The sequence below is a fragment of the Mustela lutreola genome, chromosome 12 (genome assembly GCF_030435805.1).
Source record: "Mustela lutreola isolate mMusLut2 chromosome 12, mMusLut2.pri, whole genome shotgun sequence".
Classification (NCBI taxonomy): Eukaryota; Metazoa; Chordata; class Mammalia; order Carnivora; family Mustelidae; genus Mustela; species Mustela lutreola.
This window is the reverse complement of record NC_081301.1, coordinates 62369653-62658010: the sequence shown is the minus strand read 5'-3', so window position 1 is coordinate 62658010 and position 288358 is coordinate 62369653. Positions and strand designations below refer to the sequence as shown.

The following is a 288358-nucleotide window of genomic DNA, read 5'->3' as shown; positions in this document are numbered from 1 at the left end:
GCCTACCATGCCCCTAGAACCTAAACCTAAGCCTGGGTTGTGTTTCCAGGGTTCCATCCCCAGAGGCCTAGCCCAGAAGCCCTCCAGTTTCAGGACCACACACTAGGACTCCTTCAGCCACCATGGAGGATTCTGTGCTGTTTGGAGCTGTGCAGACCCTTCAGAGTGGGAGGAAATCTGCATGCCGACCCGAGGCCATCCCCACATTCACTAGCCCACCTGGCCACAAACTCAGAGCCTGACATGTCACCTGACCACACCCTGTACTCATGGCCCTGCCCCCCAGGGAGTCCACCTCAGTGCCAGCAGATTGGTCTGGAGAGTTTGGGTACAATTCCCCTAGGTCCAAGCCCTAACCCTAGTGTGGGTTTTCACATTTCATTTCCCAGAGTCCCGGTCCCAAGCCCTCCAAACTGGGGACCTGTGAGCTACCCCTAAGGAGTCTGTGTGCTGCCCAGGAGGAAACTGTGCCATTTGGAGCTGCACAGATCCCTCAGAGTGGGAGAAACCTGCATGCCCCCCTGAGGCCACACTCACCATTGGCAGCCCTCCTGGCCACAAACCGGAAACTTATGTGATGCCTGACCCCCGCCCTCAACTCAGCCCCCCAGGGAGCCCGCCCCAACGACTGCAGTTTGGGCCTACCATGTCCACACACCCTAACTGTAATTTTAAGTTGGGTCTTCTGCTTTCCATCTTTAGAGTCTTAGCCTCCAAGCCTTCACGACTAGAGATGCAGGAGCCAGACCCCAGAACTCTGTCACTGAGGACAAAGCCCTGCCTTTTGGAGCTGTGCAGAACCCTCAGGATGGGAGAAACCCGCATGTGCCCCTAAGGCCACCCAGACAGTTGGTGACCCCCGTGGCTAGACAACTGTCCTCAATTCAGCCCAACCACCCCCTCCCTAGGTAGCCCACTTCAGCTATAGAAGATTGGGCATGCCAAAATTCTGGGCCTTAACCCTAACACAGATCGGGGTTTCAGGCTACGGTCCCCAGAGGTCTCACCCCCATGACTTCCATATTGGGGACCCATGAGGCAACCCTCAGGACTTCACCTGCCACCCAGGAAGAAAATCTGCTGTTTGCATCTGCACAGAACCTTCAGAGAGGGAGAAACCTGCATGCCCCCTGAAGCCACCCTCACCATTGGCAGCCCTACTGGACACAAACCAAGAGCATAATGTAATGCCTGACCCCGACCTCAACTCAGCCACCCAGGGAGTCTGCCTCAGCACCAGAATATTGGATCTGCATGTCCCTAGGCCCTAACCCTAACCCTAGATTTGGTTTTCAGGCTTCCATCCCCACAAGTCTGGCCCCCAAACCCTCCAGACTAGGAACCCATGAGCCACATGCCAGGACTCCTGCTACCCAGGAGTAAACTGTGCTGTTTGGAGCTGGCCAGAACCCTTAGAGCAAGAGAAATATACCTGTCCCCCTGAGACCACCTTCACATTTGGTGGTCCATCTGGCCACGAACCCAGAGGCTGTCATGATGCCTGACTTCCACCCTCAACCCAGGCCTAGGGGAGCAAGCTTCTGTGCCAGCAGATCGGGCCTGCCATGCCCCTAGACCTAACCCTAACCTTAGGTTGGGTTTTCAGGCTTCTGTCCCCAGAGGCGTGGTACCCAAACTCTCCAGACTGGGAACCCATGAGCCACACCCAAGGACTCCACCTGCCACCCAGGAGGAAACTGTGCCATATAGACCAAGGCCAAACCTCAGAGTGGGAGAAATCTGCATGCCCCCCTGAGGCCACCCAGACCATCAGCAACCCCCCTGGCCAGAAACATGGAGCCTGATATGTGGCCTGAAAATAGCCATCAAATCAGATCCCCTGGGTAGCACACCTCAGCAAAAGCAGATCGGATGTGCCAGGCCACGAGATCCTAACCTTAACCCTAGGTTGGTGTTTCAGGCTTCTGGCCCCAGAGGCCTGGCTCCCATGATTGGGGACCCATGAGGCACCATTCAGGACTCCATCTGCCACTGAGCAGGGATATATGCCATTTGGATCTGCACAAAACCCACAAAGCGGGGAGCCTGGGTGATCAGTGGGTTAGGCCTCTGCCTTCAGATCAGGTCATGATCCTAGGGTCCTGGGATTGAGTCCCGCATCAGGGTCTCTGCTCAGTGGGGGCCCTGCTTCTCTCTCTCTCTCTCTCTCTCTCTCTCTCTGCCTGCCTCTCTACCTGCTTGTGATCTCTCTCTGTCAAATAAATAAATAATATCTTTTTAAAAAACCCACAAAGTAGTAAAAACCTGCATGACCACTGAGGCCACCCTCACCGTTGGTGGCCCTACTGGACACAAACCCGGAGCTTGATGCAGTGCCTGACCTACAGCCTCAACTCAGCTCCATGGGGAGTCCACCTCAGCACCAGCGGAACAGGCCTGCATGCCCCTAGGTAGTATCCCTAACCCTAGGTTTGGTTTCCAGGCTTCCGTCTCCACTGGTCTGGTGCCCAAGGCCTCCAGACTGGGGACCCATGAGGCACACGCCAGGACTACTCCCCCTCAGAAGGAAACTGTGTTGTTTGGAGCTGGCCAGAACCTTCAGAACAGGAGAAATCTGTCTGTTCCCCTGAGACCACCCTCACATTCGGAAGGGTATCTGGCCACAGACCCAGAATCTGATGTGATGCCAGACATCCACTCTCAACTCAGGCCCTAAGGGAACAAGCTTCAGCACCAGAAAATCCCCTTGGCTGGAAACATGCAGTCTGATGCATCCCTTGACCACCACCCACAACTCAGTCCCTGGGCAGCCCACCTCAAAAATGGCAGATCGGGCCTGCCATGCCTCTAGGCCCTAAGCCTAACCCTATTTTGGATTTTCAGGCTTCTGTCCCTAGAGACCTGACCCTCAAGTCCTGTAGACTGGGGCCGTGAGCCAGAACCCAGGAGGAAACTGTCTTTTGGAGCTGCACAGAACCCACAGTGTGGGAGAAACCTGTATGCCCCCTGAGGCCACCCAGACCATCAGCAACCCCCTTGGCAGAAACACAGAACCTGATTTGCTGACTGACACTCACACTCAATCCAGTCCCCCAGGTAGCCTGACTTGGCATCTGCAGATCAGGACTGCCATGACTGTAGGTCCTTAACCTAACCCTATATTGGGTTTTCTGACTTCTATCCCCTCAGGTCTGGCCCCTAAGCCCTCTGAACTGGGGACCCATGAGTCACATGCCGGGACTATTCCTGCCACCCAGGAGGAAACTGTGCTGTTTGGAGCTGGCCAGAACCCTCAGAGCAGGAGAAATATGCCTATACCCCTGAGACCACCCTCACTTTTGGTGGTCCATCTGGCCATGAGCCTGGAGCCTGACATGAAGCCTGACTTCCACCCTCAAATCGGGCCCTAGGGGAGCAAGATTCTGTGCCAGCAGATCAGGCCTTCCATGCCCCTAGACCCTAACCCTAAACCTAGGTTGGGTTTTTTTCAGGCTTCTGTCCTCAGAGGCCTGGTAACCCAAGCCCTCCACTGGGGACCCATGAGCCACACCCAAGGACTCTGCCTGCCACCGAAGAGGAAACAGTGTCATTTGGAGCTGCGCAAAACCCTCAGAGCGAGAGAAATCTGCCAGCCCTCCTGAGGCAACCCTCACATCCAGTGGCTTATCTGGCCAGGAAGCAGAGACTGACGTGATGCCTGACACCCACCCTCAAATCAGCCTCCTGGGGAGTCTGCCTCAGCACCAGCATAACGGGCCTGCCATTCTCCTATGCCCTAACTCTAATGCTAGGTTTGTTGAAGTCCCCCAAGGCTTGGTTCCCAAGCATCCCGATTGGGGACCCATGAGACACCCCTCAGGACTGCCGCTACCATCCAGGAGGAGAAGTGCCAATTTTGAGCTGCAAAGAGCCTTCAGACTAGGAAAAACTGCATGCCCCCCTGAGGCCACCTTCAGCGAACCCCTTGGATGGAATCACGAATCCTGATGCATCCTTTTGATCACCACCCACAGCTCAGCCCCTGGGTAGGCCACCGCAGTGGTGGCAGATCTGGCCTGCCATGACTCTTGGCCCTAACACAACCCTAGGTTTGGTTTTTACTCTTCCATCTTCAGAGGCCTGACCATCAAGCACTCCAGACTGGGAACCCCTGAGCCACACCTGAGTACTCCACCTGCCACCCATGAGGAAAACCGTGCCATTTGGAGCTTTGCAGAACCCCTAGAGCGGAAGAAACCTACATGCACCCCTGAGGCGAACTTCACTGTCAGCGGCCCTCCTGGACACAAACACGGAGCCTCATGTGCTGGCTAACAAATGCCTTCAGCTCAGCCATCCAGGAATCCTACCTTGGTGTCAGCATTTCAGGCCTACCATGCCCCTAGGACCTACCACTAAGCCTAGGCTGTGTTTCCAGGCTTCCATCCCCAGAGGCCTGGCCCCAACGCCCTCTGGTTTCAGGACTCCTTCAGCCGCCATAGAGGATTCTGTGTTGTTTAGAGCTGTGCAGATCCTTCAGAGGGGGAGAAACCTGCATGCCCCCCTAAGGCCACCCAGACCGTCAGCGACAACCTTGGCCAGAAACATGGAGCCTGACAACCACCCTCAAATCAGGTCCCCCTGGGAGCCCGCCCCAGCCACTGCAGACTGGGTCTACCATGTCCTCAGACCCTAACCCTACCCTAGGTTGGGGTTTCAGGCTTCCATCTCCAGAGTTCTGGCCCCCATGATCCATATTGGGGGACCCATGAAGGAACCCTCAGGACTCCACCTGCCACTCAGGATGAAAATCTGCCATTTGGAAGAAACCTACATGACCCTGAGACCACCACCCTGAGACCACCCTCACCGTCAGCGGCCCTACTGGACACAAACCTGGACCCTGATGAAACGCCCAACACACGGCCTCAACTCAGGCCCCTGGGGAGTCCACCTGAGCAAAGGCCTAGCCCCTGGTCTCAGGAGCCAGACCCCAGGACTCTCCCTGGCACCGTGGAGGAAACCGTGCCTTTTGGAGCTGCACAGACCCCCAGCATGGGAGAAACCAGCATGCACCCTTGAGGCTAGCCAGGCCCTCAGTGACCCCCTTGACTAGAAACACAGACCCTGATGTGCTGCCTGACACCTACCCTCAATTCAGATCCTGGGAGCCTGTCTCAGCATCTGCAGATCAGGCCTGCCATGACTCTAGGCCCTAATCCTAACCTCAGGTTTGATTTCAGGCTTCTGTCCCCACAGGACTGGCCCCCAAGCCCTCCAGACTGGGGACCCATGAGACGTCCCTCAGGACTGCAATTGCCATCTAGGAGGAAGCTGTGCCATTTGTAGCTGCACAAATCCCTCTGATCAGGAGAAAACTGCATGCCCCCTGAGGCCACTCTCACCGTCGGTGGCCCTCCTGGTCACAAACCCAGAGCCTGATGCCATGTCTGACCTCTGGCCTCAACTCAGCCCCATGGGGAGTCCACCTCAGCACCGGCAGGTCAGACCTGCATGCCCCTAGGTCATATCTCTAACCCTAGGTTTGGTTTTCAAGGCTTCTATCCCCACTGGCCTGGCCCCCAAGCCTTCCAGACTGGGGACCCATGAGCCACACGCCAGGACTACACCTGCCACCCAGAAGGAAACCATGCTATTTGGAGCTGCACAGAAACCTGCATGCCCCCCTGAGGCCACCCAAACCATTGGTGAACCCCTTGGCCAGAAATGTGGAACCTGATGAGCTTCCTGACACTCATGCTCAATTCAGTGCCCCGGGTAGCCTGCCTCATCATCTGCTGATCAGACCTGCCATGACTCTAGGCCCTAACCCTAACCCGAGTTTGGATTTTCAGGCTTATGTCCCCAGAGAGCTGGCCCTCCAGCCCTCCAGACTGGGGCCCCATGAGCCACATGCCAGGAATCCTACTGCCACCTAGAATGAAACCATGTAGTTTGGAGAAGACCAGAACTCTCAGAGCGGCAGAAATCTGCCTGTCCCCTGAGACCACACTCACATTCGGCGGGCTATCTGGCCACGAACCCAGAGACTGATGTGTTGCCTGACATCCACCCTCAACTCAGGCCCTAGGGGAGCAAGCTTCAGCACCAGCAGATCGAGCCTGCCATGCCGCTAGACCCTAACCCTAAACCTAGGTTGGATTTTTTTCAGGCTTCTGTCCCCAGAAGCCTGGTATACAAGCCCTCCAAATTGGGGACACTCAACACACTCCAGGACTCTACCTGCCACCCATGACAAAACTGTGCTATTTGGAGCTATGTAAATCACTCTGAGTGGGAGAAACCTGTGTGTCCCCCAGGACACCCCCAGTTTCGGCGGCCTCCTGACGCCAAACTCAGAGTCTGATGCAGCACTTGATCACTGCCCTCAACTAGTGCCCCATTAGCCTGTCTCAGCACTGGCAGATCAGGACTGCCATGCCTAACCCTAACCCTAGGTTGGGTTCTCTTTCTTCCATCCCCAGAGACCTTGCCCCCAAGCTGTCCAGATTGGGGACCTCTGAACCACAATTCAGAACCCCCCTTGCCACCCAAAAGGGAACTGTGCAGTTTAGAGCTGTGAAATCTCTCAGAGTGGGAGAAAACTGCATGCACCCTTGAGGCCACCCGCAGTTTCAGCAGGACCCCTATCCTCACACCCAGAGTTCAATGGGCTACCTGAATCCTGCCCTCAACTCAGCCTCCCATGGAGTCCACCTCAGAGCTGGGAGATGTGACCTTCTATGACTCTGGACCCTAACCCTAACCCTAGGTTGGGTGATTGGGCTTCCATCCCCATTGTCCTGGGCCCCAAGTCCTTTGGATTGGGGACCCTTAACACACACCACAGGACTCCACCTGCCACCCATTAGGAAACCATGCTGTTTGGAGCTGTGCAGATCCCTCAGAGTGGGAGAAATCTGTGCATCTCCCTCAGGCAACCACCTGTTTCAGAAGCCCCCCTGGCCACAATCTCGGAGTCTGATGCACCGCCTCAACCCCACCCTCAACTCACCCCACTGGGGATCCCGCCTCAGTGCCAGCAGATTGGGTTTGCCATTCCCATGGTCCCTAATCCTAACCCGAGGATGGGTTTTCATGCTTCCATCCCCAGAGGCCTGGTCCGCATGTCCTCCAGATTGGGTACCCCTGAGACACACACTAGGACTCCAACTGCTACCAACGAGGAAACCATGCCATTTGGAGCTGCACACTCCCTCAGAGCAGGAGAAACCTGCATGAACACCCGAGGCCTCCCAAATTCGGCGGCCACCCTGTGCAAATACCGAGACGCTAATGCCCTGCCTGATGCCTGCCCTCAACTCAGTCCCCCACTGAGCCCGCCTCAGTGCTGGCATTTGGAGCCAGCCATGCTTCTAGGCCCTAACCCTATCTCTAGGTTGGGTTATCAGGCTTACATCCCCAGAGGTATGGCCCCCAAGCCCTCAAGATTGGGGACCCAGAGACAGGCCCCAGGATTCCGCCTTCCACCCATGAGGAAACCATGCAGTTTAAAGCTGCACAAAGCCCTCAAAGTGGGTGAAACATGCATGCAACCCAGAGGCCACTCCCCGGTTCAGTGGCCTCCCCGGCCAGAAACCCTAAGTCTCAGGTGCTACCTGAGGACCAACCTCAACTGAGCCCCACAGGAGCCTGCCACAATGCCTACAGATCGGGCCTGCATGCTCCAATGCTCTAACCCTAACCCTAAGTTGGGTTATCAGGCTTCTGTCCCCAGAGGCCAGGCTCACAAGCCCTCCAGATTGGGAAATCCTGAGAAACACCTCAGGACTCCTCCTACCACCCTGGATTAAACCATGCTGTTCAGAGCTGCACAGAAGCCTCAGAGCAGGTAGAACATGCATGCCTCCCAATGCAGAAAGGGGTACACTGGGTGTTTCCCTTCCACTTCCACACTTTCCTCTTTGTGAAAGATATTGGGTGAAGGACAGTTTTCCCCAGGGGAACTTCCTTAGAGGGCAGGGCCTGGCACATTTGTTTGGCTTCTGGGCGTCGCTGGGGGAACACTGCTATCTCCGTGAAACATGATGTCAGGGCAGAGGTGCATGCAGCCCAGACTGGTTTCTGAGGGCAGTTTCTAGGACCTTCAGTATATAAGGGCACTCGCCTATGTCTGGGAAACGGCTTCCTTGGAAAACATTTGTGGAAGATAGTCTTCTCCATTGCTGATGCTCAGAGCTAAGAGGTTCGCACCTGCCTCTATCCTTAGAGATCTCAGAAAGGCTTCTTTTGGCACAGGAGCATGGGTGGCATCCCCCCAGAGTTGATGTGCCAGGGTAAGCATGGGCACTTCCCTTGTGCTTCCACACACCCTTTTGGAAAGTCCTCTCTGCTCAGGGTGCCCGGAGGATGTTAGCTGGAAGGAGGGTTTTGCTACCGCATTTTCTCTCCCACAGAAGTGTCTAGCATGGCACACTACTTGTGCCTTCACATGTAGTCCCAAGGCAGGGCAAGTGTGAGTGTTAGGCTGAGAGACCAGAGAGGTCAGAGCTGGTGTTTGTGCACTCAGAATTGGATTTTGTGTTCTGTTCTCATTGCCAGTGTTGGCGCTCTCCGTTAGGATTAAGGTCATGGAGTTGGCAGGAGCTGATCCCCTGGCAGCCTGCAGACTTGTTCTGAGGCCTGAGTTAAGGGCAAACTTTCACAAAGTTCCTGTGACTTAAATGCATGGAAGTTTTCTCAGGCTTCCCCATTCACTGGTGCAAAACTTTCACCCTCAGAAAAGTGTGATGATCGTGAAATTCATTTTCACTTCATGGTTGTTGCTGGGAGGTAAGTACATGGGACTTTCCTTGGGTTTTGGGGCAGAAGTTTTAAAATGCATCCTTCTCTGTGGAACACCATGTTAGGGTATGTGGTCACATTCAACTCGGACTTATTTCCCATGTAGAGACAGAAGGCCTTATCCTTACACATTCACAAACACTATTTGAAAATGTCCTCCCTCTTCATGAAACAATATGGTGACTTGAGAGAAGCCTGCTGCAGGACTCTGTCCCTCAGACAGAGGTACCCTGGGTGTTTCCCTTACACATCAACAGTCTTTCTTTGTGGAAGATGATCTGTGAAGGACAGTTTCCGCCCAGGAGGTTGTTTCTTAGAGTTTAGGGCCCAGCATGTGCCATACACTTGCCTCTACAACCAACACTGTTGAGACACCGTCTTCAGACGACCATCTCTTCTGCAAATGATTGAAGAAGATTCAAAGCCAAATGTAAATTACAGAAGAGGGAAAGTATGATATACATTACTTGGAGGAATAGCTTTGTGTGGAGGCTTTCTCTCAGCTCACCTCCCCTGTCATGAAAGTAGAAGAGTTTTCAAATATATGCAAAGTCATGTAAGAAGACCTCTACACTTAACTCTGAGATAGATAAACTCGGAGTGCAGCACAACTGCATCTTAATAGTGTGCTTAATGAAGAATAAAATCGTCTTAAAACCTAAATGTTACAAAAGGAAATGGCTGAACACTGAATCTTAAGCCACTACATTATAGAGAAAACACACCTCATTTTAAATCGTCTTCCCTTAGGCTAGAGGCATTTTCACATCTAATTGTGAAAGTTTATGGACTCTGCCCTAGGCCTGTGGTGGTGAACATCCATTGTGTAGAATGCTTCTCTCAGCCAACGTCATCTTTCAGGCAGCTGGATGCATGTTAGGAGGTACTCATGAAAGCCTAAGGAAAATGCCATGTGCTTAACTGGGAGAGAGAAGTCTCTGTCCAATGAATCTACCAGCTAATACATTGTTGTATGAAGAAGGATGACTTACAAGTGTATGACATGTGAGGAAGCCTAAGGTATGTGCTGTATACTTTTCTCTACACTAACGCTGTAGAGATGCCATCTTTTGACGACCATCCCTTCTGCAAAGCATCAAAGCAGTTTCAAAGCCAAATGTGAAGGAAAGGAGAGGGAAAGTGGGATATTCTTTACTTGGAGGAGCAACTTTGTGCGCAGGGTTTTTCTCAACTAGTCCACTGTCATGGAAGTAGAAGAGTTTTCTAATGTATAAGAGATCTCCTCAGGAGAGCCCTATACTTAAGTTTGAGAAACAAGTTTGTGTCAAGCAGGACTTTGAGTAGCACTAGGGTTCTTGAAAAGTAAAAGTGTGTGGAATCATATGTGTTGAATTATAAGGAAAGGCCCAAACACTGAATCCTAAGCAACATTACCGGAGAGACTGTCCTTCCTCTACTATCTTTTTCCCTGAGGCTAGAGGCATCTTCAAATATAATTGTGAATGCTTGAAGACAGTGCTTTAGGCCTGTGTGGGCATATATCTGTTAGTAGAATACTTCTTCCAGCTGACATCTTCTATCATGCAGCTGGAGGCATGTTTGGTGGTACACGTGAAAGCCTAAGGAAAACGAGATACACATAACTGAGGGAGAGAAGTCTGTGTAGAACGACTCTACCAGTACACACTGATATGTGCAGAAGGATGCCTTAGCAAGTGTGTAATGTGAGGAAGTCTAAGGAACGTGTCATAGCCTTGCCTCTACAACCATAGCTGTAGAGACAATGATTTAAGACAACGGTCTCTTCTGCTAAGCATCGAAGCAGCTTCCAAGCCATGTGTTGAAGGACAGCAGGAAGAAAGCCCAATATCTTTACTTGGAGGAACAGCTCTGTTAAAATGGGTTCTCTCAACCATCGTCCCCTGTCATGAAAGTAGAAGTGTTTTCCAATTTATGTGAGGTAGCCTCAGAAGAACACTACACTTAACTCTGAGATACAAGTCTGTCAAACACGACTTCCAACTAACACTGTGGTTTATGAAGAATAAAAGTGTCTTGAAAACTACATGTTGAATCATAAGAAAAGTGCCCAACACTGAATCTTAAGCAACGATACTGTAGAGAAACTTCCCTTCTACTAAAATTTTCTCCCCTGAGACTAGAGGCATTTCAAATGTAATTGTGAAAGCATATGGACTGTGCCCTTGCCCTGTGGTGGTGAACTTCCATTTTGTAGAACACTTCTCTCAACTGACATCTTCTTTCATGCAGCTGGAGGCATGTTTGGAGATACTCATGAAAGCCTAGGGAAAAAGCCATCAACTTAACTGGGAGAGGGAAGTCTGTGTCAAATGATTCTACCAGCTAACACATTGTTATGTGCAGAAGGATGCATTGCAAGTGTGTGATGTGAGTCTAAGAATTGTGCCATATGGTTCCCTCTACAACCAATGCTGCAGAAACTCCATCATTTGATGACCATCTCTTCTGCTAAGAATCAAAGCAGCTTTGGATCCAATTGTGAGGAAAAGCAGAGGTAAAGCATGATATTTTTTACTGGGAGGAATAGCTTTGTGTGCAGTGCTTTTCTTAACTCATGTCCAGTATCAGAAAGAATGAGGGTTTTCATATGCATGTGGGGAAGTCTCAGGAGAACCCTACACTTAAGTTCAAGAAGCAAGTCTATGTCCAGCACATTTTAACCTAACATTGATACATGAAGAATAAAGTGTCTTGAAAGCTGCTTATTGAATGATGAGAACTGAACACCAAATCTTAAGCAACAACACTATAGAGAAATGGTGCTTCCATGAATATCTTCTTCCCTGTGGCTAGAGACATTTTCAAATGTAATTGTGAAAGCATAAGGACTGTGCCCTAGGCCTGTGGAAGTGAACATTCATTGTGTAAAACGCTCTCTCAGCTGACATCTTCTTTAAGGCAGCTGGAGGCATGTTCAGTGGTAGGTGTGAAAGCCTATGGTGAAGGCCATCACCTTATCTGTATGAGAGTAGTCTGTATCCAATGACTCTCCCAGCTAACACATTGTTACTTGAAGAAGGCTGCCTTTGCAAGTGCATGATGTGAGGACACGTAAGGAACAAAACTGCTGAGAAACTGCCTTTCAACAACTATCTCTTCTGCAAAGCATAAAAGCAGCTTCAAAACCATATGTGAAAGAAACTTTTGGAAAACCTGATATACTGTACACAGAGGAACAACTCTGTGTGCAGGGATTCTCTCAGCTAGGGTCTCCTATCATGAATGTAAGAAGAGTTTTCTATGTATGGGAGGTAGCCTCAGGAGAGCCCTACACATAAGTCCAAGATACAAGTCTGTGTCAAGCACGACTTCCAACTAACACTGTTGTTTATGAAGAATAAGTGTCTTCAATCATACATTTTAAATTATAAGGAAAGGGTCGAACACTGAATCTTTTTTTCCATGAAGTCTATCATTAATATCTTTATTTTTTTTAATTAAGTTAATTAATTTATTTTCAGAAAAACAGTATTCATTATTCATCCTTTGTGATGAAGGTGTAATATTCCGTTGTATATATGGACTTTATCCATTCATCTGTCGAAGGGCATCTTTGGTTCATTCCAAAGTGTGGTGACTATGGCCATTGCTGCTATGAACATTGGGGTACAGATGGCCCTTCTTTTCACTGCATCTGTATCTTTGGGGTAAATACCCAATAGTGAAATTGCAGGGTCATAGGGTAACACTAGTTTTAATTTTTGGAGCAAACTCCACACTGTTTTCCAAAATGGTTGCACCAACTTGCATTCCCACCAACAGTGTAAGTGGTTCCCCTTTCTCCATGTACTCTCAAACACACATTGTTCACTGTCTTGTTAATTTTGGCCATTCTAACTGGTGTAAGTTGGTATCTCAATGTGGTTTTTATTTGAATCTCCCTGATGGCTAGTGATGATGAAAATTTTTTCATGTGTCTGTTAGTCATTTGTATGTCTTCATTGGAGAAGTGTCTGTTCATGTCTTCTGCCCATTTTTTTACATGATTATCTGTTTTGTGCATGTTGAGTCTGAGGAGTAATATATAGATCCTGGATATCAGCCCTTTGTCTATACTGTCATTTGCAAATATCTTCTCCCATTCCGTGGGTTGCCTCGTTGTTTTCTTGACTGTTTCCTTTGCTGTGCAGAAGCTTTTGATCTTGATAAAGTCCCCAAAGTTCATTTTTGCTTTTGTTTCCTTTGCCTTTGGAGATGTGTCTTGAAATAAGTTGCTGTGGCCAATGTCCAAGAGGTTACTATTTTCAAAACAGTTTCAGAATGATAAGTATTAACTCCCCTTTAAATGTTTGGTAGAATGCTGCTGGGAGGCCATCTGGCCCTAGACCTTTTTGGGGGAGACTTTTTTTTTTTTAACATTTTATTTATTTATCAGAGAGAGAGAGGGGGAGAGAGCGAGCACAGGCAGACAGAATGGCAGGCAGAGGCAGAGGGAGAAGCCGGCTCCCTGCTGAGCAAGGAGTCCGATGTGGGACTCGATCCCAGGATGCTGGGGTCATGACCTGAGCCGAAGGCAGCTGCTTAACCAACTGAGCCACCCAGGCGTCCCTGGGGGAGACTTTTTATTACTGATTCAATTTCTTTCCTTTTTTTAAAAAATTTTCAGCATAACAGTATTCATTATTTTTGCACCACACCCAGGGCTCCATGCAATCCGTGCCTTCTCTAATACCTACCACCTGGTTCCCCCAACCTCCCACCCCCATCACTTCAAACCCCACAGATTGGTTTTCAGAGTCCATAGTCTCTCGTGATTCACCTCCCCTTACAATTTCCCCCAACTCCCTTCTCTCTAACTCCCCATGTCCTCCATGCTATTTGTTATGCTCCACAAATAAGTGAATCTATATGATAATTGACTCGCTATGCTTGACTGATTATGGGTTTGATCAGGTTTTCTATTTCTTCCTGTTTCAGTTTTGGTAGTTCATGTGTTTATAGGAATGTATCCATTTCTTCCAGATTGCCTGATTTGTTGGCATGTAGTTGTTCTTATAATTATATTTCTTTAGGGTTGTGATGTCTCCTCATTCATTCATGGTTTTCTTTATTTGGATCCTTTCTCTTTTCTTTTTGATAAGTGTGGCTAGGGGATTATCAATCATATTAATTTTTTTAAAGAATAAGCTCTAAGTTTCACTGATCTTTTCTGCTGTATGTTTTATTTTTATATTGATGATTCCAGCTCTAATCTTAATTATTTCTCTTTTCTTGCTAAATTTAGGGGGTTTTTTGCTGTTATTTTTCTAGATCCTTTAGGTCTAAGGTTAGGTTCTATATTGGAGAATTTTCTTGTTTCTGAGAAAGTCCTGTATTGCTGAGTACTATCCTCTTACAACTGCCTTTGCAGCATCCCAAAGGTTTTTGATGGTCATATTTTAACTGTCATTTGCTTCCATGTATTTTTTAAATTCTTCTTTAACTTCCTGGTTGACCATTCACTCTTTATGGGGATGCTTTTTAACATAAATGTATTTGTGGTTCTTTACAAATTTTTTCTTGTTGTTGACTTCAAGGTTTAAAGCAGTGTGGTCCAAAAATATTCCCAGTATAATCTCAATCATTTTGTACCAGTAGAGACTTGATACATGACCTAGTATGTGATTTATTCTGGAGAATGTTCTATGTGCACTTGAGAAGAGTGTGTATACTGCTGTTTTAGGGGTAATGTTGTGAATATACCTGAGAAGTTCATCTGCTCCAACATGTTAATGTTTCCTTGTTGATCTTCTGCTTAGATGATCTGTCCATTGCTATGAGTGGGTGTTGAAGTCATCTACTGTTACTGTATTATTATCAATCTGTTTCTTTAACTCTGCAAAGCTCTGTGGTCTGAAAATATGCAGTGAATAGTCTCAGTCTTTTGGTATGGGTTGAGACCTGATTTGTATTCCAGTATGTGATCTATTCTGGAGAATGTTCCATGTGCATTTGAAAAGAATGTGCATTCTGTCACTTTAGGATGGAATACTCTGCATACATCTGTGAAGTTCATCTGGTTCAGTGTGTCATTCAAAGCCCTTGTTTCCTTGTTTATCTTAGATGATCTGTCTATTGCAGTGTGGGGGGTGTTAAAGCCCCCCACTGTTATTGTATTATTACCACTGTATTTCTTAATTTTGTTATTAATTGGTTAATGTAATTGGTGCTCCCAAATTAGGGGCATAAATATCACAATTGTTACATCTTGTTGGTTAGAACCTTTAAGTATTATATATTGTTCTCCTCATCTCTTATTATAATCTTTGGTTTAAAATCTAATGAATCATTGAACACTACATCAAAAACTAATGATGTATTATATGTTGGCTAATTGAACATAATTAAAATAAATAAATAAATAAATAAATAAATAAATAAATAAGAATAATATAATCTAATTTTTTAATATAAGGATTTATACTCCAGCTTTCTTTTGCTATTTGCTGTTTATGACAACATTGAGCAAAAGCCCACTCCCAGGCTCAAATTAAAGCTGGCTTCCCTGCTCCAATGTTTGGGAAATTTGCCACACTCAAGCATTCCCATTTTTTCTGTTACCCTGGGAATTCTGAGATCACACTGTCCCACTAACAATTCTACTCCTCTTTGTCACCTGAACACCTTTCAAGCAGGGAAGTCCCTCAATGGGGACGACTTGTAAAAGTTCTGATTTTGAGCTCCTGATTTTGCTGTACCATTTTCTTCTAGCCAGCTAATGAAGGCTCCCTTCACCCCATGGTTTATCCTCTGATATGTCCCCTCAGATTCATTTCTCCACACCTCCTACCTTGCAAAATGTGGTTGGTTTTCAATTTGCAGATGTGCTTCAACTCTTTTCTTTAATCTCAGGTTTAATTCACAGGTGTCCAGAATAATTGAATAGCTATCTAAATGAATTCAAGGGACTAGATGAAATAAGGGTCTCCTACTCTTCCACCATCTTCTCTCTTCTCTCTGAAATCTTTCATCACTGATGTGTGGGATGAATAAAGGCAGCACCCTATAACCAAAATTTTATATTACTTACTTACCCCTCAGTGAGCCCTCACAGAAAAGATGTCAATAATTCTTGCCTCCACAATTTCCATCTGAACTCTGTGTTCTTCTGGCCTGTGGCCAAGTGTTTTTATCTCAGGCTTGCAACTGAATTTCAAAACTACAAATTCCTGCAGCATGGACCCATGCTTTTCCTTCTGGGGTAGGATGCAGTCCTCATCATAGTTCTCCTTTTGCTGAACCCCTGCCAGGAAAGTGGTTACACAACTGTGCAGCAGTTCAGTTTGTGGAAACCAGAGCAAAAAGCCAGCACCTAGACTCACTGTTTTCTGCCAGTTTCCCTATTCTTATGCCTAGGAACTCTGCTGCATTTAGTCACCCCTGTTCTTCTTGAACAGGGATCCTAAGACCATACTATACCAACAACCTGGGATTCTGCCCTACTTTGCCATCTGAGCACCTTTAAGCAAGGGACATCCTCCACTATAGTGGACTTCTAAAAGTTCCAATTGTGTGCTTTACTTCTTTTTTTTATTGTTGTTGTTGTTTTGTTTTTGTTTTGTTTTGTTTTGTTTTTATTTTCAGCATAACAGTATTCATTATTTTTCACCACACCCAGTGCTCCATGCAATCTGTTCTCCTTATAATAACTTGCAATAACCTTCTCAAGCAGGATCTCTCCCCTCCACCATAACTTCAGATATATTGCTCTGGATTCAAGTCTTCTCACCTTGTATCTTCCAAAAGGTGGTTGCTATTCTACTTGTAAATTGCAGCACTTCTTTTCTCAGATCTATGATTGATTTCTCAGGTGTTCAGAATGATTTGGTAACTATATAGCTGTTAGAGGGATCAGACAAACTTATGGTCTTCTACTCCCTGTCATCTTAACTCCACATGTAGAAAAGTTTTTCTTGTGCAATTCCCCACAAACACAATTCTCTCTCTCTATCTCTCTCTTTCTCTTTCACTCCTCTTTTTGTAAAAAGAGCCCCCTCCCAATCACTGCACCCAGAGTACTCCTCTCCCCTAAATAATTCTCCATCTTTTCCTACTATCCATGATGAAGCTGGGATTACTTTTTTAGCTCTAGTTGTTTGTTTTTATTTTCTCCATCCTTGGATCTATTTTTTGGATGTTCAAAATGATTTGATATTTATTTATCTGAGTTCAGGATGAAGCAAGCCCAGCGTCACCTTATTCCTCTTTCATCTTAACTCATCCTCAGTGTATCTAGCTTCTTTTAACAAGCAGATGAAAACATACCTAGGATCTAAATCTTTCTTTCTTTCTTTCCCCCTCCTTTCTGGCCAATGTGACAATATGGGGGAATTCACACTAAAAGAAAGAACAGGAAGGAGAAATTTTGTCCAAGGATTTAATCAATACAGATATAAACAAGATGTCTGAACTAGAACTTAAAACAACAATTATGAAGATACTAGCTGGGCTTGAAAAAAAAAAACATACAAGACACTACAGAACCCTTTGCTGCAGATATCTTGATTTCATCAACATAAAAAGCTCTGCACAGCAAAGGAAACAATGAACAAAAAACCACAAGGCAACCTACGGAATGGTAAAGGATGTTTGCAAATGACATATCAGATATAGGGTTAGTATCCAATATCTATAAAGAACTGATCAATTTCAACATTCCCAACCCCCCCCCCAAAAAAAAATCAGTGATCTAGTCAAGAAATGGACAAAAGACAAGAACAGACATTTCTCCAAAGAAGAATTTCAGATGGCTAACAAACACATGAAAAGATGTTCAACTCACTTGGCATCAAGGAAATACATATCAAAACCATGATAAGATACCAATTTACACTTGCTCAGAATTGCTAAAATTAACAACACAAGAAACAACAGGATTGGTCAGGATTCATAGAAAGAGGGAAGCTCTTGTATTGTTGTTGGGAACATAAAGTGGTACAACCACTCTGGAAAACAGTATGGAGTTTCCTCAAAATGTTCAAAAAACTACCCTATGACCCAACAATTGAACTAATAGATATTTACTCAGAGGATACAAAAATACTGGTTCAAAGGGGTACATGCACCCTGGTGTATATAGCAGCATTATAAACAATGGTCAAAAATTGAAAGAGCCCTGATGTCCCCCAACTGATGAATGGATAAAGAAGTTACACACACACACACACACACACACACACACACGTATATTACTCATCCATCAAAATGAATGAAATATTTCCATTTGTAATGATGTGGATGGAACTAGAGGGTTAAGTGAAATAAGTCAGTCAAAGACCAGCAAAGTTTAAAAGAGTAGGTGACCACCAAGCTGGCACTACAAGAAATATTAAGAGGGGGTTCTATAAAAGAAGAACAAACCCAAAGGTGACATAGAACAGAAATTTACAGAGACAATCTATAGAAACAAGGAGTCCATAGGCAACGTGATGTCAATAAAAATGTATCTTTCAATAATCACTCTCAATGTGAATGGCCTAAATGCTCGCACAAAATGGCACAGGTTTACAGACTGGATGCAACAACAGGACCCATCCAAATGCTGTCTACAAGAGACATGTTTGGAACCTAGAGATACACCCAGACTGAAAGTGAAGGGATGGAGAAACATCTTTCATGCCAGTGGATCTCAGAAGAAATCTGGGGTAGCGATTCTCATATCAGTAATTAGATTTTAAGCTAAAGACTGTAGTCAGAGACACAGAAGGACACTACATCATTCTTAAAGTCTATCCACCAAGAAGATCTAACAATTGTAAATATTTATGCCCCAATATGGGAGCAGCTAACTACATAAGCCAACTATTAATCAAATAGTCATATTGATATGAATACATTAATAGTAGGGGATCTTAACACACCATTCTCCAGTAATAGATCATCCAAGCAGATAATCAACAAAGAAACAAGAGCTTTGAAATACACATTGGACCAGAAGGACCTCATAAATATATACAGAACATTCCACCTTAATACAACAGAATATTCATTCTTCTCGAGCACACATGGAACTTTCTCCAGAATAGACCACATACTGGGTCACAAATCAGGTCTCAACTGATACCAAAAGACTGAGATTTTTCCTTTCATATTCTCAGATCACAATGCTTTGAAACTGGAACTCAATCACAAGAAAAAGTTTGGAAGAAATTCAAACACTTGGAAGCTAAAGACCATCCTGCTCAAGAATGTTTGGAGTAACCAGGAAGTCAAAGAAGAAATTAAACAATTCATGGAAAAGAATGATGATTTCTTCTTCTTGACCAGGATAGGGTGGGACTAGATGGTCTCCAGGTCTGAGACTCAAGGCTCTTTAAGTCTTTGAGGTGGGGATGAGGGAGCGTATAGGGTGCCCAGTTATATTTGAATTTCAGACAAAATACAAATACTTTTTAAAATTTTTTTTATTTATTTGGGAGTAAGAGAGAAAGCATGAGTGGGGAATGGGGAGGGGCACAGCAAATGGGACAAGCAGACTTTCTGCTGAGCAGGGAGCCCAACATAGGGCTTTATCCCAGAACCTTGAAGTCATGATATGAGCCAAAGGCAGACATTTAACTGACTGAGCCACCCAGGCACCCTAAAAATAATTTTGTTAATAAAAATATGTACCATCTAGTAAGGGAGATATAATTATGCTAAAAAATATTGCAGGGGATATAGTTATACTAAAAAGTATTCATTGTTTATCTGTAATAAAAAACAGCCGGGAATCCTATATTTTATCTGGCAACCCTATGGAGGAGGAACAAGTACTTTAAATAAATGGCTTCCCAGGGAGGAAATCCTGAGATTGGGGAAAACAGAGGCCACAATAAACAATGACTTTTTGAAGAGACGAATAAAGGCAGCTTCTTTTATGCCAATTAAGCAATCACAGATGACCCTGTCAGAAATCCAAGCTCATGATTAACATGAGACTGGAGACAAGGAAAAGCAATTTAAAAGATTAAGAACCAAAAAAGAAATCTTGATAAAGAGGGCCAGACAACAGACAGAATAGTCCCATCCAGAAAGGTAAGAGCATGTCCTTCTCAACAATTGTTTTTGTCCAAGAGAACAGGTTTGGGGGGATTGTGGTGGGCTCCTTTGCCCTCCCTCATTGCTTCCCTGATGTTTGGCTGTCCACAAAATCTCTCCTTAATGTAAGTCTCCAGCTTCTGAGGGCTCACAAAGTCTCCTCCTAGATCCTGTTCCTAGACTGCCAAGAAGAAAAACAGAGGACCATGCTGCATCCTGCTTGTGATTCTGCTTGTGTATTCTCCTGTCACTTGAAAGACTGCTTCTCTTGGTTTGGGATGAGGTCCATTTGTTGCACCCACACTATTTGCAGAGTTTACATAGATTTACAAAAACAATTTAATGCAGAATTGGGTTTTGTATCTGTAATTTTTAACATAGGGCTCACCCCTACATTATTTACCTGAGATGCTCAGTGAGTTCAAATAGAATTTCTTTTTTACAATTGGGAAGGAAAAATTACAATAGAAAGGGTTCACATGGCAAATTCCCCACTCGGTTCTCCCACTTCTCTCCTACTATTTTAAAGAGGTTCAGTAATATATTAACATAATACTAATAATATATATATTAATAATAATTAATATAACTAATATAACTCTATTATCAGAGCTTTGAAATTCATGAGAACTAGAGAGAAGAAAAATACAATGGCAAGGAGAGAGAGAAACTGTTGTTGGTTTCATGAGCTCTTTATTTATTTGTATTATGGTTTAAAATTTTGTATTCTCTCTCTATATATATAATATGTTATTATATATGTTATACATATATATACTGCTATATGTGTGTGTGTGTCACATCCACATATTTAAGCCCTATTCATGAGACCTGAATGAGAGAGAAGCAAAAACTGATTTCAGTGGGAGGGAAAACAAATCATTAGACAAAATCAGGTTACAGGAGTCCTCATCTTGTTTTGGAAGGTGTAAATGAATACGCACAAGCCCAGGCATTTCCTTTGCTGGAGGGTGGACTTGGAGAATGCTGCGCTCAGCCACATACCCATATGTTATCTAACTGTCTATATGGCCAAACACTGATATCAATTTAATACTTTTGGAGAGAAATAACTCCTTTTATTAACCAGTTTTGTGCCAGGGAAAATACGGAATGAATAAAGAATGCATTTTGTGTATTCAAACGCTTGGAAACTAAAGACCATCTTGCTCAAGAATGTTTGGATCAACCAGGAAATCAAAGAAGAACTTAAACAATTCATGGACCCACAAATGTGGGGCACCTGTGTGGCTCAGTCAGTTAAGCATCCGATTCTTGATTTCAGCATAGGTGATCTCAGGTTGGTGAGATCAAGCCCCACATCAGGCTCTGCGATGGGCATGAAGCCTGCTTAAAATTCTCCCTCTCCCTCTGCTACTCTTCCCCATCTCTTAAAAAAATAATAGTAGTAACAATAAAATGTCATTTTTTAAAAATGCATTTTGTTTCTCTATAAGTTTGTGGTATAGAGTCAAATTGAAGGCAAATGAAGAGACTTCCCTCTCCAATAATAACTCAATTTCAAAGTTTTTTGCTTTTTTTTGTAGTTTCTTGTTTGAACTTAGTTTTCAGTTGGTGGAAGCAGTTAGAAACCTGAGCGATTTCCACTTGATATCAATGAAAAAGCAAGTACAAATCCTCTTACAGAGAGAAACCAGAGGGTTCCAGCTATCATTGATGTTCACCTGGAGAGAATGCCTGTGGATATTTGTGAAATGCTGAGTAAGGATGTTCTGAATGTGTTTAAAGGTACCTGTGTGCCCCTGCTATTAGGTTTCCTGTGACCTGCCCCCTTAAGATGTCAAGAGAAGAGGTTCACTTCATCCTTGGTTACCCCAAGAAGGGGCACAATCACTCTTACATCACAGCTGAAGAGTAAGTTCAGCTAGAGAGGAGAAGGGAGTTGGGGGAAATTGGAAGGGGATGTGAATCATGAGAGACTATGGACTCTGAAAAACAATCTGAGGGGTTTGAAGGGGGGGGGAGGTGGGAGGCTGGGGTACCAGGTGGTGGGTATTATAGAGGGCACAGAATGCATGGAGCACTGGGTGTGGTGAAAAAATAATGAATACTGTTATGCTGAAAATAAATAAATTTAATTTAAAAAAACTGAACCCAGTTTTCTGTTTGATGACACAGTCTGCTGATTTCCACAAGCACATGCCTGCTAGTAAATCTCTCTAGTGTTCATTTCTCTAGAGAGTAAAAACCCTGGCAATGAGGTGAGAGGACCCCATGATCTTACAAGGGCCTCAGTCAAGCTTTTCTGAGGATTTATAGGCAAGGAGATAGGAGTGGTAATAAGTTGGATCTTGTTTTTTTTTTTTTTTTTTTCTGCATTCTTGGTTATTAGGCATTTACTAAAGTTTTCGCAGCTGGAAAATATTTGTCTGGGAGCAAGATGACTCTTTCCTCAAGCCTTGTTCTGTCTACTCCACTCAGGCTCCTAGAGATGGTTTGCAGACAGAACAAAGATGAGTTGCCAAAGATCTAGTGAGAATGTAGGCCAGGTATGTGCAACTCCACCTGCAGAATGACCCCAGGGTGAAGATGGTGGTCATAACTTCTACATCATAATTTTATTCTAAGGAAAGGTGTTAATAGTATGAATTAATTTTAAATAAGTAGTTACAGCATTCAGCATTTTTAAGTGCTAAGCAATGTATAGTCAGTCTAAGATGCTGTCCTTATCTTTGAAAAAATCTTACAGTGTAGCGCAGAATTAGGCTCAAGAATTATTTTAGCAAGCGTAAGTGCTGTAGTGGGATGACAGGTTGCTGGAACACACTTTGCATGTACTAGAGTACCCAAGAGTGAGTTGCTCTAGATTGGGTTCCACCCCCTGAGTAAAGACTCCAACAGGACAAACTAGGTACCAGGTTTTTATTTGAGCCAAGTCTTAAGTGGTCTAGTCAGAACTTCCTGCAAACTTGCTCTCCCTTGAGAAGGAACTATTGAAAAATCTTTACTAGAGTAAACTAGTAGGGGCAAGCAAGATGTAGAACCCATTAAAGACACTAATGAATAATTTAGTCTTCTTTCCTCAGAAGACCCTAGTGGGATTTTCTAACATCCCTGAATGTTCAGTTGGGAATGGGGATTGGGAGATATTGTTTCAGCTTCTTTATGATGATTCAACAAACTGTATCTCTGTGAAACTTCAATTAAAAAAGAGGTTGAGGGGTTCTCTTAATCAAGAGGGCATAAGCCACTCATGGAGCTTGTAAAATGCAGTTTCCCAAGCATTGCTACCAGAGAGGCTGATTTGGTGGGTCCAGGGGTTGATCTCAGAGTCCGCACTTTAACATGCATCTCAGGTGACTCAGAAGAGATTTGGTAACACTCTGGAGACTCCTACCCATCTGGGTAGTGGGTTCTTTTGGTGTGTCTGGCATATCCTGATATTTTCCACTCTATCAGTCACTGGGTGTGTGTGAATGCAATGTAAATGAGCATAAAGAACCGGAACAGAGCTCTGTCTGTCAAGATGTCCAAAGGGATGAAAACAGACTTTTGGGTGAAATTGGACCACAGGCATTCTAGTAATTGAATCAGCTGCCTTCAGTCACAAGAACCCACTGAATGCTCCTTGTGACAGCTTCATTTCAGGGAAGGGTGATATGGCAGGAAAAGCACCGGTTGGGTATCTTAGGCCAGTTACTGTGAATGTTGGTTCTGCCACTTTCCAGTTGTGCAGTCTTGGGAATTTTACCAGCTTAAAATTGTGGAGATGCCAGCTATGATATGAGCATCATATATATCTCAGAAGATTATTGTGAGGATGAAATAAAAACCTATATGTGGGAGCTTGGCACAATGCTTGGCACCAATCAATGCTCAATGAATTACAGAGTAGCTGCTGAGGTGGTGGTGATGTTGGCGAGTCTTGGTAGGTCTCAGTTCATAATCCACAAAGTAGGTGGACTGACATGCATAATTAGGTCAGAGTTTTTATCCAGCACTGTCATCCATCCCATTTAGATATGAACAGGATAGATTTGATGACTCAGCTACCTTAAGAAGGAGGTGGTCAGGTAGGTGGTATAAGACAAAAATCTCTCCAGAAGAAACCCCAGCTATATCTTGATTCACCTTCAGCTACATGGGCAAGGAGCGAGGGTGTGAGTTTCAGGCAAAGGGGACACAATCATGAATGAGACAAACTCAAGTTCTAATCCTGACTCCATCTTGCGCTACATCTGTATGTCCATTAGCAAGGAACTTAACATTTGGATCTATTTCCTCATCTGTGAAATGGGCATGATGCCTACATTCTAGGGTTGTTGTGAGAATTAAATAATCTAATTTATGTAGAATGTTTATCATGGCACCCAGAGTAGAGTAGATCTTAAGTCAATGTTAATTATTAATACTTTTTGTGGACTGATGGTTGGGGAAAATGTTTTAAACTAGCTCTGATTAAAAGAAAACTGTCTCTGTAAATACATTGTTCACATACAGGTCAGTTGCTACTTCGCCTCTTGTTCCTGGAACTTTGATGCTTAGGCCATGACAGTTAGCACTACTTCTGTGAGCACACATCTGTGAAGCTCCTAAAGAAAGCTCCTGTCCCCTGGGTATAGGTGTTGGAGGTGCTGGGTGTTTAGTGAGGTGTAGGGTGGGGAGGGAAACTACTCGGAGAATGGGATATGTGGCTTTGGGCTGGCAAAGCCCTTGTGAAGATTGAAGGTTGATACATGTTTCTTCACAATATAGAACAAGGTTTCTGTACACAGATAGATTTATCTATTTCTTGGGCCAGGGCTGAAGGGATCGGAATCCTGACAATGATCCTGGGAGTTTTGCTGCTCATTGGCTGTTGCTATTGGAGAAGACAAAGTGGATACAGAAGTTTGAGGGTTAGTAAATTTCCACTGCTGGGATCCCTCCAGATCCAGGACCCCCTTTTCCTTCTTTCTCTGAATTTTTGGGAAATGGGATAACATTCTCATAATCACCTTTAGCTCTCATTCCTGGTTTTGATGAGTCTTTCTCTACTTTGTACTTCTTGCAGCTCTTTTTGCTTCTACCTGGCATGAACTCCAACAAGAAAGTTGGCCCATCTCCTTAGTCCCACTCACAGGAAACTTGAATGCTTGGCTATGTGTGTAACTGAGCACAGATAATTTGTGAGGTATGGGGCCAGGAGTCCTGATCCTTTTGCACAGCAAATAGCTGCATGTGAGATGCTCAGGGTCTTAACATTCCTCCTGAGAATTCCCACTGGTTCTGTTCTTTAATTAGTGGCCTCTTTATCTCACTTTGCTGCCTTACCCCTTTCCTCCCAGGTTCCCTGGGAGTTCCAAGTTATAGCAAAAAATTTAGCATACCTAGGGCCCATCCAGCCATTTGTGCAATGAGGAAACCACCCACCCCTCAGCAGCACAAAGTACCACTGGGTTTTTTTTTTTAATTAAATTTATTTATTTTCAGCATAACAGTATGCATTATTTTTGCACCACACCCAGTGTTCCATGAATTCCGTGCCCTAATACCCACCACCTGGTACCCCAACCTCCCACCCCACCACCACTTTAATCCCCTCTGATTGTTTTTCAGAGTCCATAGTCTCTCATGATTCACCTCCCCTTCCAATTTCCCCCAACTCCCTTCTCTTCTCTAACTCCCCATGTCCTCCATGCTATTTGTTATGCTCCACAAATAAGTGAAACCACATAATAATTGACTCTCTCTGCATGACTTATTTCACTCAGCATAATCTCTTCCAGTCCCGTCCATGTTGCTACAAAAGTTGGGTATTTGTCCTTTCTGATGGAAGCATAATACTCCATAGTGTATATGGACCACATTTTCCTTATCCATTCGTCCGTTGAAGGGCATCTTGGTTCTTTCCACAGTTTGGCGACCCTGGCCATTGCTGCTATAAACATTGGGGTACAGATGGCCCTGCTTTTCACTACATCTGTATCTTTGGGGTATATACCCAGGAGTGCAATGGCTGGGTCATAGGGAAGTTCTATTTTTAATTTCTTGAGGAATCTCCACACGGTTCTCCAAAGAGGCTGCACCAACTTGCATTCCCACCAACAGTGGAAGAGGGTTCCCCTTTCTCCACATCCCCTCCAACACATGTTGTTTCCTATCTTGTTAATTTTGGCCATTCTAACTGGTGTAAGGTGATATCTCAATGTGGTTTTAATTTGAATCTCCATGAGGGCTAGTGATGATGAACATTTTTTCATGTGTCTGATAGCCATTTGTGTGTCTTCATTGGAGAAGCCTCTGATCATATCTTCTGCCCATTTTTTTTATATGATTGTCTGTTTTGTGTGTGTTGAGTTTGAGGAGTTTTTTGTAGATCCTGGATATCAACCTTTTGTCTGTACTGTCATTTGCAAATATCTTCTCCCATTCCATGGGTTGCCTCTTTGTTTTCTTGACTGTTTCTTTTGCTGTGCAGAAGCTTTTGATTTTGATGAAGTCCCAAAAGTTTATTTTTGCTTTTGTTTCCTTTGCCTTTGGAGACATATCTTGAAAGAAGTTGCTGTGGCTGATATCGAAGAGATTACTGCTTATGTTCTCCTCTAGGATTCTGATGGATTCCTGTCTCATGTTGAGGTCTTTTATCCATTTTGAGTTTATCTTTGTGTACGGTGTAAGAGAATGGTCGAATTTCATTCTTTTACATATAGCTGTCCAGTTTTCCCAGCACCATTTATTGAAGAGACTGTCTTTTTTCCACTGTATATTTTTTCCTGTTTCGTCGAAGATTAATTGACCATAGAGTTGAGGGTCCATATCTGGGCTCTCTACTCTGTTCCACTGGTCTATGTGTCTGTTTTTATGCCAGTACCATGCTGTCTTGGTGACCACAGCTTTGTAAGAAAGCTTGAAATCAGGTAACGTGATGCCCCTCGTTTTATTTTTGTTTTTCAAGATTTCCTTAGCGATTCGGGGTCTCTTCTGATTCCATACAAATTTTTGGATTATTTGCTCCAGCTCTTTGAAGAATACCGGTGGAATCTTTATTGAAATGGCATTAAAAGTATAGATTGCTCTAGGCAGTATAGACATTTTAACAATGTTTATTCTTCCGATCCAAGAGCAGGGAATGGTCTTCCATCTTTTTGTGTCTTCTTCAATTTCTTTCATGAGTGTTCTGTAGTTCCTCGAGTACAGATCCTTTACCTCTTTGGTTAGGTTTATTCCCAGGTACCTAGTTGTTCTTGATGCTATAGTAAATGGAATCGATTCTCTAATTTCCCTTTCTGTATTTTCATTGTAAGTGTATAAGAAAGCCACTGATTTCTGTACATTGACTTTGTATCCTGCCACGTTGCTGAATTGCTGTATGAGTTCTAGTAGTTTGGAGGTGGAGTCTTTTGGGTTTTCCATATAAAGAATCATGTCATCTGCGAAGAGAGAGAGTTTGACTTCTTCATTGCCTTATTGGATCCCTTTTTTTTTCTCTTTGTTGTCTGATTGCTGTTGCTAGGACTTATAATACTATGTTGAACAAGAGTGGTGAAAGTGGGCATCCTTGTCGTGGGATCCTTCCCTGATCTCAGTGGGAAGGCTGCAAGCTTATTCTCATTGAGGATGATATTTGCTGTGGGTCTTTCATAGATATATTTGATGAAGTTCAGGAATATTCCCTCTATCCCGATACTTCGAAGCATTTTAATCAGGAAGGGATGCTGGATTTTGTCAAATGCTTTTTCTGCATCAATTGAGAGGACCATGTTAAATTGTTCTATCATATTAAATTGTTCTATCACATTGATTGATTTGCGAATGTTGAACCATCCTGGTAGCTCAGGGATGAATCCCACCTGGTCATGGTGGATAATCTTTTTAATGTGCTTTTGGATCCTGTTTCCTAGGATCTTGTTGAGAATCTTAGCATCCATATTCATCATTGATATTGGTCTGAAATTCTCCTTTTTGGTAGGGTCTTTGCCTGGTTTGGGGATCATGGTAATGCTGGCTTCATAGAAAGAGTCTGGAAGTTTTCCTTCTGCTTCAATTTTTTGAAACAGCTTCAGGAGAATAGGTGTTTTTTTTTTTTTTTTCTTTGAAAGTTTGGTAAAATTCCCTAGGGAATCTGTCAGGTCCTGGGCTCTTTTTTGGGGGGATGTTTTTGATCACTGCTTCAATCTCGTTACTAGATATCAATCTATTCAGGTTGTCGATTTCTTCCTGGTTCAATTTTGGGAGTTTATATTTTCCAAGAATGCATCCATTTCATCAAGGTTGCTAAGCTTATTGGCATATAACTGTTGATAATAACTTCTGATGATTGTTTCTACTTCCTTGTTGTTCGTTGCGATCTCTTCCTTTCCATTCATAATTTTATTAATTTGGGCTTTCTCTCTTTTCTTTTGGATTAGTGTGGCCAGTGGCTTATCGATCTTATTGATTCTTTCAAAAAACCAATGTCTAGTTTCATTGATACATTCTACTGTATCTTTGGTTTCTACCTCATTGATCTCAGCTCTAATCTTGATGATTTCCCTTCTTATGTGTGGAGTTGGTTTGATTTGTTGTTGATTCTCCAGTTCTTTAAGGTGTACAAAAAGCTGCTGTGTTCTGGATTTTTCAATTTTTTGAGGGAGGCTTGGATGGCTATGTATTTCCCCCTTAGGACTGCCTTTGCTGTATCCCATAGGTTTTGGATCGAAGTGTCTTCATTCTCATTGGTTTCCATGAATTGTTTCAGTTCTTTGATCTCCTGGTTGATCTACGCATTCTTAAGCAAGGTGGCCTTTAGCTTCCAGGTGTTTGAGTTCCTTCTGAACTTTTCCTTGTGATTAAGCTCCAGTTTCAAAGCATTGTGATCTGAGAATATGCAGGGAATAATCTCAGTCTTTTGTTGAGTCCTGATTTGTGACCCAGTATGTGGTCTATTCTTGAGAAGGTTCCATGTGCACTTGAGAAGAATGAGTATTCTGTTGTTTTAGGGTGGAATGTTCTGTATATATCTATGAGGTCTATTTGTTCCAATGTGTCATTCAATGCTCTTGTTTCTTTACTAATTTTCTGCTTTGAAGATCTGTCTATTTCTGAGAGAGGCATGTTAAGATCTCCTACGATTAGTGTATTCATATCAATATGACTCTTTATCTTGATTAACAGTTTTCTTATGTAATTGGATGCTCCCATATTGGGGGCATAGATATTTACAATTGTTAGATCATCTTGGTGGATAGTCCCTTTAAGGATTATGTAGTGTCCTTCTGTATCTCTGACTACAGTCTTCAGTTTAAAATATAATTTATCTGATATGTGAATCACTACCCTTGCCTTCTTTTGAGGCCCATTGGCATGAAAGATGCTTCTCCATCCCTTCACTTTCAGTCTGGGTGTATCTTTAGGTTTAAAATGGGTCTCTTGTAGACAACATATGGATGGATCCTGTCGTTTTATCCAATCTGCAACCCTGTGCCGTTTTATGGGCGCATTTAGGCCATTCACATTGAGAGAGATTATTGATAGATACGTTTTTATTGACACCGTGTTACCTTTGAAGTCTTTCTTTCTGTAGGTTGTCTCTATATTTCTGTTCAATGCTATTCTTAGGATTTTTCCTCTTTTATAGAATCCCCCTTAATATTTCCTGCAGTGTTGGCTTGGTGGTTGCATAGTCTTTTAAGCCTTGCCGGTCTTGGAAACTCTTTATCTCTCCATCCATTTTGAATGTCAGTCTTGCTGGATAAAGTATTCTTGGCTGCATGTTCTTCTCATTTAGTGCCCTGAATATATCTTGCCAGCCTTTTCTGGCTCGCCAGGTCTCTGTGGACAGGTCTGATGTTATTCTGATGGGATTCCCTCTGTAAGTAATGAGCCTCTTTGCCCTAGCAGCTTTCAAGAGATTATACCTATAATTATAATTCCTCAATTTGACTATCAGGTGTCGTGATGTTTTTTTGTAATGTATAATCTTGGGTGGAAACCGTTCAGCCTCTGGTACATGAAGCACATGTTCCACTATATCTTCTAGACTTCTTTCTTTCTCCTCCCCTTCAGCGATTCCAATAATTCTGACGTTGGAATGTTTTATGGCATCATTATTTCCCTGATTCTGTTTTCATGGTTTCTAAGCTGTTTTTTCCAGGCGTCCTCCTGATCCTTTCTGTTTGTCCTCCAGATCACTAATTCTATCTTCTGTCTCAGTTACCCTAGCTTTGAGAGAGTTTAGATTAGATTGGAACTCATTGAGAGCATTGTGAACCTCCTCCCTGGTAGCTTTAAGCTCCACCCTAACATTGTGAACACCATCTCTCATCGCTTTCAGCTCGGCCCTAATTAATTCTGTTTGGTCATCCATGGCCTTCTCCAACCTAGCTATTGCCTGGATAATTGTTAGCCTGAATTCTCTTTCCGACATATTGTCTATGTTGATATTCGTTAGCTCTGTTGCAGAAGGTCCATCCTCTGTATTTTTCTTCTGTTGGGCATTCCTCCTCCTAGTCATTTTGGTGGGAGATGACTGAACAGATGTAGCTGGATGTATCAACCGTGGTGTAGTCAAGATGCACCCTGGAACACTTCTGAGCAATCAGGATTCCCCACCCAAATGAGAGACAAAAGAAAAGAAAAAGAAAAAAAGAGAGAGAGAGAGAGAGACAGGAAAGAAAGGGAAGATGAAAGAGAAGGTTCAGCCCAAATGGGCCCTAAGGTAAGATTTATGAAGTAGACAAACAAAAACAGACAAACAAAAAGACTGATGCAAATAAAGGAAGAACCTCATCAAAAAGAACCCCAAGTGTAAGATTTATATACTATCAGGATAGCACAAAAACACAGAAACACTGGTGGAAGACAAGTATGGGAGAGTGGTTATAAATTCTCAGTGTGTGTGAGGAAGGTTGTTTTGATTCTTTCTGGATGTATCTTGATATCTTTGTTAAAGGACTCAACTTTCCTAAGATAAAGGGGGATTGAAAATTAGTTTACCTATATGGGTAGTATTGATTGGGGAAAGGGGATTACTTTGAAGTTTACTCTATATGAATATTAGAAGATAAAGATAAAAAGGAATAAACTAGACTAAACTAAAGTAAAATTTTAAAAAAAAGAAGGAATTCAAAAATAGAAATGCAAAAGAAAAACATAGGTGTATGTATCAAAAAGTTCAGGTTAGAAGGTTATTACAGAATTTGATGTACTGGACAGCTCACTGTGATGTTTATTAGGTTAAAAAAATTACCTACATATTAAAAAAATGAACCAGAATAGTGGGAATGAATGAAAAATAAAAGTTTTCCTATGAAGTAGTGGTTGTTCTCTTGTAGTCCTTCCCCCCCCCTCTTTTTTTTTTTTTTTCTTTCTTGGTTTGTTTTCTGGGGGAGGGGCCTGCCACGTGGGTTGTCAGTCAATGATGTTAAGTCCTCCCGCGCCCCTCAAGGGGGTGGGCTCTGAGGAAACTGGTTTTTTTTGTTTTTTTTTCAGGCTTTTGTTCTCTGGCGCTTTTTATGTTTGTTCACTTTTTTTTTTCTTCACTTTGACCGCTTTTGATGGTTTTGTAGTTTTAGAGGAAAACAAACTGCACCCTGATCTCCCTCTCAGAGAGAAGCCTCAGTCTGGCTGCAGAGCCTAAATAAGTTCCCCCTTAGCCGCTGGCAGAGCAGGTTCCAAGTTGCAGTCCCTGGGGATGCAGGATCTTTTGCTTGTACCCAAAGCCAAGGCAGTGGCGGCTGTCCGGGCAGCTCTAGACCGCCAGAGAGGTTCCAAGCAGCAATCGCACACTGAGATTTTCCCTCTGGCCCGGGTTGGGAGTTCCTGGTCTTTCTGGGTCTAAGAGCGCACGGCTTGCGTGCACCAATTTCAGGGGAGGCTGAGGTTCACGTGCGGGCCTCAGGCTCTGAGAACGGGGCGCAGGTCCGAGAGCACCATGCTGGGCCTTCGTGCACCTCTCTGGGGGGAGAGTTTGGTGCAGGCTCTGAAACAATGGCGCGTATCAAAGGGCACCGGCTGGGCCTTTATACCTCTCTCAGGGGAGTATCTCAGGCTCTCTAGTAGGGCTCTCGCGTTCTGCCCCCAGGCGTGGCTCCCATCCCCCTCAAAGGAAACGGACCCCACGCGTTCTCAGGCGCGCTGGTGGCTTAGGGACCAAGAGCTGGTTTCTCCGCCACACTCTCTCTGCCTCAGCGCCAGGGGAGGCTGTCCTGGGACCGGGGACTTAAGCCCCTGTCCCTAGCCATGCGGATTCCCACAATTTCCCTCCCCCCCTCTCCCCACCGTGATCCTTTGCTCTTTTGGAGTGCTTTCAACCAGTCTCCAAGTTAATGCTGGTCCCCAGACGCAGTGCACTCTCGCTCGTATTGGGGTATTACTTTCCAACTGGTTGCCTCTGGTGGCTCCCTCCCCCTTTTGTTTATCTTCTGATATCAGTCCTCCGTTCTCACTCCGCTTTACCTGCCCACTAGCGTCTTCTCCCCCTGTAGAGATCCAGACGTGTATAATTCTGATCTCAGGCTGATTTCATGGGTGATCAGAGTTCTTTGGTAGGTAATCAGCTCACTTTGGGGTACAAGTTGAAAAGGCGCTTCCTCCTACTTCCCCATCTTGTCCACCACTGGGTTTTTAACATGGCCCATTTTTTCTCTCTCTTTTTAAAAAATTTTTAAAATTTATTTTCAGTGTAACAGTATTCATCGTTTTTGCACCACACCCAGTGCTCCATACAATCTGTGTCCCCTCCAAAACCCACCACCTGGTTCCCCCAACCTCCCACCCCCCATTCTCTTTTGATGGCCAATGTGGTTTTGATGGAATTTTTTCCCTTTACCTAAATAAGCAGGAACCTAACAAATTACAGTCTAGTCTTAGGGCATCAGTGTCTTCCACAAATGGGAAACATCAACTGAATCTCTAAACAATAAGAACTACAGATTTCACTTCGAAGTCAGGTAGTACTTTAGCTCTTAAGCATACAAAGGCGTTCTCCATAGTGAGCGATGGAATGAAAGAAGAGTTGCAATTTCTTCTCTCCCTCCCCGCCTTTCTTTTCTTTTCCCTCCCTCTTTCTCTCCCTCTCTCTCTCTTTCTCTTTCTCTCCCTCCACTTTCCCTCCTTCTCTCCCTTTTTTATTACACACTTGAAACTTCGGAGTTGATACATAATGGAAAAAATTCTCTTTGCAAAAGATGTGGGGAAGCCCCATTCCTCACTCAGCAAACAATTTAGACAAAGGTTCTATGTAGGTGGCACTTGGAGCTTGGCAGCCTGAAGAGGGGAAGAGGAAGGTGGCAGCTATAGCTTTGACTTCTTCTCCTTACCAGGAAGCTTGAGCAGTCCCATTAGTGCCTTTAGTGCCATGATTCACTGTGTTGCCATGGCTGATATCGAAGAGGTTACTGCCTATGTTCTCCTCTAGGATTCTGATGGATTCCTGTCTCCTGTTGAGGTCTTTCATCCATTTTGAGATTTTCTTTGTGTATGGTGTAAGAGAATGGTCAAGTGTCATTCTTCTGTACATGGCTGTCCAATTTTCCCAGCACCATTTACTGAAGAGACTATATTTTTCCCATAGGATATTTTTTCCTGCTTTGTTGAAGATTAGTTGACCATAGAGTTGAGAGTCCATATCTGGGCTCTCTGTTCTGTTGCATTGGTCTATGTGTCTGTTTTTCTGCCACTATCATGCTATCCCTTTCCTAATGCCCATTTTTCCAGAATGTCCCAAATACAAATTACAAAAGACAGGGTAAATTCTCACCATTATTGTTCAACATAGTAATAGAAGTCCTAACAACAGCAACCAGACAATAAATAGAATTAAAAGATATTCAAATTGACAGAGAAGAGGTCAAATTCTCTCTTCACAGATGACATGATACTCTATGTGGAAACCCAAAAGACTCCACCCCCAAATTACTATAAATCATATAGCAATTCAGTAATGTGGCAGGATACAAAATCAATGCACAGAAATCAGTTGCTTTCTTATGCACTAGCAATATAACTGTAGAAAGAGAAATTAGAGAATCAATTCCATTTACAATAGCACCAAAACCCATAAGACACCTTGGAATAAACCTAACCAAAGAGGTAAAGGATCTATATTGAGGAACTACAGAACACTCACTCATGATCATGGATCACAAGAATAAACATTGTTAAAATGTCTATGCTGCTCAGAGCATTCTATAATTTCAGTGACATCCTGATCAAAATTGATCACCATTGGCATTTTTCAAAGTGCTGGAACAAATAATCTTAAAATTTGTATGGAACCAGAAAAGACCCTGAATCGCCAAGGAAATGTTGAAAAAGAAAAACAAAGCTGGGGCATCACATTGCCTGATTTCAAGCTATATTATAAAGGTGTGATCATCAAGACAGCATGATAGTGGCAGAAAAACAGACACATAAACCAATGCAACAGAACAGAGAGCCCAGATATGGACTCTCAACTCTATGGTCAACTAATCTTCAACAAAGCAGGAAAAAATATCCTATGGGAAAAATATAGTCTCTTCAGTAAATGGTGCTGGGAAAATTGGACAGCCATGTACAGAAGAATGACACTTGACCATTCTCTTACACCATACACAAAGAAAATCTCAAAATGGATGAAAGACCTCAACAGGAGACAGGAATCCATCAGAATCCTAGAGGAGAACATAGGCAGTAACCTCTTCGATATCAGCCATGGCAACACAGTGAATCATGGCACTAAAGCAAAAACTAACGATGACTAACATAATAATAATAAAAAGGGAGGCACATTTGGGTGTTGACACAACCACCGAGGAGCAGCCCACCAGTATGTTGACATTTAGTGGAAAGGAGAAGTTGCTGAGTCTGAAAAAGATTTTAGATAAGTACCATAGGAAAAACTTGGGCTAGGAGATTAGGGATGGACACCGTGCTCATATGATACCTCACTGTGGTTTTCCCCACAGATAGGGAAGGACTTTGCTCTCTGCCACAGAACTCCATTTATGCCTCTAGCATGGAGTTAGCATTCCCTTATAACTGGTTATTTACTTTTTGTCTCTTCCATCCCTTTCCCCCATTAATGAACTAGGACAGAGTATTTCTTACTCATCTTTGTACCTCCAGTGCCTGGCACATAGCAGCCACCCAAATCCTGGCATCAGCATTTAGTTTCATTGTCTGTCATTGACTTGCATGGTGCCTTTAGAGTTTAACTTCTCTGGGCCTCATTTGCTCTACTCTACCCCTAGGCACATGCAATATAACCATGATGCATATCAGTCTTTATTTAATATATACTTTCTTCTATATTTTTATTTAGTTCTATTTGTATACAAAAACATAACGATTGAGTCTTTTAAGGAGTAAACGCACTACAAACTTAATATGTTGGTACGCATTTCCTAATGTCCACAACTACTAGCTTGATGCTACTAGACAAAAATACAATGATTTTTTTCCCTTTCTGCTTCAATACACTCATCTTAAATTTAATTATACCATAACAGAGAGTCTTTAATGTCATAAGCTCAGACACTGAACATTTTGCTTAGTAAGTTCAAATTCAACCTATCATGTCTCTATTCCTCTAGGTCTACACCAGTGATTTGTAGAGTTTCTGGAATTTTTATGAGATGGAGCTGTATTTAAATTCTCTAGTATCCATGTCTAGGGGTGCCTGGGTGGCTCAGTGGGTTAAAGCCTCTGCATTCGGCTCAGGTCATGATCCCAGGGTCCTGGGATCGCCCCCCCCACCACACCGCATCAGCTTTTGCTCAGCAGGGGACCTGTTTTCCTTCCTCTCTCTCTGCCTGCCTCTCTACCTGTGATCTCTGTCAAGTAAATAAATAAAATCTTTAAAAAAAAATTCTCTAATATCTGTCTAAAACTGCTGCCATTTATTTTTTAAATTAATATTAAAATTTTGTTTTGAGACTTTCACATGTCTTGAAAAGCTGGGTTGGGAATCAGTAGTCTAAGAAATTGGCAAAATTATGTACAGTAGTGCACTAAATACTACATTTAATTGCATAATTACCTCCTTGCCTCCCTTTAGGGATTTTCTTTTCTTTTCTTTATTTACTTATTTAATAGGCTCCACATCCAAAGTGGCAGTTCTTTTATTTCAAAACCAAAAGACATAGGGGTGCCTGGTGGTTCAGTTGGTTCAGCACCCGACTCTTGACCTAAGCCCATCTCTTGGTCTCAGGGCTAGGAGTGGGCTCCACACTGGGCATGGAACCTAATTAAAAAATAATAATAATAGGAGTGCCTGGGTGGCTCAGTGGGTTAAGCCTCTGCCTTCAGCTCGGGTCATGGTCTTGGGGTCCTGGGATCGAGCTCCATATCAGGTTCTCTGCTCGGCGGGGATCCTGCTTTCCTCCCTTTCTCTCTGCCTGCCCCTCTGCCTACTTGTGATCTCTGTCAAATAAATAAATAAAATCTTTAAAAATAATAATAATAATAGTAGGCCAAATAACATAAGTGACAATAAATGCAAGCCTCAGATACCTAAGTTACTCCACATTTAACAACCTATTTTAAGCTTTCAAATGTTCACTCTCCCACTTTCATTGACCATAGGATGGTAACGAGGTTGGTTGGAATTAAGATTTCCTAAAATGTGGGCGCCTGGGTGGCTCAGTGGGTTAAGCCGCTGCCTTCGGCTCAGGTCATGATCTCAGGGTCCTGGGATCGAGTCCCACATCGGGCTCTCTGCTCGGCAGGGAGCCTGCTTACTTCTCTCTCTCTCTCTGCCTGCCTCTCAGTGTACTTGTGATTTCTCTCTGTCAAATAAATAAATAAAATCTTTAAAAAAAAAAAAAAAAAGATTTCCTAAAATGTTTCCACTGACTCACAATTTCTTTTGTCTCTGAAAAACATCTTTTGGAAGGGGGATTGCTCTTTGAGGCAACTTTTTTTTTTTTTTTTGTAGGAATATGATTTGTGGGGGTGATAGTTATTTTAGTGTTTACCAACTTTATCGTTTCTAGGACATAACACTTTTTGATTCTTGGAGAAGAATTTTGAGATCCCTGCTGACAACTCAGTTTATATTCATGTATCATGTGTTGAGTTTCTCAATACATGATCGGGGGGCCCCTGTGCTCAAATCTCCCAGAGCTCTTGCTAACATGCAGAGCCTGGGACCTTCTATCCCTTGGTCTTCCTTGAGACCAAGGAAGATGCCTTTGAAAATGCATGCTGAAGTTTGAATGCAAATTCAGAGAACTGGCAGTGATTTGGGGGAGTAGATCATGCTCCTAATTTATGGCAGGTGAGAAATTTACAAATAAGAAAAAGAGTAACTGATAATTGAGGTAAAGGGAGAAAATGCATTAAATACCTTACCTGGAATATATTGCTGGGAACTGGGGAGAGAAGCAGAAAATTCCTGTATTCTTACATCAAGTTTAGGGCCCTTGTGCAAACTTCAGACTAGAGTTTAGGAAAACTACTTCTCATCAGTCTGCAGACTGTGTGGTTATCAGCCCCAATCCATGTCTGTCTTCACCTCATTGATGTTCCAAACACTTCTCCCTGAGAAACGTACCTTGATATCCTCTTCCAACCTAGCAGACCCCAGTGATCAATCACAATCTGCAGAAAAGGCTGAAGAGCTGGTCAACATCTGCACAGCCTCCATGTTCCAGCCCTTCTCAGCTGGTACCACAAAGTGTGTGCTGCTAATGCCCCACTGGCTGGATTTGGCTCACTGGTATGTTTAAGTTTGCATTTTAAAAAAAAATGAATTTGACACCTAGGTGTCAACCTAGGTACAATTAGATATAAAAGTAATATTTTACATGAAAATCTTGATTTCTAGTTTCTTTAAAAAAAATAGATCTGGCAAATAGTGGCAACTGTACAGTGTTTGTCCCTTTAGATGATATATACTGCCTCCTTTTCTATGGCCACCACCTGGCCCACCTGACACTTATGCATTACTTGCCCAGTCCTTCTAAGGATCTGAGTACAGCTGGGTCACCCAGGTGCAGGCAATAAGGAAGTGGTTCTCCATGTGGCCCTGGATCAGCAATTTTGGCAGTATCACCAGGGAACTTGTTAGAAATGCAAATTATGGGCCTCACCCTAGATCCGCTCTGTCAGAAATTCTAGAGGTGGGCCCAAAAATCTGTGTTAAACAAGCCATCAGGTGATACTGACACATGCTGAAGTTTGAGAACCACCACAATGGAGAATTTAACAATAATAAAAGCAACTGAAATTCTCCTTTTTATTATCACAAGGTGTCAGCAATTTCAAACTATGTCAGTGATGAAATAAATACCTCACCATGGTAGACAACTCCTGAAGTCCCCACTTGGGTATGTGTCTTTGCTCTATATAATCTGTTGTAATTCTATTCTGGGGATGGAAAATATCAACCTCTAAACCTATGCAAAGCAAACTGAGCTTTCACCCACCCATCCCCACAATAATTCAGGATGCATAACTTAGCCTTAGATTGACTTATCATGTTGCAGCTTGACTTGGAAGCACCAGCTACTACCACAACATTCTACAACATCAGATGCATTTGTAGTGTTTAATTTTGGAACACTGAGAAGAAATTTCTAAAATTTTTAAAAATTGGGGAAAAAAAGATATTTTGCTGTCATTATGGCAAAGGCAGAAATACACAATGTGTCCATGCTACCAAGTATTTCCCAAGCTTGTCCTCACTGAGATACCGCACTAGTTTGATCACCTTCACTAACAATCATTCTCTGAAGTTCTGGGATTCCTTTGTAACTCAGTGGGTTAAGCATCTGCCTTTGGCTCAGATCGTGATCTCAGGGTCCTGGGACCAGCCCCACATCAGTCTCCCTGCTCAGAAGAGTCTGCTTCTCCCTCTCCTTCTGCCCTTACCCCTTTCATGCACTCTTTCTTAAAGAAATAATAAAAATAAAAAATCATTCTTTGAGGTTCATTGTTCAGGTTCATTCTTTTTCTCCTTCCCTTCAAAAATACCCATTGACTAATGGGTGCCAGGCACTGTAATAAGTGCTTTATTCTTAGTTTAATTCCTACAACTCTTGAGATGTAGGTATCATTATCTTCATTATTACAGATGCAAGCACTAGAATTCAGAAAGGTGAAGTGACTAGCCTGAGGTCCCGTTGCAGGTAAATGGCAGAACCAAGATTAAAATCTATTTGTAGAGGCACCTTGGTGGCTCAGTGGGTTGGGCCTCTGTCTTTGGCTCAGGTCATGATCTCAGAGTCCTGGGATTGAGCCCTGCATTGGGCTTTCTGCTCAGCCTGCTTCTGCTTCTCTTGCTGCCTGCCTCTCTGTCTACTTGTGATCTCTCTGTCAAATACATAAAATCTTTTTTAAAAAATCTATTTTTAAAAATAAATTCAGCTTCCTTCTCTTTTCTTACTGAACTCAATTCTTTTTTTTCCCTCATTCACTGACCTTCATGCATTCACATTTCAGGACAAAGGTATTCATGCTGGCATTCAAAGTATCTTAACAGGAAGATGTTCATCTGAGGGGTTTGGTCATCAGGACAGCAAACTGCCATTTCAAGAGAATAATTGTGAACCTGTGGTAAGTTGAGATCCTGCATCTTGGTGTTTAATGTATGACTGCTTTTAACTCAGAGGAATAAAATTATTCTAATTTAAAAATCAAGAGTGATGTGAATATACCTGATGCTACTGAAATGGTTAAAATGGTAATTTTTTAAAAAATTTATTTATTTATTTTCAGCATAACAGTATTCATTATTTTTGCACCACACCCAATGTTCCATGCAATCTGTGCCCTCTATAATACCCACCACCTGGTACCCCAACCTCCTACCCCCGCCACTTCAAAACCCTCAAATTGTTTTTCAGAGTCCATAGTCTCTCATGGTTCACCTCCCCTTCCAATTTCCCCCAACTCCCTTCTCCTCTCTAACTCCCCATGTCCTCCATGCTATTTGTTATGCTCCACAAATAAGTGAAACTCAGCATAATCTCTTCCAGTCCCGTCCATGTTGCTACAACTACAAAAGCTGGGTATTCATCCTTTCTGATGGAGGCATAATACTCCATAGTGTATATGGACCACATTTTCCTTATCCATTCGTCCATTGAAGGGCATCTTGGTTCTTTCCACAGTTTGGTGACCCTGGCCATTGCTGCTATAAACATTGGGGTACAGATGGCCCTTCTTTTCACGACATATGTATCTTTGGGGTAGATACCCAAGAGTGCAATGGCAGGGTCATAGGGAAGTTCTATTTTTAATTTCTTGAGGAATCTTCACACTGTTCTCCAAAGAGGCTGCACCAACTTGCATTCCCACCAACAGTGGAAGAGGGTTCCCCTTTCTCCACATCCCCTCCAACACATGTTGTTTCCTGTCTTGCTAATTTTGGCCATTCTAACTGGTGTAAGGTGATATCTCAATGTGGTTTTAATTTGAATCTCCATGAGGGCTAGTAATGATGAACATTTTTTCATGTGTCTGATAGCCATAAAATGGTAAATTTTATGTTATGTATATTTTATCATAACAAAAACATAAACAATAACAAAGACAAAAAAAAAACAAAAACAAAACAGGGAAGTACAGAGATTTTCTTAAGTTGTGTCCTCTCATACCCAGATTTTCCAGGGTCAATGATGATATCCCTAAATGTAAGAGCCAAAGGAAAAACCTGATTCTGGATACAATATTTTTTGGTCTTATGTCTAGTATATTTGTTTTTTTCTGAATGTAGGTATATCTAATGGAGGGAAACAAAGCATCTGTGATTAAATGTATCAGCTGTATAGGCCAACAGGATAGGTGCTGGCCACATGTGGCTATTGAACACATAGTAGTTTGAATTAAAATGTTCTAATACCAAATTTCAAAGACTTAGCATGAGGAAAAGAATATAAATGATTCATTAATTATTTTGTATCAATTACATGTTGAAATGATAATATTTTTATATGTGGGATTAAATAAACTATATATATATTTTTAAGATTTTTTATTTATTTATTTGACAGAGAGAAATTACAAGTACACTGAGAGGCAGGCAGAGAGAGAGAGAGAAGGAAGCAGGCTCCCTGCTGAGCAGAGAGCCCAACGCGGGACTCGATCCCAGGACCCTGAGATCATGACCAGAGTCGAAGGCAGCGGCTTAACCCACTGAGCCACCCAGGCGCCCCTAAATAAACTATATTATGAAAATTAATTTTACCTGTTTCTTTTTATTTTTGTAATGCAGTACTAGATATTTTTAAAGCCACATATGTGTTATACTCTATTTCTATTGGACAGCATTGGTACAAATGTAGTATGTCACAGTGGTTTAAAAAACGGAATCTGGAGCCAAATTACTGTGAAGTTATATGATTTGGACAAGTAACCTGACCTCCCTCTGACTTAGTTTTCCAAACTATAATATGAAAACAATGAAAATACTCCTAGAATTGTGAGCATTAAATGAAGGCCTAACCATTTGTGCTGTACTGACAATAGCACTGACCTTTAGGCACACAATGAAAATCTATCTATGTGGTATAAATGTAATGTATATTAGTGGCTTTAAACAGTGTTCAAGAATTCACCCGTTAGGGCTTGGGATTTCTGCTGACAGGGATAATGAAAGTATAAATACATTTTTGAGATTTTGGGAATGCTGTTAGCTCTATTTTTTCTACTCTTCCTCTTCCCCTCAACATTTCAACATACACACTTGTGAAATTTAATGATTATCTTGTTGGGTGGGAATGAAATGTGGGCACTTAGAAGTTTCAGTCCAGAGAAGTCGTATAAATATGATGCTGACCACCAACTTTACCTTTCTCCCAGAAATCTGTGCACTGTTGCCAAGGCCATACTCTCCCTTTCTCATTCTCACAGGTTCCTGATGCTGCACCTGCCTATGAGAAACTCTCTATAGAAAAATCACCACCACCTTATTCATCATGAGAATGTGGAGAGGTGATGAAATGATTTCCTTTGCACTTTTGCTAGAATGTAATATGGACATCTAATGTTCTGCTTCAGAATACTGTAGAAACAGTGTACATCATTTCTATTAATAAGCTTAGTGTTAAATTCTTAGTGGAGCAACTGGCTATACTAATTGAGGGAAAGATAAGAAATTTTAAAATGGAAAAACTTTGTAAATAAACATTGTAATACTGATACTATTTGTGCTAGCAGTAATTCTAATAAATTTATGGTATTTTCTGAGACAGAGTCAAGTGTGTGTTCTGGGACCATTCGATTTCTTTTATTTGAAATTTGGCTAATACCTAATAAACTATTATTCTGATTTTTGAAGAAGCAACATTTTGACTAACATGAACTCTAACAGAATTGTTGCAGATGAGTCCATGCCATGGAACTCTCACAAAGGATACCTTTATAGAGCTAAGACCAAGAGCTGATTGACCTACCAAATTATAGTCAGTTTCATCTGATTAGGAAAGTGTCAGTAATGTCTCTTTGTGTTCTAAAATTCCATGATGCTACAATAACATACAGCAGAGATCCATTATCTTGAGTACTACATATAATACAGTTTTAATTACATTTCACTTCAAGACTCAATGTTATCACAATTAATGAAAAAATGCTTTTGTTAAACCAGAAGGTGGTACAAGGATTTAAATAAGATATTGTAGTTTGGCTGATGTCTTGCCTTAAGTGTCCCAAGTGACAATTTAGCTCCTCTTGGCTGCCAAAGCTCTCTCAAAAAACATAGAAGTAATCATACAGGATCAAAGATTCTGGAATGGTGTGGAATGGTGGAATGGGGCATAACATTATATTTTTTTGTTGTTGACATCTACATATCATCTATACTATTATTTATCTAATATTTATTATTTCAGTCAACTCATTAAAAATTTTTTTTGGCTTAAATTATAACCACCCTAAATGAAAAATCAGTATCATTTTCCATAAGTAGAAGATAACCATCAAAAGGAAGATAATGAAAGTATTTTTATTCAAACCTAGAAAGATACCAATGATTGATCGCAAAAGGCTGAGACCTGTTCTTTTCATTTAAGAGGGAGATTAGCAAGAAACAAAGAGCTTTCTTGCAAGAGAAAGAAATTACTTTCTTGCTATGTGACAGTGTTATTTAATGTTGACTCAGCAAACCACCTAAAATCATCTTGTGTCATTGGAAACACCAGTGTAGCATACTCGCTTCATTTTCCACAAAAGACAAGATTGCGCTGAAGAGAAAAAATACTGAAAAACACTTATACACATTGAAAAAAGTCATTGAACAAAATACTGAAATACTTTCCTGTTTCTGATTCTGTCCAATCTTATCACTAAAAATAAGCCCTTTCCCTCCTTTTTTCAAACAAATAAATGAATTCTAAAGTAAACTTCAGCAGAATTTGGCCAGATTCTTTCCTCATCACAAGTCCTAGACTAAGCCTCAATCCTCCACTTCTATAGAATATATGGCTAGGGGCACCTGGGTGGCTGCAGTCAACACTTCTTTTCAACCAAATGTGCTCGATAAATAATATCACTTCTTATTCTCTACTTGTGCAATAAGCAGAGCAAAGTTTGTTCTATTTTATATAATCTGTTCTTCCCACCTCCTCCTGCTCTGCACTAGCTTTCAGATAGTGTTATCTATGCTTGAGACAAAACCCAAGTCTCTATGTGTTTCCACAGGAGATTCTGATATGGCCTTCTTGATTTTTTTTTTTTTTTTTTTTTTTTTTTTTACAGTTAAGAGTGGGCATACTTTAAGGGTGGGGAAAAAAAAGATCCATCCCAAAGATTTTCTGTTCAGGGTTAAAGTGAAGAAACTAGACTGATTGCACAAACCAATGAAGCCTGTAAGTCACCTCCAATGAAGATCAGTCCTCTGAAATAACAAACACTGAGTTTTGCAGCATTTATAAATATCTGGACTTGTCCACACCATCACTTGAGAACATTGTAAATCTTTCCCAAAAAGAAGTGAATCCCCTAAACTTTTAAACTTTTATTTTCATGGCTTGACTTTAAGGACAGATACAGTCACTCAAAGATGCAGCAAAATCCCTCAAGCTCAAGTGACTGACGCCAAAACATCTTAAGAGCATCTCAGAGGAATGTCCCTCAGAACATCCCTCATGTCTGGTTTGGATAAAAACACTCGATTTTAAGAAAGTCTAAAACTGCTATTCTAAGAAGCACGGCAATGGTAGAAAAAGTGTGGGGGGATGAAGGAACAGAAGGCAATGTTTGACAATGTGAAAGCACAAATGAAAGAGACTTTAAATTATAAAGAGGGCCTGTTAAAATCTCAAAAACCACACTGAAGACAAGTTTGCTTGCTCTCTTTAAAAGAATATAATGAGGATGATGGCAACTTGAAATTAAAGAATCAGAAAACTGAGAATTCCTGGGCTGCCAATTGGAAGTTAATTTGAAGAAATACACTAATGATGTTAACTTTTTCTTAATAAGTCTTGAAGGAGAAAAACAAGGACAACTTAAAAAGTGAAGGAAAATAAATCAATGACTTTTAATTCAAATGAGTGGTTTCCAAAATGAACAAAAATCTTTGCAGTCTAAAATTACTGCTCAAGATTCAGATTTTAAAACTTCAAATAATGCTTGAAGTACATCAAGAAACATGTAACATATATATGCAGAAAATCCATTAAGGAGAGAGTTTACTGCTTAGAAATCTAGAAGAACTTTCCTGAAGTATATGAAGCCATATATGTCAGAAGTGTGACTCCTACAGGGAGATGGTCTTAAGAAAGAGAAAAAAAAAAAAAAACACTTCCTTTTAACAAGGCTGTATTATTTCCCATGAGAAAAGAGCAGCTTGGCTGAGAGAAAGTTTGCTAAGAAAATAACCACAACAAAAAAATTTGGCTCAGGAAATGTAATTCCAGTTTTCCCAAGTGGCCTCCATTGTTCCAATTGTACTCATGGGCAGCAGCTAGAGAGTATCAGGAGACTCCCTGAATCATCCATTTAGAAGAAAAGTTTGACTCAGGTTATAGTAGCACAGGACATCCACAGCAGGGCATCTGTCTTTTCTCTTTAAAAGTAATTTAGAGAATAGAAGCAAAATGGCAGGGGAGTAGGGAGACCTAAATTTTATCTGGTCCCAAGAATTCAGCTAGATAGTTAAACTGTTCTGAACACCTGCAAACTCAAAAGGAGATCAAAGGAAAGAATAGCAGCAATTCTCTGAACAGAAAAGTGACCATTTTCTGGAAGGTAAGACATGTGAAGTAAATCCGAGGTGATATGTAGGAAGATAGACTATGGGGGGGAGGGGCTCCCTGCAAGTGATAGAGCACCGGAGAACAAGATTGGAACTTCTAGAAGTCTGTTCCACCGAGGGATGTCGCTCCAGGGGCTGGGACTGGCGGAGCCCTCGCTGGGACAGTGTGGTCTCAAGACCCTCAGGGTTGCAGAAAGACTAAAGGTGCCTGAGTGTGGCAGAGCTCCCAGGTGTTGGAGCGGGGAAGCTGGCTGCAAAGATGGAGCCAAGGAGTGGGCTCTCAGCTCAGGGTTGCCATAAACCATGATCCGTGGCAGAGTCAGGCCACTATTCTTCAAGTAGGGACCCCACAGTGGCAGATACAGGGATATCCCTCCACTTCCTCCACCAGGAGGAGCAGTACAGGAGCATGCTGCAGGAATCTGCTGGGTTTGGAAACTCTGAATAGTGTCATGCCAGAGATAGAAATCCTTGGTCACATGCCGAGTCTCAGAGTGTGGCTGGAGACTAGGGAGACAGGAGTGATTGACTGCTTTTCTCTGAGGGTTCACTGAGGAGCAGGCCTGAATTATCAGCTCCTCTGGGCTGGAGATTGGGAGCCTGCCATTTTCATTCTTTTTTTTTTTTTTTTAAAGATTTTATTTATTTATTTGACAGAGAGAGAGATCACAAGTAGGCAGAGAGAGAGGAGGAAGCAGGCTCTCCACTGAGCAGAGAGCCCAATGCGGGGCTCAATCCCAGGATCCTGGGATCATGACCTGGGCCAAAGGCAGAGGCTTTAACTGACTGAGCCATCCAGGTGCCCCTGCCATTTTCATTCTTGTCCTCCAAAGCTGTATGGAAAGCTTTCAGGGAACAAATGCTATTGAGAGCAAACCCAAGCAGATTTCTTAGCCTGGCCCCTGGCAAGGGTGGTGTAATACTGGTGGGGGCAAGGACACTTGAGAATCAGTGCCACAGGCCTCTCCCCCAGAAGATCAGCAAGAACATCTGGCCAAGACCAAGTTTATTGATCAATGAGAACTTCAAAACCCCAGCACTAGGGGAATACAACACATAGAATTCATGGCTTTTTTTTTTCCCCATGACACTTTAGTCTTTTAAAGTTAAATTGTTTTAATTTTATTTTTTTCTTTTTTTAAAATTTTTGTTCTTTCCTATTTTAACTAACATTTTATCAATATCTTTTTAAAATATCTTTTTAAATTTTCATTTTTACAGTTACATTCTATCCCTTCATTATTTAATCTTAGATATATATGTTTTCCTTTCTTTAAATTTTTGGGATACAGTTTCTTCTAACAGTCCAAAATATACCCTAAATTTAATGTATGGCTTTGTTCTAGTCTCTTGCCTGATCACATTCTCTACCTCACCTTTTAAAAAAAAATTTCTCTTTATTTTTCAACCCATTTCTTATCAATTCCTTTTTAAAATCTTTTAAAATTTTCATCTTTACAGTCATATTCTATCCCTCCATCATATTTACCCTTATTTTGTATAAGTTTTTTTTTTTTTCTTTAAATTCTGGGGGGCATTTTCTTCTAACAGATCAAAATACACTCCAAATCTAATGTGTGGCTCTGTTCTATTCACCAGCCTGATCATATTCTTTTTTTTTCTTTTTCCTTTCTTTTCTCCACAGTTGTGGGTCTCTTTAGATTCATTTCATGTATATTTTTCTGGGGTTGTTGTTACCCTTTTAGTGTTTTGTTCTCTAATTCATCTATTATTCTCTGGAAAAAAATGACAAAAATGGAAAAATTCACCTCCAAAAAAAGAGCAAGAGGCAGTACCAACTGCCAGGGACCTAATCAATATGAACATTAGCAAGATGTCAGAACAAGAGTTCAGAATAACGATTATAAATGTATATATGGGCTTGAAAAAATAAATAAAAAAAATAAAAGTTTATAAACCATAAAAAAAAAATGTATCAGATTGATTTGCAGGTGTTGAACCAACCTTGAAGCCCAGGAATAAATCCCACTTCGTTGTGGCGAATAATCCTTTTAATGTACTAACTGGCTAGTATTTTGGTGAGAATTTTTGCATCCATATTCATCAGGGATAGTAGTTTCTAATTCTCTTTTTTGATGGGGTCTTTGGTTTTGGGATCAAGGTAATGCCAGTCTCATAAAATGAGTTTGGAAGTTTTTCTTCCATTTCTATTTTTTGGTATTTGTATAGGTATTTTTATAGGTATATATAGAGAACCCCTTTCTGGAGAAATAAAAGAACTAAACTATAACCAAGTTGAAATAAAAAAGGCATGCAATAAATGATGAGGTGCAATAAAAAAAATGGAGGCCCTTAATGCTAGGATAAGTGAGGCAGAAGAGAGAATTAGTGATATAGAAGAGCAAATGATGGAGAATAAAGAAGCTGAGAAAAAGAGAGATAAATATTGTATCACGAGGGGAGAATTTGAGAGATAAGTGATACTGTAAGATGAAACAATATTATTATAATTGGGATCCCAGAGCAGAAGGAAGAGAGAGAGGGGCAGAAGGTATATTGGAGCAAATTATAGCAGAGACATTCCCTGATTTGGGAAAGGGAACAAGCATTAAAATTCAGGAGACACAGAAAACTGCCCTCAAAATTAATAAAAATAGGTCAACACCCTGTCATCTAGCACTAATGCTTACAAGTCTCAGAGACAAAGAGAAAATCCTGAAATAAGCGTGGGACAAGAGGTCTGTAGCCTACAATGGTAGAAATAGTAGATTGGCAGCAGACCTATCCACAGAGACCTGGCTGGCCAAAAAGGACTGGCATGATATATTCAGAGCACTAAATGAGAAAAAAATGCAACCAAGAATACCATAACCATCTAGGCTTTCATTGAAAATAGAGAAGAGATAAAAAGCATCCAGAACAAACAAAAACTAAAAGAATTTGCAAGCACCAAACCAGCCCTCAAGAAATATTGTAAAGGGTCCTCTAAGCAAAGAGAGAGAGCCAAAAGTAACATAGACCAGAAAGGAACAGAAATAATACAGTAACATTCATCTTACAGCCAATACGATGGCAATAAACTCATATCTTTTAATAGTTACCCTAAATGCAAATGAGTTAAATGCTCTAATCAAAAGACATTGGGTATCAGAATGGATTAAAACAAACAAAAAACAAAAAAACAAGACCCACTGATATGCTGTCTGCAAAAGATTCATTTTAGATTCCAAAACACCTCCAGATTTAAAGTGAGGAGGTTAAAACAATTTACCATGCTAATGGACATCAAAAGAAAGCTGGTGTGGTAATCCTTAGATCAGACAAATTAGATTTTAAACCAAAGACTATAATAAGAGATGAGGAAGGACAGTGTAGCATACTTAAAGGGTCTGTCCAACAAGAAGATCTAACAATTTTAAATATCTATGTCCCTAACATGGGAGTAGCCAATATAGAAGTCAATTAACGACATCAAAGAAACACATCATCAATAATACAATAATAGTAGGGGGCTTTAACAACCCCCTCTCTGAAAGGGACAGATCATCTAAGAAAAAGATCAACATAGAAATTAAGGCCTTAAATGACACACTGGACCAGATGGACATTACAGATGTATTTAGAACATTCCATCCCAAAGCAACAGGATATACATTCTTCTCTAGTGCACATGGAACATTCTCCAAAATAGATCACATTCCAGGTCACAAGTCAGGTTTCAACTGGTACCAAAAGATTAGGATCATTCCCTGCCTATTTTCGGAACACAATGCTTTGAAACTAGAACTCAAAAGTGGAAAGTTGGAAAGAACTCAAACACATGGAAGCTAAAGAGCATCCAACTAAAGAATGAATGGGTCAACCAGGAAATTAAAGAACTTAAAAAATTCATGGAAACAAATGAAAATGAAAACACAACTGTTCAAAATCTTTGAGATGCAGCAAAGGCAGTCCTAAGAGGAAAGTATATAGTAGTATAAGCCTTTCTCAAGAAACTTTCAAGAAAGGTCTCAAATACACAACATAATCATACATCTCAAGGAACTGGAGAAGGAACAGCAAATAAAGCCTAAACCCAGCAGGAGAAGTGAAATAATAAAGATCAAAGCAGAAATCAATGAATTAGAAACCAAAATAACAGTAGAACAGATCAGCAAAATTAGGAACTGATTCTTTGAAAGAATTAATAAGACTGATAAACCCCTGACCAGACTTATCAAAAAGAAAAGAGAAAGGATCCAAATCAATAAAATCACAAATGAAAGAGGAGACCAACACCAAAGAAATACAAATTAATTATAAGAATATATTATGAACAACTATATGCCACCAAATTAGACAATCTGGAAAAAATGGATGCATTCCTAAAGACCTATAAACTACCAAAACTGAACCAGGAAGAAATAGAAAACCTGAACAGACCCATAACTGGTAAGGAAATTGAAGCACTATTAAAAAATATCCCCCAAAATAAGAGCCAAGGGCCAGATGGCTTCCCAGGAGAATTTTACCAAACATTTAAATAATTAATACCTATAAAAATATAAATAAATAAAATAAATTTTAAAATAAATAAAAATAAATAAATAAAATAATTAATACCTATAAAAATACCAAAAAATAGAAATGGAAGGAAAACTTCCAAACTCATTTTATGAGACTGGCATTACCTTGATCCCAAAACCAAAGACCCCATCAAAAAAGAGAATTAGAAACCAATATCCCTGATGAATATGGATGCAAAAATTCTCACCAAAATACTAGCCAGTTAGTACATTAAAAGGATTATTCGCCACAACGAAGTGGGATTTATTCCTGGGCTTCAAGATTGGTTCAACACCTGCAAATCAATCTGATACATTTTTTTTATGGTTTATGAACTTTTATTTTTTTATTTTTTATTTTTTTAATTTATTTTTTATTTTCAGCATAACAGTACTCATTATTTTTGCACCACACCCTGTGCTCTGATACATTAATAAAAGAAAGAACAAGAACCATATTATACTCTCAATAGATGCAGAAAAAGCATTTTGACAAAGTACAGCATCCTTTCTTGATCAAAACTCTTCACAGTGTAGGGATGGGGATACATACCTCAGTATCATAAAAGCCATCAATGAAAAACCCAGAGTGAATATCATTCTCAATGGGGAAAAAGTGAGAGCTTTTCCCCTAAGATCAGGAGCACAGTAGGGATGTCCACTATCTCCACTGCTATTCAACATAGTACTAGAAGTCCTAGCCTCAGCAATTAGACAACAAAAAGAAATAAAAGGCATCTGAATTGGCAAAGAAGTCAAACTCTCATTCTTTGTAGATGGTATGATACTTTGTGTGGAAAACCCAAAAGACTCCATCCCAAAACTGTTAGAACTCATACAGAATTTAGTGAAGTGCCAGGATATAAAATCAATGCACAGAAATCAATTGCATTTCTATATACCAAGAACGAAACAGAAGAAAGAGAAATTAAGGAGTTGATCCCTTTTACAATTGCCCCCAAAACCAAAAGATACCTAGGAATAAGACTAACCAAAGAGGCAAAGAATTTGTACTCTGAAAACTGTAGAATAGTCAGGAAGGAAATTGAGGAAGACACAAAGAAATGGAAAAATATTCTATGCTTATGGATTAGAAGAACAGATGTTGTGAAAATGTCTATGCTACCTAGAGCAATATACATGTTCAATGCAATCTCTATTAAAATACCATCAACTTTTTTCAAAGAAATGGAAAAAATAATCGCAAAATTTGTATAGAACCAGAAAAGACCCTGAATAGCCCAAGGAATGTTGAAAAAGAAAAAGCTGGTGGCATCGCAATCCTGGACTTCAAGCTCTATTACAAAGCTATAATCATTTAGACAGTATGGTACTGACACAAAAACAGACACAGATCAATAGAACAGAATAGAGCCCCAAAATGGACCCTCAACTATGCAGTTAACTAATCTTCGACAAAGCAGTAAAGAATTTGCAATGGAAAAAAGAGTCTCTTCAACAAATGGTATTGGGAAAATTGGACAGCCACATGCAGAAGACTGAAATTGGACCATTCCTTACACCATGTAAAAAATAGACTTAAAATGGATGAAAGACCTCAGTGTGAGACAGGAATCCATCAAAATCCTTGAGGAGAATAGAGGCAGCAACTTCTTCAACCTCAGCCACAGTAATGTCTTCCTAGAAACATTGCCAAAGGCAAGGGAAGCAAGGGCCAAAATGAATTATTGGGACTTCATCAAGATAAAAAGCTTTTGCACAGCAAAGGAAACAGCTGACAAAACCAAAAGACAACTGACAGAATGAGAGATTTTTGCAAATGACATATCAGATAAAGGGCTAGTATCCAAAATCTAGAAAGAACTTATCAAACTCAACCACCCAAAGAACAAATAATCCAATCAGGAAATGGGTAGAAGACATTAATACACATTTCTGCAAAGAAGACATCCAAATGGCCAACATACATGAAAAAGTGCTCAACATCACTTGGCATCAGGGAAATACAAATCAAAACCACAGTGAGATACGAACACATACCAGTTGGAAAGGCTGAAATTAATGTCAGAAAACAGGTGTTAGCAAGGATATGGAAAAAAGGGGAACCCTCCTACACTGTTGGTGGCTGGTGCAGCCACTCTGGAAAAGTATGGAGATTCCTCAAAAAGTTGAAAATAGAGCTACCCTATGAGCCATGGGTCATAGGCTGTGTGTATGTATATATATGGATGCATAATACTGTGTGTATCTATATATATATACACACAATATATATAGATACACACAATATATATCTATATATGTATCTATATATATTGTGTGTATATATATAGATACACACAATATTATGCATCCATCAAAAAAAAACTCCATGAAATCTTGCCATTTGCAACAATGTGGATGGAACTAGAGGGTATTTTGCTAAGCAAAATAAGTCAATCAGAGAAAGACAATTATCACTGATAAGAGGAATCTAAGAAGCAAAACAGAGGATCATAGGTGAAGGAAGGGAAAAATGAAACAAGATGAAACCAGAGAGGGTAACAAACCATAAGAGACTCTTGATCTCAGGAAACAGAAGTTTGCTGGAGAGGAGGGGTGTGGGAGGGATAGGGTCTTGGTGGGGATGATGGACACTGAGGATGGTATGTGCTATGGTCAATGCTGTGAATTATGTAAGACTGATGAGTAACAGACCTGTGCCCATGAAACACATAATACATTATATGTTAATTAAGAAAAACAAAAAAAAGTAATTTTAAGCAATTTTTTTTAGCTTAACCGTTTTTACATAATTGGTGCTATATATGCTCAAATTGAAGTAATTCTAGAATTATAATTCCTAAGATAGTGTTTTGTCAATGTAAGTGGTTTTAATAAAATTCTTCTGGAGGTTAGACCACTTAATTTGATCCTCTGGAATTAAATCCAAATAAGTATTGTATTTAGATTGAACTAAATAGCCTACTATTAATTAAGCCATAACTGAATTTTTACACGATCATAGGAAAACAATTGATAAACACCATTTATACATACTATGAATTGTGGGAAGAAATCTATAAAAATAACAGAATATTTATCTCAATTAATTTTGGTTTAAAAAACAATGTAAAACAAGACATCCACCAAAACCAAAACCCCAAGCAAATACCATCCTCCAACTAAACCTATTAGTCTTTTTTATTAGTGTAGCCTAGGGCAGATAATTGTTGATTAATTTAGGGCAGATAATTGTTGATATTCTTCGCTGTTAAAACATTTTTAAGTTTTATGCATTCTTTCCCTTAAACAACAACAACAAACAAATAAACCCTTCCACTGTGCTTCTCAGTCTAAATACAGGTTTCCCTCACTATCTGAAAGTGGAGGGTTCTTATGAAAAGCTTCAAGCCGAGATGGTGTAAAGTGGAGACAATTACCACTAATTTATATGGGAAAGTTTTTTAGTGGTCCCAGATCCCAAAAATAACCTCTTAAGTAAGCTATTGTGGATAACTTAGGACACATTTTGCTAACAGATTCAAAGCAAATTGAGATAAACACAGATGCTCACAGACACAGGTCAAACCTATGGCAATTTGATGCTGAGACACTGAGCACAGTTCCCAGGGAAGGAGCTTGGTGGTACCTCACTGCTTGGGGTGCTGCTACCTCTGTAAAATTTCACTGCAAAACAAACACTAAATGCTTTTTTTGCTTTTCTCCATTTTTGTAAAAACAAAAAACCTCTTTGGATTTCTTTCAGTTATCTTTTGTAAAAGTGAAAGAGCATAATGAAAGCTTTTGGAAATTGGGGCAAACCTATAGTTTCTAACTCTTTTTCTCACTTCTCTGGTGCTACCATCACTGCCAGATAAGGTCTTCAAGTGTGAAGAACACAGGCAGCAATCTCTTCAACCTCTTCAACAGCAAGATTGACCCACTTAGTAACTTGACCACCTAGGAACTTCCTAATTGGCTTGTCACTAGTCAAGTAAATGATAGCAGCTACTGTATTAAACATTTACTTTGTGGCAGGCTTTGGGCCAAGTGTATTACACAAATTATCACATCTAATCCTCACAGCAATCCTGCAAGGTAATTTAATTGATCTTTATCTTATGTTAATACCCTTGCTTTGGAAGGTTCCCTAGAATCCCAATTACTTTCAGAATATTTTTCAGTCCTTTATTACCCTAAATTGCCTATTTTTTAGTTACTCCCCTTTGGCCCTCTTAACCAATAATACTCGTTTCAAATTCAATTGCTCTGTTTCCTAAATGCTCCTTGTGTTTTTCTTTAAAATTGAGATATAATTGGGGAACCTGGGTGGCTCAGTGGGTTGGGGCCTCTGCCTTCAGCTCAGGTCATGGTCCCGGAATGCTGGGGTCGAGCCCCGCGTCAGGCTCCCTGCTCAGCGGGGAGCCTGCTTCCTCCTCTCTCTGCCTGCCTCTCTGCCTACTTGTGGTCCCTGTCTGTCAGATAAATAGGTAGAGTCTTTAAAAAAAAAAAATTGAGATATAATTGAAATGCAATATAGTATTAGATTTAGCCCCCGTTTTCAAAAGTTTGCATTACACTATTTCACTTCTACAAAAGATCTCCATTAGTACCTGTTTTTGCTAACCGAAAGAAATTCAGAAGTTTTTTGTTTTTACAAAAAAAAAAAAAAAAAAAGGAAAAAAGCAAAAACAGCATTCAGCGTTTGTTTTCCAGTGAGCCTTTACAGAGGCAGCAGGCACCCCAGTGATGAGGGAGCAGAAGGCTGGCTGAAGAAGCAGCACAAGCTAACACCCTGCAACCTCCCCCACCCCCACTCCTGGGTGGGACATAAGTGACATTCTTCCAGGAATCTCCCAACTATCTTAATGTTAATGCCTTGCTAGAGGGGAGAAACAATCTTAACTTGACAGTGGCAAGGCCTCTGGTATCTTACAGGTCTCCTTTAACACATGAAAGTTCTTTTGAAGCCTCCCTTTTCCTTACTCTCCCAACCCGTAATATAGAATCACCACCCCTCACAACCCCAGTACAACAGCTCTTTCTGCCATGCAGGTCCCGTCCCCATGCTCTAATAAACCATCATTTTGCACCAAAGACATCTCCAGAATTCTTTCTTCGTCATCTGCTCCAGACCTCATTTCACCGTACTTCACTTATATTCCAAAACCACATCACCAATGTTTACATGATGTATATATTGTAGAACGATCATCCATTAAGTCTCGTTAACACCCATCACCACCCAGTTACTTTTTTTTTTTTTTTTTAAGATTTTATTTGTCAGAGAAAGAGCATAAGCAGGGGGAGCAGCAGGCAGAGGGAAAAGCAGGTTCCCTGTTGAGCAAGGTGCCTGATGTGGGACTTGATTCCAGGATCCGGGGTTCATGAGCCAAAGGCAGACACTTAACCATTCCTATGATATTTTTCTTATAATGAGAACTTTTAAGATCTACTCTTAGCAACTTTTAAATGTGCAATACAGTATTGTTAACTTCCCAGTGCTTTTCTAAGGCTGAGTGAGCCCTTGCAAGCCCAGTTCTAAATATACTTTCAGTCCCAGCACAAATGCCACCTTTTATATGAAACCTCTATCATCTCACTTCTGAATTCCTAAGAGTTCTTTATTTCTCTGACATATACTTTTAACTCATTGTTATACTCTTTTATTGTGTTTTGTGTTGAGAATAGGGGTGGAATCTTACTCTACACTTCCTACACTTTCTGTATTACATGGCTCTTAACAAATGCATAGAATAAATTTACACGTCTTTAAATTTGAAACTTACGCTGACAGTACTTTCCATTTACATTGATAATTTATGAATGATATTGAGGATTACACAAATAAAAACATGTATTTGATTCTTCAGTACTTTTTCATTACTTAACTACAGTACTTTCTCACACTCAGATTTTGTCCCCAATTTGAACTATAAGAACCTGAACTATGCCATGCCCTTCATTCAGCTTTTTCAATAAACTTGTTAACAAGCCAAGCACTGTGGCATGCATAATAAATGCTTGTTGAATAAATTAGTAAAAATACCTGGGACAGATGACAGCATTAGAACAACAGTGAGGCTTCAGGCTCAGGTGACAGCAAAATAACTTTTGGAATGACTTATGGTAAATTGTAGATCATCTCTGTTATAGTACAGTGTAATTTTGGATAACTCCTCAACAAATTTCTTAGATCATTTTCAGAATTTGCTGCATTCTCAAGCTTTTAATAGTCAAGATTTCTTAATTCACTAAGTTGATGTGATATACTGGGTCAAATAAACATTTTCATTTATCTTCATGTACTGCTTTAGACATCACTGCTTTAATTATAAAACTACTGACGTCAATTAATTATTAAATGCACCAAAAAATTGGAGGCTTGAAATGGAAATGGGTCTAAAGATACACACACACACACATATATGTATACACACTTTTATATATAAAATATATGTACATTTTTTAACTACAAAGAATTTATTTATATACATGTGTGTGTGTATAAATAAAAGTATATATATATATATATATATATATATATATATATCTTTTTAACTACAAAGGATAACTATTTTTTTTTCTTTCAGGAAAAACCATAAAGGAAATGAGAGGAAAGAGCTAACATATCAGAAAGAGATATTATTTTAGCATGTTTTAACTTAGCATTTAAAATGATGCTGAATACAGACATCCAAATGTCCTCATTCTATACTATGTATAAAAACATTATTCCAGGACCATGAAGGGTTACAGTAGCACTGTAGTGACTTTTCCTCTGCATAAATGCCTTTATAAACAACTATTAAAGAATACTTAATGATGAAGTTTTAGAATATAAGTGAAGTTCGGAGGGGTGAGGTCTGGAGCCAATGACCAAGAAAGAATTCTCGAGACATCTTTGGTGCAAAATGGTGGGCAGAAAGAGCTGCTGCCCCAGGGCTGGGAGGAGTGGTCCACTCTATACTTGCAAGGGGGTCAGGGATGGTGTAAGTCTCTAAGAAATTTTGGAAACAAGGTGTCCAAGACCTTGAGGAACTAGCTATTGTTGGAAAAAGGTTATTTATTACCGGTAATAAAACCTTTGTTATGAGACCCTTCAGATGTATATCAGTGGGCTTGGGAATGATTGTCAACATGTATCTTCGAGGGTTTAGAGAAAAAGGAAGTTTCCAAAGAAATTGTTAAAGTAGACTTAAGGATTCTGGATGGGGGGTAGGGGTTGATCAGGCTAGGATTGCTCTTTGCCCTTAGCAAAACCTTAAGGTGGGGTAGTTGAGTCCCTAGAGGAATGTCACTCTCCCAGTTGCAAGGGCTTGTCAGTGGGTAAGGAAATTTAATAACTTTTCTTCTGCCTCTGTTTCCCACATCAATAACACTGAATAGAAAGAACTGAGGAATTTGACTTTGTACTTTTTGGCCAAGAGCCCAGAAATCCACGTGACCTACCAGACTGAAAGCAAAGGAGAAAGAATTTGGCTTTTGATTATATAAAATCTATTAATTCAGTCAAATTTCTAGTAAAAAATGGAGTATTACTTTCAAAAAGTAAACCAGAACTTAAATCATGCAAGATATCTAGATTTCTCACTGATTTATTCAGCAATTACATATTGCATGTCTATCGGGTGCCAGTTGTTGAGGGGACAATGAGGACAACTGACAAGGTCTCTCTTTAAAAGGAAGACAGGCATTAAATAACTGCATACAAATAATCTTCTTATAGTAATATAGTACCATGCCCTTCTTGATCCATGTCCTCAATCTACGAGTGACTGTGGTATCTTGATGCTGAGTATGGTAAGGAGAGGGAGTTACGTCATTTGTAAGATCTACAATGAAACATTAAGTAACAGAGAACATATAAAAAGACCTTGACCTACTATTGAACTTAACTAGAGTGCAATAGGCAAGAGAAGATTAGGTTGAAAAGAAGCTGGTGAAGTAAGCAGAAATAGACTGAAGAGCCTTTTAGGCCCTAAAGGGATGGGAGGTGGGGGCAGGGCTTCACTCTAAAAGGTTCACCAGAGCAGAGAGTTTCAAAGGTCATATTAGGATTTTGTATTTAGGAGTTAGAAAAGAATTAGTGGTTAATAATTAGTTTAGGTCCTTCACTGGGATTAAAGTTGAGCCATAAATAATTCAGTAAATTAGTTTCTGGAAATGGCTCAGATAATTCTTTTCAGGCAAAAGATGCATAGTTTCAGGCTATTTTGCTTTAAAAGGGGAGTATGTAAATAAATTAATTTATTGAGCACCACCTATGCACAATGAGATGAATTTCCAAATATCACCCACATCCCCTTGAAATCCAAGGTCTACCTAAACGGACAGGGAAAGAAGGAAGGTGACTACATAGTAGATCATTGGCAAAGATACTATTTTAGAACATAACTATAGGTTCTTGAGAGCCTTTAACAACTTTCCCGGAACACCCTCACTACCTTCTCCACTTTGATAACTAATAAATATCAATGTAGTTTCAAAGGAAGTCATTAGGTCCATTCTTCCCGAACATTCTCAAGCCCAGGCATCATGTGATGAGTTTTAACAACATTATTATAAATGTAATGTGGATGAGTATACAATCAGTATCCCAAATAAGATAATGGATATAAAGATTCAATAAATATAAAAATTTTTTAGGCTTTTAAATATAAAATCTATCTTCTTGCTTTGTCCTTTGTTTTTTAAATATTTATAACTAAGCAATTACACATCGTGTGTATATTTCCCATGCTGTGCATGCCTTTTTTTTTTTTAAATTTCTAATTGTAGTATAGTTAACATATAGTGTTATATTAGTTTCAGGTGCACAATACAGTGATTTTAACAATTCTATACACTACTCAGTGTTCATTGTGATGAATCTATCTTTTATTTAAAATGAGGCATAATCTGAAATACCACAAAGTCAAACCCTGAGAATAAGCTGACCCATAAAAACTGTTTGCTTTACAACAGAATATAAATAACTGCTCTGTAATTGGAAAAACAAAACATAACAAAAGCAAAAAATACTTATAATTGAAGATGTCCATATTCATTTGTTATTCTAAATTTAAAAAGGGAAAATTCATGTTTTATCATTTTGGAAAATCAGTCAACTATGAACAAACACCTCAGTATAAAACTAGATATATCACATGAAACTTAGATAAAGGGTACATGGGACATCTTCATACTACCATCACAACTTCTTGCGGATCTAAGATTTTTAAAAAATTAAAAGTTAGTAAAACATATCTGGGGTGCATTAACATAAACCAAACACATTGGTCTGAAAGATTACTTGTTTTGGTCAATGGAAAATTTGGTGGTAAAATGAGAAAAAAAAATGAAATTCAGAGTGAATTTTTACAACCGAAGTAATGTACAATCATGGAAAAGGATTTAAAGCATCAGGCCTCCTAGTTCAGGTCTACCACCCACTAGCTAGGTGACTGTGGACAACACCCTTAACCTTTCAAGGGTACTGTGAAAAATAAATAAGATATGTCAAGTTTATAAACTGTAAAACCTTGTACAAGTGTTAGCCATTAATTCAAATTTCCCAGTCTTAATTCCTTTTTGTAAAGGGCTGTTTCATTTTATATAATGTATTCTTACAATGGAATAAGAGCGCACTTTAAAAATGGTATTCAAACAAAGAAATACAGCAACTCAATTTATTACATGCAGATTCTTCTGCATTGTTGCTAACAGTTCACTGGTCCAAAATTACTAAAATACTTAAAAAACTATACATTATGTAAACAAAACATAAATAAGACAGCATAGTTCTTTGTACATATAGTTTAGTACAGGTTGTTAGGGATTTCAGAGTATGTACAATTTTACACCATGGACTGCATTTTCACAATGCATATATATATGTGTATATATGTATATATTTTTTACAGAAACAAAAACAAGATTTCACTAATGACAAAGAATATCACATTGTAGATACACGGTGCAATAGTCCAAATTCAAGAAGAAACATGTCAATGCAAGTGTGCAAAAGGCTAGCTTACTCCAAACTAGTAAAACTTGACTTAATTTATGCAATACAGACAGGGTAAATCCTAACTGTCTATTTTAAACGTCCTTTGAAAACATATTCATTCCAGTAAGTGAAATGGAATAGATCTTTTCTTCCCCAAGAAAACAAAGCCTTGTTGCAAGCTAATGAAAAGATACATTAAAACACATACACACAACTATGTATAGTATGTTTTCAACAGTGTAATAAAGTTAAAAATTTTTATGGGAGTCAAAACAATGCCCCATTATTTAAAACCTGGCTCATTAAGTCTAGATTCAAGATGCAGCTGTGTCGGGCTTCTCTAAGTCAGATGAGTGAAAAGCAGGGAAGACAGAGGCAGGATTTCGACTAGCAGATACAAGAATTTGAGAGAGAGATGGAGAGAGAGAAGAAACCTTAGATGCTGGAGTATTTATGGTATTCAAAATGGCTCCTTCTGGGCTAACCAACAATTTTTTGACTGATGTGTCCAAATGAAATACTGATGTGCTACTTGGCAATGGAGGATTAGTAGAGCAAATGGCAGAAACCAAAGAGGTCTTAGCCAAAAGAGTAGCAGAAGGAGACTTAATTACTGAAGTCAATGATACTGTTGGTGTGGGAGATGGAACAGAAACTTTAGAAGTTGTGTTTATGATCTGTGGTGTTGTATGTACTGTGGGTAGAGGACTGGCATTCCCAAGAGAGTTGACAATTTTTGTAGAGCTTCTTAGAGAATGTTTCACAGGGTGCCCACCTGAAGAATTATTTGATGCTAGTGTAATTTTCTGGGCAGGGTTATCTACTGATGTAGGTGGAAGGCCTTGGCCACTGTTAAGAACTAAGGGAGGTCCATATTTGGGATTACTAGATATAAGAAGAACATGGCTGCCAGCTCCAAGACCCTGTGGTGGAACAACAAACCGTGTTCCATTAATCATGATCTGAGTGCCAGGTGCCAAAGGTGTACTGGTGTTGATGACTATTTTTTGCGGAATACAAGGTTCACTCAACTGACCCCCTATCACACTATTTACATTTGATGGTGCTGTAGCGGTGTGAATGACAGACCCACCTGCAGCAGAACTGTGACAGGGGGTTGATTTGACTAAAGCAGGGGACATCTGCTGGTTTGGCAGAGAAGCAAAACTGGAAATATTAATTATTTTACCTGGACTTGGTGAAAGGGGTGGCAATTCAGTCTGAGGTTTATTTGTGTTTATATTTGTTGGCACTGTAGTTGAAATCCCTGGTGACTGAAACTGGACAGAAGTCCGAGATTGTCTTTTAGAAAGAGATACAGAACGTGTGGCTCCTGGTACTGTTGCCATTTGTGGAACTGTGTTGATTACTTTAGGGGATATATTCACAGGTGTAGGCAAAGCAACAGTAACAGGGATTTGCAAAGCCGATGTTAAACATTTAGGAGACACTGGTTGTGTAGTTGAAATCAGAACAGATGATGCAAGATGTCCTGTTTTCACAGTTGATATAGCCACAGTGTTTCCGAGATTTGATGTGCAAAGTCTATTTGACAAAATAGGCATAATTCTTGAAGAGGTATCATTTCCACTAACTAAAATAGGAGGTCGTGTCCCAACTGAAGCAGAGGTTGAGGTCACTGAAAGAGAACCCAAAGATACATTCGCTCCTGTTACTGAAAACATGTTTACTGCTCTTGTTGCAGAAACCACTGATTCATTAACAGGAGTAATATTTTGACTCACAAAATTTGAGTTTACTCGAATTGAATTACCACTTGTTGACAATGGCAAGACATAGCCCTTGCTACTTTTTTCTTCTCCTTTGGGGGTTACATTTTGCAATAAGTTAATTGATGGTATAGCTGGCACACTGCCTGAACTGTTTATAATTGCTTGACCTATGTTAAGTCCAATTTTCACATCTTTTATCTGAGACACAGTTGGTGAAGAATTTATTTTTATTGGTGCTCCCACTGTAGATGGAATTAGTACTAACTGGGGCTGTTCTGGAGTCTTAACATAGGTTTTATTCAAGGGGGGAGGAAGAGTTTGTTTTAATGGTTCTGCCACAATAGTTGGAGTTGAAGTGCCACTGGGAATTGGAGCATTAATAAAAACTAATTTCTGGGATGAGACAACTGTAGATGTTGAGACAACTGTAGATGTCACATTAATTGCAGTTCCACTGCCAGAAGAAAGAATAGATGGAGCTGACACCAGCATAAGTTTGTGAACTGCACTCCCACTGATGACATCTCCACTTGTTACTGCTGTTGCTTCTGATCTTGTAACAGGGAAACTTTTGGTGAAATAATCTACTTGTTGCTGTTTACTTGGAGTATGAATAACATTTGCACTGGCTTGTCCAAAATTTCCTGTTGATATGCTAATTACACTTACTGAATTATTTGCTGTTGATGGCGGTACAGTACCAGAAGAAACAGAGGACTTTAAGGGAGAAGAAGGCATGTGTGAAGCTTTATCTATTATGTGACCCAAATTACCACTGCAGGAAGGTTGGCCTAATGTAAGCTTGAGATTCTTTCCCACTGATGGATTAAAGCCAGATGGAATGGAAACAGAAGTTGGTGTTTGGCTAAAAGGTGGGAGACTAGATGTAGTAGTCATTCCAACTGCGGGTGAAAAAACAGAGGATGATGTTGATTTGGGCACCAGAAATGCCTGAAGATGAGGAGCAAAAGTGAAAACTGAACTTGCAGATAAGCTGTTGAGTGAATTTTGATCTGGACTGGTCTGTACTTTTACAACTCCAGTGTTCCCACCTCGTGTCCTAACAAGAATTGACTGTGAATCTCTTATACACACAGTTTTCAGTTCTTGCTTTGCTTCAGAAGAATCAGCAGTTTGTTGTGCAAAACAGTTGAGGGAACTATCAGGATTTGTAGATCCACTTAGTCTTGTTGCTGGTAACAGAGGCTGAACTGTTGAGGAGATGGTGGATGAAGCAATGGGCTGGGAGAATGTAGCTGCTGAAACTGCATTCTTGACTTTTCCTGATTCACTCTGGCTAGTCTTAACTGGAGGTATTAATAAACTACTTATGGAGGTTACAGGTGACAAAGGCTGTGGCCTACCACTACTTACATTTGACAAAGGTGTAACTGTCCTATTGAAAACTATATTAGTTAGTTGGTTAGAAACAGTTCCTGCTGAGCTGACAAGAACTGATGGTAAAGAACAGTTTACATTTGCTGTCTGTGGGAAAGATGAACAATGATGTTCTGTACCTTTCTGTTGAAGTGGCAGTATTTCCTTTGCAACTGCTTTCCCTTCCTTGTGCTGAATCACAAAATTCTTGGGCAGAATGAGAACCTGCTGCATGATTTTTTCTCCTGTTTTAGGATCTAGCACAGGTTGCATCTGAATCTTCACAGAGCTGTTTTGGAGATCTATGGGCAACCACTGACCACAAGGCATTTTGTATACCATTTGTAAAGGACCTTTTGTACTGGTGTGGCAGGTCAATGCTGGCTTTATGGGGCTGGCTTCTAGAGGAGATATAACTGGTTTATCCACTGTAGGAGCACTTCTACCTGTGGAAGGGGGCAGTTGATTTGTTAAGGTCACTTTGTTCCCAATATTCTTTGCAAGCAAGGCCTGAATAGGTTTGGTCCCTTTCTGGAGAACAGATACTGGTGTTGAATCCATTGAGGCAAATGACTCTGGAAACAGTGGCTCTGCATGCTTTAATTCATTCAAACAGTCAATTTGCATCTCACCTTCTACATGCTCAACTGTTGTCTCATTTGTGCTTAATTTTGCTTTCTTTCTTGGGGAAAGCTCTTTTGTGCTATCATCCAGATAATTAGTTTGTTTAGACTGTCGTTTAAGTGTTTTAGGCAGTATCTTCGGAACATCTTTAAAAGGCAATTCCTTTTTCAACAACTTGCTTCTGGCCATAGGAAACTCTATTTCTGACAGTTTCATATCATCTGAAAGTTATAAAGCAAGCATTTTGTTTAAATAAAACAGCAACTGAATAGAAATAATAAGGCCAATCATAAAAAAAAGCAAGTCAATCTCTGAACTGGCAATTTATTAAGAAATCTACTTTAGGATGATTCAATATTGGAAATTCAGGTAAGGTTGATATTTTGATAGTGTAACCATTCCCAAGAACTATGTATTAATGAATGGATTATTTTGTTCAAACTCTACTAGTTCTGCTGCCCATACAAATACAGAGGAAAATTTATACCTCACAGATACTCAAATCAGCAATTAGAGCCCAGAATTCTAATCTAGTTTCAGAGACTCAAAAGGATGAAAAGTGTTCAGCTTTTCCTCGTGTTTAATTATTCATTCTTACAGTAAAAAATTTATTTTCATATCTGGTGAAACTGGGTTGATGAGAAGCTACTCTTTTTCAATAAACCAAAGACATGAAAAACAGGCTAAAACATTTCTAACCACAAATTTTCACACATCTCTTATATAATGAAAGGAAGTTTTTAAAACTAGATTTGCAGAAAAAGATAACTACATTTACAGAATAACATAATCTGATAAATCAAAATGCATTACAGATAACCTAATCCAACCTCCTTATTAGAATGTTATGTTCAATCTGAGGTTTATTTGGCCATCAACCTTGGTCATTTCTCATAAAAAAATCTTCACAGTATTAGGAACTTATTAAGTTCCATTTAAATCAAATACCAAAAACAGTGCTTCAAAAATAGTAATAAAAAGAAGAGGATGAACTTAATTTAGAGGGATTATAGATCAAAGATATGTGGTCTATAATGTGCAAAAACATGCCTACAGATCAGAGGCAGGCACTGGCTCCAGATACTCCTAGAACTAAAATGATGACTCCAAGGGACCTTTTATAAGGACACAGGACATTTCAAAATATACCAGATTTCCCTAATCAGTACCTACCATTAACCAGATTATCTTTTACCTCAACAAAAGATACTAAAACTTTCTTTATGGTTTTAGCTGTTGATTTAAAGGAAAGTTTTCATAACTACCTGAATCAAAGTGATCTTTCTCCAGGATATCTAGAGGTTCTGTGGAGTCTACAGACTTACTAATTTCTACTTTAGGAGATTCTTTTCCAGGATCTCCTTCACCTTCTTCAGTAGTCCACAGTTCTCTAGTAAATTTATCATGATCAGGCTGTCTTCTGAAATCATCATAGTCTTTCTTTAGGCGGCTCCTGAAATAAAATGCCCAACAAAACCAACAATACATATATATTAGACTCTTAGAAGCTAAACTAACTTTTATTATTATTATTATTATTTTTTAAAGGTAACAATTATTTTTATTATCAGGTGTTCAAAGGATTAACTTTTATTATTTTAAACAATATCTTGAAATACTTTCAATTAAGTCACTAGAAGTTACATTATCAACAACAGCTGAACTATGGACCCAAATGTCCATTGACTAATGAATGGATAAAGAAGATATGGTACATATATACCATGAAATATTACTCAGCCATCAAAAAGAATGAAATCTTGCCATTTGCAACAACATGGATGGAGCTAGAGTGTATTATGCTAAGTGAGATAAGTCAGTCTGAGAAAGACAAATACCATTAAGATTTCACTCATATGTGGGATTTAAGAAATGAAATAGATGAACATAGGGTAGGGGAAAAAAAGTAAGAGAGAGAAACAAACCATAAGAGGCTCATAACGATAGAGACAAACTGAGGGTTGATGTCGGAAGGTGGATAGAGAATGAGCTAAGATGGGTGATAGGGATTAAGGAGGGCACTTGTTATGATGAGAATTGGGTGTTATATGTAAGCGATGAACCACTGAATTCTACTCCTGAAACCAATATTGCACTGCATGTTAACTAACTAGGATTTAAATAAAAATTTCAAAGAAAAGACTGTCTTTTTTCCACTGTATATTTTTTCCTGTTTTTTCGAAGACTAATTGACCATAGAGTTGAGGGCCCATATCTGGGCTCTCTACTCTGTTCCACTGGTCTATGTGTCTGTTTTTATGCCAGTACCATGCTGTCTTCGTGACCACAGCTTTGTAATAAAGCTTGAAATCAGGTAATGTGATGCCCCCAGTTTTATTTTTGTTTTTCAAGATTTCCTTAGCGATTTGGGGTCTCTTCTGATTCCATACAAATTTCTGGATTATTTGCTCCAGCTCTTTGAAGAATACTGGTGGAATTTTGATCGGAATGGCATGGTGCTGGGAAAACTGGACAGCTATAGGTAGAAGAATGAAATTTGACCATTCTCTTACACTGTACACAAAGATAAACTCAAAATGGATAAAAGACCTCAACGTGAGACAGGAATCCATCAGAATCCTAGAGGAGAACATAGGCAGTAATCTCTTCAATATCAGCCACAGCAACTTCTTTCAAGATATGTCTCCAAAGGCAAACAAAACAAAAGCAAAAATAAACTTTTGGGACTTCATCAAAATCAAAAGCTTCTGCACAGCAAAGGAAACAGTCAAGAAAACAAAGAGGCAACCCACGGAATGGGAGAAGATATTTGCAAATGACAGTACAGACAAAAGGTTGATATCCAGGATCTATAATGAACTCCTCAAACTCAACACACACAAAACAGGCAATCATATAAAAAAATGGGCAGAAGATATGAACAGAGACTTCTCCAATGAAGACACACAAATGGCTATCAGACACATGAAAAAATGTTCATCATCATTAGCCCTCAGGGAGATTCAAATTAAAACCACATTGAGATATCACCTTACACCAGTTAGAATGGCCAAAATTAACAAGATAGGAAACAACATGTGTTGGAGGGGATGTGGAGAAAGGGGAACCCTCTTCCACTGTTGGTGGGAATGCAAGTTGGTGCAGCCTCTTTGGAGAACCGTGTGGAGATTCCTCAAGAAATTAAAAATAGAACTTCCCTATGACCCAGCCATTGCACTCCTGGGTATATACCCCAAAGACACAGATGTAGTGAAAAGAAGGGCCATCTGTTCCCCAATGTTTATAGCAGCAATGGCCAGGGTCGCCAAACTGTGGAAAGAACCAAGATGCCCTTCAACGGACGAATGGATAAGGAAAATGTAGTCCATATACACTATGGAGTATTATGCCTCCATCAGAAAGGATGAATACTCAACTTTTGTAGCAACATGGACGGGACTGGAAGAGATTATGCTGAGTGAAATAAGTCAAGCAGAGAGAGTCAATTATCATATGGTTTCACTTTTTTGTGAAGCATAACAAATAGCATGGAGGACATGGGGAGTTAGAGAGGAGAAGGGAGTTGGGGGAAATTGGAAGGGGAGGTGAATCATGAGAGACTATGGACTCTGAAAAACCGTCTGAGGGATTTGAAGTGGTGGGGGGGTGGGAGGTTGGGGTACCAGGTGGTGGGTACAGAGGGCACGGATTGCATGGAACACTGGGTGTGGTGAAAAAATAATGAATACTGTTATGCTGAAAATAAATAAATTTAATTTAAAAAATTTTCAAAGAAAAGAAGTGCATCTAAGATGCTTAGTTCTATCTTGCCAATATTTATCTTTAAAGAGAAAACCCAGGGGATGGGTAGGCAGAGGAAACTGAAAAAGATTATATATACAATTTCAGAATAGAGTGTTCCAACATATCACCAATCTGTCTTTCTAAAGACTGCTGAAAAACCTATTAAATGAGAGAAAGGTAATTTTCTTCTAGCTGCATGAACAGAGATAGATTTGAAATAGTTTTATAATTACTGATTAAAATATAGTGAAAAAGTCCATTTTAAAAAGTTAATCAAATTCTAAACACTCCATAAAAAAACTCCTAGAAGTAATAGATGAATTCAGTAACGTTGTAGGATACAAAAGTTAATACCCAGAAATTGGTACTATCTCTATACACTAATAACAAAGTAGCAGAAAGAGGGATTAAGAATACAATTCCATTTATAATTGTACCAAAAAGAATGAAATTCCCAGGAATAAACTCAAACAAATAGGTGAAAGACCTGTACTCTGAATTATAGAAGACCAATGAAAGAAATTAAAGTTGACACAAATGGAAAGATATTCCATGTTCACTGACTGGAAGAATTAATATTGTTAAATATTCATACTGCCCAAAGCAAACTACAGATTCAGTGCAATCACTATCAAAATACTAAAAGCATTTTTCACAAAACTAGAGGAAAATAATACTAAAATTTGTATGGAACTACAAAAGAGCCTGAATGGCCCAAGCAATTTTGAGCAACAAAATAAAAGCTGTAGGTATCACAATTCCAGACTTCTAGATACACTACAGAACTGAAGTAATCAAAACAGTATGTTATTTAAACAAAACCAGACACATAGATCAAGGGAACAGAATGAAGACCCCAGAAATAAACCCACAGTTATATGGTCAATTAATGTACAACATAAAAGGCAACAATGGGAAAAAGTCTCTTCAATAAATGGTGCTTGGAAAACTTTTACATGTAAAAGATTGAAACTGGACTGACTTCTAACACCATACATCAAAATAAACCCCAAATAGTTAAAGACCTAAATGTGGGACCTGACACTACAAAAATCTTAGAATAGAGGATGTAATTTTTCTAACACTGGCATGGCAACATTTTTTCTAGATTTGTCTCCATTTTAAAACAAGGGAAACAAAAGCAAAAATAAACTACTGGAACTATAAAAATATAAAAAGCTTCTGCACAGCGAAAGAAACCATCAACAAAACAAAAAGGCTGAATGGAAAAGATATTTGCAAATGATATATCCAGTAAAGGACTACTAACCAAAATATATAAGGAACTTAACAACTCAATACCAAAAAGAGAACAATCTGATTAATTAATGTGCAGAGGACCTGAACAGACATGTTTCCAAAGAAGACATACAGATGGCCAATAGACACAAGAAAAGATGCTCACATCATCAGAGAAATACAAATCAAAACTACAATGAGATAGCACCTTATACTGTCAGAATGGCAAAAATCAAAAAGAAGTAACATGTTGCCAATATATATGTTGGCAAGGATGTGGAAAAAAGTGAACCTTGTACACTGTCAGTGGGAATGTAAATTGGTAAAACCACTGTGGAAAACAGTATGGAGGTTTCTCAAAAAAAGTAAAAAGCAGAAATACCATATGATCTGGTAATTCCGCTACTGCATATTTACCCAAAGAAAAACACTAATTATAAAGGATATATGCACCCCTCTGTTCACTGCAGCATTATTTATAATAGCCAAGATTTGGAAGCAACATAAGTGTCCATAAATAGACAAATGGATAAGGGACATATGGTACTTTTTTCAAACGCGCGCGCGCGTGCGCGCACACACACACACACACACACACACACACAGAATTTTATGCAGCCTTCAGAAAGGATGAGATCATGCCATTGCAACAGCATGGATAGATCCAGAGGTTATTGTCCTGAGTGAAATAAGTCAGAGAAAGACAAATACCATATGATTTCACTCATTATAAAATCTAAAAAAGAAACCCAACTGAAAAAACATACAACAAAAACAAGCAGAGTCTGACTTTACAAATACAGCAAATTAACTGAAGGCTGCCAGAGGGGGACGGGGTGTGTGGGATGGAAAAAATGCATGAAGGAAGTTGGAGATACAAGCTTCCAGTTTGGGAATAAGTAAGTCACAAGAGTAAAAGGTATACTGTAATGAATACAGTCAATGCTGTTGCAATTGTGTTGTATGGTGACAGATGGCAGTTACACTTCAGGGGAGCACAGCATTATGAATAAACTTATCCTATCACTGTGTTGTACAACTGAAACTATAACATTATGTGCCACCTATACTCAAAAAAATTGTTTAAAATGTTAACCAAGAAATTCTAGGGAACAGTACTTACTATTTTTGATTTATACAGACAATAGCAAATTTTAAAAAAAATCCATCATTTAATCCTGAGAGTAATCATATTTAAACATTTTTATCTCACTAGAAATATTTTTTTAATTAAACATAGAGAAACAAGCTGAAAAGTGATCTTTCAGCGACCCTTTTCATATAAAAACGTAAGAGCTATATTTCTATAAAGCTATGGAGAGATGGAAACATTTCCAAATGATAGACTATTTTGGAGTGCCTTTATTATTTCTTTTGCTTTCAACTGTGTTTTTCTATTCTACCTCTTAGGTTTACTTTAGTTTATTTTGTTTGAAAAAAATCTGAATAAATATTTTACAATTTGTATTTACTACAAATTCTTATTTGTGCATACTGAAGTTTACATCTCACCTCTGCCACCACTGAAGAGCTATGAGACTTTGGGGAAGCTCCTTAAACTTTCTAAGTATCAGTTTACATCATAACAATGGGGATAACAGTACTTGCCTCATAGTATGTGTGGCACACAGAGTAACTGTAAAATTAATCTCCTTTTAGAAATACCTACATGGGGGCAGTATGAAGTTCCTTCCTTTTCAGCCCTCTTCTCTATCTCAACTATTTTGTTTTATTTTCTTTTCAGGGAAAATAGAAGCAATCAGACAAGCATGTTCATATGCTCACATCTCATCTGCCACTTAATTTCATTTGTACTCATATTCTCTCTTCCTATCTAAGGTAATCTCTCTCTTTATGCATCCTTTCTCATCTATCCGTGGATATTACTCTACCAAATGTCCCTTCCTTTTCCTAAGTCCATTTTAGCTTATTAGCTCATTTCTACCATTATACAGAAAGCTATTTCTCCACTAATGACAACAAACAAAACAAAACCACCTTCTCTCTCTTGACTCCAACCTGTCCTTCCAGCTACTGCCCTGTTTCCTCTGCTCCACTCCCTAACAAAACTCCAAACCCTCTCCCCTAATTCTCATGAATAGACTCTACCTTACTGAACATTCCTTCTCTGTCTCTTCTGCTGAGTCTTACTCCTTTCCACCACCTCTAAAGGCTGGAATGCCCCAGGGTTCAATCTCTCCTCTTCTCTGTGTTCCCATTCTAGATGATTTCTACTGGTCTCATAGCTTAAATATAATCTATAGCCTGACAACTCCTAAATTTATGCCTCCATCTGGCTTACTCCCTTGAACTGGGACTCATCTACTAAATTGCCTACTCAATAAGTTCAGCTGGATATCTAGAAATCGTATCAAACTTCACATGTTGGCCCAAACTCTTGAGTCCCTTATCTACAAACCTGCTGCTCCTTTAGTTTCCCCTATTTAAACTAATGACAATTCTGTAATTCCAGTTGTTTAGACCAAAAATATTGGGCATCATCTTTTTACCCTTCATTTTTTTCTGACACTCTATATCCAATGTTTAAGAAAATTCTGCCAGTCCATCCAGAATCCAACCATTCCTTGCCATCTGCATTGCTATTATTGGGGAACATCATCAAAAAGATGTTTACTGCCAATTGACCCATGAGTTGGACCTAGGGACTCAAAGGCTCCTCATTCCCTCCTTCTGGAATATAGATTCTACTTGCCTTTCCTGCTTTCAGAGGCTGACACAGTCTTGAGACAGTGATGGGATGCTGAAAACACCTGTAAAGATACGTGGCTGCATCCAGTTAAGGCTTCTTATATAAAGTTTTAAGATCTGGTGGGCAGGTGCAGAGATCCATTTGTCTTGTTGCCCCCCACAACAAGCCTCATTGAATTTAAGTTCCATTTACTTATTTAAACTGTCACCTATAAACGTGGAGTGGCCTGCTTCTTTCTTTCTCCTTGCCCTCTGAATACAAATGCCAGGGAAATTCCCAAGAGGACTGCAAATCAACAACTAGCTACTACCCTGTTCCAAGCCACCATCATTTGTTTTTGCCTGGATTATTGCTTTTTGTAACTGATTTCCTTGTTGTCCCACTTCACTAATCTCAACACAATAGGCAGTGTGAGTGCTTTAAAAGATAAGTCAGATAACATCCCTCCTCTGCTTAAAAACCTTCAATGGTTATCTCATATTAGAGTAAAAACAAGTCCTTAAAGACATACATGACCTGGCTGTGATTACCCATACTTCTCTGATTCTTGACTCTTAGCACTTTCCTCCTCACTCACTCAGCCCTGGTTCACTTGTCTCTTTGCATTTCCTCTAAATGCCAAACATGACACCAGCCTTAGGGCTTCCACATCTTTTCTTTCAGATATCCACATGGCTCTCTCCCTTCTTTGTTTCAGGTCTCTGTTTGAGTATCAGCTTATCAGGGGAGCCTGCCCTGACACCCTATTAAAAGAGCAATCCTCATCCCATCCAAGCTAGGTATTTCCTATTCTCCTCACCCTACTTTATAGTTCTTCATAGCACTTATCACTAACTGACATTTTGAGTTCATCTGTTTACTCCCAGAATGCAAGCCACAGATGAAGTCAGAAATCAGTAACAGAAGGAAAACTGGAAAATCCACAGATTTATGGAAATTAAACAACACACTCAAACAACCAATAGATCAAAGAAATTAAAAGAAAAATTAGAAGATACCTATAGATAAATGGAAATAAAAACATGACATGCCAAAACAGTGCTAAGAAAGAAACAGAGCTACAAATAAATGCTTATACCAAAAAACAAGAAAGATCTGAAATCAAAAACCTAACTTTGTAACTTCAGGAATTAGAATAAGAAAACAAATTAAATCTAAAGCTAATGGAAGGAAATAATAAAGATTATATCAGAGATCAACAAAACAGGGAAGAGAGGAAATCAATGAAATCGAAATTTTCTTTTTTGAAAGTATCAACAAAATTAACAAGCTGTTAGCTAGATGAACTCAGACAAAAAAGAGAAACTCAAATTAGGAAAATCAAAGATGAAAGTGAGGCCATTATAACTGATTCTATAAAAATAAAAAGAATTATAAGATTACTATGAAAATTGTTTTCCACCAAATTGGAAAACTTAAATGAAATAGACAAATTCCTAAAAGTAAAAATCTACCAGGATTAAGTCACAAAGAAACAGAAAATCTGAATACACCTGTAACTATTAAAGGAGAATGAATAAATAATTTAAAAATTTCTCAACAAAAAAGAGCCTTGGATCTGATGGATTCACTGGTGAATTCTACCAAACACTTAAAAAAGAACTAGTACCATTCCTTTTCAAACTTTTCCCAAAAAACTGAAAAGAAATACACACTTTCTAACTTATTCTTTGAGGTTAGGCATGACACCAATGCCAAAGCCTGACAAGGACACTATAAGAAAACTATAGATGAGAAATCTATAGATGATATATAGAGAATATATTTCTATATCATATATATCTATATTTATATTTATAGATATGTATCTCTATATAAATTGATATATATCTATATATAGAGAAAGATATATTTCTATATTTCTATAGAAATCTATAGAAAACTACAGATGAGAATTTTGTTTTTTTGGTTTATATTCTGATTCCTGTTGGTTAACATAGTGTTACACTGTTTTGAAGTGTACAATATAGTGATTCAACAATTCAATACATCACCCTGGTGCTTACCACCGGAAGCTCACTCCTTAAAGCCACCACATATTTAACCCATGCCTCACTCACCTCCTTTCTGATAACCATCAGTTTGTTCTCTATAGTTAAGAGTCTGTTTCCAGGTTTCTTTTTTTTCCTTTGCTTGTTTTGTTTCTTAAATTATATATAGGAGTGAAATCATGGTATTTGTCTTTTCCTGATTGACTTATTTTGATTAGCATTATACTCTAGCTCTATCCATGTTATTGCAAATGACAAGATTTCATTCTTCTTTATGGCTGAATAATATTCCTCTGTGTGTGTGTGTGTGTGTGTGTGTGTGCGCGCATGCATGCACATGCACAAGTGCATACCATTTCTTTATCCATTCATCAATCAATGGACACTTGGAATGCTTCCATATCTTCACTATTATAAACAATGCTGGTGTAACACAGGGATGCAAGTATCCCTTTGAATTAGTATTTTTGTATTTTTGGGGTAAATACCCACTAGTAACATTGCTGGATCATAAGATAGTTTTACTTTTAACTTTTTGAGGAGCCTCCATACTGTTTTCCACAGTATCTGTAGCAGTATTTATTCCCACCAACACTGTAAGGGTTCCCCTTTCTCTACATCTTAGCCAACATCTGTTTTTATGTTGTTGATTTTAGCCCTTCTGACAGGTGTGAGGGGATTTCTCATTGTAGTTTTGATTCCCAAGTCTCTGATAGATAAATTATGATGAGCATCTTTTTATGTGTCCATTTGCCATCTGGATATCTTTTTTGGAGGAATGTCTGTTCACGCTGCCTATTTTTTTTAACATTTGTTTTTTGGGTGTTAGTTGTATAAGCTTTTTATATATTTTGGATACTATCCCTTTGTCAGATGTGTCATTTGTCATTATCCTCTACCATTCTGAAGCTGCCTTTCAGTTTTGTTGTTTCCTTCTCTATGCAGAAGCTTTTTATTTTGATTCAGTCCCAGTAGTTTATTTTTGCTTTTGTTTTCCTTACCTCAGGAGACATACTTAGAAAGATATTATGGCCAGTGTCAAAGAAGTTATTGCCTGTGTCCTCTTCTAGAATTTTTATGGTTTCAGGTCTCACATTTAAGTCTTTAATCCATTTTGAATTTAGTTTTGTGTATAGTGTAAGAAAGGGGTCCAGTTTCTTTCTCTTGCATCCTTCTGTTTAGTTTTCCCAGACAGTCCTTTTCCCATTGGATATTCCTACCTGCTTTGCTGAAGATTAACCGGCCATATAATTTGTGTATTTATTTCTGGGTTTTCTAAACTGTTTCATTGATCTATGTGCCTTTTTTTGTGCCAGTACAATAAATACTATTTTGATTACTACAGCTCTGTAATACAACTTGAAGTTCGCAATTGTAATGCCTCCAGCTTTGCTTTCCATTTACAAGACTGCTTTGGCTATTCAGGATCTTTTGCAGTTCCATGCAAATTTAGGATTGTCAGTTCTTGGTCTATTAAAAAAGTGCTGCTGATATTTTGATAGGGATTGCATTAAATCTGTAGATTGTGAATTTGGGTGGTACAGACATTTTAACAGTATTTGTTCTTCCAATTCTTGAGCATAGAATGTCTTTCCATTTCTTTGTATCTTCTTCAATTTCTTTCACCACTGTTTTTTATTAGATTTGCATACACGTCTTTTATCTCTTTGGTTACACTTATTTCTAGTTGCTAGAAATAGGTTCTAGGTTGCTTATTTTGGGTGCAAATATAAATGGGATTTATTCCTTAATTTCCCTTTCTGCTGCTTCATTATTAGGGTATAGAAATGCTACAGACTTCTGTACACTGATTTTCTATCCTATGACTCTAGTAAATTTATGTATCAGTTCAAGCAATCTTTTGGTGGAGTCTTTCTGGCTTTCTATACAGAGTATTATATCATCTGCAAATAGTGAAAGTTCTACTTCTTCCTTGATGATTTGTATGCCTTTTATTTTTTGTTTTCTGACCTTTATGGCTAGGACTTTCGGAACTATGTTTAATAAAAGTGGTGAGAGGGGACATCGTTCCCTTGTTCCTGGTCTTAGGAGAAAAGCTCTGTTTTCCCCATCTAAGGATGGTGTTAAAAAAAAAAAAAAAACAGGGATGATGTCAGCTGTGGGTTTTTAATGTATGGCCTTTATTATGTTGAGGTATGTTCCCATAAACCTACTTTGTTGAAGGTTTTTATCATGAATGGATGCTGTACTTTGTCAAATGCTTTTTTGCATCTATTAGAAAGATCACATGGTGACCTTTCTTTTACTGATGCAATCAATTTGCAAATTCTGAACTACCACTGTATCCAGGAATAAATTCCACTTGACTGTGGTGAATGATTTTTTTTAATGTATTGTTGAATTTGGTTTGCTAGTATTTGTTCAGGAATTTTGCATCTATTTTCATCAGGGATACTGGCCTATAGTTCTCTTTTAGTGGTATCTTTGGTTTTGGTATCAGGATAATGTTGGGTGCTTCACAGAATGAACGTTAAAGTTTTCCTTTCTTTTCTCTGTCTTGGAATAATTTAGGTAGAATAGTAACTTTAAATATTTGGTCAAATTCACCTGTGAAGCCATCTTGTCCTGGAGTTTTGTTTGTTGGGGGAATTTTTTGGTTATTCATTCAATTCTTGCTGGTTATATGAGACTGTTCAAATTTTTTATTTCCTCCTGTTTCAGTTTTGGTAGCTTATAGGTTTCTAGTAATTTATCCACTTCTAGGCTGTCCAATTTGTTGGCATATAGTTTTTCACAATATTCTCTTTTAACTGTTTGTACATCTGTGGGATTGGCTGTTATTTCTCTTCTCTCATTTGTGATTTTGTTTGAGTTCTTTCTCTTTCTTTCTTTGTATGTCTGCCTAAATGTTAACTAATTTTATTGATTTTTTAAAAAGATTTTATTTATTTGACAGAGAGAGAGAAATCACAAGTAGGCAGAGAGGCAGGCAGAGAGAGAGAGGGGGGAGGAAGCAGGCTCCCTGCAAAGCAGAGAGCCCGATGCGGGGCTCTATCCCAGGACCCTGGGATCATGACCCGAGCCAAAGGCAGAGGCTTTTTAACCCACTGAGCCACCCAGGCACCCCAATTTTATTGATTTTTGTTCAAAGAAATAGTTCCTGCTTTCAATGATCTGTTCTTTTTTTTTTTCTTCTTCTTCTTTTTTTTTTTTTTAGTTTCTATATCATTTATTTTGGTTCCAGTCTTTATTCTATTCTTCCTTCTGCTGGTTTTAGATTTTTATTGTTCTTTTTCTCATTTTCTTAGATGTAAAGTTGGGCTGTTTATTTGAGATTTTTCTTGCTTCTTGAGGTAGGCTTATATTGCTATAATCATCTCTCTTAGGACTGGTTTTGTTGCATCCCAAAGGTTTGGATTCCTGTGTTTTCCTTTTCATTTGTTTCCATGTATTTTTTTTTTTTAAATATCTTCTTTGATCTCCTTGTTAACCGAGTCATTGTTTAGTAGCATGTTATTCTTCTCCATGTATTAGTGTTCTTTTAAGATTTTTTCTTATGGTTGCCTTCTAGTTTCACAGCATTGTGGTCAGAAAAGACACATGGTAGGACTTTGATCTTGAGTTTGTTCAGGTTTGTTTTGTGGGCTAATATGGTATTTCTGGAGAACATTCCATATGCATTTGAAAAGAATGTATATTTTGCTGTTTTAGGATGGAATATTCTGAATAATCTGTTAAATACCACCTGGTCCAGTGTGTCCTTCAAAACCAAATGGTTTCCTTGTTGATTTTCTGTTTAGATGACCTGTCTATTGATGTAAGTGGGGTGTTAAAGTCCCCTACTGTTATTGTATTATTATCAATTAATCCTTTATGTTTGTTATTAACTATTTTATGTACCTGGGTGCTCCTATGATGGGTGCCTAAAAATTACAGTTCTTGTATCTTCTTGTTGGTTTTTCCCCTTTATCACCATATAATATCCCCCTTTGTCTCTTGTTATGGTATTTTTAGTCACTTAGGTTTTTTTTTTTTTTTTTTTTTTTACAGTTCTGTTTTAAAGTCTAGCTTGTGCAATATATTAGAACTCCAGCTTTCTTTTGAGATTGATTTGCATGACAAATGTTTCTTCAGCTCCCCACTTTCAGTCTGCAGGTGTCTTCTTGTCTGAAATGAGTCTCTTGTAGGCAGCATATAGATGGATCTTGTTTTTTTATCCGTTATGTCATTCTATGTCTTCCGACTGGAAGATTTAGTCCATTTACACCCAGAGTAATTACTGACTGTATGTATTTACTGTTATTTTATCACTTGTTTTGTGATTGTTTCTCAAGATTTTTTCCTGATACTTTTTTTGTCTTTCTCTCTTAAATGTTTTGCTGATTTTCTTTAGTAATATATTCGGATTTCTTTCTCTTTATTCTTTGCATGTTTATTAGTGGCTTTTTATACATGGCTATCATTAGTGTTGTATATAATCTTCTGCATATAGCAGTCTATATTAATCCTGACAGTGATTTAAGTTTGAACCCATTTGTTTCGCCTCTGTTATATTTTATATTCTTTCTTTTGTGAGTTTCCTGATATTTTTTTTAACAGAAGCACTCACTTTTACTGCTTTTGTGTTTTCATTCCTTTATACTGTCACTTTTGGTTTCTCCTTTCCACTTGAAGTGTCCCCTTTAATATTTCTTGCAGAGCTGACTTAGTGGTCAACAACTCCTTCAATTTTTATTTGTCTGGGCAACTTTTTAATCTTTCCTTCTATTCTGAATAATTGCCTTGCTGGATAGAGTGTTCTTGGCTGCAGATTTTCCCCATTTATCATTCTGAATATATCATGCCACTCCTCTACAGTTTGCAAAGCTTCTGTTGAAAAATCTCCTGGCCTTAGCTTTTAAGATTTTTAAAAACTTAAAAAAATTTTTTATTTATTTTTTAATTATTATTTTTAAGATATAATGTACTATTTGTTTGAGGGGTACAGGTCTGTGATTCATCAGTCTTACACAACACACAGTGCTCCCCACAATACATATCCTCCCCAAAGTCCATCACCCAGCCACCCCATCCCTCCCAGCAACCCTCAGTCTGTTTCCTGAGATTAAGAATCTCTTATGGTTTGTCACCCTCTCTGGTTTCATCTTGTTTCATTTTTCCCTCTCTTCCCCTATAATCCTTTGTCTTGTTTCTCAAATTCCACCTATCAGTGAGATCATATGATCACTGTCTTTCTCTGATTAACTTATTTCATTTAGCAAAATACCTTCTAGTTCCATCCATGTCATTGCAAATGGCAAGATTTCATTTTTGGTGGCTGCATAATATTCCATTATATATCACATCTTCTTTATCCATTCATCTGTTGATGGACATCTGGGCTCTTTCCATAGTTTGGCTATTGTGGACATTGCTGCTATCAACATTGGGATGCAGGTGCCCCTTTGAACTACATTTGTATCTTTGGGGTAAATACCCACTAGTGCAACTGTTGGGTCATAGGGTAGCTATATTTTCAACTTTCTGAGGCACCTCTATACGGTTTTCCACAGTAGCTACACCAGCTTGCATTTCCAGCAGCAGTGCAATAGGGTTCCCTTTTCTCTGCATCCTCACCAATATATGTAGCTATTCTAACTGGCATGAGATGGTATCTCATTGTGGTTTTGATTTGTATTTCCCTGATGCCTAGTGATGTTGAGCACTTTCTCATGTGTCTGTTGGCCATATGGATGTTTTCTCTACAGAAATGTCTGTTCATGTCTTTTGCCCATTTCCTGATTGGATTATTTGCTCCTTGTTTGATAAATTCTTTATAGATCTTGGATTCTAGCACTTTATCTGATAAGACATTTGCAAAGATCTTCTCCCATTCTGTCCACTGTCTTGTCAACTGTTTCCTTTGCCGTGCACAAGCTTTTTATCTTGGTGAAGTCCCAACAGTTCATTTTTGCCCTGCTTCCCTTGCCTTTGGTGATGTGTCTAGGAAGAAACTGCTGCCACTGAGGTTGAAGAGGTTGCTGCCTGCATTCTCCTCTAGGATTTTGATGGATTCCCATCTCACACTGAGGTATTTCATCCATTTTGAGTCCATTTTTGTGTATGGTGTAAGGAAACGGTCCAGTTTCACTCTTCTGCATATGGCTGTCCAATGTTCCCAGCACCATTTGTTGAAGAGACTCTTTTTTCCATTGGATATTCTTTCCTGCTTTGTTGAAGATTAGTTGACCATACAGTTGAGGGTCCATTTCTGGGTTCTCTTTTCTGTTCCATTGATCTATGTGTCTGTTTTTTTGCCAGTATCATACTGTCTTGACTACAGATTTATAATAGAACTTGAAGTCCAGGATTGTGATGCAACAGTTTTAGTTTTCCTTTTCAAAATTCCTCTGGTTATTTGGGGGTCCTTCCTGGTTCCATCCAAATTTACTGAATTCCTGTATGAATTCCAAAGCCTTTTTTCCTTTATTACTGTATGTTGCCAATTTAATTACAATATGTCTTAGTGTGGATCTGCTTTTGTTGATTTTGATGGGAGTTCTCTGTACTTCCTGGATTTGGTTATCTGTTTTTCCTTCCCCAGGTTACAGAAGTCACCTTTTATTTCTTCAAATAAATTTTCTGTCCACTTTTCTCTCTCTTCTTCTTCTGGGACTCCTATAATACAAATGTTAGTACGTTTGATGGAGCCACTGAGTTCCCTAAGTCTATTCTTGTTTTGTGTAATTCTTTTTTTCTTTTATTCAGCTTGATTGCTTTCCATTGCTCTGTCTTCAAGGTCACTAATTTATTCCCTTGCTTCTTTCATCCTGCTATATTCCATCAAGTGTATTTCTCATTTCATTTATTAAGCCCTTTATCTCTGCTATGTTATTCATTTTCTTTTTACAATTTTATTTTTAATTAATCTGTATACCCAATGTGGGGCCTCAACTTGCAAGATCAAGAATGTAATGCTCTACTGACTAGGCCAGTAAGGTGCCCCTCTATATTATTCCCTAATTCTGTGTTAAGGGTCTCACTCATGTCTTCCACTCTTTTTTCAAGTCTAGTGAGTTCTTATGATCATTGCTTTAAATTCTTGAGATATCAGGCATGTTTCTTGTATCTGCTTGGCTTAGATCTCTGGCTGTGGCCTTATCCTGCTTTCATCTAGGATAAATTTCTCTATCTCATTTTGTCTGCCTCTCTGTGTCTGTTTCTCTCTGTTAAGAAAGTCACCTATGGGGGCGCCTGGGTGGCTCAATGGGTTAAGCTGCTGCCTTCGGCTCAGGTCATGATCTCAGGGTCCTGGGATCGAGTCCCGCATAGAGCTCTCTGCTCAGCAGGGAGCCTGCTTCCTCCTCTCTCTCTGCCTGCCCCTCTGCCTACTTGTGATCTCTGTCAAATAAATAAGTAAAATCTTAAAAAAAAAAGAAAGAAAGTCACCTATGTCATCTGCTCTTAAAAGAAGTGACTTCATGAAGAGGCAGTCCTGGAGTCCCTTGAAGTGCAGTGCCCCCTGTTAAACAGAACCTGGCACTTTAGGGGAGTATCCTACGTGTGTTGTTTACATCCTGCTGTTATGTCTGAGTCACTTTTCCTTTCAGTGAAGCCATCTGCACTGACCCTCTTGCCTGTTGTGGTATGTGCTTACTATCTGGTGTTAGTGGGACTCAGGCAGACCAGTTCTGAGGGGGCATGCCCACCAGGGAACTTGGGAGTGGAGTACTGGTGTTAGCTAAATTGCACTGGGCAACTAGTCCTATGCCAGATCTCCCAAAATGCTGTGGCTGCTGGGGATGTGAAGCTTGTGGAGAGCATACGACAATGGCTGGGCATGGTCTGCAGCAGCAGGTATGATGAGGGAAGAGAATGCAAGCTGAGGACAAAGCAGAAGCTGATATCCCACACCACCCACCCTCCCATGGTTCCTCAGGCACTCCTGGCTGGCCTAAGGCCAAGGAAAGGCCTCTATAGAGATCACAATCTTATAAGACCTGACTCTCTCGCAGTTTACAAATGTTTTAGAAATCTATAAGAACAAAGCATTTCTATCAATAACCTAGCTTCCAGAAGAACATGTAGATATAATATAATGTTCTTATAATCTACAGCCCATTAACAGACACTTGAAGCAAGCAGAGTATAATGTTCCTCCAGGAAGTTCCCAACTATCTTCATGTTAATGCCTTGCTACAGGGAAAAACCTTAACTTGACAATGATAAGGCCTCCAGTATCCTGTGAGTCTTAACATAGAAAAATCCTTTTGAAACCTCCCTTTTTCCTTACCTGCCCCGAACACACTCCTCACAACCCTAGGGCAGCAGCTCTTTCTGCCCACTGGTCCTGTCACCATACTTTAATAAAGACCGTTTTGCACCAAAGATGTCTAAAGAATTATTTCTTGGTCACTGGCTCCGGACTCCACCCCACTGAAGCTCACCTATATTCCAAAACCCCATCAGGTATACACCCAGAGTCTGGGCGGGGCACACACGCAGCTTTAACAAAATTTGCTCTGCGCCCCAGGTCCAGGCTACAAATATCTGTGCAGCCTCCTCTCCCACAGGGAGTTTATGGTTATGCTGGGGGCTGGGGGAGGAAAATGGTACATGCCAGTTCCCTCATTTTCAAAGAAATCCATCAATATGCTCTGAAAACAGTATGGACAAATATGTCTCCTGTTTGCCCATGGCATTGTGTAAACTGCCAATTTTATGTTGCCTCTCTGCACAGGCTGCGCTCTCTTTAAGGGCAGGGACCCAACTATCACTTTCCCTCCTGGCTCACCCAGTGCTGTGTCAGCTTTTAAAGACTTTTAAAGTTACAAGCTCCAATTGCCACTGCTTTTACAAACTCATAGAATTTAGCTCCTCTGGTTTTTAAGCCAAACATTACGGGGATTAGTTTTCCCATATGAGTTTCCTGGTACAAATTCCTGTTTATTTGTCCTCTCCATGCACACAGCTCCCTTTCTCCTACTAGCAGTCTCGCCCTGCCTTTCTGGCCTCCTAATCTTTCAGATTGCAGCTTCTCTATATTTAGTTGTGGAGTTTGTTCTGCCAGTCTTCAGACTGCTCTCTGGTTTAATGACTTGGATGTGGATGATATATAGTTGTAAACATGGGGCAGTGCACGCTTAGGGTCTACCCTCTCTGCCATCTTCCCATGCTCCCCCAGATAAGATACTGATCCGGGTAAACAAAATATAAGCAAATCAAATTCTGTTGCATATTGAAAGGATTATGACTATGACCAAATGAGATTTATTCCTAGAATGCAAGGATAGTCCAACATATGAAAATTGATTGTCATACTCTACATTAAAATAATAAAGTGAAGAGACCACATGATTATCTCAACTGCAGAAAAATAATGACAAAATTCAACATCTTTCCATGATAAAAATACTCAGCAAACTGAGAATAGAAGGAAACTAACCCAGCATAAAGCCATACAAGAAAAATGCATAGTCAACATCACACTCAATGGTGAAAGACTTTTTCCTTCTAGGTTTGGGAACAAGGCAAGGATGCTCACTTTTACTACTTCTATTTAACATTGTACTGAAAGTTCTAGACCAAGCATTAGTCAAGAAAAAAAAAAGGCATCCATGTAGCAAAGGAAAAAAATAAATCTCTCTTTACAGATGACATGATCTTATTACATAGAAACCTCAAAGATTCCACATAAAAATTGTTAGAAGTAGTAAATGAGTTCAGCAAGTAGCAGGATACAAAGTCAACACACAAGAATCAGTTGCATTTCTATACAGTAATCAATCTGAAAAGCAACTTGAAACAATTCTGTTTTAAGTAGCATCAAAAAGAATAAAATAATTTGGAATTAATTAAGGATGTGAAAGACTTGTACAATGAAAACTACAAAACACTGAAGGAGTAATTAAAGATGACTAAATAAATGAAAACATATCCCATATTCATGGATTGGAAGACTTATATTTTGAAGATGTCAATACTACCCAAATTGTTCCACAGATTCAATGCAATCCTTACCAAAACTCCAATGTTTTTTATGGAATAGAAAAACATCCTAAAATTCAAATGGCATCTCAAGGGACCTCAAACAGCCAAAATGGTCTTGAAAAATAAAAAACAAAGCGGGAGTGCTTAAATTACTTGGTTTCAAAATTTAAATATTAAACTTACTAATTATTTCTTGGGAATGACACTAAAGGCACAGGCAACAACTATAAACAAAAAAAAAGAAACTGGATTTCATGGAAAATTTTAAAAATTGTTCATCAAAGGCACTATCAACAAAACAGAAAGGTAACACACAGAATGGAAGAAAATATTTGCAAATCATATACCCAGTAAAGCATTAGTATCCAGAATACACAGAAAATTCCTAAAAATCAACAACAACAAAAAAATCAAAAAGCTAATTCAAAAATGGGCAAAAGACTTGAATAGTCATTTCTCCAAAGATACACAAATAACTAATAAGCACATCATTAGGTAAATACAAATCAAAAGCACAATATACCACCGAGTATTCATTAGGATGGCTACTATAAAAAACAAACAAACAAAATAACAAACGTTGGTAAGGATTAGGAGAAACTGGGATCCTTATGTATTGTTGGTGGGAATGGAAAACTGTATAGACACTGTGGAAAAGGCTATGGTGATTCTTTAAAAATTTTTAAAAAATTAGAATTACCATATGATCCAACAATTCCACTTCTAAGTATAAACCAAAAGAACTGAGAACAGTATCTTGAAGAGATATCTTCACACCCATGTTTGCAGCAACATTATTTGTAATAGCTGAAACATGAAAACTACTCATGTGCCCACTAGCAGATGAATGAGGAAGCAAAATGTAGGTATATGCATGCAATGAAATACCACAGAGCCTTAAAAAGGAAGGAAATTCTGACATATGTTACAATTTGGATGAACCCTGAAAATATGCTAAGTGAAATAAGACAGTCACAAAACCACAAATATTGTATATTATACGAAGTAATTAAGAGTAGTCAAATCATATATACAGACAGTAGAATGGTGACTGTCAGGGGCTGGGGAGAAGAGAGAATGGGGAGTTAGTTATTTAATAAGTATAGAGTTTCAGTTTTGTAAGAGGAAGAGTTCAGGAGATAGATGGGGGTTAAGAATAACATTCATTATGAATGTATATAATACCAATGAACTATACACCTAAAACTAGTTAAATTACTAGGGTAAATTTTGTTTGTGCATTTTACCACAATGGAAAAAAAGAAAAGGAATGTAAGCCACAGAGCATGGTTTTATTTAATCAATATTACATTTTTAGGGCTTAGGAAGTGCCTTGCAAACAGTAGGGACTCAAAAATATCTCCTGAAATATAAATCAATGGAACATTACAAAATGATTCCAGGATATCTCCCCATAGTCATAAATTAAGAGCCTTAAAATAGGTAAAACAGATTATAAACCTCTAATTACCTGTTTCTTTGAAAAGCTTTCATCAACTTTGGTTCCCATGGCAGCAATTCATTTAAAAGGCGTATCAACGTGCCATGCAATTCTTTTACTGCTTGCCTCCGATGATACCATTTGCCCTAAAAACACAATATTAAAGTAAATCCTTTAGATTTAATTTAAAAGTGAATGTCAGGCCTTATTTTCTGAGTAAAACACAAAATGAAATGCCAATACCCATCAAATGAGTACATCTTCTTTAGAAGGCTATAAAGGAGAAAAATGTCTTATAATAAATCTTATTTGTAATAGTTTAGAGATTCTCAGTTCTATTTGGAGAAATCTAAAACCTATTTAATCAAACAAGGAGACAATTTTTGAGGTTTTTAATTGGGTCAATTATACATTTATTTTTTTAAAGATTTTATTTGTTTATTTGATAGACAGAGATCACAAGTAGGCAGAGAGGCAGGCAGAGAGAGGAGGAAGCAGGCTCCCTGCTGAGCAGAGAGCCTGATGTGGGGCTAGATCCCAGGCCCCTGGGTTCATGACCTGAGCCGAAGGCAGAGGCCTTAACCCACTGAGCCACCCAGGCGCCCCCAATTATAAATATTTTAATAAATTATTTACTAAATACATGTAAAAATATAAACATATATATAAATTCACTAAATATGTAACTGATAGGCTCACTGCTGTAAAGTTTTTGTAATTATCCCAGAGTGGGGAAAAAGAGAAAAAAGGATTGTTACATTCAAAATCAGCCTTAACAAACTTCCTCAGGAAGTTTCCTCAGGAAATTTTATTATTACTGTACTTTAAAATGTTTCCAGCACAGACAAGCAGATAAATGGTCATAATTTACAATACTATAATGCTATAGCTACAGTAAGAGTTAATAATTACTGACACCCCCTTCCCATTTGCTGAGTATTAGCCCAAGTATTTCATTCATGTATCTATATCTGTACCTATATCTAGAGGGGGAAAGGGAGGAGGGAGGAAAGTGAGGAAGAGGGGAGGGAGGAAGTGGTTCTATGAGCACGAGAGCACACATGTACTCAAGCAATTATGAAAACATTCTTCTGTATGTACATTTTAGTCTCACATAAGAAATGATGAAACAATGGCTCAGAGAGATTAAATAATTGTTCGAGGTCCTATGACTTGAAACTAGATCTAGCTGATGCCTAAGTCCAAGTTCTTAGAACTACATCACCACCTCTTCAAAGCTGTATCACATAATGCAATCTAACATACATTATAAAAACCTCCAGTAAAAATACACTTCAGCAGTACTCATAAAATTATTCATATACTATAGGAACAGTAAGTTTATAGCAGTTGTATCTTTAGGTAGCCAACTCTGCCCCCCCTCTCCATAATGTTATAGTGCATACCTATCAACATCATCACCATCTTCACCTACTGTTATATAACCATGCTGTATTTTTTTTTTTGAGATATAACTCACATACCATTCAGTCCATTCACTTTTTTTCTTTTATAACAAAAAATATAGCTATATATATATATATATATATATACACACACACATATATGTCACATTTGACATGCAAAAATTAGACTTCGTCTCATAGCAATTTTTCAGTTAATTTGCATGTGTAGAACATTGTGAGAAAAATAACCACTCCCATCCAAAAAAAAAAAGAAAGAAAAAAAACTATTCCCTAGAGCAAAATGTATTTTAAATCTGTGCCTAAATTTCCCGATTTTATATATATCTAAAACTTTCAACATTTCATTCACTGAAATGTGAAATGTTATCTGTGTACATGAAATTTTATCCACAAACATAAATGATTAATAGTATAGTTCCTACTCCAACATTTTGTGCTTTAAAACAACAAAATGTTTATGCATGTAGAAATAAACAACTACATTTCTACCTCTGAGGTTTTTAAACTGTTTATTTGAAGTGCAGGAAGATGTGTAATTATTTTAATGGGTTAATTAAAATTGGATCATTATGTGTACATATGTGCACATAATGAATACAGAACCTAGGCTCAATGACTAATTCTTGTGTCTTCTTAATGGCATGACAAGTGAAAATATTGTGAACAAAAATTCAAGGAAAGCAATTATCTCATATAATAACCTAGAAAAACCTTCCCTCTTGTCAAATGCTTTCTCAAAGGACCCACCTTAAGAGTAAATTATACTTCAAAAGTTTATTTCCCACCCTCCCCCCCTCCAAAAGCTAGGTGATAGTACAAAGTGTTTATTCTGACCCATGGAAATAAAACTATTAAACTATAAATAATACTTTCCCCCAGGGAGAGCTAAGTGAGGAAGATGAAAAGGCAAATGAGAGTCAACCTAAAATCATTTGCGGAATAAGGTAGCATTCTGTTTTAGTAAAATAAACAAAAACAAAAACAAAAAAAAATGGGCACATCAACATTATTTCTCTACTTTTGAATTACTACTTGGCCCAAAAATGAAATGGTGAGAATAAACTTTTCCTAAGCTAAAGGAAGCAGAAAGAGGAAAGGTATGAGTAATTAATTATATCACCATTATGGTGTAATTAATTGGAAAAGTTTAAAAGACTAGAGAGCACCAGGCATGCTGAATTCTTTGTAACTGAGGGCTATATGGGGAAGAATGGCAGATGCAGAATTAACCTGGGTGGTCTGGCTGCTATCTGGATTAGTGTAGTGGTGATGGTGTGGGGAGTGAGAAAGGACTAGCAGTATTATCAGACCTTGGGACTAGGTAGACTGAGGCACGGGAAGAGAAAGGAGTCTGTGTAGATGAAATGTCATTATTTCAACACATTTGTCAGTTGTATTTATGTCTCTACTAAAATACAGCATTAATTCTTGTAGAAAAGAGTTTTAAAAAGATTACATTTCATCTTCTGATATTATTTTGATTACTAAACTTTAAATAATCCAATGCCCAGAAAATATATTACTGAACTAGCCAACTATATACAGAGAAGGGGTCATAAATATTAATCAGAGACTAGATTTCTAATTTTCATATAATTCTGTCTTATCCATTGACCTGTTTGAAAATGGCTATGGCCTTCTAACTTTATATATTTTTTTGATTTCTTCCCTTTCTTTATAGTGTATATTCTCAACCTAGGGTAGTGATGGTATGGTATTTCATTATTTTTTAAAATTATTTTTTATTTATTTTCAGCATAACAGTATTCATTTATTTTTTTCAACACACCCAGTGCTCCATGCAGTCCATGCCCTCTATAATACCCACCACCTGGTACCCCAACCTCCCACCCCCCATCCCCATCACTTCAAACCCCTCAGATTGTTTTTCAGAGTCCACAGTCTCTCATGGTTCACCTCCCCTTCCAATTTCCCCCAACTCCCTTCTCCTTTTAAAATGCATATTTAATCATTTTGTGCTTGGAAAGCAAAAGGTCTAGTATTCTTATATCAGAAATTGCAGAAAGTAAAGTTTGACAAAAACTAGAAGATATATACAAAGAATACAATGACCTCAATGAAGGATATCACTTTATCCTGTCATGATGTATGTGTGTCCACAGTTTTTATGTTTATCAAAGGGGGACATAAATTTTAAAAAGTTCAGTATTACTGGTCTGGGACTGGTATTTTAGGTAAAGTGTTTTCCCCACTTGACACTAAAAAAGAAACTCATACTGCTTGTTTCATTTATCATCTTCTTTGGTTAATACAACCCAAATGGAATTAAAACACCATGTCCCCTTCTGCCTACTGGTGGTCTTGGGAGTATACAATGAGACTAGTGTAAACAGAAAAAAATTTATAAATTTTACAAAAAGAAGTTAGAGATGGCAATGATATGCCTTAACTTGGGTTTCAAGTAAAAATCTATGTAAAATCAAATATTTCCTGAATTTAAATTAGGTCATTAACTAAAAGCTAGCAAATTCTTTTCTAATTGATGAACTTTATTTATATACACAGAAAGGAAAAACTGACAACTACTGTGTTTCTTCTAGGATGAAATTATTAAATCAAACAAGGAGACAATTTAATTGTATTTAATTACAACTAATTCCTAAAGGGAATGAGAAGAACATAATTTTATAGAGAGAAGTTGGCTCAGTGAATCACAGGGAAGTACTTCCAGATAGAAGCAGATTTTTCAGTTAGAATTCTAGCTCTTCTGAATGTTAAAATCTAACTCTCCTTCCACTACATAATGCTGTACCACTTGGTCTACACACAGACAATGTCTAAAAAACAAAAAATTATATTGTGAAAGTACTTATCTTTATACGTGTCTCTGTAATGAAAAAATTAAAACCCAGGAAACTTATTTTCATTTGTTTAATTATAATAGTACTTAAAATTATAGCGTTCTAAAGTTTAAAAGTGAATTAAAAAACAAGGAACACAGCAAATTCCCTGTTCTTCAAATACATAGGAAAGAATATGGATGGAATAAAAAAAATCAGAAAGCTCTTACAATCTTTATATGTAGTGATCAATACAGAATCAAAGACAGCAGGTAGAAGGATTAGTAAAAGGTATTTGTGGAACAGTGTTATAACCACTTCTCTAATAAAAAATATACTTAATAAGCTAAAAGTTAGCAATAGCTTTGTTTTACAAACATGTGAAAATGGGGATAAATGAACTATTTTATTTAATATTATTTTTGTTTAATACTTCATTCGATATTAGAATTCCCACTATTTTCACAGATAAAAATTACCTTCTAAGATAATCCCAATGTATTATGCGAACTTAATATTGCAAACATTTACTGAAGATCACGTTAAAGAAGAGGAGAGCAGTATTTTTCTTTCATGAATTTACTATAAAGTTTAACATAAAGTATGAATTTCAAGCATACACCATGGAACCAAAGGCATACAATATGGTCTAAATCTGAAGCTTACCTTTCAATATTTTCTCATCCAATGTCCACAGCAGCTGCAGATTGCCAGCTCCCTTTCCATGAGATGCCCCAAATGTCAAACAATGGAGGCTTTATAACCTCATAGGGATTACTACAAAAAGAAGCTGGTCTATGGTCACAAGATAAGGCTTTTATTATATTATGCAGTTTTATAAGTTTTTGAATATGATACATTGATGACCTAAGGAACCAAATGGGAAAAGAAACTTTAAAAAAACTTACAAAACTACACAATATTGTAAAATGAAAAGCTGAGTCTATGTGTGTGAAATGAGTGGGTAGGGAAACTTACCTTACAACTAAAGAACGATTCCATTCTGCTGCAGTAATCGGGGATGGGTATGACAGAACTAGCATAATGCTGGCTGGGGTGTTGCAAGGACAGGGAGTTGGCAATCTACTGATGCTGGAGACATTGGACACCTAAAAGGAAGAAAAAAAGGAAAAGAAATAAATTCCAGGTTTCTTACATGTCTTATCACCATGGACATATTTTATACATTTTAATAAATTTAGATGCTTTGAATGTTAAACTTAGGTGGAAGTAACTTATTTACACAAACCATCCTCTTACTTATATAGATTTTCCTATAACATTATATGTAAACAAAATAGCTATCAACAGTTCTATGAAGAGAAGTAAAATCATATATAAATATTACGAAGAATGATTTTATAAATTGAGAGGATTAGCATCATTACTGTGGAGAAAGAAAAAAAATTTTATTATGAACAGTACAAAAACAAGATGTATATAACAAAAATATCAATGCCATTTTTTTCTATACACTTTCACTTATAAATGTTAGATCACAGAAACTGGATCATATAACAAAATATTTTTTGTTATAGGCTTGGCTCTTGTCACATAAATCCCATTGTGGAAAAGGGATTAAATAACAATATATCTCACTTTTCAATAAAATGAAAGTAACTTTGAGAAAAGCCACAGAGATTGATACACAAAGATGGTCTCATTTAAAATCATTGGCAGTTGAGGCCCCTGGGTGGCTCAGTCCTTAAGTGTCTGCCTTCAGCTCAGGTTATGATCCCAGTGTCCTGGGATGGAGCCCCATATCCGGTTCCCTGCTCAGCCCCATATTCGGCTCCCTTCTCCCTCTCCAGCTCCCTTGTGCTTGTGCTCCCTCTCTGGCTATGTCATAAATAAATAAAATCTTAAAAAAAAAATTACTAGGAAGGAGGAGGAGTCAAGATGGCAGAGAAGTAGCAGGCTGAGACTACTTCAGCTAGCAGGAGATCAGCTAGATAGCTTATCTAAAGATTGCAAACACCTGCAAATCCATCGGCAGATCGAAGAGAAGAACAGCAATTCTAGAAGCAGAAAAACAACCACTTTCTGAAAGGTAGGACTGGCAGAGAAGAGAATCCAAAGCGACGGGAAGATAGACTCTGGGGGTAGGGGCCGGCTCCCGGGTCCCGCAGGGTCACAGAAGGATGGGGGGTGTCTCAGTGTCGCAGAGCTTGCGGGTATTGGAACAGGGAAGCCGGCTACAGAGATAGAGCCAACAGTAAGCTCACAGCTCGGGATTACCTTGAACCGGTCGCAGGCTTGGTGAGCTCAAAGCGAGGCCAGAGGTCAGGCAGACGAGAGTTACTGGGCGCTGATCTCTGAGGGCGCACTGAGGAGTGGGGCCCCAGGCTCTCGGCTCCTCCAGGCCGGAGACCAGGAGGCCGCTGCGGAACTCTACAGAAAGCGCTCAGGGAACAAAAGCTCCTAAAAGCAAACCTGAGCGGATTACTCAACCAGACCCCTGGTAAGGGCGGTACAATTCCACCTGGGGCAAAGACACTTGAGAATCATTACAACAGGCCCCTCCCCCAGAAGATCAACAAGAAATCCAGCCAAAACCAAGTCCACCTACCAAGGAGTGCAGTTTCAATACCAAGGAGAGCAGCAGAACTCCAGAGGAGAAGAAAGCAAAGCACGGAACTCATGGCTTTCTCCCTGTGATTTTTTAAGAATTGCAGTTAATTTAATTTTTTTTCTTTTTCATTTTTTTTCTCTTCTTCTGTTAAAATATTTTTTTAAGTTTTACCCTCTTCTTTTTTAACGTTTTTAACTAGTTTATCTAATATATATTTTTTTCTTTCTTGTATTTTTCTTTATTCATTTTTTAAAAGATTTTATTTATTTATTTGACAGAGAGAGATCACAAGCAGGCAGAGAGGCAGGCAGAGACAGAGAGGAGGAAGCAGGCTACCCGCTGAGCAGAGAGCCCTATGTGGGGCTCGATCCCAGGACCCTGGGATCATGACCTGAGCTGAAGGCAGAGACTTTAACCCACTGAGCCACCCAGGCGCCCCTCGTTTTCTTTTTTTAATTCTTTTTTTTTCCTTCTTTCTTTCTGAACCTCTTTTTATCCCCTTTCTCCCCCCTCACGATTTGGGATCTCTTCTGATTTGGTTAAAGCATATTCCCTGGGGTTATTGCCACCCTTTTAGTATTTTACTTGCTCCTTCATATGCTCCTATCTAGACAAAATGACAAGGTGGAAAAATTCACCATAAAAAAAAAGAACAAGAGGCAGTACCGAAGGCTAGGGACCTAATCAATACAGACATTGGTAATATGTCAGATCTAGAGTTCAGAATGACAATTCTCAAGGTTCTAGCCGGGCTCGAAAAAGGCATGGAAGATATTAGAGAAACCCTCTCGGGAGATATAAAAGCCCTTTCTGGAGAAATAAAAGAACTGAAATCTAACCAAGTTGAAATCAAAAAAGCTATTAATGAGGTGCAATAAAAAATGGAGGCTCTCACTGCTAGGATAAATGAGGCAGAAGAAAGAATTAGCGATATAGAAGACCAAATGACAGAGAATAAAGAAGCTGAGCAAAAGAGGGACAAACAGCTACTGGACCACAAGGGGAGAATTCGAGAGATAAGTGACACCATAAGACGAAACAACATTAGGATAATTGGGATTCCAGAAGAAGAAGAAAGAGAGAGGGGAGCAGAAGGTATACTGGAGAGAATTATTGGGGAGAATTTCACCAATATGGCAAAGGGAATGAGCATCAAAATTCAGGAGGTTCAGAGAACGCCCCTCAAAATCAAGAATAGGCCCACACCCCGTCACCTAATAGTAAAATTTACAAGCCTTAGTGACAAAGAGAAAATCCTGAATGCAGCCCAGGAAAAGAAGTCTGTAACATACAATGGTAAAAATATTGGATTGGCAACAGACTTATCCATAGAGACCTGGCAGGCCAGAAAGAGCTGGCATGATATATTCAGAGCACTAAATGAGAAAAACATGCAGCCAAGAATACTATATCCAGCTAGGCTATTATTGAAAATAGAAGGAGAGATTAAAAGCTTCCAGGACAAACAAAAACTGAAAGAATTTGCAAACACCGCACCATCTCTACAGAAAATATTGAAAGGGGTCCTCTAAGCAAAGAGAGAGCCTGCAAGTGGTAGATCAGAAAGGAACAGGGACAATATACAGTAAGTCACCTTACAGGCAATACAATGGCACTAAATTCATATCTCTCAATAATTACCCTGAATGTTAATGGGCTAAGTGCCCCAATCAAAAGAAACAGGGTATGAGAATGGATAAAAAAACAAAACCCATCTAAATGTTGCCTACAAGAACTCATTTTAAGCCCGAAGACACCTCCAGATTTAAAGTGAAGGGGTGGAAAAGAATTTACCATGCTAATGGACATCAGAAGAAAGCAGGAGTGGCAATCCTTATATCAGATCAATTAGATTTTAAGCCAAAGACTATAATAAGAGATGAGGAAGGACACTATATTATACTCAAAGGGTCTGTCCAACAAGAAGATCTAACAATTTTAAGTATCTATGCCCCCAATGTAGGAGCAGCCAACTATATAAACCAATTAATAACAAAATCAAAGAAACACATCAACAATAATACAATAATAGTAAGAGACTTTAACACTCCCCTCACTGAAATGGGCAGATCATCCAAGCAAAGGATTAACAAGGAAATAAAGGCCTTAAACTACACACTGGACCAGATGGACATCACAGATATATTCAGAACATTTCATCCCAAAGCAACGCAATACACATTCTTCTCTAGTGCACATGGAACATTCTCCAGAATAGATTACATCCTCGGTCCTAAATCAGGACTCAACTGGTATCAAAAGACTGGGATCATTCCTTGCATATTTTCACCCCACAATGCTCTCAAGCTAGAACTCAAGCACAAAAGGAAGTTTGGACAGAACCCAAATACATGGAGACTAAACAGCATCCTTCTAAAGAATGAATGGGTCAACCAGGAAATAAAGAAGAATTGAAAAAAATAATGGAAACAAATGATAATGAAAATACAACGGTTCAAAACCTGCGGGACACAACAAAGGCAGTCCTGAGCGGAAAATATATAGTGGTACAAGCCTTTCTCAAAAAACAAGAAAGGCCTCAGGTACACAACCTAACTCTACACCTAAAGGAGATGGAGAAAGAACAAGAAAGAAACCCTAAGCCCAGCAGGAAAAGAGAAATCGTAAAGATCAGAGAAGAAATCAATGAAATAGAAACCAGAAAAACAATAGAACAAATCAACGAAACTAGGAGCTGGTTCATTGAAAGAATTCATAAAATTGATAAACCCTTAGCCAGACTTATCAAAAAGAAAAGAGAAAGGACCCAAATAAATAAAATCATGAATGAAAGAGGAGAGATCACAACTAACACCAACGAAATATAAACTATTATAAGAACATACTATGAACAACTCTACGCCAACAAATTTGACAATTAGGAAGAAATGGATGCATTCCTAGAAACATATAAACTACCACAACTGAACCAGGAAGAAATAGAAAGCCTGAACAGACCCAAACCAGTAAGGAGATTAAAACAGTCATTAAAAATTTCCAAACAGGGGCGCCTGGGTGGCTCAGTGGTTTGGGCTGCTGCCTTCAGCTTGGGTCATGATCTCAGGGTCCTGGGATCAAGCCCCGCATCGGGCTCCCTGCTCCGCAGGAAGCCTGCTTCCCTCTCTCTCTCCCTCTCTGCCTGCCTCTCGGCCTACTTGTGATCTCTGTCTGTCAAATAAATAAATAAAATCTTTAAAAAAAAAAAAATTTTCCAAACAAAAGCCCAGGGCCAGACGGCTTCCCGGGGGAATTCTACGAAACATTTAAAGAACTAATTCCTATTCTCCTGAAACTGTTCCAAAAAATAGAAATGGAAGGAAAACTTCTGAACTCATTTTATGAGGCCAGCATCACCTTGAACACAAAACCAGACAAAGATCCCATCAAAAAAGACAGCTATAGACCAATATCCTTGATGAACACAGATGCGAAAACCCTCACCACAATACTAGCAAATAGGATTCAATAGTACATTAAAAGGATTATTCACCACGACCAAGTGGGATTTATTCCAGGGCTGCAAGGTTGGTTCAACATCGACAAATCAGTCAATGTGATTCAACACATTAATAAAAGAAAGAACAAGAACCATATGATACTCTCAATAGATGCTGAAAAAGTATTTGACAAAGTACAGCATCCCTTCCTGATCAAAATTCTTCAAAGTGTAGGGATAGAGAGCACATACCTCAATATCATCAACGCCATTTATGAAAAACCAACCGCAAATATCATTCTCAATGGAGAAAACTGAAAGCTTTTCCGCTAAGGTCAGGAACACAGCAGGGATGTCCATTATCACCACTGCTATTCAACATAGTACTAGAAGTCCTAGCCTCAGCAATGAGATAACAAAAGGAAATTAAAGGCATCCAAATCGGCAAAGAAGAAGTCAAATTATCACTCTTCGCAGATGATATGATACTATATGTGGAAAACCCAAAAGACTCCACTCCAAAACTGCTAGAACTTGTACAGGAATTCAGTAAAGTGTCAGGATATAAAATCAATGCAGAACAGAAATCAGTTGCATTTCTCTACACCAACAACAAGACAGAAGAAAGAGAAATTAAGGAGTCCATCCCATTTACAATTGCACCCCACACCATAAGATACCTAGGAATAAACATAACCAAAGAGGCACAGAATCTATACTCAGAAAACTATAAAGTACTCATGAAAGAAATTGAGGAAGACAAAAAGAAATGGAAAAATGTTCCATGCTCCTGGATTGGAAGAATAAATATTGTGAAAATGTCTATGCTACCTAAAGCAATCTACACATTTAATGCAATTCCTTTCAAAGTACCATCCATCTTTTTCAAAGAAATGGAACAAATAATTCTGAAATTTATATGGAACCAGAAAAGAACTCGAATAGCCAAAGGGATATTGAAAAAGAAAGCCAACGTTGGTGGCATCACAATTCTGTACTTCAAGCTCTATTACAAAGCTGTCATCATCAAGACAGCATGGTACTGGCACAAAAACAGACACATAGATCAATGGAACAGAATTGAGAGCCCAGAAATAGACCCTCAACTCTATGGTCAACTAATCTTCGACAAAGCAGGAAAGAATGTCCAATGGAAAAAAGACAGCCTCTTCAATAAATGGTGTTGGGAAAATTGGACAGCCACATGCAGAAAAATGAAATTGGACCATTTCCTTATACCACACACAAAAATAGACTCAAAATGGATGAAGGACCTCAATGTGAGAAAGGAATCCATCGAAATTCTTGAGGAGAACACAGGCAGCAACCTCTTCGACCTCAGCCGCAGCAACATCTTCCTAGGAACATCGCCAAAGGCAAGGGAAGCAAGGGCAAAAATGAACTATTGGGATTTCATCAAGATCAAAAGCTTTTGCACAGCAAAGGAAACAGTTAACAAAACCAAAAGACAACTGACAGAATGGGAGAAGATATTTGCAAACGACATATCAGATAAAGGACTAGTGTCCAAAATCTATAAAGAACTTAACAAACTCAACACCCAAAGAACAAATAATCCAATCAAGAAATGGGCAGAGGACATGAACAGACATTTCTGCAAAGAAGACATCCAGATGGCCAACAGACACATGAAAAAGTGCTCCATATCACTCGGCATCAGGGAAATAGAAATCAAAACCACAATGCGCTATCACCTCACACCAGTCAGAATGGCTAAAATTAACAAGTCAGGAAATGACAGATGCTGGCGAGGATGCGGAGAAAGGGGAACCCTCCTACACTGTTGGTGGGAATGCAAGCTGGTGCAGCCACTCTGGAAAACAGCATGGAGGTTCCTCAAAATGTTGAAAATAGAACTGCCCTATGACCCAGCAATTGCACTACTGGGTATTTACACTAAAGATACAAACGTAGTGATCCAAAGGGGCACGTGCACCCGAATGTTTATAGCAGCAATGTCCACAATAGCCAAACTATGGAAAGAATGTAGATGTCCATCAACAGATGAATGGATCAAGAAGATGTGGTATATATACACAATGGAATACTATGCAGCCATCAAAAGAAATGAAATCTTGCCATTTGCGACAACATGGATGGAACTGCAGTGTATCATGCTTAGCAAAAGTCAAGCGGAAAAAGACAACTATCATATCGTCTCCCTGATATGAGTAAGTGGTGATGCAACATGGGGGCTTAAGTGGGTAGGAGAAGAATAAATGAAACAAGATGGGATTGGGAGGGAGACAAACCATAAGTGACTCTTAATCTCACAAAACAAACTGAGGGTTGCTGGGGGGCAGAGGGTTGGGAGAAGGGGGGTGGGGTTATGGACGTTGGGGAGGTTGGGTTATGGACGTTGGGGAGGTTATGTGCTTTGGTGAGTGCTGTGAAGTGTGTAAACCTGGCGATTCACAGACCTGTACCCCTGGGGATAAAAATATATGTTTATAAAAAATAAAAAATTATTAACAATGAAAAAAAATTACTAGCAGTATCTGAGGGTAGCTTATAAATAAATTAAACTCATATGTATAAAAACATAGCAGAAATCAAATTAACTGTAATAAGTATATTAATAAACTAATTATTTGACATTCTCCTTAGTCTTAATAATATTAAATGAGAAGGGAGTATTCACTTTTTTTTCTTATTGCTTACCTAAAGAAACTATCTCTATACTCATATATCCCTGCATATTCAGTTTTAGGGTTAAAACATTACATTCATTTTGTTGGTTTACAGTCCCTTGAAAAAGAGCTAGTTTGGGTGTATAGTGAAATATATACATATTAGCATGGGAAAAGTTAAAAGTTATTTTAACACTGCCAGAGATTCTAATAGGAACTAACACATGCTAGTATTTTCTCTCACTCATTTTCACTTGAGACTAATTTAATAGAAAAAGAAACAATTTGTACTTTAAAGATACCCCATACTGAATGATATTTCCATTACATTTCTAAATTAGCATTTAACTAGATAGCATGAAAATAAACAACTATACCAATGATTAGAATTTGTTACGAACTTTGATGTCATTTAGCTCTGTAGAGAGGAAAAAGTGTATGACAGATCGTATTCCTAGTAAGGTAGTCACTAAAAGGAAAAGAAATCCAACAATGTATGTATACTAATGGTATACAACGACTTGCATTTACAAATAAAGAATCGTGAACTGGAAAATAACCACTGGCTAAGTATTTGAATTTGACCCTTTTCAGTAAATAGGTGGTAGCAAATAAGCTGACAAAATTTGTAAATCTACACCTGATGTATCAGAAAGGTGGGTTCTCAGGCAAGTCACTGCACAATCTAAATCACTAAGTAATGCTACGTTTGGTATCAGTGGAGCACAAAAATTCCATGTAAGTGACATGAAGATTGGGGATATCTTAACAAGGACAGTAACCTACTTATTTTCACTTTCTCAGGCTCTATCACAAAGCCTAGCAGAGTGGACCCATAGAAAGTATTCAAACTGCATAAGTAAATATATTAGTTAATCGAGGTTTTCTCCTTAGATGCAATTTTTTTTTAATTGAAAGAAGTATGTCTTTCAGATTTTCTTTTTTTATAAATTTTTTATTTATTTTCAGCATAACAGTATTCATTATTTTTGTACCACACCCAGTGCTCCATGCAATCCATGCCCTAATACCCACCACATGGTACCCCAACCTCCCATCGCCCCGCACTTCAAATCCCTCAGACGGTTTTTCAGAGTCCATAGTCTCTCGTGGTTCACCTCCCCTTCCAATTTCCCCCAAGCCCCTTCTCCTCTCTAATGTCCTCCCCATGTCCTCCATGCTATCTGCTATGCTCCACAAATAAGTGAAACCATATGATAATTGACTCTCCCTGCTTGGCTTGTTTCACTCAGCATAATCTCCTCCAGTCCCATCCATGTTGCTACAAAAGTTGGGTATTCATCCTTTCTGATGGAGGCATAATACTCCATAGTGTATATGGACCACATCTTCCTAATGCATTCATCCGTTGAAGGACATCTTGGTTCTTTCCACAGTTTGGCGACCCTGGCCATTGCTGCTATAAACACTGGGGTACAGATGGCCCTTCTTTTCACGACATCTGTATCTTTGGGGTAAATACCCAGGAGTGCAACGGAAGGGTCATGATATGAAGATATGCCACTGCAGGGTCATAGGGAAGTTATATTTTTAATTTCTTGAGGAATCTCCACACGGTTCTCCAAAGAGGCTGCACCAACTTGCATTCCCACCAACAGTGGAAGAGGGTCCCCTTTCTCCACATCCCCTCCAACACATGTTGTTTCTTGTCTTGCTAATTTTGGCCATTCTAACTGGTGTAAGGTGATATCTCAATGTGGTTTTAATTTTAATCTCCCTGAGGGCTAGTGATGATGAACATTTTTTCATGTGTCTGATAGCCATTTGTGTGTCTTCATTGGAGAAGTCTATGCTCATATCTTCTGCCCATTTTTTTTTTTTATATTATTGTCTGTTTTGTGCGTGTTGAGTTTGAGGAGTTTTTTGTAGATCCTGGATATCAACCTTTTGTCTGTACTGTCATTTGCAAATATCTTCTCCCATTCCGTGGGTTGCCTCTTTGTTTTCTTGACTGTTTCCTTTGCTGTGCAGAAGCTTTTGATTTTGATGAAGTCCCAAAAGTTCACCTTCACTTTTGTTTCCTTTGCCTTTGGAGACATATCTTGAAAGAAGTTGCTGTGGCTGATATCGAAGAGAATATTGTCTATGTTCTCCTCTAGGATTCTTATGGATTCCTGTCTCACATTGAGGTCTTTTATCCATTTTGAGTTTATCTTTGTGTACGGTGTAAGAGGATGGTCAAATTTCATTCCTCTACATATAGCTGCCCAGTTTTCCCAGCACCATTTATTGAAGAGACTGTCTTTTTTCCACTGTATATTTTTTCCTGTTTTGTCGAAGATTATTTGCCCAAAGAGTTGAGGGTCCATATCTGGGCTCTCCGCTCTGTTCCACTGGTCTATGTGTCTGTTTTTATGCCAGTACCATGCTGTCTTGGTGATCACAGCTTTGTAGTAAAGCTTGAAATCAGGTAGCGTGATGACCCCAGTTTTATTTTTGTTTTTCAAGATTTCCTTAGCGATTCGGGGTCTCTTCTGATTCCATACAAATTTTTGGATTATTTGCTCCAGCTCTTTGAAGAATACTGGTGGAATTTTGATCGGAATGGCATTAAAAGTATAGATTGCTCTAGGCAGTATAGACGTTTTAACAATGTTTATTCTTCCGATCCAAGAGCAGGGAATGGTCTTCCATCTTTTTGTGTTTTCTTCAATTTCTTTCATGAATGTTCTCTAGTTCCTCGAATACAGATCCTTTATCTCTTTGGTTAGGTTTATTCCCAGGTATCTTATGGTGCTTGGTGCTATAGTAAATGGAATTGATTATCTAATTTCCCTTACTGTATTTTCATTGTTAGTGTATAAGAAAGCCACTGATTCCTGTACATTGACTTTGTATCCTGCCACATTGCTAAATTGCTGTATGAGTTCTAGTAGTTTGGGGGTGGAGTCTTTTAGGTTTTCCATATTAAGAATCATGTCATCTGCGAAGAGAGAGTTTGACTTCTTCATTACCAATTTGGATAACTTTTATTTCTCTTTGTTGTCTGATTGCTATTGCTAGGACTTCTAATACTATGTTGAACAAGAGTGGTGAGAGTGGGTATCCTTGTCGTGTTCCTGATCTCAACGGGAAGGCTGCAAGCTATTTCCCATTGAGGGTGATATTTGCTGTGGGTCTTTCATAGATAGATTTGATGAAGTTCAGGAATGTTCCCTCTAACCCTATACTTTGAAGCATTTTAATCAGGAACGGATGCTGGATTTTGTCAAATGCTTTTTCTGCACCGACTGAGAGGACCACGTGGTTCTTCTCTCTTCTCATATTAATTTGTTCTATCACATTGATTGATTTGCGAATGTTGAACCATCCTTGTAGCCCAGGGATGAATCCCACCTGGTCATGGTGTATAATCTTTTTTTTTTTTTTTAATTTTCTGTTTTATAATTTTTTATTTTTTATAAACATATATTTTTATCCCCAGGGGTACAGGTCTGTGAATCACCAGGTTTACACACTTCACAGCACTCACCAAAGCACATACCCTCCCCAATGTCCATAATCCCACCCCCTTCTCCCAAACCCCCTCTCCCCAGCAACCCGCAGTTTGTTTTGTGAGATTAAGAGTCACTTATGGTTTGTCTGGTGTATAATCTTTTTAATGTGCTTTTGGATCCTGTTTGCTAGGATCTTGTTGAGAATCTTAGCATCCATATTCATCATTGATATTGGTCTGAAATTCTTCTTTTTGGTAGGGTCTTTGCCTGGTTTTGGGATCAGGGTAATGCTGGCTTCATAGAAAGAGTCAGGAAGTTTTCCTTCTGCTTCAATTTTTTGAAACAGCTTCAGGAGAATAGGTGTTATTATTCCCTGCATATTCTCAGATCACAATGTCTTCCAGATCTTCTGAATACATAATGAATAAAATTTTTAAATTAAATTTATTTATTTTCAGAAAAACAGTATTCATTATTTTTTCATCACACCCAGTGCTCCATGCAATCCGTGCCCTCTATAATACCCACCACCTGGTACCCCAACCTCCCAACCCCCGCCCCTTCAAAACCCTCAGATTGTTTTTCAGAGTCCATAGTCTCTCATGATTCACCTCCCCTCCAATTTCCCCCAACTCCCTTCTCCTAACACCCCTTGTCCTCCATGATATTTGTTATGCTCCACAAATAAGTGAAACCATATAATAATTGACTCTCTCTGCTTGACTTATTTCACTCAGCATAATCTCTTCCAATCCCATCCATGTTGCTACAAAAGTTGGGTATTCATCCTTTCTGATGGAGGCATAATACTCCATAGTGTATATGGACCACATTTTCCTTATCCATTCGTCCGTTGAAGGGCATCTTGGTTCTTTCCATAGTTTGGCGACCGTGGACATTGCTGCTATAAACATTGGGGTACAAATGGCCCTTCTTTTCATGACATCTGTATCTTTGGGGTAAATACCCAGGAGTGCAATGGCAGGGTCATAGGGAAGTTCTGTTTTTAATTTCTTGAGGAATCTCCAGACTGTTCTCCAAAGAGGCTGCACCAACTTGCATTCCCACCAACAGTGGAAGAGGGTTCCCCTTTCTCCACATCCTCTCCAACACATGTTGTTTCCTGTTTTGTTAATTTTGGCCATTCTAACTGGTGTAAGGTGATATCTCAATATGGTTTTAATTTGAATCTCCCTGAGGGCTAATGATGATGAACATTTTTTCATGTGTCTGATAGCCATTTGTATGTCTTGATTGCAGAAATGTCTGTTCATATGTTCTTCCCATTTTTTGATATGTTTGCCTGTTTCGTGTGTGTTGAGTTTGAGGAGTTCATTATATATCCTGGATATCAACCTTTTGTCATTTGCAAATATCTTCTCCCATTCCGTGGGTTGCCTCTTTGTTTGAATAAAATTGAACTCTCAGTGACCTGAGTCATCATTATAAATTACTGTTACATTTTAATAAAGTGACTTTAAGCACTGTTCAAATTTCTTTATGATCTATATTTCTTTTTTTTTTTTTTTAAGATTTTATTTATTTATTTGAGAGAGAGAGAGAGAGAGCACAAGTCCGGAAGGGGGTGCTGGGAGGTGCAGAGGGAGAAGGGAACTTTCACTAAGCAGGGAGTCAGAGGCAGGGCATGATCCCAGGACCCTGGGATCACAACCTGAGCCAAAGGCAGCTCCTTAACTGACTGAGCCACCCAGGCACCCCTCAAATAATCTTTTTATGAAAGTTTCCCTGTTGGGATTCAAACTATGCCAAATTGTAATAAATAGAAACACTTGGCACTATTAACAAGGGTTAAAATCTATTTCTTAGCTGAGTAGTTATAAAATGTTAAAAAAATACCCAAGGGATAGGATTTGCCATAGATAAATGTGGATAATTCATTCTTAGGTAATTCAGTACTAACTGAAGTTTTGTCTTACCAGTCATAAATTGCTCTGGTTCACATTTCCTGTCATCTAGCTTTTATATAATAGCTATTATTTTGAGCATGTCAGTTAGTTACCATTTGATTCTTCATAAAATGCATGTTACCTACCCCTCCACCCTATTTCCAAACATATAAACATGTAATTAAGGGAAGTGAGCCAAGTGTCTGGAGTGTATGGTGACTTTTGAATGCTTGAAAAGAAAAGATTAAGTCTTTTATAAAAGGACAGATGATAGCCCAACTCACCTAGATTAAAATTAAAAATTTATCACCAGTGTTGGGAATAAAATCTTAAGCCCTTACGTGAATTCTTTGAGGACAGGACTTTGTTTTAATTTCAGATCCAAATTCCTGGTACTATACATAACATACAGAAGGCACTGAGGAAGTACTTGCCTTATGAATAAGACTTGAAACTGTAACTAACACAGGTAAAGAAGTTTATCTGTTGTACATGACTTTCAAAAGGGTGTTTTAGTATTTTAAAAGCTTTAAATACGGCTATTTAAAGACAAAGTGATTTTTCCCCCAACAGCTGAGATTGTTTTCAGTTTTGTTAACCAGTAGTTTACCAGTAAATCTAGAATAAGAAAATGATACAGGCGCGCCTGGGTGGCTTAGTCAGTTAAGCATCTGTCTGCCTTCGGCTCAGGTCATGAATCCCAGGGTTCTGGGATCGAGCCCCAGGTTGTGCTCCTTAATCAGCAAGGAACCTGCTTCTTCCCTTCCCTCTGCTGCTCCCCCTGCTTGTGCCCTCTCTGTCACATAAATAAATAAAATCTTTAACAAAAGGATATATATAATGATGTAACTGTAAAAAACTAATTTTAAGGATAATTTAGAGATTACTACAACCATATCTACAAGAAAAGGCATTAAATAAAGTTAATTAGGGCATATTCAGGACTCTAAATGTATCTAATACTTCTTACACTTTAATAGATTTTGTACTCTAAACAGTGAGCTATAAAATAATTTTGATTTGATGCCTCATTGTGAACACATGGATATGGAATGGAGAGAGGAAGGAAAAATCCCATAATCCTTCATTATAATAAAATTTCTGTTATAGGTGTTAGAAAATAAGATTAATGTATAAATAGTCCCTTTGTCTTATATAAGCTTATACTATATGCAATTGTGTTTTGGGGGTCTATATAATTTCATGTAAGCTTTAAATATAGTTTAGCTATATTTTTCTATTTATCTCTTTCTATTCCTTACTATTTCTTCACTTTTTTTTTTTTTTTAAGATTTTATTTATTTATTCAACAGAGAGAGAGATCACAAGTAGGCAGAGAGGCAGGCAGAGAGAGAGAGAGAGAGGAGGAAGCAGGCTCCCTGCTGAGCAGAGAGCCCGATGCGGGCCTCGATCCCAAGACCCTGAGATCATGACCTGAGCCGAAGGCAGCAGCTTAACCCACTGAGCCACCCAGGCGCCCTATTTCTTCACTTTTTAAAGACACATTATATCACCTTTCTAAAAATAAACAAATACATATATAATCATGTTAATTGTAACCACTTCATTTCCTATACAAAGGAAGATAAAGGTAAATGATGAACATCTTTGAGAGAGGCCATAAATCATAATAAATTGAAAACAGCTGGATATAAAGTCAAGAATCTTTTTTTAACTATCTAATGGAATCATAAAAGGTAAAGATGAATATTAACATTCACAAATTTCACTAGTCTGAAGTAGAAGTATATCTAATATACTTCTATCCAATAAAGTACTCTCAATTATGGGATTGGGTGTCTGATTTCATTGATTTCTACCCAACTTTCAAAACATTTTCTCCCCATAGTAAACTGGCAGCAGCAGAAAAGTGAGAGAATAGGGCCCTTAGCAAATACAGGCTTATGTTAGGGTTTTGCAATTTCCACACATCTGACATTTGAAGCCAGATAATTTTTTGTTGCAGGGCGTTATCATCTGCCTTATAGGATCACTGTAATGTAGGATACCTTTGGCAGCACTGCAGGGCTCTATCGATTAAGTGCCAGTACCACCTCTTCAATAACCAAAAATGTCTTCAGACATTGCCAGAAGACTTCTTGGGGAAGGGGGTGGGGTTGGGATCATACCAGATTGGTAACTAGTGGCTTATACAGAACTCTGTGACCCAAAAATGGGATGTCACCATTTGATCCAAGCTTCTGATATCTCTGTTTGATCTTTCTAATGTACAGCCTTTGGTTAGGCAAGAGACATATCATTATTATATGATAAATTTAAATTATTTTAAGAAGATAATAAAGATTAATTTTCTTCATTACTTCAATTCCCTTCCAATTCTTTTTAAGAAGTATTTTTATATATTGTAATCATTAGGCTCATCTTATTTTGTGTTCTTAAAAAAATTTAACATTTCACAAATACTTCCATATAGTAACAATGATCTGTAAATATTTTATTTTACTAGCTATATGATATACCACTGTGTTAACACTGTTTGGTTAGTCATCTTCCCACTATTGGACATAGAGGCTTTTTCCAAATTTTCACTATTAGAGGTAGTCTGCTGAACACACCACTGTGTAAATTCTTTTTTTGGGAGGAAGGGGGCATGAATTGAGGAAAATAAAAATTAAATTCCAAACAGGATGAAGATCAAAGAGCAAGGCAGTTTTATAGCTTTTTTAACATATTGACTGTGATATTTATCCTAAGTGTTGAGTTATCTAACTAACAAAAGATGTATTAGAAAAGAAAAAAAGTCTTGTACTTTAAATTTTAGTTTCTTTATATTGATAAGACTATCATTCATCATTATACAATCCAGACAAAGCTTCTTTTCTTATAAATAATATCTTGTACTTTTTGGCCAAATTGTTCACACTTTTCCTTTATATCCAGTTTCTTTATGGATTTCTTCTTATTAAAGAAAAATAGGTTGAAACCTATTTGAAAATCTAAAATATGACATAAGACATAAGGAAATTAGGCAGATATCGGAAAAAAAAAGGGTCACATGTAAAACTCAGAGATACTATCACTTGTTATAAGCCTTACAAAATTTTCCAATTTTGATTATTTAGAGAGTAATAATGTCTAATAAATTTCAAATACAATAGGATCAGGCAAATTTATCAATATCTTAGTTCTATCTTTCTGGAAAACTAATACATTTCCTCAATTTAAACAGATATTTTCCAAATAATTAGGCAAAATGCAAATTTTATCTCTTGACTAAAACCACAAAAATAAAAATGTTACTATGATTTCTCCTTTAGCTAATTAAAGAATCCTATCATCTCAATGATAATGAGAAAGACAAAATTTAAAAACTGTCAAACTATATATTTCTATTATCTCAACCAGATATCTCACTTTAAACAAATCTCAGGTAGAAAATTAGATATGTAACACTTTGGATCCAAAGGATGCTGAGCCTTTTCTGAATAAGTTCCTACATAAAGTAATGGTACCAAGTATGCTAGAACAAACTCAAGAAAACTAAAGTATTTTTCTCCCCTTACATTATTAACTATAAATGAGATTAGCTGCCTTACAAGAATAAGTCAACAATCTAGATTTTAAAAGACTGTAAATCTTCTAATACAATGAGTAGCTCAAAACCTCCAAGAGGTTAGGAAAGCTTTTATAATGACATGCTGACAAGGGTGAGGAGTGGGATAATTCTTCCTTGTTGCTTTGGTAGGAAAAACTACCTGGAAAGGCCCTCCAGAGAAGAAATCTTCTAAAGAAGTGAGGTGTGTGCACAAATTCATGTTAAATCCTCTATCACATAGATATTTCTATCTTTAGCAATGGCATTCATGACAAACAAATGTCTATATGGAATACATCCCCTTTTTATTGGAGCCGCTTTGATACATATAAAAGTTGGTGATAAGTAACAAAATTGCTTTGACTCTAAATACTGTTTTAGTTGTGACAGTGATAACTTCTTATGAAGATCAAAATTAATACTCTATTTGTCTGGCAATAGTGAAGGAAGCCCACAGGAAATGTATTACAAGTTCATGCACTTAATTTCTTAATTAATATTAAGAAGACTCTCAGGTCCTTACTATGAGTCCAATTCTTTTTTTTTTTTTTTTAAAGATTTTATTTACCTACCTGACAGATCACAAGTAGGCAGAGAGGCAGGCAGAGAGAGGAGGAAGCAGGCTCCCTGCCGAGCAGAAAGCCCGATACGGGGCTCGATCCCAGGACCCTGGGATCATGACCCGAGCTGAAGGCAGAGGCTTTAACCCACTGAGCCACCCAGGTGCCCCTATGAGTCCAATTCTTATTGGACTTAAATAACTTAAATATTGTTACTTGTTTTGTAATTCACAGTATATCAGCTAGGGCAAATACATGCACAAAAACAAGAAACAAAAGACAATGAGGAAAGAGAACAAAAGCAAAAAAACAAACACACACCTTCAAAATATATAGCATAAAGGTCTTTTGGTAAATGTTTAATTAGAGTTACTGATATCAATAAATTTTTAGAATATGAGTATACTTATGGATATTCATAATGATCCTTGACTCATCAAAAAAGGGTTAAAATTTTTTTCAATAGAGTAAAAGGAGGCACAGAAGTTTGTCATTCAGTAATTAAAATAAGAAATTAAAAAAAAAAAAGAAATATCATCCTAAAGTTCAGGTTTTGGTTATCTAGAAAATTCATTAAGTGAAACACCTTATTTCCAAATGATGGCAGACAAACTAGTATTTAATATTAGTATAAACATCCAGTAAAGTTATTCTTACAACTAACATCTATCATAATCAGTATTGGTTTCCATAGAAAAATAAGAAATGATACTAAAATGTAAACATTTACAGTCTATCGCTACCATTAAGCTTTGTGGTCATTATAAGCTATTCATGAAAAAACCTTTTAGGCAGTTTAAAGGGGAATAGTTTATATGTTAGTAATCTCATTAAGATTATCCCCATTAAGTATAGCCCCAAGAATTTCTATTTCTTGAGGAGCAGAAAACATATTTTAAAACTACTAACACTGTGTGTCAAATATACTAACGAAAATCAGAATCACATTACCTATTATCATATGTGAAACCTCAATGTGTGGAAATTTGGCTGAAATTTATTCATCCATCATGTTTATTTACTGTGCATCAGTTTTGAAACTATGTTTTGTATAATGTATTCCTAAGAATGCTTGAACTTCAAATATATTACTATTTCTTACAAAGCATAACATGAGAATTTTAAAAGTCAAAAAAAATTGTTTTAGGGACGCCTGGGTGGCTCAGTTGGTTAAGTGGCTGCCTTCGGCTCAGGTCATGATCCCAGCGTCCTGGGATCGAGTCCCACATCAGGCTCCTTGCTCGGCAGGGAGCCTGCTTCTCCCTCTGCCTCTGCCTGCCTCTCTGTCTGCCTGTGCTTGCTCGCTTTCTCTCCCTCTATCACTGGCAAATAAATAAATAAATAATAAATGATCTTAAAAAAAAAAAATTGTTTTATACATTAATGACTTTTTTTGCAACAGAAGAGAAAAAAAATGAAAATTTATGTTGTATCTACAATGAATTAAAGACAGTCCTCATATTTGTGACATTTTAAGAATTTATATTAAACTAACAAATTCCATTGAATTATTAGAATTTGTTGGCCAATATAATAAAAATTGGGGAATAGATTAGTATTTACAAACACATAATTACGGTCAACTTACTGGACAAAAATATTTAGACACATGATACATAAAACTTTAGAGGCACATTGATATTGGAACAAACTGAATAAATATATTTGTTCTTTTTAACCACTGAATTGACCCTTAATCACCTGTGAAAATATCTAAAGAAATTAGCTGAATTCTTTCCCTAACCTTGGCTTAGGTCTATCTTGGGCTATTAGTAACTTAGTCTGTATTGTCCAAATCTCAGTGGACATTCCCAAGTGAATACAAAAGAAAAAAAAACACCCACCCAACCAAACCAAACAAAACAAAGCAAAAACAATAGATTAAATCTCCAGTTAAATTAAAAGTGTAGAATCACTGTTGCTCCTGCCTTTCTTAGAAGAATCTAAAATGTCAAGTGTAGAGATGAAAGAGTAATATAGGTACACCTGTTTGGAAATTATTCAAAGACATTTAGTCATAAAATGACTGTTCATAAGATGATGACTGGACCACCATCTGCTACTTAAACCTGTATGTTCATGAAAGTGCGGAGATAATACCAGGTACTCCAGTAATATTTTCTTATTTTGAATAATCATACAAAAAATGGAGCTCCTCAGCAAGTGCTTAAGAGAAATTTAGTATTTAAGACTATTGTGTATAATAAGCAATAGATAGATTTAGCCATCTGTTTAACCAGAGAATGCTATTTTTTTGAGTTAAGTAGGTTTAAACAATATGTAAATAACTTGTTAGTGTATGTATTATTAAAAATTAAATAAATGAATTGAACACGAACACTTGTTCATTTTTGTAAGATATTAAGTTTTCCTTTAAACTTAAAATGTGTTATACAATTCTGAGAATCTGAGTGTGAATGCTGATGAAATGATTTTGAAACACTGTAAAATTTATAATAAAGGCTACTGCTAATACTGTCTATAAAAAAAAGACAACAACAAAAACTAATATGCGGGGTGCCTGGGTGGCTCAGTCAGCTGGGTGTCCAACTCCTGGTTTTGGCTCAGGTCATGATCTCAGCATTCTGGGACTGAGCCCTATCTTGGGCCCCTGCCTTGGTGATGAGTAACAAATTGCTTTGACTCTAAATACTGTTTTAGAGTATTTAGAGCATTCAGCACAGGGTCTGCTTGTCCCTCTCCCTCTCCTCCTCCCCACATTTGAGCTCTCTCTCTCAAATAAATAAAATCTTAAAAAGAAAAAAATAATATGCAAATTCTAAGAGTCATGGACAAGTTAAAAATTTAGAGTCACAAAACTTAATCAATTAAACCCTGTATGTAACCTAAAATTTTCTTATAAACATGGCTTCAAAGACTACAATGTTAAGTATTTGAAATCTATGTATTCTTTCACTTTTTTACTTGTTCCTGTGAAGGAAGGCAATATGCTTATACCTTGGAATATGGAAGTTAGGTAGAAGACTTTACAGGAAAACTCTAGGATCCTTGAAGAAGTCTTTTGCTTTTACAATACAAGCTATAAATTAAGTACATTATGCATAAAACTATTCATTAAAAACAAAAATCCCTAATTTATAATATGGGAACAAGTTAAGATGCATACATTATGTTTACCTGCAGCATAAAAAACAATTAGCAATTTATTTAACTAAGTTTCTATTTAGACTCATGAAGAACAGACAACTCACTAAAAATAAACAGCTTCTGCAAAAATTGTAAATAACACCCTGGTTAAAAGACTACTCTTTCCTATTAAAGGACAGAATCAGTCCTTTATGAGCATATAACATTAAATATATTAAAAACGGCTTTGTTGAGGAGAAAATATTCTAATATAAATATTGTTTGGGAAATACATCACAGAGATAAATTTTAAAACAGCTGGTGTGCATATGTGTACACACACGCAAAGAATACATATATACATATGTGTATATATAAAAAATATGTATGTGTATATATACAAAGTATACATACATATATATGAACATATAAGAATCTAATGAGGGTCTAAACCATTTTTAATGGAAATATTTCTAAAATATATATAGTTTTCTACATTCTAGGATTATATACTTCAATATAATGTTTTCTTGTTAATTGATGGTTATCACTATGAACATTTTTCTATTCTACCTCTTATATTATATCAATATTTTCAAGGATATCACATGAAACTTCTGAAATGCCTGACTCTGTTTTATACCTATATTAAATAACCTCAGAAAGTTGTACTTTTATGGCACTTAAGTCTCTTTCCTTCAGAGTGCTACCAATAAGTCTTTTCTAGAGAGCAGATAAAATGACTACTACAAATCTGCTGAAATGCAGCTTGCTATTTCACTATCCTTATTTTATACATAATTCTAGATTAATAGGTTCTGAGCAAAGACCTAAAATTGAGTGGCTTCATGGCATTCCTAAGGCATAAAACCCAGGGATTTTTAAAATAATGATTGGTTTTCTGCAGTGTTTAAAGCCTCCCTCGTTTATTTACTGGTGTATAACTGAGTTTTGAATCTGCAGTATCACTGAATGTCAGCTAAACAAGTATTAGTGATTTAATGAATTACATAATTGAGTGTTTTAGCAAGTGTTAAGTGAATAAATATAATGCCTTTATATTCTATTCCTACAAGAATAAAAAATGAAGGTAAAATTGTGAATTTAGAATATATAGTTAAAGTTTAAAAAAGATCTTCAGCTGATTGAGGTGTTTTAAAAAGACATACTGTTAAGCATGTATCAAAAACATCTGGGGCAGGACTAAACAATTTGTATCTGTTATTTATATCACAGTTATTAAAATCTTTATTTTACTAAGCAATAAACTTTCATTAAAAGCATATAATTATTAATAAAGAATATCTGCAACGTAAGCATTTCCCAAAAAACTACCAGTCAGAAAACAACCAACCAGTATAATGGGAAATACTTAAAACTATACCTGATATAAACCAGGCAAACAAAATTAATTTACTTGCCCTGGTACCATTTTTGTTATGAAAAATGAAAACTAGACCACACAGGAGAAACAAAAGGAACAGTGTTTCTATTTTTCATTGCAATTTTTTATGTAATCCAGGAGAACAAGACTTGAAAAAAAAGCAGGAATAAATTTTAATGCTGATAATAATAGACAGAACTTTTGGATCAACACCTACCGATTTTTTTCTACTGTTTTCCAGATCTTTGAGTTCATTCTCGATTTTTGTGATTAATTCCCTGAGTTCATCAAGATTAGTGCAAATAAGCTAAAATAAAACACAAAAACACAGCTTGATAACACATAATATAAAACAACCAAAATGTGGTAACAGAAGTTGTTTTAACATATACTAAATTCACAATTATTTGTATTTGTAATAGCAAAAAGCAAAGAAAGCCCCACAAGTTTATATTTTAAAAGATACTATTTTTATAATGCATGAACTTCAGGCTTAGGATAAAAATAGCTGAAATTTCAACACTGGTGGTTTCATACCACACTTCCCTGTTCTCAGCTTGCTTTATAATCCAGATACTTTCTTAACATTATTAACTTTCAGCCCAGAATGACAAAGATCTGGAAACTCACCCTAGATTTCACAGGTTACTAAATCACCTTTAAGAAATGCTTCATCAGGCAGTCTCCTAGTTGGTGAATAAATGCACCCCTGGAGAACTGTCATCATACCTTTGATTTGGTTCGCTAATTATACAATTAAAATAATTATACTGCTGTTGGCATTGCTAAGAAAGAAGGATTTCCACTGTCTGTAATATATTCAAAAAAGTAAATGAATTTAAGTACCCATTCTTAATATGATCTTAGTAATCTTTAATAAAACCATTGCTACAGATAGTTATCTATTTTCCTTCATAATTATGTTCATTTTACTTCACCTTGGTAATACTGGCAAATGGCCAAAATAATTGGGTTTTAGTTATGAGCAATCAAATCAAATTATGAGTTAATACAAACTAGTTTGTATTAACTACTAAAGCTTTAAACAGTGAAGTGTCAGCAACAACCAAAATATTAATTACTACGTTTTAGTTCTTAAAAAAATTAGTTTTTCCTAATATATTTAACTTTTTTCCTAAAATAATTTAAGCTCATATTTTTTAAAAATCTGTAACGAAAAAGAAATAGGTTTCTAAAACAAACAAAAAAAAAGACGAGCACATAGAGAGGAAAAGTTTTAGATTAATCAAAGTCTTGTAAATGTTTATACTGTGATAATTTAAAAAAAATACTATACTTAGAAAACTATTAATTTACCATAAGATTATATCAGCCCATGTTTGTTACATTCATGAATCTTTGTGTAAGGGTATTGTTTTCCTAAAAGGCGTATTTCTTGTATAAGAAAACAAAAACAACAAAAGAAAAGGGGGTTACAACAAGATCATTTCTAGTGACTACTGTGACAAAAATGGGAAAGTAGGGCCCCTTTCAACTTCCTATATAATAGCATGTGAAATCACAGGGCATTTGATCTACATAAATGACAATATGGTTCAATCTAATAGGTTAAGAAAAATTATCACAGATATTATTTTAATTAGTATTAAAATTATTATTGGAAATGTCTACATAATTTCAAACTCAAAGAACTGACAATGCAGAGAAAATACGCATTTAAGAAACCCAAATTAAATAATTCCAGAGGAGAAAACAGTACATAATGATGTAGTAGAACAGTGCTGCTGATATTTACTGTAAATTACATATGCCCATTTGCCAAATCTAGAGTTATGGAAGAAATGCTGGTGAGCAGTGGACAAAACAACTATGGAAGTGCCTCTGGAACTTTGTAATGTCTTCCACTTCTATCTTGTTGTACCTACATCAGGTTTTTAGTAAGAGCTCAGTGGGAAATAAACTTCTCATTGTATAATCTGCTATTTTGATCAGCAAATTATATGTGCCACAGAACTAGCAGATATTTACATGCCATTTCACTGAACTTGGTGCACTAAATATCACAACATAGATTTCTCATTTGCACAGATGGCAAATCTCAGAAGAATTTTCACTTGTATCTTAGATGTCTCATTATACAAGGAATAAGGGTACATTTTCTGTATATAGTTTGTAGAAACTTAAGAGTAACAATGAAAACATACACCTCTACAACTAGACACACTCTAAGACAATTAAAATCTTTCAATTCATGGAATCAACAAATATTTATATTCTATCTAAAGGAAGAAGAACACAGTTCTGACGTCAAACTGAATGATTTCCACAGCTTAAGAGCTATATGGCTATATAAACCAGTACTTTGAAGTGGCTTACCTGGTTAGTAAGTAAATCAGTGCTTCTCAAACTTTAATGTGCGTAAGAATCACCTGGAAATCTTGTTAAAATGGAGTTTTTGATTTAGTAGGTCTGAGGTGGGACCTGAGATTCTCATTTCTAACAAGTTCCCAGGTATGGGCTGCAGATCATACTTTTAAGCAGTAAGGTACTAAATGATTATGAATTCCAAATTTTCATGGCTCCTGAAATATTCTGGTACTATGTAGCTAAGGAATATGAAGATTCAAAAAGACTAATTTCCAAACAGCGGATAAAATGCTGAATTAAATGCACAATGATAAGATAAATATTCCTTATAAGACATAACTCTCAAACATAAATTTTATTGAATTTGAGGGTGAAAATATTTTAGCAATACTTACTTTGAATTCATCTTAAAATGAATTAATAGTTACATAACAATTTACAAGCCCTTTCTATACTCTCTACAAATAGATATAATATATATTTAATACAGATAACGGAAAATATAGGGCCAAGGTCAGCTGAGAAAATTCACATATAGAAACATAATTCTATTGTTACTAATTGTAACTATTACTAATACTGAAAGAAAAAATAATCTGACTCAAGCCAGTATACCCTATATTCTTTCTCTTTTACATAGTAAGGCATATGTGTGGCCTTTAAACTTGACTCAACTTCAAATGGTGCTTTTAAAAACAAAATCAATGCCTGGGGCTCCTGGGTGGCTCAGAGAAAGCCTCTGCCTTCCTCTCAGGTCATGATCCCAGGGTCCTGGGATCGAGCCCTGCATCGGGCTCTCTCCTTGGTGGGGAGCCTGCTTCCTCTTTCTCTCTGCCTGCCTCTCTGTCTACTTGTGATCTCTCTCTGTCAAATGAATAAATAAAATCTTAAAAAAACAAAACAAGGGTGCCTGGGTGGTCCAGTGGGTTAAGCTGCTGCCTTCAGCTCAGGTCATGATCCCGGGGTCCTGGGCTTGAGTCCCACATCCGGCTCTATGCTCAGCGGGGAGCCTGCTTCCCTTCCTCTCTCTCTGCCTGCCTCTCTGCCTACTTGTGATCTCTGTCTGTCAAATAAATAAATAAAATCTTTAAACAAAACAAAACAAAACAAAAAAAAACCCAAAATCAATCCAATAAATAAAGTTCATCTATAAGGAAAACAGAAGCATTTTTTTTTTTTTTTTAACAAAGTAAAACACCTTATTAAAACCTCCTCATTACCTTGGATTAGAAAAAAATATCTGAGGCTCAGGGCCAAGAGGGATGAAAAAGGAAAGCTACACGGCAGGTCAGATCACAGTTGGAGCATACCGTTAACACTCATGAGAGGTTTTCAGTCATACCACAGAAATTACCAAGAGTTTTATCCTCCAGGAAAACCTCTTGAAGGCTTTATACCTTATACTGTCCCTCAACATTTCACTTGAGGCAACCCATGACAGAGCCACAAAATCATAAATCTTAAGAGCCGAAAAGGACTAAAAATATGTAATTTTTGGACTAAAAAGGTATCTTTCCAACTCATATTCAAACTAATTAAAACTAACGGAGGTAAAGTAACCTAAGATGACTGGGTAGAGGAGATCAGATCACTGATCTGATCTCTTTCTAGAGAGACCAAAAAATGTAGAACTCATCTACCTCCTAATATATGATATTCTTTAAGGGGTCTTTCTAAACAAGACAAAAAAATCTAATAACAATTGAATATGTGTTTATAGTTTTAGGATTTAGTTCATACCTAAGCTTTCATTTCTATTAAATGATAAATATTAAAAGGCCCTCTTCTCCAACTCAAGAAGCAGGAATGTGTATATATGGAGGGAGAGGGAAGGTTCTGTAGAGATCAAAAGAACTCCATGACCATTATCTTAGAAAACTTGCAAAATAAATCCTTCCTTACTTTATCACTACTTCAAATTAGAAATTATGCCCTTTGGGTTTACAGACAATTACTTTGTTCCAAAAAGGACATAAGGTAGCATATAAAACTAAAGCAATACAGTAAATTAAAAAAGCCAAGGGAAAACAATGCAGAAGTCAAAATGAATAGGTTAAAAAAAACTGGATCTCTCACTTATTACTCTGCTAATACAACAAACCTATACTTTATTATAAAAACTGTAAGCAAAATTTTAAATTCATGGTATAAATTCAAATTTCATATTGTATTAAACTAAAATTATATTAACATCTTAAAACTATGAGGATAGGAAAAATCCTTCTCATTTCTTATGATTACCATAACAAGGAGAATGACTGCTTCAAAACCTGCAAATAGGATATTATGTGGGATGTGAAAAATAACTCTGATTAACAAGATATTTATATTTATTAATGAGACATGTTTCTCTCAGTGCACAATATTTAAAAATAGAATTTTAAGGGGGAAGTAAAACACACACTGTTAGAAAGAAATCAAAAAGCTGAAGCTGAAAATACTCACATTTACATTTACATTATTCATATTATTCAAAATAATATAATCAAAAGGTCCATAACACAGTGAAGCAGTTGAATTCCAATTTAATTCTGGACTCAACTTGTTATACTGATGGTCTCAATCTGTTACTTTATTTCATATCTTTAGTTTCTCCACTGGTTAAATGGAGAAATATAGTTTTTTCAGAGGTTAAGGATCCGTCAATTTATGCTTACATTTGAAAACAATACTACTATATAAGTCTTAGCATCTGGATTCTGGATTTTCTTTGCAAAGCACTTTTAGAATAAGTCACACTTATGCAACAGTAGCAGTTATACATTACATTCAAAGATACTGGTTACCAATGAAAAGCAAAGTCATGGTAACTAAGGCTCTTACATTATTTTAAAAACTGATCTTACTGAGACAACACATTACGTTTTAAAAATACTTTCTATGACTTTGTTACAATTGTGTACAAAATGACAATTCACATAATATTAGATTTCTTTTTCAATTAAATTTCAAAAAGGTGTACTGGCAAAAATTAACTTTATAAAGAAAAATGGTATTTACTTTTCAGCTTAACAATCTTTCTTATACTACAAAACTGGTAAAATAAATAATTTAGACAATTTAACAAAGTCATAATTGTTAAATATGATACAAAAGCTTAAATCACCAACATGCGAAACACTAAAAAAGAAGTATTTCCTAACAGTTTGGATCTATTACTAAATTAAAAAACCTAAGTTCCCCTATATGCCAACTATAACCACCATAACACTATAGTAGGGCTAAGCAGAAGTTTTTCCTCTGATTAACATAATGATGCAAATAATATTATTTGGTTTTTCGCTTTTCAAATTATTATAGACTTTATCATGATATTTTATGATTTATGAAATATGACCAAATCCAAGATTATTTCAAGGTCTTAAGTAGCTAAGAAAAGTGGTAAAGGTCAATGATAGATGCTTTTAAGCCATTCTTAATTGATTTTCCTACTCATAACACTACTTAGGTCTGAAGCATGTGGCATGCTTACTTGAAAAAATAAGTAAGAATAAAACAGTAAGCTCTATGATTTAACCTTACAACACCCTATGAAGTAGGTATGATTACTACCTGACTATACAGAGAAGGAACTGGACGTACAAAGGGCTTAAGAATACAGAGTTAGTGGTAAAGTTGATATTAGAACCTATGTAGCCTGGTCCCAGAATCCATATGCTTAACCACTATGCACATTACTGGTATCCACCTGGACCCACTGAATCAAAGATGAAATCTTGGAAGATAACACCCAGGAATTTTCATTTTAATAAGGGCATCACATTATTTTTATACTACCTAAAGTTTGAGAACCACTGACATAACTCTTGACACAAGTGGCATGGATATGGTTAGTCCCTTTACAATACACACAAAAATAAATGCAATCCACCATTTTAGTTTTTACAGTGTAGACCTTAAATAAAGGTGGGATAATTATTTTCTTAAACTGAGGAATAAATATTAGGTGTACATGTAAGTAAACATGGACTCCTCCTGAAGCCAATAGGCAGACTAGGTTAATTTCTAGCTTTAAAAAAAAAAAAAAAGTCAACAAAAACAATGACAAATTAGAAAGTAGTTGAGGTCAAAACAGGACTCACTTATTTTATGTATGAGGACTTAACAAAAAATAAACTTCACAATTTAATCCCTCAACACATTTCTCTCTTTGCATGTTTAAATCAATTTAAAGATGGACTAGTCCTTTGACAAATAAATCAGGTTTTGCAAAAGGGATCTGATATCTCTCCACCAACAGCTTCATTATTTTTAACACAAAGATATTTTAGAATAAATACTATGAAGAAAATCTTCCAGCTAAACTTTTCTATAAAGTACTTTTTTTTTTTTAAAGATTTTATTTATCCATTTGACAGAGAGAAATCACAAGTAGGCAGAGAGAGAGAGAGGAGGAAGCAGGCTCCCTGCTGAGCAGAGAGCCTGATGCGGGACTCGATCCCAGGACCCTGAGATCATGACCTGAGCCGAAGGCAGCGGCTTAACCACTGAGCCACCCAGGCGCCATCTATAAAGTACTTTTATGTGTAATACTAGAAATGTGATATTTAAAGAACCTGGATAAAATAAATAATTTGCAGGGGCACATGGGTGGTTTAGTCGGTTAAGTGTCCAATCTCAGAATTATGAGATTATGAACCTCACATTAGGTTCCAAGCTGGGCATGGAGACGCTCTCTCCTTCTCCCTCTACCCTTCCCCATGCCTATCATCCTTTCTAAAAACAAAACAAAACAAAACAAAACAAAAAAACAAAAACAAAAACCAAACAAAATACAAAGGAATAATTTGTAGAATCTGAGGTGCTAAATGGCATTGCTAGAGCTTTCGGGAAGGAAATAAATTTGCTTCTTTATTACATAATGGTCAGTTCCTTACATGTGGGGAACTTCCAAATAATGAAAGAAACAAACTATATATAAAGTTATTTTGAAAGGCAGAACTATAGGTTTTGTCTGAAACAATAAAATTTACTAGTGACTAATACTGTCTCATCTCCTATTCTTTGCTTATTTAAAGCAAATGACCTATTTCCTGGGAGACAGCTGTCAATTTTCTTTATGAGTAATACCATGGCATTCATGTTATAAACTAGGTGTAAGAACCACAGTTCTCATAAGTCTATTCCCCATCCTAGCACCACACACACACACACACACACACACACACACACACATTCTAGGACACCTTAAGAACTAGGAAGGAGATTTTATTTATTTTAAACAGTTCAATTTGGCAAAATTCAAAATTTCACCTTAAATTTCTGAGAGTGATAAGCAAATGGTCAGTAATTGACAAAGCATCATTTAGTTCTTTTTTTAACTTTTTAAAAACTTTTTTGCTCATGACCCATGGTCAAAAATGTATTTTACACTGCATGCCAGTACAATAAGCACAAGATCAAAACCAAAGTTTCATGAAACGGTATTACCCTTACTATATCTGAGACACTCATAATTTCTTTTCTATTTTAACTGTTAGCTTAAAAAAGGAATGCTGGTCATGTAATCCACTAGATTAATCTCATGCTTCACTAATGAATAACCATTTGCCGTTTGAAAAACACTGTCCATACTGTCTACGCCACTTATTACATATGAAAGTCCATTCACTAGGGATAGGAATGGAGATAAACAGCAACAGCAGGCCAGATCTGTTCTGAGACTTATATTCCCGGATTGAATATTTTAAGTATTGAGGGGGGAGAGTGAGGGGGAAAACAGCAAAGGCTGTGATGATATCAGTGAAAGAATAACAATATACTATTCAAGTTTGATAAGAGGTATAAGCAATGATTAGAAAGTCCTCCAAGTAAAACAGTAAACATACATTTTCCGCTAAATATCCTGTAACCAAGGTTATATTATAAAAAATGATTTTGTAAAAATGTTTGTAATTCATTCTAAGAATATCATTAAAAATATTCTATCCTAAAATACTAAAAGAAAACTGTCATTTTCTTTCACTGCTCATTTAAAAATATTAAATTTTTACCAATTAGTTACTTCCATGAAAACAGTTCCAAAAATAAGGTTTTTACTGAAAAATAGATGTCTACATTTTTGAATGTATATATTCAAAAAGTCAAATATATATGATCATCTCACATTATATATTATCAATATTTTCATAGTTATTACTCTTTTATTTTCTCCTTGACTTGAGACTGACAAAAATTCATTTTAACATCACTTATTTTTTGGCAACTAAGTATTAGGTTATAAAACTTTTGAAACTGGTTTGGACACAGTAATACAAAGAAAGTTTTAAAAAGGGTCATTTGAAGAAAACACATCTTTTATAAAATAGAAAATAAAAGTATTATTTGAAGTGAGAATCTCTGCTTATTCTGGTACCAACTACAAATGAAAACTCTTCAAATAATAATATGGCGCTAAGTATACTTTTTTTCTTTTTGCAGAAATGTTTAAAGACCATTCAATTAAATGTTACTTAATATTCTTTCTGAAGTTCGTATATAGCTAAGAGTTAAAAGATTTGTGTCAACCATTTTTACAGTGCCCCCAAAATTAAAATAAATTGCTTATTTACAAATTATTTACAAATTATGATTTATTCTTGGAAGACTTACATACTTACTTTCATATATTGTTATATAAATATGTTATATAAATGTCTGTATTATTATATTTATAATATATAATGTATATTCTATTAAACTACTTCTACAAAGCAGTATAGCATTTAAAAATGAAAGAGACTTTTGGCTACAAAGAGACAAAAACGGAGGTAAAAATTTTGAAACATTAGATTCAATTTTAACTATGCCTTGTACTCCAAGAGGTAAAAGTCATAGATGGAAACATTTCATTGAAAGTATGCCCATTACAGTGGAATTTAGCCAATCTCTTGAGGAACAATATAAACAAACATTAAAGCAAAAAATTAAACTACAAAATGTTGAGACAAAATTGAAATATTTACCTGAAATTCTGGTACAGCAGATGACTTTGTAACAGTTTTCCTCTTCTTTGTGACTGCTTTTTTAGATATGGATTTTTTTCCTTTCAAGATTAAAAGAGAAAATCTTCATAATACTGTTTATAGCACTTCATTAACAAAAACCAAATTACATAGAACCTTGAAAGTTAAAATATAACTAACAGATGGCTGCTAGTGAGTCAAATAAAAATGATGAATCAAAACAAGCCCCAGTAAAAGTAAACATTAAACTATAACTACCTGTAACAGACATATTAACAAACACGGGTTTCTTGACATATGAACAGAACTATCAAAATCTGCAATGAGTTGCACGGTATCAGAATTTATTATACTAAGACTTGGCAAAAAAAAAAAGTCACATTACTTCTGCTCAGTTAAAATCTACTTCACAACTTAAAATGAGATTACATAAGAAAAAAAAAAATCTTACCTTTTAACAATGACGTCCATAGTCAGGAACTTGCATAAAACTACACTCTGAAGACTAGGGTCTAAAGCCAACCTAATGTGAAAATCCTTTCAGCAGCTTAGGAAACAAGGTTTTTCTATTCTTTTAGCTCTGCACTCACTTAATTGGCTGCCTTTGGAAGTATTCAATAACCAGTTTTAAACAAAGTAAAAATCTCCCTTTAAAAAGTGCATCCAGTCACTTGTGCAATCAGAAAACACTGGGGAAAATAAATCTACATTCTTAAAGAAATCCAATTCATATCACACATTGAAGCATATCTACTCTGTGTATCTAACATGACAAAAGAGAGACATACAGGCACATAATCACTATTTTTAGAAAGAACATCTTAAAGTATGTTTTGTTTCCACTTGCATATAGCAAACTCAATAAACTGACTGTTAATTATTCAACAAACATGAGATACAGGGCACTGTACAATTTATAGACAACAAAGAACTATAAAATGGAAATCCTGTCCTCCCAGAGCTGAAAATCTATGTAAGGGAATAAAAAATTAATTAGAAACACTTAAAAGTTAACTTTATTTCACAATCATTACTAAGCTAAAATCAGCTTTAAAATTACTATTTTTTAGAAGGGAAAATGAGTACACAAAGTAATTCTGTTCAACATAATACCTATAGCTCCTTTCTAAATATTTTCCTATACAGATATGATCCTCTATGTAAACGGTCATTTGATTGCAACACGTTATTCAACTTGTAGGCACAATTCCAATTTACAATATAATTGTATTTTCTCCTGTATTCCTTTTTAACCATATCATGGAACTATAATTTGATTATCTCTAATTCTGTCTATAAAAATGCATGTATACTATGATTGAACTATTGCAAATTTTGAGTTGCTGAGGTTCACATGGATTTTACTGTCTTGTTCTAGTATCAACCTGTCATTTGATGTTTACTTTTAATTAAAATAACCTAACATATGCATACTCCTCATCACTGTTATTTGTTTCTGTACTTACACAGAACCTATACCACAACTAAATTACAAAAATAGGTAAGTAGGTAGTCTACTTAGCCAATATTCAGGAAGAAATTATTAAATTATTGGTATCTCTATAATATAGCTAGAGTAATTGATTTCTAAAATGTGTACAATTAATTTCTAAACTGGGTCCCAAGGGGTCACATGAATTTGGGCAGAAGACTGCCTTTCTTCTACACACTACTTTTACCCTTTTTTAAAATTTATAGGAAAAAATTTAATGGCCCTACTAAGTCTGAAAAAGATATAAAAAGAATTTGAAGGAAATGAAATCCTTCCTTATTCCCCCAACCCACAGCACTGCTCTAATTAGCTTTTTAAAAATCATTTGATTTGATATTTATTTATTCATAAGAACAACAGAGGGTCACCCTTGATACTCCCAATAAATTTCTCTGTGTTCCCACATAGGCACTAAACTCAGGTACTAAATTTTCAGTTAACTCTAGAAGTCACTCTTACTTTATTTTTTTTTTTTATTGCGTCATGTTAGTCACTATAAAATACATCATACATCATAAGTTTTTTTTTTTTTTTTTTTGGATACAGTGTTCTAAGATTCATTGCTTATGTACCATGCCCAGTGCTCCATGGAATACGGGTCCTCCTTAATACCCACCTCCAGGCTACCCATCCTCCCACTCCTCTCCCCTCTAAAACCCCCAGTTTGTTTCTCAAGTCCATAGTCTCTCATGGTTCATCTCCCCCTCTGATTGCCCCCAGTTCACTTTTCCTTTCCTTCTCCTAATGTCCTCCATGTTATTCCTTACACTCCACAAGTAAATTGAAACCATATGATAATTGCAGAAGTCACTTATTTTAATGGATTAAGCAGGTGAAGTGGTTACTGGATATTTCCTTTCACTATGTCATTAGGATACTTAAACATGATTAAGTAAATGGAACTAATATTGTGTTGTGATTTTTAAGTTTGAATTTTAGAACTAAACTACCTAGGTTTGAATAACAGTCCTAATCACCTAATAACTGCAAATTGCTTTATGTCCTTATGCATTTTATCTATAAAACATCTACTTTCTTTGTGAAAATTAAAGAAATTAAAACATGTAAAGAGCTTAGACTACTGTTCGGCACATAGTTAAGCGACCAATGTTAACTGCTATTACTTCTCTTACTAAGCCATGATGTTAAGGGTCCAAACCAAGTATTATTTTTTAACCTTCTTCAAATTCTTTTATTAACTCACTTCTTACTCATATGTCCTCTGTTGCTACGATTTTACTTTGTATATACATTAGATAACACATCATACAGTATTATAATGATCTATTTATGTTTCTTATTCTTACTAGGTCGAATTGTTGACAACAGAAATCACATTATTCATTTTATATTTACAGCATTTTTCATACAGAAGTTATGAGAAATGATTCTTATATAGAAGAATCTTACTTTTCAACAGAAATTTCACCAGTCTGGAGACAGAAAAAGGAAAGCAGGTAAGCAGGTAATTGTTCATAATTATTAGGGTCATCTGAGTTTTTTTATTTTTTAGTGAAGAAAACACTGATGGTAACTTAAAATAATTTACACATTTCACCAAAGTTTCGCAACATGACCTAGAAGTGGTAATAAGAAGGTTAACATTTGAGACTCTATTATATATATATATATCAGACACTTAGCAAGATAATTTAAATAAATTACCTCAGTTAATCTCAAAACAACCCTCCAAGGTTGGCAATACCTCATTTTAATGTGGAATAATTGAAGATCAAAAGATTACTTAACTTATTCAAGTGTTACACTTTAAGTAAGCACCATAACCAGGGATTCTAACTCCAAAGTCCAAGTTCTTTTCATTATGTAATTCTACCTCTCGAAAATCCTGGTTACCATTTATTGATTCCTACCCACATGCCAGTCACCATGTTAAGTACTATGCATTTGGTATTCCAATTACTCTTTTAATGATTACAGCAAGGTAGGATTACCTCATTTTTCACAGATAAAGAAACAGGATATCAATATGTAAATTGATGGGAGGACTTGTAGCTAAATAGGCACTGAGACATATTTGCACTAGACTTGTCTCACTTTAAAATCGTGCTGTTTTTTATGATAAAACATTGCATTCTTTGAAAACTTCTGCAGGAATGTAATCTGATTCTGACAAATTCAGAGCATCCCTTTTAATTAGAAGATTTACATGTGGGCGCCTGGGTGGTTCAGCTGGTTGGGCAACTGCCTTCCACTCAGGTCATGATCCTGGAGTCTCAGGATGGAGTCCTACCTCTCATTCAAATAAATAAAAACCTCTCTCTCAAATAAATAAAATCTTAAAAAAAAAAAAAATTTGCATATACTATTAAAGTCTTCAGTCTACACCTTCATAAGAATTTGAATACAAATTTTCCTGTAGTCATCAGTAAAAATCAGCTCTTCCTTTTTATTATACTACTTTTAAAATGGAGCATGGGATACTACAAAACCATATAGCCTTGGGACGCCTGGGTGGCTCAGTTGGTTAAGCAGCTGCCTTCGGCTCAGGTCATGATCCCAGCGTCCTGGGATTGAGTCCCACATCGGGCTCCTTGCTCCGCAGGGAGCCTGCTTCTCCCTCTGACTCTTCCTTCCACTCTGTCTGCCTGTGCTCGCTCTCACTCACTCTCTCTCTGACAAATAAATAAATAAAATCTTAAAAACAAAAAACAACCATATAGCCTTTATTTGGTAATCTGTTTTTGTTCCAGGGCAAGATATACACAGGACAAGTTACATACTGCCCCCCAGTGGGCTTCTGTTCCTCTAACACATGCTTGATTACATTCCAGGTATTTAACCCCACTGCCCTGTCACCTGATCCCGTAAAACAGAATACAATTCTCAGATCTAGGATTGTACTAAAGTCAGAAGTCAATTTAAAGCATATGCGGAGTTTCAACACAATTCTTGGGCCTAAAACATAGACATGGGCAAAAAGTGAGCGTCAGCTTGTACCTGGAAAATAGATAAGGAAAACTTAACATGACCTAGTAATTAGTGCAGCCTAGGAAGCTTTTTAAAAACTAGGTTGAAAACAGCTGTAGTAAAGGAAACCCAACTTGAGAGAAAAACAATATTAACTAAAAATATATTTCACATTATAGCTTAGGCACAGAACTCTAGTCTTCTAGGATATGGAGATACACCTCTTAGTTTAAAAAATGATTATTATCCCCAAACCAACTCTTCTTTCCTCAGTCTCTTACTCCTCATCTTTACTCTTCTCCTTCACTTGCTTTCCCTGCCTGCCCTCATTCTTTGGCCCCTTGAAATATTCAGAGACTTCAAAGCCCTCCTAGATTTGGCCTTTCTACATTCAAAAATTATCCTAAGGGGCTCCTGTGTGGCTCAGTCAGTTAAGCAACTAACTTTTTTTTTTTTTTTTAAGATTTAGTTTATTTATTTGACACCCAGAGAGAGAGAGAGAGAGAGAGAGATCACAAGTAGGCAGAGAGGCAGGCAGAGAGAGAGAGAGAAGCAGACTCTCCACTGAGCAAAGAGCCCGATGCGGGACTTGATCCCAAGACCCCGAGATCATGACTCGAGCCGAAAGCAGAGGCTTAACCCACTGAGCCACCCAGGCGCCCTGCAACTAACTCTTGATTTCAGCTCAAGTCATGATTCTGGGGTTGTGAGATGGAACCCCAAGTTGGGCTCCACACTAAGCATGGAGTCCACTGGAGATTCTCTCCCTCTGCCTATATAAATCTTATCCTAACACACTCACTACCTTCTCAGTGCTTTTTCATTTTAGGAATCATAGCAAGTGAATGGAGACTAAGATATTAATCACTATTAAAAATAAAATGCCAAGGTCATTTGCATTATTAGTGAATCTGGGAAGTACCCAGAATCTTAAGTCACAGAAATGAAATCTAAATTTGATGTTTTATTTACTAAGTGTGCATGTTTTGAGCAAATGTTTGTATTCTATACAAGTTACTGGAGTGTTGTATCTCTAAGCAAGCAATTTGACCTTTACAAAACAACTGATTTTTCTTCTATTCTTCTTGCTTACAAGCAAATTTCTCATCATACTGGTAATTTTTTTAACACTGTCTTATAATTCAATAGCGGCTGAACAACTATTTCTTTTTTTCCCCTTTAGCTTAAATACTAAATCTGTTGTTAAAATTTGTAGTAAATCTCTTGCAAGTTATGATGTCAATGTGATAGAAAAGACATGTAATCATTCCTTATCTGGATTTAGAAATTTCCTCTTCCTAAATTTACCTTCAATCCCCTCATCTAAAGATCCTTTCTCCTAATCCTGCAACTTATAAGCTGTGTGACTTTGGACAAGTTAATAAACCTCTCTGTGCCTCAGTTTTTAAAATCTATAAAACCCATATATTGAGGGATAATGATATCATTTAATGGAGTTTTTATGGAAATCAAATGAGAAAATATGTATAAAGGCTTAGAATAGTGCCTGACATACATTTAGCATTAGGAGTATTCACTTCTGGAGGGGAAAGAGAACAAAGCATTAAAATTAAAGGACAAGGTGTTCTATCAGTTCTTTTACTCTCTTGTACCTTCGCATCTTGAGTTAGTTCTCTAAAAATTTTCCCCATAAAGATACCCACAGATAGGTTTTATAATCTTATCAACAAAAAACTATAAAATCTTTTACAGTAATGGGCCTGGATATGATCAAATATTATATATTACACTGTATAAAGGAACTTAACTGATTATTATTATATTCTGTATAAAGGAACTTACTGATTTTTATACATTATGTCTTACTTTAAGCTCATTTCCTTGCACTCGGTACCTGGTTCAATTACTTAAAATAACACTACCTGCCCAGAAAGAGATCACCCCAAATTGGTATGTTCTCATCATTCAAACAGCTTCTAAAACTTCAACTTTGCAACTTTTTCCTTAAGTTTTTCTCGATGCTCTTTTTTTTCAGTGACACCAGCTTAATTATAACCCCATGCTTTTGCTTACATTAATAATCATTTTTCATTTATTCAATCCCCATTATTCTTCAAAGTCCTTTATCCTCTGTTAAACCTTCTGAGACTTCTTATAGCACACATTGATTTACCCTTAATTTGACTTTTTATTATGTTTTTATTACATACTTAACAATTATTAAAACAAATTATTTACCACCTTTGAGTCTTAGTTTATTCACTTATGAAAGAATAACACTACTTATATATTTTAACCAGTCTAGAGGAGCTATCACAAAATGATTTCATTAAAAATAATGACCACTTCAGGAGCAGGAAAACCCTCCAAACCAAATTGGCTGAATATTATACAGCCAATATATGAGTGACTTAAAACACTATAAGCTTTTTCTAACAATTAATGTATCTTTAATCATTTTTGCCTATTTCTTCAGGTTTTATAAAAAGTCCTCTACCTTTTAAAATCTACTTTATTTCAGCAAACTCTACCACTTTTACACAATCTACAACAGAGTATTATTGAAAACAACCAAAATGTCCAATAAAGTTTGCTAAGTAACTACAAAATATATGTAACAGAATCCCATGCAGTCATTTTAAATAATATTGCAGAAATCTATTTGTCACACAAAGATGTTCATGGTATATTGTTATGTGGAAAAAAGAGATTGTAAAATAGTGTGTAAGGCCAATTCTATTAAAAAATATGAACAGTGGGGTGCCTGGGTAGCTCTGTAGTTTAAGTCTCTGCCTTCAGCTCAGGTCATGATCTCAGGGTCCTGGGATTGAGCCCTGCATGGAGCTCTCTGCTCAGCAGGGAGCCTGCTTCCCAACCCCCACCCCTGCCTTTCTGCCTATTTGTGATCTCTGTCAAATAAATCAATAAAAAAAACCTTTAAATGGATTCCTGTCTCACGTTGAGGTCTTTTATCCATTTTGAGTTTATCTTTGTGTACGGTGTTAAGAGAATGGTCAAGTTTCATTCTTCTACATATAGCTGTCCAGTTTTCCTCAACATGAGACAGGAATCCATCAGAATCCTAGAGGAGAACATAGGCAGTAACCTCTTCGATATCAGCCACAGCAACTTCTTTCAAGATGTCTCCAAAGGCAAAGGAAACAAAAGTGAAGATGAACTTTTGGGACTTCATCAAGATCAAAAGCTTCTGCACAGCAAAGGAAACAGTCAACAAAACAAAGACGCAACCCACAGAATGGGTGAAGATATTTGCAAATGACAGTACAGACAAAAGGTTGATATCCAGGATCTATAAAGGACTTCTCAAACTCAACACACACAAAACAGATAATCGTATTAAAAAATGGGCAGAAGATATGAACAGAGACTTCTCCAATGAAGACATACAAATGGCTATCAGACACATGAAAAAATGTTCATCATCACTAGCCATCAGGGAGATTCAAATTAAAACCACATTGAGATACTACCTTACACCACTTAGAATGGCCAAAATTAGCAAGACAGGAAACAACAAGTGTTGGAGGGGATGTGGAGAAAGGAGAACCCTCTTCCACTGTAGGTGGGAATGCAAGTTGGTGCAGCCACTTTGGAGAACAGTGTGGAGATTCCTCAAGAAATTAAAAACAGAACTTCCCTATGACCCTGCCATTGCACTCCTGGGTATATACCCCAAAGATACAGATGTAGTGAAAAGAAGGGCCATCTGTTCCCCAATGTTTATAGCAGCAATGGCCACGGTCGCCGAACTGTGGAAAGAACCAAGATACCCTTCAATGAATGAATGCATAAGGAAGATGTGGTCCATATACACTATGGAGTATTATGCCTCCATCAGAAAGGATGAATACCCAACTTTTGACGCAACATGGATGGACTGGAAGAGATTATGCTGAGTGAAATAAGTCAAGCAGAGAGAGTCAATTATCATATGGTTTCACTTATTTGTGGAATATAACAAATAGCATGGAGGACAAGGGGAGATGGAGAGGAGAAGGGAGTTGGGGGAAATTGGAAGGGGAGGTGAACCATGAGAGACTATGGACTCTGAAAAACAATCTGAGGGTTTTGAAGGGGCGGGGTGGGGGTGGGAGGTTGGGGGAACCAGGTGGTGGGTATTATAGAGGGCAGAGATTGCATGGAGCACTGGGTGTGGTGAAAAAATAATGAATACTGTTATGCTGAAAAGAAATTAAAAAAAAAATTAGAGTAGAGGGGTGTGGGGGGATGGGTTAACCCAGTGATGGGTATTAAGGAGGGCATGTATTACATGGAGCACTGGGTGTTATATGCAGACAATGAACCATGGAACACTCTGAGGGTTCTGAAAGGGCACAGAGTGGGAAGTTGTGTGAGCCTGGTGGTGGGTATTATGGAGGGCACACATTGCATGGAGCACTGAGTGTGGTGCATAAACAATGAATTCTGGTACACTGAAAAGAAATTTAAAAAATAAAAATTTTTTAAAGCTAAAAAAATGAACTAATGATGTACTGTATGGTGACTAACATAATACAATAAAATAAAAGAAAAAAGAAAAAAAATCTTTAAAAATAATTGTAAGGAAATTTAATTAAAAAAAAATAAACATCTTTAAAAGGGTGTAAAAGACTAAGATTAAGGGGTTAATCTTAGTTATATCTGAGTGAACCATATTATGTGTGTTCATTTACTTACTCAATAGATTTCCAAACCATGTGTTGGTTACTATGCTAAATTCTGTCCTCAAGAATGTTATTAAATAGAGAAGAGACAATCATCAAAATAATCTAGAAATAAATGCAACCATCATAAGTGAATAATTTTTTTATAAAGGAGAAGTATCTGTTGCTGTAAAATGGCACAAAAGGGAGTATTCCAATGTTTTCCTATTCCATAATGTTTCTAAAAGTAAGAAAAAGGCTTACATAACTAAAAATGAATTAAAAAATTAAAAAACCAGAAAGAAAACTCTGAAAAATAGGTAAAAATGTTTTAAAGTTGCAAAACTGCCTCATAGTGCTCTAAAATTAACAAATCATTCTCAATATGTCTTTGTACCTTCTACTAAAAATTATCTCCCAGCTACTAAATTTAGAGATTCACCAAATATTAAAGCCTGTAGTAATCAATTTAAAATGGACATTTAACCACAGGTAGAATTTAGTTCATCCCAAGTGAAGGTTCGTGGACGGTACACCTATCCCAAAGCATATTCTACAAGAATCCTATTAATTGAAGAAAAGCTGTGTGTTCAAATAAACTTAAAAAATACCAGGTTAAACAAAACTAAATGGTTCCTTTTCCTCAAGACTTCCCAGAGTCCTTAAAACACAGGCCCAGAATCACACCTATTCAAATTCTGAAGTCTAAAATATTTTCAAAACTGAAGTTTCAAAAATAATTTATATGGTAGCAAAACCTGACATGAACTGTTTTGAGGTTGTTTAGTCTTCATCTCATTTAATCTGACCATTCACACATTTTTCTGTAGAAACTATGCGTTTACTTAGGCGTTACCCCCCAACTCAACAGAGAATGTTACTTACTAAACATATAAATCATAATATCTTTCTATAATCTAATGATTTCTGATACAAGAGTTTTTAAAAATGCATTGTGGACAGGGGCGCCTGGGTAGCTCAGTGGGTTAAGCCGCTGCCTTTGGCTTGGGTCATGATCTCACGGTCCTGGGATCGAGTCCCGCATCGGGCTCTCTGCTCAGCGGGGAGCCTGCTTCCTCCTCTCTCTCTCTCTGCCTGCCTCTCTGCCTACTTGTGATCTCTCTCTCTGTCAAATAAATAAATAAATAATCTTAAAAAAAAAAATGCATTGGACCTGTACTAATGCACAATATGAATCTATCACAGGAGAGGAGCATTTCCACATTTTCCAAACTTGTCATCATGGAGCTCACTTTTAAAAAGAGTAGAAGAGGAAACAGAATTAGGGATTGCCCAAAACTGACTATAAAAAGTCACAATGTCTCATAACTAATAACAGAGCCTCAGAAAGACAAGTGTAGTGAAAATGATATAAAGCAAATTTTTTGTTGTTATTACAATATTTTATGTAACCCTATTATACAGAAAGGAGTTTAGTATCTGATAAAGAAATAGAATGGGCATATGCTTACCCTGTACTAGTAATGGAGAAAGAAACTGTATTTGCCAGATTCAAGAAGATTAACTTTCTAAAATCTACTCTGAAGATAAAATTGGAAAATGTATATGCAAGTGCATTATTTTCTTCTATTTCATGCCTATAAGCTTTCTGTACTGAACAAAATAAACATGTTTAGAGAAGGTACATAAGTACCTGCTGAATTTACTTCTGAGTTTTTTTTCATTCAGTCATCTAAAACTGGACATGAAACTCCCACAAATTTTCTCTCTGCTCTACATATATTCTGAACTTCCATTTTAAAAAAAACGTAAGCAACACTTTGTTTACAATAGAAATTCCTTTTAATCCAATGCTTCAGAGTTAATATTTTTAATTTGCTATTGGTATAGTCTATATAGGAGCTATATCAATATCTACCCCCATAAGTCATAATTACCTTTGAACACATGAATAGTAGGTCATGAATAAACACTTAGTAAAAGGTTTCAATGGTGACAATGGTATTAATAGAACAATACTGCATTCTTTGGAACTGGAAAAATAATTCCAATTTAAAACTATTATTTAAAATTTTAGAGGCTAACAATTCAAAGCGAACTTGCCAAGTCAACCAAACTAAATTTATATAGCCTAATGGGTTATTATAAAAGTTAAAAGGCTTATTTCTGAAAGTTACTTTAAAAAATTAAAGTTTTTCATCACCTGGGTCAACATAGACCATTACCATTTTGTAATTATCAGTTTAATAAATCATGCCTGTTCTTAAGACAGTAAATTTTATGCTTATCAATGATACATTACATACATATTTTGAAATATATTTAATTGTACTTATTTAAATAACTAAGCAACTATACCAGCTAAATAAAATTCACTACCTCATTTGCCAACTCATTATAAAACTGTCAAATCTTAATTATCTTTTTTACTGAGTAAAGACATAAGAAAATGAAATCCATAAATAATTACAATAAACCACAACTCATTTTAGTAAACAATTCAAGTTCTTCCCCAAGCAGCAACTTTTAAACTTTTTAATAAATGGAGTTCACCATCTGCTTTTATCTCACCTACTTCTTGGCATAAAATGACATAAAATGATTAAAAGGCAAACAACAGGAAAAGCAGAAACACCTGAGTAATAAAAGATCGAGGAACCAACCATTGAAGACTTTATTTATAGGATTTATTTGTTATTGTTTAAGTAAAGACTTGTAACAGAACTCGGAGTATTTAAATTTGATATAAGACATGTGCAAATCCTCTTACAAAAATATGCTTCATATTCTATTAGTTGATGTAATTTTTTCCCTTGTATTTCACATTTTTACTGGATATAAAAATATCATATGGGGAAAAAACTGAAACCCAGAAAGATAATCTAACTTGGCTTGGTTTAAGTTGCTATGCACTTTACATGGTACTGAGAATGATATCTCCTGATATCAGTGCTTTTTCCATTACACTGTACTGCTCTTAGCCTGGGGAAAAAAAAAAACTTCTCATAAGTGATAGGAACCATTATTTATGGAGAAAGTGGTCCAGAGAAATGTATAAACATAATATCTAAAGGTTTTCAACTGAAAATTAAATTAAAATATACTGCACCATTATTTTTTTGTTAATATACAAAACCTCTTCTGCTCTGGGTTTTAATCACATGTAAAAATATAAAACTTAACCCCTTAAACACACACACACACATTCTCTCTCCCTCTCTCTCTCTTTTTTCATTCTGTCAATCAAAGTCTTCCATGATACCTAACTGGAAGAATAACATGAAGTATGCTTAAATGTAATCCTCACCCATTTGTGTTAGCTTACCAGATTTGTGCTTCTTGTGTTTTACTTTCTTTTTGATGATCAGTAACTTATTCTGGATCTCAGGTTTGTAAGATTTGAATGCCAGAGAATGAAGACTTTCACGTTTTCTCTGTAAGTTTTCATTTAAAACATCTTTCAATTTCTTTTTTTTCTTTTTCTTCTTTTTTGCCCTCATTTTAGTTAGTTTGATTTTTTTGTGACTCTGCTCTAACAGAATGTCCCTTACAACTTTGTGGCAGTTAATTTCTGGATGATCACTGTGACTTCCATTTACATGTATTTGGCAGGATTTTAGAGCATTTTCTTTTAATGGACTGGGTTCAGGCTTTACTCTGGAAGCTTCACCATATTTTTCTTGATTTTCTATAAACCTTATTTCACCTGGACTAAGAGGCTCTTCAAAGCCAGTAACCTCCCCCGGACTCCCTGGTTCCTCTAAATTTTCTTTGTAACAATCAGTTTTCTTAATTTCACAGGGCCTGTGAATTCTAATTTCACAGCTGGATGTCACATCCATTTCAACAGAGATGTCATGATTTTCCAAGTTCATTTTAGCAGAACCCCAAGTTGCATCAAAATTAAGTTCCTGCTCTTTCTTGAAGCCAGAGGGCAGGCCTCTACTACATCTATGTTCTCCATTACTAACATAGTCACATTTCAATTTCTCCAGCTTAATCCGAGGTACTCTTTGTATTTTAATGGGTGGAACTGGAAATTCTGGAGCCTGAAAAGGTCTCTGTTTATAAATCCGTACATCTGCACCACAGAACTGTGGAAAATGCACATAAGCATTCTCTAAATAATCATAACCAAGGATAACTTCCCTGCATTCATGAATAGGCTGTCCAAGTACAGCATCTTGAACTTCTTTTTGTGTTTCATACACAAAGTCACAGAGACCCTTAAGTAACCACACTTTTTGGTAAAAAGGCAGTTCATGAAAAGGTTTTTCTTCCAATGGATTAACTTCTCCAAGAACTTTAAAAAACTGAGGACATAACCCAAGCTTTTCAGCACAGTTATCAGGATTTTCAGTCTGCCCTATAGCAGTATACCACTGCTGTACTTTCTGTCTCAGTGCTGCCTCCCAGGTCCTATAAGGCAAAGTAGGTCTTCGATGTAAGGTAGGTCTCCGATGAGGAGGACTTAACAGAGAAGTCATTATTTTAGAAAGAAAAGCATTACACTGAGGCATCAGAAGACAACGTTCCAATTCATAAAAGACTATTTCTGGCAAATTTAAAATTTGCTGGGCTAAACAAAGAAAATGCCCAATAGCTGGAATTTCCCACATGGTCTCCATACAAGCTGGAGATGCTTGAGCTAGTAGTTTTCTTTCCCATTCTTCTATTTCCTTTTGACTAGCTTCTTCTGCTTCTTTTCTTTCCTGCTCCCGAAGCCTAAAGAAAATTTAACAAATTATATTATTGTTAAAATAGAAAATAATATAAAATAGTAAGTTTTTGGTGTCGTATTAGCCTTTAGTTAACAAGGCAACTGGCTGTTCCAGTTTTCAGCATCAGTACAAAGTGTCCCATTAGATGTATTTATTTTTCTTGAGATGACAAAATTCATATATAACTTTACCCTGGGTTTTATCACTGACATTCCTGCCACACAAAGTAAAATTCTTCAACTTACGATATATATCAACTTCAAAATAAATGAAAATAAATGAAAAAAAAATTTTAAGCGTATTTGCTAAACAAAAGCACAGTTTACTTTATAAAAGTAATGTGACGTCATATAAAAGCTATAAAGATATTTACATCCTTTGACTTCATAATACCACTCGTAGAAAGTTATTTTAAGATTGTGTTTGTGTTAATAAGTGTTAACTTGTTAGTCAGTGTTAACTTTTAACCATATAAGAAAAACAAAATTATAAAGAAGTCATATTATTAGAAATAGAACTACCCTACAACTGAGCAATTATACTAGTAGGTATTTATCCAAAGGAATCAAACATAGTGACTTGAAGGGGCACATGTACTCCAATGTGTATAGCAGCAATGTCCACAACAGTCAAAATATGGAAAGAGCCCAGATGTCCATCAACAGATGAACGGATAAAGAAGATGTGAGATAGATAGATGGATAGACAGATAGACAGGTGGATAGACAGATAATGAAATATTACTCAGAAATCAAAAAGAATGAAATCTTGCCATTTGCAATGACGTGGATGGAGTTAGAGGGTATTATGCTAAGTGAAGTCAGAGAAAGAAATATACCATATGATTTTACTCGTATAGAATTTAAGAAACAGGGATGCCTGGGTGGCTCAGTTGGTTAAGCAGCTGCCTTCGGCTCAGGTCATGATCCCAGCGTCCTGGGATCGAGTCCCACATCGGGCTCCTTGCTCCGCAGGGAGCCTGCTTCTCCCTCTGACTCTGCCTTCCACTCTGTCTGCCTATGCTCGCTCTCACTCGCTCTCTCTCTGACAAATAAATAAATAAAATCTTTAAAAAAAAAAAAAAAAAGAATTTAAGAAACAAAACAGATGAACACAGAGAAAGGGAAGGAAAAATAAGGTAAGATAAAAACAGAGAGGGAGGAAAGCCATAAGAAACTCTTAACTATAGGGAAAAACAGGGTTCCTAGAAGGGAGTGGGGGTAGGAGGATCGGGTAATTGGGTAATAGGCATTAAGAAGGGCACTTGAAGTAATGAGCATTGGATGATATATGCAACTGATGCATCACTAAATTCTACTTCTGAAACTAATAATACAATATGTTAATTAAATTGAATTCAAATAATATTTTTTAATTATAATAAAAACAAAAATGCATAAAGGATCTGAATTGACATTTCTCCAAAGAAAATACATGAACAATAAGCACATGAAAAACATGAAAAGAAGTTCAACATTATTATCTATTAGAGAAATGTAAATCAAAGTCACTACAAGATAGCCATTCATACCAACTAAGATGACTATAACAAGAGAGATAGCAAGTATTGTAAAAAGGTGGAGAAATTGGAAATGTCTAGTAGTTCCTCAGAAAGTTAAGCATCGAGTTACCACATGATACAGCAATTCTACCTCTAGGTACATACCCAGAAGAAATTTAAAGACATATCCCCACCAAAAACCTGTACATGAATGTTCATAGAGGCATTACTCACAATAGCCAAAAAGAAAAACACCCCAAATGTCCATCAATTGCTCAATGAAAAAATAAAATGTGGCATATCTATACAATATTATTTGGCAAAGTGCTGATATATGTTATAACATTGATATAACTTGGTACCAAGATACTAAGATACTAAGTTAAAGAAACTGTCCAGAAAAGACTACATTTGTATTATTTAATTTATATGAAATGTCCAGAAATCTAGAGAGACAGAAAGTAGGTTCATGGTTTCTTAGCACTGGAGAGTGGGGGAAATGGAGAATGACATTTTTTTCTTTTTCTTTTTTTTTTTAATTTGGTTTGGTTTGGCTTCGAGACTGACTCTTAATAGTTTTTCTTTTTCCAGCGATGACTGTTCTAACACTGCTTGAACAAGTCTGTGAATATACCAATAACAACTGAATTTTACACTTTAAATAGGTGACTTGTATGGTGTATCAATTATATTTCAATAATGCTGCGGAAAAAAAAAAGAAAAAGAAAGCATATAAAGTTTGAGAAGGAGAAATAACAGTAACAACAAAGGAGGGAAAACATAATAATTTACTTGTGATTTTTCAGGAAAACTGCTCCTCTAATAAAGGTGTATAAAAGTACTGAGTTATGACCAATTCCTGGGCTCTAAATAAAAACTGAGGCATGATGTCTGACACTGGCTATTTGTCTGTACTACTACATTGTAATCTGCAAAACAAATACACCACTTTGGCAATACTGGAGCTTTCTCTTTTATAGAACAAATGTACTTTTATACTTTTGGCTGAGGGATCACATTATAACTACCTTGATATTACAGATAGAACAAATTATCTGATCAAGTAGTCCTGGTTCATTTTAAATAACTAAAGCTTTCATTAGTGGTTTGACATTTATGTATATTGATTATATTTGAATAACTAATGTTAGATATTCTTCATAAAATTCCAATTTTTTTCAAATGTGCTTACAGTTTTGAACACTAAACCTTTTACTAAATGGAGGTACTGTTGGGCTGGTAGAATCTGGCTTCCTAAATATAAAGTTGGGACTGTGAAAGCCCACACAATCAGTAGAAGAGACAACAGTCTCTTCCCCTGTCCCTAACTGGGGGGCTAGAAGAAAAACTGTCTTCACAACAGAATTGGTAGATGGAAAAAAGATAAAAATCTCTACTAAGAATTTGTAATTACAAGCTGACTCTCACTTGGATTCATTGCCCACATTCACATTCTGGGTGTTTAGAAAAACATCACAAGTTTAATGTGGTCTCTCATGCCAAATTTGTTGTCTGGTACTTCAACAGAAAAAAAAATCAAATCTTTAAGGAAATGTACCTTATGCCTAGATCTTCAAAAATTCCCACTGATACTGTGATAAAAACTAAGTTCACAAAGATTAACAAAAAGCAAGGAGAAATAAGGTACTATGAAGGACAGGGTAAAAGAAATCTGGTCCCTCAAAACTATAGGTATACAAATTACAGAACATACAAAATATAATGTTTAGTGAAAAGAAACTGAAAACATGGGTTTAAAAAAAAAGACTATAAAAAACAACAAAGCAGTTGTGAAAGATACTGAAGAGAACTTTTGATATGAAAGATACAAAAATTAAAAGAAAAGATTTACAGTTAACTCCCCAACAGCAACAATGAAGGCCAACAGACACTGGAATACAGTTAACATACCTAAAAAATAACGATCAATATAAATTTCCATTCCAAGCAAAAGTAACTTTCAAAAATGAAGAGAAAAATAAAAATATTTCAGACAAACAAAAACTCAGTATTTGTGAAGAACAGAACCCCATCTAAAGGAAATTCTAAAGGATGTACTTCATATGGAAGGAGGGTCATCTTTGCCTGAAGATCAGAGACAGGAAGAGAGTAAAAAAGTGGTAATATATAATCTATATAGTCATGGCATAAAATAATGCTAAAAATGTTTTGGGGGCTTTATTTTTTTTAAGATTTTATTTATTTATTTGAGAGTGAGAGAGAGTACAACCAGAGGGAGGGACAGAGGGACAGGGAAAGGGAGAAGGAGACTTCCTACTAGGCAGGTAAACAGACATGGGGCTTGATACCCAAATCCCAGGATCACAACATAAGCTGACTGCAGACTCCTAACTGATTGAGCCACCTGGGGGACTGTTTTGTGGACTTTAAAAAGAAGGTAGAATTAAAATACATTACAACAATAGGAAATAAACTGGGCAAAATCAAAGTTAAAAGTATTACAAGTTCTTTGCATTAATCAGGGAGAGGGTAAAAATGCAGACTGACTTTAGGTTTTGGTAAGTAAACAATTAATGAGGGAATTTCTATAGTAACTACTAAAATAACAGACTCCATAGCATTCAGATTAGCAGAGATGGAAACACGGAAGAAAAAACAATACAATAATAAAAAATGGTGGGATGCAGCCAAAGCAGTATTTTGAGGGAAATTCACAAATGAAGAATGTATATTTAAGATGGTAGAACGGAGGATCTTGAGTTCCCCTCATCCCATGGATACCAAGGCAACAATTCTGTCTAACTAACTCAAGCAACTAACGGAAAAATAACATGAAGACTGGCTGAAGAGATCTTCTATATGTAGTCAGAGAGAAGGCCACCTACTGAAAAGGGTAGGAGGGGGCAGATATGCAATCAGGAACTAAAGTCCTGGCAAAACTAACCACAAATGGGAGGGACATCACAAGCACAGATGAGTGAGGGGATCAGTCACTACACCTTGGCCCGGTGACCCACATGAAGAAAGTCTCCATAATATCTGGCTTTGAAAATCAGTAGGGCTTAACTCCAATAGCTTTAAAAATCAACAGGGTTTAACTCCAGGAGAGCAAGATGATGATAGGAAACCATGTCTGTGCCCCTAAAGAGCCAGCATGCTAAATAGCTTGGCCCATGACATAGCACAGAAGTAACATTTTGAAAAGTGCCTGGGAAGATTTATTTTTTCTCCATGTTAGCAAGCACCATTTTTCTTACCCTCTCCCAGGTAATAAAAGAGATCCTAGGTGCCCTGTAACACAATCCCCCACCTAGTAACCAGAATTAGGTGCTCTGGGTTGGGGGGTCCCCTGTGTGTGTGGTGCATGCACTGTCCAGTTGCAGCTAAGCCGTGATTGCTGTGAGTGCAGTGCAGACAGTCAGATGCAGTTAGAGAGGCAGTGCTACCACTCCTCTTTAATCCTACTAGCACCGTGAGCCTTGCCTGTCATTATCCTGTAGACCCACTCCACCTAACCTGCCTACATGAGAAGGTAAACCTCCAAAACAGCTCCTGCCCTGCCATACCATCAGGCAGTCCCAGCTGGGACAGACAACATTCAAAACTGACTCCCTGGATGAGGGTGAGGGATGTGTGGAAGGGAGATACCCCACATGATAGTATATCCATAGTTTCTACAGCCAAGCCTCTTACCTGGCTGTACAATGAGCAAGCCCTGACTTTCAATATGCCTGTAGGTGGGCAGAGGTTCACTGTAGCCAGCTAGGTTGAAGGACCACTGCACTCACAGCAATCATGGCTCAGCCACAACTAGAGGGTACATACACCCCACACAAGAATACCACTGAAGCATCTAATTTTGGTAACTGGGGGCGTTGTGTTACAGGGTATCTCAGGACCTCTAAGGAGGCTACTTCTTTTTAATTTTTTTGTTTATTTATTTAATTAAGTAATCACTACACCCAACATGGGGCTCCAAGTCACAACCCCAAGATCAAAAGTTGCATGCTCTTCTAACTGAGCCAGCCAAGCACCACTACAGGAGGCTACTTCTTACAAGACCAGGAAGTGCAGCTGAGCTACTTAGTACATAGCCACAAATACAGAGATTTAAACAAAATAAGGACACAGAATATGTACCAAATCCAAGAATAAGATAAAAATCACAGAAAGACAGCAAAACAGAACAGATATAAGTAAAATGCCTAAGAAAGTTCAAAGTAATAATCATAAAGATAACTCACCAGACTTGAGAAAAAAGTGGATGAACTCAATGAGAAATTCAACCATGAGACAGAAAATATAAAGAACTAGTCAGAGAGGAACACTACAATAAGTGAAATGAAAAATACACTAGAAGAAATCAACAAGTCAGAGGATGCAGAAGAGATCAGTAACCTGGAAGATAGGATGATAGAATACAATCAAACTACACAGAAAAATAAAACAACAACAACAACAACAACAAAAAGAGCAGATTAGGGGATTTCTTTGACATCATCAAATTCACATTACAGGGATCCCAGAAGGAGAAGAGAGAAAAAAGGGGGCAGAAAAGTTTTTGAAGAAATAATAGCTGAAAACTTTCCTAATCTGGGAAAGAAACAGACTTCTAGGTCCAGGAATCAAAGAGCCCAAACAAGATGAACCTAAAGAGGTCCACACTAAAATACATATTAATTAAAATGGCAAAAATTAATGATAAAGAGAGACTCTTAATACAGCAGAAGAAAAAACAATTACACACAAGGGAAACCTCATAAGGCTATTCCAACAGAAACTTTGCATGTCAGAAGAAAGCAGTAAGATATATTCAAAGTGTTGAAAGGGAAAAACCCACAACCAAGAATGACCATCCAATATGACATCATATAGATAAAATATGGAGGGAGGAATAAAAATTTAGTACTTTTAGAATGTGCTTGAATTTAAATGACCATGAACCTAATATAGATTGATATATACATAGGATGTTATATATGAGCCCAATAGCAATCAAAAAACAAAACCTGTAATAGACAAACAAGAAAATAAAAAGAAAGAAATTCAAGCACAACACTAAAGAAAGCCATTGAAACCGTAAGGAAAGAGAAGATGAAAATAAAAATGCAACAGAGAAGAACTCAAAAACAACCAGGTAATAATTAACAAAATGGCAATAAGTAAATAACACATCAACAATTACATTAAATGTATATAGACTGAAAGCTCTAATCAAAAAACACAGGATAACTGAACAGGTGAAAAACCAAGACCTGTCTACATGACTGCCTACAAGGGATTTTCTACAGACCTAAGTGTACATACAAACTCAAAGCAAAAGGATGAAAAAGATATTCCATGTGAATGGAAGAAAAAGTAGCAATATTTATATCAGAGAAATCACACTTTAAAACAAACACCGTAGCAAGAGACAGAAAGGTATTACATAATATTAAAGATATCAATCCAACAATAGGATATAACAACTTAAATTAGTAACTAGGCACTCAACAGAGGAACACCTAAATACATAAAAGAAATATTAACAGATGTAAACAGAGAATAGTGGGGGGGATTTAACATTCCACTTACATCAATGGATAGATCATCCAGACAGAAAGTCACAAAAAACCAATGGTTTTGAAAGATGCGTTAGATCAGATGAACCTAACAGATATACACAGAACATTCCATTCCAAAATAGAATGAATTCATTTCAAGAGCATATGGAACATTCTCCAGGACAGATCAAATGTTAGCCAACTCAAAATAAATCTCAAATAAATCAAATCTCAAATAAACAATCCAAGCTTATACCTAAACAAGTCTCAATAAATTTAAGAAGACAAATCATATCAGACATCTCTTCCAACATAAAGATACAAAACTAGAAATCAATTATAAGGGAGAAAAAATGGAAAAAACACAATCACCTAAGACTAAATAATATTCTCCTAAACAACTAAGGGGTCTGTGAAGAAATCAAAGAAATAAAAAAAAAAAAAAAATACATGGAGGCAATTGGAAATGGAAATACAATGGTCCCAAATCTTTGGGATGAAGAAAAACCCATAATAAGGGGCGAAGTTTAACACAATACAGACGTAATTCAAGAAAAAAATCTCAAATAAACAATCCAAGCTTATACCTAAAGGAATTAGAAAAAGACAAAGACCAAAGTTAGAAGGAAGTAAAGATTAGACTGGAAATAAATGAAATGGAAACTAAAGAATAGAAAAGATCAATGAAATGAGGAACTAATTCTTTAAAAGATAAACAATACTGGTAAACCTTTAGCCAGATTTATCAAGAAAAAAAGCAGACTCAAGTAAAATCAGAAATGATAGAGAAAAAAATAACAACTGACAGGACAGAAGCTCAAAGAATTGTATGAGAATACTATGAAAAATTATGTCGACAAACTGGACCCAAAAGAAATAGATGAATTCCTAAAAAGAATCTTCCAAAAGTGAATCAGGAAGAAACAGAAAAATTGCACAGACTCATCACAAGTAATGAAACTCAACCTGTAATTAAAAAAACTCCCAAGAAACAAAAGTCCAAGACCCAAAGGATTCACAAATGAACTTTACCAAACATTTTTTTGGAAGGCATCAAATAGAGGCATTCTATTTTTTAAAATTTTTAAATTTTTAATTATTATGTTCAATTAGCCAACATATAGTACATCATTAATTTTTGATGTAGTATTCAATAATTCATTAGTTGTGTATAATACTCAGTGCTCATCACAACACATGCCCTACTTAATACCCACCACCCTGTTACCCCATCTCTCCCCTTTATCCCCTCTGCAACCCTCAGCTTGTTTCCTGGAGTAGTTTCTCATGGTTTGTCTCCCTCTCTGATTTCTTTCCATTTAGTTTTCCTGCCCTTCCCCTATGGCCCTCCATGCTATTCCTTATGTTCCATATATGAGTGAAACCATAACTGTCTTTCTGTTTGACTTATTTCACTTAATATAATCCCCTCCAATTCCATCCATGTCGATGCAAATGGTAAGTATTCATCCTTTCTGATGGCTGAGTATTTTCCACTGATTATATGAACCATATCTTCTTTATCCATTCAACTGGTAAAGGACATCAGAGCTCCTTCCACGGTTTCCTATTGGGGACATTGCTGCTATGAACATTGGGGTGCAGGTGCTCCTTCTTTTCACTACATCTGTATCTTTGGGGTAAAAAATACCTAGTAGTGCAATTCCTGGGCTTCAGGGTAACTCCATTTTTAATGTTCTGAGGAACCTCCATTCTGTTTTCCTGAATGGCTGTGCCAGCTTGCATTCCCATCAACACTGTAAGAGTTCCCCTTTCTCCACATCCTCTACCAAACATTTAAAGAAGTGTTAATACCCATTCTTTTCAAACTATCCCCCCAAACAGAAAAGAAATGAAAACTTAAAAATTCATTCTATGAGGACATTACCCTGATACCAAAACCAAAAACACTATAAAGACAGAAAACTATAGGCCAATATCCCTGATGAATACAGATGGGAAAATGTCAACAAAATATTAGGAAACCAAATTCATCAATAAAAAATAAAAAGGATCATTCACCACAAACAAGTGGGATTTATTTCAGGGATGTAGGGATGGTTTAATATTTGCAAATCAATTAATGTGATATACATCATATTAACAAGAAGTATAAAAACTATATAATCCTCATGATAGATGCACAAAAAAACAATTTGACAAAATATAACATCTATTCTTAATTTTTAAAAAAAACCTCTCAATGAAGGGGGATTAGAGGGAAAATACTCAACATAATAAAGGCCGTTTAAAAAAAAAAAGCAAAACAAAATCCCTCACATCTAACAGCATAATTAATGGTGAAAAAATGGAAAGCTTTCCCTTTAAGATCAGCAACAAGGCAAGAATGTTCACTTTCACCACTTTGATTTGATTTGATTTTGATTGCCACAGCAATCAAACAAGAGAAAAAACTAAAAGGCATCCAAATTGGAAAGGAAAAAGTAAAACTTTTACTACTTGCACATGATGTAATAATATATAGAGAAAATCCTAAAGACTCTACAACAAAACTATTAGAATAAGTGAATTCAGCCAAGTTTAAGATACAAAATTAACATACAGAAACCTGTTACATTTCTATACACTAATAATAAAACAGCAAAAACAGAAATTTTAAAAAATATCCCATTTACAACTGTACCAAAAAAAACCTAGAAACAAATTTAACCAAGGAAGTAAAAGACCCATACTCTAAAAAGTATAAGAAATTGTGATAAAAGAAACTGAGACAACACAAATATAAAGATACATGACGCTCACGGATTGCAATAATTAATATTGTTAAAATGTCCACACTACACAAAGTAATCTATAGATTTAATGCCTTATCAAAAAAATACAAATAGTATTTTTCACAGAACTAAAGCAAATAATTCTAAAATTTGTATGGAACCACAAAAGGACCCAAATAAGCAAGTACTCTTGGAGAAGGAACAAAGTTGGAGGAATCATGACTCATAATTTCATGCTATACTATCAAGCTATAGTAATCAACACAATATGACACTGGCACAAAAACAGAAACACAGATCAATCGAACAAGAGGCCCAGAAATAAACCTACACTTATACAGTCAATTAATCAACAATGAAGGAGGCAAGAACATACAATGAGAAAAAGATAGTCTTTTGAATAAATAGTGTCAGTGAGAATATAAACTGCTACAACCACTGTGGAAAACAGTATGGAGGCTCCTCAGAAAATTAAAACAGAAATGTATCATGATTTAATAATTCCATTAATGGGTATTTACCCAAAGAATTTGAAAACACTAATTTGAAAAGATATGTGTACACCATTTTTGTTGTAGCATTATTTACAATAGACAACATATAAAAGGAACCGAAGTAAACACTGACAGACGGATAGGAAATGTGTGTGTGTGTGTGTGTGTGTGTTTATGTGTGTAAAGGAATATTTTAAGTCATAAAAAAGAATGAGATCCTGTCATTTGCAACAATATGGTAGAGCTAGAGGTTATGACCTGAGTGAAGTAAGTCTGACAGAGAAAGACAAATATCATATGATTTCACTTACATGTGGAATCAAAACCAAAACAAAAACAAAACCCCACAAACAGAAAAACACACAGAAACAGAAGGAGAACTCATAAATAAAGACAATTGATGTTTGAAAGGAGATGGGAGTGACAAGATGAAAAAGAGCTGAAAGGAATTAAGAGGTAAATCTTCCAGTTATAAAATAAATAAGTCAAAGATGAAAAGTACAGTGCAGAATAGTCAAAAATACTGTAAAAACATTACATGGTGACAAATTGTGACTAGATTTATCATAATAAATACTGAGTAATGTACAGAATTATAAAATCATTATGTCATATACCTGAAACTAATATACCACTGTAAGTTAGCAATAATCAGTATTTTTTTTTTTTTTAAAGAATGTACATTTAGGAGAGAGGTAAGATAGCAGACTAGGGGAACTTAATTTCATCTGGTCCCAGGAAATTAGCTAGATAGTTATGAAATCATTCTGAACACCTGCAAAATCAATCAGAGATCTGGGAAAAGAACTGCTGCAATTCTACAAATAGCAACCACTATTTGAAAGGTAGGAATTGCAGAGACGTGAATCCAAGCAGCTATTCAGAAAATAAACTGCATGGGCGCCTGGGTGGCTCAGTGGGTTAAGCCGCTGCCTTCGGCTCAGGTCATGATCTCAGGGTCCTGGGATAGAGTCCCGCATCAGGTTCTCTGCTCAGCAAGGAGCCTGTTTCCTCCTCTCTCTCTCTCTGCCTGCCTCTCTGCCTACTTGTGATCTCTCTCTGTCAAATAAATAAATAAAATCTTTAAAAAAAAAAAAAAAAAAAAAGAAGAAAATAAACTGCAGGGGGAGGGAGCCTCTGTAAGCCAGGTACTGGAAAGTGTTATAAGCAGTAGAGCACAAAATAAGGACCTTTAGAAGTATGCCTGAAAGGTGCTATGAGGCACAGCAGAGTGGAATCCCAGGTAGGACAGCATGGTCTCAGGATCCTAAGGATCACAGAAAGAATGGGGGTGCCTAAGGATGTCAGAGTTCTCAGGTATTAGAGCAGAGGAAAACAGCTGCAAGCAGTAAGCCCAGGTGCCAACTTTCTGTTTGATATTGCCAGAAACCATGAACCATGGCACATATGGGCAACCATCCTTTAAGCAAGGGTGTAGCAAGAGGCAGAACCCCTGCAAGACTCCACTCTTTCCCTCAGAAGAAGTGGCAAGGGTGAGGGCCAGAAGAGTCTGTAAAATTTGGAGACTCAAAAGAAGGTCCCATGCCTGAGATAAAACCGTACAGTTACAGGCTGGATGAAAACAGAGCTGAAGAGAAATCAGGGAGACCAGAGTGAGTGACTGCTTATCTATGAGGGCTCACGGTAGAGTTGGGGGGCATGAACCTTTAATTCCCAGGCAAGATATCAGTGCACCACCAATTTCATCCTCCACACCATCTCTGGAGCTACATGCAACGAACCTGGCCACCTGGCAATGGCAGTGCCAATTCCACCTGGGCAAAGACAACTGAAAATCAGCATCGTAGGCCCCTCCTCCACAAGGCCAATAGAACTACCCAATAACACCAAGTTTCTCAATCATACAGAACTGTAAAACTCCAGCTCAAGGGAAAAGAACTACATAGCATTTGTGTTTTTTCTTATTATTCTTTAGTCCTTCAGTTTGTATTTTATTTTCCTTATCAGCTATTTGCTTACTGTATCAATTATTTTTTAACCTTTTATTTTTATATTTATACTTACAGTTCATACATTTTTTTTCCACTTTTGGCTTCCTCTCAAAATATTAAATTTCATTTTTGCATGTGTATATTTTTCTTTCCTTCTTATTTTGGGGTCCAGTTTCTTCTAACAAACAGACCAAAATATAACCAGTATCTAGTTTATTATTCTATTTTGTTCAACTTCTTGTTTGATTTTATTCTCATTTTCTTTTCTTTCTTTTCTTTTTAGTTGCTGTTTTCTTCTGATTTATGTAGTATGTATTTTTCTGGTGTTGTTGTTATTTTTTATTTTCCCTCTCTTGCACCTATTCTTTTCTTTACATAATGACAAGACAGAAGAACTTGCACCCCAAAGCAGGCAGTACTCACTGCCAGGGATTTAATCAAAATGGTTTTAAGTAAGAGTACAGAAACAGAATTCAAAACAACAATTATAAAGATACTAGCTAGACTTAAGAAAACATAGAAGACACTAGAGAATCCCTTACTGGAGAAATAAAAGAACTAAAACAGAATCAGGTCAGAATCAAAAAGGCTATTACTGAAATGCAATAAAAAAGGGAGGCTCTGACTGCTAGAATGAATGAGACAGAAGAGAGAGTTCAGTGATATAGAAGACAAAATAATGCAAAATGAGGAAGCTAAGAAAAAGATAAACAGCTACTGGATCACGAGGGGGAGAATTCGAGAAACCATTAAGCAAAACAATATTGAATAAGTAGGGTTCCAAGAAGAGGTAAGAGAGAAGTGGTAGAAGATTTATATAAACAAATTATGGCTGAGAAGTTCCTAATCTGGAGGAAGAAACAGGCATTCAAGTCCAGGAGGTACAGAGAACTCCCCACAGAGATCAATAAAAATAAGTCAACATCTCAGCATGTAATTGTGAGGCTTGCAAATTTCAGAGATAGAGAGAAAATCCTGAAATCAGCTCATGACAAGAGGCCAAAACCTTTAGATTAGAAACATACAGCTGGTAGCAGACCTATCTATCCACAGATACCTAACAGGGCAGAATGGATGGGCCTGATATATTCAGGGTTCTACATGAGGAAAATATGCCCCTAACAATACTTTATCCAACAAGGCCGTCATTCAGCATAAAAGAAGAGATAAGATGCTTCCAGGACAAAAAGAAACTAAAAGAATTTGTGATCATTAAACCAGCCCTACAAGAACTATTAAAGGGGAACCTGAAAGCAAAGAGAGAGCCCAAATGTAACACAGACCAGAAGGAAACAAAAAAATATAAAGAAACAGTGATTTTACAGGTAATACAATGGCACTAAAACCATATCTTTCAAAAATTACTCTAAATGTAAATAGGCTAAATGCTTCAATCAGGACACAGGGTATCAGATTAGATAAAAAAGCAAGACCCAACAAGATGGTGTCTGCAAAAGACTCTAATTTTATACCCAAAGACATCTCCAGATTGAGGTGGAGAACCATTTATCATGCTAAGGGACATTAAAAAAAGCTAGAATAGCAATCTTTATATTAGACAAAATAGATTTTAAACCAAAGACTGTAATAAAAGACGAAGAGGGACACTATATCATAATTATAGAAACTATCCAACAAGAAGATCTAAGAATTGTAAATATTTATGCCCCTAACTTGGGAGCAGCCAATTTTATAAACCAATTAATAACAAAAATAAACAAACACATTGGTAATAATACAATAATAGTAGGGAATGTTAAAACCACTCACATCAATGGACAGGTCACCTAAGTAGAAGGTCAACAAGGAAACAAGGGCTTTGAATGATACACTGGTACAGATGGACTTCACACATTTTTCAGAGCATTCCATCATAAAGGAACAGAATACACTTTCCTCTTTAGTGTACATGGAACATGCTCCAGAAGAGATCATATAGTGGGTCTATATCCTGAGTCACAAATCAGGTCTCAACTTGTACCAAAAGACTGGAATTATTCCCTGCATATTTTCAGACCACAGTGCTTTGAAACTTGAACTCAATGACAAGAGGAAATTAGGAAGGAACACAAATACATGGGTGTTAAAGAGCATCCAGATAAAGAATGAACAGGTCAAGCAGGAAATTAAAGAATTTTAAAAATTCATGGAAGCAATGAAATGAAAACACAACTGTTCAGAACCGCTGGGATTCAGGGAAGGCAGTCCTAAGAGGGAAGTATATAGCAATGTAAGTCTTTCTCAAGAAACAAGTCGCAAATACATAACCTAACCTTACACCTAAAGGACCTGGAGAACAAAGAGCAAATAAAGCTTCTTCCAGCAGGAGAAGAGAATTAGTAAGATTGATAAACCCCTACCCAGACTTATCAAAAACAAAAGAGAAAGGACCCAAATGAATAAAATCATAAATTAAAGTGGAGATGTGATGTGATGAGCACTGGGTGTTATAGGCAACTCAAACGACTGTTGAACAGTACATCTGAAACCAATGATGAACTATATGTCTGCTAATTGAGTTTAAATAAAAAATTAAAAAGAAAGAGATCACATGCAACAATGAAGAAATACAAACACTTATAAGATCACAGAATGAACAACTATGTGCCAACCAATTAGGCAATCTGGAAGAAATGGATGCATTCCTGAAAACTTAAAACTACCAAAACTGATAGTAATGGTCATACCAAAACTGAAACAGGAAGAAACATACGATCTGAACAGACCAATAACCAGTAAGGAAATTGAAGCAGTAATCAAATACCTCCCAAGAAACAAGATTCCAGGACTGGATGGCTTCCCAGGTGAATTCTACCAAGCATTTAAAGAAGAACTAATATGTATTCTTCTGGAGCTGTTCCAAAAAATAGAAATGGAAGGAAAACTTCCAAACTTGTTCTATGAGGACAGCATACCTTGATCCCAAAACCTGATAAAGACCCCACCAAAAAAGAGAATTAGAGACCAATATCCCTGATGACATGGATGCCAAAATTCTCACCAAAATACTAGTCAATAGGAATCAACAGTACATTAAGAGGATTATTCACCAAGACCAAGTGGGATTTATTCCTGGGCTGCAAGAGAGGCTCAACATCTGCATATCAAACAAAGTGAAACAAGACACCATTAAAAGAAAAGAACTATGGGATTCTCCCAATTGATAAGAAAAAGTATTTGACAAAATAGAGCACCTTTCTTGATTAAAACTCTCTGCAGTGTAGGAATAGAGGGAACTTACCCCAATACCATAAAAGTCATATATGAAAAGACCACAGCAAGGATCATCCTCAACAGACAAAAGCTAAGAGCTTTTCCCCTAAGGTCGGAACACAACAGGGATGTCCACTATTACCACTGTTGGTCAACATAGTACTAGAAGTCCTAGACACAGCAATCAGACAATGAAAAGAAATAAACGGCATGCAAATCAGCAAAGATGTCAACCTTTCACTCTTCTCGGATGACATGATACTTTATGTGGCAAACCCAAAGACTCCAAGTTATACAGCAATTCAGGAACATGACAGGATATAAAATCAACACACAAATCCCTTGCATTTCTATATACTAACAGTGAGACTGAAGAAAGAGAAATTAGGGAATTGATCCCATTTACAATTGCACTAAAAACCATAAGATACCTGGGAATAGTCTAACCAAGGAGGTAAAGTATGTGTAACAACTAGGAACTAGTGTCTGAAGTCTCTGAAAACTATAGAACACCTGTGAAAAAACTGAGAAAGAGACAAAGAAAAGGAAAAAAATTCCATGTTCATGTACTAGAAACACAAATATTGTTAATAGGTCTATGCTACCTAGAGCAATCCATACATTCAATGCAATCCCTATCAAAATATCATCAATTTCTTTCACAGAGCTGGAACAAATAATCCTAAAATTTGTGTGGAACAAGAAAAGTCTCTGGCTAGTCAAAGGAATGTTGAAAAAGAAAACTACAGCTGGTGGCATCACAATTCCAGACTTCAAGCTCTATTACGAAGCTGTACTGGCATAAAAACAGATGCAAAGATCAAAGGAACACAAGAGAGAACCCAGAAATGGACCCTCAACTTTATGATCAACTAATCTTTGATAAAGCAGGAAAGAATATCCAATGGAAAAAAGACAGTGTCTTCAACAAATGGTGTTGGGAAAACTTGACATCCACATGCAGAAAAGTGAAACACAACCATTTTCTTACACTATACACAAAAATAAACTCAAAAATGGTAGAAAGACAGAAATGTGAAACAGGAATCCATGAAAATCCTAGAGGAGAACACAGGCAGCAACCTCTTTTACCTTGGCCACAGGAACTTCTTGCTAGACATGTCTCCAATGGCAAGGGAAACAAAGGTAAAAACAAACTACTGGGACTTCATCAATATAAACAGCTTTTGAAGAGCAAAGGAAATAGTCAACAAAACCAAGACAACAGACTGAATGGGAGAAAATCTTTACAGATGTCTTATCAATAAAGGGCTAGAATCCAAAATCTATAAAGAATTTATCAAACTCAAAACCCAGAAAACAAATGATCCAGTCAAGAAATGGGCAGAAGACATGAACAGACATTTTGCAAAGAAGACATCCAAATGGCCAACAGACACATGAAAAAATGCTCCATATCACTTGTCATCAGGGAAATACAAATCAAAACCACAAAGAGATGTCACCTCATACCAGGGAGAATGGCTGAAATTAATAAGTCAGGAAACAAGAAATGTTGGTGAGGATGTAGAGAAAGGGAAACCCTCTTACACTGCTGATGGGTATGCAAGTTGGTAGAACCACCCTGGAAAACAATATGGAGTTTCCTCAAAAAGTTACAGATGTACACTATGACCCAACAACTGCTCTACTAGGTATTTACTCAAAGGATACAAATATAATGATCTGAAGGGTACCTGTACCCCAATGTTTACAGCAGCATTATCCATAATAGCCAAAGTATGGAAGATCCCAGATGTCCATCGTTGGATGAATGGATAAAGATGTGGTGTATATTTATACAGTGAAATATTACTCAGCCTTCAAAAAAAAATGAAATCTTACCATTTGCAATGACATGGATGCAATTAGAGGGTATTAAACTATGCAAAGTAAGCCAATCAGAGAATAATTATATGATTTTGCTCATATGTGGAATTTAAGAAAAAAATAGGATCACAAGGAAAGGGAGGGAAAAATTAAGTAAGACAGAATTAGAGAGAGAGACAAATCATAAGACACTTTTAACCACAGGAAACAAACTGAGGGTTGACAGAGGGGAGGTGGATTGGGGCATGGGGTAACTGGGTGATGCGCATTAAGGAGGCATGTAATGTAATGAGCACCGGGTATTACATGCAATTGATGAATGACTAAACTCTGCCTCAGAAACTGATAATACACTATGTGTTAATTAACTGAATTAAAGTAAAATAAAATTGAAAAAAATTAACTATCATAGAGAAAGCAAATAAGGCAAAGCATAGGGGATAAGTGTAGGTTAGGTAGAAGTTGATTTCTTCTATCACCAAAAAATTTCCACTAGGAGCCCCAATAGCATAATACTAATGCCGCTTCTAAAGGGACTGGCTCTCACAACTAGGAACTAGTGTCTGAAGCATTTGTGTCTTTAGGGCAAGGCAGTGTCAAATCAGCCACTCATCCTGATTAGGCAGATGGGCTAAGCTGAGGGTTTGTATGAACTATAAGTCCAGTAGTATAAGGTACTTCTACGATCCTGAGGTATTTTATTTTTAGTGATGAATGTGCAAACATTTAAGGATAAGCTGGTAGAACGATTTAGGATTTCTGCATCTTTTTTAATTTGAAAAACTGAAGTAAAATATTAATTTTATTGATTCTCTTTAAAAAAAACAGCTTTGTGGAGCATATGTCAATTTCTATGGTATAAGCACTGTCACCACAGGCAATTTCAAGCTACCAGTGTGACATTACTGAATGCATTATCAGTAAAGCTACCAGTGTGACATTACTGAATGCATTTCTGCATTCAGTAATGCATCTGGGAAGAGATGTACAGTTGGCTGTTGTGTTGTGAACTGCTGCAAAATAACTTTAGCAATCTCTGGAGAGATCTCAAAATCATTATGCTGAGCAAAAGAAACCAGAGTATACACTGTACTATCCCATTGAGATGAAATACAAGATATCATGTTCCATATAACAGGGGTGTGCTCCTTTTGATTGCTGAGTAGTATTTCTTTTTATGAACATACTACCATGTTATCCATTCATCTGCTGATGAACATCTACCTTGATTTCAGTTTCTGGCTATTTCAAATAATGTCACTATGAACATTCTTGCACACACACACACACACACACAGAGGAATGTACATTAAGGAAAGTTGAAAATCAAATGTTCATTGAGGGGAAAAAAAGGACAGCAATCAAACCCCCTAAGTTGAAAGAAGGAAATATACAGACCAATGAGACAGAAAACAAATATACAAGAGAAAAATCATCAAATTCAAAAGTTGGGTCTTTGGCCAAGAGATAATTTAAATGAAATAGACAAATGTTTTTGAAAAACACAAATTAACAAAACTGACAGAAGAATATTTCTCTCTTAAAGAAACGTAATTTAAAATCTTCCATACGTAGAAATATTTGGATCCTAAAGCCTTCACTTCAAGAATTTACCTCAAGGGATGCCTCGATAGCAAAGTTAAGTATCTCTTTTGGCTCAGGTCATGATCTCAGGGTCCTGGGATCAACTCATGCCTCGGACTCTCTGCTCATCAGGGAGCTTGCTTCTCCCTCTGCCTGCCAATCCCCCTGCTTGTCGCTCTCTCTCTCTGACAATAAATATAGTCTTAAAAAAAAATTCACCTCAAAAATTTCAGTGAATGAGGGCACTCAGGTGGCACAGTCAGTTAAGTATCTGACTTTTCAACTCAGCTCAGGTCCTGATCTCAGGATCATGAGTTCAAGTCTCACATTGGGCTCCACACTGGGCATGGAGCCTATTTTAAAAAAATATATAAAAACTTCGGGATGCCTGGGTGCCTCAGTTGGTTAAGCCACAGCCTTCAACTCAGGTCATGATCCCAGAGTCCTGGGATTGAGTCCCACATCAGGCGCAAGGAGCCTGCTTCTTTCTCTTCCTCTGCCTGTTTGTGCGTGCTCTGTCTCTCTGACAAATAAATAAACAAATAAAATCTTAAAAAAAAAAGAGGGACTCCTGGATGGCTCAGTCAGTTGAGCATCTGCCTTCAGCTTGGGTCATGATCCTAGGGTCCTAGGATTGAGTCCAGCATCTGGCACCTTGCTCAGTAGGGAGTCTGCTTCTCCTTCTACCTGCCATTCCCCCTGCTTGTGCGCTCGCTCTTGCTCGCTCTCTCTCCAATACACACACGCACACACAAACAAAATTTTACAAAAAAAATTCAGTGAATGAAATATTAGAAACAAAACATAAGAGACAAGTTAAAAGAAGTAAAAGTGGGAATTAAGATAATCAGCAACAAGAAATTATCAGAGAATTTCAAAGAACCATCTTTTAGATTCAGATTTTGTCTAGGCAAATTTGAAAATGAAATAAAAGAACTTCCAGAAATAAAAACGTATAAACACAAAAATAAAATACTCAATGAAGAGCTTAAATAATTGACTGTACATAGGAAAAGGCAGAGCTGAGGAAATTTCAAAGAATTCAGTTCAAAAAAACCAAAATATAAAATGTATGGAAGACAGTGTAAAAACTAATGGAAGACAGATTACAATCTAACAACCAACAGGAGCTTTAGAAAATAAGAATACAGAAGAGTGATAGGAGGATGGTGATGATGGCAATATTTGAAGACATAATGGCTGTGTATTTCCCAGAAGTAATGGAGGACACAAATTAATGAAAGACACAAATCCTCAATTCAAGAAGCCCAAGAAAAGAAATTAGGAAAGCCACACTTGGTTACATCATAATAAAACAATAAAATACTAAAACAAAAACAAAAAGAAAATCCTACCAGCAGAGAAGGAAAACAAAAAAAGATTACATATACAGAAATGACAAAAGGGTTGAACAATTTTTGAAGAACAACAAGGTAAACCAGAAGCAGTATCATTCATTCAAGAGGATAAATTAACATCCTTTACAATTGGATGAAAAAAGCAAAACTGATTCCAACTAAAGTAAAAACTTCTGAAGTGTCTTCTGCTTCACCCAAGATGAAATAATAAGCAATCAGATTTACTCTTCCACCTCAACAAACCAAAAAAATCCTCACAAAACAGATAAAAGAACAGTTTTCAAGAACCTTAGCATCCAGCAAAGGACAGTGATCTCTGAGAATGGGAAACAGACAAGTGAGCCCAACAACTGTGGCAGTTTATTGCCTGCAGAGGTTTCCAAGCCATGATGCAGGGAGGAAAACCAGGGAAAGCTCAGCAAACTCCAGGAGTTGAGGAGCCAAGAACTGAAGGCAGCTAGAGTCTGTCTATCAAGGCAGCTAAAGTCTGCAGGGCATAATACCAAAGAGGAGAGAGACTGAATACAATGAGAACAACAAAGATGTACAGAGGGTCCCCCTTAAATAGTACTAATTAATACATGCATGTGAGGAAATAAGCTGGGTAGGGGGAAAATAACCAAAGATTAGAAACCAATAGCTATTTCCACCAGCCATCAACAAAGAACTCACAATTCTTGGAACATCTAATAGAGTGCTTGATAGTAGAGAATAATTAGCCCTAAACTGAGCATTACTCTGGACCCAGATAACAAATACTAGAAGATTCAAAATCTGTTTCATAGTAATTTAACTGCATTCTAGAAAAAAGCTCAAGAAGATTTATAGTAATAAAATATAGGAATAAAAACATCTAGCACCCGGGCGCCTGGGTGGCTCAGTGGGTTAATCCTCTGCCTTCGGCTCAGGTCATGATCTCAAGGTCCTGGGATCGAGTCCCGCATCGGGCTCTCTGCTCAGCGGGGAACCTGCTTCTTCCTCTCTCTCTGCCTGCCTCTCTGCCTACCTGTGATTTCTCTGTGTGTGTGTCAAATAAATAAAAATCTTTAAAAAAAACAAAAACAAAAACATCTAGCACCCTCCAAGATAAAACAATGTTTGGCATCTAAATCAAAACTAGCAGAAACACATGATCCATATGAGGAGAAAAACTGATTCATTAAAACTGGCGCAGAAATTAAACACGTTAGAATAAAAAAAGAAGACCATTAGAGTAGTTATTGAAACCATAATCCACATAGTCAACAAATTATGTAGAGACATATAAGATATAAAATACACACCGGAGATGAAAACTACTATGTCTGAGATGAAAATATACTCAATGATACTAATGGCAAATTAGGCATGGCAGAAGAAAAGATCAGTGAACTTGGGAGATAGTAATAAAAATATCCCAATTTAAAGATATAGAGAAAATACTTTTAAAGTATGTATTTCAGGGGAAAAAAGATCACAGAAAGAAGTTCTAAGATACAAGGATTACAAAATACAAATCAACTCTTAGTCATTTGGGTAAATAAAGATTATTTTATTAAAAACAGCAATAATAATGTCTAGTTTGGGTGTAAAAAAATGAGACAGAGCTAAGAGCTTAATTATTATTCAACAGTAATATTTAAGTATGAGGCAGAAAAGATTAAAATTAAGAACATAGAACATGTAGCTTCCCAGTCAGTAAAAATGATGTTAAGAGAACATGTAACTTCCAAATCTTAAAAATAATTTTAAGAGAATTTTCATCTTCTACATGGATACCAACAGATAATGCCAAACTGAAATATCAAGAAATAGCAATTTTCGGGGCATCTGGGTGGCTCAGTCTATTAAACATCTGCCTTTGATTCGGGTCGTAATCCCAGGGTCCTGGGACTGAGTCCCACATCAGGTTCCCTGCTCAGCAGGGAGTCGGCTTCTCCCTCTGACCCACCCCTCAGCCTCGTGCTTTCTCCCTCTCTCTCTCTCATTCTGAAATAAATAAATAAAATCTTAAAAAAAGAAAGAAAGAAATAGCAATATAAGCATGTAGTTAAAAATGTGGAAACAATTACTAGAAGAAATACCTAAAAGTTAATGAAGCATGTCTGACTCATGTGAAGTAAGGCTGCAGTTTTTCACAGAGGCCTTAAAGGCATTATCTGACTTTTAAACTAAAAAGCTGTAAAATGAAAAAAAATTTTAAATCAACTTTTTGAAAGTTGAAGAATATAGGCAAGGTAATATTAAATTTATAGATACTATGTTAAATTTATAGATACTGTGTTTCTTACCATGAAAACAAGTTTCTTTACACTCTAGATGTTGAGAAGAGTGTAATTTCTTCTTTAATATTCTGATGTTCACTACTAAAAAGGTTTCTGAATTATTTCTCATGAACTGTAACTCAGAGTTTGCTTTGAAATTTGGCACAGAAAACTCTATCTGTTAGAATATCAACATATCAAAATGCAGGTTCATTTAATACTCTTAGCATTAGCATTAAAATGGATTTTGGTCAACCTTGTCACAATCAATTCTATTTCTGCAGAAATGAAAGAATAACAGCTTAGTGCTTGAGAAAGAAAATCAAAGGAGAAATTGGAAGAGATCAAAACACTTTTATGAACTTATTTTTACCTAAAACAGAGATAGACAATCTTTGGCCAATACAGGTTAGTGATAGAGTAATTTCTGAAATTACTTATTTAACTCATCCATAGGGACACTAAGGACATAGAAGGGTAGGAAAACGTCCTCAGACATATGCTGGGTTAATGTAAGCACCAGAAATACATGGTTTGCCATTGGTAGCACCAAATGAAGCATCACATGGCTTACTCTTGGAAGAAGAAAATTAGGCAACACACATTCTGCTGGCTCAAGTGCCTACAAAGATTATGACATAGTTGGGGTATGATATTGCCAATTGTGGGGATTGCCTGAAGTTACTTGAGAGCTGCTACTTACACTTCTGTTCCCTATAAATTTTACCTTTCAGAAGAGAATGATAGAATGAGTACTGAGAAGGCATGAGATAAAGAAACAAAGTCCATTTTGGTATAGGCCAACATAGCAGAGAATAGTTCCTTAGAACAAGAACGGGAGTCTCTCCCCCAATCCTTAACAGTGCAGTATACAGGAAATGGGAACTTGCTGAAGAGCTTTAGAGTTAATGACTATAATCTACTAATTTTTAAAACCTTTGTCAAACACTTAAAATATAATTAAAAATTTATTTTAATGCTGTATTATGAAATGGTGAAGCAGACCACATTTTGCTGACAAGGACAGATAAAATTTACCAGACTTTGAAGTTATTTTCAATTTAAAAATGTGTCCAAAAGTACAATATTGAAGTGAGATCCAGTAGTGCATACTTCCAAAATATTAGTCCAAAAAATTATCCCTTCACTCCAAGATAGGTGCTGTTAAATGTTGTGTTCTTTTCACAGTGTTTACATATATCAAATCAGCACACTGTATACTTTAAATATCTTATAATTTTGTCAGTTATACTTCAGTAAAGGAGAAATAAATATTAAAAAAAAAATTAAGCCTTCAATGTTGGGGAGATGCTAAAAGACTGTTTAAGGATATGTATAGAAACCACACTGGCTAATTAGAAAGAAAATAAAAGGTAACACCAAATGAACAAGAAAAGTGGTCCAAAATTTTTTTTTGCCAGGACAAGCTCTCATTTTTGATGTTCTTTACTGGCTCAGAGAGTGTTTACCTGTGTGAAATAATATCAGAAGCTATGTCCAAGGTTATTTTGGTCATGTATAACTTAGCAGAAACATTACTAATGAGTACACAGCTTTACCAAACAAAAAAAGTTTTAAAGTATCTAACTTCATTAAAAAAAAAAGTATCTTAAATTTACTAGTTTTATAAATGTTTACTGAATGCTTACCATGTGTGAGGCCACAAAGAGATGAAAGCATGGACCCCATTCTTTAAGAAGTTACAATCTAGTAAAAAAATATATAGATGCTTTAATCCAAAATAATCCATCAATTAAGGAAACAATACAATATATGCAAATTGATGGCATGAAAAAGGAAAGTAAAGCATTTATTTATACTTTCTAAAATAGGTAATAAATAATATTATGTTCAGAAAACCAACCATTCATATTAGGTGTTCAGTCAAGCTTCCTACTTAGCTGCCAACAAAAGAATCACTTCTGGCTAGTTAAAGCAGAAAAGTAATCTACTTAAAGATGAGTAGAAAGTTTACAAAAGCCCTGTTAAGGGCCAAGAAGCCAAACTTAGAGAAGATATGAAGATATGAATCACAACCATACTTTGAGAGCTTCTTCAGGAAAAACTAGACTGCCACCACTATTTGACACCTCTGATACTAAGAACCTAGAAAACCAGAAGCTCCTTCTACATCTTTGCCAAAAGATAAATTCCCCTGTCCAAGACTGCCACTTCATGTTGCTCCTACACTAGTGTGAAAGTGTATGACTGGTCATATGGCTCTATCTTAGCTGTGAATGGGAATGAGAATACACATTTTCTGGCATCTATATTGGGAAGTCAGGACTTATAATATAGGGCATCAGCAAAATGCAGGGAAGATCTCCAAAATGTTAGGTGGTCACAAATGATGAATGTCTACTGCATTAAGTCATTGTTATTTTATGGTGCAAAGAATTTGAAAATAAGTCACTTAATCATAAGTCATAGTTTTTATTTCACAAAAAGATGTAGAAAATATTTTTAACTCCAGTGATTTCCAAATCAATATCACTAAGCTTGTAAAAATACATGAAATAAGAGCATATAAACCATACACACCTATTTCTGAAATGCAAACAGTTTTGCAAAAAAGAATGGTGGACAGGTCCAATATTTTTAGAGCTAAAGCATACTCCAAATTGCCACCTAAATATATGATTAACATGTTATAACAAATTAACAGATATTTCCTTGAGGAAGTTTCCTCAATTTTAACCAATTTCATTTTTTTGGAAAAACCTACCTAAAATGTATTATATAACATTCCTACTTAATAAATAAGGTATATAAAATGTAATTTAATTTTCCCCTATTGGTTCAAGGTCACCATTATAACCAGAATGCAATGATCTTTGAGTGGCTGAAGGACTATAATTGCGACTATAAATTATAATCAGTCCTTTTAACCAATTTTCCCAAAATTTTGGGCTATAATGTTGCTCTCTTAAATCAACAGTGCCTCCACGCACTGATCAACCCCAAGACTGTCTGTTGATCAATCCCAAGAATGACTATCAGCATTCACCTGAAAATGGCCAGACTGCTAAGCTTTACTCAATCTTTATTCTTTTTTGTTCAACACATAATCTGTCATCTCCTTTGCACTGGCTTCCAATGCTGCCCAAATCAATAAAGACAGCAGGATTTTGGATTTTTGCAATTTGAGTTAAGAGACCATAATTTTTATGGTATATACTATAAAAGAAAGAGAAACCACCTACTGTATATAAAAACTAAAATACAGAATGGCGACTCCCTTCCCTCCTTTAATTGAAATAGATCACAAAACAGAGACCTAAATGTGAAACTTACAAAAGTTATAAGAATAATTTACTTTTATGTTTATATCTTCCCAAGTGATAAGCTAAAAATTATCAAATGCTTATCAGATAACTGAAGTATTACCATATGAAAATATGCACTAAATTATTCATGTTGCTGGCAACTTGAATTCCCAACATAAAAGCTGTTTTAATCTACTTAACAGTATGTAAAATTTATCTTCTCACTTATTATGCCATAAATTTCAACTTAAAAAAAAAAGGAGGAGGAGGAGGAAAATGGCAGAGAAATAGGGGACTCTACTTCCGGACCAACCCTGGAATTCAGCTGGGTAGCTATCAAATCATTCTAAACACTAGCAAATTCAACTGGAGATCTAAGAAAAGAACTGCTGCAAAACTACAAATAGAAAAGCAACCAAGGCAGGAAGTGCGGAGAAGTGAATCTGAGGTGATACATCAGAAGTTAAACCCAGGGGGAGGAATCCCCCCTAAGCCAGCTAACAGAAAGTAACAGAGCAGCAAAGTGCAAAATCAGAACTTTTAGAAAATCTGTTCCTGTGAGGGATGTGCTTGCCTAAAAGGTGCTCTGATGGCAAAGCTGGGCAGAATCCTACCTGGGACACTGTGGTCTCAGGATCCCCTGGGTCACACAAAAACAGAGGTACCTAAGTGCATCAGAGTTCCCAAGCATCAGGGAAAGGAAGCCAGCTACAAACAGCTCAGGAGTGGGCATTCAGCATGGTGCTGTCATAAACTGCAAACCATGACAGTACTGGGCCACCGCTCTCCAAGCAGAGGTCCAGCAAGACGTAGAACCAAGGCTAGACCCCATTCTCTGCCCTGGGAGGAACAGCACGTGTGCCCGCCACAGGAGTCTGTGAAGTGTAGAGACTCGAATCAGGGTCACATGACTGAGATAACAATGTTCAGTTATGAACTGGGTGAACACAGACAGCAGACAAAAACCAGAGACAAGAGTAATTGATGGCATTCCTGTGAGAACTCACTGAAGAGTTGGAGGGCTGCAAATTTTTGGCTCCAGGGTTGGAGAAGAGATCATTTCTATCCTCTAAAATGGTAAAGAGAACTTTCAGGGAACAAATGCCACAAAGAGCAATTCAAAGCAACTTCCACTGAACCCAGGCCCCTTGCAAGAGGGGAGTAATTCCACCTACAGAAAGACACCTCAGAATCAGTGCAAGAAACCCCTCCCCAGAAGATCAGCAGGAACATCCAGCTAATACCAAGCTTACCAATCACACAGACTTCAAAACTCCAACACTAGGGGAAAATAGTATATCAAATTCAGGGTTGTTGTTTTTTTCCTCATGATTCCTTTGTCTTTCAGTTTAATTCTTATTCTTTTTCTTTTTTTTTCCCCTTTTCAACTATGTTCTTATTTCATCAACTCTTTTTTTTAACCCTTTCATAGTTTTCAATTTTATATATATTTTTTTCATTTTTGGATTAATTTCATTGTGTTCAATTTCAACTTTTGGATATCTATCTATCTTTTGTTAACAATTTTGGGACCTAATTTATTCTAACAAATAGACCAAAATACACACAGGACCTCGTGTATCGCTCTATTCTACCTGTTTGATTATATTCTCTCTTTTATTCCTTTTTGGTTTCTGACTTCTGATTTGCTTGGTATATATTTTGCTGGTGTCATGGTCACTATTTTTGTATTTTGTTCTCTTGCTCATCTGTTCTTCTCTGGACAGAATGAAAAGACAGAAACTCACCCCAGAAAAGAGAACAAGTAGCAGTACTAGCTGCCAATATAAGTACTAGCTACTTAATATGAGTACCAGTAAGACATCAAAGATAGAATTCTGAATAATGATTATAAAGGTATGACCTAGGCTTAAAAAAAGCATAGACGACACTAAAGAATTCCTTATTACAGAAATAAAAGAACTAAAATCTAATCAAGTAGAATTCTAAAAGGCTATTACTGAGATGCAATCAAAACAGGAGGCTCTAACTGCTAGAATAAATGAAGCAGAAGAGAAAATCAGTGATGTAGAAGACAAAATGGTGGAGAATGAAGAAAATTAGAAAAAGAAAGAAAAACAACTACTAGGTTACGAGGGGAGAATTTTACAGATATGTGATACTATAAAGCAAAATAATATTAGAATAATTAGAATCCCACAGAAAAAGTAAAGAGGGGATGAAGGTATATTGGAGCAAACTACAGCTGAGAACTTCCCTAACCTGATGAAAGAAACAGGCATTCAAGTCCGGGAGGCACAAACAAACACCTTCAAAAACAATAAAAATAGATCAACAGCCTGACATATAATAACAAAGCTTGCAAATTTCAGAGATAAGAGAAAACCCTGAAAGCAGCTGGGGACAAGAGGTCCTTAACCTATAAAGGTGCAAACATAAGGCTGGTAGCAAACCTATCCACAAAAACCTGGAGGGGAGAAAGGAGAGGCATGATATATTCAGGGTTCTAAATAAGGAAAATATGCAGCCAAGAATACCTTATCCAGCAAGGCTGTCATTCACAATAGAAGGAGAGATAGAGATTATAGGACAAACAGAAACCAGAAGAATTTGTGATCACTAAAGAAACATTAAAGGGGATCCTGTAAACAAAGAGAGAGCCCAAAAGTAAGACAGACCAGAAGGAAACAGAAAAAATAAAGAAACAATAATTTTACAGGTAATACAATGGCACCAAAATAGTCTTTAATAGTTGCTCTAAGTGAAAATGGGCTAAATGCTCCACTCAAAGACACAGGGTATCAGACTGCATAAAAAAGCAAGACCCACCAATATGGTGTCTGCAAAAGACTCATTTTATACCCAAAGACACCTCCAGATTGAAAGTGAGGGGGTGGAGAATGATTTATCATGCTAAGGAACATCAAAAGAAAGATGCTGTTACAATCCTTATCTCAGACAAAAATAGATTTTAAACCAAAGACTGTAATAAGAGATGAAGAAGATCATTACATCATAATTAAAGGGTTATCCAACAAGAAGATCTAACAATTATAAATATTTATGCCTCTAACATGGTAGCAGCAAATTTTATAAACCAATTAATAACAAAATTAAAGAAACATTTTGGTAATAATACAATAATAGCATGGGACAATAACACCACCAATTCAATGGACAGGTCATCTAAGCAAAAGATCAACAAGGGAAAAAGGGCTTTGAATGACATATTGGAACAGATGGACTTCACCATATTCAGAGCATTCCACCACAAAGCAACAAAATACACATTCTTCTCAAGTGCACATAGAACATGGTCCAGAAAAGATCATACAGTGGGTCTATATACTGGGTCACAAATCAGGTCTCAACTTGTACCAAAATAATGGAATTATTCCCTGCATATTTTCAGACCACAGTGCTTTGAAACTGAACTCAATGACAAGAGGAAATTAGGAAAATTCATGGAGGCTAAAGAATATCCAATTAAATTGGTTAAAGAACAACTAATTAAAGATTAAATAATGTCAACCAGGACATTAAATAAGAAATTTTTTAAAAAATTAATGGAAAGAATGAAAATGAAAACACAACTGTTCAAAACCTTTGAGATTCAGCGAAGGCAGTCCCAAGAAGGGAAGTGTATAGCAATACTGGCCTTTTTCAAGAACCAAGAAAAGTCTCAAATACATAATCTAACCTTATACCCAAAGGAGCTGGAGAACAAAGAGCAAATAAAGACTAAATCCAGCAGAAGAAGAGAATTAATAAAGATAAGAGCAGCCATCAAAGAAACAGAAGCCAAAGGAACAGAAGGACAGATCAACAAAACTAAGAGCTGGTTCTTTGAGAGAATTAATAAGACCGATAAACCCCTAGCCAGTTCTATCAAAAAGAAAAGAGAAAGGACCCAAATTAATAAAATCATGAATGAAGGAACAGAGAACACAATCAACACTGAAGAAATACAAATACATATAAGAACATATTATGAGAAACTATTTGGCAATAAATTAGAAAATCTGGAAGAAATGGATACATTCACCAAAACATACAAACTACCAAAACTGAAACAGGAAGGAATAGAAAACCTGAGCAGGCCAATAACCTGCAAGGATATTGAAGCAGTAATCAAAAAACCCAAAAAAGAGTCCAGGGCTAGATGGCTTCCCAGGGGAATTCTACCAAACATTTAAAGAAGAATTAATATCACATTGACTGATTTGCAAATGTTTAACCACCCATGCATTCAAGGAATAAATCCCACTTTGTCATGGTGAATAATCCTTTTAATAAACTGTTGGATCCTATTGTCTAGAATCTCCTTGAGTATTTTGACATCCACATTCACCAGGGATATTGGTCTGTAATTCTTTTTGATGCAGTCTTTGCCTGGTTTGGGGATCAGGGTAATGCTGGTCTCAGAGAACGAATTTCGAAGTTTTCCTTCTGTTTCTCTTTACTGAAACAGCTTCAGTAGAAGAGCTACGATTTCTTCTTTAAATGTGCACTTGGGATTTTTATAATTTTTTGAGAGAGGCTTGGATGGCTATGTATTTCACTCTTAGGACCACCTTTGTAGTATCCCATAGGTTTTTGGAACTTTTGGGACTTTGTCAAGATAAAAATCTTCTGCACAGCAAAGGAAACAGTCAACAAAACTAAGAGGCAACCCATGGAATGGGAGAAGATATTTGTAAATGACATACAGATAAAGGGCTGGTATCCAAGATATATAAAGGACATCTTAAACTCAAAACCCAAAAAACAAATAATCCAGTCAAAAAATGAAAAGACATGTACATTCCTCCAAAGAAGACATTCAAAAAGCTAAAAAGACACATGAAAAAATATTCAACATCACTTGGCATTAGGGAAATACAAATGAAAGCCACAATGAATACCAGTCAGAATGGCAGAAATTAACAAAATAGGAAACAACAAATGTTGGCAAGGATGTAGAGAAAGGGGATTCCTCTTACACTGTTTGTGAAAATGTAAGCCAGGACAGCCACTATGGAAAATAGGATAAAGGTTCCTCAAGATGTAAAAAATAGACCTACCCTTTGACCCTGAAATTGCACTAAGTATTTACCCCAAAGACACAGTTGTAGTGAAAAGAAAGGGGCACTTGCACCCCAATGATCACAGGAGCAATGTCTATGACAGCCAAACTGTGGAAGAAGTTGAGATGCCCTTCAACAGAGGAGTGACAAAGAAGACGTGGTAGGGTAGTGGAGGTAATGGGGTAGCCAGGTGAAGGGTTTTAAGGAGCGCACATGTTATGGAACTAATGGGTCACTGAACACTATGTCAAAAACTAATAACGGAGAGAGGCCAGAAGATGGCGGAGAAGTAGCAGGCTGAGACTACTTCAGCTAGCAGGAGATCAGCTAGATAGTTATCTAAAGATTGCAAACACCTGAAAACCCATCGGCAGATCGAAGAGAAGAAAAACAGCAATTCTGGAAACAGAAAAACAACCACTTTCTGAAAGGTAGGACAGGCGGAGAAGTGAATCCAAACCGACGGGAAGATAGACCCCGGGGGAAGGGGCCGGGTCCCAGCAAGCGGCGGAGCAACGGCGCACAAAATCAGGATTTTTAAAAGTCTGTTCCGCTGAGGGAAACACTTCAGAGGCTAAACCAGGGCGAAGCCCACGCGGGGTCAGCGTGGCCTCAGGTTAAAGCAAATTTTCCTGCAGTTGTTGCCACACTTTTAGTATTTTACTTGCTCCTTCATATACTCTTATCTGGACAAAATGACAAGGCAGAAAAATTCACCACAAAAAAAAGAACAAGAGGCAGTACCGAAGGCTAGGGACCTAATCAATACAGACATTGGTAATATGTCAGATCTAGAGTTCAGAATGACAATTCTCAAGGTTCTAGCCGGGCTCGAAAAAGGCATGGAAGATATGAGAGAAACCCTCTCGAGAGATATAAAAGCCCTTTCTGGAGAAATAAAAGAACTAAAATCTAACCAAGTTGAAATCAAAAAAGCTATTAATGAGGTGCAATCAAAAATGGAGGCTCTCACTGCTGGGATAAATGAGGCAGAAGAAAGAATTAGTGATATAGAAGACCAAATGACAGAGAATTAAGAAGCTGAGCAAAAGAGGGACAAACAGCTACTGGACCACGAGGGGAGAATTCGAGAGATAAGTGACACCATAAGACGAAACAACATTAGAATAATTGGGGAGAATTTCCCCAATATGGCAAAGGGAACAAGCATCAAAATTCAGGAGGTTCAGAGAACGCCCCTGAAAATCAGTAAGAATAGGCCCACACCCCGTCACCTAATAGTAAAACTTACAAGTCTCAGTGACAAAGAGAAAATCCTGAAAGCAGCCCGGGAAAAGAAGTCTGTAACATACAATGGTAAAAATATTAGATTGGCAGCTGACTTATCCACAGAGACCTGGCAGGCCAGAAAGGGCTGGCATGATATTTTCAGAGCTCTAAACGAGAAAAACATGCAGCCAAGAATACTATATCCAGCTAGGCTATCATTGAAAATAGAAGGAGAGATTAAAAGCTTCCAGAACAAACAAAAACTGAAAGAATTTGCAAACACCAAACCAGCTCTACAGGAAATATTGAAAGGGGTCCTCTAAGCAAACAGAGCGCCTACAAGTGGTAGATCAGAAAGGAACAGAGACCACGGGGTTCTGAGGATATGTTCAAATGAAGTCCGTGCTGCCAGGCTCAGGGCAAGGAGAGGACACAGCAGGGAGGGGGCTCCAAACGGGGAGAGGGCTCCGGACGGGGAGGGGATTCCAGACATGGAGAGGGCTAGTAGACAGGGTGGCTCTTGAAAGGTTTCTGTGAGCAAGCAGGGCACAGAAGGCTGACAGGGACCTTGATAGACCGCCGGATTTACCTAATGTAAGCAGTTTGGAGGTGGTATTTTAGTGTGAGGAGGAACAGGTAAGAGAAAAATTATGTGTGCCAACAGAGAAGGTGTAGCAGTGTGGACTCAATCACAGGAGAAAACCACACTGCACTTTCAACAGATCAGAATATAAAAAAAAAAAGAAAGAAAGGAACAGAGACCATATACAGTAACAGTCACCTTACAGGCAATACAATGGCATTAAATTCATATCTCTCAATAGTTACCCTGAATGTTAATGGGCTAAATGCCCCTGTCAAAAGACACAGGGTATCAGAATGGATAAAAAAACAAAACCCATCTATATGTTGCCTCCAAGAAACTCATTTTAAGCCCAAAGACACCTCCAGATTTAAAGTGAGGGGGTGGAAAAGAATTTACCATGCTAATGGACATCAGAAGAAAGCCCGAGTGGCAATCCTTATATCAGATCAATTAGATTTTAAGCCAAAGACTATAATAAGAGATGAGGAAGGACACTATATCATACTCAAAGGGTCTGTCCAACAAGAAGACTTAACAATTTTAAATATCTATGCCCCCAACGTGGGAGCAGCCAACTATATAAACCAATTAGTAACAAAATCAAAGAAACACATCAACAATAATACAATAATAGTAGGGGACTTTAACACTCCCCTCACTGAAATGGACAGATCATCCAAGCAAAAGATCAGCAAGGAAATAAAGGCCTTAAACGACACACTGGACCAGATGGACAGCATAGATATATTCAGAACATTTCATCCCAAAGCAACAGAATACACATTCCTCTCTAGTGCACATGGAACATTCTCCAGAATAGATCACATCCTCGGTCCTAAATCAGGACTCAACCGGTATCAAAAGATTGGGATCATTCCCTGCATATTTTCAGACCACAATGCTCTAAAGCTAGAACTCAAGCACAAAAGGAAGTTTGGAAAGAACCCAAATACATGGAGACTAAACAGCATCCTTCTAAAGAATGAATGGGTCAACCGGGAAATTAAAGAAGAATTGAAAAAAATCATGGAAACAAATGATAATGAAAATACAACGGTTCAAAATCTGTGGGACACAACAAAGGCAGTCCTGAGAGGAAAATATATAGCGGTACAAGCCTTTCTCAAGAAACAAGAAAGGTCTCAGGTACACAACCTAACCCTACACCTAAAGGAGCTGGAGAAAGAACAAGAAAGAAACCCTAAGCCCAGCAGGAGAAGAGAAATCATAAAGATCAGAGCAGAAATCAATGAAATAGAAACCAAAAAGACAATAGAGCAAATCAACGACACTAGGAGCTGGTTCTTTGAAAGAATTAATAAAATTGATAAACCCCGGGCCAGACTTATCAAAAAGAAAACAGAAAGGACCCAAATAAATAAAATCATGAATGAAAGAGGAGAGATCACAACTAACACCAAAGAAATACAAACTATTATAAGAACATACTATAAGCAACTCTACGCCAATAAATTTGACAATCTGGAAGAAATGGATGCATTCCTAGAAACATATAAACTACCACAACTGAACCAGGAAGAAATAGAAAGCCTGAACAGACCCATAACCAGTAAGGAGATTGAAACAGTCATTAAAAATCTCCAAACAAACAAAAGCCCAGGGCCAGACGGCTTCCCGGGGGAATTCTACCAAACATTTAAGGAAGAACTAATTCCTATTCTCCTGAAACTGTTCCAAAAAATAGAAATGGAAGGAAAACTTCCAAACTCATTTTATGAAGCCAGCATCACCTTGATCCCAAAACCAGACAAGGATCCCATCAAAAAAGAGAGCTATAGACCAATATCCTTGATGAACACAGATGCGAAAATACTCAACAAAATACTAGCCAATAGGATGCAACAGTACATTAAAAGGGTTATTCACCACGACCAAGTGGGATTTATTCCAGGGCTGCAAGGTTGGTTCAACATCCGCAAATCAGTCAATGGGATACAACACATCAATAAAAGAAAGAACAAGAACCATACGATACTCTCAATAGATGCTGAAAAAGCATTTGACAAAGTACAGCATCCCTTCCTGATCAAAACTCTTCAAAGTGTAGGGATAGAGGACACATACCTCAATATCATCAAAGCCATCCATGAAAAACCCACCGCAAGTATCATTCTCAATGGAGAAAAACTGAAAGCTTTTCCGCTAAGGTCAGGAACACAGCAGGGATGACCATTATCACCACTGCTATTCAACATAGTACTAGAGGTCCTAGCCTCAGCAATCCGACAACAAAAGGAAATTAAAGGCATCCAAATCGGCAAAGAAGAAGTCAAATTATCACTCTTCGCAGATGATATGATACTCTATGTGGAAAACCCAAAAGACTCCACTCCAAAACTGCTAGAACTTATACAGGAATTCAGTAAAGTGTCAGGATATAAAATCAATGCACAGAAATCAGTTGCATTTCTCTACACCAGCAGCAAGACAGAAGAAAGAGATATTAAGGAGTCAATCCCATTTACAATTGCATCCAAAACCATAAGATACCTAGGAAAAAACCTAACCAAAGAGACACAGAATCTATACTCAGAAAACTATAAAGTACTCATGAAAGAAATTGAGGAAGACACAAAGAAATGGGAAAATGTTCCATGCTCCTGGATTGGAAGAATAAATATTGTGAAAATGTCGATGCTACCTAAAGCAATCTACACATTTAATGCAATTCCTATCAAAGTACCATCCATCTTTTTCAAAGAAATGGAACAAATAATGCTAAAATTTATATGGAACCAGAAAAGACCTCGAATAGCCAAAGGGATATTGAAAAAGAAAGCCAACGTTGGTGGCATCACAATTCCGGACTTCAAGCTCTATTACAAAGCTGTCATCATCAAGACAGCATGGTACTGGCACAAAAACAGACACATAGATCAATGGAACAGAATTGAGAGCCCAGAAATAGACCCTCAACTCTATGGTCAACTAATCTTCGACAAAGCAGGAAAGAATGTCCAATGGAAAAAAGACAGCCTCTTCAATAAATGGTGCTGGGAAAATTGGACAGCCACATGCAGAAAAATGAAATTGGACCATTTCCTTACACCACACACAAAAATAGCCTCAAAATGGATGAAGGACCTCAATGTGCGAAAGGAATCCATCAAAATCCTTGAGGAGAACACAGGCAGCAACCTCTTCGACCTCAGCCGCAGCAACATCTTCCTAGGAACAACGCCAAAGGCAAGGGAAGCAAGGGCAAAAATGAACTATTGGGATTTCATCAAGATCAAAAGCTTTTGCACAGCAAAGGAAACAGTTAACAAAATCAAAAGACAACTGACAGAATGGGAGAAGATATTTGCAAACGACATATCAGATAAAGGACTAGTGTCCAGAATCTATAAAGAACTTAGCAAACTCAACACCCAAAGAACAAATAATCCAATCACGAAATGGGCAGAGAACATGAACAGACATTTCTGCAAAGAAGACATCCAGATGGCCAACAGACACATGAAAAAGTGCTCCATATCACTTGGCATCAGGGAAATACTAATCAAAACCACAATGAGATATCACCTCACACCAGTCAGAATGGCTAAAATCAACAAGTCAGGAAATGACAGATGCTGGCGAGGATGCGGATAAAGGGGAACCCTCCTACACTGTTGGTGGGAATGCAAGCTGGTGCAGCCACTCTGGAAAACAGCATGGAGGTTCCTCAAAATGTTGAAAATAGAACTGCCCTATGACCCAGCAATTGCACTATTGGGCCTTTACCCTAAAGATACAAACATAGTGATCCAAAGGGGCACGTGCACCCGAATGTTTATAGCAGCAATGTCCACAATAGCCAAATGATAGAAAGAACGTAGATGTCCATCAACAGATGAATGGATCAAGAAGATGTGGTATATATACACAATGGAATACTATGCAGCCATCAAAAGAAATGAAATCTTACCATTTGCGACAACATGGATGGAACTAGAGCGTATCATGCTTAGCGAAATAAGTCAAGCAGAGAAAGATAACTATCATATGATCTCCCTGATATGAGGAAGTGGTGATGCAACATGGAGGCTTAAGTGGGTAGGAGAAGAATAAATGAAACAAGATGGGATTGGGAGGGAGACAAACCATAAGTGACTCTTAATCTCACAAAACAAACTGAGGGTTGGTGGGGGGAGGGGATTTGGGAGAAGGGGGTGGGATTATGGACATTGGGGAGGGTATGTGCTTTGGTGAGTGCTGTGAAGTGTGTAAACCTGGTGATTCACACACCTGTACCCCTGGGGATAAAAATATAAGTTTATAAAAAATAAAAAATTTAAAAAAAACAACTCAAGTAATAATAGCTCATAAGCCAACAGTTGAGATAAAAGGCAATATTAAACAATGTCAGAAATATTATCAGGGATAAAAAGAGACACTCATAAGGAGGATGTCAATCCATCAAAAAACCATAAGCATCAAAAATACACATATGCATGCAATAGCAGACTTTCAAACTACTGAAGCACAATCTTTCAGAACTCAGAGTACAAAGAGACAAATGTCCCTATGCTAAAATCAATTGTATTTCTGTATATTAGCAAGGAAAAACCATAAATTGAATTTTAAAAATGACTTACAGTTGCATCAAAAACATGAAAATATATACAGGTACCAAATATACACATAACCAAATACTTGGAAAATGTATTCACTGAAAACTAAAAAATGGCACTGAAAGAAATTTACAATTATCCAGAAACTGATAAATTCCATTCAATTTCAATCAAAATTTCCTCAGGCATTTTTTTTTGTAGGCATTTACAATATGATCTAAATCATACAGAAATGCGAAGATGCTAGTGTAGCCTAACAATTTTGAAAACAAAATACAAAATACAAAGTTGGAAGCCTCATATTACAAAATTTCAAAGCTTACTATAAAGCTATATTAATCAAGTCACTGTATTATTGGCCTAAGGACAGACCTATAGATAAATGAAACAGAATAAGTCCAGAAAGACTCATAAATATATGTTCAACTGATTTTTTTTAAGAGATCATAATGCCATTTTTTAAAAAAGATTTATTTATTTATTTATCTATTTGAGAGAGAGAGAGAAAGTGAGAGAGAATATGAGAGGGGACAGGGTGAGAGGGAGAACCAGACTCCCAACGGAGCTGGGAGCCCGATGCAGGACTTGATCCCAGGACTCCAGAATCATGACCTGAGCCACAGGCAGTTGCATAACCAACGGAGTCACCCAGGTGCCCAAGTTCAACTGATTTTCAATAAAGATGCAAATCTAACTTAGTAAGGAATAAATACTTTTTTTCAACAAATGATACTGGGGCAATGGACTATATGGGAAAAAAAAAAATAAACTTTTACCTTTACTTTAAACCACACACAAAAATTAACTTCAAATGAATCACAGACCTAACCATGAAAAATAAAATTTAGAGGGGTGTCTGGGTAGCTCAGTCGCTTAAGTATCCAACACTTGATTTTTGGCTCAGGTGATGATCTCAAGATTGTAATATCAAGTCCATGTGGGCTCTGTGTTGGGCACACAGCCTACTTAAGGTCTCTCTCTCTTCTCCCTTTGTCCCCACTCTCTCTCTCCCTATCTTAATAAATAAAACAAAATTAAGAAATTTCAGGGGGGAGGTGCCTGGGTGGCTCAGTGGGTTACAGCCTCTCTGCCTTCAGCTCAGGTGCATTGGGCTTTCTGCTCAGTGGGGGAGCCTGCTTTCTCCTCTCTCTCTGCCTGCCTGCCTACTTGTGATCTTTGTCTGTCAAATAAATAAATAAAATCTTTAAAAAAAAATTTGGGGGGGGGGAAAGGGGAGAAATTCATAATCTTGGGTAAGCTAAGATTCCTTAGGTCATTAAAAGCACAAAACAATAAAACAAAAGAATAAACCTGAAGTTAAAATGTTCTGTTTCTTAAAACACACTGAGATAGAAAAGTCAAGCAAAAGACCAGCAGAAAATATCTGCAATGCATATATATTTGATAAAGTACCTGGATCCATAATATATAAAAGAATTCTTAAAATTCAATAATAAAATGTGCAGGAATGAGAAAGTGAGGATAGTGATTTCTTCTGGGAACAAAGGAGAGATCTAGCGAATCCTGTTTTAACTATATTAATTTCTTTAAAAATTGCTGAGTAGTGGGTACGTGGACTTCTATTATAATTTTATTCTTCATTTCATGTTTAAAATACTTATAATTTAAAAATTAAAAGTTAACACTAAACCCACAGAGAAAGTTTAATTCATAGCACTCCATGAAATTATCGTAGTCACTGAAACACTTAATGGTGGATTTTTGCCCATATCTTATTCACCTATGTTTATTTGACATTAAGCACAAGGACACACAAACATGTAAAACTGAAGAAAAGAAAAAGATTCAGTTAGATTTCTAGTTTCCTGCTATCCATTCCTACTTGGATGCTTAAATGTTTCTCCATCACTTCAAATAACTTACTAAAAAGAATTCACTGATCTTTCCTCATATGATAGATTCAGGTTCTTCTGTTTTATTAGTTTTATCATATTACAAGTCAAAAGGAGAGCATATTAGTTAGGAGCACAAGTTCTAGAGCCAGCCAAAGTGCCTGGCTTCAAATCTTGACTACCACTCAAAAATTGCCTGATCTTGGGCAAGTTAATTAATCTTTCTGTGCTTCAGGATAAATGTTAAATACATATAAGGTAGTTAGAGCTAACCCTGGCAAAAAATCATGTTCATCAATGTTAACCATTCGTTTTATATTCTTATTGCTACTATAACTATTATTACAACTATGTTCTAACTTATCTTTGCCTCTTCCTTTGTTATCCCTTAGTATCAAGGAAGGTACTTAGTCTTGTTACTCGTTCCCAGAACAATCTGACCTCTCTCACCCTATTTCTGGTCATCAGTAGTGAAGAGCTAGACTGCTACAGCCTTCTTCCTATAAGCCTTCCTTTTCTTCATTTCCTCTCCATTCCAAGCTATTATATGCTACTTCAGATTAATCTTTTATCCCTTTTCATAAAATCTACTTTCCTTTAGCAGGAGAAGCTCTATGAGGTTTTATAGAAGAAAAAAAAAATATTTCAAAATGGGTTATGAATTAATCACTAAAATAAAAACTATGGCAGAAGAAAGTCTTAAGGTTGATTTTTAATGATACAAATATGAAAGCAAGCTAAATTTATTACTACGAAAGTAACAATGACATTATAAATGACCTTTGAGTAGCATTAGCAGTTCCCTATTACAACAGCAATCACTCCTAATATAGTTTGAGTTTGAGATTTTATTTATTATGAAAATCACCAGTCTTTTTTAAGTAATCACCTCTTTGGGCCCTAGTCTCTTTTGTTAAAAAGAAAATGTTATACAAATGTCATTAATCTATGCTCCCAGACCCTAAAAGGCAACACTAAGCACAACATTCTTTGCTGATGAGCCCAAGGTAGGCTGAGTTATCCAGAAAATTAATACCAATGGATAAACTAGCAGAGGTGAACCTATGTGTCATTTTTAACTACATAATCTTTAGAGTTTCTCCTAATTTTAAAGGTCTGTGAATCTACTCTAATGCCATACAAATCTATATAAAACTCTTCTAATTTAAAATTTAATTTAAAATACTTCTATTTTCATTTCTAATTCATTTGATATACTTCTAGAAATCTAGAAGCATTCTGAAATCTTTCATAAAAATTTGTGTTTAGCTTCAAAGTAATTTGGTTTGAAATTTAAAACTATTTTTAAACAAATTTCACTGTGGTATATCATTATGATTTCATACTTCAATGACAGTGCATTTTGCAATAATACTAAAATGGGCCCAAAATTTGATATGGGCACACAAAAGTTACATAGCTACTCTTTGAAAAGTACTTCCTAGAAATTTGAAAATGACTTTTTTTTTGTAACATTTACCTTTTTTCTTCTTTTGCTCTCAGCTGTTCTTCCTGTCTCAAAACTTGAACCATTATAGATTCAAAAACTCCACTTGTCAAGCCTGCCAAACTTCGTGGTGTTGACCGACGCCTTGTTGAGGTACATGCAGTTCCCTTCTCATCCTCCAATCCATAATAGCCTCTAGATGTAACTGCTATCGTTGTCTTTTCTCTCAAGTGCCTTGGAGAAGAATAAGTCAATTCATAAGGTCAAATTTTCTAGGTAAGCAAGAAGCGCTCTTAAACCAGCATCTTAAGAATAATCTCTTTTGCTAACTATATAGAAAGTATATAGTTAAACCTTACTTAGCTATGCTCCAAATTTTAATCTGCCCTTCATTAATTTCTAATTTCCCTTACCCTCTATAAAATTAGTCTGAATGACAGACCCTTCACTACATTTAAGAAATACATAAATCTTGGGGTGCCTGGGTGGCTCAGTTGGTTGGGCATCTGACTTCAGCTCAAGTCATGCTATTGGGGTCCCGGGATCAAGTCCCAGGGTCAGGCTCCCTGCTCTGCAGGGAGTCTGCTCTTCCCTCTACCTCTACCTTTGTCCCTCCCCCTGCTCGTGCTCCCTCTTTTTTTCTCTCAAATAAATAAATTAAAGAAAAAAGAAATAAATGAATCTTTCACATTAAAATTAAGGATTAAAACACTATCGCTTTAATGGGCAAAAAAGTTTACTGTTTGCAAAATTAAATGCAGCTTATCTTTTTCGTATTACCTGTCATTGGTATAGGAAAATGCACAATACTACAAGAACATTTTGGGAGAGAAAATTCATGGTACATAAATGCTTTGAAGAAATTATAAACAAATGAAACATTACAATGTATTAAATACTATGATATATGAGTACAAATTTGGAAACCTGACTAACCTATAAAAAGAATCTAGGAATCAAAATTCCATTTTGTGTCACACAAATGTCTCCCTAACCTGTAATATTCTATTAATGCACAAATATACTACTCTAATACTTGAAAATACTGATTAAAAAAGGTTCTCAGCATTGTAATTACCTATAAATCCCCTTAATGAATTTGAAATAATTGATTAAAACCATTCACACTGGAAAAAGAAACATTTATCTTATCAAGTTTTTAAGTCAAAATTAAAACATGACTTCTGAACTTTTATCTATAAAAATGGCTAATTATAAGAAGCATCAGGGAAAATATCTCCTCTTCTACCTCTGTGAGATATGTCAGAGTCTCTGAAGGTTTTGAACATGCTGTTATTTCTACAATGGCAAAATCAAGTCAATACCCCAAGCAAGCATTCAATATGCTGGATGAATTCTACGTAAATTAAAAGTTGATCCTATAATCAAATTTTCCTACTTTCCTAAAGGCTTTAATACAAAGCAGCCAAGGTTCAATGAAACAAACCTTTATGGCATGAAATACAATCAAATACAATCAAATCCTGGACTTTGTTCACAACAGTTTATTACTGTAAGAAGAACTTTTTTTTTTTTTTAAATATTTTATTTATTTATTTGACAGAGATCACAAGTAGGCAGATAGGCCGGCAGAGAGAGAGGGAAGCAGGCCCCCTGCTGAGCAGAGAGCCCGATGCGGGACTCGATCCCAGGACCCTGAGACCATGACCTGAGCCGAAGGCAGCGGCTTAACCCACTTAACCCACTTAACGGCTTAACCCACTGAGCCACCCAGGTGCCCTGTAAGAAGAACAATCTTGGTCTCAGGCTACCTGGAGCAAGGTTCTACTGAACTACGGCACTATTTTATGTCTTCTTTGTTGTAAGGAAATAATGTAAATGATTCAGCTTCAAGTAGGGCATGAACTTTAAGTGTTCAAGCAATCCTGAAGAATTTGGGCTAATCTCGCCATACTGTTTCAGGCTGTGATTATTTTATGCACAATAGCATAGATCTGTCTGATGGCTAATTGGGCCAAAAGGAATGCCAGCCAGAAGCAATATGGGCCAAAAGATATGAAGATGATCGGCAATAACAGATATTGAATGGGTATACTTGGGTTCATTTTACTGGTGAACTAACTAGTTCTGTAATTTTAATTACTTCCTCATTAATACTGATGGAAGAGAACATTAATGAACAATACTGCATTGAAACATGATGACACCTCAAAGGCCACAGTATATGCAGAGCATTGGGGATAAAAGTTGAAGGAAAGAGGAAGTCACATGGCTAAATTATTACATAAACAAGCCAGAAACTAAACTTTATTCTTTAATTTCACTCTTACAAGTAGAGAAGATGAAATTATATAAACTATTTTTAAGCAGTATTTTCTCAGAACAAAGACTAAAGAGAAATTAATATCCTTTATTACTCATCAGAAAAAAATGTATATACTTTGATATTTATCATTCATAATTAAAATACAAGAAAAAGGAAAATTATGCAGTCTCTTTCATATAAAGGTGTAAAAATTAAAAAGTGTAAAGATTACTCAGTGTTGGGGAGAATCTAGAAAAGAAAAATGTTCACAGAACATTATTGGATATGTAAAATTGCAACATTTTTGGAAGTCAATTTGGTAATAATCATTAAGATGTAATGTACTCAAATCCTTTGACCCATCATGGTCCTGGGAATTTACCCTACAGACATATCTCCACAACTGTGAGCAATCTCTCTCTCTCTCTTTCACACACACACACACACACACACATTGTTATTGTGTAAACATAAATGTCCTTTTATACACAGATTAAACAATGTATACCACAACATGGAGTAACATCCATCAATTAAAAGGAATTAGGAACTCTGTATGTACTCACAAAAGATGTCCATATTACACTCCTGAATGTAAAAGTTTCTGAATATAACATGCTAATTGTCTTTAGCATACAAATATGCAATGTAAAAGTTTATCTTAAAAACAAACCATAGCCATAGATGGCTCAGTCAGTTAAGCATCAGACTTTCGGTTTTAGCTCAGGTCGTGATCTCAGGGTATGAGATAAAAAGCCCTGAGAACGAGATTCTCTCTCTCCCACTGCCCCTCACCTTGCTTGCACATGCTCTCTCTGTAAAATAAATAAAATCTTTAATTAAATTATTAAAAAAAAAAAAAAACCTTTCCCCTTATAAAGAGTGACATCTAAATTCCTGGTCCATTTCATGTTTCATTCACACCCCAATCTGGCATTTGCCTGCACTTACACAACTAAAATCACTCTTTCCAAATGATCTCCTATTTTAAACTTCAAATCATGTTTAAGTTTTTTATTTGAATTCCACTACAGTTAACATACATTGGTATATTAGTTTCAGGTGTACAAAATAGTGATTCAACAATTCCATATATTACTCAGGGCTCATTTTCATAAGTGTACTCTGTAATCCCCATCCCATATTTCATCCATTCCCCCACCCACCTTCCTCATGATAACCATCAGTTTCTTCTCTATAGTTAAGATCTGTTTCTTGGTTTGTCTCCTTTTTTTCTCCTTTTGCTTGTTTTGTTTCTTAAATTCCACATATGAATGAAATCACACAGTATGTGTCTTCTTCTGACTTATTTCACTTACCATTGTACTCTCTAGCTTCATCCACATGATTGCAAATGACAAGATTTCATTCATTTTTATGGCTGAACAATACTCCATTGTAGAGCTATGCTACTATTTCTTTGGCTGATGGATACTTGGGCTTCTTCCATAATTTAGCTATTGTAGATAATGCTGATATAAACATCAGGATGCAGGTATCACTTTGAATTACTGTTCTTGGGTATTCTTTGGGTATTCTTTGGATAATACCCAGTAGTGCAATTACTAGATCACAGTCATTTTATTTTTAACTTTTTGAGGAAACTCCATCTTGTTTTCCACAGTGCCTGCATCAGGCTGCATTCCCACCAAGAGTGTGCAAGTATTCCCTTTTCCACATCCTTACCAACACATATTTCTTGTGTTGTTGATTTTAGCCATTCTGACAGTTGTGAGATGATATCTCATTGTAGTTCTGATTCACATTTCCCTGATAATCAGTAATGTTGAGCATCTTTTCATGTACCTTTTGGCCACCTGGATACCTTCTTTGGAGAAATGTCTGCTCATGTCTTCCCCAGTTTTTAACTGGATTATTTATTTTTTTGGAGTTGAGTTTCATAAACTTTTAATATATTTCTAATACAAACCTTTTATCAGGTATGTCATTTCCAAGTATTTCTCCCATTCTGTAGGTTTCCTTTTAGTTTTATTGATGGAAGTTTCCTTTGTCCTACAGATTTTTATTTTGATACAGTCCCAAAGGTGTATTTCTGCTTTTGTTTCCTTTGTTTAAAGAGACATATCAAGGAAAAACTTGCTACAGCTGATGTCAAAGAAGTTACTGCCTATGTTCTCTTCTAGGGTTTGTATGGTTTCAGGTCTTACACTTAAGTCTTTTGAATTTAGATTTAGTTTTGTATATGGTATAAGAAAGCAGTCTAGTTTTCCTTCCAACATTCCTTTTCTTTTTCAAGGTTGCTTTGGCTATTCGAGGTCTTCTCATTCCATACAAATCTTAGGGTTCCTTGTTCCAGTTCTGTGAAAAATGCCAGTGTTATTTTCATCGGGGTTGCATTGAGCCTATAGATAGTTTTGGGTAGTACAGACATTTTAACAATATTTGTTCTTCCATTCCATGAGCATGGAATGTCTCTCCATTTCTTTGTGTCACCTCCTCCACTTTCTCTCACCACTGGTTTATAGTTTTCAGAGTACAGGTCTTTTAGCTCTTTGGTTAGGTTTATTCCTAGGTGTCTTATGGTTTTTGGTGCAGTTGTAAATGGAACTGATTCCTTAATTTCTCTTCCTGCTGCTTCATTATTGGCCTATAGAAATAAAACAGATTTCTGTATGTTGATTTTGTGTCCTGTGACTTCACTGAATTGGTCTATCAGTTCTAGTAGTTTATCAGTGAGTCTTTTGGATTTTCTACATATAGAAACCCACACTTAACTGCAAATAGTAAAAGTTTGACTTATTCCTTGCTGATCTGAATTCCTTTAATTTCTTTTTGTTGTCTGTTTGCTGTGGCTAGGACTTCCAGTACTATGTTGACTAGAAGTCCTGAGAGTCAGCAAACAGCTCTCTTTGGAAAAATGTTTATTCATGTCATTTGCCTATTTTTAACTGGTGTTGAGTTTATGGGTGTTGAATTTTATAAGCTCACTGATCATCAGGGAAATACAAATCATAAACTACAATGAAACATCACCTCACACCTATCAGAATGGGGAAAATCAACAACACAAGAAACAATGGGTGTTGGCAAGGATGCAGAGAAAGGGGAACCCTCTTACACTGCTGGTAGAAATGCAAACTGGTGCACCTACTCTGGAAAACAGTAATGGATGATCCTCAAAAAGTTAAAAATAGAACTACCCTACAACCCAGCAATTATACTATTATGCATTTACCCAAAGAATACAAATATACTAATTCGAAGGGATACGTGCACCCAGCATCATCTACAATAGCCAAATTATGGAAATAGTCCAAGTATCCATTGACTGATGAATGGATAAAGACGTGGGGTGAGATGCCTGGGTGACTCAGTTGGTTAAGCATCTGCCTTCAGCTGTGGTCATGACCCCAGGGTCCTGGGACTGAGTCCCACATCGCGCTCCTTGCTCAGCGGGGAGTCTGCTTCTCCCTCTGCCTGCTGTTCCCTCTGCTTGTACTTTCTCTCTCTGGCAAATAAATAGATAAAATCTTAAAAAAAAAAAAAAAAAAAAGATGTGGGGTATATACACAAGGGAATATTACTCAGACATAAAAAAGAATGAAATCTTGCCATTTGCAAAAAATATATATGGAGCTATAGAGTATTATGCTAAGTGAACTAAGTCAAAAAAAGACAAATACCATATGATTTCACTCAAATGTGGAATTTAAGAAACAATACAAGTGAGCAAAGAGAAAAAAAAGAAAGAGGCAAACCAACAAACAGACTCTTCACTATAGAGAACTGATGGTACCAAAATGGGGATGGATGGGGGACAGATTAAATAGGTGATAGGGATTAAGGAGTACACTTGTAATGAGTACCAGGTGATGTATGGAAATGCTGAATCTCTATATTGTACACCTGAAACTAATATTACACTGTATGTTAATTAACCAGAATTTAAATAAAAACTTCAAAAAAAATCCAAGCACACGAAGAATTTAATGTATTATAAAGATGGTATAACAAAACAATGGAAAAAAATAATGCTGAAACTGGCTGAATATGAGCAAAAATAAAGGTTGATTTCAACCTTACTCCTTGATCAAAACAAATTCCAGACAGCTCCATTCATTTGTTCACTCATTCATTTATTCCTTCATTCAATATTAATTACGTGTAGGTAGTGGGCTATGAGCTGGCAATAATTTTAACAAGATTTACACAGGCAAGATTCCTATCCTCACTGAAAATACACAAAATGAGTAAGATACGAAAAGTAAGAAAACAAATACATACATACAAATATCAGTTCTAACTACAAGTTACATACTATAAAACTCTGGGACAGACACTCAAGAACAATTTCTCTGGGGAACTGACAGGAGGAGCCAGCCATGACAGAAACAAACCCAAAAACCAAAAAAAAAAAAAAAAAAAAAAAATCTTGGAGACAGAGTATTCTAGATAAAAGAACAAACAAGTATCAAGGCTCTAAGGTGAGAAATGGCTTTACTGGCACATAAAATGGTAAGCCAAACTCCTTACTATAGCTTAAATGCCCATGAAGCACTTTAGGAGGATAGTAACTTCTTTTAATGTATGTACGTTTTTAAAAGTTCACTCTGGCTACTAAATAGAAAATGGTACCTAGGAGGAAAAAGCAGAATAAAGAAAACAAACATCAGGAAACTACAGCAACAGTATTCCAGGCAAGAGATGACAAGGACTTGTAAAGTGGTGAGAAACAGAGGAGAGAGATAGCAAAGAGTTATTCACAAAAGGCGGCTCACAACTGGCTGATATGCTTAATATGAGAAGTAAATGAAAAAGAAGAATCAATGAAAAAAGGGAGTTTTTCTGGCCAAAGCAACTTGATAGACAGTGGAGTAATTTATTCAGAAGGTAGGAGTAGACTTAGAAAAGCAAAACAAAACAAACCACAAATTCAGTTTTGCACATGTTAAAATCTGAGATGGCTAGGACATGAAATCGAAGAAATGAAGCTAGTAACAGTAGTAGTTTCTTAATAGTAGAGGAGCAAGTGTATGTATTACCTACACACAATAAAATTTTTGCCACCAGATGTACTTTTGTTAATAAGCTATTAAAACATATACTAATCACTGTTTAGCTCAACAAAGTCCATGTACAGTCTAGTTATACTTCAACTATTTCCTTCAGATTTTTACATATTTCACACATATAATTATTTTGAATAATTTTATTGCAAATACTATCAATCCTACTACCACAGGTTTCTAAATGTTCCTTCCTCCTTGAAATTCTTTATAATTCCTTTCTCTCCAGCCTTTCTCTCAGGTATAAGGGTTCCTTTCTCTAAATCCCTATAGCTCTTGTTCGTCAGCAAAACAGCACAGTGATTAAGTACCTGGGTTCTGGAGCCAAAGAGACTGGATTCCAATCCAGGTGCTGCCACTAACTAGTTCGGGCAAATTATTTTTTTGTGTCTCCTTTTCTCATTTGTAAAATAATATTATATAAATCACCAGTTACCTCAAGAGTTGTATGGATTAGATACTTTAATATTGATAAAGCCCTTTAAAAAGAGTGACAGAGAGTGACATTTAGTATATGTTAACTAATACTAAAATTGTGATAAAGTGTAATTTCAGAAGTTCTACTGGGCTTTTGTGTATTAAAGGCAGTCAAGACAGGTTCTATTCCTACTACTTGCTCTAGACTGGCAAATTAATCACAAGTACTGTTGAAAAGGATAACTACAAAATATGGTAGAGTGATGAGGATATGAGAAAGCAAGCTAACCTCTGTGATTAGAAGCACTAAAATATATTTTTAAGATATATTCTTACTATAAATCTCACAAACTCATCATGGCATGACTGACGGCTTCAACCTACTTGTTAATGAGTCAGGCTCATTTTTAGTGAAGGTGGTGTCATTTTCCGTTGGTAACCAAACAAAGCAAAAGACAGCAAATCTATATGGCAAAAAATAAATGTTTTAAAAGAAAAAACTACGGAGTCAAAAACCAAACCAAACCAAAACTAAAACCACGTTACAAAATCTTACTGTTGTTATCCTGTTAGTATACAGTTTCATATGTAACAACAGTCACATGTTACATTTGATTAACAAGTAAAATCAAATCTAAAAGGTGATAAGAGGGATATAAAACTGTATATATGGCAAATCTAAATTTTGTATTGCAATTTTATGTGTGAGTAAATAATATATATGATATAGATAAGAAGGCTACCAAGTGAGTATCTCTGTCTAATTGGATGGAAGATTTCTTATTTCAATTTTTTGACAATTTCTATTTTATCTTAATCTTCTTCAAAGAGCATGCTTGGCAGAGTATTTATTTATAGCATATGGAAAGAAGTTAATAAATTTTAACTATTAGAAAAAATTTAAACTGCTATTAAAAAATTAAAATACATCTCAATTATTCTAGTCTATACACTCTTGCCATGATACTTTTTTTTTAAGATAGAGAGAGAGACAGAGAGCACACAAGCAGGGGGAGTAGCAGGCAGAGGGAAAGGGAGAAGGAGGCTCCTTACTGAGCAGGGAGCCTGATGTGGGGCTCCATTCCAGGACCCTGGGATCAGGACCTGAATAGAAGGCAGACGCTTCACAAACTGAGCCACCCAGGCACCAGCTATGATACCTGCTTTAAAATAAGACTTAAATATAACTAATAACCTTTGAATTAAATCTCACTACCAAACAGATTCCCTACCAGAATTAGTGATTAGAAGAAATTACTAAAGTACTGGCAATGGCACCATAATCAGGGATTCAGATAAACTGAAGGATATAAATGGTTTCTCACACTTGCTCAGTACTCTGTGGATCATCATTTAATTGTTTCTCAAAACCTTTTATTCAACATGTTATTTGTTTGAGATTATGTTCTTATAACTACATTATACATACAGATTTGGTATAAAAACTAAACTGTCCAATTAACCATAGCCAGTTATGTCAATATGTGTTTGCAGCCTATTAATTATATTTGCCATGTATTTTTTTCTTTGTTTACTGGAAAATAAAACTGTTGAAAATATCTTGCCAGATAGAGTAACTTAAATTGGTAGAAAATTCTGGGGTGCCTGGGTATTCCAGTGGGTTAAGCCTTTGCTTTCGGCTCAGGTCATGATCTCAGGGGCTTGGGACCCAGCCTCGTATCAGGCTCTCTGCTCAGCAGGGAGCCTGCTTCTCCCCTCCTTCTCTGTCTGCCTCTCTGCCTACTTGTGATCTCTCTCTGTCAAATAAATAAATAAATAGAATTTTTTAAATAAATAGGTAGAATTCTGTATTGTATGTAAATTTTTTTCCTCTGTGAACTGGGAGAAGACTGAAATTTTTAAATTAAAGAAACCACCCATGTGCAACCTAATATTATTTAGATATTTAAATACAGTATCTTATCTAAATTAGTTGGCAAAAAGAAAGTGCTGTCTTTCTCTTCTTTCTAGCATTACTCTAGGATTTCCGCTTAATGTAAACTTTTTCCAGTTATATTTCTATATAATCCTCCACCAAACCTGCAACTTAAGAGGAATAAAGTCAAATGCAAAATTAAAACTAAAAGAAGCCAAAAATTAAGGTATAGAAAAAGATCAAACTGACATTAATTTTCTTTTCTAATTCTCTAGCTTACAAGCTTTTAATAACTCATGAATCTGGAATATCAAACTCTTTATTAGTGTAGCATATTAGGCCCTATGTGATCTGGCTCCATTATCTGTCCCTAACACTTGTCACTACTTTTCTATACATAACTACACTCTAGCCAAAGCATTCCCTAGCTATATACAGTGGCGCTTTTTTTGCCTTTGCACTTTTCAATATTCTTCTCTTGTTGCCTGAATGATCTTTATATCAACTTAGTTTATCAACTCCTATCTTTCCATATTCATCTTTGAGTCCCTCTACAGTGCCTATCAAATAATAAGCAAGGAAAATATATGCTGGATATAATTAAATGTCTTATTATAATAACCACACACTACTTTCAACTATGCTTTTAAATACAGTATCCATCCTTTAAGGGAAGATATGGTTATCTGCATTAAACTTAACCATTACCTACTGAGCTTCTCTGCACATGAACAGCCAACTTCTAGATATTCAAAAATGCATGACAGTCTTAAAATTTAATGACTCAAATATATATGGAAACAGAAAATTTCAATATCATGGTATTCAAAAACTTTAATACAAACCATATGACTCCAAAAGGTGTATCCTGTAAGAACAGAGGAGTACACCTACCCCATGATGAAAAGAAGAGGAAGGAAGAGATGGACAAAGAAGTTTTCTGGAGATGACAACTGTGTTGTGTCTTTAAAAACAAGGAGGAATGTGACTTGATATAATGGAACATTTCTTTTATCTTTTTTTATATGCTCATCTATTTCATTAATTCAGGAATTACCAAACAACTATTAGGTACACTCTAAACCCTGAAGATGCAATGATGGATAAAACATTCTCTCCCGTCTTGGAAAGCAAAATAAGATAGAACAAGATATATCCCTAACAATTTTCTTACATGCTATAAACAGATACAAAACTAAGAATCACAAAGTACTGGGGAAAAAGCAATTAATTCTAAATCAGGCTTCAGAAAAACTAAAATAGACACCTCCCTAGAAAAACTAAAATACACAAACACACACACTTTTGCATACTGTATGGAGGGAGGGGGTTGTGTAGAATTCCAGTTAAAAACTTCAAACTTTATAAAGGCTTGGAATTCATACTAAATTACAGAAAGAGAAACACAAAATTTAAATATCAACCAAAAGGGTATGAGGGGTCAACTAACATAATACCTTATCTGATATAGTGCAGAACAACACTATGATTACCTTACATTGGGTCTCTTTTCATTGCTCCCTAAGATCAAATGAGAAACACAAAAAATAGTATTCATATCCAAAGCTGATATATAAGATCATACAAACAGGTTTAAATGATGCAAACAGATGAAAATAAAACCCAGTGTCTTTAACTTCAGACTTTTAAAAATATTGATGTTATTTTATATCAACATAACATCACAATATTAGCCCAATGGAGTAAAAGTACTTATAGAATTAACACTTTAATATGATTCTAAGTTAAAATCAATTTTCTCAGATTATATATAAAGTAGCTTGCCCTGGATATTACTTCCATGTTCCAAACTCCACTACAGGAAGAAATTGAGAAAAGATTACTTGTCATATAAATTTTAATAGATGAATTTTGACTCTAAAGGAAAAAAACCCAAAACCTTATATTACTCATTACTACTTTAACAAATTCAGCAAAATTACATTATGCCATCATGCCAAAGCTAAAAATCCATAATTGATTTAAAAGACAAAACTAGAAACTGATAAATTCATCATTACCTCAGGAAGTAGACTTGACCCTTGCCTCCAAAAAAACATTATTCTAAATTTGATGGAGCTTCCAAAACTACCAACTTATAGGAAATAGGACAAAAGAACAGAATGCTATCAGCAAAATCCAAGACTAGAAGACCCCAAATAACCTAGTTTCTTCAACAAAATCAATGCAAGAATGAAGGGGAAGAGTCAGGGATAAGGAGAAAGAGAAGGAAGAAAGAGAAATCTATAAATTAAAGATACATACGAACCAATCACAAGGTGTGGACTTACCTGGATCATGTTCAAACAATAATAAAAATTTAGAAATTATAATTTTTGAAACAACTAGAAATGTGAACACTGGATTTTTGCTATTAAATTTTTTTAAAGATTTTTTTTTTTATTATTTGACAGAGAAAGACACAGCAGGAGAAGGAACACAAACAAGGGGAGTGGGAGAGGGAGAAGCAGGCTTCCTGCTGAGGGGGGCCCCCCTGACATGGGGCTCCATCCCAGGACATTGGGATCATGACCTGAGCTGAAGGCAGATGCTTAACCCACTGCTCCACCCAGGCGCCCCAGAAGTTTTTTGTCTTTTTATGGTAATGTAGTTGCATTTTAAATGAAGCAGTTCTCATCTTTGAATATTAAAACTGAAGCATTTACAGAATAATCTGTTGTCGATGACTTCAAAATACTACAGAAGGGAGGTATATGGAAGGTATGAATAGGGCAGAATCAGCCGTGAATAAATTTTATAGGGGAATGAGTAATAGGCATGTAAGGATTTGAATACCGTTTTGCTTTGATTAATATTAGAAATTAAAGGTTTAAAACAATGTAAAAAAATTATCTAAAAAGACAAATTGCTTTGTGTAATATTCTGTGACAAGCTCATGCTTTCAAGGTCTGTTCTTTTTCAAAGGGATAATACATCTAGTATCATCTCCTCCCCCCATCCCTGACACAGTCACTTATTATTACCAATTACTTCTGAAACTGTATTCCACATGAAAACATGAGTACAGGACTCTCCTCTCACTTCTCTCCTGCCTTCCCTTCATTTCAACTATAACCCAAACTGCAATGCAAATAAGGGTTGACAAGTGTAAAAGTAGTGCTAAATATTTCAGTGAAAACTCTAAATTCTGAAGAGAAATCCAACATGACACAGTGACTATATCCTGAAACAGTCCTCAATCTTTATCATGCATAAAAATCATTTAGGGAGCTTATTAAAAAGGTAGATTTCCTTATCTCCACTCTGAGATTATAAATTAACATTTAAATATGCTATTCTGGAGCTAGGGAATCTGCTTTCTAATACCATTCTAATGTTGCGGATCTAGGAAACACCCTTTGAGAGATATGCCTCTAAAACCTTTGAAAACGACCTTTAGAATTTATAACCCAAGTACTGCTAAAATGCAAGTCAAATGGCAACAAGGCAAGCAGAAAAAGTCCCTGCCCTCATAGATTTTACATTCTAGTAAGAGAGAAGAACAAGATAAATGTAATTACTCCTGAAACTAATAATAGCCTATAATGTTAACTAAACTATATATAAATTTTAAAAAATTGAAAAAGATCTATGTAATTAAATCATATATGTTAGGTTGTAATAAATGCTATGAAGATAAACAAGGAGGTTAAGGGAGATAGACAATAACCAGGGAGAGGAATTATTATTTTAGATATGATGCTTAGGAAAGACTTGCAAATAAGGTACCATCAGAGAAGTGAGCAAGTTAGGAAATGAATTTATGTTAGAAGAGCCAAATTTAAACCTGCTTTTCCTCAAGCACAAGTATTCAAGACAAATATATATCTTCAATTTTGTTTACTGATTATATTCTAATATTTTTATCCTCCAATTATAGTAATTCAGATTTTTAAAAATTAAGCTGAGGGGTGCCTGGGTGTCTTAGTCAGTTAAGTGACTGCCTTCAGCTCAGGTCATGATACCAGGGTCCTGAGATTGACCCCCGCGCATCAGTCTCCCTGCTCAGCCGGGAACCTGGTTCTCTCTCTCCCTCTGCTACTCCTCCTGCCTGTGCTTTCCCTTTTTCTCTTTCTCAAATAAATACGCAAATAAAATCTTAAAAAAAATAAAAATTAAAAAGTAAGCTTATAGGCTAACATGAAAACAATCTGTAACAATTTCTATGGGATAACATTTCTATGTAGTAAGCTTTTCAGATGGTCTGTTTCTATCCTTCAATGCAAATGAAGTGGACTCTGTTCTTATTTTTAGTACAAACAAGAGAAACAGTCCAAATTCACTGGGAACTATATAGTTAGCAGAATTTTAGTGTTCCTTAGTATACTTGTTTAAAATCTACCATTGAAATTGAAAAGCAGTTTAAAAACATAAAATCAGTATCAGTAAAGTACTCACAGAAGAGCAGTATTAGTAAAGTACTTACAAACTTGTAGCAAAAGGTTTATAATCAAGCAGATTTACCATAAACTGGTTTATCTCAATTGTATTCTTGTGTTTTTATCTTATAATAGGATGCCTACACAGAAATGAAAAAGTGAGAATTTCCAGACATACTAAAATATAAATATAAATATAAAAGAGCTATCAGAAGAGTTATTTTTGTGAAGTTATTTTCAGATAGATGGCTGTACACCAAGCTTTAAATATAAAAGTTTGGGATGAGTTCTTACCATTAACTATTCCAAGACCTTAAAAATACACCTACAAAATCTATATATTTTATATTTTGAATGGTATTACAAAAATAACAACAGTAATATATGGTCATTGTAAACAAAAGAAATTAGGAGTGGAAGGAAAAATTAACACCCACAGTTCCACTACTTGGTTATGACAATTTATCTGAATATACTATTTAACAACTTTGGTGATATAAATTTTTAATACAATTTCTTACCAAAGTCAAAAATACTAATTTCCTTTAAATAAAATCTTTTTTAACTGGAAAGTAATAATCTAGGACATATAGAAAAGTTAAAAGAAAATGAAAAATACCCAGAATCTTGCTATTTAGCAATAACCACTACTAACATTTTGTTGGTGTTCCAAAGTCTTTTTTCAAAGGGAACATACTTAATATACTAACCTTTTTTAATATACTTTTTTTAAATATACTAACTTTTAAGCACAATTAATTCTGAACACTCACAGATCCCAAGTGGAAGAGGATACAATAAAGGGCATGGTGATAGATAATACTACCACTGGGGTTTATTAGTCTTTCCCAATTAAAAAAAGAAGAGCCTCAAGTACTTTAATGTGTATTTTAAAGATTCATACTACTATGCAAGTTCTTTGGAAATGAAAAAGGCCATTATTCATTATGAGCATCTCTAATTTTATGAAGATAGCCTAGACATGACTTGAAAGTTAAAACACAACTGTGGAAGGGACCCAATCACTCTGGAACATACCCCTGCTGCTCTAGTTTTTTTCCTTAGAAATAAAAATAAATACAAAGGCACAAATAAATACAATGAGAAACAGGTTGTAAGGCAAAACATTTGAATCCATTAGGACATTTTTACTGTATTAAATCTAAATCATTCTCAAATTAACAAGTGAAACAAAATCTCCTAAAATAATAAAGTCTATAAATTTACTCTATTCCATATAACATCATTTACTTATGCCAGAATAAACTCTTTTCAGTTTTATTAATTGACTCTCCTTAATTATTTCAGCTTTTATCATGTATTATGTGGATTTTAATCATCTTCTAATGTTTAGTCTTTCCAGTTTGAAGACAGTCATTCCTCACACAAAGTTCTGCCTTTAGTCCTCTTGTATTTTCACTAGACTCTGTCCTCAGCAATCTCATTCATTCCCATTTCTTCAGGCACCATCCTTCTACAGATTAATTCCTAATTAAACATCTCTAACCTAACTCTAATCACACTGCTGAACTCTATCTGCAGCCTTCTAATAATTCTCAGTTGCATATCTTCAAATGAATGCCTCATGTTCTCTCAGCATCACCATCACCTGGGCTCAAGGTGTACATCATTTTGTACATCATGTACAAGGTGTACATCATGATGTACATCATTTTGTACATCAGCCTCCTTCACACCCCACATCCAATAGCTTGCCATTTGACCACTTTAACCTCCTGTACTTACCTCTTTTATATCCTCATCCATTTTTTCATTCCTATTACTTATTATCTCATGATGGATTAACCCAATAACCTTTTAACTAGTTTCCTTTCTTCATCTCCATTTTAGCCTTCAACCCTCAAAATACTAGTAAAATCATGTCACTCCCTTGGCTAAAACCTGTAACGGATCTACACCGCTGACATTCTAAATTCCTTAGCAAGCATTCTAGGTCCTCCTTAATTAGCCCCAGCCTACTCTTCTAGACTTATCCGACACTACAAGCCCTCATCATCCTACACTTCATCCACTGGGTATAAACTATTCCTCTGGAATATTCTGTACTCTACTACCTCCATACCTTCTATTGTTCATTTCAATTTACCTACTACCTTGAAGTAAGGGATGATGTCATGTTTATCACTAATATCTACAGGTCTTTACCTATCACTTACTACCATAGAATAGGTAAATAATTGTTTAACAAACTCAATCCACATATCAATATGCTACCCACCCTCCAAAACTATGACTCCTAGAATAAAATCTAGTATTTTTCAATCACAGTTTCCTATTTTCCCAGTAGTTATCCCTCTGGCGTACTCCTCTAACACTCTCTAATAAAGCTCATCACAGTAGTCTTCAAATTATACACCTTTGAAACAGTTATTTCATGAGTGAACCAAGATGTACCATCAAAAATCCAAAAGCGATTATGTTCTCCCCATTTGTAGAAGGGGATAAAACCTAATGTACTAAATAAATCTCTTCAATTAAGAGTTTCCTTCCACAATTTTTTGTAAGCTTTTTGGACCCCCTAACAAAAATCATATGATACAATTAAATTGAATTTATCAATATTTCTCAATGTTCTGCAAATAGTATCTGACCTCCAGATGTCTGACAACGGCAAAAGTTAGAGAATCACAGTTTTAACACATTTAACCTTTTATTATAAAAGGTTAAATTTTTTAACACATTTAACCTTTTTATTATAAATAAGTCCTAACACAAAGGAGGCACTCAATAAATGTCTTATTAATTGAAATCCTTCATCCTTTCATCAGTGCACCTAAACATTTTCTGACTCTTCTCTACCACAACTATATTTTTAGAATGGCAACTGTAATAAATAGAACTATATGGATTATCAAGGTTTAACATTCTATAGTTCCAAACTAAGAGGTAAATCTAAATTCTATTACCAAAGGTCCCCAATTTTTAAAGATTTACATTAAAAAAGATAGAATTACAGAATCCAGTAGTGGGGGAAGTTAGAATACTAGGGAGAAAGAAGCATCATGTGTAAATTCCCAATTAATTTCTGGATTTTGATCTTAACTGAGAATAAGCAAGTCAAGAAAATGCAAAATTTAACTTAGGAAGTGATTAAAGTTGGTCTATAAAATTTACTTGTATTTCGGTACTTGTAGTTGGAAGCCACTAGTGTTTTCACATTTTTGAGGTTTAATGATGATGCTGTTGTACTTTCATCCTGAAAAAAAATATTCTGCAAAAAGTAATCATAAAACTAAATAACCTTCAGTTATATTTTTTAAAAATATAAAGCCTATTATATGTATCATTTAACAGCGCATTAGTTCTGAAATCAAAAATAATTTTAACAAGGAAAAGTCACAGATGATTTTCACCAAAACATTATTTTTTACCAAGTTTTTAAATTTTAATTCCAATATAGTTAACATACAGTATTCTATTAGGATCAGGTGTACAATATAATGATTCAACAATTCTACATTGCTTAGCACTAATCATAAGTATACTTTTTAATCCTCATCACCTATTTAACCCATGCCCCCCTCACCTTCCCCTCCTCTAGTAACCACCAGTTTATTCTATATAGTTAAGACTCTGTTTCTTGGTTTGTCTCTTTTTCTTTCTTTTCCTTGTTTGTTTTGCCAAAACATTATTTTATTTTTAAAGATTTTATTTATTTATTTGACAGAGAGATCACAAGCAGGCAGAGAAGCAGGCAGAGAGAGAGGAGAATGCAGGCTCCCTGCCGAGCAGAGAGCCCGATGCAGGGCTCCATCCCAGGGCCCTGGGATCATGACCCGAGCTGAAGGCAGAGGCTTTAACCCACTGAGCCACCCAGGTGCCCCCAAAACATTATTTTAAATGGCTAAGATTAAAAATTTAAGTTCAGCTCTGTTGGGGTCACAGGTGATAACTCTTTGACTTCTACAATCTTTTAAAACTATGAAAAGCCACCTTCTGGCTTCATAGCAATATTCTTAAACCTTTCAACAATATTTTAAAATTAAAAGCTTTCAAATACAACATTATTTAAAATGTGGAGGAATCAAAACTTCTTACTCATATTTGACAGTTTCTACAGCTCTACACCTAACTTCCTATTAAGTATTTTTTATTTCTCTTCACTTAGATGATCTCCATATTTCTAATGCTAGTTGCTATTTCTCAGTTGCTTCAAATAAATGAATGAGATCCCTTCTAAAATATAACTTTGAGAACAGATATGTTGTCTAAGTCTTAGTCCTAGTTCTATCACAAATATTATACATACAAAACGTATTGCTATTTATTGCTATTATATATTTACATACAATTATATTTATAAATTCAGACTTTATACATGTAATGCTACTATATATACCATAAAAAGCAAACCAAAAATAAAGATTTAAAAAGAATTAAAAAAAAAAACAACAAACAGAGCATACTGAAGTTGTAATATTTTCTTCCCTCACCCCAATCAATCATCCTGTATACCTGCTGTGGTGCAAATACTACTCTGGAGACCACACTGTAGCCTCACAGAAGTTCCTGTAGTTCTCAGAAATAGCATGCTGTTTCATACCTTGTATTCATTGTAGTTGAGCATTCTAGACTGCCCCCCTCAAACACTCCAAAAAATATCCAGCAGCAATCTTCAACTCCTTCAATAATCAAGAAGTTCAAGTATAAACTTCTTTATGATAACTTTTACCTAATCTCTTTAGCCCTTCTCATTTCCTCCTCTCATTTATGATCCCCCCCAGACTTAGGTTTCCCTCTTAAGTTTCCCTTGTACCTGTTTATATGTCCACTATAGAACATCATCGTTTTAAGTTTCTGTTTCCCTATTCAATTATAAACCACTTAGGGGCATGGGACTTACCGTTTGATCTCAAAGACCTGAATGTCTAGCTTTGGCAGATACTCACATATTTGTACAATCCATAACCTAGTGTAACACTCTCATAATACAAATGACTGGACTGAGATTCAAATTAAACGTTGTGTCCATAGTCCAGGGTACTAATGTCATTGGCTGCTCTATGATAATTTCGTATCTTCTCTAATGTACCTCATTTCTTCTTCATAAAATACTTATAAAAGCTTAGCAGTATTGGAGCAGATGTAAAGTTCTCTTTACAATACTCTAAAATTAAGAATTCTAAATATATAAAACTTAAATTATATCTAGGTAATTTTATTTTATTACTAAAACACCATGTACCAGGTATTTACAAATAAGGTATTTGAGTCAACTGTGGAAAATCATACTCATGTAGACAGTCTATGGAATGTTGTTCTGGAACATGTATCTCTATGTATCTTAATTGTGTACCAAACAGTTATAACCAATGCTTTTCTCAAAGTTATGCCCAAGGTATTTATTTAGTGATAACCCAGATTTTAGGCTATTACAGAAAAAGAAATGAATTCCACAAATGTGGTCTGCAAACCTATTATTTATAAAATGTTTACATACATCAAATACAATAAAAAAGCAAGGGACTCAAAACTTTATCTGAGGCCATCATATTATTTTTTGCTACTAAAATGCAAGAATTTTATCTTTCTTGAATTAAGAATATCAGAAATGCATTATTATGTTTATAAACAACAGGATGTTTTCTAAGTATGGATGATATTACATGATATGGGAATATAGTATTCTGAGCATTAGCCACCAGGTATCATTCTAAGCACTGAGAAATTAACTTTATGAAGAACGGAAGTAATCTTCCTGCTCTTTTGTAGAACTCAAGAAGTTTTTCTTATACACACAATACTTCTGAAAACACCTATAATTCATTCAAACCAATACACTATACTTAGCACTTCCGTGCAACCATTCTCTCATCTCATTCTAAATCCCTGTTTCCAAATCTATAAAACTGAATGCTTGGACTAAATAAATTCTATGGTGCCTTCCAGATCTAAACTCTTGTGATACCAATTTGGAGTATATTTTGCCACTTAAAAATAATGACATGTGAATGGATTGTTTTTTATGAGTCATAACTATAATGACTCTGTAATGACTCTGTGGCGACAAGAGTAATAAACACACTACACAAGTAAGATATAACTAAAGTATTAAAAGTAAACCTGTGAATAATTATTGTGAAATAATTCTACTTTATGAAAGGTCTCAAGAAGGGATTCCTTAAATAGAGCCCCCCCCCCCAATGAGTTAAGCACTATGTTAACTATCGTTTTCAGTGAAAGAAGTCACTGATAGTCTTGAAAATATATGGGAAGCCAGTGGACACATTAGATTATTTTTAAATTACCATTATAAAATCAAGAAGCAAAAACCTACAACTTCTCAGGAGCTAGTCATAAAAGCACTAATATAATGCCCAGTTTCAGAAATGAGGAAAATATTCATTCTATTCAACTACTATTACTAATACTATAATGGCTGTAATTTATATCAGACTAACTGTGGAACCGACACTGCTAACTTTACATTTATTTATTTTTTTTTTTTTAAAGATTTTATTTATTTGACAGAGAGAGAGATCACAGCAGACAGAGAGGCAGGCAGAGAGAGAGAGAGAGAGAGAGAGAGAGAGAAGCAGGCTCCCCGCTGAGCAGAGAGCCCGACGCAGGACTCGATCCCAGGACCCTGAGATCATGACCCGAGCTGAAGGCAGCGGCCTAATCCACTGAGCCACCCAGGCGCCCCAAACTTTACATTTATTAACTCATTTAATCCTAGGGTAACACCATGAGGTACTCTTATTATCCCCATATTACAGATGAAGAAACTAAAGCCAAAAAGGTAAAGTGACTTATGCAAGTTCAGTCAGCTCTTAGAAAATCAAAGTAGTATTCCACTTGAACTACCATTTCCAACATTCCATTATTTTTCTATTCCTAAATTTCTATTCACTTGAGAAATTAATTTGGCTCACATCAAATAAATGATTACAAATACATTTTTTTTTAATACCTCTTGTGTTACATTACTTTCTCTTACTAAAGAAAAATAACTGACTCTTAATATATGGGTATAGTATACCAAGAGCACAGTGCCACCTGAATGGACTATGATTTCTAGTAGAATAAACACAGATGTCTAAACATTTTAAAATTTCAAAATTTTTGTTTTGATGCATCCACTATTACCGCAAAACTTCAGTCTGTTCATATAAAGCTGAGAGAAAAGATCAGAAACACGCCACAGTAATTATCGATCATTTAAAAACACTCCATAGGGGGCTATGGATAGGGTGGCTGGGTTATGTACATTGGGGAGGGTATGTGATACTGGTGAGTGCTGGGAAATGTGTAAGCCTGACGATTCACAGACCTGTACCCCTGGAGCAAATAATACATTATATGTGGTTTTTTTTTTTTTTTTAAGATTTTATTTATTTATTTGACAGAGAGAAATCACAAGTACACTGAGAGGCAGGCAGAGAGAGAGAGAGAAGGAAGCAGGCTCCCTGCTGAGCAGAGAGCCCGATGCGGGCCTCGATCCCAGGACCCTGAGATCATGACCTGAGCCGAAGGCAGCGGCTTAACCCACTGAGCCACCCAGGCGCCCCAATAATACATTATATGTTAATAAAAATTAAAAAAAAAAACACTCCATAAATTTACGATGGCCGACATGTAATGAAACGATAGATTTCTTGGTTTGAAACGACCATCTTTTTACATGAGCCAAACACATTTTTCTAACGATATTTCATCCTAAAAACGTTTATTAATGTCATGTTAAAACTGTCTAAAAGTTGTGGTCCAAATTTTATCACACTAAAACACTTCTTCTACCTTATCCCCGTAATTCTTCCCATCGGCATCATTTTATTTTATACCTACAAACTTTACCTGTTCTTCACCGCTCAGGGCTCGGCTCCCTTTCAGCTTTTCATCTGGGTGCCCACATCCATCACACCTTTGCGGGCCCCCAATCAAGGCTGCGCCTCCTCCCTGGGTTCTCAACACCAACTCTGCACGTATCAGCTACGCCCCCCCGCCCCGCCCGGCCCAATCCATCTTCAGACACGTGAGAGGCTGTTTGTGTCACTCCATCAGTCCCACCCAGAATGGGGTTCACTTACCGAGAGAGAAGCGCCAACTTTTGCTCCAGCATCATCTCCAGCTTCTGGCCCTGTTTGGAGATCCAGTGGTCCACCCCATGCAGGCGGTAGCACGTCTCCAGCATTAATCTGAAGTCCGCCACGAACTCGGTAATACTCCCATACTGGCCGCTGGCGAACTTCTCCTCCATCTTCATCAGACACATGCCCTGCCCGAACTGTTGCGGGAGGGCGCGACCGCCCCGGCCCCCGCCGCGCGGCCCCTCGGCCACCTCATCCTCCCCGGTGGCATCGCCACCCAAGGGCTGCAAGAAGGGGCTGGTGAGGCCCCGGTGCTTCTCCTGCATGAACTCGCCCAGAATGCGGTAGCCCTGCTGCAACTCATAGGTCAGCTCCTGCTCCTTGCAGCCACCGCCCCCGACCACCATCTCCTCTTCCTCCTCCTCCTCCTCCTGGTCGTCCTCCTCCTCCTGGTCGTCCTCATCCTCCCGCGAGAAAGAACTCCTCCCTTGGGCCGGCCCTGAGGCCGGGACCGCCGCTGCCATCTCCACCTCGCCGTCCTCTTCCTCGGGCGCCGGTGGGTGCCACTCCTCCTCCCCTGCCGGCTCCATCTCCCCCGGCGTCTCGGGCACGCTCATGGCCCCGGCAGGATCAGACTGGGCCGTGTGGAGCGGCCGCTCGAGGCGCCGGGGGACGCGTAAGCGCGGGCTGCTTCCTCAGGGCTCGGCCGAGCCTCGCAGCACCAGCCCCATCCGGCTCCACTCTGAGCCGCCCGCTCTGCTCACTACTCACGGGGGTCTCGAGCTTGCAGCCGGCGAGGCGGGGTTACATGGCGCGAGAGGGAGGGGGGAGAGAAGAGGAGAGCCTAGGTGCCCTCCTCTCCCCTCCCCCCGGCGGCGGCGCGCGCCAGGCCCTCCTTAGCCTCACCCCTCCGCGCCCCGCCCGCCCGCTCTTCACCGGCCAGGCCGCGCCTAGTTGCCGCGGCCTTGGCGCCCCACCCCCTCCGGACCAGCTGTCGGGGTGCTAGGAAGGGGCGAAAAAGAAGTGGGGACTCTTCTCTTGTCGCCCCAGAGGGGGCCGCAGGACTGGGCTGCGGCGTCTGGGGCTCCTCCTTTCCCTCACACCCACTCCCGCCCCTCTCTACCTGCGGGGTACCCGAGCAGGAGGAGGCGGCGTGCGGACGAGGCCGGGCGACAACTGTCAGTTAGAAGTCCCGCTGGGCCGGGGGCGGGGAAAGGAAGGGGAGGGGCAAGGAGAGAAGGGGGTTGGGCACTCAAGCTACTCGCAGGCTCTGGGGCGAGCTGTGGTAAAAGGCAAAGAAAGACACCGTAGCCGTCCACGGTGCGCATGCGTAGTAAGACAGCCTCCACCCACCCACTTTGCGTCCGGCCCAGCTACGCGAAAGCGGACTTCGGGCCCGAGGCCTGGTAGGTTGCGCAGCTCAATGATGTCATCAGCTTGTAGACGGCTGTTAAGGGGCGGAGTGGAAAGGGAAGCAAGGCGCCTGCGCAGCTGTACTTGGCGGTGCCAGAAAGGTCGAAGAGGTTTTAGAAGCGTGTGTAGCAAGAGGTTCTCTGTTTTGCGAGATCCTAATTAGCCCTAAAAACGAAGAATTCTGAAGGAGCGTGCTAGATAACCCTCTTTAATGTCAAATGAGTAGTGAGAAGGCACAAAATGTAGATCCTATTCTGTTACAAATTTTATGTTCTCTTCATCCAACTTCCTCTTTGTGACCAACGGGTTTTTAATATAAAACTAGAACTTGGAAAGTTTAAAAAGGCGTTCAAGGAGTCAACCAACTGAAACATACGTTCACATGCAAAAGAAAGAGATAATTCGTAGAACTCAAATTTCTAAAACTCCGGTCCCCAGTTCTTTAGATCAATTCCTATTTTAAGTGATCTCATGTGTTAAAATTAACATTTTCATCTCGGTTCTCGAGATCTGCTAAGAATAAATAAAGGAAATGGAACCTTAATAAAAATCCCTGGGGTTAAAAACAATCTTCAAATAATTCAAGTCTAAGCCGTACTGCATTAAATAGTCATTAGCAATGTCACTACACATTTAAAAATTACTGTTTAGAGATTGTCTAAAAAGTGGACTGGTTAGCTTTAATTTAGGTATTGCTTAAAGTAGAGAGAAAGGAGCTAATAGTTCCATAAAGCAAGTATTATTTTCTCATGTTCTATAAGAAAGATACACACATCTTTCTACTTAACTCATAATGTTCTAGCTTGAAACGCAACTGCCGTCCTAGAAATCAGGCATTTTAAAAGTAGAAACCATCGAACCAAATGGTTGGTATATTTAATTCTTGATTATTGTGAACCTTTAAAGCACTGATAAAAGTCAAAACTTCAAAGCTTGGGGGACAATTAAGTTAAATAGCAATATTAGGTAAAATAGTTAAATGGGAACACTGGAGTGTTCCTATTATCCAGTTTTCAAGGTCTCCTCTCATCAGACATTTGTAACTTATTGGGCCCTTACAGCATTCTCTTTCCTTAGAGCCCTTAGATGTACCTCACAGGAACAAAGCCAGGAACCAGTCTAATTTCAGCAACTGGCAAGGAAAAATGTGTCTGACTAGACATCTCTCATTTCTTTTGACAAAGCCCAAGAATCTGGACCCACCATCCCCCAGCAAATATACCCCTTCATCTTTAGCTACCAACCCTATTTCATGATTCTCTAATAATATAGATTGCATTTATTGAACCCTGTGCCACCAAGCACTTTATATTATCTCCTTTAATTCTCACAACAATCCTAGGTATTATGTCTATTTTACAGATGCAGAAACCGATGCTTAGGTTAAGAAACTAGTTTGCCAAAATCCAAATCTAGGTCTTTCATACACCTTCTCTATCATATCATATATCTCTATCGATCATATCTTCTCTATTATATAATTCTCCATGGTGCCTAATTCCAAGTCATCTGGCAGAATATCCAGTTCCTAGTGCACAAGGTGTAAGGAATTGCTAGAAATTTGACCAAGGACTTCTGAAGGAATATTAAGATAAACAGGTGTGAGTTGAAGGAACATCAGCTATAGATCATGGAAAGGCCAAGATGATTGTGTTCTCAGCTAAAATAAAAGTAGAATTGGGTCCTTAAACTCAAAAACAAAAACAAAAAAACTATTATACAAAAAATACATTGGTTGCAGGTAAGTTAGAAAATATAGATTAGTGACAAGAAAAATTGCCATTTAATCCCACCACCCAGAGAAAATTTCTACTAATATTTTATGGTAGGATTTTTCTATTTATTTAATGTGTATTTTTATTTATCTTAAATAAAACTGTGGCTATACCATAATTAATGTCCTTTCCTTTTTTCCCTTATTAATAATAAATCATTGTAGGTAATGGACAGGAATTCCACACCTAAAATCTCAACTTCCTATCTCTGTCCACAACAGCCTAGATGGCCTGTTCTTCTGAACTGGCAGGGAGTGAATCAGGAAAATTCTAATGTAAAAGCAATTCTAAACCATAAGAAAACACAGTATAGGTACAAACAACAGCACTAATAGGGTACTATTTATTAAGCATTTACTTGGTCTTAAATATTTGCTAAATACTTTACATACATAGTACTCACAAATACCCCAGGAAATGATGACAGATATACTTGTTCTTAAATTTTGGATCAATAATTTGCTTACTAGAAAACTTTTTTCTACCCTACAAAAAGCTTGACATTAAAGATCAACATTCCAATTAATAAAATTAACTCTAGATTTATAGAACTGTTTTCTTAAAATGCGTATCTACTGCTAAATGATTGGTCTCAAAGCTGTTTTATTTTTCATATTTAAAGATAAAATTAATTTTGCTTCCCTTTCATTTTCATAATAGAATACTCTTCAGTGCTACTATAGAGTCTATTAAGAACTTCTTCGAAATAGAAATCTACTTAAGACCCATTTTGAACCAGGGCTTCTCTTCTTATTGGGCTGCTTTGCAGGGAGGAAATGGCATACATACACAATGCAATATTCTGTTCAAACACATAATATTAATAGACTACCACAAATACTTATTACTCTTTGTCAAACACTGAATAATGGTGTTACAAGCTACCAATGTTACATGTACCAGGACAGCCTATTCAGTAACCACACTTCTTAAAAAGTCCTGAATAACTTGAAAAATAGAGTTCAATCAGGCTAAGATTTTCAAGTTCTCTTAACTCTTAGCTGGACACCTTAGGGACTAGAATATGAATATGCCTCACCCTGTTCCCAGGAGGACATTATAAAAAAGTTCATAGGCTATATAGAGAAAACTCCTCACATCCATGGCAATATCTCAAAACTCCCAATTTCAGCATCTTCCCATTACCATGGAAACCAGCAGTATTATCAAGGAAGAATTAAGCTTGCCACTATTTTTCATCTAGAATTCCAAAGATATTTGTCCTGGAAGTTCCATCTTTGTTAGCTCTCAGTATCTTGTGATAGGCAGCATGACATCTTGACACAAGTATATTGTTTGCTCAGCATCAATAATTCAGACAAGTAACAACACTTTATATACTTCACATCAACTAGGGAAAAGGTGACAAACATTCTAAGACAACAGAAGCACAGTTATCATCAAGTTCTGTGTTTAAGAGAAAAAACATGCAAGGTGAACATAAGGCTAGAACACTGACTAATCCTGGAAAAACATAAAGGGAAGGAATATTAACTGTTCAGCAGGGAGAACAGTTCACTCAATTAAAATGGAATACGCTCACAATAATTATTTGGAATTACGTTCATGGTCAAAATATTCAAGTGACATTAAAGTGCATCAAGCAAAATTTAGCAACTCCTGTAAAGCTTCCTGCTGCACATCATCAAGTTGGGATATGCATTCCAACCATAATTCTTCAGAAGTCTGTACCTGACGCACAACATTAGCTAGGCGTTTGGCACAGGGATCTTCATAGTTAATAGTCTCGTTGATTTTTCCTTCTGCAATTATACTGATTATTTTGGGAAGATTGGAATTATTTGGACCAAGTACAACTGGATGGTTACTTTCAATTAAGTCACAGAGAAAACTCAAAGTCTGAATAGCTTCCTCTTTATCCTCATGCAGTGGAAGCCATGATAACCAGTGTGGAAGAACTTCATCTACATTTACACAGTTAGGCTTAAACCTCAAAATCTTCCCTACTGCTGAGATACAGTTCTCTGTAGCAATGACATTTTTTTTGGTTTTGGAATTTGCACACTTAATAACTTTTACCAGCAGTGGAACAGCTTCTGAACATAAAGAACGATAATCATCTCCACCAAACTGTGCCATAACACCCAGGCCATAAGCAGCAGCTTGCCTGACTTCAGGGTTATTGTCTCGCATATTTAGTAGCATTGGCCACCTAAAATATTCTACATATTTAAATGAGGTTGGACTGCAGTGCTCTATAATATCATCAAAAATGCACAATCCCCACTGTCTGTCTGGCCATGGCCTACTCGAACAAATTAGATTTACAATTAATGGAAGCAGTTGTTCAAACCACGGTAAAATCTTTTCCTTATAAGTACTAAATAATGAGTGCAAAATATCTGATACTTTGGTCAGAATATAAACATCACATTCATCCTCATCTTGCAGAGACATTTCAACCTGTTGGTCATAGTTTTCTTCCTGTCTTTTAACCTGTCTCAATTCTTGGTTTTTAAAATGCCCTTCAAGTTTTGTTTTCAGTATTTCCCCTAGTTCTTCCAAGTGTTCATCGTTAAGGCACCCATCTCCCATTACTTCAATGGACTTTGCAAAAGAATTCATTATTTCTGAGAGTACATCTGTATCGGGTTCAGTCCCAATAGCCTTAATTAAGGGATCACATATGAATTGCCATATCTGGGCAAGATACTCTGGGCCATGAATTCTTGCACATTCCAGGAGATAAGGCATAGACTCTGCTGCTGCCACTCGAACATTGTCATGGAAATAAAATTTCAATAAAGGAACCATAAGCTTTACAACTTGTTCTGTATATTCCACAAATCCTTCCCTTAACTCCTTAGCATAGTAAACCAACATCTGGCAAGCAGTTGCTTTTGCTTCGAGTCCTGAGGTTTTAATTCCAAAACTTTGTTGGTCTCCAAGATTTACAAATTGCCATCCATCATCATCACTCATATTTTCCACATCTTGTGTGTCTAAGAGAGCAACATCAGGTTTAGCTGAAGCAGTCTTAATAAGAGGCTCAATAACTAGAGGAAGGTACTGCTGAAAATCATTTCCAAGAATTTTACACATTCTAGCCCATGCTGAAACCATGTAAGATGTCTGAGGGTCATCATCTTCCATATTACTTAAGTCAGATTGTGTCTTTAATAATAGCTGCATCACATTTGATGCATCTTGCATAAATTTTTCCTTCCCAACAGCAAGACCAACATGGCTAATGCATTCAATAGTTTTTCCTTTCAGAAGCTTAAGTTCCTTTTGAACAGCAAGCTCAACAATATGCTTTAGTGATGGCATAAATATATCATAATACGGAACAAATTTTTCTTCTATTGTATCTGCAACTGAGGCAATGGTCGTCACAAGCTGTTCCAAGGCCAGTTTAGTTCCATTCCGAATCAACTCTTGAAGTTTAATCACCAAGATAGAATGTAGATTTCTCACCATATTATCCAAATATAGAACAAGCAATGCTTTGGGGCAGTCTTCAATAAAAATAATAAGTGCAGAAGCCGCATGTGATTGCACACGCTGATTACCTTGATTTTCCATGGTACGCAACAGAGCTGCAATCACTGTTTCATGGAATTTCTTTTGGAAGTTAGGTGCAAAATCTGTAGCCATCTGTCCAAGCGTAGAACAGGCTGCAGCCCTCACTCTTGGGTGAGGATCCTGAAGAAAAAGCAAAACAGAGTTAACTGTTTCATCTAGAATTGATTCCATTTGCTGATGGCATCCTTCTCCAATGGCAGATAAGGCCATTAATCCAGCATGTCGGTATTTCCAGTCAGGGCTCTGAAGCATCTGCATGATGTGCTCCTTAGTCATTGGTAAAACAAGTTTTCCACCAAGCCCACAAGCCAGTCTGTCTAGGGCACTCTCAGCAGCAACTGCATTGCTGTCAAAATCATCTTCTTCCATTTCATCAGCATTTACCCAGTCCTCATCATCTTGTAGATCAACCATCATTGCTAATATATGAGGAACTGCCTGTGCAATTATATTTGTATGTTTTTTCAACATTGGGGTTGCAGTTTCAGACAAGGTCACTATTATTTCAAGGGCCAGCTGGCGTTGCAGATTACTAAGTCTAGAGTCTCCACATAACTTCAGACTCAACTGCAGAGTATCTTCTAAATAAGGACCCAGATATTTAGGTACAGTATCTGCAATCTCAACAAGGGATTCTAGCACTGAATCATCATCCTGATAGCACGAGTCATTCACAGCCTGTAAGATTCCAGGAAGCAAGTCTGCAAAGTCTTTGAAAAGAGCAATATTATTCTCATTAGCAAGTACAAATGCAGCTGCAGCTCTAGCAGACAATGTCCTGATTGCGGGATGTTCTTGATCTTGAATGCACTGGTCCAACAACCGTTTGATGATATCCAAATCATGCCGCTCTTGGTTCCCAAAAATCCCAGGAAAGTGCCAGAAAACATGAAGTGCAACTTCCCATAGAACTACATTTTTAGAGTAGATTGAATCAATAAGGAACTTCAGACCTTCGGGCCAGTGGTTAGTGCCATCCTCATCTATCAAATTCCTGGCCAGCACGGCAAAAATATCACAAAGTTTTTTCCTCATGCTAGCATGTGTTTCTAACTTAACAGCCAGTATCAGTTCAATCTTGACGTCCCTCTGAACATCAGAAGGCAGATTTGGATAGACTTCCTCAAACCCAGAGGACAAAAGCCGTCGTAGCAGTGCGGCAGCCATTTGTCTCACCTCATAACCTGCTCTTCTATTTCTGACAGCATCTAAGAGGAACGTAGTCTTACACAGACCTGGGATATTTTCATAGACTTCCTCTGCCTGTCTCCGCACCATACAGCTTGGATTGATCAGGTTCTTCAGAAGCTGGTAAAACTCTTGCTTTCCCGACACAGTAGCCGGCAACCCTGCAGCCCCGGCCGCCGCCATCGCGCTATGTCAAAGAAATCGCGACCGGGAAGAAGGGAGGGTGTCTGCGGCCAGAAACAGTGACGCGAGCAAGGCGCCAGCGGGGATGGGCGGGGTCGCTCATCCTCTGCTCGGCGGTTGGTTTGCCTGTGCTCCGAGTTGTAGGCAACTGAGTGTCTGGGGTAGGTAGGTCAGAGTGGGGAAGAGGGACCCTCCATCCGTTTTCCAATAAGAAAAAACACCTGCGGAGAAAGGAAAGAAAGAGAGAAAGAAAAGAAGGAAAGAAAGGGGGGGAGGGAAGGAAGGAAGAGAGAAAAAGAAGGAAGGGAGAAAGAAATTTATGTTATTGAATGTATGGATGATTTCTTACCCGTTATTTCTAAACTATCGTTACCCCGATAATTTTAAAAATAATTACATCTTGAAAACCCTTCAGGTGAAAGAAGCCAGCCACAAAAGACCACGTATTGTATAATTCCGTTTGTAATAAAGGTCGTCTTTTCCTCCTCGAGCAATTTAATTTTATTAATTTTTTTTCAAGTGTTTATTCAAATTCTAGTTAACAGATAGTGTAATGTTAGTTTCAGGAGTAGAATTTAGTGATTCATCATTAGATACAGCACTCAGTATTCACAATTGCCCTCCTTAATACCTATCACCCATCTAAGTCATCCCCTGTCCACCTGCCTACATTAACCCTCCTTTTGTTCTGTATCCTAAAGAGTCTTTTTTATGGTTTCCCTCTCTCTCTCTTTTTGCCCCCCAACTTCATCTGTTTTGTTTCTTAAATTCCACAACACAAGCGAAATCATATGGTATATTCCTTTGACTGACTTAGTTTGCTTAGCATTATACCCTCTAGTTCTAGCCACATCATTGCAAATGCCCAGATTTATAGTTAAGGCCTTGAAAAGACAAATCTATATAGAGAGTAGATTAGTGGTTGCCAGAGGCAGTGGGAAGGAGAGAATGTAAAATGACTGCTGTCAGATAGTGGGTTTCTCTTGGAGTGATGAAATATTATAAAATTAATTGTGGTTGCATAACTGATTATACTAAAAACCACTGCATTGTACAATTAAGATTGGTCAATTGTATGGTATGCAAAAAGTAATACCCCAATAAATCTGTTTATCAGGGGTGGTTGGGTTATGGACATTGGGGAGGTGCTATGGTGAGTGCTGTGAAGTGTGTAAACCTGGTGATCCACAGACCTGTACCCCTGGGGCTAATAATACATTATATGTTAATAAAAAACTTTTTAAAAATCTGTTTATCAAATAAAAGCAATAAAAGGTGGAGACCCTGATTACCATCCCACTACTATATCTAATGGAGTAAAGACAGTAGTACTCAAACTCTGGTGTGCCAGAATCACCTTGTCTGTGAAGTACAATAAAGAATGAAAAAAAGACAACTGAGTAAAGCATAGTGGAAAGTGACCTGGGCTAGTAATAAAGAAGACTTGAATCCTAGTCTTATCTGTAAGTTAATTTTGTATCGTTGATCATGTCACTCAAGGTTTTCTTTGCATGTTGCCTAAACTGTAAAAAGCTTTTACAGTTTTCCTTTCAGTAGGAAGATATTGAGATTATTCCAAGAAACAAATGCCCCTGAAGCTAAATACTATTTCTTTAAATTCAAGCAGGTGTGTCAGTCAAAAACAATGATCATCCCTCTAACAGTGATTAAATCTTACTTTTGTGTTAACACTTTGCCACTCTGCCATTTTGAATCTTAATCAGGTTTGCAAAATTGGTGGGCTGGTGTAATATTAATTTTAGGTAAGAGAAACTCAGAGAGATTAAGTGATCTGCCTAAGATGACACAGCTGTCTCAAATCCACCTCTTCTGAAAGCAACACCAATGATCTTTCACCATACCGCTTCCCCATAATTACTCTTGGATTTGTAACGTGATCAGAGGTCTTCACTTATTGCAAAGTCTGTCTTAAACTTCTCCAAGTGGGCTTAAATTTTAATTTTTCAAAAACGTTACTGCATATGCTCACAAAGATAGAAAATCCAGCTTTAGGATTAACCAGATGATAGACAAAACAGTCTTACAAATTACATTGTAATGTGCAATACTATGCACATTTAGGAAGAAGCATTACTCTCTAAACAGTTTCTCATTCAGCAGACTTAGAATGAACTGCATCACTTGAAATACTGATTTTAAATATAGGTATTAGGACCCAAGGTCTAAACTACTGAATCAGAATTTCTAGGAAATGCAACCTGAGAATGTCCCATTTTAACAAATACACTGGGTTTTAATATAAATACAAAAATTTGAAAACACTGATTAGATCAGGTTTTAGGTTCTGATTCCAAGAACTTGACTACAGTTTTGCATATTGATCCAGATCACTGGTTTTCCTACTGTTTCTTAAATAAGTTTAACAGTGTGGCCTTGCTTTTGATATTTCAGGAAGTGTTGATAATTATATGAGGGTCAGGGGGGGGGAGGAGGCTTCTCCTAACACCGTAACTATTTGTGTTAGAGACTTATTAAAAACTTCAATAAGATACCATCACAGACCTACCACAATGTTTTAAATTTAAAAAGTTGGCAATAACAATGGTGGGTGAGGATATGGATCAAGAGGGAATTGTTATATTTTTGTAGTAGTATAAGTAAATTGATACAACCACTTTGAAAAAATATTTGGAAAATTCTGGGTTAAGATTACACAACCATTCATTTTCTCAGCAAACATTCACTGAGGGTATACTCAAGCATGGTGCTGCGTGCTGGGGATAAAGATTAAGTACATGAGAATGCTTATGAGAGACAATAAATGTCACGTACCATAGTTATCACTGTGGTAATGGTAAGTCTGCCATGGAACCAAAGGGGGTTGTGGAGGCAACTAATCTACTCTGGGTGTGAGGGAGATAAGGTAAGTCTTCCCAGAGAAGGTGATAATGGGGATGACCTTTTTTTTTTTTTTAAGATTTTTATTTACTTATTTGTCATAGAGAGAGAAAGCACAAGCAGGGGCAGTGGAAGGAAGAGGGAGAGGGAGAAGCAGGCTCCCCACTGAGCAGAGAGCTAGATGTGGGACTTGGTCCCAGGACTCTGGGATCATGACCTGAGCCAAAGGTAGACATTTAACTGACTGAGCCACCTAGGCACCCCAGGGCTGACTTTTGGAGGATGAATCTTCATTAACTATTTGAAAAAAGGAGAAGTTTGTTCTAAATAGAGGGAACAGCTTCATTCAAGGGTAAAGAGGCAATAGAGCCTAGGGTGGTAAGAGTTCTGCCAGTATTTCAGATTGCTGGAGCATTGGGGACAGGACTTGAGGGGGGGCCTGAGGAGATGCTATAGGAGGCAGAAAGGAGGAAGACAAAAAGTTAAATAAAGGCCAGATCATGAAGGGTCTTATATTCCATGTTGAAAATGTGGATTTTTTTTTCCTAAAGGCAATGAGCTGTTTAAGGATTTTATTTTTTTAAGATTTTTTAAAAATTTATTTGACAGAGAGAGAGAGAGAGAGATCACAAGTAGGCAATGAGGCAGGGGGAGAGGGAAAAACGGGCTCCCTGCAGAGCAGAGAGCCCTATTCGGGGCTTGATCCCAGGACCCCGAAACCATGACCTGAGCCGAAAGCAGAGAGGCTTAACCCACTGAGCCACCCAGGCACCCCTGTTTGAGGATTTTAATCAAGGACTGTTATATAATCAATTTACAAAAAGGTTACTTTGCTAATAGTATGAAGATTGGAGGTAAATCAGTTAAGCTGAAAGTTTAAAGTATAAGAACAATGGAAGGGGAAAAAAGAGGACAAGGATTCAAGAGGTTTTAAGGAAAAGTGTCATTGTAGCTCAGAGGTGGAGAATCTTAGGAAATTGCCCCAAGTATTAGTCTGGGCATCTGAATGGAATACTGCAGTTTACCTATTTATTTACCTATATATGGATAAATAGCAGTGTTAATGTGGACCAAAAGACTGCTAACTCTTTCTAGAGGGAAAGAGTCTTTCCTAAAAAGGTGAGTCCCAGAATCTATATTTACTTCTTCTAGTTGCTCCCACAAGCTATAGTGACAGTCATCATTTTAACAGTAGGAGTTAAACTGAATCTGCTTTAGGAAAATCATTTATGATCTTCTATTTTAGAAAAACACATACTTACTTAAAATTTTAAAGTACTTCCACTCTATATTGTATAACTCTCTTCTATTGACTTTTTGCACTGCTATTTCTTCCGTTACCCCCATCCCAGTAATGCACGTAATACCCAAGATTTCAAGACTGGACTTGCAGATTTGATTAGAGTTGAAAACCTTTATTAAATTTTATTATTAAATTGGCTTTTAAAATTGTTTTCACTGTTAAAAGGCCATTTAAGAATGTTTCCATAAGGTAGCTCAATACCACACGATTCAACTATTTATTAGCAGTTTACTAAGTGGGAAAAGTGAAAAATAAGTTGGAAATTTCTTCCAAGATCTGAGAGATTTAGAGTCAAATGAGAGGGACAGAATTAAATTGGACATATTTGGCATTTTTAAAAGAATAATCCAGAATAAAAAATACAAGAAACAAACAAACAAAAAATACCAGAAAGTCTCCCACTGGCCTAAAAATGGGACATTTGGAATGTCAAAAAGAATAATGTCTATGATGAACTTAAAAACATCAAGTATATAAACAAAAGTGATGTGTTTCTAATTCTAACAAAAGCAACTAACTCATTGATCATTTTTGGAGGTTGCTAGGTCACCAACTATGAAATTGATGGAGATATAATCAAGATTTTTCCTGTCTTTCCTGTACAAACTGTATTTTACGATTAACCAAATAGTTCATGAGAGTACTTTCTTCCTTATAAAATTCCAGCTAATTAGGGCACAAAGAATGCTAAAATCAGAGAATTTCTGTGTTGTAATCCAAAATGAAATCATGAATCTAGGTAATAATGAGCAATGGATGTTAAAACCGTTAAATAAAACAGGGATTGGGAATTCAGTAATAAAGGGATTAAGCTGAAACCACCTGAAATTATTGATGAATCTTATTAAAAGTGTAATAAACCAGAGATGTCATTTACTTGTTGCCCTTCAGCTCCACAACCATACTTCCTGTAATTTGTTCTCGGATCCTGAGGTTATGCTTTGGAAAAAATATTCTCTTTCCATAGCTGAGACCCTGACGATTTCACCAAAAGGAGCCATTAGAGATATGGAGGATTTTTAAAAGTATAGAAAAGGGATTAATCCTTCTTGTTTTTCCTTTTCTTGTCTGTATTGTCCCAGAATGGCCGTTTCTCCTGGTGGGAACAGTTTCCTCCCTTGTGCAACCCTCAAAAAAATCTAATCTCTCTCTGCAGAAATACTACCAGTAGTCTGGGGGCACCCCTTTCTTAGAGGTTTCACCTACAGCTCTGGGAGGTCCATCCTCTGAGTTTAAAGATACCAGTTCCATCTTGTTCCCTCAGCTATAGGGATTTTAATAGTTCCTTCAGCTATCATCTTTTGATTACGTCAGTGCTATTTATTTATTCTTTTGAATCTCCCATACCTGCATAACCAATCCTTTAAATAAAATTTCCTCTTGAAGTACTCATTGTGATTTGTTTTCCCAACTGGACCTTGACTCAGACACCAGGCATTAAGTGATGCAATAGGAAGTATACTGCACCACATATAAGCATTTTTATTTTAAGCCACGTTATTCAGCTACAACATACATACAATAAAATTCACCAATTATAGTTGTATAATTAGATTACAGTCCAGTAACCATGACCACAATTATATAGAGAACATATATTTGTTACCTCAAAAATTGTTACCTCAAAAATTTCCCTTGGGTCCCTCAGTAGAAAATCTCCTTTCCCCGCTCCTGGCTCCAAGTCACTACTGATCTGATTTCTGTTGCTATGGCTTTGTCTCTTCCAGAATTTCAGATAAATGTAATAATTCAGTATATGGCTTTTTTGTGTCTCACTGCGAGCTTTCTCTTAGCACAATGCTTCTGACATTCATCCATTCTGTTACATATTTGTTCCTTCCTTCCTTATTCCATCATACAAATCTAGTACAATTTGCTCATTCATCAACTGAGAGACATTTGAATTATTCCAAACTTTAGGCTATTATGAATAAAGCTCCTATAAACATATGAGAGCAAGGTGTTTTTGTAAAGGTATGTTTTCATTTCTCTTGACAAATACTAGGAGTGGAACGGCTTGGTTTAATGATAAGTGTAGGTTTATAAAAAACTGCCAAATGCTCTTCAAAGTAGTTATACTATTTTGTATTTGAAGAGCAATGTATGAAATGCCAGTTGCTGACATCATTGTCAGCACTTGGGATTGTCAGTCTTTTATTTATTTTTATTATTATTTTCAAATAACCAACATAGAGTACATCATTAGTTTTTGATGTAGTGTTCAACAATTCCTTAGTCATATATAACACTCAGTGCTCATCACCAGATGTACCTTCATTAATACCCATCACCTGGTTACCCCATCCCTTCATCCCCCCTTCCTTCTGTAACCCTCAGTTGTTTCCTAGAGACCAAAGTCTTTCATGGTTTGTCTCCCTCTCCGATTTTTTCCCATTCAATTTTCCCTCCCTTCTCTTGTGGTCCTCCACATTATTACTTATGTTTCACATATGAGTGAAACCATACAATAATTGTCTTTCTTTGCTAGACATATTTCACTTAGCATAATTCTCTCAAGTTCAATCCATGTCCATACAAATGGTAGGTGTTCATCCTTTCTGATGTCTGAGTAATTTCTTCTTCATCCACTCAACTATGGAAAAGTACCTTTGCACTTTCCACAGTTTGGCTATTGTGCCCCTTTTCTCACCACATCTGTATCTTTGGAGTAAATGCCCAGTAGTGCAATTGCTCAGTAGTAGAGTGGCTCGATTTTTAACATCTTGAGGAACATCCATATTGTTTTCCAGAGAGGCTATCTGAGGTTGCAGTCCCACCTGTGTAAGAGTGTTCCCCTTTCTCTGCATCCTTGTGAATATTTGTTGTTCCCAGTCTTGTTGTTTTGGGCCATTCTTGCTGATATAAGGTGATTTATCGTTGTGGTTTTGATTTGTTTTAACCTGACAGCAAGTGATGTTGAGCATTTTTTCATGTGTCTATTGTCAATTTGTATGTCTTCTTTGGAGAAATGTCTGTTCATGTTTTCTGCCCTTTTCTTGACAGGATTGCTCTTCGGATGTTAATCTTAAGAAGTTCTTTATAGATCTTGATACCAGCTCTTTATCTGTAATGTCCTTTGCAAATATCTTCTCCCATTTCATAGGTTGCCTTTCGGTTTTGTTGACTATTTCCTTTGCTGTGAAGAAACTTTTTATCTTGATGAAATCCCAATAGTTCAGTTTTGCTTTTGCTTCCCTTGCCTTTAGAGACATATCTTGGAAGAAATATCTGTGGCCAAGGTCAAGGAGTTTACTGCTTGTGTTCTCCTCTAGGATTTTGATGGATTCCTGTCCCACATTGAGGACTTTCATCCATTCTGAGTTTGTCTTTATATGTGGTGTAAGAGAATGGACCAATTTCTTTCTTCTGCATGTGGTTGTCCAATTTTCCTAACACTATTTATTGAAGAAACTATCTTTTTTCCATTGAATGTTCTTTCTTGCTTTGTTGAAGATTAACTGACCATAGAGTTGAGGGTTCATTTCTGGATTCTCTGTTCTGTTCCACTAATCTATGTGTCTGTTTTTCTGCCAATACCATGCTGCCTTGGTGACCACAGTCTTGTAATATAGCTTGAAGTCAGGTATTGTAGTGCCCCCAGCTTTGGTTTTCTTTTCCAACAATCCCCTAGTTATTTAGGGTCTTTTCTGGTTCCATACAAATTTTAGGATTGTTTGTTCTAACTCTGCAAAAATGTCAGTGGTATTTTGATAGGGACTGCATTGAATGTGTAGATTTTTCTGGATAACATAGATATTAAAAAATTTTATTTAAATGACAGAGAGAGAGAGATCACAAGTAGGCAGAGAGTCAGGCAGAGAGAGAGAGGGGAAGCCGACTCCCCGCTGAGAAGAGAGCTGATGCAGGGCTCAATCCCAGGACCCTGAGACCATGACCCAAGCAGAAGGCAGAGGCTTAACCCACTGAGCCACCCAGGTGCCCCTAGCATAAACATTTTGACAATGTTTATTCTTCTAATCCATGAGCATGAAATGCTTTTCCATTGCTTTGTGACTTCCTCAATTTCTTTTAAAAGTGTTCTGTAGTTTCTTGAGTATAGATCCCTTACTCTTTGGATAGGTTTATTCATAGATGTCTTACAGTTTTGGTGCAATTGTAAATGGGATTGATTCTTTAATTTCTCTTTCATCTGTCACATTGTCAGTATATAGAAATGCAACTTATTTCTGTGCATTGTTGCATCCTGCCATGTTGTTGAATTCCTTTATGAGTTCTAGTAATTTGAGGATGGAGTTTTTTGGGTATTCTACATAAAGAATCATGTCATCTGTGAATAGAGAGTCTGACCTCTTCTTTGCCAATTTAGATGCCTTTTATTTCATTTTGTTTTCTGCTAAGGTGAGAACTTCTAGTATTATGTTGAACAAAAGTGATGAGAGTGGGCATTCCTGTTGTTTTCCTCACCTTAGGGGGAAAGTTCTCTTTTTCCCCATTGAGAATGATATTCGTTGCGGGCTTTTCATAGATGGCTTCTATGATATTGAGATATGTTCCCTCTATCCCTATACTTTGAAGAGTTTTAATCAAGAAAGAGTGCTGTATTTTGCCGGATGCTTTTTCTGCATCAAATGAGAGGCTTCATATGGCTCTTGACTTCTCTTTCATTAATGTGCTCTATTACATTGTTTGATTTGTGAATGTTGAACCACACTTGCATCCATGGAATAAATCCCACATGGTCGTGTTGAATAATCCTTTTAATGTATTGTTGTATATAATATTCATGTATTATAGCCTACTGGCTAAAATCTTGTGGAGTATTTTGATATCCATGTTCCATCCATCAGGAATGTTGGTCTGTAATTCTTCTTTTCATTGAGGTCTTTGGTTTTGAGATCAGGGTAATGCTCGCCTCATAGAACAAGATTGTAAGTTTTCCTTCAATTACTATTTTTTAAAACAGCTTCTGTAGAATAGGTATTTCTTCTTTAAATGTTTGGTAGAATTCCACTGGGAAGCCATCTGGCCTGGATTCTTGTTTGTTGTTAGTGTCCCTCTACATCTCTTACTAAAGAATTTGGTTTAAAATCTAATTTGTCTGATATGAGGATTGTTACCCCAGCTTACTTTTGAGGTCCATTAGAGAGGTAAATAGTTCTTCCCACCCCTCTTTTTCAATCTGGAGGTTTTTTCAGGTCTAAAATGAGTCTCCTATAGAAAGTATATGGATGGCTCTTGCTTTTTTATCCAATTTGATAACCTGTGTCTTTTGGTTGGAGCATTCAGACCATTTACATTCAGAGTAACTATTGAAAGATATGAATTTAGTGCCATTGTATTGCCTATAAAATCCCTGTTTCTATAGATTTTCTCTATTTCCTTCCAATCTATATGACTCTTGAGTGTCTCTTCCCTTACAAAATCCCCCTTAATATTTCTTGTAGGGCTGGCAAGTTAGTCACATATTCTTTCAGGTTCTGACTGTCCTGGAAGCTCTTTCTCTCCTTCCATTCTGAACAACAGCCTTGCTGGATAAAGTATCCTTGACTGAATACTTTTGCCAAAAGTAATACCCTGAACATATCTTGCCAGACCTTTCTGGCCTGCCGGGTTTCTGTGGATAGGTCTGGTGTTAGTCTAAGCTTCCTGCCTCCATAAATAAGGAATCTCCTCCAACTAGGAAGTTGCTCTCAGGATAGTTTCTTTGGCTTTAAAATTTGTAAGCTTCACTATTATATGTTAGGGTATTGATCTATGTTTGTGGATTTTGTGTGGGGTCCTCTCCACCTTTTTGGGCATGAATGCTTGTTTCCTTTACCAGATTAAGGAAGTTCTCAGCAATGATTTGTTCAGATATACATTTTAACCCTCTCTCACTTTCCACCCCCACCATTTAACATGGACACTGCTGAGATATCAGTACATGCTCCTAACAAGTTACAGACCTGCCATGCATCAAAGGGAGAGGAGGGAATATGAGAGAAGAGTTAGTCACTGGTAAAGGATATAGCCATGCTTTAACCACTGCTCATAGCTCTCTGGCTTGAGTCTGCCGCAGGAGGTGTAGCATCCCCAGAGTTATCATCAGCATCTTCAGCATCATGACTGGTGTTTGGAGGCAAGGCTGTACGCACCAGCTGCTCTGGGATCCAAATTGAAGCCTCCTTTTCCTGTGGAAAAACACATACAGACCCCCTACTCCATACTAACACTGGATCTGGTCCATTCCACTTTCCTGTGAGGATGTCCTTCCAAAGTACTAAAGGCTTAGGGGGAGCAGCAGCATCACTTGCATGTCTGTCTGCAGCTGATTTACCCATTTTGTCCAACGTTTAAAAATTCAAAATAAAGAGAATGGTGTTGAGCTTATCTTTAGGGGACCTGAAGGTGTCCCCTATTCCCCCCTTTTTGTTTATAAAGTGCATTTTTTATTGTAAGATGCGCGCGCTCCACAACACCCTGTCCTTGTGGGTTATAGGGTATTCCATGTATCAAGTGAATGTCAAGTTGTTGTAGGAAGGCTTTAAAGGGTTGTGAGGTGTAGCCTTGGATCATTATCTGTCTTTAATTGGCGTGGCTTTCTCCATGCCGCGAAAGCCTGTAGGCAATGGGTGATAACATCTCTGGATCCCCCCCCCCTATGCACTAAGGCGAAAATTATTCCAGAGCAGGTATCTACAGAGACATGAACATATCCTAACTTTCCAAATTCTGAAACATGTGTGACATCCATTTGCCATATATGATTAGGTAACAAACCCTTAGGATTAACCCCCAAGGACGGTGCAGGTAGTAAGATCACGCAATTTCTGCAGGAGACTACTATGTCCCGTGCCTGTGCTTTTGTTATGTTAAATTTGAGGCGAAGAGTTAAAGCATCCTGTTTCTTCAAATCCTCCCCTAAATGGTCCCATTGAGGTACGTTTAGCAAGCCTTTATCTAGGAACCATGGAGCCGCCTTTTCCACTGTATTCAAAAAGGCCCAAGCAGTTTTTGCTTTTACGCAGACATTAAAGACTCGCTGCTAAATTCCGGCTCTAAGGCCTCCCTGCTTCTTATTGCGGACTTGTACAAGATTCCCACCACTTTGATCGTGGTCCCTTCCCCACTTACCTGCAGTTTCAATAAGAAAATCCCGGCTCTATGGCCGCCCCACTTCTTGTTGCGGTCTTGTACAAGTTTCCCACCACCTTTGTCGTGGTTTTACCCTGCTTACCTGCGGACTTCTCCCTTGCAAGGTTTTTCTATTTTTACTCCCCGCTTTACCACGGAATTCCCACTTTTGAACATGGCTAATGTCTCCGCTTACCTGCGGACCTTTACTCCCCACTTTCCTGTGGATTACCTTGCAAGATTCCTTTTATTAGTTCCCGGGTGCCGGCGCCATTTATCACCCTCGACCCACAAGGACGACAAGAAGCCCCGGTTCAGATGCATCTTCTCTCTCTTTATTTCCGCAAGTCTACACACTTATATACGCTTACATGACCAATCAGCGAGCAGGGTACAGGAGGGAGGGAATCAGGCTGTGCACCTAAACGAACAACTTCGCTAGCAACCAATGCTGTTTACTTCCTCTTTGGGCGTTCCGCTTAGTCTCATGAGGCAATCCTAACCTGGCAACTAGCCAGGCGCCATCTTTTAATGGCGGAGGCCACCCTGGCCAGGGGCCTGCCTCCGACAACAAGTTAACCTGCCATAATTTCATGGATAACAATAAAATATATGAGACTTCAGCATGAGAGACAAAAATAGTTTATTATTCACAGCAGTAGCAGTAAAGTATTGGCATTTTCCTCCACTTCCCAACTCCCAATTCCTACACCATTATGCAAAAGTAATAGGTGACAGCTGCACACACTGTGGATTGTGTTATAGGAGAGAAACACTGAATTTAGGTACTTAAACCTTTTATAGCAAGCAGTAAAACGGACTGTTTTTTCTCCAGAGTGAGACATTGTCTTTTTAGTCTGGACCTATTCATGCTTGCCCTTTTCCCCAGAGGGAGATATTATCTCTATCTTCCAAGGCTATTTGCTACCTAAACATCTTCAATAAGGTACATCTCATATAAGATATGAGAAATGTGACACCATGAATATCAGTATGCACTGGTTGTTCTCCTTTGTCCCCTTCCTTCCTTAAATATTCCCTGCCCTTTTCTGCATCCAGGAGGTTGACATCTACAGACTGCCTCACCCAGCCTCCCTTGCTCTCTGGCTTCTGATTGGATTGGCCAGTGAAGGGCATCAGCAAGAGATTGAGATGAGGGACTAAGTACTTAGTCCATTCTCTCCACCCTGTTCCCTCTCCACGTTGTTGCAGTTCTTGTACTATCTGCATTCTACAGTCACAATTCTTATAAGGGGGTCTTTCTTCCATGTTACAAATTCTCTCTAGCCTCATTCTCTCTCATACCCCCATCTTAAATTCGGTAAAAGTGTGTAATTGCTCTTACACCTGACCTTTGTCATGTTCTCTTAACCTTGACTGGATCTTTGTAAATAGTTCTTTCAGGGGAACTTGACTGGCTCAGTCTGGTAAGTGTCTGCCTTTGGCTCAGGTCATGATCCCAGGCTCCTGAGAGCAAGCATCAGGCTTCCCGCTCAGCAGGGATTCTGCTTTTCCCTCTCCATCTGCCCCTCCCCCATCATGCTCTCTCTCACTCACATAAATAAAATTAAAAAAAAAACCCAAACCTAATATTAAAAAATTTTTTTAAAACACTCCTAAAACTAATATTATACTATATATTAACTAACTGAAATTTAAATTAAAACTTTAAAATAATAAATAAATTAATATTCTTTAAAAATAATTATTTTAGTACAGTCTCTTTAGTTATACTTTCTAAATATGCTTTCCACTTTTTGCCAGGATAGTAACATGAACTCATAGATTCCACTAATTTTGAAGAGAAAAAATAGAAATTAATGAAACCAAGGATTAAGAAGTAATTTAGCCAAAAAAGAGATTTTAAAATAGGAAAATATTATTATCATCAGTATGCTAATTTATGCAAATACATTTGTATAACTATATAAGATCAAACCAATAAAACCTTTTTAGGATAATTTACAGAATATGACAATGCAGTAGCAGTGAAATTACTTGAAAAATCAAAGAGTCAAAAGTACAAAAGTTTTATAGTCTATTTGGTAAATGGCAGGAGCAGATGATTCACCAACAAAGAAATATAGACTATAAGTCCTGACATGAAAAAATGCCCAATTTTGGTAGTAGCAAAAGCAAAGCAAATTGGGGCACCCAGGTGGCTCAGTCGGTTAAGTGGCTGCCTTCGGCTCAGGTCATGATTCCAGGGTCCTGGGATCCAGTCCCCCATCAGGCTCCCTGCTTGGGGGGAACCTGCTTATCCCTCTCCCTCTGCCTGCTACTTCCCCTACTTATGTGTACTCTCTTTCAAATAAATAAATAAAATCTTCTTTAAAAAAGCAAAGCAAATTAAAGGCACAACTACATCTCTTCATAACTATCCAAGATAAATCACACCAGCAACACAGCATTAGTAGACTGTTGGAAATGAATATATTGCTTGTGGCCCCTGATGTCTTAGCTAAACACCTAGAATGGTAGTTACATAAATTCTTTGATGATCCTAAGTAGATGGTACAAAAGAAGATAAAAATGAAGCTAGCACCTGGAAAGTGATATAACACAGAAGCACAAAATCAGAGCCCTTGGAAATCTGCTCTAATAAGAGACACTCCTCCCTGAGGGGGGCTTTGGAAATGAAAAGGCAGAATTCTAGGTAGGTATTGTGGTCTCAGGATACAGGAACCACCAAACAAAAGGAAATTCCTGCAACAGTAGAGGGCCCCAGCGTTGGAGCTAGGAAGCAGGTTGTGGTCAGTGAGAGCAGGAAGGAACTTGGAACTAGGATCACCAGGAACTATGAACTGGCTGAGCTGATAGCTGCTCTGGTAAAAGTGCTCATGACAGGTCAAAAACTCAAAGAACAGTAGTGGCCAGGAAGGGGCTTTAGCAGGGAACAAGACATGATTCCAGAGCTTGGGCATGTGCCTGCGAGCTCAGAGCCACTCACGGTTTTAAAAACACACCGGGAAGAGATAATTCCAAGCTTCTGAAAACACTTCTGAAGGTAGCTGTGGGCATGCACTGTGGAAATCTGCAGTTTTCAGAGGCACAAGTAGAAGTGGAGACTCTTTGTCCTACAGAGTTTACTAAAGAGGAAAGATAGTTGTTTTCCCCTGGGGCCAGAGGTTTGGCTACAGCCATTTTTACTTTTATCCCCCTGAAGAGGCATAGCAAGCCCTAGGACACAAAAGGCACTTAAGAGGTCTCATTTCCACTAAGCCCATCCCCCCAAACAGGGGCAAATCTGCACAGACAGGATTACCTGAGAAACAGAGTGGCAGGCCCATCCCCCAGAAGATAGGCTGAAAGAACAGGTGGATGATAATCCTGTGGATCCTATAAGACTACAAAATCCCAATGCAGGAGGAAAATTGTATACTGAGCTTCAGATGTGGTCTCACAACTCAATTTACTTTTCAGATATAATTTTCTTTTCTTTATCCTGTTCTCATGCTGTTTTCCCCTGCTGTATTCTTCTTTATGTCTTCTCATTTCAATTACATGTCTATTCTACCAACTAATTTTCCCATAGGCCCTTTTTAACTTGTATTTTACACACCTATATTTTTTATAGATATATGCTTTATTTTAGTCTTTTTTTCACTCTACTTGGTTTTATCTTTTTATATGTACAAATTTTACTTTCCTAATGATTTTGGGACATAGTGTCTTCTAACACACAGACCAAAATATATGCAGGAACAACTGAAATACTACATTTTTTCCACACTGAGGGATTGTAGTCTCACTTTCCCTCCTCCTTTTTTAAAATTTTTATTTATAATTTTTATTTTCTACTTCATATATATGTATATATATTTTTTCATTTTTAATTTTTAAAAACAGTTTTCAACTTTACAAAGTTTTATTGTTTTCATTTTGTCTTTTTTTTTTTTTTTTTTTTGGTGGTGGCATCTGATTACTCTAGATTTTGCTAGGGTGTATCTTGCTTGGGCTGTGGTTGTTATTTTGGACTCTACCCATTCATTCAACCATCCATGACTAGACACAATGACTAATCCCAACAAAGAAAAGAACTAGAGACCATGTCCTCTGCCATGGAACCAATGGATATGTATATAAGCAAGATGTCAGAGACAGACTTCACAAAGCAGTCATGAAGTCCATAGCCAGGCTTGAAAAAAGTATTAGTGACAATATAGAATCTCTAAGGGCAGAAATGAGATCTAATCAGGCTGAACTTAAAAATTCTATGAATGAAATGCAATATATTTATTTTTTAAAAGATTTTATTTATTTATTTGACAGAGAGAGATGACAAGTAGGCAGAGAGGCAGGCAGAGGGAGGAGGAATCAGGCTCCCCACCAAGGAGAGAGCCCAATGTGGGGCTCGATCTCAGGACTCTGGGATCATGACCCAAGCCGAAGGCAGAGGTTTCAACCCACTGAGCCACTCAGGTGCCCCATGAAATGCAGTTTAACCTGTATACTCAAACAGCCATGGTATAGGAGGCAGGAGAACAAATTAGTGACCTAGTAGATAAGCTGATAAAAAAGGAAGGAAACTGAAAAAGATAGGGATAGGCAGCTAGTGGAATATGAGATTAGACTTAGAGAGATCAATGGCATCATGAAATGCTCCAGTGTCAGAATTACTGGGATCCCCAAGTGGGTAGAGATAGAATTAACAAGTATATTTGAGCAAATCATATCTTAGATCTTCCCTGATCTGGAGAAGGAAACAAGCATTAAAGTCCAAGAAGCAGAGAGGACCTCTCCCAAAATCAGTAAAAATAGATTAACATCCTGACATATAATAGTGATGCTTGCAATCTTAGAGCCAAGGAAGCTATCCTAGAGCAGTGAGGGGGAAGAGATTTCTTATATTCAGAGGGAGGAACATCAGAATAACATCAGACCTGTCCAGAGAGACCTGGCAAACCAGAATGGGCTGGCAAGACATATTCATGGTACTAAATGAAAAGAACATGCAGCCAAGAATACTTTACCCAGACAGGCTGTTATTCAAAATGGATGGAGAGATAAAGAGCTTACAGAGGCAGAAACTGAAAGAATATGTGACCACCAAGACAGCTCCAAAAGAAATATTAAAGGGGATTATATAAACAAAGAGAAATACCAAGACTTACATCGACCAGAAAGAAACAAAAAAACCTACAGAAGCAGGGACCTTACGGCAATATGATGGCACTAAATTCATATTTTTCAAGTTATCCTCAACATGAATGACCTAAGTGCTCCCATGAAGTGGCACAGTGTTGCAGCTTGGATACAAAGAAAGAACCCATCCATCTGCTGTCTATGAGACTAATTTTGAACCCGAAGACACCTCCAGTTTGAAGGTAAGGAGAAGGAGAACCATTTACCATGCCAATGGACCTCAAAAGAAAGCTGGGATAACAATTCTTATATCAGGCAAATTATATATTTTTTAAAGATTTTATTTGTTTATTTGACAGAGAGAGATCACAAGTAGGCAGAGAGGCAGGCAGAGAGAGGGGGAAGCAGGCTGTCTGCTGGGGAGAGAGCACAATGCAGGGCTAAATCCCAGGACCCTGAGACCATGACCTGAGCCAAAGGAAGAGGCTTAACGCACTGAGCCACCCAGGTTCCCCCAGTTAAATTATATTTTAAACCAAAGACTGTAGTAAGAGATGTAGAGGGACACTATATCATACTTAAAGGGTCTATCCAACAAGAAGAGCTAATAAATGTAAATATCTATGCCCCCACATGGGAGCAGCCAATTATATAAACCAATTAATAAACAAAATAAGGAAACCCATGGATAGTAATACATTAATAGTAGGAGACCTAAACACTCCACTCTCAGCAATAGACAGATCATCTAAGCAGAGCATCAACAAAGAAACAAGAGCTTTTAGTGATACATTAGACCAGATAGACTTCATAGATTTATACAGAACATTCCATCCTAAAGCAACAGAATATTCATTCTTCTCAAGTACACATGGAACTTTCTCCAGAATAGATCACATACTGGGTCACAAATCAGGTCTCAGTTGATACCAAAAGACTGAGTATGCCCTGAATATTTTCAGACCACAATGCTGTGAAACTAGAACTCAAGAAGAAGAAATCTGGAGGGAACTCGAACACGTTAAAGTTAAAGAGCATCCTGTTAAAGAATGATTGGGTCAACTAGGAAATTAAAGAATAACATAAACGATTCATGGAAACTAATGAGAATGAAAACACATCAGTCCAAAATCTATGGGATACTGCAAGGGCCATCCTAAGAGGGAAATACATAGCCATCCAAGCCTGTCTCAAAAAATTAGAAAAATCAAAAATACACAAGCTAAACTTACACCTAAAGGACCTGGAGAAAGAACAGCAAATAAAGCCTAAACCAAAGAGGAGAAAAGAAAAAATAGAGATTAGAGGCAGAAGTCAAGGAAACAGAAAATGAACAGATCAATGAAACTAGAAACTGGTTCTTTGAAAGAATTGATTAAATTGATAAACCACTGGCCAGACTTATCTTTATCCAAAGAATATCCCAGACTATCCCCTTATCCAAAAGAAAAGGGAAAGGACCCAAATTAATAAAATAATGAATGAAAGGGGAGAGATCACCATTAACACCAAGAAAATAGAAACAATTATTAGAAAATTTTTTTCTAGTTGCATCAAATTTTATTTTATTTTGTTTTATTTTTTAACTGATATGTTTTTTAAAGATTTTATTTATTTATTTGAGAGAGAGTGAGAGAGAGCATAAGAGAGAAGAAGGTCAGAGGGAGAAGCAGACTCCCTGTGGAGCTGGGAGCCCAATGCGGGACTCGATGCCGGGACTCCAGGATCATGACCTGAGCCAAGGCAGTTGCTTAACCAACCGAGCCACCCAGACACCCTATTTTGTTTTATTTGTTTTATTTTATTTTATTTTCCCTAGGAAGAGAAAATAGTTCCCTCTATTTTTTAAACTGTGTTATGTTAGTCGCCATACAGTACATCATTAGTTTTTGCTTTAGTGTTCCATAATTCATTGTTTGCATATAACACCCTGTGCTCTATGCAATCTATGCCATCCGTAATACCTATTACCATCCTCAACCATTCCCTCACCCCTCCCTTCTAAAATTCTCCATTTGTTTTCCAGAGTCCATGGCCTCTCCTGGTTCATCTCCTACTCCTATTTCTCCCCCTTCATTTTCCCCTTATCCTATCAGAAGCTATATGCCAATAAACTAGGCAATCTGGAAGAAATGATGCATTCCTGGAAACATATAAATTACCAAGACTGAAACGGGAAGAAATAGACAATCTGAACAGACCAATAGCCAGCAAGGAAATTGAAACAGTAATCAAAATCCTCCCAAGAAACAAGAATCCTGGACCAGGTAGCTTCCCAGGGAATTCTACCAAATATTTAAAGAAGAAATAATACCTATTCTACTGAAGTTGTTAAAAAAAAAAAAAAAAAAAAAAAAAAAAAAAAAAAAAAAAAAACTTCCAATCTTGTTCTATGAGGCCAGCATTACCCTTATCTCAAAACCAAAGACCTCAGCAAAAAGAATTATAGACCAATATTCCTGATGAACATGGATACCAAAATATCCAAAAAGATTCTAGCCAGTAGAATCCAACAATACATTAAGAACATTATTCACCACGACCAGATGGGATTTATTCCTAGGATGCAAGTGTGGTTCAATATTCACAAATCAAACAATGTGGTAGAGCACATTAATGAAAGAAAAGTCAAGAGTCTTATGACCCTCTCAACTGATGCAAAAAAAAAAAAAATTGACAAATTGCAGCATTCTTTCTTGATTAAAACTCTTCAAAGTATAGGGATAGAAGGAACATACCTCAATATCATAAGGACCATCTATAAAAGGTCCACAGCAAATATCATCCTCAGTGGGAAAAAACAGAAAGCTTTTCCTTTAAGGTCAGAATAAAGGTCACAATAAAGATGCCCACTCTCATGATTATTATTCAAAATAGTGCTAGAAATCCTAGGCTCAACAATTAGACAACAAAAAGAAATAAAAGGCATCCAAATTGGCAAAAAAGAACTCAAACTCACTCTTCACAGGTTACATGATACTTTATTGTGGAAAACCCAAAAGACTTCTCCCCAAGTTACTAGAACACACACAGCAATTTAGTAATGTGACAGGATACAAAATCAATGCACAGAAGTCAATTTCATTTCTATACACTAACAATGTGACTGAAGAAAGAGAAGTGAAGGTACCAATTCCACTTAAAACAACTCCAATAACTGTAAGATACCTAGGAATAAAGCTAACCAAAGAGGTAAATGATCTACATTCTAGAAACTACAGATCGCTTACAAAAAAAATTGAAGATACAAGAAAATGGACAAACAGTTCATGCTCAGTGGATTAGAAGAATAAACATCATTAAAATGTCTATGTTGCCCAGAGCAATCTACACTTTCAATGCAATTCCTATCAAAATAACTTTGACATATTTCACAGAGTTGGAATAAACAGTCCTAAAATTTGTATGGAACCAGAAAGGACCCCAAATCACCAGGGGAATGTTGAAAAAGAAAAACAAAGCTGGGAGCATCACAATGCCTGACTTCAAGATATATTACAAAGCCATAGTGATCAAGACAGTATGGTAGTGGCACAAAAATGGACAAATAGATCAGTGGAACAGATTAGAGTCCCCAGAAATGGACTCTCAACTCTATGGTCAACTAATCTTTGACAAAGCAGGAAAGAACATCCAATGGGAAAAAGAAGTCTCTTCAATAAACAATTCTGGGAAAACTGGACAACCACATGCAGAACAATGAAACTAGACCATTTTCTTATACCATATACAATGATAAACTCAAAATGGATGAAGGACCTCCATGTGAGACAGGAATCCATCAAAAGCCTTGAGGAGAACATAGGCAGTAACCTCTTTGACATCGGCCAGAACAACTTCTTTCAAGACACGTTTCTAGAGGAAAGGGAAAAAAAGTGAAAATGGGATATTTGAAAATGACATTTCAGACAAGGGGCTGGTATCCAAACTCAGTACCCAAAAAACACATTTTTTTAGAGTAGAAACTCATTTAATTTGATTAAATACTAAAGTAATCCTTTTGGTATCTCCTTATTTGTGGTCTAAGGTTTAACTCTGCCAAGTAGCAAAATAACTAACATAACAGATGCTAAAAGCAACCAAACAACTCCCCCTCAAAAAAAACACGATTAGTTTCCTTTCTCTAATCACACCTCAGTACACATAAGCAAACACACACATAACACATAAAAACACACCCTTGTCTAAAAATAAGAGGAAATCTTTTTAATAAGTGCGTTGATTCCATTGTGAGTCTCTATCGATGTGATGCTAACATTTGTCTCTGAAAATCCAAGAAACTGACCTGGGATCTCTCTGCTTCCTCAAAATAACTGGCCTGAGGCCTGATGTATACCTCCATTTATTGTTCTGAAGAGAATCCCTATAAGGAATGATGCTTCATTTATAACACAGCTCTTCAAACTTTAATCTGTATACAAACAACTTGAAGAGACACTCAGACACCATCTGTTTTGTATTTCTCCTCAGCACTTATCATCTTCTAATTTACTACATATATATCTTATTTCTCATGTTTGTTGTTTATCACACCCTACAATATAAACTTCACAAAGTCAGGGATTTTTGTGTATCTATAATGTCTGTCTTATAAGGCATTCAATAAGTATCTATTGAATAAGTTAATAAATATTTAATTTTTCTATCTAAATTGCATTTTGAAGACTATTAAGCACTTGCTAAGTATCAAGCATGGTGAGAGGTGCTTTGTGGAATACTAAGATCAAATAACACTGGGCAAAAACGAAAAAAAACTAAACACTGGCCCCTCCCTTCAGGAGTTACAGATTAGTGGAGAAGACAGACCTGTATAAACAAATATGATAAAGACAGGAGGGACCCAAGAAATCAAACAGATATTCTGACATGAGGCAACATGGGGACACCAAGTGGAGAAGGTAGCACTTGAAGGATGGTAGAATATTTACCCATGGGGTAGAGGAAGAATTTCCAGATAAAGGGAACAAGTGGAGGAGAGGTCTGGAGACAGAAAAAATAATCTCAATGTGTTTTTAAAGGGATAACAATTTCTCTATTGCAACTGAAGCAAGAGGGAGAACTATGTGGACAGTAAATTAGAAAAGCTTAAGTGGGACCTGATAGTATGGAAACATAAGGGTCCTTAGCTGTAGCCAAAAAACAAACAAACAAACAAACAAACAAAAAAACCCAAAACACTTGCCCAGGTTTCTATTGGCCTACGCATATGTATTTGCAAGGTTGCACCAGTGTTCATGGTGGCTGCCTAGAGCTAAGGTCCATTAACTGAAAAGATGATTTGGGAGGTAGCATAAAAAGTGAGATGACAGAGTGAGAGTAAGGCAAAGGCTTGAGGCAAGGAATTCAGGCAGGAAATCTACAAATCCTGGGGAGGGTTTGTGAGAAAAGAGATGAGGAATCCAGCTCAAAACAATGAGAGGTTGTTGGAACTCTTATCTGCTAAATTGTGAGGATGATTTGGGATCTATAGGCTAGAAACTAGCTTTAGCACTCCTCTTTCTTTCTTCCCTGGTTCCATAAATTTCTCCATTCTCTACTGGGACCATGTAATGCAGGTTCTAACAAGTCTTGGGAGATAGAATAATATAGTAATTAAAGAGACAAATAGGGTCAAAGGACTCACCCTGCTTCATGACATTGGTAAGTCCTTAAACTCTTTAAGCGTCAGTTTCTTCATCTCAAAAATGGAAAAAGGAGAAATAAATCAATTGAAAGGCTTAAATATGAAAATACTTAAAACACTTAGTTGAATATCTGACTGTGATATTTGAGATAGATTATGTTATGCTACATGCATAAATAATCCCCCAATATCTGTGGTTTAAAATGAGCTTTATTTCTCAACCATGCTACATGTCCACCGTGAGTCAGCAGAACTCTTTCCATTATAGTTACTCAGAGAGGGAACCCGGCAGGCACAGTAGCTACCATCTTAAAAATCACCCTTCCCTATGTCAAAGTGAAAGAAAATTCTGGAGGGTCTCACACTGACAGTTAAATGCTGAACCCAGAAGAGATACTTACCACTCTCACTGACAACCCATTGGCTGGTGCCAGTTGTATGACCTCAGTTACCACAAAGGGGCCAGAAAGTGCAGTCCTACCATATGCCCAGGAGATAGGAGAGCCTGAAATATTTGGTAAGTCTTTATTATTGCAATTGTAACTTAAGATCTTGGATGTTAATTGTCTTCCTTTCTGCATTCCCAGCCTCTTTCTTGAGCCTTCATTTCAGGAGGCTACAGTACAATAGTCAACCCTCACATCAATGGCAACAGAATCCTCACAGTGCCTTCTACCAGTACCTAAAGTTACTTCATTAGTCCTTGGAGGGAAGTTAATATTGATCCCTCCTGCAAGGAAGTTAGCTAGCATTAATTTTAATAGCATTAATTGTCCAGCTTGCCCCCTTTTGTAGGTCTCATAAAAGCACTTATGATATCCTTATGCTCCAAGACTACACTTTCAGAAATACTATGTGAAATTCTTCCTTTCTTCTCATAAAGAATATCTAAATTTCAAGTATTTATAGGACCTAAATACAAAACTCAACATTTTTTCACCATTCAGAGTGTTTTTATTGCACAGAAACTCCCCTCTGGCTTCTTCCTTCTTATAATATATTATGTATATAAATATTCGTAAAGGTTAAGCCAGAATCATTATGCACTTCCTGAAGACCTATCTGCAAATTTAACTAGAATAATGATCCATAATTACAAATAATAGAGAGGAGTTGTTTCTGACGGAACCATAACTTCATGTTCTAATCTCCAATTGTGTCTCCTAACTGGAGTTCATGGACACATGACTGCAACAGAATTTCATATAATTAGTTTCCTTTGTAGTGTTATATGTTGTATTTTATGCATTTAAAATCATTAATCTGAGAAGGCATTCAAAATTTTACCAGACTGCTTAAGTTTCTTGGCCTGTTTTTTAAAATTTATTTTTTATTTTTATTTTTTAAAAAGATTTTATTTATTTATTTGACAGAGAGAGATCACAAGTAGGCAGAGGAAGACAGAGAGAATGGGGGAAGCAAGCTCCCTGCTGAGCAGAGAACCTCATGCAGGGCTTGATCCCAGGACCCTGAGACCATAACCTGAGCCAAAGGCAGAGGCTTAACCCACTGAGTAACACAGGCTCCCCTTTGGCCTAGTTTTTTAAATTTAAATTCAATTGATTAACATATAATGTGTTATTAGTTTTAGAGGTAGAGGTCAGTGATTCATCAGTCTTACATAATACCCTGTGCTCATTACATCACTTGCCACCTTTAGTGTCCATCACCCATTTTGTTTACAGCAGCAATGTCTACAATAGCCAAACTATGGAAAGAGCTCAGATGTTCATTGACAGATGAATGAATAAAGATGTGGTGTATATATACAATGGGATACTACTCATTCATCGAAAAATGAAATCTTGCCATTTACAATGATATAGATAAAACTAGAGGGTATTATGCTAAGCAAAATAAAACATCAGAGAAAGACAATTATATGATCTTACTGATATGTGGAATGTAAGAAACAAAACAGAGGATCATAGGGGAAGTGAGGAAAAAATAACACAAGATGAAATCAGAGAGAGAGACAAACCATAAGAGATGCTTAATCATAGGAAGCAAACTGAGAGTTTATGGGGTTGCTTGGCCTGGTTTGTTGCCATTGTTGTTTAATTTTATTTTATTTTTACAGTGAACAAAGATTCATAATTGTTTATGCAGCAAACCCAGTGCTCCATGCAATAGTGTTTGGCCTTTTAAGAACAGCTGTAAGTTCTATGCTAGTGTGAGGAAACTTGTTAATCTTACCACTGGGTGGTGCTATTGCTTTCGGTAAGGAAGAGTAAAGCAAATTTGAGAGACTACAGATTACCTCAGAGGAAGGAGGGATCATGTGGTCACAGAACAGTCTTAGTCTTAAGAGTTTCAAATTCCTAGCAGATAAAATGCAAATCCATTAACTAACACTTTATGACCTAGTATATAAAATGTGTTTGGTAATTGGTTTTACTACTTTAAATAAGTAACACAGAAATGCAAGGTTTTGAGGACCTGTTAGCCAACCTTTCCCCAAAAGATTTATTCTATACAATATTACAGATTTTCTTCAACACATAGATCTGTGTTGTTGTATCATTTCTCTTGCCCATGTTTTCAGGGTTTTGTTTCTCCCATTAGCTCCCTTCTGGATTTTATATGTAGACATCATATTTTTTTTTAAATATTGTTCTTATTTATTTTTTAGGAAGAGAGAGAGAGAGCATGAGAGGAGAGAGGTCAGTGGGAGAAGCAGACTCCCTGGCGAGCAGGGAGCCCAATGTGGGACTCGATTCTGTGACTCAAGGATCATGACCTGAGGGGAAGGCAGTCGCTTAACCAACTGAGCCACCCAGGTGCCCCTAGACATCATATTTAAATGCAATGAATTCCAGCTAGATTTAATCATTTATTAGATGCACATGTTAAGTTCAAAGTGGAAGACACAACTCCCGAAATGAAACAAAAAATTGAAAGTTATACACTTGAAATTGCAGGAAGAACCCAAGGAAGAAACATAAAACAGAACTGGTTATGCTGACAAACCAACATATACATGAAACAATTTGCTTCAAAAACAATGAAACAATTTGCTTCAAAAGAATTTGGGGGAGAAGAAAAGAGGGAAGATGGCAGAAGAGTAGGGGACCCACAGTTCATCTGGTCCCTTGAATTCAGCTAAATATCTAACAAATCATTCAGAACTCCTGTGAATTCAACTTGAGATCTAAGAAAAGAATTACTGCAATTCTACAAAGAGAAAAGTGACCACTTTTTGCAAGGTAGGAGGTACAGAAAAGTGAACCTGAGGTAGAAGATAAACCATGGGGAGTAGGTAGGAGCCTCTATAAACCAGCTACCAGAAACTGATAAAACAGCAGAGTGTAAACTTTTAGAAGTCTTCTGTGAAGGAATCCCTGCCTGAAAGTAGCTCATATGGTGAGGTGGAGCAGAGTCCTACATGTGGTCTCAGGATACCCAGGGTCACAGAAAGAACAGGGGTGCCTGAGTGTGGCATTGGTGCAGGGAAGAGACTAGAGTTAATGAGCCCCACAATGACCTCTCAGCTAGGGGTTGCCATAAACCCTGAACCATGGGAAGATGGAGTGATCATTCTCTGAGCAGGGGCCCAGAAAATTACAACCATTTCTAGACCCTGCTCCTTCCCCTGGGAGAAGCAGCATAGATATAAGCACAATTGGGCAACCACTCCTGAAGCAGGGGCCCAGAGAGCAGCAGGTCTCGGTAAGACCCCCTTTCCTTCCCTTGGAACCACTGGTACTGGTGTGCACCACAGGATCTGCAGTTTGGTGCACACAAAAGGAATTGACTGCTTTTCCCTGAGGTTACACTGAAGAGTGGGGCAGCGATCAATTGTTCAGCTCCAGGGATGGAGAATGGGGCACCACAATTTTTACAGTTTTCTGCATCCTCTAAAGTGGCTAGGAAAGCCTTCAGTAAACAAAAGCCACGTAGAGTACCCCAGAGCTACTTACACTGAGCCCAGCCCCCTGACAAGGGCAGTGAAGTAATCAGTGCACCAGACCCTCCCACAGAAGACCAGCAGGAACATCAGGCTGATAGCAAGTTTATGGATCACACAAAACTGAAAAACTCCTGTGCTAGGGAAAAACAGCACATAGAATTCGAGGAGTTTTTCTCATGAGTATTTATTATTTCAGTTTAAAATGTACTTATGTTTTCTTTTTTAAAGAATTTATTTGAGAGGCAGATTAGCTAGAGAGAGCACAATCTGGAAGAGGGGCAGAGGAAGAGGGGCAAGCAGGCCTCCCACTGAGGGTACTTACTCTCCCCCCAACCCCATGCAGCCATGATTTGCTCAAATACCTTCTAGCCCTCTCTCGCTTTCCATCTCCTCCTGGATCCTGAAGGTTCTGACACTGGTTCTTTTGAGAGTATCATTAAATTCTTGAAGCTTTTCCTCACAAGTGATTAGTTGTCTTTCTCTGTTTTCCTCAACTTCCCTCCTTTCCATTAGCCTGTCCTCTAGATCACTTATCCTCTCTTCTGCCTCATGCCCCTAGCTGTTTGAGCATCCAATTTAGACTGCATCTCATTCATAGCATTTTTAAGTTCAGCCTGATTCTATCTTATTTCTGCCTTAGAGATTCTGCGTTGTTATTTATGCTTTTTTCAAGACTAGCTATTATCTTTATAATTGCTATCCTGAATTCCATCTCTGACATCTTACTTATATCCACATCAATTAGCTCTGTGGCAAAAATTACTGCCTCTGATTCTTTCCTTTGTTGTGAGTTTCTCTTTCTAGTCATTCTTCCAGGGAAGGATGGGTGAGTGAATGAACAGAATCCAAAATATCAACCACAACCCAAGCAACATGCACCCTAGAAAAAATTCAAAGTGGTCAGAAGACACCACAGAGAAGCAAACAAAGCCAAGATGAACCAAAACCATAAAAAGGTGGGGGAGGTAAGAAAGAGAGACTATGATCTCACCAGGTGGACAAAGCAGGGTGATCTTTTTGTTTTTGATTGAATTTTGGCTGTGTATTAGAAGACACTACATCCCAAAACCGCAAAGAAAGCAAAACTTAAATATTTAAATAGAGTCAGAAAAAAAGACTAGAATGAGGTAAAAATCTACAAAATGTAGATGTGAGAAAAAAAGTTGAAAAGCAACTTTAAAACTTAAATTGGTAAAATAAGACTCTATTTGAAATGAGGAAAATGTAAAAAAAAAAAAAAGGGAAAGCAAATAAGTAAAAATAGATGGAAGATTTTTAGAGTGAGGTATAAACAAGTCTTGAGGAAAGAACTAGAGCTTGATATATTATTTTCCCCTGAAGTTGGAATTTTTAGTCCTGTGAGCTCTCTAAGCTTGTCATTCACCTATTCTTCCAGTCTGTCTTCTGGGGGTGGGGACTGCTTTTCTGCTTCTCATGTTTCTGCTTGGGCAGAGTTGTCCCTCTCCTTGCCCAGGAAAGGGACATTGCTTCAATGTGAGCTGATCCTCTGTGTGCCTTTTGTTCCTTGGAGACTTTTCATGCCTCTTCAGAGTCAGAGCACAAATGGCCATGCTGGGATTTCCAGTTCAGAGCTTCTTCACTAAATCCTCCGGTCAAACCATCTCCACTTCTCAGTGCACCAAACTCCACAGATTCCTGCAGTTCACCCCCATGGCAGTTCTCCCAGGTGGAGTCCTCAAGGCCCACAAGTGAAACTTCGTTTTGTGTCTTTGTGACTATAAGCGTTTGTGGGCTCCTGCTTCCACTCTGGTCCGTTGCTCCCAGGTAACAGCTGGGTCTATCCTATTCTCCTTTCTGGGGCCACTGCTGCCCTGACAGCTATTGCTCAGTCATGGGCACACCCTCTGTGTGCACCACACTTCACAGAATCCTGCAGTTTGTGCTCACTTCAATGATCTCAGAGAAAGTCCTGGGGCCCACGAGCATCACTGTACTTTGTGTCTTTGTGACTCCGAGTGATTGTGGGCTCAATCACGCACCCAGGCATTGCTGGGTGCCATTTTACTGTACTTTCTGGGTATGGTGCATAAACAATGAATCTTGGAACACTGAAAAAATAAAATTAAATTTAAAATTTAATTATTTATTAAAAAATTTTTTAAATAAAAAAAAATCACCACTCCCAATTTCCCATTAGGAAATTGTCTAGTGAAGATATTTATTTTTGTTTATTCAGTCATTCATTCTGCTAATATATCTTTTGTTATGTGCTCATCTCCTTCAAGTGCTCTAATTTTGCCTTTAAGTAAATAGGAGTAAAAGGGAAACATTCATAATCCAACTTATTATCCTATATCTTTTTTCCCCCAACTTTATAGTGAAGAATCATTATCAATAAGATTGTGAATTGGAGCTAAGATGGCAGCATAGTAGGAGAACCCTAGGCTTGCCTTGCCTCATGAACACAGCTAGGTAACTATCAAATCATTCTGAATACTCAAGAAATTGACCTGTAGAACAATTGAACAAATTGCACAACTAGATGGAAAGAAGAGGCCATATTATAAAAGATAAGTGGTGTGAAATGTACTTCAGGGGAGAAATGGATCATGGGTACTGCAGAGGGGAGGGAACCCTCATCACAGAGAAAGGCAAGAGAGAGAGAGAGAATGAGAGAATCAGAGAGAGAAGAGTGCAGAGGGTATCACACAAGAACACTTCCCCAGTGCCACTGGCTAGGAAAACAAGAGGGGTTGATTTCTGTGAGTTTTTGCAACCAGTGGGGCTCAAAGACTGGAGTTTTAGAGATCCTAGTCTTGACTAGGTTAGAGCCCTGAGGTTGCTACTCTACTCTAGAAAAAAGGCATGCAAGCAACCTAGGGGCAGAGGGTACAATCTGAGGATCACCTAAGGTGCACAAGGAGAGACTATTTGCTTTTCTTGGAGAGCACCTCTGAGAGGTGGGGTTTTCAGAGATGCCTCTCCAGGGATGAAAGAGCCAGTAGATGCTATTTCCCTCCCATACCCCTCAGCATATGTGCAGAGACACCTGCGGAGGGTGGTTACCAAGAATGCTGGCTCTTTAGTTACCTTTGCTCCAAATCCTATGGCCCTACCTACATGCTAGTGCAACTGCTCTTCATAATCAAACATGCATCCATCCCAGGGTGGAAAGACCCTCCTCAGAGGACCAGAGCAAGTCCCTGACACACCATGTCCCTAAAGTTTGAAGTCTTAAAAGTCAGCAAGCTTGGCTGGGATAGAGCACAAAGTGCACTGCACTGCTTCAAGCAGGCAAGCAACCCAGAGAAAGCATGAAAAACAATCTAAAAAATGCCTGAGCTGCATGATGGGAGATTATTTGGTCTTCTGGGAGTGCTTCCCTGACATCAGCAAGCACAGAAAGGGACAAAGTAGCTGACTGGTACCATTTTCCTTCCAGCATAAACAAATCAGAAAATAGCACAGTGCCACTGCTAGCTGCCTAACCTGCTCCCACCAGATCCCACCACTCCCCCCACCCCCTGCTCTGATGGTACTAATTTTCTCAGTCAAATGTGTCACAGGACCATCACAATAGGCAATAGGCACCTCCCCAGGAAACCAGTAGAAGGCCCACACACACCACATTCACTAACCAGAGAGTTCTTCAAGGCTTCAGCTCTAGTGGAAGTGGCATCATATCTAATTTAACAAGCAGATCAGACAGAGCACATCTACTAAAAATTCACCACACTCTGTCTAAATTCCAAACACTGCCAACTATTAGCAAGGAGAAACTCTACAGAGAATGGGCCCCAGGGATAGAGCAGCCCAAACACAGCTGCAGAGTGTTTGCAGTAGACACAAGAAATATTCCCTAAAGCTCCAGGACCTGGACACTATATGACCTCCTCTTCATTAAGCCATTACTCTCAGGAAAAGGAAACACAACAGGATTTTTATTTTTATTTTTTTAAGATTTTATTTATTTATTTGACAGAATGAGAGAGATCACAAGTAGGCTGAGAGACAGGCAGAGAGAGAGGGAAAGCAGGATCCTTGCTAAGCAGAGGGCCTGACATGGGACTCAATCCCAGGATCCTGAGATCATAACCTGAGCCAAAGGTAAAGGCTTAACCCACTGAGACACCCAGTTGCCCCACAACAGAATTTTTAAATTCACAGAAGAAGAGAGAGACAGAGACCTAAACAAAATGCCAAGATGGAAGAATTCATTCCAAAAGAAAGAATAAGAAGAGGTCATGGCCAGGTACCTAATCAAAACAGATATAAGTGATATGCTGGATCCAAAATTTAAAGCAACAATCCTAAGGATACTAGCTGGGCTAGAGAAAGGCATGGAAAGCATCAGGGAGACCCTTGCTGCAGAGACAAAAGAGTTAAAATACAATCAGAAAAGAAAAATGTGTTAACTGAGATTTGAAACCTACCAGATATAATGACCTCAAGAGTGGAAGAAGAAGATGAACAAGTAAGTGATATAGAGGATAGAATAATAGAAAATAATGAAGCTGAACAAAAGAGAGATGAAAAAGAATTATGGATCATGAGAATAGATTTAGGAAACTCAGCAACTGCATCAAACATAACACTTAGATCTGACTCCCAGAAGAATTCCAGGAGAATTCTCTGAGAGAAAAAAAAGGGGGTCAATAAGTTTGTTTATTTCAAGAAAAATAGCAGAAAACTTCCCTAATCTGGGGAATGAAACTGACATCCAAATCCAGGAGGCACTGAGAACTCCTATCAAAATCAACAAAAGCAGGCCCAAATCAAGACATACTGTAGTTATTTTAGAAAAATATGTTGATAAAGAAAAAAATCCTAAAAGCAGCAAGTCCCTAACTTACAAGGGAAGACCCATAAGGCTAGTTGCATATCTCTCCACAGAAACTTGGCAACCTGAATTGGAAAAATATACAGCCAAGAATATTCTATCCAGCAAGGCTGTCATTCAGAATAGAAAGAGAGATAGTTTCCCAGAGAGGGGAGGAAAACTAAAAGAATTAGTGACCACTAAACTAGCCCTGCAAAAAATGTTAAAGGGGACTCTTTAAGTGGGAGTGAAAGACCAAAAGTGACAAAGATAGAAAGGAACAGAGAAAATACACAGAAATAACAAAACAAGTAATAAAATGGCACTAAATACATATCTATCAAAAGTTATCCTAAATGTAAATATACTAAACACTCCAACAAAAGACATAGAGTATCAGAATGGATTAAAAAAAAAAAAAGACTCATCCATATGCTGCCAACAAAAGATTAATTTTGGACCAAAAAACACCTGCAGTATAAATGTGAGGAAATGGAGAAACATTTATGATACAAGAGGAACTTAAAAAAAAAAGATGCAGTAGCAATAATTGTATTAGACAAACTAGATTTTTAAAAAGACATCCATTTATTTAAGGGGGAAGGAGCAGAGAGGTTTAAGCAGACTCCCTACTGAACACAGAGACTGACAATGGACCAACCTTATGACCCTGAGATCATGACCTGAGCCAAAGCCAAGAGATGGACACCTAACTGGTTGTGCCACCCAGGCACCCCCAGAAAAACTAGATTTTAAAACAAATTATAATAAGATATTAAGAAGGGAATTGTCCAATGAGAAGACCTAAGAATTTTAAATATTTCTACCCCCAGCTTGGGAGCATCCAAATATATAAAACAATAACAAACTTAAAGGAACTTATTGATAATAATAAAATAGTAGTAGGGGTCTTTAACATCTTACTTACATCAATGGACAGATGATATAGAAAGAAAATCAACAAGGAAACAATGGTTTGAATGACACACTGGAGGAGATGTGCCTAACAGATATTCCATCCTAAAAAAGCAAGATATGTATTTTTTTCAAGTGCACATGGGCATTCTCCAGAATAGATCATTTAGTAGGTCACAAAACAGGACTCAACAAGTACAAAAATATTGAGATAATACCATGAACATTTTCTGACCACAATGCTATGAAACTTGAAGTCAACCACAAGAAAAAAATTGGAAAGACCATGAACACATGGAGGTTAAACAACATGCTATAAAAAAATGAATGGGCCAATGAGGGACTCAAAGAAAAAAATTGAAAAATATGTGAAAACAAATGAAAATGAAAATAGGATGATCCAAAACCTATGTGTTACAACAAAAGCATCATAAGAGAGGAGTATATAACAATACAGGTCTACCTCAAGGAGCAAGAAAAATCTCATATAAGCAAACCTTATACAAGAAGGACCTAGAGAAAAAAACAACAAATGAAGTATAGAGCCAGCAGAAGAAGAGAAATAATAGAGATTACAGAAGAAATAAATGGTAGAGAAACTGAGAAAACAGCAGAATAGATCCATGAAACCAGGAGTTGGTTCTTAGAAAATAAATAAATAAAATTGATGACCACCTGGCCACACTTATCAAAAAGAAAAGGACCTAATTAAATAAAATCACCAAATGAGAGAGGAGAAATAACAACCAATACCACAGAAATACATACACTATAAGAGAATATTATGAAAGATTAAATGCCAGCAAATTAGACAACTTAGAAGAAGTAGATAAATTCCTAGAAACATAAACTACCAAAATGGAAACAGGAAGAAATAGAAAATTTGAACAGACCAATAACCAGCAAAGAAACTGAAGCAGTAATCAAAAATCTCCCAACAAACAGAAGTTCAGGGCCAGATGGGTTCCCAAGATAATTCTACCAAACATTTAAAGAAGTTAATACCTATTCTTCTCAAACTGTTTCAAAAAATAGAAATGGAAGGAAAACTTCCAAATTCGTTCTATGAGGCCAACATTACCCTGATTCCAGAACCAGACAAGATTCCACTAAAAAAGAGTACAGGCCAATATCCCCTGATGGACAGTAATGCAAAAATTTCAGCAAAATACTCAAATCCCACCCAATAGCACATTAAAAAAAAATCAATCACCATAATAAAGTAGGATTTATTCCTGGGTGGCAAGTGTGATTCAATATTTGCAAATCAACCTAATATGATACACCACATTAATAAAAGAAAGGATAAGAACCATATGATCCTCTCACTAGATGCAAAAAAAAAACTTTTGATAAAGCATAATATCCATTCATGAAAAAATCCATCAACAAAGTAGGGATAGAGTCAGAGACAATGTGCTTCAACAGAACAAAGGCCATAAACAAACAAACAAAAAAACAAAAACAAACAAACAAAATAAAAACCCCGACAGCTGGTATAATCCTCAATGGGCAAAAACTGAGAGCTTTTCCTCTAGGGTCAGGAACAAGACAGGGATGTCCACTCTCACCACTGTTTTTTTTTTTTTTTAAGACTTTATTTATTTATTTGAGAGAGAGAGAAAACGAGAGAGCAAGAGAGAGCGAGAATGCGCATATGAGCACAAGAGTGGGGAGAGCAGAGGGAGAAGGAGAAATAGGCTCCCCACTGAGTGGAGAGTCTGACACAGGGCTTGATTCCAGAACCTTGGGATCATAATCCAAGCTGAAGAGAGTTACTTAACTGACTGAGCTACCCAGATGCCCCATCACTATTATTTAACATACTACTGGAAGTCCTAGCCTCCACAATCAGACAACAAAGAAAAGAAATAAAAAGCATCCAAATCTGCAAGCAATTTTCACTATTTGCAGATGACATAATACTATATATAGAAAACCAGAAAGATGCCACCAAAAAATTGCTAGGACTGATACAAAAATTTGGTAAAGTCATGGGGTACAATCAATGTACAGAAATCTGTTGCATTTCCATACACCAATAATGAATCAGCAGAAAGAAAAATTGAACAATTGGTCCCATTTACAATTACACCAAAAAAGTAAAATACCTAGGAACAAACCTAACCAAAGAGGAGAAAGACCTGGGCTTTGAAAACTATAAAACACTACTAAAAGAAATTGAAGATGAGCATAGAGTACTCCATTGGATTGGAAGATTAAATATTGTTAAAATGTCTATACTACCTAAATCAATCTACCCATTTAAAGCAATCTTCATCAAAATACCAACAGCATATTTCACAGAGCTAGAACAAGCAATCCTAACATTTGTGTGCACCACAAAAGATCTCTGAAGCCAAACAATCTTGAAAGACAAAAGCAGCTAAAGACTGTCCTGCTCAGGAACCTTCGAATCAACCAGGAAACCAAGAAGAACTGGAATAATTCATGGAAACCAAAGTGAATAGAGACCTGGGTCCAAATCCTGTGGGATATAGCAAAGGTGGTCTTAAGGGGGGAAATACATAGCCATCCAGCCTCACTCAAAACGACAGAAAAATCCTGACTACACAAACTCTCTTTACACCTTAAAGAACTGGAGAATCAAAAACATATAAAGCCTAACCCATGAATGAGAAGGGAAACAATTAAGATTACAGCAGAGATCAATGAGTTAGAAACTAGAGATACAGCAGAACACATTAACAAAACTAGAAGCTGGTTCTTTGAAAGAATAACTGGCCAGACTAATCCAAAAGAAAAGAGAAAGGACCCAAATTAATAAAATTATAAATGAAAGGGGAGAGATAACGACTAATACTAAGGAAATAGAAAGAATCATCAGAAATTATTATCAATGGCTATATGCCAATAAGTCAAGAAACCTGGAAAAAAATGGATATATTACTGGAAACCTATAAACTTCCAGGACTGAAACAGGAAGAAATTGACAACCTGAATAGACCAATAACTAGTAACGAGATTGAAGCAGTGATCAAAAACCTCCCCAAAAATAAGAGTTTAAGACCTGCTGGACTTCCTGGGGAATTCTATAAAACATTCAAAGAAGAAATAATACCCATTCTCCCAAAGATGTTTCAAAAAACAGAAACAGAATGAAGACTTCCAGACTCTTTCTATGAGGCCAGCATCATCTTGATCCCCAAACCAGGCAAAGACCCCATCAAAAAGGAGAATTTCAGACCAATATCTCTGATAAATAATTCTCTGGGATGCAAGGGTGGTTCAATGTTTGCAAATCAATCAATGTGATAGAATAAATTAATAAGAGAAGAGAGAAGAACCACATGGTCCTCTCAACTGATGAAGAAAAAGCATTTGACAAAATATGGCATCCTTTCCTGATTGAAACTCTTCAGAGTATAGGGATCAAGGGAACATTTCTCAACTTCAGAAAATCCATCTATGAAAAACCCATTGTGAATATCATTCTCAATGGGGAAAAGCAACAGCCTTCCCACTGAGATCAGGAACATGACAAGGAGACCCACCCTCACCACTATTGTTCAAGTAGTACTAGATAGTACTATAAGTCCTGGCAACAGCAATCAGACAACAAAAAGAAATAAAAGGTATTCAAATTGGCAAGGAAGAACCCAAACTCTCTCTTTGCAGATGACATGATACTTTATGTGGAAAACCCAAAAGACTCCAATCCCAAATTACTAGATTTCATACAGCAATCCAGTAATGTGGCAGGACATAAAATCAATGCACAGAAATCAGTTGCTTTCTTATACACTAACAACAAAACTGTAGAAAGGGCAATTAGAGAATCAATTTCATTTACAATAGCACCAAAAACTATGAGATACTTTGGAATAAACCTAACCAAAGAGGTAAAGGATGTATACTCAAGGAACTACAGAACATTCATGAAAGAAACTGAAGACACAAAAAGATGGAAAACCATGCTCATGGATCAGAAGAATAAACAATGTTAAAATGAATAAAATAGAATGAAGTGCCATCCAGGGCAGTCTATACTTTCAATGCCACCCTGATTAAAAAAAAAAAAAAAAAAAAAGGAATTTTTCAAAATGCTGGAACAAACAGTCTTAAAATTTGTGTGGAACCAGAAAAGAACAGAAAAGACCCCAAATCATTAAGGAAACTCCATTGGTCTCTGTCAGTTTTGTGCCAGTAACATGCTGTCTAGGTGGTCACAGCTTTGTAATTGCACTACTGGGTATTTACTCCAAAGATACAGATGTAGTAAAAAGAAAGGCCATATGAACCACAATGTTCGCAGCAGCTATGTCCAGAGTAGCCATACTGTGGAAAGAGTCAAGATGCCCTTCAACAGACAAATGGATAAAGAAGATGTGGTCCATATATACAATGAAATATTACTCTACCATCAGAAAAGAAGGATACCCAACTTTTGCATCAACATGGATGGGATTGGAGGAGACTATGCTGAGTGAAGTAAGTCAAGTAGAGAAAGTCAACTATCATATGGTTTCAGTTACTTATGGAACATAAGGAATAACATGTAAGACATTAGGAGAAGGAAGGGGAAAATGAAGAGGGGGATTGGAGGGGGAGATGAACCCTGACAGACTGTGGACTTCATGAAATAACTGGGGGTTTTAGAGGGGGTAGGGTGGGGGGATGGGTTCCCAGTGATGGATATTAAGTAGGGCATGTAGTGCATGGAATGCTGGGCGGTATATGTAAACAATGAATCCTGGAACACTACATCAAGAATTAAAGACAAACTTTATGATGACTAACATAACATAATAAAAAAAAAGAGAGAGAGAGAGAAAAGCAAACCTGGAGGCATTGCAATTCTGGACTTTAAGTTGTATTATAGAGCTATCCTGATCAAAACGGTATGGTTTTGGCACAAAAATAGACACATAGATAAATGTAACAGAATAGAAAACCCAGAAGTGAATCCACAACTCCATGGTCAGTTAATCTTCCATAAGCAGGAAAGAATATCCAATGGGGAAAAAAAAAGTGTCTCTTCAACAAAAAATGTTGGGAAAACTGGACGGCAACATGCAAAGGAATGAAACTGGACCACTTTCTTACACAATACACAAAGGTAACTTCAAAATGGATGAAAGACCTAATGTGAGATCTGACACCACAAAAATCCTTGAAGAGAGCACAGGCAATAATTTTTTTTTTACATAGGCCTTTACATATGTCTCCTGAAGCAAGGGGAAAAAAGATAACTATATCCAAGATCATAAAGAACTCCTCAAACTCAACACACACTAAACAGATAATCATGTCAAAAAAATGGGCAGAAGGGGCACCTGAGTGGCTCAGTGGGTTAAAGCCTATGTCTTTGGCTCAGGTCGTGATCAGGGTCCTCGGATTGAGCCCCGCATTGGGCTCCCTGCTTGGCGGGGAGCCTGCTTCCCCCTCTCTCTCTGCCTGCCTCTCTGCCTACTTGTGATCTCTATCTGTCAAATAAATAAATAAAATCTTTTTAAAAAAATGAGTAGAAGACATGAACAGACACTTCTTCAATGAAGACATCCAAATGGCTAACAGGCAAATGAAAAAATGTTCATCATCACCAGCCATCAGGGAGATTCAAATCAAAACCACATTGAGATACCACCTTACACCACTTAGAATGGCCAAAATTAACAAAACAATAAACAAAAAGTGTTGGAGAGGATGTGGAGAAAGGGGAACCCTCGTCCACTGTTGGTGGGAATGCAAGTTGTGCAGCCACTTTGGAAAACAGTGTGGGGATTCCTTAAGAAATTAAAAATAGAGCTTCCCTATGACCCTGCAATTGCACTACTGGGTATTTATCCCAAAGATACAGATGTAGTGAAAAGAAGGGCCATTTGTACCCCAGTGTTCATAGCAGCAATGACCACAGTCGCCAAACTGTGGAAAGAACCCTTCAATGGACGAATGGATAAGGAAGATGTGGTCCATATATACTATGGAGAACTATGCCTCCATCAGAAAGGATGAATACCCAATTTTTGTATCAACATGGATGGGACTGGAAGAGATTATACTGAGTTAAGCAGAGAGAGTCAATTATCATAAGGTTTAGCTTATTTGTGGAACATAAAGAATAACACAGGAGACATGGGGAAATGGAGAGGAGAAGGGAGTTGGGGGAAATTAGAGGGGGAGATGAACCATGAGACACTGTGGACTTCAAAGATCAATCTAAAGATTTTGGAGGGACAGGACATGGGCGGTTGGGTGAGCCTGGTGGTGGGTATTATGGAGGGCATGTATTGCATGGAGCAGGGTGTGGTGCATAAGCAATGAATTCTGGAACACTGAAAAGAAATTTAAAAAATAAATAAAAACTTTTTAAAAATAAAATACTAAAAGGAGAGAGAGGAAAAAACAAACAAATAAAAGATATTCCTTTGAAAAGACCAATGAAAACAACCTTTATTAAAACTGTTTATGACGGGGCACCTGAGTAGCTCAGTGGGTTAAGCCTCTGCCTTTGGTTCCAGTCATGATTCCAGGGTCCTGGGATCAAGCCCCACATAGGGCTCTCTGCTCAGCAGGGAGCCTGCTTCCCTCTCTCTCTCTGCCTGCTGCTCTGCCTACTTGTGATCTCTGTCTGTCAAATAAATAAATAAAATCTTTTAAAAAAATAAAAAATAAATGGTTTATGACAAAAAAAATTTTTTAAATACACAAAATATATAAAATTAGGAATGAAAAATGGTAGTTATCAAACAAATAAAAATTACTGGAAATATACAAAACTACAACAATAAATTTTAATACTAGGCAAAAGTTGAGATAACCTAGCAAGATACAAATGACTCCAATTGATCTGAGAAGTAGAAAACGTGAAAAAGATCAATTGTGTAGAAAAAAATTTAAAAAGTAAGCTGGTAGGCTGAATAATGATTATCCAAAGAGGTCCATGCCCTAATCCTCTGAACCTGTGAATATGTTGTTTTTTTTTTTATGGCAAAAGCATTTCATGGATTATCCTTTGGAGATTGAAATACTATCCTGCATTATCTGGGTGGCCCCAATGATGAAATCTGGTCTGTATATGAGTAAATATGGTAGGATAAATAATGGCCCCAGGATATAACTCTCAGAATTTGTGAGTGTTATGTGGGAAAGCAATTTTTGCAACTGTAGTTTAGAAATACTGAGATGGAGTGATTAACCTGTATTATCTAGAAGGGTCCTAAATATAATCATAAATATCCTTGTAAAAGGGAGGTAGAGAGTCACTGTAGGAAAAACAAAATGTAAACATGGAAGGAGAAAGAGATTTGAAGATGCTATACTGCTTCCTTTGAAGATGGAGGAAAAGACCAGAAGCCAAGGATTACAGGCAGGCCCTAGAAGATGGAAAATGCAAGAAGATGAATACTTCTCTAGAGTCTTTAGAGGGAGTGCAGCCTTTCTGTCACTTGATTTTAAGTGATTTTAAAGCTGATTCTGCACTTTCGATCTCCAGACCTATAAAAGAATAAATTTGTATCATTTTAAGACACTAAATATTTGGTAATTCATTACAGTAGTTATAAGAAACTAATGCTGGTGATTATAGGTCTACCATTAAAGCAAAGCATCAAGACCAGATGTTTCATAACTGTGCTCTCTCTAACTCTTAAATAACAGATAATTCTGATGCAATGTAAGCTCTTTTATATATTTTATAAAGCCAGCATAATCCTATGAACAAAACTGGGAAAAGACTATAAAAATATACAACTTTCAGACCAGTTTCACTAATGAATCTAGACATAAAAATTCTATATAAATTATTAAACAAAGCTTAGCACATAATAAAGTGATTATACATTATTACTAAATGGTGTATATTTTATGAATACAAATGTAAGGTCCAAAATTAATCATTTAGCATCATTCACTACAACAGAAAATTAAAAAAGAAAACCCACATGATCATATGAATACTTGTTGAAAAGGCACTGATAAAATTCAGCAGTCTCTCCTAATAAAATCTCTACATAAAATACAAATAAAATGAAATCAGTGAAAAATGAAAAAAGGCAATGAATAACAATTACATGAAATATAATAATTGCTCATTCATTCAATAAATATTTAACTACTTACCAGTACTAGATATGCTCTCGGATTCTAATAATGATATAATTTGTGCTCCCTAAATCTAACAGATAGTGGGAGTGGCAGGCAATTTGTTGAAGTCCTTGATGTAGAAATAGGATATGAGAACCCATAAGAAAGCACTAAGCCCAGACAGGGCCACATCATAATGGAATTCATGCAGGGAGTGACATTTCAACTGAGATCAGAAAAGTAAGATGTATCCAGATTAAAGGGAGAGTGATTGGGACTGAGATTGGCCCTTACAATGGCCCATATATGAAAGAACCAAAGTAAGTTGAGTATAGCTGAAGTGCAGAACATGAAGAGGGTGAAATATGTGATAAACTGGTAAGGAAATCGCAGCCTAGATAAAGAATGGTCTGGAAGCCATATCAAGGATCTTGGATTTTATCTTATGTGCCATGCGAAGACATCAGTGAGTTTTAAGCAAGGGGGTTGTGTTGGCTCTTCTGTTTTCATTACCTGCAGGTCCATTCTCTGCTCTTCTCTGCCCTGAAAATCTGATCCCCACAGTGTCCATCACCCACTCCCCCTAGCCTACTAGATTCTAGTTGGTGTCAGCCAATGAGATACCTATGCTCTGTGTCCCCATGCTTCAGTGCTTCATTTCTGACAGTAAGTGCTTCTCTCCTAGACCATAGGTCCTTCCAGGCTTTCATTGAGTAACTGTTTCTTGTCCTCACAACAGGCCTTAAAGATAAAAATAATTTTCCCTATTTCTAGTATCCTTATTTTTGCCCATACCTCAGTTAAGAGCCTTTTGATCAAAGCTTTTCATTTGAAACATCTCATTTAAAATCTATTTCCTTTTGGGAGCCTGACTGATATGAGAATGATTAGATTATGTTTCTGTTTTACAAAGATCTCTTTGACAGCTTTATGGGAAACAGATTAGAGACTGGAAAGGCTGGCTTCAAGGAGAACAGTGAGGGGGCTGTTTTGGAGATATGAGAGGATGGTGGCTTGATGTGAGGTAGCAGAAGTAGGAAGTGAGTAACCCAGGTCCTAGCCAAAATCCTGTATGTAATTTTTTGGGTCCCACAATGGGCAATTACAAGAGCTTTACCAGGCAGTCCTCATGGGGAAAAGCTGTTCTATCACACCAAACTTGGTGCACAGCGAGTGTACTGCAGTCTCTGCAGAGCATTGTAATGAAGAGTTCAGGCCCTCCTGACCGGCCATACTTAAATGAATCTGCATTCCTAACCCTGACACCTTCTATTGGAAGTCTCCTTTATCAGGGAACCTAGAAGACACTTTCCCCACTCTGACAGAGAACTCAGTATTTTTCCACTCCCGGCCCTCCTCACCCCACTCTTCCTCTTCTTTGCCCACAGTCCATAAAGCTGTAAGAACCTTTTGTTCAGGGATCCCTCACCAGTGAGTTAACCCCACCTGCACACTGCTCCATGGCAGAAAATGAAGTGATGAGAGTCAATGCTTTTTCTGGCTTTAGCCTCTTTTTTGTGCTATTGCAGTAAGTGGTTAAAGACTTGACTGTTACCATTACTGTCATTTTGGCTCATTTTTTTCATCTCCAAAAAAGTTTATTAGCATGATTAAAAATACTTTTTGAATAATAACAGAAAGAATTTCTAAACATGAAAGAATATCAGTGGCTATACCTTTTATAACCAAATATTTGCAACTGAATGGACAGCTTTATTGCCAGTCTTCACTTTATTAAAAACAATCCATATTTATGGGTTCCATGTGACGTCGTGACCATTGCTTTGACTGGGAATGAGTCACTACTGTAATTAAGTATAAAAACTATCTTCCATACTTGGGAGTGTGACCTGTATGCTGAGTAAAGAGTTGATAAAAATCCTCAAAGAGTTGGGTTTTGTTTTTTCAAAAAACATTCCTTTTACACGCTACAAAGAAATAATTAGTATTTTGGCTTTTTAAATTCCTACATGATATTGAGAATGGCAGTCCCCAAATGTCCTCCCTTGACATAATCGCAAATGCAGACCCTCTTCTGGAGTGTACATTCTTGGGGTGGGCTCTGAAGATTGGGCCTCCACGTGTCTATACTGGTTTGAGAACAAAGACAGAGTCATCCAGAACGTAGTAGTCATTATACATGTCGCCTTCACACAGGTATGGTACTCCGGTGAAAGCTTCGATAACAAAAGCAGCTTTTCTGAAAACTTCCGGCAGACTATTCTCTTGTTCTTCCCAGTTCTGTCCCTTGATTTCTAAAATTTCTGATGGTTTCCCCCATATGCCACCTATGTTTTCCACATAGGGATGACCAGGGCGGGATGACCCTGCCTCAGTTGGCTCCTAGACACTTCTGTTATCTTTTAACAAAGTTAGGGGCTGATCACAGCAGTCCAGCAAATTCAAGCAGCTGATAATATCATACTGGAACCCTGTGTTCTGCCATTCGTTTATACCAAGCACTCTGTATTTCTTCTTCTGAAGCTGCCATATCTTAGTTTCAGACAGTTCAGTGGCATAAACTTCTTCAAAATGAGGGCTCATGATTTTTGTGACTTCTCCATCTCCAGCACTTAAATCAAGAAGTCAGTGGGTTTTCCAGTCTGGATTAATTTTTAGCAGTCTCTGAAACTAATCTGGTGAAAACACAAACATTGAGCCTCTTCCTAGCAACCCACTGATAGATGTTCTAGACATAAAAAGGCTAAAAATGGATGACACGAAAGAGTGATATAATTGGATAAATAGCCAGCCCAATTTCTCAATGCTGTTGTTTAAGAAGATCTGTGTTCTGGTGGAATTTTGATTGGAATGGCATTAAAAGTATAGATGGCATTAAAAGTATAGTATAGATTGCTCTAGGCAGTATAGACATTTTTTTTTGCAATATACATTTTTTAAATTAAATTGATTTATTTATTTTCAGAAAAACAGTATTCATTATTTTTTCACCACACCCAGTGCTCCATGCAATCCGTGCCCTCTATAATACCCACCACCTGGTACCCCGACCTCCCACTCCTCAGATTGTTTTTCAGAATCCATAGTCTCTCATAATTCACCTCCCCTTCCAATTTACCCCAACTCCCTTCTCCTCTCTAACATCCCTTGTCCTCCATGATATTTGTTATGCTCCACAAATAAGTGAAACCATATGATAATTGACTCTCTCTGCTTGACTTATTTCACTCAGCATAATCTCTTCCAGTCCTGTCCATGTTGCTACAAAAGTTGGGTATTCATCCTTTCTGATGGAGGCATAATACTCCATAGTGTATATGGACCACATCTTCCTTATCCATTTGTCCGTTGAAGGGCATCTTGGTTCTTTCCACAGTTTGGCGACCGTAGCCATTGCTGCTATAAACATTGGGGTACAGATGGCCCTTCTTTTCACTACATCTGTATCTTTGGGGTATATACCCAGGAGTTCAATTGCAGGGTCATAGGGAAGTTCTATTTTTAATTTCTTGAGGAATCTCCACACTGTTCTCCAAAGAGGCTGCACCAACTTGCATTCCCACCAACAATGTAAGAGGGTTCCCCTTTCTCCACATCCTCTCCAACACATATTGTTCCCTGTTTTGTTAATTTTGGCCATTCTAACTGGTATAAGGTGATATCTCAGTGTGGTTTTAATTTGAATCTCCCTGAGGGCTAGTGATGATGAACATTTTTTCATGTGTCTGATAGCCATTTGTATGTCTTGATTGGAGAAGTGTATGTTCATATCTTCTGCCCATTTTTTGATATGTTTGCCTGTTTCATGTGTGTTGAGTTTGAGGAGTTCATTATAGATCCTGGATATCAACCTTTTGTCTGTACTGTCATTTGCAAATATTTTCTCCCATTCCGTGGGTTGCCTCTTTGTTTTTTTGACTGTTTCCTTTGCTGTGCAGAAGCTTTTGATTTTGATGAAGTCCCAAAAGTTTATTTTCACTTTAGTTTCTTTTGCCTTTGGAGACATCTCTTGAAAGAAGTTGCTGTGGCTGATATTGAAGAGATTACTGCCTATGATCTCCTCTAGGATTCTTATGGATTCCTGTCTCACGTCGAGGTCTTTTATCCATTTTGAGTTTATCTTTGTGTACGGTGTAAGAGAATGGTCAAGTTTCATTCTTCTACATATAGCTGTCCAGTTTTCCAAGCACCATTTATTGAAGAGACTATCTTTTTTCCACTGTATATTTTTTCCTGTTTTGTCGAAGATTAATTGACCATAGAGTTGAGGGTCACTATCTGGGCTCTCTACTCTGTTCCACTGGTCTATGTGTCTGTTTTTATGCCAGTACCATGCTGTCTTGGTGATCACAGCTTTGTAGTAAAGCTTGAAATCAGGTAACGTGATGCCCCCAGCTTTATTTTTGTGTTTCAACATTTCCTTAACGATTTGGGGTCTCTTCTGATTCCATATAAATTTTTGGATTATTTGCTCCAGCTCTTTGAAGAATACCGGTGGAATCTTTATTGGAATGGCATTAAAAGTATAGATTGCTCTAGGCAGTATAGACATTTTAACAATGTTTATTCTTCTGATCCAAGAGCAGGGAATGGTCTTCCATCTTTTTGTGTCTTCTTCAATTTCTTTCATGAGTGTTCTGTACTTACTCGAGTACAGATCCTTTACCTCTTTGGTTAGGTTTATTCCCAGGTATCTTATGGTTCGTGGTGCTATAGTAAATAGAATCGATTCTCTAATTTCCCTTTCTGTATTTTCATTGTTAGTGTATAAGAAGGCCACTGATTTCTGTACATTGACTTTGTATCCTGTCACGTTGCTGAATTGCTGTATGAGTTCTAGTAGTTTGGGGGTGGCGTCTTTTGGGTTTTCCATATAAAGAATCATGTCATCTGTGAAGAGAGAGAGTTTGACTTCTTCATTACCAATTTGGATACCTTTTATTTCTATTTGTTGTCTGATTGCTGTTGCTAGGACTTCTAATACTATGTTGAACAAGAGTGGTGAGAGTGAGCATCCTTGTCCTGTTCCTGATCTCAACAGGAAGGCTGCAAGCTTTTTCCCATTGAGGATGATATTTGCGTGGGTCTTTCATAGATAGATTTATTTATTTTCAGCATAACCGTATTCATTATTTTTGCACCACACCCAGTGCTCCATGCAATCTGTGCCCTCTCTAATACCCACCACCTGGTTCCCCCAACCTACCCCCCCCGTCACTTCAAACCCCTCAGATTGTTTTTCAGAGTCCATAGTCTCTCATGGTTCACCTCCCCTTCCAATTTCCCCTAACTCCCTTCTCCTCTCTAATTCCCCATGTCCTCCATGCTATTTGTTATACTTCACAAATAAGTGAAACCATATGATAATTGATTCTCTCGGCTTGACTTATTTCACTCAGCATAATCTCTTCCAGTCCCATCCATGTTGCTACAAAAGTTGGGTATTCATCCTTTCTGATGGAGCCATAATACTCCATAGTGTATATGGACCACATCTTCCTTATCCATTTGTCCGTTGAAGGGCATCTTGGTTCTTTCCACAGTTTGGCGACAGTGGCCATTGCTGCTATAAACATTGGGGTACAGATGGCCCTTCTTTTCACTACATCTGTATCTTTGGGGTATATACCCAGGAGTGCAATGGCAGGGTCATAGGGAAGTTCTATTTTTAATTTCTTGAGGAATCTCCACACTGTTCTCCAAAGAGGCTGCACCAACTTGCATTCCCACCAACAGTGTAAGAGGGTTCCCCTTTCTTCACATCCCCCCAACACAAGCTGTTTCCTGTTTTGCTAATTTTGGCCATTCTAAGTGGTGTAAGGTGGTATCTCAATGTGTGTTTTTTTTTTAATTTTTTCAATTTATTTATTTTCAGAAAAACAGTATTCATTATTTTTTCACCACACCCAGTGCTCCATGCAATCTGTGCCCTCTATAATACCCACCACCTGGTACCCCAACCTCCCACCCCCCCGCCACTTCAAACCCCTCAGATTGTTTTTCAGAGTCCATAGTCTCTCGTGATTCACCTCCTCTTCCAATTTATCAATGTGGTTTTAATTTGAATCTCCCTGATGGCTAGTGATGATGATATTCTCAGATCACAATGCTTTGAAACTGGAGCTCAAACACAAGGAAAAGTTCCAAAGGAACTCAAACACCTGGAAGCTAAAGACCACCTTGCTTAAGAATGCTTGGATCATGTGGGCTGCTGGGGGGAGGGGGGATGGGAGAATGGGGTGGGGTTATGGACATTGGGGAGGGTATGTGCTATGGTGAGTGCTGTGAAGTGTGTAAACCTGGCGATTCACAGACCTGTACCCCTGGGGATAAAAATATGTTATATGTTTATAAAAAATAAAAAATAAATAAAAGAATGTTTGGATCAACCAGGAGATCAAAGAAGAACTGAAACAATTTATGGAAACCAATGAAAATGAAGTGATTTCAGTCCAAAACCTATGGGATACAGCAAAGGCGGTCCTAAGGAGGAAATACATAGCCATCCACGCCTCCCTCAAAAAAAAAATGTAAAATCCAGAATACACCAGCTGTCTCTACACCTTAAAGAACCAATCAACAAATCAAACCAACTCCACACATAAGAAGGGAAATCATCAGGATTAGAGCTGAGATCAATGAGGTAGAAACCAGAGATACAGTAGAACGTATCAATGAAACTAGAAGCTGGTTTTCTGAAAGAATCAATAAGATCAATAAACCATTGGCCACAGTAATCCAAAAGAAAAGAGAGAGAGCACAAATTAATAAAATTATGAATGAAAAGGGAGAGATCACAACTAACACCAAGGAAGTAGAAACAATCATCAAAAGTTATTATCAACAGTTATATGTCAATAAGCTAAGCAACCTAGATGAAATGGATGAATTCCTGGAAAACTATAAACTCCAAAAATTGAACCAGGAAGAAATTGACAACCTGAATAGTCTGATATCTAGTAACGAGATTGAAGCAGTGATCAAAAACCTCCCAAAAAACAAGAGCCCAGGACCTGACAGATTCCCTGGGGAATTCTACCAAACTTTCTAAGAAGCTGTTTCAAAAAATTGAAGCAGAAGGAAAACTTCTTGGCTCATTTTTAATTAGCTACTCCAGCACCTGAAAGCTTAGCATTCTCCACATCATTTGAACTCCTGGCAGAGAGAAATATGTGGATTCCAAAGACAATTGGAAGATAAAGTTGATACGTTTGACTATTGATTGGATTTGTGGCAGGAGGGTTGGAGAACAGTGAAAAAAAAATAAGAAGATAAATAAAGCTGTCTAGGTTTCTTATTTAGACAACTGAGTGGGTGGTGTTTCCATTCACTGGAACATGAAACAAAGAGTAGGAGCAGAGTCACAGGGAATAGTTCCATCTGGGTCATCCAAGTGAGATGTTTAGAAGATAGTAGGATACATGAAAGGGAATTTAGAAGAAAGGTCTGGATTGTGCATAGATTTGAGAGTCATTGATTTATAAAAGGTAATTACAGACATGGATAAAATGGCCTTGGGATAATGAATATATACCATGAGAAGAAAAGATGACCTGGGATTAAGGCCCACCATGGTCTCTTCTTAAAGGTCAACTCTTGAGGTCTCTATATAATTCCCTAATGATATATTTTTCTATGACTCTATTGAAATCCTTCTTAAACTTACTGAATAAAATAGATTGCAGATTATAACATAGAATCAAAATTTAAAGTTACTCCCATCATCCTACTCTCTTTTTGTCTCCATGTTACCCTCTCCCCATTCCCCAACCACTGCCAAGTTGGAGGACGGTGGACTTAATCAAGTCATCTCTTCTCTTACCTTTCTATGGAATCATGTTATACCAACTGAAAGACCCTGGAGCCGCACCCAAGAATCAAACAGCATGCCTCCACCGGATGCAAATTGCAAGAGGTTTATTGGTTACACAGGCGCCTGCAGACGCATCAGCCTTTGTGGACTGAGTGCGCCGGGCTAAGTTGGGGAGCAGATTATATAGGGCAGGGTTGGGGTGGCGGGAAGCGAGCTTACAGAAGCAGATGCTTGCTTACAGGAATATGATTGGTAAATTTAAATCAAGTATTGTCAGGCACTGGGTTTAAGGCAAGGACACAACGGTTTGTTCTTGTGGGCCTTGGCTCAGCACTCTGGAAAGTCCCAGGTACACTCTATTCCTCATTTGTCTTTTCTCTTGACAGACCGGGTGATCACAGACAATAGACATCCTGGTATATGTTGCCATCTGGCTATGGGGACAATCAAGCCTTCAGCAAGGGGAGAGAGGGTGCTGTGGGGACATCAGGTTTCTTAAACAAGCCTTTAGCAAGGGGAGAGGGGTCTTTCACAACCTCCTTTCCTTTTGGGCTTCTCCAAACAGCAAGGGAACAGCCAAAATTTAGAGCTCAACTCTTTGAGTTTTTCCTTATTTGAAAACAGGGATAATGGATAAAGAAGATCTGGCCCATATATACTATGGAGTACTATGCCTCCATCAGAAAGGATGAATTCCCAACTTTTGTATCAACATGCATGGGACTGGAAGAGATTAAGCTGACTGAAATAAGTCAAGCAGACAGAGTTAATTATCATATGGTTTTGCTTATTTGTGGAGCTAAGGAATAACATAGAGAACATGGGGAGATGGAAAGGAGAAGGGAGTTGAGGGAAATTGGGGGGAGATGAACCACGAGAGACTGTGGACTCTGAGGAACTAACTGAGGGTTTTGGAGGAGAAAGGGTGGGATGCTGGGTGAGCCTGGTGGTGGGTATTGTGGAGGGCACATATTGCATGGAGCACTGGGTGTGGTGTATAAACAGTGAATTCTGGAATACTGAAAAGAAACTTAAAAAAATAAATAAAATTTTTTTTAAATGTAAAAAAAAAAAAGAAAGGAAACAGGATAGCAATAGAATTTACTTATAGTATCCTGCATTAAATGAGAAAATGCAGATAAATTAAAGCACCCATGACAGAACTTGGAACACTGTAGATAGTATATGCAAACTCCATCTGTCCTCATAATTGCAGTATTGAAATAATATGTTTGTACATTTATATCAACTTTATAAAGGATTATTTCTTTTTGTTCACAGATTATCTCTCCACAACAGCAAAGGGTACTATCTCTAAAACAAACCTGACTAGGCCTTTACAAGGAAGTGGCATCATGTCTCTGTGTAAAATTGCAGAATAATTTCTTAAAACTAAAATTTTCTTTTTACATTTTCTATTGTCAAACTGAATCAAGAAGAAAGCTAAATTCCCAAGTAGCCAGAAATATGGGGGTCACTGCATATGACTCATCCTAAAAAACTGAGATTAAAACAGTCTGATAAAGATGGGGATTTCCTGATTTTCCAGCTTTATTTATGTTGTCACATCCCTTTGTTTTATATAAAATGCTCTTTCAAAATAAAGAATTGTCAAGAAGCCTGACTAGACTCTGATCTCTCTCCCATCTCTTGTCCCTCCCATTTTGGGAGGCAGAACAGATTCCACAGTTCTATGGAACAAATACAGATTTTGGAATCAAGCAGTAATGGGCTCAAATAGGAGCTTTGCTACTAACTGGATATGCAACATTGGATTAGTTACTTAACTCTCTGAGCCTTAATTTTTCTATTTTTTGTATGCAATGAGAACTTCACTGGAGTTCTGGTATGGATTAAATTAAGTAATATGAATAAAGTCCCATGGGTGCTTCAAATTATCCATGTTACCTCATTTGGTGTGTAATGTGCTCAATGAATGACAGACATGATGAAGTTTGTTATGGAGCTTAGGCCAGTCAGGAGAATGGAGTGAACCCAGAAAATATTCCCTGAGAGGAAAAAATAAAGGAAAAGAACAGACAGGGTGGGAATACAATGTTGTGACTTTTTATTCACTTCTTAGAGAAATTGGAAGGAACCATGAATATACGAGGTTCACTTGAGGAGCTGTCCTGGATGCAGAAAATGCCAAGAAGTGCTAATCAGGTCAAAGAAGGGAGTTAAAATGTCAATAAAACTCCTCTTTTCATTCAAGCAAAACTTCCTAAGGGGGGAAAAAATCCCATTTAGAGATAGGGTTGCAAGTTTCAGGGAGGAGGAATAGATACTATTATACCAGAGAATTCCAGAATTGACTCAGGGTGGAAGGAGTATATAGAGATAATACCTGGTTTTGTTTGTTGGTTTGTAGGTTTGGTTTGTTTTCTGCCCCCAAATCATTTCTATATCTTTGAGTGACAGATTACTATTTTACTTTAGGAAAATTTCCTTTCCCAGTGAAGTTGACATTCTTTCCAAGATTGTCCAATTTGATTCTCTTCCCTTGGACTTTGCTTCTTCCATGGAGATTTAAAATTTAAAAATAGAGTGAATTCTTCTTAAGCAGGAGTTCCTTGCAGGGTCCCTACATTCACCCTACCTACACTTGTTCCTGGTTCCCAGATCCTGTTGTTTGCTAAACTGGATTCTACAGGTTTCCCTTAAGTTCTGTGAGTCATCTAATATCCTCAAATAAATCCATTTTCTAATATCCTTCAAATAAATCTCTTATTAAGTCAGAGAAACTCAGTTTCTCAGCCATGGCACTGAATCAAATCACAGTTTATGAGAAAAGAGGCCTCTAAAACTAAGGGGATGAGGGAAGTTGATACTGTGATAGTACTCCTTGGGAAAACTGATTTTTAGTTTCATTTTTGTTCTTCAGCATTTTCTATATTGCAGGGTGTTGGAAATCTACAAACTAGATTTTCTAAGTTTCTTTGTCAGATAGTTTCCAGTTTGGTTCTTCCAAAGGAAGGTCTGAGAGAAATACTAAATTCAAGAGGAAGGAGGAGAAAACACATCTTTCCATATTTTCTGCCTTAAGATCTATCAATGGCCACAAACAATAAGCTCCAGAAGTCTCGACAGTGAGTCCAGTAGCATCAGTGTGAACATGGGCTGCCAAGATCTTGAACCTTTAGTAAGAGTGCAGATTCTCAGCTTCCAGGAAGGTAATAACCACTACTGTTTCAACAGTAGCAGTAACCACAGAGGGCAGTCAGCAGTAGAGCTCTTGTGAGCTTTGGGTATCATCACTGGGTCCCCTTTGGCATTTTTTTATTTTATTCCCTCTATTTTATATGCCTAGGGCAATTTTGCCTTTCTGGCTGCACATTGACCAATAACAGAGTGATCTCATATTAAACTTTTGGCAGAAAAGTTAACACATGTTTATAATTGGTAAGGTACAGTGCTGTCAGGCAGACCTGTGTTTAAACCTGGCTCCACCATCTATTAGCAGTGTTATCTTGGACACTTTTTAACTATGCCTCAGCTTCCTTATCTGTAAAATGGAGATGTAAAATGGATAACCATAGGGACATTATGCAGATTAAATGATATAGTGTTGCTTATACAATGATATAATGTATGTAAAGTAACTTGTTCTTTTTTATTTAAAGATTTTATTTATTTGAGAGAGAGAAAAAAAACACAAGAGCAGGCTGAGGGTCAGAGGGAGAAACAGACTCCCACCAAGCAAGGAGCCCAATGCAGGCTTGCTCTGAGAACCCTGGGATCATGACCTGAGCTGCAGGCAGATGTTTAACCATCTGAGCCACCCAGGTGCCCCATAAAGTACCTTGTATTTAATAGGCACTCAACATACTTAAGTTTCCTATGTATCCCTCTCCCAGCCCTTGTTTGAGCATGGTTTGAGTGCACAGGCATAGACACATTCCAGAGATTTTTGCTTCAAACTTATCTCAGGAACTAGGATACAGTAGAAATGGATTATAGAGGAAGTCATATATGGAGAGGAAATTAAGTAGTTGCTGACAGGGAGTGTTTAGTGGGATTCCGAGAAAAGATGCTTCTCAGAAGAGAATTATAAAGCAGAAAAATTTTTAAATCTCATTTCATCACAACATAATTCAAATCGTAAATATAGACTTGTACTCAGAAAAAGGATGTTCCTATATTAGCATTGGAATTAGATATTCATCTGGAAAAGGAAAATTGGCTATTGTAAATATTTTCATAATATCATTTGGAAAGCTGAATCAATTACTTTTGACATATCCACAAAAATTTCACATTCCTATTATTTGAAGAGTCAGGTAGATGTTAACAGGAAAATATGTCTTTTCATAAGGGCCCTTTTAATCCTTTGGAGTCCTAGATCCCTAGAGTGAAGTATTTGAGTTAAGTCCAAAAGAGATGAACAAGTGACTGAAAGATCATGACAGGGCCTTCATGAGAAAAGATTAATAATTAAAGATGGCTAGAGTAGAAGTATAGGACACTAGTATTTAATAATGCTTTAAAGACTCTCTCCTTCAACCCTCTTATTTGTTAGGTGAAAAAATCTAAGCTCAGAGAAGGAAGGATCTACTCCTATTTTCACATAAATTTGGCAGCAGAATTCCACCAGCATTTTTCAAAGATCTGAACCAAACAATCTTAAAATTTGTATGGAATCTGAAGAGACCTCAAATTGCTAAGGAAATGATGAAAAAGAAAAACAAAACTGGGGGCATCACATTGCCTGATTTCAAGCTTTAGTACAAAGCTGTGATCAAGACAGCATGGAACTGGCACAAAAACAGACACAGAGACCAGTGGAACAGAGTAGAGAGCCAAGATATGGACCCTCAACTATATTGTCAAATAATCTTCAACAAAGCAGTAAAATATATACAGTGGATAAAAGACTATCTCTTCAATTAATGGTGCTGGGACAATTGGACAGCTATGTATAGAAGAATGAAACTCGACCATTCTCTTATACCATACACAAAGATAAACTCGAAATGTGAGTCAAGAATTCAACAGAATCCTAGAGGAGAACATAGGCAGTAACCTCTTCAGCATTGGCCACAGCAGCTTCTTTCAAGATATGTCTCCAAAGACAAAGGAAACAAAAGTGAAAATGAACTTTTGGGACTTCATTAAGATCAAAACCTTCTACACAGCAAAGGAAGTAAGCAACAAAACAAAGAGGCAATCCACAGAATGGGAGAAGATATTCACAAATGACAGTGTAAAGGGTTGATAATCAAGATCTATAAAGAACTCCTCAAACTCAACACACACTAAACAGATAATCATGTCAACAAATGGGCAGAAGATATGAACAGACACTTCTTCATTCTTCAATGAAGACATCCAAATGGCTAACAGACAAATGAAAAAATGTTCATCATCACTAGCCATTAGGGAGATTCAAATCAAAACCACATTGAGATACCACCTTACACCACTTAGAATGGCCAAAATTAGCAAAACAGGAAACAAGTAAAAAGTGTTGGAGAGGATGTGGAGAAAGGGGAACCCTCTTACACTGTTGGTGGGAATGCAAGTTGGTGCAGCCACCTTGGAAAAGAGTGTGGAGATTCTTCAAGAAATTAAAAATAGAGCTTCCCTATGACCCTGCAATTGAACTCCTGGGTATTTACCCCAAAGATACAGATATAGTGAAAAGAAGGGCCATCTGTACCCCAATGTTTATAGCAGCAATGGCCACAGTCACCAAACTATAGCAAGAACCAAGATGCCCTTCAATGGACAAGTGGATAAGGAAGATGTGGTCCATATATACTATGGAGAACTATGCCTCCATCAGAAAGGATGAATACCCAACTTTTGTATCAGCATGGATGGGACTGGAAGAGATTGTGGCTGAGTGAAATAATTCAAGCAGACAGAGTCAATTGTCGTAAGGTTTCTCTTATTTGTGGAGCATAAGGAATAACACGGAAAATATGGGGAGATGGAGAAGAGAGGGCGTTGGGTAAACTGAGGGGGAGATGAACCATGAGAGACTGTGGACTCTGAAAAACAGTCTGAGGGTTTTGTGGGGGGTGGTTGGGAGCCTGGTGGTGGGTATTATGGAGGGCACGTATTGCATGGAGCACTGGGTGTGGTGCATAAATAATGAATTCTGGAACACTGAAAATAAATTTAAAATAATAAATAAAAATTTAAAAAAAGATTTGGCAGCAGAAATATAACCAGTTTCCTTATATCAGGGAGGGAGGCCCCCAAAAGTTGCTATCTATTGCTTGTCTTCTGGGATGGCCTTGGCAAGAGCACTTAGCCTCTAAGAGTGGGGAGGTAAAGAATAAAGCTAGATCATTGGTGGGCCTGTGCCATTGGCTGGTGTGGTCACCCCTACATAAAAATATGCCACTCTTTGAACCCAACCACTGATGCTTCAATCTGGTATAAATAAACAGGCACTTATTTTCACATACATCTTCCAACATATTTTCATCATAATATTCACAACTTACATAATTAAAATGATCAAAAAGTCCCAATTTTGAAGAATGCACATGAAATAAAGTGATTGCTTCCTTCTCTCTTAGCAAGAGGGACAGACCTAAAAAGCACATTTCCTGCTATTCAGTCCATTGTTCTTTCCAGTTTCTCCAAAACATCTATTGATAGTACTGAAAACTGCTGAAACACAGATAATTCTTGAATAACATGGGTTAAAACTACCTGGGTCCATTTTTTATGAATTTTTTAAAAATAAATATACTTTCTTTTCTTCATAATTTTCTTAATAACATTTTTTTCTAGCTTACTTTATTGTATATTATACATATAACATAAAATATGTATTAATGAGCTGTTTATGTCATTGGTAGGCTGCCTTTCAACAGTAGGCTAGTGGTAGTCCATTTTGGGGAAAGTCAAAAGTAATGCATGGATTTTTGACTACACAGAGAATTGGTGCTCGTAATCCCCATATTGTCCAAGGATCAACTCTATTGTGCTATTTCTGAGTCTGATAAGCAGACACTGCTTTTCCTTAAAAAGAGAGTTGTAATAAGTGGTCTAAATTTCCAGCATATACAGCAGAAGATTTAAAGTAAATATTTTACTGCTATAATAATGATTATTAAGGATTATTACAGAACCACTACTTCTGGGGAGCTTAAAGAATAAACTTGACAATTTAAGGGATAAAAAGATAGCCAGAAAATAATTTGGCTCTCACTGGTCTTTGAATGCAATGACAAGTGATGCTGAAAAGTCACTTTACAGGACTTAGGCCAAGAAGAATGAAAGAGAAAATACAGAACCAGCAGTTTACTTAAAAAAAAAAAAATCAGAATTTTTGAGGGGTCACTCTTATTAATTTTAGCCACCAGACTTTTAAAACTAATAGCTTTATAGAAACATAATTAACATACATATAATTCACCCCCAAAAGTGTAAGAATCAGTGGTTTATTATATATTCATAATTATGGGACTATCACTACACTTAATTTTAGAACATTTTCATGAATGCAAATGAAACTCTATACCAATTAGCAGTCACCTCCCATTCCTTCCCTCATCCCATCCCAGAACATGGAAACCACCAATCTACTTTTTGTCCGTATGGAGTTGCCTATACTAGAACTTTAATATAGGTGGATTTACACAAAAGATCACTCATAGGTGCCTGGGGGGCTCAGTTGATTACCTTTGGTTTTGGTCATAATCCTGGAGTCCTGGGATTGAGTACTTCATCAGGCTCCTTGTTTGGCAGGGAACCAGTTTCTCTGTCTGCCTGCCACTTCCCCTGCCTGTGCCATCTGCCATACTCTTTCTCTTTCTCTGTGTGTGTGTGTGTGTGTGTGTGTGTGTGTGTGTGTGTCAAAGAAAGAAAGAAAGAAAATCAAGAAAGGATGCTGTATTTTGTCAAATTCTTTCTCTGCATCAATTGAAAGGATCATGTGGTTCTGATCTTTTCTTTTATTGATATGCTCTATCATATTAATTGATTTCTGAATGTTGAACCACCATTGCATCCTGGGAATAAATCCCACCTGTTATTGGTGAATAATCCCTTTAATTTACTGTTGGATCCTATGGGCTAGAATCTTGTTGAGTATTTTGGCATCCATATTCAATAGGGATATTGGACTGTACTTCTCCTTTTTGATGGTGTCTTTGCCTGGTTTTGGGATCAGGGTAATGCTGGCCTCATAGATCAAGTTTGGAAGTTTTCCTTCTATTTCCTTCTATTTCCGCTTCAGTAGAATAAGTAGAATAAGTATTATTCTACTGAATCATGTCCTGGACTCTTGTTTTTTGGGAGGTTTTTAATTACTGCTTCAATTTTGTTACTGGTTATTGGTCTGTTCGGATTGTCTGTTTCTTCCTGCCTCAGTCTTGGCAGTTTATAAGTTTCCAGGAATGCACCCTTTTCTTCTAGATTGTCTAATTTTGTGGCATATTGTTGCTGGTAATAATTTCTAATAATTGGTTCTATTTCCTTGGTGCTAGTTGTGATCTCTCCCCTTTCATTCATGATTTTATTAATTTGGGCCCTTTTCCTTTTCTTCTGAATAAAGTCTGGCCAGGAGTATATGGATCCTGTTAATTCTTCCAAAGAACCAGGTTCTAGTTTCATTGATTGATTCTACTATTTTTCTTGTTTCTGTTTCATTGATTTCTGCTCTAATCTTTATTATACAGCATCTGTTACTGACTAAAACTCTTCAAATTACAGGGATAAAACCACCCATGAAGAGCCCACAGCGAATATTATTCTCAATGAGGAAAAACTGAGAGCTTCTCCCTTAAGGACAGGAACACGACAAGGATGCCCACTTTCAGCAAAGTACTAAAAGTCCTAGCCTCAGCAATCAGACAACAAAAAGAAATAAAAAGCATTCAAATTGGTAAAGAGGAAGTCAAACTCTCTCTCTTCAAAGATGACATTATACTTTACGTGGAAAACCCAAAAGACTCTACCCCCAAATAACTAGAACTCATAAAGCAATTCAGCACTGTGGGAGGATACAAAATAAATACACAGAAATGAGATGTATTTCTATACACTAACAATGTAACTGGAGAAAGAGAAATTAAGGAAATAATTCCACTTACAACAGCTCTGAAAACCACAGAGAAATAAATACCTAGAAATAAATCAAACCGAACAGGTAATGGATCTATACTCTAGAAATTACAGAACACTTATGAAAGAAATGGAGAAAGACACAAAAAGAAGGGAAAACATTCCATGCTCATGGATGGGAATAATAAACATTGTTAAAATGTCTATCCTGCCTAGAGCAATCTACACTTTCAATGTAATCCTTATCAAAATACCATTGATATTTTTCACAGAGCTGGAGCAACCAATCCTAAAGTTTGTATGGAACCAGAACCAATAATCCTAAAGTTTGTATGGAACCAGAAAAGACACCAAACTGCCAGAGGAATGTTGAAAAAAAACCTCCAATGCTGTGGGCATCACAATGCCTGACTTGAAGCTATATTACAAAGCCATGATCATCAAGACAGCATGGTACTGGCAGAAAAACAGACACATAGACCAATGGAACAGAGTAGAGAGCCCAGCTATGGACCCTCAAATCTATCATCAAATAATCTTTTACAAAGCAGGAAAGAATATCCAATGGAAAAAAGATAGTCTTTTCAATAAACGGTGCTGGGAAAAGTGGCCAGCTACATACAGAAGAATGAAACAACCATTCACTTACACCATACACAAAGATAAACTTTAAAGTTAAGATAAGATCAAAATGGATGAAAGACTTCAATGTGACACAGGAATCCATCAAAATCCTAGAGGACAGCATAGGCAATAACCTCTTTGACTTTGGCCCCAGCAACTTCTTTCAAGACACGTCTCCAAAGACAAGGGAAACAAAAGCAAAAATGAACTTTTGGGATGTCGTCAAGATAAAAAGCGTCTTCACAGCACAGGAACAGTCAACAAAACTAATAGGCAACCCACAGAATGGGAGAAGATAGTCCCAAATGGCATTACAGATAAAGGACTGGTACCCAAGATCTATAAAGAAATTCTCAAACTCAACACCCAAAAAAAAAAAAAAAAAGTAAGTCAAAAAGGTATGGAAGACATGAACAGACACTTCTCCAAAGAAGACATACAAATGGCCAATAGACACATGAAAAAATGTCCAACATCACTAGCCATCAGGGAAATTGAAATCAAAACCACAATGGGATACCACCGTATACCATATATAGAATGGCAAAAATTAGCAAGGCAGGAAACAATGAGTGTTGGTGAGGATGTGGAGAAAGGGGAACCTTCTTATACTCCTGGTAGGAATGCACCTGGTACATACTTTGGAAAACAGTATGGAGGTTCCTCAAAAAGTTAAAAATAGAGCTACCCTATGACCCAGAAATTGCACTACAGGGTATTTGCCCCCAAAATACAGATATAATGAAAAGAAGGGGCATATGTATCCCAATGTTTATAGCAGCAATGTCCACAACAGCCAAACTGTGGAAGGAGCTGAGATGTCCTTCAACAGATGAATGGTAAGAAGATGTGGTACAGGGATGCCTGGGTGGCTCAGTTGGTTAAGCAGCTGCCTTTGGCTCAGGTCATGATCCCAGCATTCTGGGATCAAGTCCCACATCGGGCTCCTTGCTCGGCAGGGAGCCTGCTTCTCCCTCTGCCCCTGCCTGCCATTCTGTCTGCCTGTGCTCGCTCTCTCTCCCTCTCTCTCTCTGACAAATAAATAAAATCTTAAAAAAAAAAAAAAAGATGTGGTACGTATGTGCAGTGGAATATTACTCAGCCATCAGAAAGGATGAATACCCATCATTTGCATTAAAATGATGGAATTGGAGGGGATTATATTAAGTAAAATAAGTCAAGCAGAGAAAGTTAAGTATCATATGGTTCAACTTATACGTGGAACATAAGGAAATAGGATGGAGGACCATAGAGGAAGGGAGGAAAAACTGAACAAGGGGAAATCAAAGAGGGAGATAAACCATAAAGACTATGGACTCTGAGAAACAATCTGAGGGTTTTAGAGGGGAGGGGAGTGGGAGGATGGGGTAGCCAGGTGACGTGTATTAAGGAGGATGTGTGTTGTGACTAGCACTGGGTGTAATATGCAATTATTGAATCATTGATCACTACTTAAAAAACTAATGATGTACTATATGGTGACTAACTGAACAGGAAAAAAAAGAGTGTTTTATGGTTTGATTCTCTGTTTTGTTTCTTGAATTCCACATATGAGTGAAATCATATGGTCTAATTTCACATAGCGTTAATACTCTCTAGCTCCATCCACATCATCCAAAGGGAAAGATTTCATTCTTCTTATGGCTGAGTAATATTCCATTATGTGTGTGTATGCACACACATGTGTGTGAATGTGTGTGTGTGTGTGTGTGTGTATATCACATCTTCTTTACACATTTACCAGTCAATGAACATTTAGGCTCTTTCCATAATTTAGCTGCTGTTGATAATGCTGCTATAAACACTAAAGTGCATGTATCTCTTTGAATTAGTATTTTTGTATCCTTTGGGTACATTCCTGGTTTTGTAATTGCTGGACCCTTGGGTAGTTCTATTTTTAACCTTTTGAGGAACTGCCATTGTTTTTCAGAGTGGTTGCACCAGTTTGCTTTCCCACCAACACTGTAAGAGAGTTCCTCTTTCTCCGCATCCTCGAAAACAACTCTTTCCAGTATTACTAACTTTAGCAATTTTGAGTGGTGTGAGGTAATATCAGTGTGGTTTTTTTAATCTTTTTAAAAAATTTTTTATAAATATATAATGTATTATTAGCCCCATGGGTATAGGTCTGTGAATTGCCAGGTTTACACACTTCACAGAACTCTCCATAGCACATACCCTCCCCAATGTCCATAATCCCACCACCATCTCCCTTCCCCTCTCCCCACAGCAACCCTCAGTTTGTTTTGTGAGATTAAGGTTTGGTTTTGCATGTGGTTTTGATTTTTATTTCCCTGGTGTTGAGTGATACTGAGCATTTTTTAAAAAAATGTGTCTGTTAGGCATTTGTATGTCTTCTTTAGAGAAATGTCTATTCATGTTAGTAGTGATTTCTTCCCTGTGATTCATGATTTTATTAATTTGGGTCCTTTCTCTTTACTTTTGGTTAAGTCTGGGCAGAGGTTTATCAATCTAATTAATTCTTCCAAAGAACCAGCTTCTAGTTTCATTGATCTATTCTACTGTTTTTACTTGTTTCTATTTCATTGATCTCTGCTCTCATATTTATTATTTCTCTTCTTCTGCTTGGTTTAGGCTTTATTAGCCCTTCTTTCTCCAGCTCCTTGGGGTATAAGGTTAGCTTGTGCATTTGGAATTTTTCTTATATTTTGAGAGAGGCTTGGATGGCTATGGACTTCCCCCTTAGCAGTATCCCTTTGGCTATCCCATTTTCATTGGCTTCCATGAATTGTTTAAGTTCTAGTTTCCACATTCATTCTTTAGCAGGATGCTCTTTAATTTCCAAGTGTTTGAATTCCTTCCAAATTTTGTCTTGTGATTGAGTTCCAGTTTCACAGCTTTGTGGTCTGATGCCATGCAGGAAATAATCTCAGTCTTCTGGTAGTGATTGAGACCTGATTTGTAACCCAGTATGTGTTCTATTCTGGAGAAAGTCTCATACACACTTGAGAAGAATGAGTATTCTGTTGCTTTACAGTGGAATGTTCTGTGTATATCTTTGAGGTCTGTCTGATTCAATGTGTCATTTAAAGGTCTTGTTTCTCTGCTTAGATGATCCTCTGCTTAGATGATCTGTCCATTGCTGAGAGTGGAGACCTGAGGTCTCCTACTGTCTACTGTTAATGTGTTATTATAAATATGAATTTTTTACTTTGGTTAACAGTTGGCTTGTGTAGTTTGTTGCTCCGACATTGGGGGCATAGAGATTTACAATTGCTCTTGTTGGCTAGGCCTTTTAGGTATGATATGTCCTTCTACATCTCTCACTGCAGCCTTTTGTTTGAAATCTATTTTTGTCTGATATGAGAATTGCTACCCCAGCTTTCTTTTGAGGTCTGTTGTCATAATAAACAGTTCTCCATCCACTCATTTTCAATCTGGAGGTGACTTCAGGTTCAAAATGAGTCTCTTGGAGACAACAGATGGATTGGTCATGTGTTTTTATCCAATCTAAAAATTTAAAACCCTCTGTTGTTTCATCAGAACATTTATGCCATTCCCTGGTGATGGTAACTTGAAAGATATGAATTTAATGCCATCATTTATTGCCTGTAATGTTCCTGTTTTTATAGATTGTTTCTGTAATTTTCTGGGTCTATGTTATCATTGGGGTCTTTCTTCTTTTATAGAACCCCTCCTTAATATTTCTTTCAGGGCTGGTTTGGTGGTCACATATTCTTTCTGTTTCTGCTGGTCCTGGAACCTCTTTGTCTCTCCATCCATTCTGAATGACAGCCATGATGGATAAAGTATTCTTGGCTACATTTTTTTCTCAGTTAGTACCCTGTATATGTCTTGCCAGCCCTTTCTGGCTTGCCAGGTTTCTGTGGACAGGTCTGACATTATTCTGATGTTCCTCCCTCCATAGGTAAGAAATCCCTTTCCCCTAGCTGCTCTCAAGATAGCTTCCTTGGTTCTAAGATTTGCAAGTTTTACTATGACATGCCATGGTGTTGGTCTATTTTTCTTGATCTTGGAAGGGGTCCTCTCTGCCTCTTGGACATAAATGCTTGTTTCCTTTACCATATTAGGGAAGTTCTGAGCTATGATTTGCTCAGATACCCTTCAGGAATCCCAATTATTCTGACATTGGAACATTTCATGGCATCACTAATCTAAGTCTGATCTCATGGGCTTCTATCTGTTTATCCTTATCCTGCTTGGTTCTCTTCCCTTTTATCAGCTTAGCTTCCAGATAACTAACTCATTCTTCTGACTTATTTACCCTAGCTGTTAGAATATCCTGTTTAGGTGATTACTCAAGTTTGGCCTGATTGGCTCTCATTTCTGCCCTTAGAAATTCTATATTATCACCAATGGCTTTCTCAAGTTTAGCTATTGACATCATATCCCAAAGTCTATCTCTGACATCTTGCTCATATCCATATCCATTAAGTCTGTGACAGAGACCACTGTCTCTGGTTCTTTTCTTTTTTGGGTGCTCCTCCTCATCGTCATTCTGAGGGATGATTGAGGGAATGCAGAATCCAAAATATCAGCTATGACCCAAGCAAGATGCACCCTAGGAAAATCTGGAGTGTTAGCAGCCACCACCAAAAACACAAAGTCAAAATGAAACACAAGAATAACATTTATAACATTAAAAAATAGAAAAAAAAATTTTAAAGGGAGGGGCAAGGGAAAGGGAGGTTGAACTCTCTCAATGTGGACAAAGTAGGGTGTTTCAATTGTTGCTGGGTGTATTTTGTTCTATTTGTTAGAGGACACTATTTCCCAAAGTTAAAGGGAAAATAAAACTTGTATATATATATAAATATATATAGGGGGAGGAGTCAAGATGGCGGAGAAGTAGCAGGCTGAGACTACTTCAGCTAGCAGGAGATCAGCTAGATAGCTTATCTAAAGATTGCAAACACCTGAAAATCCATCGGCAGATTGAAGAGAAGAAGAATAGCAATTCTGGAAACAGAAAAACAACCACTTTCTGAAAGGTAGGACTGGCGGAGAAGTGAATCCAAAGCAATGGGAAGATAGACCCCAGGGGGAGGGGCCGGCTCCCGGCAAGCGGCGGAGCAACGGAGCAAAAAATCAGGACTTTTAAAAGTCTGTTCCGCTGAAGGACATCGCTCCAGAGGCTAAACCAGGGCGAAGCCCACACGGGGTCAGTGTGGCCTCAGGTCCTGCAGGGTCACAGAAGGATCGGGGGTGTCTGAGTGTCGCAGAGCTTGCGGGTATTGGAAAGGGAAAACCAGCTACAGAGACAGAGCTGACAGTAAGCTCACAGCTCGGGGTTACCAGAACCAGCAGCAGGCTCGGTGAGCTCGGAGCACAGCTGGAGGTCAGGCAAATGGGAGTAACTGGGCGCTGTTCTCTGAGGGCGCACTGAGGAATGGGGCCCTGGGCTCTCAGCTCCTCCAGGCCGAGACCAGGAGGCCGCCATTTGTATTCCCGTCCTCCGGAACTCTACGGAAAGCGCTCAGGGAACAAAAGCTCCTGAAAGCAAACCCGAGGGGATTACTCAGCCTGGCCCCTGGTAAGGGCGGTGCAATTCCGCCTGGGGCAAAGACACTTGAGAATCACTACACCAGGCCACTCCCCCAGAAGATCAACAAGAAATCCAGCCAAGACCAAGTTCACCTACCAAGGAGTGCAGTTTCAATACCAAGGAGAGCAGCAGAGGAGAAGAAAGCAAAGCACGGAACTCATGGCTTTCTCCCTGTGATTTTTTTAGTCTTGCAGTTAATTTAATTTTTTTCTTTTTCATTTTTTTCCTCTTCTTCTGCTAAATTTTTTTTAACTTTTACCCTTTTTTTAAAAGTTTTTAACTAGCTTATCTAATATATATATATTTTTCATTTTTATTCTTTTTATACTTTTCTTTATTCATTTTCTTTTTTTTTTAATTATTTTTTCTTTCTTTTTGAACCTCTTTTTATCCCCTTTCTCCCCCCTCACGATTTGGGATCTCTTCTGATTTGGTTAAAGCATATTCCCTGGGGTTATTGCCACCCTTTTAGTATTTTACTTGCTCCTTCATATGCTCCTATCTAGACAAAATGACAAGGTGGAAAAATTCACCATAAAAAAAAAGAACAAGAGGCAGTACCGAAGGCTAGGGACCTAATCAATACAGACATTGGTAATATGTCAGATCTAGAGTTCAGAATGACAATTCTCAAGGTTCTAGCCGGGCTCGAAAAAGACATGGAAGATATTAGAGAAACCCTCTTGGGAGATATAAAAGCCCTTTCTGGATAAATAAAAGAACTAAAATCTAACCAAGTTGAAATCAAAAAAGCTATTAGTGCGGTGCAATCAAAAATGGAGGTTCTCACTGCTAGGATAAATGAGGCAGAAGAAAGAATTAGCGATATAGAAGACCAAATGACAGAGAATAAAGAAGCTGAGCAAAAGAGGGACAAACAGCTACTGGACCACAAGGGGAGAATTCGAGAGATAAGGGACACCATAAGATGAAACAACAATAGAATAATTGGGATTCCAGAAGAAGAAGAAAGAGAGAGGGGAGCAGAAGGTAGACTGGAGAGAATTATGGGGAGAATTCCCCAATATGGCAAAGGGAACGAATATCAAAATTCAGGAGGTTCAGAGAATGCCCTTCAAAATCAATAAGAATAGGCCCACACCCCATCACCTAATAGTAAAATTTACAAATCTTAGGACAAAGAGAAAATCCTGAAAGCAGCCCAGGAAAAGAAGTCTGTAACATACAATGGTAAAAATATTAGATTGGCAGCTGACTTATCCACAGAGATCTGGCAGGCCAGAAAGAGCTGGCATGATATATTCAGAGCATTAAACGAGAAAAACATGCAGCCAAGAATACTATATCCAGCCAGGCTATCATTGAAAATAGAAGGAGAGATTAAAAGCTTCCAGGGCAAACAAAAACTGAAAGAATTTGCAAACACCAAACCAGCTCTACAGGAAATATTGAAAGGGGTCCTCTAAGCAAAGAGAGGGCCTACAAGTGGTAGATCAGTAAGGAACAGAGACAATATACAGTAAGTCACCTTACAGGGAATACAATGGCACTAAATTCGTATCTCTCAATAGTTACCCTGAATGTTAATGGGCTAAATGCCACAATCAAAAGACACAGAGTGGGGAGCCTGGGTGGCTCAGTGGGTTAAAGCCTCTGCCTTCAGCTCAGGTCATGATCCCAGGGTCCTGGGATTGAGCCCTACCTCGGGCTCTCTGCTCAGCAGGGAACCTGCTTCCTCTCTCTCTTTACCTGCCTCTCTGCCTACGTGTGATCTCTGTCTGTCAAAAAAAAAAAAAAAAAGACACAGGGTATCAGAATGGATAAAAAAAACAAAACCCATCTATATGTTGCCTCCAAGAAACTCATTTTAAGCCCAACGACACTTCCAGATTTAAAGTGAGGGGGTGGAAAAGAATTTATCATGCTAATGGACATCAGAAGAAAGCAGGAGTGGCAATCCTTATATCAGATCAATTAGATTTTAAGCCAAAGACTATAATAAAAGATGAGGAAGGACACTATATCATACTCAAAGGGTCTGTCCAACAAGAAGATCTAACAATTTTAAATATCTATGCCCCAATGTGGGAGCAGCCAACTATATAGACCAATTAATAACAAAATCAAAGAAACACATCAACAATAATACAATAATAGTAGGGGACTTTAACACTCCCCTCACTGAAATGGACAGATTACCCAAGCAAAAGCTCAACAAGGAAATAGAGGCCTTAAACGATACACTGGACCAGATGGACATCACAGATATATTCAGAACATTTCATCCCAAAGCAACAGAATACACATTATTCTCTAATGCACATGGAACATTCTCCAGAACAGATCACATCCTCGGTCCTAAATCAGGACTCAACTGGTATCAAAAGATTGGGATCATTCCCTGCATATTTTCAGACCACAATGCTCTGAAGCGAGTACTCAACCATAAGAGGAAGTTTGGAAAGAACCCAAATACATGGAGACTAAACAGCATCCTTCTAAAGAATGAATGGGTCAACCGGGAAATTAAAGAATTGAAAAAAATCATGGAAACAAATGATAATGATAATACAACGGTTCAAAATCTGTGGGACACAACAAAGGCAGTCCCGAGAGGAAAATACATAGCAGTACAAGCCTTTCTCAAGAAACAGGAAAGGTCTCAGGTACACAACCTAACCCTACACCTAAAGGAGCTGGAGAAAGAACAAGAAAGAAACCCTAAGCCCAGCAGGAGAAGAAAAACCATAAAGATCAGAGCAGAAATCAATGAAATAGAAACCAGAAAAACAATAGAGCAAATCAACGAAACTAGGAGCTGGTTCTTTGAAAGAATTAATAAAATTGATAAACCCCGGGCCAGACTTATCAAAAAGAAAAGAGAAAGGACCCAAATAAATAAAATCATGAATGAAAGAGGAGAGATCACAACTAACACCAAAGAAATACAAACTCTTATAAGAACATACTATAAGCAACTCTACGCCAATAAATTTGACAATCTGGAAGAAATGGATGCATTCCTAGAAACATATAAACTACCACAACTGAACCAGGAAGAAATAGAAAGCCTGAACAGACCCATAACCAGTAAGGAGATTGAAACAGTCATTAAAAATCTCCAAACAAACAAAAGCCCAGGGCCAGACGGCTTCCCGGGGGAATTCTACCAAACATTTAAAGAAGAACTAATTCCTATTCTCCTGAAACTGTTCCAAAAAATAGAAATGGAAGAAAACTTCCAACTCATTTTTTTAAAGATTTTATTTATTTATCAGAGAGAGAGGGAGAGAGAGTGAGCACAGGCAGACAGAATGGCAGGCAGAGGCAGAGGGAGAAGCAGGCTCCCTGCTGAGCAAGGAGCCGGATGCACGACTCAATCCCAGGACGCTGGGATCATGACCTGAGCCGAAGGCAGAGGCTTTAACCGACTGAGCCACGCGGTCGCCCCCCAAACTCATTTTATGAGGCCAGCATCACCTTGATCCCAAAACCAGACAAGGATCCCATCAAAAAAGAGAGCTATAGACCAATATCCTTGATGAACACAGATGAGAAAATTCTCACCAAAATACTATCCAATAGGATTCAACAGTACATTAAAAGGATTATTCACCATGATCAAGTGGGATTTATTCCAGGGCTGCAAGGTTGGTTCAACATCCACAAATCAGTCACTGTGATCCAACACATCAATAAAAGAAAGAACAAGAACCATATGATACTCTCAATAGATGCTGAAGAAGCATTTGACAAAGTACAGCATCACTTCCTGATCAAAACTCTTCAAAGTGTAGGGATAGAGGGCACATACCTCAATATAATCAAAGCCATCTATGAAAAACCCACCACAAATATCATTCTCAATGGAGAAAAACTAAAAGCTTTTCCGCTGAGGTCAGGAACACGGCAGGGATGTCCATTATCACCACTACTATTCAACATAGTACTAGAAGTATTAGCCTCAGCAATCAGACAACAAAAGGAAATTAACGGCATCCAAGTCGGCAAAGAAGTCAAAATATCACTCTTAGCAGATGATATGATACTATATGTGGAAAACCCAAAAGACTCCACTCCAAAACTGCTAGAACTTGTACAGGAATTCAGTAAAGTGTCAGGATATAAAATCAATGCACAGAAATCAGTTGCATTTCTCTACACCAACAACAAGACAGAAGAAAGAGAAATTAAGGAGTCCATCCCATTTACAATTGCACCCCACACCATAAGATACCTAGGAATAAACCTAACCAAAGAGGCACAGAATCTATACTCAGAAAACTATAAAGTATTTATGAAAGAAATTGAGGAAGACACAAAGAAATGGAAAAATGTTCCATGCTCCTGGATTGGAAGAATAAATATTGTGAAAATTTCTATGCTACCTAAAGCAATCTACACATTTAATGCAATTCCTTTCAAAGTACCATCCATCTTTTTCAAAGAAATGGAACAAATAATTCTAAAATTTATATGGAACCAGAAAAGACCTCGAATAGCCAAAGGAATATTGAAAAATAAAGCCAAAGTTGGTGGCATCACAATTCCGGACTTCAAGCTCTATTACAAAGCTGTCATCATCAAGACAGCATGGTACTGCACAAAATCAGACACATAGATCAATGGAACAGAATAGAGAGCCCAGAAATAGACCCTCAACTCTATGGTCAACTAATCTTCGACAAAGCAATAAAGAATGTCCAATGGAAAAAAGACAGCCTCTTCAATAAGTGGTGTTGGGAAAATTGGACAGCCACATGCAGAAAAATGAAATTGGACCATTTCCTTACATCACACACAAAAATAGACTCAAAAAGGATGAAGGACCTCAATGTGCAAAAGGAATCCATCAAAATCCTTGAGGAGAACATAGGCAGCAACCTTTTCGACCTCGGCCACAGCAACATCTTCCTAGGAACATCGCCAAAGGCAAGGGAAGCAAGGGCAAAAATGAACTATTGGGATTTCATCAAGATCAAAAGCTTTTGCACAGCAAGGAAACAGTTAACAAAACCAAAAGACAACTGACAGAATGGGAGAAGATATTTGCAAACGACATGTCAGATAAAGGACTAGTGTCCAAAATCTATAAAGAACTTAGCAAACTCAACACCCAAAGAACAAATAATCCAATCAAGAAATGGGCAGAGGACATGAACAGACATTTCTGCAAAGAAGACATCCAGATGGCCAACAGACACATGAAAAAGTGCTCCATATCACTCGGCATCAGGGAAATACTAATCAAAACCACAATGAGATATCACCTCACACCAGTCAGAATGGCTAAAATCAACAAGTCAGGAAATGACAGATTCTGGCGAGGATGCGGAGAAAGGGGAACCCTCCTACACTGTTGGTGGGAATGCAAGCTGGTGCAGCCACTCTGGAAAACAGCATGGATGTTCCTCAAAATGTTGAAAATAGACCTGCCCTATGAGCCAGCAATTGCACTACTGGGTATTTACCCTAAAGATACAAACGTAGTGATCCAAAGGGGCACGTGCACCCGAATGTTTATAGCAGCAATGTCCACAATAGCCAAACTATGGAAAGAACGTAGATGTCCATCAACAGATGAATGGATCAAGAAGATGTGGTATATATACACAATGGAATACTATGCAGCCATCAAAAGAAATGAAATCTTGCCATTTGCGACAACATGGATGGAACTAGAGCGTATCATGCTTAGCGAAATAAGTCAAGCAGAGAAAGACAACTATCATATGATCTCCCTGATATGAGGAAGTGGTGATGCAACGTGGGGTTAGTGGGTAGGAGAAGATTCAATGAAACAAGATGGGATTGGGAGGGAGACAAACCATAAGTGACTCTTAATCTCACAAAACAAACTGAGGGTTCCTGGGGGGAGGGGTGTTGGGAGAAGGGAGTTGAGGTTATGGACATTGGGGAGGGTATGTGCTTTGGTGAGTGCTGTGAAGTGTGAAGTGTGGCGATTCACAGACCTGTACCCCTGGGGATAAAAATATATGTTTTTTTTTTTTTTTAATTTTTTTTTTTTTATAAACATATATTTTTTATATACATATATTTTTATCCCCAGGTCTGTGAATCACCGGGTTTACACACTTCACAGCACTCACCAAATCACATACCCTCCCCAATGTCCATAATCCCACCCCCTTCTCCCCAACCCCTTCCCCCCGGCAACCCTCAGTTTGTTTTGTGAGATTAAGAGTCACTTATGGTTTGTCTCCCTCCCAATCCCATCATGTTTCATTTATTCTTCTACCCACTTAAGCCTCCATGTTGCATCACCACTTCCTCATATCAGGGAGATCATATGATAGTTGTCTTTCTCTGCTTGACTTATTTCGCTAAGCATGATACGCTCTAGTTCCATCCACGTTGTTGCAAATGGCAAGATTTCATTTCTTTTGATGGCTGCATAGTATTCCATTGTGTATATATACCACATCTTCTTGATCCATTCATCTGTTGATGGACATCTAGGTTCTTTCCATAGTTTGGCTATTGTGGACATTGCTGCTATAAACATTCGGGTGCATGTGTCCCTTTGGATCACTACATTTGTATCTTTAGGGTAAATACCCAATAGTGCAATTGCTGGGTCATAGGGCAGTTCTATTTTCAACATTTTGAGGAACCTCCATGCTGTTTTCCAGAGTGGCTGCACTAGCTTGCATTCCCACCAACAGTGTAGGAGGGTTCCCCTTTCTCCGCATCCTCGCCAGCATCTGTCATTTCCTGACTTGTTGATTTTAGCCATTCTGACTGGTGTGAGGTGATATCTCATTGTGGTTTTGATTTGTATTTCCCTGATGCCGAGTGCTATGGAGCACTTTTTCATGTGTCTGTTCGCCATCTGGATGTCTTCTTTGCAGAAATGTCTGTTCATGTCTTCTGCCCATTTCTTGATTGGATTATTTGTTCTTTGGGTGTTGAGTTTGCTATGTTCTTTATAGATTCTGGACACTAGTCCTTTATCTGATATGTCGTTTGCAAATATCTTCTCCCATTCTGTCAGTTGTCTTTTGATTTTGTTAACTGTTTCCTTTGCTGTGCAAAAGCTTTTGATCTTGATGAAATCCCAGTAGTTCATTTTTTCCCTTGCTTCCCTTGCCTTTTGCGTTGTTCCTAGGAAGATGTTGCTGCGGCAGAGGTCGAAGAGGTTGCTGCCCGTGTTCTCCTCAAGGATTTTGATGGATTCCTTTCGTACATTGAGGTCCTTCATCCATTTTGAGTCTATTTTTGTGTGTGGTGTAAGGAAATGGTCCAATTTCATTTTTCTGCATGTGGCTGTCCAATTTTCCCAGCACCATTTATTGAAAAGGCTGTCTTTTTTCCATTGGACATTCTTTCCTGCTTTGTCGAAGATTAGTTGACCATAGAGTTGAGGGTCTATTTCTGGGCTCTCTATTCTGTTCCATTGATCTATGTGTCTGTTTTTGTGCCAGTACCATGCTGTCTTGATGATGACAGCTTTGTAATAGAGCTTGAAGTCCGGAATTGTGATGCCACCAACGTTGGCTTTCTTTTTCAATATCCCTTTGGCTATTCGAGGTCTTTTCTGGTTCCATATAAATTTTAGAATTATTTGTTCCATTTCTTTGAAAAAGATGGATGGTACTTTGATAGGAATTGCATTAAATGTGTAGATTGCTTTAGGTAGCATAGACATTTTCACAATATTTATTCTTCCAATCCAGGAGCATGGAACATTTTTCCATTTCTTTGTGTCTTCCTCAATTTCTTTCATAAATACTTTATAGTTTTCTGAGTATAGATTCTGTGCCTCTTTGGTTAGGTTTATTCCTAGGTATCTTATGGTTTTGGATGCAATTGTAAATGGGATTGACTCCTTAATATCTCTTTCTTCTGTCTTGCTGTTGGTGTAGAGAAATGCAACTGATTTCTGTGCATTGATTTTATATCCTGACACTTTACTGAATTCCTGTATAAGTTCTAGCAGTTTTGGAGTGGAGTCTTTTGGGTTTTCCACATATAGTATCATATCATCTGCGAAGAGTGATAATTTGACTTCTTCTTTGCCGATTTGGATGCCTTTAATTTCCTTTTGTTGTCTGATTGCTGAGGCTAGGACCTCTAGTACGATGTTGAATAGCAGTGGTGATAATGGACATCCCTGCCGTGTTCCTGACCTTAGCGGAAAAGCTTTCAGTTTTTCTCCATTGAGAATGATATTTGCGGTGGGTTTTTCATAGATGGCTTTGATGATATTGAGGTATGTGCCCTCTATCCCTACACTTTGAAGAGTTTTGATCAGGAAGGGATGTTGTACTTTGTCAAATGCTTTTTCAGCATCTATTGAGAGTATCATATGGTTCTTGTTCTTACTTTTATTGATGTGTTGTATCACATTGACTGATTTGCGGATGTTGAACCAACCTTGCAGCCCTGGAATAAATCCCACTTGGTCGTGGTGAATAATCTTTTTAATGTACTGTTTATAAAAAATAAAAAATTTTTAAAAAAAGATCAGTATATAAATATATATAAAATATATATAAAGGTAATATTGAATGGGGGGAAAGTACTAAATTGAAACATATCAATAAAAAGAATATGGGTGTAAAAAAGTACAAGTTAAAAAGCTATTATGAAATATAGCTTGATATATTAAAGAGCTAGTTGAAATTAGAAAAAGGTAAAAAGAAAAAGCATAGAAACATAAGAGGAAGTAAAAAGAAAAAGAGAGTTGTATCTGAAAAATAAGCAAGCCATGAGGCAACGCCTGGAACTCAGTATACTATTTTCCCCTGTGTTTCCCTGTGTTTCCCCTGTGTTGTCATTTTAGTCTTATGGGGACCATTGATTTGTTGTCCTTTTGTTCTTGCAGCCTGTCTTCTGGGGAAGGGTCTGCTGCAGCTCTTTCTCAGGCAACCCTGCTTGTGCAGAGTTTCTCATATCCTGGTTGTGGGCTGGACTCTGTGGAAACCAGTTTTTTTAGTTTTGTTCTCTGGTAGCTTTTTGCACCCCTTTAGTGGTTCAGAGCAGAAATGGCTGCACCCAAACTTCTGTCTCAGTGCAGAGAAATCACAGTCTTTTCACTAAATCCTCCAGAACACAGAGTCTCTGTTTCTGTATGTGCCACAGAAAACACCTGCTGTGTGTACCCACTGTGATTCTTTCAGGGGCCTGGGTGTGTCCCTGCCCTTTGTGCTTCTAAAACCATGAACAGCCACAGGTTTGAGAGGGCTCATGCACATACATACACACACAAATGCATTGTTAATTCCTGGGTCTTGCCTGAGCACTGCTCTAAAACCTTTTCCTGCTGCTACCACTCTTGTGACTTTTTGCCCAGTTCCTGGCTCAGGACAATGTTACACTCAATGTTATATCGCTTTCCAGGATTCAGCTTATGGATGTTCCCACCCCCTTCTATTTATCCCCTGTATCTTCCTGCAGACTCATGATTCTGCCCTTTCTACCTCATAACAGGTAGTATTTTTCTGCTTATAGGGATCCAGATATATCTTCTTACATCTCAGACTGATTTTGTGGGTGTTCAGAATTGTTCGGTAGATAGCCAACTAAATTCAGGGAACTGGTTGAAATAGGGTCCTCTACTTCTCCACCATCTTGCCTCCTCCTCCCATAAAACAGACTCTTTAGTATAGAGAACAAATGAGGGTTGCAGGAGGGGAGGTTAGTGGGGGAGATGGGTTAAATGGGTTATGGGTTTTAAGGAGCAGACTTGTGATGAGCACTGGTGTATGAATTGATGAATCACTAAATTCTACACTTTACGCATATTATGTGGAGTGAAATAAGTCAATCAGAGAAAGGCAATTATATATTTTAAATCATATGTGGAATACAAGAAACTGCCAGGGTCATAGGGGAAGGGAGGAAAAATTGAATGGGAGGTCATCAAAGAGGGAGACAAACCGTGATAGATTCTTAACTATAAGAAAGAAAGTGAGGGTTGCTGGAGGGGAGGTGAGTAGGGGCTGGGTGATGGGCATTAAGGAGGGAATGTGATATGATGAACACTGGGTGTTATATGCAATTAATGAATTATTGAATTCTACATCTGAAATTAATGACATACTTGACTTTTTAAAAAAATGAAAAAAAAGGAAATATGTGCTATCAGACTCTCCCACCCACCAACTCTCCTATGTCTTATTTCAGCCATATTATCATCATCCTAGACAATATTTCTTCTTCATTAAAGATTTGATTCCTGACTTATAGTCTTTCTCCATCATTTATCTTGTCATCATTATTGATGATTCTAATATTCCTAAAAATAATCCAAGCAATATCCAGGTTATAGCTCCTTTACCTCTTCACTTCCAGTGTACTTGTCTTCCAACTCACTGAAGGTACTCCTCCCATAGGCATTCTTGAAAGTAATTATCATACCATCACCAAAATCTCTTTTCAAACAGGCTTCTTTCCAATCACTACTTTTTCCTGCTTATCTTATTCCAACAAGCCTTTGAACTCACTGGCACCTTCAACTCACTGATCTTACCACCTTTGTACTACTATCCATCATTTCATTCACATTTTCACTTTCTCCTTATTTAGTTGACATTCCATGATCAGTCATTTTTATCATTTTCTTGCATATATTCTCAACTCTTTTGCTCCTCTCCCCTTCGTCATACTCACCCAACATATTCCAACCTTTATTAGATCTAATTTTCTGTCTACTCAGCAATTTCACTTAAGTATATGAACATAGTTCAAGAAAAATAGTCAACCAGCTATATGTCTCACATTAAATGTAAGACCCCTTAATGAAGTGGTCCTTCAGTTTATCCAGTGTTCTTTTATTCTATCCTATTAACATTGAACAACTTCTTTACCTTCCTCACACTTTTTCATGACCTTGTTTTTTCTTGATGTAAAAAAAAAAAAAATATGGGGCCCCTGGGTAGCTCAGTGCATTAAAGCCTCTGCCTTCTGTTCAGTCATGATCCCAGGGTCCTGGGATCGAGCCCCGCATCAAGCTTTCTGCTCACCAGGGAGCCTGCTTCCTCCTCTCTCTTTACCTGTCTCTCTACCTACTTGTGATCTCTGTCTGTCAAACAAATAAATAAAATCTTTTTTTAAAAAAGAAAATAACCACATCTGTCTGTGCCTTATACCCTGCCTTCGTTTTTTAAAATAATGGATATGAGCTTAGCTTCTCCGTGTGTGTATTAGGTCCCATCCCCTTAAGCCTGCTCAAAAACTTTCAAATGTGATTACTTTTCTATCTCCTGGATCATCACATTCCCCTTCTTTACTCTCTAATTCATATCAACATACCAACTGTTGCAATAATCTTCCATAATATCCATTAACTCCACATCACCCCACTATCTACCACTCTTTTTTGGCAAAATTCTTTGAAAGGGGTATTTACATGATTTTTGCATTTGTCCTGTTGTTGTTCTCTTAAAGGCTTTTGCTTCCACCTTCCCACTAAAGCAGTTCTTGCTAAGGTAATCATTATCTCCACGTTGGTAGAACCAATGAAGTGTGCTCAGTCTTATTCTTTCCTAACTTCTTTGAAGAAACTTGACACAGAAGCAACAACTTGAAATACTTTTTTCATTAATTTTCAAGACATCAAATTTCCCTGGCTTTCTTCTTACCCTATTCATGGCTCCTCCTTATTAGACTCTATGGTTCTTACAATCTTTAAATGTTGGAATGCTTCAGGCTTTGATCTTCATATCTTTGCTTTTGTTGAACATCAACGTTACATTTTCATCCTGTTATGGATTTAATGTTTGCATCTCCAAAATTCATATATTGAAGCCCTTAATCCCAATGTGATGTTATTTGGAGATGGGGGACTTGGGGGTAACTGGGATTAGATGAGGTCCTGAGAATGAAGCCATGATCTGATGTTAGCACTCTTAAAAGAAGAGACAACAGAGAGCTAGCACTTTCTGTCTCTCCACGCATGTTCAAAGAGGAGGTCTTGTGAGCACATAGTAAGATAGCAGTCACTTGCAACCCAAGAGAAGAGGCAACAAATTTCTGTCAGAAATAGATTTCTATTGTTTAAGCCACCTAGTCTGTGGTATTTTGTTATGGCAGCCCAAGCAGACTAAGACACCTCCCTATGCATCTCATCAAGTTTCATGATTTTCCTTTAGGTAATGAAAAAACTTTTAATATGCTGAACATCAAAGTTACATTTCCAGCAACACACTTGTATCTCCACTTGAATATGCCCCATAGACAAATTAACTCAATTTCTCTCCCTACCCTAAAACTTACTTTCTCCTTGCTCCTTAGTATCTCAATTCATGACACTTCCTCTGCCCCTTGAAGGATAAAAATCTTAGTATTATCATTGATGTTCTACTTTCTCTCCACATTTCACCTGTAATTTTTAGAAAATCCTACTGCCTCTGATGTAGGAAAGACATTAGGGTTCAAAGCTGATGGCCAAGAAAGAATTCTTGAGAGGTCTTTGGTGCAAAAAGTTAGCTTTATTAAAGCATGGGTACAGGACCTGTGGGCAGATAGATCTGCATTGGAGTCATGAGGAGTGAAGTGGCCCATTGTATACTTTCAAGTTGGGTGGGGTTTAGGGATAGCATGAGTCTCTAGGGAATTTTGGAATGAAGATTACCAGGACCTTCAGGGAGCTAGCTATTGTTGGGAAAAGATCATTTATTGCCATCTAATAAAATCTTAGTCATGAGACCCTTCAGATGTATATCAGTGGGCCACATGCTTGGGAGATGATTACCAACATGACCTTGAGAGATTTAAAGATAAAGGAAGTTTTCCAAGCAATTTTTATATGTTAAAGTAGACTTACTGGTTCCTAGGGTGAGGGAGGATTTGGCTAGGATTGCCTTTTGCCCTTAGCAAGGTATTAACATCAAGGCAGTTGAGTTCCTAGAGGAATATCACTCTGCTTGTTTCAAGGACTTGTCAAAGGACTGTAGGTAGTAAGGAAATTTAATTTTTTTCTACATAGTTTTCCCACATCACCTCCATCTTTAAAATATACTCTAAAGAAAAATCTTGCTACCCTTTGTTCTAAGCCATAATCATAACTTGCCTGGATTATTGCAATTACCCCAAACTGAATTCCTTGAAAACAAAACAGAAGCAAAAACAATCAAACAAAAAAGCCCACTCTTGTCTCTATGTTTTTTCTCTATATAGCAGTCAGAAAAACTATTTAAAAACATAAGTCATAGAATGTCAAATGACTACCAAAGATCCCCCAATAGATTTCATCATGCATAAAATGAAACACATAGGGCACCTGGGTGGTTCAGTGGGTTAAGCCTCTGCCTTTGGCTCAGGTCATGGTCTCAGGGTCCTGGGATTGAGCCCCGCATCAGGCTCTCTGCTCAGCAGGGAGCCTGCTTCCCTTCCTCTCTCTCTGCCTGCCTCTCTGCTTACTTGTGATCTCTCTGTCAAATAAATAAACAAAATATTTTTTTAAAAATGAAACACATAGTCCTTACTATGCTCTACAATGCCTTACATAGCCCGGTTCCCTGCCTCCTCTCTGCTCTCCCTTACCCTTCTTCACCTCATGCTGGGACCTTCAGACCCTTTGCATTCATTACTCTTCCTTGGACAAGAATGATCTTGCCTCAGGGTTTCTGTATCCTTTGTTCTCTCTGTCTGGAGCTTTTCTCCCAGATATATAAGCAAATTTCTCCTCATTTAATTAAAATCTCTGTTTAAATGTTACTTACAGGGTGATGGGTATTAAAGAGGGTACCTGTGGTGATGAGCACTGGGTGTTATATGCAAATAATTAATCATTGAACACCACATCAAAAACTAATGATGTATTAAATGTTGGCTAATTGAACATAATAAAAAATAGATATCTAAAAATAAATATTTAAAATAAATATTTAGAAATGAATATTTGGAAGATAAATAAATAAATAAATAAATAAAACTTTAGTAAATAATACTCTAAAAAGACTTCCCTGATAACTCTTTCTAAAATAGCAGACCTTAGCATAATCTGTGCTCTTACCCAGCTTTATTTTTCTTTATAGCATTTATCACAACCTGACATGTGATATATCTATTTGTTTATTTGCTTATAGTATTTCTTCCTCACTATAATATAAGTTCCCCATGGCCAGAGGCTTTTTCTGACACTTTTACTGATGTATCTTCTGTGTATAGAGTAGTGTTTGGCACTTCAGAGGTGTTCAGTAAGTATCTGTTGATCAAATAAGTGCATTGAGTTGTAAAAAGAAAGAAGAGAGACTATTATAACTTATAACTTTTTCCAGAGAAAGAGCATTTTCTTTGAGTAATTTAAGGAATACTAATGTTGCCAGAGTAATTTTCAGATCTTTAAGTATTCAGTATTGGGAATATGAGGAAAGAAGGCAACACAATGCAAAAGTTAGGCTTCTTATTTGTTCATTCAGCAAATAGGTATTGAGTACCTACTCTGTGCTAGGCACTGTCCTAGGTATTGAAAATAAACAGTAAACAAAACATACAAAAACCCATTTACTCATGGGTGTAATATTTAGTAGGAGAATGAGGAAACAAACAAGATCAATTAGTAAGTTACATAATATGTTAAAGTATGATAGCTCAGGGGGTAAAAGAGGAAAGAAACATTACAGGTTAAACACCAAGAATTTAATAGATTCATTGTAAAGAAATTAAAGGAGAATTAATACATGAAAAATACTTAAAAAATATGACTTAACTATGGTATTTAGAAATGAATATTTGGAAGACAAAATAAAAAGTTCAAGAAAATAATTGCTATAAAGTTCAAGGTAGTTGTTAATTATGAAAGGAGTGACAGAATTGTAATAGGAAGGGGCACATGGAAGAGACTTCTGAGGTAAGTGACAGGGTTCTGTTTCTTAACTTGGAAGACTTTTACAGGGATATTCACTTTATAATGACTCATTCAGCTATACTTTTTTTTTTGCATGGTTTTCTGTATCTGTGTTTTATTTTACAATAAAAGATTAACCAAAAAAAAAAAAAAAAAAAAAGGCAATGGAAAGCAAAGAACCACTCCCAGTAAGGTCAATTATCAACAAATACTCTTGCAGTTAATTATCAACTCTAAACAAAATATAAATACAAATACTTGAAGGAAATTGAATCAGGAACTGTAGGGAGTCAACACTTGGCAGAAGAAAACAAAAGTCAATTTCCCTTTTGTTAGTGTGGCCTTTAGCTATGTGCAGTAGTTAACATTCTGATAGAAAACTAAAGTCTTACTGCCTTAAGAAACAGAAAAGAAGGCTTGAGTTTACAGTAACACATTCACTGGAACGTGAGAAAGGAGATCAAAGAAAGAAGAAAGCCAAAAAATGAAAATCCAAAATTCTGGGTGTAAAACAGAAAGAAATATAAATCTTCAGGAAGGAATAAATGATCATTGTAAATGGTAATTATGTATATAAATATAAAAGACTGCTTCCTCCTTAATTTCTTTAGAATTAAGACAACTATTTAGACAAAAACTATAAAATTGTATTTTAGGTCATTTGTAGATGTAATGTGTAAGATAACTATGGCATGAGGGGGTAGTAAATGTACCTTTATATTTACAAGGTTTCCACATTTTATGTGAAATAGTACAAAATTAATTCAAAACAGACAGGTAAAAACTAGAGATGTGAACTGAAATCCCCAGAAAAGCCTAAAAAAATGTGAACAAAACCAAAAACAAAGTATAGCTAAAAAGCCAGTAGGCAGCTCTTTTCCTTCCTGGCTGCTGGAAGCTCAGCCACCATTATGAATGACACAGCAACTATTTGGACCGGGAAGTTCATGACCAACCAACTACTTGAGCAGAAACAAATGGTCATAACTGGTCTTCACTCCAGAAAGGCGACAGAAATCCTATAAAAACTAGCCAAAATGTATAAGACCACACCAGCCATCATCTTTGTATTTGGGTTCAGAATTCATTTTAGTGGAGGCAAGACAACAAGCTTTTGCATGATCTATGATTCCTAGGATTATGCAAAGAAAAATAAACCTAAACATAGATTTGGAAGACATGGCTTTATGAGAAGGAAAAGACCTCAAGAAAGCAGTGAAAGGAACACAAGAACAGAAGGAAGAAAGTCAGGAGGCTGCAAAAGCCAATGAAGATTCTGGCAAAAAGAAATGAAGTGCCTAGCAGTGATCTAGAGATTGGACAATAGAAGGAGTAAAGACTCTGCAGTGACTCTATCTGTAGTGATTGAGCAGATTTTTCATGAGAGGACTAATAAACTAAGATCTTTAATAAAATAAAATAAAGTAAAAAGCCAGCAGGCAAATTAATTGGAATTCTAAAATATATTCAATTAATTCAAAACAAAATGGGAAAGAGGGAGATGAATAAAAAACACAGGAGTCATGGGGCACCTGGGTGGCTCAGTGGGTTAAAGCCTCTGCCTCAGGTCGTGATCTCAGGGTCTTGGGATCGAGCCCCACATCAGGCTCTCTGCACCACGGGGAGCCTGCTTCCTACCCTCCCTCTCTCTGCCTGCCTCTCTGCCTACTTGTGATGTCTCTCTCTTTGTCAAATAAATTTTTTAAAATCTAAAAAAAAACAAAACAAAACAAAACAACACAGGAGTCAAAGTGAAACAAATAGTAGAAAGGTAGACCTGAATTCAATCATATCGATAACTACATGAAGTGTTAACAAACCAAATACTCAGATTAAAAGGCAAAGGCTGTCAGAATGGATTAGAAAGAGAAATCCAACATGCTTTCTACATAAAGACATATAAAGATAGGTTGAACACAAATGGATGAAAAAGGTACACAAACAGTAAGAATGAAGAGGAAAATTATCCAGAGTAGGCCGAGACCTGCAAAACCCAGTAGATGGGAAGTAACTAACAATAAGCAAGAAATTACCAAAGCCCCACTGGCAGCCATTTAAGTTTTCTCCTTCAATAAACAGGCCTCCTGAATAAAACAGCTCCCCCTACCCCTGCCATCCCAGCTCCCCCAGTTTAAACCCACCTACCAGCAGTCAGCATAGCCCTTGGAACCTGGCCTCCTGCACTTCCCTATAAAAAGCTCTATAAACCTGCTGTCTGGGACCCAGATTTTTGAGTGCATGCTTGTCTGGGTCGGCTGGCATAAAATAAACCTGAGTTCTCCTGCTTCTCAGAGTGTCACCTGTTTTCTCACTATTCTGATTATTTTTCCTAACAAGAATATGACTGCAGTAGCTCTATTAATATCATATAGACTCGAGGGCAAGATATTATGAGGAATTAAAGAGAAACATTTCAAAATAATAAAAGGAAGAGAAAACAAAAATTAGGGGTACCTGGGTGGCTCAGTCAGTTAAGTGTCTGACTCTTGATTTTTGCTCAGATCATGATCTCAGGGTTGTGAGATACATCCCTAAGTTGGACTCTCTCCCTCTCTCTCTTCCTATCCCCCCACTTGAGCTCATTCTTGCTCTCTCTCTCTCTCTCTCACTCTAATGTAAATAAATAAATCTTTAAAAAATGAAGACATACAAAAACATGTAATGAGTTAACAGATATTTAGGAAACACTGCATCTAGGTAAGAAATTATGGTGACTTGGGCCAGGTGAAGAGCAGTGAAGTGGTGACAAGTGATCAAATTCTAGATATGTTTTAAAGACTGACTTGGGAAAGTCATTTAACAACTCAAAACATTGGTTATAAATCAGTAAAATGAGGATAAATTGTATCAACCTCATTGAGTCATTGTGCATATAAATGAGATTGTACTTATTTAGTTATAAATAAGATTAGTACACTTAGTTTTACTATTACAATCTGGGGAAATCATTCATTCAGAAAACACTTATTGAGTCTTCCTGTGTACCAGGCGCTAAGTTAGGTGCAGAGAAAACATATTTGAATATAATGAGCTTCATCAAGGAGCTCACAACAGCATATGGATGAAATGGAAAGCAAACTCTGCACTTCATTAAAGTACCAATTGGGAGCAGGTATGCCCAGCAGCAATAACAAACAATGAGACATAAAAGCGATGACATTCATTTGTAAAAATGTCTTTCAAGAGGACACACCTGTGGGGCGCCTGGGTGGGTCAGTGGGCTAAGGCCTCTGCCTTCGGCTCAGGTCATGATCCCAGGGTCCTGGGATTGAGCCCCACATTGGGCTCTTCGCTCAGTGGGGAGCCTGCTTCCTCCTCTCTCTCTGCCTGCTTCTCTGCCTACTTGTGATCTCTGTCAAATAAATAAATAAATAAGAGGACACACCTGTAATTCTATGCTTTTTACCACTCCTACAACTGTATCTTTGAGCCCCTATGCAGAGTCAGATCACCTAACAATAGCTTCATGTCAAGAGAATATTGTGGAAAAGAATAAGTGATACCTGCTTCAAATTGTCAGGGTTCATCTTGTAAGTACCTGTTTTACCCAGAGTGATTCCATCTTGAATTAAACAGTCATTTTGTTGTTTATGCAGTAAAACTTAAATTGACCTTGCCCCCCACCCCAAGGGACTTACTTAAAAGCAAGCCTAGGAAACCAGTCCCAGGTAACAAAGCCCAAATACAAGGGGGGGGTGGGTGGTCAGGACAGGTGGAGATATCCAATCAGAGGGGGTGCATACTGTCTCCTTAGCTACCAAGGAGTATGGGCCCCGCATTTTGGGCACCAATTCTGACCAAGGTGATAGGCTAGTTCAAATATCTACTAGGGTAAATTGTAATTCAATTGGCCACCCATGTGTGACCTAGCATGACTGTGCAACTTTCTCTGTGTGTTACAATCTCATTGGCCACTTGTGTGTGGCCAGGCCCAACCACATGTCCCTTGCCCTTTAAAATTTATTCAGTAAGGCAGGGGAGGGGAAAATGGCACTCTCTGTAAGAGGCCAGCCGGTTTGATTCTCCATGCTTGGCATGAAATAAAGCTTTGCTTGTATCCGTCTCACTCCTTTTGATGAAGTTCTAGAACCTAGGTGAGGTTCAGTGGGCTGAGGTCCAGAGCCGATGACCAAGAAAGAACTCTTGAGACATCTTTGGTGCAAAATGGTGGTTTATTAAAGCATGGGGACATGACCCGTGGGCAGAAAGAGCTGCTGCCCTGGGTTGTGAGAGATGGCAGGTTAAGTACCTTGCAGTTGGGGGAAGGTGAGGGGAAGGGAGGTTTCAACAGAGCTTTTATATGCTAAAGAGGGCCTACAAGTTGCCGGGATACCGGAGGCCTTGCAGCTTGATCAATGCTGTCTTTTGGCCAGCCATTAACATCAAGATAGTTGGGAGATTCTTGGTGGGATGCCACAATCCTGCTATCAAGTCTTTCTTAGTGAGATTTAGGTTCAGAAGAGATTTAACTATATTGGCTTTTGTTTTCTAAATGTTGTTTTCCAAGCTATTGTATATTTGGATTGCAGAACAATTTGTAAGATGAATACTTCTTTTTTTTATGTGCATTATTAAAAGTGTTCTGGGTGAAGTGAAAAAAAAAAAAGGATTTAGGTTCATTTCCTTCTACCTCAGCCTCCTTCAGTTTTGTTTATGGAGGGGAGGGTGACATTACTGCTTGAGGAACTGAGTTATTTGCCTCTGGAAATTGTGCTATTGATAAGGTATCTTCTTTGTTTGTAGATCTTTAGGACATTTGTAAACCAAGGGAGACTCCTGTCTTGCAGGATTGTGATCTCTGCAAGTTAACTATTTGTTTCTCATTTGTGGCAGTCAGGGATGCCTGAGGAATGTCACACACATTACCGAAGGGAGGGGGTGCAAGGTGCCAGATTTTGCTTTGTCCTCAGCCAGCCTCCTGCTCCCTCATCACTTCAATCATGGACCCATTATTGGGGGACCTTTCTGAAATGCCAATAGAGTATTACCCCCACCTTAAAAGACCACCAGAGACATGAGTCAAAGCCAATCATCAAGGGTCGTTTATTGCAGGTTCGAACCTGGACCTCTGCGCCGCTTGTTGCCGATAATGCCGAGAGGTCCAGAGCTGGGTCAGTGCAGGATTTTTATAGACAGATACAAACAAGTTTCGGGTGGGGCTGAGCTGATTGATTGACAGTTTGAACAGGCATACTTGGCGTCAGTGGATTGGGTCAGGGGACCTGCTTGCGAAAGCAGACAAAGCAATCTTACAGAAGCAGAACTGGCCGGTTAGCCCACGCATGCGAAAAAAGCACTATCAGGATATTGAAGGCCTGGTTACTATCAAGTAAAGACAATTGGGAGTCTCCTGGTGGAATGTTACATTCCTGCTATCAAGCATCCTTGTTAATGAGATTTAGGTTTAGAAGAAATTTAACTTTATTTACTTTTCCTTCTACCTCCGCCTCCTTCGGTTTTTTATGGAGGGGAGGGTGACATTAGGGCTTGAGGAACTGAGTTCTGTGTCCCTGGAAATTGGGCTATTGATAAGGTAACTTCTTTGTTTGTAAATCTCAAGGACATTTGCAAACCAAGGGAGACTCCTGTCTTGCAGGATTGTGATCTCAGCAAGTTAACCATTTATCATTTTATGGCAGGCAGGGGTGCCTGAGGAATGCCACACATATGGAGGGGAGCCGGTGAAGGGGGGGGTGCAAGGCGCCAGCCTTTGCTTTGTCCTCAGCCAGCCTCCTGCTCCTTCACTTTCAATCTTTAGATTCTTCTATCCTAACTGAATCCAGAATATCTGGCTTCTATTGTTTTTTGCTAAAGGAAAAAACTGACCTGGATTCTGTAAAATTAAAGTCGGAGAATAAGAACTCTAAAAGCTGGAGACTCGAGAGAAGGAATTTACAGTAAATATTTCAGTAGCACATTATCCATATCATACCACACTCTGGTCAAGAAATATTTTGACAATGGGAAAGGGGCTTTTTCAAATTAAAAATTTTAAATTTTTAAGAGATTGATCCCAGAGGGTCTATACCAATTGGAAGGGGAATAGGAAAATTGTATAAAATGATCCTATGAAACTAAGTGGGTCAGAATAATTGTTTCCATATACACTGGATTAACACTCACATCTTTATTACATCTCCCATGAGCAAGTGTTGGGCACAGCAGGTTCAAAGAAGAATGAGTACCATTAGAGGCTTCCTCCAGGAAACCTGTTGTTATCAGTCTGGGAGGAAACTCACTGACTCAAGGATCATGCTACCAGCTCTGACTCAGGCTAGTTTCCTGGTCCTCAGACAGAGATAAATGCTGAAGGCAAAAGCCTAAAGAAGGAAACCCCCTAGCTTTTTGGCTGGATGACTTCTGTATGCCTTTCAGGCCCACACTCAACATCCCACATCCCTGTTCTGTGACCACAGAGGCTGACTCTATGGGCTATCTTACTTGGCTCCCCTGCTTTTTAGTCTTCTAATAAGCATTCATTGAGTAATGCTGCATAATCAACAACTTCACATTATTACACTGAATATATCTGTCTCTTGTTACACAAGGGTTAATCTAAAAATTTACCCCTATATTTTTGTCTAAGGCTTTTACAGTTTT

General features: G+C 37.7%; 3 protein-coding genes and 1 pseudogene across 11 annotated transcripts; 1 reads left to right on the top strand and 3 right to left on the bottom strand.

The window, feature by feature from the left end:
* The first annotated feature begins 21544 nt into the window (after nt 1-21544).
* MLANA (melan-A) lies at nt 21545-41574 on the top strand. Its single transcript, XM_059141237.1, has 4 exons — nt 21545-21621; nt 24509-24605; nt 39094-39207; nt 41506-41574. The coding sequence occupies exons 1-4, from the start codon at nt 21545-21547 to the stop codon at nt 41572-41574; spliced, it is 357 nt and encodes a 118-aa protein (XP_058997220.1).
* A 17382-nt stretch (nt 41575-58956) lies between these two features.
* Nucleotides 58957-197741, bottom strand: KIAA2026 (KIAA2026 ortholog). Of its 8 annotated transcripts, none has more exons than XM_059142690.1 (8): nt 196334-197730; nt 174351-174551; nt 132522-133921; nt 120191-120270; nt 111136-111225; nt 84110-84225; nt 64350-64477; nt 58957-63245 (listed from the first exon to the last, which is right to left on the bottom strand). In XM_059142690.1, exons 1-8 carry the CDS (start codon nt 196948-196950, stop codon nt 59605-59607), a joined length of 6273 nt encoding a protein of 2090 aa, XP_058998673.1. In that variant the 5' UTR covers nt 196951-197730; the 3' UTR covers nt 58957-59604. The 8 variants fall into 8 exon arrangements, with proteins under 8 accessions (XP_058998673.1, XP_058998672.1, XP_058998678.1 ...); XM_059142689.1 differs by having other exon boundaries at nt 64290-64477; nt 196334-197729; XM_059142695.1 differs by having other exon boundaries at nt 64290-64477; nt 197457-197721.
* A 2094-nt stretch (nt 197742-199835) lies between these two features.
* Nucleotides 199836-204473, bottom strand: RANBP6 (RAN binding protein 6). Of its 2 annotated transcripts, XM_059142698.1 has the most exons (2): nt 204303-204457; nt 199836-203187 (listed from the first exon to the last, which is right to left on the bottom strand). In XM_059142698.1, the coding sequence occupies exons 1-2, from the start codon at nt 204315-204317 to the stop codon at nt 201121-201123; spliced, it is 2082 nt and encodes a 693-aa protein (XP_058998681.1). In that variant the 5' UTR covers nt 204318-204457; the 3' UTR covers nt 199836-201120. The 2 variants fall into 2 exon arrangements, with proteins under 2 accessions (XP_058998681.1, XP_058998680.1); XM_059142697.1 differs by having other exon boundaries at nt 199836-204473.
* A 41608-nt stretch (nt 204474-246081) lies between these two features.
* Nucleotides 246082-277324, bottom strand: LOC131812139 (protein-L-histidine N-pros-methyltransferase-like; annotated as a pseudogene).
* Nucleotides 277325-288358: the final 11034 nt, after the last annotated feature.

Excerpts from the sequence above, each read along its gene's own strand:
- MLANA (XM_059141237.1), top strand. The coding sequence starts at position 21,545 with ATGTCAAGAGAAGAGGTTCACTTCATCCTTGGTTACCCCAAGAAGGGG. Across the intron at positions 24,606-39,093 it reads GTGGATACAGAAGTTTGAGG|GACAAAGGTATTCATGCTGG; the intron begins GTTAGTAAATTT and ends TTCACATTTCAG. Across the intron at positions 39,208-41,505 it reads AGAATAATTGTGAACCTGTG|GTTCCTGATGCTGCACCTGC; the intron begins GTAAGTTGAGAT and ends TCATTCTCACAG.
- KIAA2026 (XM_059142689.1), bottom strand. The coding sequence starts at position 196,950 with ATGAGCGTGCCCGAGACGCCGGGGGAGATGGAGCCGGCAGGGGAGGAG. Across the intron at positions 111,226-120,190 it reads CTGCTGTACCAGAATTTCAG|CTTATTTGCACTAATCTTGA; the intron begins GTAAATATTTCA and ends GTTTTATTTTAG. Across the intron at positions 84,226-111,135 it reads AAAACAGTAGAAAAAAATCG|GGCAAATGGTATCATCGGAG; the intron begins GTAGGTGTTGAT and ends TTGTGTTTTTAG.
- RANBP6 (XM_059142697.1), bottom strand. The coding sequence starts at position 204,438 with ATGGCGGCGGCCGGGGCTGCAGGGTTGCCGGCTACTGTGTCGGGAAAG.